General features: G+C 47.6%; 3 protein-coding genes across 14 annotated transcripts; 1 reads left to right on the top strand and 2 right to left on the bottom strand.

Annotated features, from left to right (window-relative positions):
- Positions 1 to 85,557: 85,557 nt before the first annotated feature.
- Positions 85,558 to 155,603, bottom strand: LRRC28 (leucine rich repeat containing 28). 5 transcript variants are annotated; one of them, XM_071219452.1, is made up of 11 exons: positions 155,522 to 155,572; positions 153,796 to 154,101; positions 151,368 to 151,595; positions 143,964 to 144,004; positions 139,516 to 139,553; positions 138,616 to 138,753; positions 116,253 to 116,459; positions 104,981 to 105,083; positions 95,105 to 95,280; positions 93,717 to 93,876; positions 85,558 to 85,866 (listed from the first exon to the last, which is right to left on the bottom strand). In XM_071219452.1, exons 3-11 carry the CDS (start codon positions 151,533 to 151,535, stop codon positions 85,794 to 85,796), a joined length of 1,104 nt encoding a protein of 367 aa, XP_071075553.1. In that variant the 5' UTR covers positions 151,536 to 151,595; positions 153,796 to 154,101; positions 155,522 to 155,572; the 3' UTR covers positions 85,558 to 85,793. The 5 variants fall into 5 exon arrangements, with proteins under 5 accessions (XP_071075553.1, XP_053768519.1, XP_053768520.1 ...); XM_053912544.1 differs by lacking the exon at positions 153,796 to 154,101 and having other exon boundaries at positions 155,522 to 155,603; XM_053912545.1 differs by lacking the exons at positions 153,796 to 154,101; positions 155,522 to 155,572 and adding an exon at positions 155,421 to 155,440.
- Positions 155,604 to 155,840: 237 nt separating this feature from the next.
- Positions 155,841 to 209,658, top strand: TTC23 (tetratricopeptide repeat domain 23). 7 transcript variants are annotated; one of them, XM_045196522.2, is made up of 11 exons: positions 155,841 to 155,902; positions 160,922 to 161,127; positions 163,401 to 163,524; positions 166,000 to 166,150; positions 166,331 to 166,456; positions 176,282 to 176,459; positions 186,340 to 186,445; positions 192,680 to 192,807; positions 195,083 to 195,232; positions 207,047 to 207,129; positions 207,942 to 209,658. In XM_045196522.2, the coding sequence occupies exons 2-11, from the start codon at positions 160,948 to 160,950 to the stop codon at positions 208,054 to 208,056; spliced, it is 1,341 nt and encodes a 446-aa protein (XP_045052457.2). In that variant the 5' UTR covers positions 155,841 to 155,902; positions 160,922 to 160,947; the 3' UTR covers positions 208,057 to 209,658. The 7 variants fall into 7 exon arrangements, with proteins under 7 accessions (XP_045052457.2, XP_045052453.2, XP_045052456.2 ...); XM_045196518.2 differs by having other exon boundaries at positions 155,855 to 156,117; XM_045196521.2 differs by having other exon boundaries at positions 155,855 to 155,938.
- A 638-nt stretch (positions 209,659 to 210,296) lies between these two features.
- On the bottom strand, positions 210,297 to 231,905 carry SYNM (synemin). Of its 2 annotated transcripts, XM_045196517.2 has the most exons (5): positions 230,999 to 231,905; positions 224,794 to 224,918; positions 217,722 to 217,792; positions 213,622 to 216,038; positions 210,297 to 212,703 (listed from the first exon to the last, which is right to left on the bottom strand). In XM_045196517.2, the coding sequence occupies exons 1-5, from the start codon at positions 231,806 to 231,808 to the stop codon at positions 212,416 to 212,418; spliced, it is 3,711 nt and encodes a 1,236-aa protein (XP_045052452.2). In that variant the 5' UTR covers positions 231,809 to 231,905; the 3' UTR covers positions 210,297 to 212,415. The 2 variants fall into 2 exon arrangements, with proteins under 2 accessions (XP_045052452.2, XP_024417602.2); XM_024561834.3 differs by having other exon boundaries at positions 210,297 to 216,038.
- Between the last annotated feature and the right edge of the window lie 11,516 nt (positions 231,906 to 243,421).

Consider the following 243,421-nt stretch of genomic DNA (forward strand, 5'->3'; position numbering starts at 1 on the left):
ATGACACCTAAAGAGACTTCAAAATATTTCAGAAAATCAAAATTCCACATTTTAAATGAAACCTGAAGATGAAAACATAATCCACTTTGTACTGTACAGCGTGAGTCCTTGAGAGCTAAAATTACGAACGTACATGTGCAGGAGAGAGTCTCTTTGCGCATTTCTTTTCCATTTCCAGCTCCAGGGTAAACATCCAGATCTAAATGCCATTTTTCCCATAAAAGGAACCAGGCTCCATGGAGAAATGACTGATTCCAGCACTAGGGGAGGAAACAAACAAACAAACTAGGTAATTCCACGTGCCACAAAGCAGCGAGTGCTCAAAAAGTGCTTGGGACATGTCAAAGGGACACAGGTGTCACCCTGTGGCCAAATCTGGGACAACTGGAGCAACGTAGCACATCACGCTAGTATTGCATTATAACCCACAGAATGAAATAAATACCCATGAGTCCATTCTGATAATACATCATCGAATGAATAAATACATGGGAGAGGAAGCACATACCTTGCTTGCAGGAGAATTCCAATTAAAAGTGTAGAAGCAATGGGAGCAATACAAAATAACTAGAAAAGCACCACAGTTAATAACTATAGCAGGCAGGAACTATGAATGGATGCAAAGATTAGTGGGTAAAGGAATAATGAGAAACAGGACCACTGCATAGCCACAAAGCAGCTCCCTACAAGACATTTACGAAGGACAAAGAGACAAATAGTAACTTTACAACAGAGAAATCCAGCAGACACCCGCTCAACCAAGTGAAGGAGGCCGGCATCGCCAGTCACCAGGTGTAGGGACACCATGGACCCTGTGAAACGACTCGACAAAAAGGGCACGTCCCTTCTGTGGTATTCCTGCTAAAAATGTGTCACCTCACCACGAGAAACAAACACAAACCCAGTTTGAGAGACATTCAACAAAATAACAGACCAGTACTCATCAAAAGTATCCAGATCAGGAAAGACAGGCAAAGACTGAGGGACTGCCACAGATTGGAAGAGAGAGCGAGGAGACAGGACGCCATGCAGACATGCAAAAGGGGATCCTGGATTGTCTCCGGGGGCAAAAAGGAGACAGTAAGAAAGCTGGTGAAATCCAAGTAGTCTCGTTAATGTCCTGATTTTGATCATCTTACTCTCCTCGTGTAAGATAACAAACAATTCAGGGAGCTGGGTGAGTTTTCCGTACTGTGTTTGCAACTCTTGGTAAGTCCAAAAGTACATAAAGATAAAAAAATATATATTTAATGTGAAAATACTTTAGTATTTTATCATTTCCTCGACTCCCCATTAATAACCCTCAGATAGAGTTAATATCACTGGTATAAAACATGTTTACAATACAGAGTGCATTCAACATCCAACTGAGCAACATGAAAAGTATTGGTAAAATGTTTATACGTACGAATTATACGTTGCGAGGTGGCCAACGTTCTGAATTCAAGGGAAAAACAATTAAATGTTTCCAGCTACAACGCATAGCACTAGGGTCTGTGCCTCCCATGTGGCCATTCCTAAACACTAGGCCGTGATACACATGTATAACTTCTAACGTTGCCCATTACCCTTTTTTTCCCCCAAGTGTTAAAAATGTTGTTTTCACGTTCCTTATTTGAATATCACACGGGCTTTTATTCTTGAATGCCTGATAATGAAAATGATGAATTCAGGCTCTCAAAGGAGGAGATGAAAGACCTTCCCTTTGCTCATTCTATGTTCTTACATGTCAAAGTCTCCATAAAGATTAAATAAACTTTGAAAACATCAGGAACTGAATCTCTGACAGCTGGGTGTTTCATACAATCGAACTTCAAATAAGGCTTTCAGTGTCTCTCATGTGTTGTCATTTTGTTCGGTTGTATTTTTTTCTCCTGCGCAGAGTTTATTCAGACTTTGTGATTCTCTCCACAACCCACAATACATTCACATGTCAATTATAGTCATTTCAAACACTCGGAATATTTCCTTTTCATTTTTTTGTGTCCCATCCCAACAAGCTGCATTTCACATACCCCCCCATACCCTACCCACACCTACCCCTTACATAGGAGGTCGCGGTCTCTCTCTCCTGTCCTCTTTGCCTATGTATTTTTGTCACAGATATTTTTTTCTAAAGGCTGGAATTGTCCAGTTCCCCCTCAATAATTTCTTTCAAAATGCTGCCCAGGCGTTACCAGGCTCTGTCTGCGGGATGTCCATTTAGACCTAGACTGGGCCTATATCTCCCTAAGTGCTAAGATCTCACACAGAGAGAACGGTCTCTCTGTGACGGTCACGTTATACAAATCATCCCCAGATTGCAAGTTAGGATCCAGCAAGGACTTTTATATGTTAGAATGTTAAAATCTGAGGCAAATCTTGGAGGAGTCCCTGCAAAGGTAAGACCAGTCTTGTGGGCTTTTGTTTAAATCACACCCCTACCATTCTCCAGGTGGGTACATTTGGGCCAGCTGCTCAGCTTCTCCAAACCTCCATTTTCCTCCCTGGAAGGTTATTCTGAGGATTGAGTTCTCTACCTAAAGCGCCTACATAATCTACACGTTGCCTGCGCAAGTAGTAGCTACATGTGTGGTTCTTCATGGGTTCCACAAACTTCTACTGGGCCTCCTCTTTGTGGTCCAGGCCCTGTTCTAAGCACCGAGAATACGGAGAAGCTCCGTGTTCTCACTCACGAAGCTTGTAGTCCTGGGCTGCGCAGACAATAAAAAATGTATCAACAGGAACACGTCGGGCAGTGATCAGGGCTACAATGCAAACAACACAAGATCATGAGGGAGAGGAAGGGAGCGGATGCTTTAATCTAGGGGTGCAGGGGGGCTTCTCGGAGGCAGGGACATTTACACTGGGTGACACAGGAGCTGCACAGAGGAAGACCTGGGCAAGAGAGTCGCAGGTAGAGGGAACAGCAAAGTCCCCCAGGTGGGACTGGGCCACGGGAAAGGATGGCTGGGCCTGGGCAGGGGGCCTGGGGCGTGGCTGCTGCACCCTCCTTACCTCTGTGGGACAACAATGGAAAAGCAATGGATTCAAGGGCCAGCGGGTAGGTACAAATTGCTCCCTTCCTGTCAGCCGACTTTTAGCTGCAAAGGGGCAGGAATCTAAGTCAAACCAAAAGAGGGAGGGTTCGCTGTTTGAGAGATTCTTGGGCATTTCCAACTGCAGCTTAGCCCATAGGCTGGGCGAGCAGCAGACATCACCTCTACGCTTAGCACTAACCCTGGGCTCCTGAGGGATAGGAGCACGGAAGGAAAATTGTCACTAAAAAAACCCGACAGACTGCATGGGAAGGCCTGATATTCCATGGGCTGCCTTGACCTCTCTGACTCTCCCAGGGTCCCAGAATCTTAACCATGAGTCCTCCATTCTCATCAGATACATATACCACCGGAGTAGCTAGTTCCCCAGCAGCCAGGCCAGCCAGCCACACACACCCGGCCCCGAAGGTCACAGGTTCCATGTCCTTGCCAGCCCACATGTTTATTCAGACAAACCCGTCCCCTTCTCCTGCAGGGGCCAGGGGTCACCTCATCCCCCTGTTCCCACAAAGCCTTTCTCCCACAGCTCGGGCTGGTGCACTCAGCTCCTGGGTGCAACCGCCCTGCGGCCCCGCCTGGTGTTGGATGATCTGCTCCCCAGGCTGCGAGCGTAAGTGACTGATACACTTGCACCAGTCTCATCTGCCCACCGTCCCGTGTCCACCACCTCATGTTATTTAGCGTGGGTCCCTTCTGCACCAGCAGGGTGAGTAGGAACTGATCAGAACATAGAAGTGATAGATTTCAATTGCTTTTCTTTTTTTACCCAAGGTTGTTTTTTTTTTTACTTCCTTCTTCCTCTTTAAATCCTCACCTGAGGATATGTCCACTGATTTTTTTCTAGCGAGAGAGAGAAACATCCATCAGTTGCCTACTGAACATGTCCCGAGCCGGGATCAGGGGATGGGACCCACAAACCCTGGTGTAGGGGACGATGCTCCAATCCACCAAGCCACCTGGCCAGGGCTTCCATCACTCCTCTAAGAGCCATCAGACCCATTGCACTGGTTAATTTGAGCCCTGACCTCAAGAGCTCCTGCTGGTGCTCCTGGGGGCCTCCACCCACCCTGGCAACACTTCTCCATGCCCCTGGCTCCTCGCCTTTCTTCCCAGATGATCTTCTTTAATACAAGGAATGGCCAGCGGGCGTGGCATCTTACTCACTAGTGCCTTTGCCAGAGTCCTGCTGAGGACCTGACACATAGTAGGCTTCCAAGAAATGTTCCCTGAGAGAGAGAATGGATCTTTGTCTTCCATCAAGGCAAAGGCAAAGTGTGGAACATTCTGGTCTGATGCAACCGCTTGAAAACGCGGTTTAAGTTAGAGCCAAAGTGACCAGCCCAGAAAATCCGAGAATGGAAAATCTATTTTATCCTGGGCCTCACAGAGGAAGGAAATACTGGAGGTCAGAAAGCACGGTTTTCAATGTTCACATCAGCCAACTATCAAAATGACCTTTTTTTGTTGTTGTTAAATGAGGCTTCATTTTTCGGCTTCCATTTTCAATGAGGTCCCTGTTTTTGTCAGAAATTTCAACCTCTGCTGGTGTGTTGCACAACCCCTGGCTTCTCTTGGCCTGTGCAGCCTTGGCACAACAGACATTTTTGGGTACATGCTGTAGGCAAGATTTTTATGAGGCTTGATCCTTGTCTTTACTTCATTTGATTGCTGAGAGCCATAATTCAGCGCCTAGATGAAGGCGGACGGCGTCCCTCAGCACCACGCAGGTGAACGCCGCAGAAAATGATAAAGCGTTTATCGTGTACGTATCTTCAGGAGTGCCAAAAGCCTTTCCAGAAGTCATGCTTCGGCACGTTGTGGGAATGAAGCACAAGTTTTCAAGGGGCTGGGTTCTCTCCCTGACAATCATGTGCAATCCCAGCAGCTTGGACAAGTTGCACTCAGTGTGAAAAGAAAAAGAAGAAAGAAAAAAAAAGTGCAGAACTTCATCAAAGTTCTTCACCAGGATCTTCGGTCCTTGTGTTTGGATCTATAAAAAGGTGCAGCCCTGGCCGGTGTGGCTGTGGATTGAGTGCCGGCCTGTGAACCAAAGGGTCACAGGTTCGATTCCCAGTCAGGGCACATGCCTGGGTTGTGGGCCAGGTCTCCACTGGGGGGCACACGAGAGGCAACCACACATTGACGTTTCTCTCCCTCTCTTTCTCCCTCCTTTTCCCTCTCTAAAAATGAATAAATAAAATCTTTTTATTAAAAAATCTTTTTTTATAATCTTTTTTATAAAAAAATCTTTGAGCAACTTCTCTTCAGAATACCTGTCCCCAAACTGAAACAATGGCAGAGCTGATGTTACAAAAAGACTCTGTTTATTCGCCTTTTGGATTAAAAGACACAAAAAGGTTTGTTAACATGCTGACTTGGCAAAGGTATGGAGAAATAGGCACTCTTGTGCCTAGTGAGGGTGAAAAGTGGCACAATCTCTTTGGAAGGCAATTTGGCCAATATCTGTCACAATTGCACATGGGCATACCTTCGGCCCAGCGACTCCGCATCTAAGAACTCACTCTGTAGAGATACTTATACATATTCATTGTAGAATTGCTTATAGAAGCAAAATAATTCAAAAAAGAAATATCTGTCAAAGTGTGATCATATATACACACACACATACACACACACACACACATGTCCCTAGACCAGTGGTTTCCAACTGGAAGAACGTCTCATAACATCTGGACACAGCTGGAGGGGGCGTCCAGTGGGTAGAGCCCAAGGATGCTGCTAAACATCCTCCAGCACATAGGTCAGCTGTCCTCTCTGACACCTGGGCTGTCCACAGGGCTGTGGTTGGCAAACCCTTCTTCTAGATAATCTGGAAGTTTTTCATAAGTAACAACGGGAGCTGCCTCGGAGACAGGAAACTAGAAGATTGGATGAAACCCTTTGTCCCGATAAAAAATTTTACAGGTGCAGAGTCTGCATTTAATGTACTGTCTATTAAGCAGTTTTAAAATGCATGTTCTCGGGCTCTCTCGGGCAGGGTATCAGAACGCAGCGGGGCCCACGGGAGGCATTTCCCTGCCTCCTTTCGCCTCTCATCTCCTTGCCTGAGGAGCAAATGACAGACACAGTGAGGTGAGGATGAGAAAAAGGGCTTTGAATTAGCACATTCCTAGGCCATTTCTGGTCATGCAGAGACAGAAATATCACTGATGTGTTGACTCTGAAAGTTAAGTATGCCTCTGCTCAGGCAGACTTTAAAACGCGGCGGTGTAGACAGACAAATAATACTCTTTCCTTTCCTCCCATACACGAATAAGATTAACAGCCTCAGGGATCTACCTCATGTATGTCTTGAACGGGCAGTTCATATCATTCAAATAATAAATGATCTCTTTGAATATTCTCAATACCAATTCAACTTTAGCCTGAGAAAGCTCACCTACAAACACTTGCCGACATAGATCTACAAGGATGTCCACTGCATCATTGTTTATAAACGGCAAGGTCTAAAACTAAGAAAAGGCCCAGAGGAAAAGTGTTACATGAACTACATCACCGTCATTCCACAGAATGGTCTGTTGACAGGAAATGACCTCTAAGATGCATCAGCTGGAAAAAAGCAAGTCACAGAACCGTATACATCATACACTCCTTTCTGTGTAAATTATGAAAATATACATATTTCAAAGTCCATCCTGGCATATGCACACTTTGCTGTCTGGTAAGAATAATAAAAAAACTCTTTAACATTGGGTCCTCTGGGGAAAAGGAGAGGGGTGGGGAAACATCTCAGGGAGTCTCACGCTTGGTTTAAACGTTCTGACCACGCACACGTGCATGCACTGTTTTTTTCAGTTTTCAAAAGAGGTTATCAGGATGGTAAGAGTATGTATGGACCATTTTAAATATTTGTGTAAGTGTCCCCTTTTATTTCTAACAATGCACACGATATTAAAAATATTATAAAAGAAAATGTAAAAAACATCAGAATGCGAAAGAGGCAAGGGACAAACAAATTAAAGAGGGCATTTAAAACTTTTCTTTAAAATTATAGCCATTTCGACGTTCAGGAAAATGGCACGCATGTGAGCCTCTGGGCATGAGCGATGCCATTGAATAAATGTGAATAAACATTTTGTTGTTATTATCATTATTATGGTGGTTACCATCCCTGAATCTGTTAGTATTGTTGAGTGCCGACTGTAAGAAAAAAAAAAAAACGTTGCCATTAATTCTATGAAGATAGTTCAGATGTGGACACACACATATGTCCCTTGAGACACCTGCCAGCAGAGGCGATGACTTTACATCAAGCCCCAGGGAGGTTTCTATAGGGGCTGGTACAGGGGCTGAATGTACAGGGGAGGCCCTCGAGGGAGGCAAAAATCCACGTTATGGAGAAAGCTTTAGGATCAGTACAGCTCATCATGTCTAATGTCAGGTGACAGGTGACAGCCCAGTCGTCACCCCGACAGGTGCTGGAGCACCTGTCAGCAGAGCTGCTACGAATTCCTGAGTGCACCGCAGAGAGAGCCCGGGAGCAGCCCTCTGAAGGGTGAGGAGGGGTCTGAGTAACCACAGGGGCCCCACCTGCAGGTCACAGCTGTCCCTGGCCTCAGGAAGGCGGGCCAGTAGCCACGAGCAGGTGCCCCCTCTAACTGCTGTTTGTCCAGAAGTGGATACCTTGGTCACTCAGCTGTTGGACATTCTGGGAAGCACGTGTTGTGGGTCAGGCGCTGTGGTGGATGATGCCAGTGCTTAAAATTGTAAGGGCAGCCTGTGGTCCCAGGAACTGCTCACACACAGAAGCAATTTCTATCCTGCATGTGAACAGTGCCCCTTGATTCCACCAAATCTCCCATCAATGGCTTTTTTTTTTGGTCTGGAGAGGGGTTCCCCCCCCACTTGCTTATGAAAGACATTTTGAGTAAGGGCATTGTCAGGATTGTGTATTATTTCAAATTTAAATTAATTGTTTAAAAATTTAATTGGGACTCTACTGTTTAACAGGTGCACTTAAAGTAAAAATGGGGATGGCCCGCACCAACTTCAGGAGGGTGAAACCCCCCTGGGATGGAAATAAAAAGCAGAGGAAAGAAGAATTGAGGGAAGGGATTCTTAGCTATTTCTGTTTACTTAAAAGAAAGAAAGAAAGAAAGAAACAGTAAAGATCAGAAGCAAATAGAGCAAAATACCAACATCTATTAAATCTGGGAGGTAGAGACTCTGAGGACACATGTAATATTATTTCCCAGATGTTTTTGTAACTTTGAAACAATTATAATCATAACAAACATTTTTTAAAGATGGGTGTAGAAAGGAAGTGGACTTTACGGAACTTAGGTGCGTGGTGGGATTTCTTCAAGTTCTGCATGTGATGGTTTTGCCTTGGAGGTGAGAAAGGGGAGGTAAATGTCCCATCTGGACATGTAAGGCATGATGATAATTAGAACGAACACCTACAGATGTGCTTAGTATGTGCCAGGCGCAGTTCTCAACATGTTATTCACGGACTCGTTTCCTGCGGGGTTTTCCAGCTCGGACTCAGTAAGCGACTTCAGGCAGGGAAGCCTCCAGCCAGCCAAGATTCATCTATTTGTCGACACATGGTTCTACGTGAGCCAGGGACAAATGAACCTCTCCCTCTGGTGTAGCATCCTGGTGGGAGATGGGCCGGTGGGCAATAGGCCCCCTTCACGAAGGGACCAGGGACCAGACACAGCAAGGGGACAGACCTGCCGGGATCGCTGGCACTGTCCCGCCCCTGAAGGTAGTAACCATTATCCTGACTGCTAACCCCCTCAATTACTTTAGCTTCTTCCCAACGCATACCAGTGGAATCCTTGGGAGTGCATTCTTACCCTTGCTTGTTCCACTCCGCGTTGTACTTGGGGGATTCACGTGTGTGACTGCATGTCCCAGGCCTAAGGTCGTTTTCATTGCTGTAGGGTTTCCCATGGTGGGAATGTATTGTAACTTACCCATCCATTACGCTCTCGAGGGGCATGTGGGGAGTTTCCGGTTGAGGCTGCTAGGAACGGTGCTACACAGAATGTTCTTGTGTCTTTGGTCCAAATATATAGGTATTTCTATTGAGTACATCCCTAAGGTATACAGATGCCCAGCTTTTGTAGATTCTGCAAATGGTTTTCCAAAGCAGCCATACCCATTTACACTCCCTCCAGCAATGTACAAGGGTTCAAGTTGCCCTATAATGTCATCAAAACTGAAATTTGTCTGATTTCTTTCTTAATGAATGCCTCTTTCTGTTCATATTTAGTATTTTTCTAGGAAAGGGATTTCTGGTGGGCCAAGAGCCTCCTCTTATACTGTTTTTCTTTTTCAAAAAGTTTCTGGGGTTTTTTCCCCATGCTCTTTTATTCTAGGTGGATCTTAGGACAAGTTTAGTTAAATTCCACCAAAATATTAGTAATTGCTAGTTGGTTATACCCACTTAAAATTTTCATAGATACTGCTAAACTGCCCATCAGAGAAAGTGACAATGTAGAGTCCTACCAACAGTGGAAAAGGGACACCGTTTCCCCTCACCTTCCCCAATATGGATATTAACAGATTCTAACACTTTACCCCAAAGAGGATATCATGGCACTAAAGTTTGCATTTCCCTCATTAATGAGGAACAGGGGGGAAGTATTTCTTACGTAGGTATTGGCCATTTGTATTTCTTTTTTTTATGACTTGTCAGTTCCTATCCTTTAGTTTTTCTACTGTTTCTCTCTCTTTTTTTTTTTATTTTTATTGCTATCTGTAAGGGTGTTTCATACCTTGTAGAGCTGCACTGTCCCATATGAACCTCCACTAGCCACATTGGTCTGTTTCATTTAAAACTCATTGAATTAAGTGATGTTCAGCGTTCAGAGCCTCAGTCATACTGACCACTCAGGAGCACAGGTGACTACCCAGTGGGCTGCTGAGCAGCCCAGAGAACAGTGCTGTCATCACAGAAAGTCCCGGTGGACAGATTGCTCCTGCACAGTAATCCTCTTTCTGTGTCTCGAAATACTTTCTCTCGGTCCATCCCTATGTTTGATTCTGAATACTTTCTTTGGTGTCAAATAACATATTCATCCTTTTCATGTGGATCTTCCTTAAGAAAAACCCTTAGAAGTTGTGGACATATTTTCCTTCTTTTCTTCTAACTATGGGCAAGATTTGTTTTGTTACTTAATGTATCTAAAATTAATTTTTTACGGTAGTGCAGAATAGGGGTTCAGTGCAATTTTTTTCATGGCGGATAGCCTGTGTCTCTGGTACCTTGCATTGTGAAGGAAAGGAGAAAAACCCAAGAGATATGGTGAATGATACTAATAACTATCACACACCTTTAATCGAGGTAACGAAAATTTCCTTCTGATTTTCATTTGCTAAGCAATTTTAGCAGGAACTGACATGAAATTTTGTCAACTACTTTTTCCTGGCCTCTCAAAAGGACTCCCTGCCAACCCTTACCTGGGATAAACCACACCCTTAGTTGGGGGTTAATGCATTAGTTTTAATATACTAATAGATTTGATGTGCTAATATTTTATTTAGAATTTTTGTATATGTTCAGAAACAAGACTGGCCTATTTTTGGATGCATAGCCTTCCAATCTATAGGTGTGTTATATTTTCTTTAGGACATTTGCACATTCCAACATTTTTCTTTTCTTTTTAATTTTTAAAGATTTTACTTATTTTTAGAGAGAGGGGAAAGGAAGGAGAAAGAAAGGAAGAGAAACATTGATGTGTGGCTGCTCTTGCATGTCCCCCACTGGGGACCTGGCCCGCAACTCAGGCATGCGCCCTGACCAGGAATCGAACCAGTGACCCCTTGGTTCGCAGTCTGCACTCAATCCACTGAGCCACACCAGCCAGGACCCAATGTTTCTAAGAGGAGCAGGACCACAATGCTGACGCAACCCTGCACGTGTGTCCTTTTGTACCCATGCAAGTATATCTGTGAGATCACGTCCCAGACATAAGATTGCTAACTCAAAGAGTAAGTTTGCCACATATTGCCAAATGAGCTCCATGCCAGTGTTGGCCAGTTTACACTCGTCCTGGAAACGAATGAGAATGGCCTTACTCCTGAGTGTCCCCGAGCCGCAAACCCCACTGTCCTCAACTCAGTGAGGCCGCCAGGCTCAAGATCTAAGGTAGGGACAAACTTCCTACTCAGTAGCCCAGGAATCCACGGACATTTCCTGCAGGTCAAGAGGCGGAGCGCCCGGAGCCCTTCCAGATCTTGTCTGAGATGAGCACGCACTCAGGCAATGCCGGCACAAAAATGCAGGGTTCCGTTCCCCACTCTGTGGCTGATGAGCTGGGAGCCTGGGGCAAATGACCCTCTTGGGATTCATTTTTTGTCATTTTTAGAAAGAGTGTGTTTAACTAGGTATCTTATGTAAGTTCTCCTTTAGGGCAAACATGATATAATGCTTTACTTTTAAAAATGAGGACTGGGTGCGTTCCGCTGTTTTAGTTTTTAAAACAACTCACAAAACTATTATATACATAACACCTTAAAGGAAAGGCAACACATTAAAAGAAAAACCTATTATGTCTGGCGGTGGAATTTTCTTTTGTGTGGTTGTCTGTCTTTTTCAATTTCTGTATAATGAATATGTATTATTTTTGTAATCTAAAAAAAAAAGTATTTTGTGTTTTTTTTTTTTAACACACTGGAAACTGCAAGAGCGCCAAAAATAGAATAAAACAACCCAAATTTTATTGTAACCAGGATACCAGACGGAAGGCCCAGCATCCCACACGTTATGGAATGTTTTAAGATGTCAGGGGGTGAGGATCTCATCTGACAGATGGACTCACCAGCAACCCAGAAACTCTGGGTAGCATCCGGGGACAGTGTTTCCATAATGACTCACAGGGACGGTGCCAGTCAGCCCTGGATCCCGGCCTTTTCCATTTCCAGCTCCAGAGCTGTGCCGGCCTGACACCGTGGTTCGCAGGGAATTCTGCAACAAGCCTGGCTTTGGCATAATGAGTGCCTGTTCGAGGCAGAAACGGGAAGGAGGATATGACTAATGGCACTTGGAAGGAATATGGGAGCAAAACCAAAAATTACAGGGACTCGCTGGTCGGGACACACTGGAGGGGAACAGAACTGTGTATTCACAAATCCAAGAGTCTGTGGCCTGGCCAAAGGACCAGGGGCAAAAATAAACAGCCGGCCTGCCCAATTTGTCAGTTGCGAGCGAGGAGACTGGAGGTTCCAGGTTGACAGGTGGGCCTCTCAGCCTTAGGGGCAAACTTCCTCAATCCATAGGGAGAAGGCCCATTCTGGCAGGATGGCTCTCCATTGCCCTGTGGACACTATAGTCCCTCTTCTGCTCCCAAATATCCCCGTGGAACCTTATTGTCATCATGGTGGATTCAAATAAAATCACTGCCATTTCATAAGCTTGGCCAATGTGGGTAAAATCCACAGCTCCCAAACACTCCAGTCTCCATTCAATAAAGTGGGGGTCCTTACCCTGGCCCCACAGAGGGGTCTCAGGGGTCTGTGGGGCCAGAGAGACTGCATTTTCATTTGCACTCGCCTCTGACTGAAGTTCAGCATCTCTTCCCACAATGCACGCTGGCCACATAAACCACAGTAACAGTAACAGTGCTTTGGCCCTGCCGCCAATAAAGAGTGTGGATGTACTCAAATCTCATTATCGTTGGTGCACAGATCTCAGAATATTTACGCCCGGGACTCCTTGGAAATCACAGAACCTATGAGACCCACCGCCACATCTTGTTATTTAACACATTCAGGAGAACATACACCACCACAGCACGAGATCACTAAGAAAAACAGTCTCACTGTCTGCACTGTAATCGTTTGTTGGTAGTCTCTGTGTTTTACTTCGTGCATTTGAGTGCGTTCTTCTGAGATGCTGTCCATAGGCTTCCCAAGCTGGCCGGAGCGGGTCCACAGCATAAAACAGTTAAGAACTACTGGAGTAAAAAAATTTTTCATCCACATTCCATCCGAGGCCAACTCTTTGGTATTTCACTACCTCAGAGGATTTCTGCATCCAGCCAAGGTGGAATAGCAGGGGCTGGATTTATTCCTCATCAGTATAATTAAAAACTGGACAAAATCTATGACACAACCATTTGGAAGACACTGGCCATACAGCGACAAAGAAGAGTGACGCCCTGAGGCGTGGGGAATGAAGGAGGTGACCCCTACCGTCCCCAAGCATACAGCCAGAAGAGAACTCCCAGGCTCCAATGCAGTGAGGGGAACCTGGGGGTCCCTCCAGTCTCCCTGGGTTGAGGGGCTGGACATTTGAGAGGCCGAGGTGACCAGCATTTGCAGGGCAGACTATTGGAGAAGAAAGAATTGCAAAGAGAGAAGCCTGGAGATCTTTGAGGGATCCCCTAAAATCTTCATGGGAGGACAGATAAGCACATGCAAGAGAACGTGACCCATGGCTGAGCAAAGAAGCCCCTGAAAGAATTAGAGAGACCTGGAGCACATCACATGGAGCAGGGAAGAGTTCACAGCGCAGTGGATATCGGTCTGGCATCAGCAGTGGGGAGAACGTTAGCTCTAAACGAAACACACCTCTGCTCCCTCCCACCAAAGCTGACAAGTCAGACCTGAAAGCATCCAGCTGATTCCAAGTAACTGAACTTCAGAACAAAACTCAGGAACATTAACAGGGACAGGAATACAAAAATGCCCAGCACCCAGCAAGGCAATATTCACAATGCCAATGTCCAATAAAAAATGCCTGGCATGCAAAAGAGTGGGAAAAAGTGAAGCCAGAGTGAGAAAAAAAATGGAATCAATTGAAAATGACCCAAAGGATACGGATGATATAATTAGTAGTCACATACATAAAGACAGCAGTTTTAACTGTATTGTATGCATTCATGAAGATAAAGATTAAGCAGGTTAAGTGCATACATGGTGGATGTTGTATTTTATTCATATATGTGTGTGTATATGTGTGTATATACATACACACACATATATGAATAAAATACAACCCCATTTTATAGACAAGGAAACAGAAACTCAGAGAGGCTAAGTGAAGATTCACTGCTAAGTGCATCCGAATCCAGATCTCCTATGATGCTCCTCTGCTTGTTAGGGAATATACAGCCTTTTCCTGGAGGAATGTTCTAGCTGTGTCTGCAGCCCGAAATGCTGTCCCCATTTATTCAGCTCCCATCAAAACATTAGATATCACTTCCTCTATAAAACCAGTATCTTCATGCAACTCTCCCCAGGCCATTCTCTCCCACATATCTGCCACAGTCTCTCTCTTCCTTGGACATTCTCTGACATTTCCCGCCGCAAGAGCAAGAGCAGGGTTGAGTCTTGTTTCTCTCCAAATCCCCTTTACACCTCACAGAGGGTTTTACACAAAGCAGATGCTCATCATACACGCATCGGATGGACCAGATTGAAAATAAGAACCGACCCAAAGTAAATGGCACAACCTTCAGAAGAAGCCAGAAGGATGAAATTCTCTTCCTCACACTGAGATCTGGCTCCATAGTTACAAGTAAAATAAGGAGGACCTGAAAGAGTCCAAAGTTTGGAAAGTGATACTGATATTAAAAGATTCTTATATGAAATTGGAAATAGGATGGAGACAGAACTTTTCATGACGTATTTACTCACAAATGTTCTTTTTGCTCCAGCCAGATTTCTGAATACGAAAAGTAGAGATGGGGAAAAAAGTACTGTTCAGATAAAAACTGACATTCACATTTCATATCAATTACACCAACTAGCTTTTCCAAGTGATTCCCTACCCAGTTAGACCGGACAAGGGGAGTTTAAGCCTCACTACAAGAATACAGAGTGCGGTGCACACTCCTGCCTGCCGTGGTGTGGTGATAGGCTTTGCTAATTTTAATAAGCACAGAACTGTAATAACAAATGAGAATGGGTAAAATAAAGACATTTTACTCTGCAGGGTGGCAGTTCCTTTGGTGGTTAAGGGATGCGCGTCACTGTGGTACAATAGTTTCTAACCCGGTGAAAATGTGAGGGACCAGAAACTCCAGGTCTCCAAAGCCCACTGTCCTTGGTGCTGTGCGGGAGGAAGAGATGACTCTAGTTCCCTCTCACTGGAAAATCTTCCAGCACGTTCAAATGCTTTCAGGTAGCAACAGGAATGTGGAAGGTAGGAAGATGAAGGCCTCAATTTCCCCAGCATGGAGTAACCACTGTTGTTAATTAAATTAATCCATACTGAGCACGCAATTCTGCTTGCAGGCATCGTGGTGTAACAGGGATGATCTTTATCCTGGCACTTGAAAACTACAAAACCAAATATATACAAAACAATGGTTGTGAGATGTCAGCAACAGGCAGCACAAAACTACGGTTTTCAAGAAAAGGGAAGTGAATCAGATGAGCTCAAGGCCTGCAGGCAGCTTTCAGGATGCGGTGCAGGGACGGGGAACCCACGCAGAGCCCAGTGGTCTGAGTTCAAGCGTCAGTGGTCAGAGTTTTGGGAGGTCAAGGCAGCTAGAACTTCCAGAGCAGAATACCGAAAAGGAGAGAGGCACGGAGACCAGGTAGCAGAAGTATACAAAGGGATGCCCTTGGCTAAGCAGTCCCCCGCATGTGTATGAAAAGAAACCTACCTAAGACCAGAGAAGGAATCAGTAGAAAGGCTTTGTTATGCACTGAATATTTATTTGTGTTCCCCTCAAATTTCTACAACGAAGCCCTGGCCACGAGTATAGCTGTATTTGGTGTAAGGAAACAATTAAGGTTGAATGAGGTCATAAGGGTGGAACCTTGACCCTGTAAGATTAGTGTCCTTGTGAGAGACACCAGACAGTTCTCATATTCCTCCTCCTCCTCCTTCTCTCTCTCTGTCTCTCTCTCTCTCTCTCCATCCCCACCCCATCTCTCTCTCCCTCCACCTAAATCCTTCCAGAAAACAGAAGTGGAAGGGAACCCTCAACTCATTTATGAGGTCCACATTTCCCTACTACTGACACCGGACAAAGGCTACACTAGAAAAGAAAACTGCTGTCCGTCACAAACATAGATGTAGAAACCCTTGACAAAATGTTAGCTGACTTAAAGTGACACTATACAAAACAAATAATACATCATAGCCAAGTGGCGTTTACCCCAGGAATACAAGTTTCATTTAACATTTGAAAATCAACCAGTGGAATTCTCCATATTTACAGACTGGAAAAAAAAAAAAACCCACTCCTATAATCTTTTCAATTGATATAGAAAATGGGTTTTTGATAAAAATTCAACATCCATTTATGATAAAAACTCCCAGTAAAGTAGGAGTAGAAGGAAAATGTGTTAACCTTATAAAGGGCACTTGCAAAAACTCTACAGTTAATATATGATTGCGAAGACTGAATTCTTACACTTAAGATCGGTGTGCTGGAGGGACTCAGCTGGTGTATCAAATTAAGAATATGCAGGTTACCACCCGCTGCATGAGGAGGCGCACGACCCCCGCATGGCACAGGCAGGTAGCTCCTTTAGCATCCGAGCTCCCACCGTGGGCAACAGGAGACCCTGGACTTGTTTTGGTGAAATCTGTGTCAGACCTCTCTCCCAGCTTTACAAGCAAGGTGCACAGCCTGAGTCTGGGTATGTCTGTACGTTTCTTTTACTCCATAGTCTGTTGCTTTACGCCACTTGTTGAAATCACTGAATTATTTGTGGAGTGCACTTTTCCAGATTTGTATTTGAGTATTTCCTTGTGGCATTGTTTAATTTATTCCTCTACCCTCCGTAGGCCCTGTAAACTGAGATTAGATCTGAAAGCTTGATAGGCTTGTGTTCGGTTTGTTGATTTTTTTTTTTTCCCCCCAGCAAGGATATTTCACAGGCAGAGCCGTGTGCCTTCTATTGCATCAGATCAAGGGGCAAACGTAGTGTTTGGTTCTCAAGTTGTTAGTAATGTTAAGATTGATCAATATATTAGGTTTTCTGCCTGATTCATCTTTCATAAACTTCCTCACAAACATGTTATCCTGGGACTACAGCAGCCATTGACAGTCATTGCAGGGTGTATCAAGAACCTCAAAGACATTGAAACTGCCTTGGCTGGTGTAGGTCAGTGGATTGAGCGCCAGCCTGTGAAACAAAGGGTAGTCGGTTCGATTCCCAGTCAGGGCACAAGCCTGGGTTGCAGGCCAGGTCCCTCCACCCCCGGTGGGGGCGGGGTCATGCAAGAGGCAACCACACGTGGATGTTTCTCTCCCTCTCTTTCTCCTTCCCTTCCCCGCTCTCTAAAAATAAAATCTTTAACAAAACAAAACATTGAAACCCTGTAGTCCAAATACTATTTCTAGAAGAGTATACTAAGGGGGAATAGTATTAATGTAACAGAACTTTAGGAACAAAGATGTTTGTTGCAGCGTTATTTAAGTAGCAAAAAAAAAAAAAGGAAGGAAGAGAGAGAGAGAATGAAAAAGAAAAGTAAAAAGAAGCAATCTAATAATAAAAAAAATAGAGATAGGGTTAACTAAATGGCTGCAGAGCCCATAATGGAATAAAATAGGTATAGGATTCTGAGTTCTTTCTGAGTCTTTATTCTTTCTCCCAGTTTCCAAATTTTAAAAATAAATATATCCACTACTTTTATAATTTTTTAAAAAGTTCTAACAAAAAAGTTCTTAGCCAGATGGCATGGTACAGCAAAAATCTGGCTATCTGAAAGTAAAAGAGCATAGAAAAAATTTTCTCTAAGATTATTTCTGGATCTAAAATTTCATGATTCTCTGTCCCCTCTAGTTAGTGACAACTCAGAGCCCTATAATGCAAATTTTTCTTTTAGGTACCAATACTCTGAGTGTGAAGTATTAGAAGTGTCTCTGGTATGTGTAAAGGATGATTTTGGTAATAAGAATTAGAGAGAGAGATCTTAGAATAAAAATTAGAAATATGTTATTTCTTTTGCCATCCACCTAAGACAAAACTGTAAAACTCTATTAATATGAATAATAAATAATAAAAGAAAGCATCAAATACAGTAGTTCTAATCTGTATTAGAACCCATGCCTTCCTTTAAAACAAAAATTTGGGTTTTTTGAGGTCCTGTAAAAAAATTCATAGGTAACCTACCTATACACATAATTTCAAGATAATGAGTATGCTTTAAATATAACATAAGGAAGCAAGAAGGAATTACTTCGCAATAAAATAATGGGCATTTCAATATGCAGATACGCAGGCATGTCTAGACTAGAAGACATAACGAACTGACCGGTTTTTGCACTAATATGTAGCCTCGCACTTTCACGTACCGCCTGATCCGAGAGAGTTGTATTGGAGGTTCAGACACCCTGCACAGTGTTGCTAATGGAGATGCGATTTCTCCAAAACGCAGCACAATTCTCAACGGAGTAGCCAACGAAACGCAGTCCAGCCTTTTCTAAATGTATGTGATAATTGCATCCCTGGAAAATTCGGGGTGAATTACAATGTGCAAATGTCACTTGCTGTTTATGTGTAAAACAGAGTGTGATAGATGCAGATAATTACGGACACTCCCCCCCCCACCACGACACATACACACCAGCATCTGTGGCATGGTCTGCAGTTGTGTGGGACCTGGGACTGCTCGTGGCATTGTGGGGTTGCCCAGGCACTGTCTGGTGTCCTGGGCCCTTGTCCTCTAATGCCAGTAGTGTCTTTCTGATGACAGGGACGGCCACAAACACTCCCCCTTCCCCACTGCCATATGTCCACAACCTCCCATTGCAAGCCCCTAATATGTGCCAGGCATGCTACTAGTTTCTCTGTCAGAATCACGGATGATTTCTTAATGTTTTCCCCATTCAGCAAGCATCACACACCCGCTTCCATGGTAGGCACTGCACTATGCCTTGGATGTACAGTTGTGAACGAGAACATCAATGGCTCCTGACCACAATAGTGAATGATCCAGTGGAGGGAACAGAGGATAAAAACCTCCAAACACATGAATCTATAATCACAAACCGCGTCAAGTGCCACGAAGGAAAGAATCGGATATCGTGAACCAGAATTGAACACTTAAATCTATTTTAAAGAAGGGTAACGGGAAAGTCTCTCAAAGCCAACAATGTAAACCAAGACCTCATAGGGCCCAAGGAGGAGGCCAGGATGGAGGAAGAAAGATGAAGCCTAGAGAAGTAATCAGCCCAAGGTCATACTGCTTCCAAAGAGCTGACCCTATTTGAACTGAAGCGTCTCTCGTTCCAAAGGCCATAGACTTTCCAGATTAAAAACAGATCGATAATTTCTCCAAAGACATGCAAATGGCCGACACACACAGTAGAAGATGCTCAACATCATTAGTCATCAGGGAAATGCAAGTTAAAAGCAATGAGGTACCAATTCACACAAGAATGACCATAGCAGGGGGGAAAAACCCAGAAATGGACAATAGCAAGTGTTAGTGAGGATGTGGAGAAATCGGAGCTCTTGGACATTGCTGGTGGGGCTGTAAAATGGTTCAGCCATGGCTGAAAATAGTATGATGGCTCCTCAAAAAGTTAACATAGGGTTACCGTAGGACTCAGCAATCCCACTCCTGGGTATATCTCCCGAATAATTAGAAAGAGGTACTCAAATCCATTGGACGTGAATGTTCACGTAGTACTACTCCCAAGAGTCAAAAGTGGAAGAAAAAATAACCCAAATATCCAGTAACGGGCAAATAGATAAACCCGTTGTGATAAATACCTACAACGGAATATTGTTCAGCCATAAGAGGCAATGAAGTTTTGATATGTGCTGCACCGTGGAAGAGTCTCAAAAACGTTATGCTAACTGAAAGAAGCCAGATGCAAAAGATCACACACTGTGTGATTCCATTTATATAAAACATCCAGAATAGACAAATCCGTGAAAAGAGGCAGCAGATTGGTGGCTGCAAGGGGCCAGGGGCAGAGAGAGTAGGGAGTGATCTGCTTAACGGACGAGGTTTTACTTCGGAAGGGTGGAAATGTTTTGAAACCAGGTACAGCGGTGGTCGTGTAAACAGTGAGTGCACTGAACGCCAATGAACTGTTCACTTTTATTTAAAACCAGACATGAAGTGTTCACTCTTAAACGGTTAACCTCATGCTTTGTGAATGTCACCTCAATCCTCTTTTTTTTTATTTTTTAATGAATGAATACCTTCTCTTGCCTTTTTAGCTTTATACCTAACTGCTTTGGGAAAGACTCGATTTGTCTGCGTATTTTCTACCAGAGGAAAGTGGTATGTCCAGGTAGAGAAAGGCGACTTACCAGATGTTCTCTCAGGAGAAAACCAGTTGAAATGACTGAGGAACTCCACTTCTCAAGGGCTGGGCCTTTCTGAGCTTCGTTGACTGGGAGGCAAGGGGGGACCGGGGAACACGGTGCACGAGGGTCCCATGCCGACCTGGTGGGGCAGACAGAGCAGGCTGTGGGGACCTCCTCAGGGAGAGAGCACTGTGGAGATGGGGAGGCAAGAGGGGCCTTGTGCTGGGAAGAAACCACAGGGTAAATGAGGACCAGCAGAGAGATGTTGCTATCAGGATGGGGGTGCGGAGTGGTGGGAGCAGGTACAAGGGTCTGAATGGGTTTTGGGGGCAGCTGTCTGTGGTGTGGGCTAGGCAAGACCCCAGAGACTCCCCCCCCGCCCAGTCGCATTATTCGTACAGACTTCTGATGAAGTTGTTTTCTCTTAGAATGTGGAGAAACATGCAAGGACAGGAAACTCATTCAATCCCAAGTATAAATTAGAAGTTGAAGTTCATCTTTCCCTGCGAAAGTGAAGACTGTGACATTAGCTGAAAGGGAGGAGGCCCGGGCCAGCAGAGAGATCTGGTAGAGGGGCAACCAGTCCCAGTTAGTAAGGATGTAGCCAAGACGAGAGTCCAATTATCTACGGTCCCATGTTGCCTGCTTTCCAAGTCCAGGTTCCCTTGTAAACACCAGGAACCACATTAGTGACTTGGAGCAGAAAGGCATTTAATACAAGGGACTGTGCCCTTGCATTAAATTGGAAGACTCCAGAAGCACAGGCCTCAAGACCCACCATGAGGAACAGCTTCCAGTATATATGTCTGGTGTGCCGGGGAGTTGCCACAACCAAGAGCAAGGGGCATCCAGAGGCTGCCCCAGACATGTGGCCAGCACGTCACCTTCTCTTAGTTGCAAGTGCTTTGGAAGCTACTGCAGAAACATTGGCTCTCAAGCCAAGCAGTGATTCTTGACCTACACCAGCAAAAAATGATTGCTTCGCGCTGGGTCTCTGGAGGTCAAGGTTGAAACTGGGTGGGCTACGGTTATGGCAGAAGCCCACACAGCCTCAGTGGCATTTGCCAGCGGGAACAGCAAAGACACAGCCTCCACTTTATCTGCCTTTGAAACGTTGTGCATCAGTACTCAGCAGGCCAGAACAGAATGGTATCCAGAAGCTGAGCCACAAGGGATCCTGGAAAAAGTAGCTGTTTGCTTTCCAGCCTTGAGGTACAGAAAGGCGCACTGGGAGGGCAAAATGGACCATAGGCTGACCCACAGTATATTTTACACCTTAGCCTGCTGCTAGACTATTCCTTAAAGCTGTTATGAAGGGACAGTGGGTCAAGGTAATCTAGAAGCTCTAACTCTGGTCTTCAATCTCCTGTAGGTTGCAGATCTTAAGGGAAGGGGGCTGTGTGAGATACTGATTTCTTCACTGAATTTCATCTACCTTGAAGAATCTGAGAATTTTGGAGAATGAGGGAAATCGTTTGTCCTCACATTAAAGCTGGAGAAAGAAAGACACAGAAATTCAAGCCCGTGGTACAGAACTCAGGAACAAAATATCCCCGCAGAGAAAATAATAGTTGCTATTCTAGAAGGAAGCTCCGAACATCATATTTTCATAGGTTTTGAAAGTGTCCACGGACTACACCATCGGATGGGTAACTGAGCAGTCTCTTTGTGCCTGGGGCAAGTTCCAACTGCCCCTCCAATTTGCCCCCCTAATTTGCTAAACCATGGCAAAACAAACCTGCAATTAGAGTTGTATTTTTAAATCGCCTAAGTTTTATGTGGCGCTTCCCCCACCACCACCCCCCACCACCACCTCCCATACGCAGTCTCGCCAAAATGCTGTTATTTTCACAGAGGAAATACGACGAGTGGGTTTAAAATTACAAGTCACATTCTAAGTCAGAAAAAGGAAGTGGGTTCGCTGGGGCCACCTCCAGGCTGGACGCTATGCTGTTGTCCCAACCTCAGGACGCCACAGTGTCCAGCACCTGGGACAGCCAGGTGCCCCTGGAACATGAGGACTCTTGCTTCCAGTTTTTCCACAGAGAATCGTGGTACCTTAGTGGCCGTGAGATGTGTGTGCCGAGGGCAGGCCTTGGGCTGGGGCTGCTGAAGGGGAAGTTTGGTCCCCGGCTCCACATCATTTAAATGTCAGAAATGTTCTCACGGCCTCCGCTGGTGAAATGTCCCTGACCCACACCCTCCTGAAGCTCATGACATTTGATCTGTTCTAGAAATGACAAAAGACAGATCCCTCTGGGATTCTCGAGCCTCTGCTGGGATTTTCACACCCTCGCCATGTTAACATGAAGCAACAGCTGGGTTGAAGAAAGTTGATAAAAATAGCAACAACACCCTGCAAGCGAGCTGCACGGAAAAGGGGGGAACCAAGTTTTTAATGCAGGGTGGCTCTGATTACTTTTTTCCTGAGTTCAGAGCTGTTTTGTTTGGTTGGTTTGGTTTTGGTTTTTTCTGAATACCCACTTTTTCAGAAAGAGCAAAGCGAGTGTGTCTTCCCTCTAAGAGCACGTAGAAAGAGGCAGATCGCTTCTGTTCTTCCCTGCTCCCCACTTGTCGGCAGCTGGCACCCCTGATTGTTAACTGGTAGACCATGGGACCTGACAGTGGAACCCTAGAACAATGGAGTTCAACGTGGGGAACTTGGCTGGTCTTCAGGATTGCTGTTAGTGCAGAAACTTCCTGCTGTTACTCTAGCTTTCCATTCATTAATGTGTAGCTTGCAATTGAACATTCTGACATAACATAGCTGAGATTTTTGGCAGCGGCGTTAACCATATTCAAGAGTTTCCTCCAGACGATGTTAAATTTTCATATCCTCATGAATGCTTGCCACCTTCTTTTAATAACTTAAAAAAAAAAACCAACAAGCTTCTCTCAGGAACTTCATTGTTCCAATATTTTCCCAAGCGCACATTCGCTTCATTTGGAAGGATGTTAGGTGTGTGTATATTTATAGAGGCTGGGTGTAGCCAGGTGGGTTAGAATTCAACATCTGACTTATAAAAAGTAAGCAATATGAATGGATCTTAGAGAAAAGTTATTAGAAGTCTGGTATTTTCTTCATAAGCCCTTATTTTTCTCCTTCTAAGCTGTTTGGTCATTTCACCACAAAATTACATTTCGTAAAAAAGGGTATATTCACTAACTCTGACCTGTGGAGTTTAAAAATAGCCTTTTACCAAAAAAAAAAAAAGTGTAGAAAATTTACAAAGGGGTGGTGGTAAAGTGAGGGTTTCCTTCCCTTCCTCATAGTGAAGAAATGATCTTACTTTATCTCAGGAGAAAAAAATTTAATAGGAAATTAACAGGTTTAAACTTCTGGCCGCTTAGACATCTGGAAATTTAGCCATTGTTGTTAAGATGCAAAGAAATAAAGAGCCAGATGCAATGGGAAGCTTAAATAAATTCATAATTTTTAAGTGCCCACACTACTGGGAACTTTTCACTCTTCTTGGATGCCAAGTGGTTGAGAAAGTTCTCTAGTTCTCTAAATCAGAGGCGGGGTTGTTTGCAAGCTGAATTACAGCAACACAGTTACTGTCCCCCAAAACTTTAAAATGTAAACATTACATAATACAACACAATGTGGCTCACTGAGATTTTAACCCAAATTATGCCATTACGGAGCCCAACAAGCTCCACTTCTATTTGGAAATTGAGATCTCTCCTTCCCTATCCCTGATCTGCCCCTGGGCCCCTGCACAGGAGGTGTAGGCTAGCCTAGGGCAGTAATAGTGGCATCGGTGACTTCATCTGGAATTCACACTTGCAAATTCTCAGAGCCCATACTTTACAGATGAGGAAGGTCACACTCAGAGACGTTAAGAAACTTGTCTGAGCTGTGTAAATCTTACCAGGTCCAACTTGCTTGCTACAATTGTATCGCAGAAGTTCCAGCAGCTTCTGAGCCAGTGGGGCTGCTTACTGTGTGCATACGTCAAGCCTGCTGTGGCTCTAAGCCCCTCCACCCTCCACGAAGGCCCATCAGGCCAGAGTGTGTGCTTTGGGGAGACGGGCAGGGTCCAGCCGAGCCAGCGGCCCTGCAGCCCAGCAGATCAGAACTGGGAGCACTCCTAGAGCCCTAAGAGGAGGGACATGTGGGCACCATTATTTCTCCGAGGAAAAAAATACGATGGGAAGTGTGAGCCTACAGCCAAAAGTAAACAGGAGTCGGAGGCCTGGGTGGGTAAGGGTGTACAGTGCAAAGGAAGAGAATTAACGGAGGTGTGGGGGCGGAAAGACCGAAAGGGGCTGTGAAATCCAGACACTTGTGCGTCTGCGCAGGGAAGGGTCAGGGCTAACGACGTGGCTTTTTGGTAGACAACTGCCTCAAGGTCCTGGCACATTCTGGAACGCTCTACCATACCTCTTGTTTTAGGCAGGGCATTCTTACTTGGGGGTGCAAAGAGAAGCTTCCGTAAACAATTTTCAGTTAAAATACAGGCTCCGCCTCCAGCAGCCACACTGTGAAGAAGACAGGTGAGTGCAGGCTACGGAGGCCAGGAGAGCCAGGGCCTGGAGGAGAGCAAACGGGTCCCCGGCACGCTTTACCTTGGCCTCCCTTCGTGCTTTACCTTGGCCTCCCTTCGTGGTGGGCTGCACCGACTCGGACCACTTCCCCAGCAGACAGAAGAGGCAGTGCCTGGTCTTCGGGCTCTCTTCCCGTTCGACTTCCAAACCAGAGAGGGAGGCCTCTCCATTACCGCCATGTGGCCAGGCCTCCACTTTGAAAAGTCCAGTTCCTCCATGTGCCCGCCCCCTGGCCAATCCCTGCAGCCAGGGGAAGGTGAGGCACTGTGATTGGCTTAGCTTTGGCCACGTGCCATCTATGGAGTAGGCGGGGCAAAGCCTTTTACCCAATGCAGGGCAGACAGGTAGACTGGGCGGGTGCTAAGAGTGTAAGTCTGGTGTGCTGTCGGCATTTTTTCTTACCATGTTAATAAAAAAGATCATTGCCTCGATCTATCTCAACTCAGCTGAAAATAGTCAGGCCTTCACCTATGGAGGGTCATTTTAGGACCTCAGCAGGTAGAGGCAGTTTGCATGAAGTATATAAATTACGTAATTCATTAGATTTGCTTTGAATTAGTGTTTCACTTCACTTGAAATGTCAAATATTGTTGAAGAACGGCACGCGATATTTACATTTATCAAAACGGGGCATAGATTGAACATATTTCAGAGGGAGCTTCTCCAACTGTCCTAGTATAGCGGTGGAATCCATCCCTGTTTGGACAGAGGCAGACTCTTGGTGGACTCTTTAGCTCTCTGTGGGGTTGGGGCAGGGTAAGATCTAAAATGGTCAGCCACGTTCAGAACGGGCGAGGGAGAAGCTTACTGTGTATCCCGCACATCGTGTGCACTTTCCCAAAAGGGCCCCATTGATCCTTCTGGCATCCCAGCGTGGTGTGGGCTCCGGGGGTTATTTGTTATAGGCACGCCCTTCCTAAGATGAGTATCTTGGCAACTTGCTGAGACTCTTTTTCAAGGTGCTTCCAAGTTTGCTGCATGGCTGACAGTCCATCGTGTCTCTGTCAAAGTGCAGAGAGGATTGATGGGAGGGTGCTGGCAAAGCCGGACGCGATGAAGACACTGCTTTCGGTTCTGAAACCTTATTAGGATACTGAGCGTTCTTTCGATCCAGAATCCGCTAGGGAAAACTGGTCATGCTGCAGCCTTGAAAAGCGACCAGCCTGTTTTCATTTCCTGCCCAGAGCTGGCTCTCAGCACAAAGCCGTGGGGGGCGGGGACGGGAGTGAAGGGCTGGGTGACCGCAGGCGAGACCCCTCTCCAGCCACATGGACTTTGTTGTGAAATGACCCTGATGACGCTGACCTACAGGGATTTTAGGGAGGTGGAGCCCCAGGCACAGCATCTGGCACAGTGCCTGGCCCATGGGATGTGCTGAATTCGTGCAGCTAGGGCTTTAAAGGGAAGTGCAAACATCTGCCAACTTGTTTTTATTTTATTTATTTATATACTTATACCTTAGCTCAGAGGCCTCACTTTGCTCAGCTTTCTGGATGCCAGCCAAGCTGAATTAACACTGTTATCTTCAGGCCCCCGCAGCTGGCAGCCTCCCCATAGGTCTCTGAGGCATTTGATGGAGGCTCAGCCGTGTCCTGGGCCATCCCAGGTAGCCTCACCAGGGGCCCCTTTGCCCAGTTACAGAGGAGACCATGCTGGCCTCTGTCTCTGGGGTCCACAGAGGCTGAAATTCTCCACAGGCAAAGAAAGGTCAACAGGGAGACCCTGGGCCCCGGACACAGTGGAAATGCAGAACATCATTCTGTGGGAATGAAGGAAGGAGCCACAGAAATTCAAGTTAGTCGTCTCTGCTGGGCAAACGTTTACCCCATTTTGCCAGAAGGGGCTCAACTGGATGTATTCGATCCATGTGGCAATATCAGCAGCACCATGGAACGCTGTCCCAAGGTTTTCTTAGGCTGTGCTTCTCAAACTCTGGGAGTATGTGCTATGCTAATCCCCTGGGGACTTTGTTAAAATGCAGATTTCAATTGGTGGGGCCAGAGATACCCAGGACACTGCCTGATGACCACGTCCCGAGGAGCTGAGCTCCCAGACATTCTTTAGCAAACAAACTTCAGTCTTGGTTTTTGTCCCATGTCCTCTGGTTTATTATTTAGCTAATAGTTGTTGTTTTTTTTCCCAACAGACCTGCCTTTTAACTTCAATATGGAATCACAGCTTTGAAGAGTGATTTTTGTTTTAATACACATTTTTAGCTTGCTTTGATGAACTTTTAAAAAATTATTGTCCATTTACAGTTGATATACAATATTTAGTCTGAGGTATACAACCTGGTCATCAGACATTTATATAGTCTTTAAAATGAACACCTAAGTATTCAAAGGAGAGATATATGTCTACAATCATTCTATGTTCACCGATGGTACGGCACGACTTCTAGTCCTAACAAACATAGTTAAGAGAAGTTCTGAGAAGTTCTGGAGGAAACTACAGCCTGGACCGCCCAGAACTTTTTCTCCACCCTCTTGAAGTGCAGCAGATGTTTCTGAAGAAGCACTGGGTATGCTGGGAGGAAGTCGGGATAATTTTTGGACAATCTATTCATTGAAGCCAAGAGCACCTTCCTATGCCCAGTGGGTTGTGTGGGAGCAAAGTCCTCCTATTAAAAGCAGGGGCACCTAAAAGTGTGACACCTAAAAGCCAAATCCGAAATACTTTATCTGCTTGGCTACAATGTTATAAAACCTGTAGAAAGACCAGAAAATAGAAAAGAAAAAAGAAAAAACCCAATAAATTCCCTTCCCACTCTGAGGTGCTTGTTTACAAAGTAAAAAGGCCCTGGCCAATCATTTCATGTATAATTAAATCTAATAATAAGCCATTGTGGCTAAATTAAATTTGAGCTGCTTCCACGGGAATTCCATGTCCTGCATCACCTCAGAACAAAAGAGTATGGGGCTGTACGATCTTACTCATTCCAAGGCCAGGCCTCCAGAGGTGAGCCCCATGGGGCCACCAAATACATAGCATGTTTAGAGTTCATGGTCAGGATCCATGGAGGTGACAGACCCTTGTGTGAGGGCTCCAGGTAGCTCCTGGAGCCTCTGTTTAGGACACACAACTGAGACTGGCTTTCTGCTCAGAACACCGACCTCTGGATAGCCCTTGACCCAGGCAAAGCTTTCCACCAGGAACTTGATCCACTCTGGCCACAGCCTGGAGAAGCCACCAAGGGGGTGTCTCTCAAAGGCCCTTTAGTTCTATGAACACCTGGATGTGGCAAATGTGCTCACAAACAGGACCCCACTTCATCCCCAGTCTGAGGGGCCTACAGGTCTGTCTGTCTGTCTGTCTCTCTCTCTCTCTCTTTGATGCAATAAGAAAGCTCAGAACAACCCCAAGTGGCCACCCCAAGAGCCAGAGTTTCCACCCAGACCCCCCTGGTTGGCCATTGTGTCTTCATGGAACTGGGAACTACGAAGAACCCCTTCCCCACGCAGGACCCCACATCTCCCTGTGAGGATCTCCAAAGTTTCTCTGGAAGCTTGTTCCTTAGAGTTTCAGATTCAATACTTGCTCCTGATTGGGCTAATATCAGTCATTCACATTTGAGTGTGAAGTATTCTCAGAACAAAAACCCCAAGGTGGGAAAGCCTCGGACAGGAGAGGCTGAGGATGCCAAGGACAAGCTTGGAAGAAATGGTCACACTCAGTCTCCCTTCCTCACGTCCGCTGTCTTTTCTCAGATTGCTGCATTTCTGGCTCTGAGTTACTTGTGTAAACAAATCAAATGTCTTCCCAATTCATCTGCAAATCTCTCTTGGGCTGCATTGATGATCTCGTGTACTCAACTTGCCCTCCGGTCATCACATCCAGTAGAAGACACAGGATTACGGTGCCCACAGATGCACAGACCCACAAACATCCCACCGTCTCTCGATTTCACGCTCTGAAGATGTACGTGTCTTAATTTTCACGAGCCACGAGCACCTGCAATCGCACCAAGATCAGCATTTGGTTTTTTCCTGGTCCTGCCACTGGTTTGAATTATTAAGATGATCTTTGAAAGGATTCACAGAGCTGGTCCTTTATAGGGTTTCTGCAGTGACGCATTTAAATGTGGTTGGTTTTGCAAATAGAAAGATTAGGTCAGTGATAGCGTTCCAGTGTTTCCTGCTGGTTTGGCCTTCTGCACCCAGGCAGGTTGTGTGGAGAAGCAGGCGCAGGCCATTGGTCGGAGCACATAGAGTCCAGGGGAACGGGCGGCAGCGAGGCGGTGTGCCCGTGCTGGGGCCCTGGAGAATGTGACGTTGGTGTTCCTGAGCAGGATGTGATTTCTGGCTGAATAACCTGGGCGCTTTCCCAGCCTTTACTTCGGCCCCAACTGTGCATTAAGTACCACTGGCATCTCTCGTAAGGGCTCCTAACAACAGTCTGAATTAATGGGACTGTTTGGTTTCTAACCAAAGGAAGCCGGTGCCATTAGCCAGGGAGGCCAACCCCAGCACACGGAGGTTGTAAGAACCACACAGAGGGGCCACCGGTGTGCGCCCACAGCTGAGGAGCAGCCAGAACAGCGCCTTCCAGTATTTATTTCTCTTCTTGCCACGTTTCTTCTTTGTCATCTGATGGCTCGCTCTCTCACCTTCCCAATAGGCTGCAGAACAGCAGTGACTGCTCCCATGGGGGAGGTGACCTTTAAGTGGAAATGCTATTCTTGTGGACAAGAGACCAAGGACGGACCCACAGGGAGCTGCCTCCTGTCTCCACTCGGCCTTGGCATTCCTGCCCCCTCCCCATCCCCTCGCTGGTGAATGGGGGGAGATAGTCTCTGACAGAGGTCTTTGCCTCTCCCCTTGCCCTGGGTGATTGCAGCAGAGTCTGCTTTCAACTCCACATGCTGTGGCCCATTATTAAATCCCTGTCCCCTTGGCGGGTCAAGCATTCCTGGGCACCAAGGCCCTTCCCCTCAGTCCTTATAAGTCCTCGGGGGGGAGAGGGTCCTCAACAGGCGAGAGTGTTTCATTGTGGTTCTCATTTCTCCCACCCCTCTTCACACTTGTCACACCTCTGCTTTCCTTCCCCGGGGCCAAATGTCTTTGTCCCTGCAGCCTCCTGCCTGCCTGCTGGTTCCAGTTCTCAGGCAGAGCTTCTGAGCCCATCAGAGACCCTTCTCAGCCCCACTCAAGTGCACTTCTTGTATGAAAAAGAAGAGTCTGGTCCCCTGTTTTGGCTTCCCAGCACCTTTATTTGGAGAATGGCTGCCCGTTTGAGTCTGTGAGGAGGAAAACCACCTCTCCCGCTGGCCCCCGTGATGCTCCGATGCCTCCTTTCCCAGACTGCCTTGCAGCTGGGGCTCAGAGCAGGGCCTGAGCCGAGGCACCAGCTCAGTGGCTCAGGAGGGAAGGGCTGGCAGTGACCACAGCAGGGGTGGTGGTGGCGCAGAGCACAGCTTGGCTCCTCCTGCTGAAGCCTGCAGTGCTCCGGGCAGCGGTGGGGCTTCCCCAGCAGCCCAGATCTGGTGTGGTCTGACATGCTGTTCCTCAAAGACCAGCTTTGAACCTGTCCTTGAGCCCTCTACATGGCTTTGCTAGCAACCCCACGTTCTTTTAAGGGACCCCTTTTCTCGTAATTGAGCCAGATTTGGTTTCCGTGGCTTGCTACCAAGAGTTTTGCTGCAAAAAGCACCTGCTTCCATCCACCTGAAGGGTATCACAACCCTTGTCCCCGAAATTTCTTTCCTTTACCCTATTTTCTTGGCTGGCCTGCAGCCTCTATACAAAAAGGGAAGGAAAGTCATTTGAATTTCTAAGTGGATTTTTTTTTTTTTTGACAGTGACAGTAATACTCTTTAAAAAGCCAGGGCTTTGGTTTCTTTGACAAATACATTGAAAGGGAGGGGGAGAGAAGCAGGGGGAGCAAGCCTCCTGGAGAAGCCACACGTGTACCAGGACACCAGAGCACGGGCCACAGGTGGTCTCCCAGAGCCCCTAGCACCTCAGGGTGGGACAGCCAAGGCCAGAGGGAGGGGATAAGGAGGACGCAGAGGGACCTGCTTGGATCTGGCAACTGGAGAGTAGCAGTGTCACAGAGACAGGTGTGGCAGAGGAGGTGCCAATGTCCTGGGGCCAGTGAGCATTGTATATGTTGATCACAACCATACAGCACCTCACAAACCGTAAGGTATTCTCCTCTGACTTAATGCCTAGAAAGAAGGGAGGGAGACAGGAATGGAAAAAATGACTGATTCGGTTTTTACCCAAAGGGCACTGAAAAAATATCCGGGAGTGGCTGAATAGAAGCAAGGGCTTGGGAGCTCAGTTTGGTCATATTGCAGAAAAGTAAAGGAAGCAATCTGTTTGCATGAGTCTGCAGTTTACCCCCTGCTCCCCGCTGGGCGGGGCGGGGGGGGGGGCTCGCTGTGATATGTACTAGGTTCTGGAGTCAGGTACAGAGGGGGACAGAGGAGTATACTTTCTCCAACGAAGCTTCATCTTTCCAGGCTTTCTGAACTGGAGGTGGTCGCATCTCTGAGTTTACTGGCAAGAAACATATGGCTGCAAATTGGCCTTGAAAAGTAATGCCTCCCAGGCAGGTGATGCAGAAGGGCCAGGACCCTTATTCTGGGAAATCCTCTGCATTTCTGGGAACAACAGTACTGCCATGAATGAGAACGAGGCAGCACAACACTGGAATCGATACATTTCCATCTGCCTTGGCCGCCTCGGCCTCTGCTCTTGGACGGTTAGACTCAGAGGTTGTTGAGAGCCCGCTGAGGACGTCTCCAAAGAGATCAAAATTCCGGGGTGGCCAGGGCTAGTCCTGGAGCCCCAGTTTCCATTGTAGGGCCCTGCAGCCTCATGTTGTTCTAGAAGAGTCTCTGCTCAGGACAACTGGACAGATGGACCTCACTCTGCCTCTTGCTTCAGTGGCATCTTTCCTTGTGCTCCACAATGATGACGCATGTCCCGCTGCTCCGTGCTCTGCCTTCGAGGACAGACGCCCTGCCTATGGTGTGTCCTGGGCAGCCTCCTTGTGCTCCAGGAAGCCCCACTTTACACCAGATTCAGGGGACTCTCTCAGGTGGCACCAGTCTTCCGTGTCAGCAGACAGCTGGCTCGTCTCCCAAGATGCTACACCTTGTCACACAGCGCTGCTCAAATCAGGGTGCCCCGCCCCACTTCCCTGCCCACCACAGTAGAGGGCCCTGGACTCTCCCAACAGCCAGGGCAGGGGAGACATTGATGGTGCCGTCCAAGAAGCTCTGGGGAGTCGAACATCAATCCCTTTATCTAAAATCAGACTGTGAGTGGTGTGGCTTGGCACTGACCAGATGTGTGATGTTACAGGTCATCCAACCACTCTAGGCCTCTGCTTCCTCTTTTGGGAGCTGATGGGGCTGGATGGTTAAGGCCTGTCTGCCACCGCAGCCTGCTTCTGTGATGCTGGGCTTGCCTCTGGGGCGGCTCACTTGCGTCGTGGCTTTTGAAAGGAGGCCTCGGCTTCTTGCCTGGCAGACTTTTCCACAGGCCTGCCTGAGTGAGTGTCCTCTCAGTGTGGAAGCTGGCTCCCCCTGGAGCGAGCGATTCAGGAGAGGCAGGAAGAAGCGCCGGTGTTTTTATAACCTAGTCTCCGATATCACATACCCCCATGGTGCCTTATTGTATCGGTCACACTGACCAACACACATGGGAGGGCACTACCCAAGAGCATGAATACTCAGAGGTGGGGGAGACTGGTGGCCACCTTGGAGGCTGGTTGTCATTGTGCTCGCTGCCTGAATTTAGTTGGGCCACACGGGCATTAACGAGACATCTGTTTGGAGGTTTCTTAGGAGTGCCTTCCCTCGGGGTCTCTCTCCTGCCCCTCTGTTGCCCAGAAATGGATGGTTCCCATGGAGCTGGAGAATAAAGGAAGTCCTTGTAGGACACAGAGCGATGCTGGCTGCAGAGTTCACAGAAGAACAGGAGCGGATTAGAGGGGATTAGAGGCTGTAACTCCTTGCAGTGGCCAGGGGTGCAGCCCACATCGGAGAGGCAGAGTAGGAGCTCCAGTTGGAGCTGCGTGCGGGAATATGTGTGTTTTTTTTCTTTTTAAAAAAGGGGACTAAGTCCTTTCTTGTTGCCACTGGCATGCGTGTATTGAGGCGAATACCTTGAATTCTATGAATGTGCTTGCTTTTCTCATCCCTCTCTGTGATTTTTCCTTATTTAGCCATGGCTTCCATCACTTTTGCGAGCAGTGGCTGGAAAACGGAGGGCAGGGGAGAAACTGGAATGAAGCAAGAACGCCCAGCGTCAGGCTTCCAAACCAGCTCAGAAACAATAGGGTTGAAAGCCAAGTGTTTTAACTGCAAGATCAGGCCGTTGGAGAGAAGAGGTTTTCCTATGTTCACATGAGCGAGGAGTCTTCACTGTCCACCCCAGAGTGGGCTGGATGGGCACCGCGGCCTCAGAGGGGCCCCAGTCCCGCAGGGCTGGGATGGGGGGGGCAGAGCCTGCAGACGTTTCCTGTTGCCATGTGGGCATCTGGGATGATCAAACCTCATCAACCTGAACACACTATCCCTTAATTGATTACATCTTAATTTTAGAAAGGAAGAATATTAAACATACTCTTTTCTCAGAGTTTTGGTCCAAAACAGACTAGCCAGGTAGACAGAATGAACACACAAGTCCCACAGGCTCTGCACCTTCCCTCTGTCCCTCGATCCATTTCAAGGGTACACCCACATGCGCGCGCCCCTTTATATCCAGAGAGTGACCCCACAGCACGTCGCTGTCTCACCAGGAACGTACAGGACATCCCCCACTGTCCCCCCTGCCCCTTCTGCGGGCCCTGCCCACGCCCTCGTCCCCCCTGCCCTGGTCTCTAACTGCACTAGAGTCATCTCCGGTTCTAAACCTCAGCACACCCTAAATCATAGTTTGTGTGTGTGTTTTTCAGCAAAATACGGATGCTTTGGAAACCACTTTCCCCTCTAAAGGCCTCCTCCTTCCTTGTTAACTCCTCCGGGCTGAGCCGGTTCATAAATAATGCAGCTCCATCTCTCATCTCAATTACAAAGGTGGACGTCTCCTTGTTCTGAAGGATCGGACTGGCCTCTTTTGGGCTGCTTCCTTGTTTCTCGAGTCCGGCCAGCAGCCACCCTAAACCGGCCCCAGACAAAGGGCCACCCTGACCCTCTGTGCTGGATTTGTGCTGGGCTCAGTCACTTGGTTAAATGCTCCTTGAGTCCCCGCTGCCTCTTTTTGCTGAAAACAGACTTGGCAGGCCTGCTCTCTCCAGCCTGTGCGTTTGCGTGGGAGGTCTCTTTGTGTCCACGGTTCCCAGAGAGCAGCCTTTTCTCCGGGATCATGCACACACACCATGTCACCAGCCCCAGGGGACAAAGGTATCTGACGTCGGTGTCCATATCTCAATGGTTCTGAGTCCCTGCCTGCCTTCCTGTAGCAATTCTGAGGCTCACACTTGCCATAGATTGACCAGTCAGACCCAAGGATTGCCCCCACATTAGCCAGAAAAATGGAATGTCCGTAAAGCCAGGCCCTGCTCCCACTGCCCGCCCTGTCCCCACGGCCCAACTCTGCTGGTGGCCTCGGTGAGGCTAAACCTACCTGGGGTGGAGGCTGGGCACTTGCCATCCTTCCTGCAGGGAACCGGATTCTCCCGGGCCTCTGGAAGGAACCAGTCCTACCAACACCTTCGATTTGCGTCCAGTGAGACCCCTATCCAATTTCTGACCTTCAGAACTGTAACATAAAATGTGTGTGTTCATTTGAGCTGCTAAGTGTGTGGTAATTTGTCATAGCAGCAAGAGGAAACTAATACGCTATAGAAGTCGGCGGCCGGTGGAACGACATCTTTCCTGTCCTGAATGAAATGAGGGGCAAGGTGCTCTAAGTTCTTAAGTAAATAAATGAACTGCCACTTGGGTCACCAGACTCCTTACCTGTGTCTCTGTATCCTTAGAGCTCAGGGGTCCTATCGTGTAGACACAGTGACACCTTCTGACGCAGACTTGGACACCTCCACCAGTCTTAGAGACAGAGTCCATTTAAACCTCTTAACCAACCCCACGACACCTAACACATAGTTAATTAAACAGGAGATAACCTTTAAAGTTAATTAATGAGTTTGTTTTTCTCTTTTCACACTTCCTTGTCAGTGACCTCCTGGGTTAGCAAGGGGAGAACTGAGATTATTTATAGTTCAATTAAGAAGACAAAGAGACTGTGTCCATTCCCCGACTTCGAGGGTAGACTCTTGAAGCCCATTCCTGAAACAAATGAGTCTGGCCATTGTACTTACGAGAAAGGGCCAGGTACTTATGAGAAAGAAGTCTTCTAAGTTCCAAGAGCATCTGGTTCCCTGCCGAGAACCAAAGCCAGCAAGACTAAACGTGGAGTTGTTTTGTTTTATTGTGGTAAAAGATACCTAACGCAGTGCGCCCACTTAACCGTTTTTCAGTGAATGTGTAGTTTAGTGGCACTGAGTACATTCACAGGGTCACACGACTGTCACCACGACCCAGCCCCAGAACTCGATCATCTTCCCACACTTAATTTGGAAACAGTCAAAAACCTCTTGTCCCCTCCCCTGGCCCCTGGCCACCACTACTCGACTTTCTGCCTCTGGATCTGGCTCCTCCAGGAGCCTCCTATCAGCGCAGGGTTTGGGTTTTAGACTGAGGAAGGGCAAAAGAGAAGGATACGGCATTCGGGCCTTTTCCTGCTGCAGAGAATGTGACGTACCCCATTTTCTTGAGCAAAAGGGAGAGTCTGAAGACAGAAGGTGAGGAAGAGACATGAGGTCTGTGTGTGTAGCCTCTGTGCCCCTGTCCCTGGAGGGAAGAATGACAGGGAGCCCCAGCAGGCTTGGGGATCCCAGGACAGAGGGGACTGACCCTGCTTCTCATCAACAAAAGGAAGCCCATGTGCCCTCCACAGGGCCCAGCCCCGGTGACAAGGTTGTACACAGGTGCCCCATACTCCACGTGCCACTGGGAAAGACTGAGTTCTCCAGGGACTCTGAGGTCCCTGGCCTAAACTGACAACTCCGTGTGTCTCTGCTCTCCTGGAGGGATGAGGTGACTCTTTTCCCCACTGCTGAGTAGAAACAGAATCCATCAGCAAATTGAGTTCTGCTGTAGAAAATAAGGGAATTGACTTTCCCGCACATCTGAGTTGTGACTGTAAGTTTTATTCCTGTGACAATTACCATGGCTCAAGAGACCCCTTTGTCACCTTGGAGGGGTTCAAGGCTGGCTGGTGTCGCTTGGCTTCCCAGGTTGTTTGGCTCTGAGCTGGGTGGGGCATGTGCACAGGAGAGGGAGCACCATGCAGAGCGCTGTCTCAGGTCTCTCCCGTGGGCGGGATGCCACAGGCACGTGCTGCGCTCACTGTGGACAGCCTTGCCCAGCACCCGGCCAGCCACCACCTCCCACCTGCAAATGCCGGTCCCCTCACACCACTCCCCACTCTCCCTCCTGCTCCAGGAAAGGTATGTGGGCGTGGCACATCCCTCCTATCATGAAACACGCACAGACAGAGAGAAGAGGACAAAGGTAGGTTTATGGGAGCCCGGGGCACCTCAGAATCTACAGTTCATTCCTGCAACCTGTGCTTAGGGACGTGGCTGCATGCTTGCTCCCCGACTGGGGCAACCAGCCCATGGAGCACCGTGAGGAGGGGGCTTGGTGCTTCCAGGGCCGGGAGGTCTTGGAGAATCTGCAGAATTCATGGCCATCCTGTCATCCTTTCTCTTACCGCCACCAGACGGGAGCTCCTGAAGGCAGGGCCTGGCCGGGGAATGTCAAAGCCCTCCATTCCCCCCCACCCCCCGCCTTGGCCTTCCACACAGGGCATCTCCCTCCCCTCTCCTCCCAGCCTCCTGTATGCAAACCTACCCTCCCCAACCTGCAAAATCTACAAAGCAGAGTCCGGCAAAGTGGCAGATGTGAGAGGCCCCATGGAAGTTCAGGACCCATTTGGCTGAATTACAACGAGAACCAACAGGTGGGGGAGGCCAGGCTCCGAAAGGCAGCCACCAAGTCTGGTCTCCTCCAGGTCTGACCCCTTCGTGGAGTGCTGTCACTGGACGTATTGCTCGGGCCTGCTGGGCCATGTTGCTAAGTGGCTTTGTACACCAAGAGAAAGAGCCCACACATTCTTTGACCTTCCTTCCGCCAAGAAGCAGGTTCCCTCCCCTTGAATCTGGTGACTTGCTCGTGACAATGGAATGAAGCTCAACCTCCAAGGTACTCAGAAAAGGCCACGCATTTCCGCCTGGTACCCTCAGGACACTTGCCTTTGGAACCCTGAGCTGGTGTCACGGGAGGGCTTGTTCCCTCCCCCTGCAAAAGTCACTCATTGGAGCACTAGCCCTCAGTGCCTGAGAACGCACCCTTCTTGGGAAATAGGGTCAAGTTCAAATGAAGGAATGGGTAATCAAGTTCAAATGAAGTCAGCAGGGTGGGCCCTAACCCAATATGACAGATGTCCTTATGAAAAGGGAAAATTGAGACACTGACACATAGTGGAAGGATGATGTGAAGACACAGGGAGAAGATGGCCCTACAAGCCGAAGAGAGAGGCCTGGAACGGACCCAGTGCTCAGGAGGAGCCACCATGCTTAGATCTTGACTTTGGACTTCTAGCCTCCAGAACCGCGAGTCAATACTTCTCTGCTGGGCTCTGAGCCTCTCCATCTGTGGTAGTTCAGCGTGGCAGTCCTAGCAGACAAATACAGTTGCTACGTGCAAAGTCCATGCTCTGAGGTAGCCCCAGCCACATAAGGAGCCTGCGTGTATATATTCTGGTGACAGTCCCAGCTGAGGTCCCAGCTGACAGCCAGCATCAACCACCAGACCCGTGAGCAAAGACATCTCCGGATGCGTCCGGCCGCCGGCTACAGATGACCTTCCCTGTCCACTCCCATCTTTGCACATCCCCAGGCATATCAGAACAAGGGGATCCTGTTGCGCCCCTGTCTGAATTCCCAACACACAGAAGGGTCTGGGAAGATAATAAACTGGGTTTCTTAGGGAAAGTTTTGAGGCTCCGTGCCACCATGGGAATGGGAGCAGTGGCACAGTTAGTGAGGGCCGGCGTGGGGGCCCCCGAGGCTCTGGAGCGCAGGTCTTCTCCACATGCAAGCTCAGCAGCCTGACTGTCTCAGAGGACATCTGGCTAGGAGGGTCTTTGCTGAGTCTTGTCTCCAAGCAAGCAGGGCTGGCCCACGTGGGCCAGACTCTGGTTAACCCATGAGGACTCTGGCCTCCGAGGAAGCCAGCAAACCGCAGCTTTTTCTTCAAGCTTCTAGAGCAGGCCAGGCCCCAAAGGCAGCCACCAAGTCTGGGCTCCTCAAGGCCTGATCACATCACAGAGCTCTGTCACCGTACGTATGGCTTGCTTGAACGTGCGTCCACGGTTGTTTGGCTAATGGCTTCATTTACCAAGAGAGCTGCTGGGAGGCAGGATATAATCTGGGTGTCTGCCCAGGTTTAAATTCTTGGCTGTGCAACCTATTAGCCTGGGGAAAGTCGTACCACCTCTCCGAGCCTGTTTCTCCCTCTGCAAAATGGGGAGATAATAGCACCCACCTTGCAGGGGCTCTCACGAGGCTCAGTCAGGACTTTCTTGTGGAAGCACTGAGTCAGCCCGCAGCATGTGTGAAGAAGCTACTGTGGTTATGCATCAGTATCAACCTTTTGCCTGCAGGGATTTTCTTCAAGGCAGACTGGTTTAGTTCCTGGGAGCGTCCCTGCAGAGGGGAAAAAGGTAGCTTAAAATAACCCCAAGAATGTTGAGTCCTTTCAAAGGTTAATTGAAAAAATAAATAAAGAGTCCAGACAAATCTAAAGCAGCATTGTCATTACGGGTTTTATTGTTCCGAACTGCCTTGAAAACCTGTAGCTTTGAAGCTACAAAGGGTAGCAATTAGGCCCTGTGAAAGTCATCACAGCAGCAAAACCTAGCCACCGGGCACAGCGCTTCACTTCCTTCCCCATTTGTGGCCACCCCAGTCTGGTGTGTCTGCACGTCCAGACCAGGGCCCAGGAAGGAGTGGTGGGCAGGCTGTGCAGCCCCCTCCTCACACGCCGCCTCAGGAAACGCTGCCTGCCACCCTGATGCTTTCCAGAACGTGCAGGCGGACGGGGTGACTCAAAGTGAACCGTCTCCTCCCTCCACCCACGCCCCTCACCCTGCGAGCTGCACCCTGGCAAGCCCCCTCTTCTGAGGGCAAGACTGAATCACACTGCTCAGGGCCCTGCGATGCTCATGAGCCCCTCGGCCAGGAGCTGGCAAAGGGACCAGACTGCAGGGTGCCTTTCTGGATGGCAGCAAATTCCCTCTGAGCAGCAGCCTGCCTCACGGCGGCACTTTGTCAGAAACGATCTCCGGGCCGGGCCGGCTGCTGGCAGGCTGCTGGCTGGCTGCTGAGTCTCCTCCTGCTCCACGCGGGGCAAGGCTTGTCCAAATATTTGGCTTGATCCTGCTTTCTGATTCATCCTGTGCAGGAACCTCTGTAATTTCATCTGCTGCGTGACTCAGACGAGAGCTAAGCACAAGCGCTGCTGCACCCGAGGCCAGGCCTGCAGCCAGCGCCGCTGCTCCCTGGGCCGGCCTCCTGGGCTCGCTGAAAGATGCGGGCGCTCTCCCCAGCCACCAGCCTCAGATTAAATCTCTTTTGTCTGAGATGATTAATGGAGCCCCAAACACGCCTGAGCACAAGGGTGTGAGGTGCACTTTGTACCTTTTCCAAGTTGTTTTTTTTTTAATGATAAATCCATTTGCATCTCATAAATTACATGGGCTCCCAAATGAAAGGTTCCTGACTGCAGCAGGCAGGGTGTGGGTTCCACGAAAACGTTTTCCCCTGTCGTCCCTGCTCTCACTCTGAGACCCTAAGAGCGAGCCTGTGTGGCTTCCAGAGGAGGAGGGGAGGCAGCAGAATGACCTAGATTCCACATGGGCAAGACAGGTAGAGCCAGCTGGCCTGTCTTCAAAAGGCTGCCCAGGCCCAGGGTTCCAGGGTTCTGGAAGGAGCCGGCCATAGGAGGCTCTCCCCTGGTCTCACTTGGACCGGCCCTCTCATGGGGGACACGGTCATTTTCTCCTTCAGCATGTCTGTCTGCTTAAGAAAGGCCACGAGTTGGGCTGGTGGGACCCTTGAGCCCAACGCCCACACCCAGCTGGTGTCCCTGGGTGACGCCACCTGGGTAGGGACAGGGGGGAGGGGTGCGACTGACAGCAGAACCACATTGTCCCCTGTGCGAGTGTGTGGGGCAAGGGAAGGGAGCCTCTGAGAGGCAGGGAAGAGTGGGGACAGCAGCTCAGTCACCAGGATCTCCAGGAGTCAGAGGCGATGGATTTTAAAGCCTCTTTCCACCACTTTCCAGCTGTGTGGCCTTAGGGGAGTTACTTGCCCTCTCTGAGCCTCTCTTTCCTCATCCGCTCATTTATGCAAACCCATTTTCTGTGTCAGGCCTGGCCTACCCTCTTGGCATCGATCGACATTCGAGACACTACACAAATGAACACAAACACATGTGTGGGTGACACGTAAGATGGAGTGGGACAGAGAGCCACGAGGTGCTCAGTGAGCCCTCGGGCTTTGCTCTGTGGGCTGGCGGGGGCTGGGAAGGCGAGAGGGCTCAGCCAGGAGGCTGAGAAGGTGCAGAAGGTGCAGCAGGACGACTGCAGAGGGAAACCCTGACACAGGAGTGTGACCGGGCAATAGCCAGCGTGGGGCGGGGGCTCAGGAAATGTCATTGCTGTCGTTTCTATTATTCGGCCCCAGCAATAGGCTTGGGGGGCAGGGAGAGGCTGAAGGGAAGAATGTAGAAAAGCCAGGAGGAAAGTGGCTTCAAAGCCAGGGTGAAGGGCGCACTGGCACGCAGCAGTGGGCTCACCATCATTTCCCACCACGCCATGCTCCCTCTGTTCTGGCCTCCAAGGAGCAGGCGGTGGCACTCCCCCGAAAGGTCAGCCTGCTAGGGTTTCATGAGCGGGCATTCCAGGCCTGGGGCCCACACAGGGAGCACCCGGCCTGTGGTCAGGCCTCCAAGTTCCCGTTGAGGGCCAGCTGCTGGCGCTTTGGCCCATTCCAGTTGGCCTCAGCTGCCGCCAGGCAGGGGCGGGGTGGGTGAGGCAGGAGAGAGGCCGGCCTCAGGGCAGCTGTCCTCGCCAGGGAACCTAAGCCCCCATCAGGGGCACTGCAGGCCCCTCAGGGAGGAGGCAGCGTGTGTGTGTGTGTGTGTGTGTGTGTGTGTGTGTGTGTGTTTCAGCGTAAATGCGTGCACATACATACCTAAATTCATTCATGGGACTTATTCTAGTTATGTGCTTTTCATTTTATTTCCTTTAATTTCCTGAGATCCTGGGCAGGGGCTGTCGTCCATCCCCGTTTTAGGAGTGAGGAGAAACGAGACTCAGGGAGGTCCAGTAAGTAGGGGACAGAAACGTTGGAACTGTGTTGTGTACCTGCAGGTGACGGCCAGGAAGCAGGAAGGCGCTGCCACAGCGTTGGCTGGGCCCCTCTCCTAGCCGCAGCTTTCCTTAGGCGCCACCGAGAGAACCAAAAGGACGTTTTCCTGTGTCCTGTTTTCCAGGCTGAAAGAGAGGCAACAGAAGGAGAGGCAGGTTAAGCCAGCCCCTGCCTGCAGAGCCAGCACTGTGGCGGGTCCACTGCCTGAGCCTGCACCCTGGGCTCCGGCAGGAACCCTGCAGGTGCGGGGTGGGCTCCATCGGAAGCCCACACTCAGCACTTTCCACGGCCTCCTGCTTCCTCTTTCGCTTTGGGGCACTGTTTTGGGACTGCCTCTGCCTCTCCTGAGGACACAGCATGCTCATCTGGGGCCCCAGGGTGCCAGGCACCATGAACTGCCACTGTGTGCGGGCGTTGGGATCGGGGGTCGGGAGGCCCACCTCGTTTTCCACCTTCGTTTCCATTAGGGAAACAAAATGCGTCGCAAGCCAGGCCAGGGCACGGCTTGGACAATCCGTCCGCAGTGTGGAGACACAGCTGAGAGACACCCAGGCTTTCTGCCGCCGCTGTGCAGGCAGCCGTCTGATGACAGGGCAGAAACCCCGCCTCGGCCTCAGCTGCTGCGGCCGGCCAGCCAGCTACAGGACGTTCCTCTAGTGTTAGGTGGGAGTCACAAAGTGGAGCAGGGGCTGCTTTTCTGATGGGGGGTGCGTGACAGAAACAAAGGAAAGGCGCCCTTCTATCTTGGGGAAGTTGAAAGACACTGAGAGAATGCAATCTTAGATTTTAGCTTCCTGAGAGGCTAAGGCTGGGCGCAAGTCTCTGTCTCCTTTGCCCTCCTTTGTCTTGGGTGAGTGTTCCTGCTCATGCTGTACCTGTGGTTTTATTGTCATCCGTTTGGGAGTGGGCCGGGGATCAGATCAGGGAGTGAAATTTCACAGCGACGCCGGTCTAGCATGGAAGCAGACAAAGCAGAAGCAGGCACTTAACAAACGCCTCAGGAGGCTTGTGATTTGCGTGGGCTTCCACTGCGAGGCAAAGGCTTTGCTGTGAGGTGACACGCACTGAACTCAGGGTGGTCCGGGGGCCTGGGGCCATCGAACGAGCAGGGCTGGCACCTTGCGCCGCAACCCTGACCCTTGCAGCTGCTGGGATCGCCTGTCCCTAGGCTGCCCTCTGGGACCTGCCAGGAAGGGGGAAGGCTCCTTGCTGCAGCCAGCAGTGAACGCGCCCCCTTGCTTACTCATCTGGAAACAAGGGCAGAGCCTTGCCCCTCCCACTTTGTTCCCCCACCCCCCTTCATTTTGCCACCACTGGTAGTATCCCCAGCACTTTCCTTGGTACACAGCAGACGTCCCACAGAGCTGGGGACTCAGGGCTCTCAGGAGGCCCCACCCCATGAAGCCAGGGTAAGGTTGGTCTGCCTGTCCCCTATGCTGAGCACACAGTCCTCGCAGCGGTGGGGCCTTGGGGGGGTAGGATGGCACGTGTCACTGTCACAGTGGAGGGCTTGGCAGTGCCAGCGCCAGGGACAACAGGTCCCTGAGTTGGGGGAAAGATCCGAGGAAGGATTGTGGAATCCTGGGCAGAGGATAAAACAGAATGCTTGAAATACTTGAGTCGAGTCGCAGGGGGAAGAAGTGTTAGGACAAGCCAGCCACCTGCAATCTCTGCTCTGTGTTTTTTGGGGGGAGGGGTCGGGGGGACAGCTGTGATGCAAACCTTCAAGTGAAGTCAAGGTCAACGTGCAGCCCTGAGTCATTAGCCACACACAGATTAGTAGTTAACACAGAACGGTCTCGACAGATGAACTACACCCAGAAGCCGTGTATGTGTCCTTGGGGGTGACATTGAAAGGCTGAGTTATCATAGGAAGAGAGGGACGGCTGCTTACTTTCGAGAGGGCTTAATTACTGGGATAAACGTCCTTGGGGGTTAACTCTTCCAGTTCGCCTAGTGTCAGAATGAGCATTCCAACCTCAACTGGGTGTAAGTGGATGGGCCCCCTCTCTCCCCAGCCCCCCTGGGACCTTTGGGGAGGATCCTTGAGGAGTAAAAGTCTAGTGTTTCAAACGGATACATCCTCCTCACCCAGGACTGTTGGGCTGCTGCTGGTCGAGAGTGACAGGCCGACGACAGGTACTGGGAGGGAATTGGGCACTGGCTGTCGGCTGGCCGAACATCCACAAAGGGGCCCCACTCCAAGGCCTGTTCACTCTGCCTCTGAAATACTCTCTCAGATACATTTTAAATGTGCTTCTCAAAACCTGTCCTGCCTTTCTGGCTCCCCGACCTCAGCCTTATGACACGGTGTCAGCTGCTGCAGCGGTGGTCCTCCCAATGTCCTGCCCCTCTACTCACCTCCCCCCCCAACCCCAGGACTCACTTCCAGAAACACACAGGGACCTGGTGACGCTCACGTGCACAAACTCCGATGGCTCCCAGCCACCTGCAGGACCAGAGGACGTTCACATGGGACCCCAAGCTTGCTGCCTGGCTCCATGCCCCCACTTCTGGTTTCAACCTCAGGCTACATCTGCCTCCAGGCCGTGGGCTATGCTGATGCTCTCATCTGGAAAACCACCTGCTCTTGCTCTGCCCAGCTCCCCCTTATGTGTCCTTTCTCAGGGCCCCAGTCAAGCACAGGCTCTTCTCTGAGGCTCCCCAGGCCTCCAACAGCTGTGATTGGCAGGATCTCATCACCCTGGTGATTTGACCGCCTGGTTGCCTTTCTGGATGGTGGGGTCCCCGAGGGCAGGGACTTTGGCTGCCCAGTGCCCACCGCAGAGCCTGGCACCGTGACTGGGTAGCTCCTGAATCCTCCCACCCCTCCTCTGGCTTCCTGGTGGCAGGGAAAATCCCAGCCGACCTAATTTCCTGTTCTCCAGCTCTGCTCAGATCTTCTTTGTCCCAGGCCCTTCCTCTCCCGAGAGCTCCTTATCTGAGGACGCTCCAGCGCACAGCGGCAGGCCTGGAGGAGCCATCCTGCCGATTTCCGGCCTCGGCCGCTCTGGATTTGAGTCAGAGGAGCAGAGCTTGGAGCCAAACTTTGAATCTCTTCCCAGCTCAGTGACCTTGGCCATAGCTTTCACCTCTACTCAGCCTCGCTTTCTTAATCTGTAAAATGAAGTGTTTTCTTGTTTAGTACAAGTTTGTTGAAAGGAAAACTGGGTCTTTCAACCAATCTTTCCCCACAAGGGAGACTCTGGATCCTATGTAAACCTGTTTTAGACAGCTGCTTCCAAGACTAATCCGGCAGCAAAAGGTAGCGGGGTACTGCCCCTGTTACAGCCAGGTACAGGGGGAAGTCCAAGTTCGCCCCTTGGCCTCTGTTAACATCCTAGGGGAGGGGCCCCACATTACTGATGGGCCAGGGTAGGAACTGCAGCGCCCCACTCGGCCTGAACTGGCACTAACTACCCCATGGAAGGGGGAGGACACCCCGTTATTGCCACATAGGGGTAGAAGTCTCGGTGCTCCCTGTACTCTCCACTGACAATGCAGGGGCAGGGAGCTTACTGGTTTTCCTTTCTACAGATCGCTGCATTCATCCTCTGTGCTCAAGCTTCTAGAGTCTTGGAGGTGGAACGACACTGCTTTTCAAACTGGTGATTCCATGTGGTGCTCGGACTTCAAGGGGGGGCACAGGGAGCTTCAGGAGGTGTCAGATGGGTGGGCCTGTCCACATCTGACTGGGGGTGCTTCTCTCCCCTGTGTGATCTGCTCAGCTTCTGGGTAGGATTTCACTGGAAGAAGCGGCACCAGTGGCTAAAGAGAAAGAGAACACACACGTCTGGAAACCACAGTGAAAACGTCTGCTTCCTTCCATTTGTGAATTCCCGTGCTGGGGAGGACCTTAGAATGTCCCAGCCACGTTTTCTGGGCTGTTCAGGGGTGGGGAAAGGCATGAACTTGAGTATAACTGGCTATGTGAGCCTTTGAAAATAAAGAATTTGCCATAGATTGGTCTCAAAACGCAGACCGTCTTGGTGCATTGAAACAGCATTGGATTCACCACAAAGCTAAATAGCATAGAATTCTTTAGATAAACTTCAGTTATGTGAGGTGAGGGGCTTCTGCATCCGCATTCCCAGGCTAACCGTTTGGAGAAGAGTATCTGTTTGAATGGGCCCTCAGCGAGCGCTGTGAGGTTTCAAGGGAGGGCCAGGTCAGGAGGCTCCCTGGGGGAGGTTGGATGCAAAAATGTTCAGCGCCATGAAACAGAGGGGCCTTGCTGGCATCTCAACTTGCTAGCAAGTTTTCCTAAGCCCCTCACCTGACCTCCCGCCCCCTGTCCCCGCCCTCCATGTGGCTCTCACTTCCAGAGGCAGCTGTCTCCTGTTCGGCTCCCGACACCTTCAGAAGCTCTGCTAATAAATGCACACCAGAAAAGCGTTCTGCCCATGGGACCAGCTTCTTTCTTCACCCCCCGTGGCTTTGCAGCATGAAATTAAAGGCAGCGGCAAGGAATTGCAGCTGGCGGCAGTTTCCAAGGCTCAGCTGCTGCCAGGGAACCTGGTCTGCGCGCCTCCTCCCCTTTGTCACCCCCCGCCCCCACCTCCCATTCCAGGACTTGCCTCTTTCACAGAAATGAGACCGCTGAAACGGCTCTGTTCTCTGTTCGCACTGGGGTGGTTAGCTGGGGCCCAACGAGGTGCCCTCCGCCAGCCTCCCCAGCCCTGGCCACTGTGGGGTGTTGCCTTTTTAGACTAACGTTGGCCCGAAGGGGGTCCTCCCAGCCAGAGCTGCTGTCCTCAGGGGACTTCCCCAGGAATTGCCCCAAGTGCAGAGCTGGGAGGGGGATGCTGCCAGCCCTCCATCCCAGCTCAGGACTGTGAGTGCTCCTGTGAGCTCTCTCCACCCCATGACTGTAGCTCCTTCTCTCTCTCTCCGGGGAGAAGGTAAAAGAGAGGGCGGGCTTCTCTCGCGGCCCACGCAACCCTGGCCAGAGTCACTCGTGACATTTCGCTGTCACATGGTCACATTCAGGTGTGCAGAGGAAAGGGTAAGCAGATTTGCTGACGCTTTGGACACAAGCAGTGGGAGAAAGAGAGAAGTTAGGGATGTCAGTGTGGCTTTTGGCCTGAGCCAAGGAAGGATGGAGTGGTCGAGGTGTTAGGAGGAGTGCGTGGCTTTCAGGGGTGGAAATCAGGAATGGTAGTTTGGGGAGGAGGCAGTTGGATTTATGAGCCCGGAGTTCAGGGCAGAGGGCCCGGCTAGAGATATAAATGTGGGAGGCATCAGCTGGTCTGGACATTCTTTCCCCAGCTACTTCATACCTGGCAACGGCCCCGCTCCCCCTGGGAGTGAGATGCTCGCTCCCCTGGGTCTCCTGCCCACCTGCCCTGTCTCCCTGCAGAGACCACGCTGGTAGGCAGGGTGTGGGCCTCGGACCCTGCCAGCCGGGCTCCTGGACTGGCAACTGTCTCTGTGTTTGGGCCCCAAACAGAACACCCTATGATAAAATCCCCCAGCCCACTCATGGCTGCCCACCCACATTGGCCAAGCGTCACCAAAGGAATGTGGTGGCAGCTGGGCCCCGAGTCACAAGACAGAAACACCCAGGACACGTATGTCAGGCTGGGAAGTGTCTCATGAAAGGGAGAAGCCCAAACAGGCCATGGGGTGTGGGGGTGGGGTGGGGGAGGGGTGGGCTCCGAGGAAACCGGCACGGGTGACTCACCCTGCACTTCTGTTGGACGCAGCCGTGTGTTGTCAGAAAAAACAAATTCCTCAAGCAGGTTTATCTCTCTGTGGAGGAGGAATAATCGGCAGTGTGAAGTGGCAGAGGAGGGAGGCCATGTGCTCCTGCCCCAGCCAGGCACCTGTGCCAGGGTCAGCTGGGCAGAGCAGACAGTGGTCCAGGAGCGCCAGCTCCCAGGATGGAGGCCTGTGGGAGCCCACGCAGGGGTGAGGCCCCAACACAAGCCAGCTTAGTCCCAGCCCGAGTCGTCCTGGGGTTAGGGGCCACAAGGGTGGTGGAGCTCCTGCAGAAATGGTGAGGGACAGAGGGAAGATGAGTTAAAGAAAATGCAGGCGCGGAGTTTCTGAGGCATTGTGTGAGCATCTCCATGGTGACGTGAGCTTCCAGTGGGAAGCCTGTTGGGCTCGATGGCGCCGGGAGGCACACAGCGCTTCGGTGTGCATGGGGCTCCTGCATCTGCGCAGCGCACAACCTGCCCAGCCGTCCCCATTCTCTGTGGATATGGTGGTAGTTCTGTGACAAGAGATGGGTTCCCATTCTCAGCAGGTGTGTTTGGGAGAACCTCATATAGCACTTAAGAAAAAGGGACCAGGTGGGGAAGTCACACCTTAACAATGGCCCCTCTTTCTTCTACTGCAGTGGTTCTCACCAGCCTCAGCAGCAGCAGCAGCAGCAGCGCAGCCTCTGGGTACTTAGAGATAATTCTTGGGCCTTCCCCAGACCAGCTGAATCAGAACTTGAGGTGGGGGATTCTGGTGTCTGAGAGTCAGAGGGGGAAAGGCAGCTCTCAGCCTCAGAATCACTGGGGGGGAACTTCGAAAAATGCCGATGTCTGGGGTCCCAACCCCTGAAATTCAGGTTTCATTGGACCTCAGGGTTTGCAGCTGCTTCCCAGGTCATGGGTCTTACCCTTGCCCCTGAGGAGAGGCCCTTGGGCTTTGGGAATCACACCTCTGCTGTGGGGAATCTGCAGTGCAGATCCCTGGGCACCTCCCCCAGAGACCCCAATTCAGCAGGTCTGCGGGGGGGGGACTCCTGGGAGTGTGCTTGGTGAGCAGTGTCCTTGGGAATTTGGATGTGGGGTCAGGGAACCCCTCGCTTTGAGAACCCCAGCTCAGGATCACCTGGCTGTAGTTCTGTCTCCACCCTTCACCATCCACATGGCCCCTAGCAAGTCAGTTCATTCATTGTTGCCTCATGGGTGACTTGGGAGGAACAGGGCTGGCTGGAGGCCACACAGGGTTGGTCAAGAGTGGCCCTTATGAATGGTAGGACACAGGCAAGAAATTGCTAGATTGTCCTGCTGTCTGCCCAACAGGTGAGTGCAAGTGGAAGTCCTCAGAGTGCCTGGAAGGGAGGACGAGAGCCATGGTGGGAAGGACAGAGCCAGAGTGGGTGGGTGTCATCCATCGCTCCAGGAAGCACTGGGGGAGGGGCTGTGGGTCTGAGCCTGACTTTGGGTGTATGTGGTGGTGGAGGAAGGGGCTGGTCCCGAGGTCCTGGAAGCCAGACCTAAGACACAGAGCCCTGGAGGTTGAGAGTCCTTAGGGGCTCCCTCTTTTCTGACAGGCTCCATGGCCGTTGGGACTTGGGACTCTGCTCAGCTGTCCCTGACCACCGCCGAGCACAGCTACTTTGCCTGATCGCGGTTTCCTTTCCCCACGGAGCCAGGCCAGACACAGATGGCATTGGGGGAGCTGTGTGAGGGGCACCGGGGACCCAGGCTCCTTTGGGGCCCGGGCTCTGTCATCCTCAGCATCACCAGACCCACAGACGGCCACCCCTGGCTGGACCTCACTTCTGCTTTCAGGCAGGAAGAGCAGGAAGCAGCCAGGAGACAGGGCGGTGACTCTGTCTGGAACCAGTCCTTCCCCTGGTGCCGGCACACTGCCACATGCGACTCACTGGTGCGCCTGATCACATAAGGCCCAGCTGCTGGGGACGCTGGGAAGTGGGGCGGCCTGGAACAAAACCCAGGTGGTGAGGCAGACGGTGGATGTGGGATGGGCTCCACCTCTCCTCGGCCACTCTGCAGTGGGGCCGCTCAGACCACCGTGGGGCATTGTAGATCATGACAGGGCCTCCTGTTCCTCGATGCCCCATGCCCTGGCCCCACACAGCCCAGAACATTTCCCCAAGAGACTGTGCCACAGGGAGAGAGACACTGACTGGGAATAGCTCCCTTCGGCCATCGAGGGACACACCCTGTGCCCCAGAGCCTCGGTTCCCACGACGTTCCCTGGCTGCCCATTTCAAGAACCCAATGAGGACGTGACTGTGGGAACAATGGAAGGGTTAGAAGTGTACTAGAAGGGCCAGGCGCTAAACCCTGACCTGCTTTCTCCCTCCATTTTTCTCATAATCACACAGTTCACACCTCACTCCCCTGCTCACCTTGGCCTCTCTGGTTTGCACTCAGGCCCTCCTCACATCTGCTACTTCCAGCGGATGCTGGTGTCCCCTCCTAGCAGTTCTTGGGCCCTCTGGGTGGGGGTGTCTGCACGCTGGCCCCAGGCTCCACACTCGGTAATGGTGGGGGCCCCCTTCATGTCCTGGGCTGTGTAGGTGTCTGACCTTGGCCGCCTGCAGGCCTTTCTCAGTCAGCACTTCTCTACCTGTCGAGAGGAGATAATAACATTACCTCGACTCAGGCAGGGGGCGGGAGGGAAGGCAAACAAAAGACCCAGCGCTTGGCCAACCTAAACAGCCCTGGAAATGCTTCGTAATCAAAATGCTTTTTTCCCCCTTTTGAAAGCAGAAATGGAGGGAGAATGTAAAGGACCCAGCGAGGGCAGCAAGGTCGCAGCTTCGGTGGGCAGAGGAGAGGGAGAGAGGAGGAGGGAATGCAGGGCCTTCACTGAAGGCACGTTGGGGGTGCTGGGTGCAGCCCCCCTGGAGGCCGTGAGTACAACAGAGGGGACCTGGTGGCTGCGGGTGTGTGGTCAGGTCTGTGTGTTACTGAATGACGCAGGGTATTCCCCACAGGTCGCTATTCAGTGGCCCCCAGCCTCACAGGGGGGCTTGAAGGGAGGGGCTGTGGGTGTAACTCCACCCCATTTATTGAGAGGTGAGGAGGGCAGAGAGCACCCACAACATCCGAGCAGGGAATCTGGGTCACCTCCCCGTAGAGGTGACATGGGGCCTGTCCCAGGGACCCCAACGTCACCATTGTAGCAGAGAGGGTCCAAGTGACACTTAGCAAACACACTACGCCTTCTGAGGGATGACCCCATCTTCTCCTTCAGTGAGGCCTCACCTGGCAAGCACCTGGCCCCCTGGCGTGGGACTTGGCTCTTGGCTTTGCAGCAGTGCGTCTCTCAGCGCACAGCCTTCCAGGAGTCGGGCTGCGAGCTTTCCAGCTTGTCATAGGGAAGTCATCACCCTTCCACTGGCAGAGGAGGCCACAGTTCCTTTTTTTGCATTCCTGTAACCCCGAGGGAGAAGAGGCCACGGTGAGACTGTGAGCTGTGATCCACTCTCAGGAAAGGGCACTGCGCTCACAGCAAGGGGACTTGGAGCTTCGCTCTGGGACAGCAGCCTTGAGTGTCTGCTCCTGGTCCTCCGGTGGGCAGACGACCGAGGAGAGATCTGTTTCCGTTGTGGTGTGTCCTGTCTGGGCCCGGCTGACCCTGCTGGGGGCAGGAGCATGCAGACCAAAGCTGGAGGAGACACAGGGTTTAGACACAGTCATTTCCTGCCCACAAGGTGAAAGCGACTAGTCACTGCATGGGTTGCAGGGAAGGACAAGCCAGCCCTGGTTTGGGGCCAGGCGTTATTTTTATATATTAGTTACAAAAATTATAAAACCGGTACCCTGACTTGGTACCAACATTCCACCCCCAAAGCAGCGGTTCTCAAATGGACGACCAGCAGCATCTCTGGGATACTTGTTAGACACGTGCATTTGGGGCCCTCCCTCGACCTGCCAGTCAGACACTCTGGGGTATGCCCAGGAGGCTGTGGTGGAGGAGACCCTCCAGGGAACCCACAGACACAGGGAAAGAGACTGTGGCTGGTAAACTTCTCCCTGCTCGTCGTGGTCGGACCCTGAGGGAATCGTTCTTGATTCACATTCTCACACAAACGAGCGCACTTCTTTACACCCTGCCCAGCACTCCCAGGGGCCCCCTCCTCTGTCTTCTGCAAGCTGGTGGCCCAGACCCCAGACTGGGAGGGGGTTAAGCCACAGGAAATAGCAGGAACATGTGGGGAAATCTGGGGAGGCTGGATGGTGATTTTGATACAGGCTTTTCTCAAGCTCCAGGGATGGAGGCATGCTGGAGGAGGGGCGGATCGGGGTGGAGGACAAAGCAGCTGGCCAAATCCAGGAGACAGTCCTGCATGGGGACTGTGGGCGCCTCCCTTTACTATTCACGTGGGTCCTGATGAAGGCTCTCCACGCAGGGCAGGGGTGTCAGGGGCCTCCCATAAAATCAAGACCTGCCTGTCTAAGACACCCGGGCCTCTGCAGGGGTGGGAGTCCTCCCCACGCTGTGAGGGTCTCCAGACTTCATACCGGCCACCTGGGAGCTGAGCTGGGTTGGGAGTGGCATGGTGGGATGTACCGCTCCTGTGATTTGGCCCCGAGGCCCAGACAGGCCCGGCTGCTGTCCCCCACCCGCTGTGGAAGCCCTGTCTGCTAATGAGCCAGCTGCCAAGGAGTGGCTCCCAGCAGCTGCCCTGGCCCAGCCAGGTGTGTATGGCCTGGGGCGGGCAGACAGCTGGGCAGGCCGAGCGCCACTTGTAAAGGGTAATAACCCAGTGCAGTGGGATAATCGCCCCTTCCTGGCAGGCAGACATGATCTCATTAGCGATCATAGAGGAGGTCAGGGAAGGACTCTGTGCTCTTGCCCCCACCCCCCGGGTGCGGGAGGCACTCGGAGTCGGTGAAGGTGCACCATTGGCTCCAGGTACAAATGGAACCAAGCTCTAAGTTTGGGGAAAAACTGGGAATGCTTAACAAAGAAGACGGACTTGTGGGCCGGGCTCCCTGGGCTGACAGTCCCACCCCGGCTCCTCCCCGCCATGTTTAATCCCACCTACATGCTTGAGCTCAGGCTGTGTCCACACCAGGCGTACCCCTCACTGTGGACAATATGAGCCCCCCTTTTCTGGGAAGATCTCTGGTCCAGGCCATCCTACCAGCCTCTCTCTTTCCTCTGAGCTCCTGTACTGCCACCTGCACCACCCGATTGGAGGCAAGAACTCCCAGCACCTCAGTGCACAGAGAGGCCACTGACCTGCAGGCTCCATGGTTTATCCTGGGTTGTATGGTGCCCACTGTCTGCCGTTTGGCCGAATTCCACTCTCCTACCCCCTTTCCTCTATCCCAGGGCTATTAAACTGTTTGGGGGTTTTGGGTTGGGTTTTTTTTTTTTTTTTTTTTTTTTTTGATGCATACCTACTTTGGAGATCCTGGAGGAAGCTACTCCCCAGGAAAATATCCATAAAAATAAAATGTTTTTCAATAGCAAGAGTCCATGGATCATCCACACCAGTTTTTCCATGATATGCATAAGGGTCCCCTGAGACTTGTCAGAAATGCAGATGCGCAGGCCTTTCCGGCAGGTCCGGGGCATGACCAGGAATCGGCACTGGGGCCCAGGTCTCAGGCCCTTCAGATGCAGGTTCCAGGGCCGCACTTTGAGGAACACAACTGAAACAGTCCATGGAGTGCAGACGAGGACGCAGCTCCAAGCCCATGTCCATGGTGCACGGGGCTTCACATCCCAAAGGAGGTTGCAAACTCCCTGTCAGAAGGAACCACACTGTACACCTCTCCATATCTGGGCCCTGTGCCAAGACCTCATCCGTTAAGGTCTCGTTGGCAGTCAAAATTCCTTTAAGTTTCCCCAAGGGGGAGCCTGGGGCAAATCCAACCGAACCAATGCTGGGAGATGCTGCTGCTGCTTCTGCCACCAGTGGGGGCAGCAATGGCTGCCTTGTTGGGACGTAATAGGATTCCGTCCCCTCTCCTCCGTGGCTCCCCTGTTGGGGGCCATCTCCAGAAGAAGGGCCTGAGCACAGGTGGGAGCGATGACGAGGGCCCCCGGCCTTCCTGCCCAGGCTCCGGAGGCTGCGTATGCTGTCTCTCCCCTGCCTCTGTGCTAGCTGGTTGGAATTTGGAACTCTCATCTGATTGACTAAGGAACTTTTACCCTAATTACAATGGTCGGGTTTGTTCTCAATCTGCAACCATTTAATCTTCCATCTCATTAACTGTGCAAAGGTCTTTATGAATATGTAGATTGGAAAGGGAACAAAAGATCATTTGACCTTGAAGAAACATATAAAATAGGCATGTAGTACCCCTCCCCAGCCCCCAGCCTCTCTTTTTTTATTATGCAGATGCCTTAACTGGTAGGGTCTCAAATCAGGCTGCTGTGGGTGATTGGCAATCTTGCAGCCAATTAGGACGCAGCATTCTGATGAGCCATAGACGTTCAATAATGAGTATAGTATTTACAAGCGAGCTGCTTGCTGAAGATTTGCCTGTCCATAAAAACGTAGCTGTCCAACAAGCCAGCAACAGCCCGCTGATAAAAAAATTCTCAACAGGGTCCAATGTGAAAAGCAAAGTCCCCCTGAAGGAAAGTGAAGTGTCACCTGGCGTGAAGTTGAGGCCTTTATGAAGAACACTCCTTTTACGGATAAATGGCCTTCTGCATTGACCTCACTTCTCCCCTTTTAGAAATATAGGTGAAGCATCCTCTTCTGGCTGGTTAGTTGGTTAGCTGGTTAGCTGGTTAGGGTTCTGGCCTGAGTCTCAATTCCCTCAGGTAGCAAACGAGGAAAATCCCGCCTTCCCCAAAAGGCACAGGAGGCTCAAATGAAAGGAGCTCGAACGTAGAGCTTTGGACACACAAAGAGTGCCCATAAACTGGCCATTTTTTATTTCCTCTCTTTCTTCTGACAGCACACATGGAAGGCTAAGGGGAAAATATGTTCTTAGCGGCCAAACGGACCCATGGGAGGAAATCTGTCCTTGTCCCCAAGGAGAAGGAGGGAAGTAGCAAACCACTGGTTTTTGCTGCACCAAGTGGGGGGTATATATAAGTCAGAGCAGGGAGGCAGCAGATCCTGGTTTGCTGGGTTTGGCTGTGACGTGAGCACCCCAGTTTGAACCATAAATTATACAGTCACCGTTGTCAGAGGCCACGGGGCGAAGAGGGCCAGAGAGATGAGGCCGCCCATAGGGAAGGAGTGGGAGTGTTCCCGAGGGCTGTGTCCTACTTCTGCAGAACGCAGGGTGACAATCTCTCCTGAACCCCTGAAGGTCTTCAGTGCATTACCCGCTTTTGACTAATCTGCTGTGGGGTTGGATCTGGAGGGACGTGAGGACCATGGAGGATGGCCTCAGAAAAGGTGCATGGAGACTAGGCGAGGGCCATCCATGGGAGCCCATACCTTTGGTCACTCCCGGGACGAGCCAGTGTGCCCAGTGACGGCTCTACGGGACATTAAAACCCGGTCATCCCTTCAGACTGAGGCCCAGTAACTGCTTCTGGTGCTCCCCCCCCCCACCCCTGCTGCTGGCTGCCCTTTCCCAGTAGAGGATTAACACCTGCTCCCTCTAGGGGGCGCACTGCAGGATCCAACAGTAGCCTTGTCTTCTGATTGGGTGACCCCCCTCCAGCCCCAGGCTTGAATGTCCTGGTGCCACTTCTCTTGTTGCCTGCATCAAATTCAAGAGTCATCTGTAAAGTAAAATTGCCGAAGGCAAACTGTCTTTGGATTGAGCCGAGTAACCCTCCAAGGCGGAGCCATATATACTCTTTTCCAGCTTGGACCAGTGAGTATTTAAGAGAATGTCCTGAAGGGGGCACTTGGCCACCAAAGCACCCGCTCTCCTGCTCCGTGGATTCAAACCAAGCACCCAGGGTGTTGGAGCCCGCGGGTAGAGGTCACGGGCTGGGGAAGAGAGTGTTTTCCTGGCCAACACCAGGCGTGAGTTTTGGCTGCTAGCCTTTGACATTGGTTTCTAATCTTTTTCCATTCCAAGAGCCCGCAAGGAAAAGCTTGTGTGATAAAGATGGGGTGGGATGAGGTGGGGGTGGGGTTCTTCCTCCGCTTGCCTTTTTTGGAAGCAGAAGAGGGGGATACAGGGCTATTATTGCTTTTAATCTTTACATGTAGAGCAAGTGAGAGCTGAGTCATTTTTAATAGCTAATCAGTAGTTTTCACATTCCTTTTTGTATTCAAGCACCAGTGAGGGAACTGGCAAAAAGATCAACTCCATAGATGCTTGAGTGATGGGAAAAAAAAAATAGTGACATGGTTTTTCCATTGCAAATCACAAAGATATGATCTTACGTTAGTGCAGGGAAATGTTTAGGAGCCGTGATACTAAAGGAGGCAAAACAAAAGTCGGCATTTCTACACTAATTAAAAGTCTGTAGAAACAGCTCTAAGTACGTCAACAGAGATCAGATGCAATCTCAAAGCTATGGCACCGGGGGGACTCTCTTCCAAATGCTAAGTTAAGTTTTATACTGTTCTCGTAAGTATTCATTGGTTATCTGGACCAATAGCTCCAGGAGGAGGGTGGCATTCCTCGGCTCTGGCCAAGTGTTTCACAGGCGTCTGGTGCCAGGCCCTCTCCTGGGACAGACACCAAGGCCACCTCCCCTGCTGCCCTGGGTGACCCATATGAAGGCAGCCATGGATGGGGTGGGTTTGGGATGCTCTCCAAGACAGGAGGGTGAGGGAAGGAAGCAGAACAGCGCCCACTGTAAGCCGCAACCTGCGCACAAAACACACCCAAACACCAGGGCAAGGGACAAAGACGCCCAGGGACGCACATCTGTGTCTGGCTGGACAAAAGTCACTGGTCCCATTTTGGCTTCCGGGGAATAAACAAAGGGCTTGGGGGTGGGGGTAGGAGTGGAGCTTCACTCAATTCCACTGTGAGCTGTTTTAGAAAAAAATATTCAAGCATTTCCTAGTCCACAAACAGACTTATTAATTATTATAAATCTTTAAATGGACCTCATGAATGCACACAGCCCAACTCCAAACTAGAAATCCTTATAATACTTAACCTTGTCCACCCCTTTGGTCCCCAGTGTGACCCCCTCTCCCCCATCCCCCACCGCACTTGCAGTGATGACCGCTTCACCCCTCCCTTGGTCTGCTGTGCAGGGAGCCGGCATCTCAAAGGATTCGTCCCTGAACTTTTCCTTTGCTCAAATCCCCACACCCACCCTTTCCCCTAGTGGTCAGTCAGTGGCGGCCACACCCTCACTGCTTTCAGAGGCAGGGAAGTTGGAGAGGGAATGAAAAAATAGGCAGTGTGCTTTAAAAAAATCTAAGAGAGCTTATTGTAGATCAACAAAGAATCCCCAGATAGGCAAAGAGTTTGTATCTTAATAATAGCATAGAGGGAAGACAGAGAATCCTCTTCTCCTGGGCAGGGTGAGGGGGGACACTACTGGCTGGGGGAGGGGGAGAGCAGGGTGGGCAAAGCTTTGGGGAGGCTGGGGGACTAGGGGCAGTGACTTGAGGAGAGCATGGGGTCTGAGGTAGGGTTGCCAGATAAAGCAGAGGATGCTAGTTAAAACTGATTTTCCCATCAACAATGAATACTTTTAAAGTGTAGCCATGGCCCTGCCTGGTGTGGCTCAGTGGATTGAGCGCAGGCTGCGAACCAAAGGGTTGCCGGTTCGATTCCCAGTCAGGGCACGGGTTGTGGGCCAGGCCCCCCAGTAGAGGGTGTGCGAGAGGCAACCACACATTGATGTTTCTTTCCTTCTCTTTCTCCCTCCCTTCCCTTCTATCTAAAATAAGTAAATAAAATCTTTTAAAAAAATAAAGTGTAGCTATATCTCAAATATTGCACGGCTCTTGTAGACAAGGACACTGCCCCACAGGTTTTAGGTGAGGCTGGACCAAGGTGAAGGCCCCTCCCCCACTCCCCAGCTACAGTGACATTGCAAACCCTTGTCCATAGGAGACTAGTGTCCCTGCACCGCCCCTGCCCCAGCATTAGAAGCCATTATCCCAGTGTTCTTGTTTTGCAGGAGGAAAACCAATTGCCCAGTGTCTTTGTAGTTACCCACCTGGTTAGCGGCCAGTCTGGATTCCCACGGAGACCAGGGCTCCTGCTGTGACCTTGGAGGAGGCTGAGGGATGCAGCCACGTCTTCCCCTGCCTGACCTCAACCTGGGTCCTCAGGCTCCCGGATGCTCAGATGAAGACACTCAGGTGTCACTGGGTGTTCCCCAGTGGACCACAGTGTTGGGTTCCTTGTCACTCTTTCACCTTTGGAAGTATCACCTGTGGAGACATTGGAACCTCTGCTGGGACTAGGTTGGTGTCGGGCCCTGTGACGTGTCCATGTGACCACAACTAGAGGCATCTAAATCACAAGCCCGCCCACCTGCTCAGGAGGTGGGAGCCCCAAGTGAAAACACCACTTTCCTGGGAGCGGGGCCTCCTCTCGTGTCCCCTGTGGACCTGCTTCCGACCTGGGTTTCACGAAAGCAGAGAAATGGAGGGAGAACCAAGCCTGGGGGTGGGCACTAGGATGAACCCATGTCACCCCTGAGAAAAATGAGGCATGGAGAGGTCAAGTGCCCTCAGGCCACCCACACCTTCAGCAGGACAGCCAAGCATTCTGACTCCAGATCCTGGGTGCTGAACAGACCCTTGATCTGTCTTTCTGGGTGATCCAATGGTCCCCCTGTGACACCACTGTCACAGCTGTCCCTGCTGGCTGCTGAGTGGTCGAGGATGATGCAATTCCTCAAGGTGGGGTGATGGAGAAACCCTCTGCTCCCCATGCCCAAAGTGGTGACATTTGAGGACAAGGCTATGCACACTTCTGCCTTCTCAGGTCTGCAGAGAGACTCGTGAACCAAGCGGACATAGGAGCATGGCAGGAAAGATGGAGAAATTCAGAGCAAGAGCAATGGACAAAAATGCACTGCCCAGACTCCGTACAAGGGATGGAAAAACCCACTTCAAGCAGTCTTAGGCAAAAAAAAAAAAAAAAAAAAAAAAAAAAATCATTTCCATAATACATCTCTGTGTGGTGGGAACTATTTCAATCTCTCTTTTATAGATGAGAAAATTGAGGCAGAATGTGGTTGAAACACTTGCCCAAGCTCACAGGGCAGATGACAGGGCTGGGAGGGAACCCAGACGGCGTGGCGCTCTACCCTTGTGCCAGCAGCAGCGACACCACCGCCTGGGAGCTTCTTAAAAATGCAGAGCCTCAGGGCCCCGCCTAGCCACCTGATCAGATTCTGCGTCTGCTTCTGACGAGGTCCCAGGTGACTCATCTTCGAGTTCTGCTTTGAGACCTGTGCCCCAGAGAACTGTTGTTCGTTCTAGCTGGATTGATTGCACCGGGAAGCTGACGTGCAAACACACGGCTGGCTGGAGTCCTTTCCCTTCCTGCTGTATTTCCGGCACCTAGCACAGTGTCTGGCACACAGTGGACAGATGCTCGGTAAATGTTTATTGCGTGACTGAGTGAATGAATGAATGGATGGATTTGGGTCTGTCTGATTTAGGCTGCAGGCTCTGGGCGGCCTTGACCTTCCTCTGTGTCTGTCTGGGCTGGTACCCCTCCTCCTCAGCCACCTGATTGGAAAGTGGGAAGCGGGGGGGGGGGGGGGGGGGGGGGGCGGGGGAGGTGTCTCTGGCGTGGGGATTACTCTCCGTTTGGGCTTACCCACTTCCCTCATTAGCAGAGGTAACTAGCAGTGCTCACAGTGGCCCGGTGTTGGATCAAATCATAAAGACCCCTGCCATCTCCCAGGAAACAGCCTCTCTTAGCCACGTGCCTCATTTTCCCCCTTTGTTCTTCAAATGTCCCTCCCCGTGGGCACAGGGGCTGTTGTTCTGCCCCTCACGTCTGCCAGCCGCATACCACAGACCTGGGGGCGACGTTCAGCCCTGTTTCCCTAGCCTCTGGGAAGGTTTTATTTTTGTTCAGTGAAAAACCTTCAAAGGCCTCTGTCTGAGCTTTGAGTGTGGTGTGGAGCATTTGGAACATTTAATGGGAATTGTTTTTTTTTTTTTGCAAGGAGGAATTATTCTCAGCTGAGTCTGGGACTGGCCTGAAGGAGACGGCCGGGCACCTCCAGGTGGAAAGAGCTCCCTGCTGCTGTTCTGGGGAAAATCAAAGAGAAAGCGACTGCTGTTGCCCGCCTCCCTCCTGGCCTGACCCCAGCCTTTCATGCGCAGCGGCCGCAGGGAGGAGGGAGAGCACAAAACCAGCACAACCCGCCCCCCCTCCCCAAGTAAAGGCTTAAAATGAAACCATTCCACACGGACAATACTCTGTTCTTCTTTAAACTCTCCCCGAGAACAAATGGGAGTCTTTTTCGGGGGAAAGGCTGGGTCTGAGCTTTCATCCCCAGAGGGCTTTATTTTGGGAATCTTTCCCCCTTCCTTTTGTTATTTCAAATCTTATGGGCCGGGGGAGGGAGGACAGAAGTCTCCAACCTGCCCCAGGTGGGGATCTGTGGCCTGGGGATGGGGACACTTGGTCTTGGGCCAGTGCGGGTTTCAGGGACAAGGAAGGGTCCACTTTTATCCATGAGGTCTGGAACAAGGTCAGTCCAGAAGAATAAAAGTACGGGTCTCCTCCCAGCCCCGAAGCAGGAGCTTCCCTGCCACCTCCTCCACCACATGCAGTCCCAGGAGGGACGTCCGTCACACAGCGGGTGCAGCTGGGTGGCAGTCTGGATGTTAAAGTACAACGTGGTTGTGCGGCCTGCTCAGCGGTGTGACGCTGGGTCCCTGCACCGTGAGTGGAGCAGACGCAGCAGAAACGTGGCAGGGAAGGCTGGGGTAGGCCCATGGCCCTTCCAGGCAGCTCAGAGGCCCGGGATGACTCAGCGAAAGTCTCTGGGGGTCAGGGTCAGAAGCTGCTAATCACCCGGCAGCAGTGAAAACGCACTCACACTGAGCTACAGGTGCTCAGAGAGGCGAGAGGAAGCTGAGCCTGGTTTCAAGTGCAAGGTTGCTATCCCCTTGGGAACGAGCCTTTACAGCCAGAGCCTTTACAGCCAGAGCCTTTACGAGCCTTTAGGCCAGTGTGGCCCCTGGCCTCGGTGACCCAGTGCTAACCCCACTGCTCCCTACCTCCTGACCCCACACCTTGGGGAAGCTTCCTGGTGGGAGTCATCCCAGCTGGAGGAGGCCGGAAAGCCCATCCTGAGTTGTGAGCCCAGGCTCCAGGCTGGCTGTTTCCTGTTCCACTCAGCCCAGAGCCGATGCCAGGTGCTGTGCACGGCCAGAGGGGTGCCACGAGGAGTGGGGGGCAGGAAGCAGTAGAAGAGGGGTACTTGGGGTCTCCGGGACACAGTGACCAGAGAGGGTACAACAAGAAGGGCCCAGCCACCCCACTCTGGGGCCACGGGCACCAAGGACACCTACCTGCCCCATGTCCTGCTGTTTTGTGCAGTGGCTGGTCTCACCTCCTGCGCAGGTCACCTGGGGCTGGGGCTGAGGGGCTCCCAGGTGGCAGTGGGGCTGATCTCATCCAGCTCTGCTCCCTGACATGCCCCTCTCCCATGGGTGTCGGTCTCTTCTGCTGCCCAGTGCCCAGGCTCCTCTCCAGACAGGTCCGAATCAGAGCTCTGGTACAGGGCTGGGTGTTGGAGGCAGGCGACATGGAAAAGCCAATGGCTGCTGCTCTCCCAGCCAGCACAATCAGCCATCCTGGGAAGGTGCAGAGAAGGCAGATATGGGAAGGGGATGGAGAGGCAGAGCCCAGCTGGTGGGCAGCGGGGAGGACCGGAGCGCCTTTACCAGGGCCTGGCTCAGGCCACAAGGAGTGCACGACCTCACCATCCTGAGGGGCTGGCTCTGTCTCCATCACTCAGCACAACTCCTGTCTGCAAGGGACCCCGCTCTCCTACCACAGGCAAGGAAGATGCTGGAGGCAGGCTCCCCCTCCCACCCCTGTTCCAGCCTAGTGCTGGGTGCACTATCCCAGGGAGGGACTCTATTCATATGTACCCACACTGCATGGGGAGGGGGTGCTGTGACCCCCAGAACCACCCTGTGGGCAGAAGGCAGTCCCCACAGGCAGATGTGTTCAGCTGGCCCAAGCACTGGTGTTCTTGTATGGCCTATGATGGAACAACCTCCCTGAAGGTGGCCCTGGCATGCTATGCCAACATGCTAGGCCACCAGGCTGCTCCCCTGTGGGACTCTAAGGCCAGGAGGGCAGCATCTGGGTCATTTGGTCCCCAGTGCCCAGCCCAGGGCCCATCCACCATGAGGACCAATTGACAGTGGTCGGAGCAAAGCTGAGCAGAGAGAATGGGAAGCAGCCGGGAGGGGGTGAGGTGATGTACCTCGGCTTTAAGTGGCCCAGAGGTGCTTCTGTGCCCCAATGCTTCCTGCAAAGCTGGATGCCACGCCTCCAACCTCTAACCTCTGGGTGTCTTTGGGGGAAGGAACAACCCTGATACTCAGCTTCCTCATCTTTTAGGCAACAAGGACGAGCAAGTTCTGGCAATCTGCACAGAGACTGAACGCAGAGCTCCCTCCTCGGAGGCCGAGAAGACGGGGAAGGAAGGAGGAACTTCTAACCAGGTCACTTCGGGCCTGCCGTTCACCTGCTCATCTGTAAAAGGAAAACGGTGTATCAGATGAATACTTTTTCCTTCCCTTTGTTTTTTTTTAAAGTAAAGTAGTGAGAACTCATTTCTGAAGTAATGTCTCATTCAGAATTTTAATATGTAAAACAGACAAGAGGCGAGCTGCCTGCTGGCAGCTGGGTGTCCGGGTAGGGGTTGGGAAAGGGCCCGAAAGCCCACTGGATTCCTCCTGCCCACCCCTCCCCGGAACCCCAGGGTGCCAGGGACCCCAGTTTGATCATCACCCTAAAGGCCAGACCTCTCTGGAGCTAACGCCAATGCTGCAGACAAAGCTGCCAGCGGGAAGCCCGGCCCTCCCGCTGCCAAGAAGCCTCCTGCAGGCTCCTGCAGGTACCTGGGGCAGCGTCCCTTGGGTGTCGTCTGCAGAGGGTGGGGCAGTGAGGGGCTGGCCTCGGGGAGAGAAGAGCTGAAGCCAATGGGGGCCAATGTGCAGGCCTGCGGAGGCCGCTGGGCCGCTGAGTGCCCAGATCTGTGTATCCCTGTCACCAGGCTCCGCCCCTGCCATCCCTCCTCCCCCCCACCCCCACCACCCCTGCCACACATAGGTGGCTGCTGTCTTAGTGCCCCCTCCCCCCTGCACACACATCCCCAGGCTGGCACACCCTGCAATTACGGCTGCCGTTCCCCCTGCTCTCTGTGGAGCCTGCCCCGCCTCCCCACTCTCCCAGGCTAATTGCTGGGTTCGCAGCCCTTCACCGTTTCCACGCAGTAACAGTAACGTGAAGGCTCATCACCCTCAGCTGCAGGCGCTGGCTGTTTTAGGAGCTGCAGAGTACAATAAAGAAAGAAAGAAATGAAGATGGTTTCAGCAAAGCATTTCCCTTAGCCTGGGAAAAGGGAACATTTTGGGCCAGCCACCATGCACTCAGTCGGTGCGCCTCAAACTGAAACATGCACTAATGTAGGACCCAGGATTTGCTAAAATGCAGACTCTGGTCCCATGGGCCCAGGGCGGGGTTGGAGATTGTGCACGTTGGACCAGCTGCTGGCTGACGGTCTGCCGGCCTCAGTGTGAGGATGAGGATGCTGGGAAGAGCACAGGGGAAGCTGGGAAGCCAGGACTTGCTGGACAACCTGCAGCAGGTCCCTACTGACCTGGTGGGTCCAGGCCCAGGGTCTTCCAGGCTGCGGTGCGAGCCAGAAAGGGGCTGCTGGGAGGCTCCTAGGGGCTATGGGGGCATTGGGGTGTGCCCTTCCCAACCTGCTAAGAAAGTGCCACCGTCTTCTGAGGAAAGGATCTTTTTGATGCATTCTAGAAATATTTACCGAGGGGCTATGGCCCTCCAGGTGCAGTTCTGGTTCTGAGGATGTAGAGTAAACAGAACAGGCCACATCAGCCCCTCATGGGGCTTCTTTTCTCCTGGGAGTGGGGGTGGGGAGAGTGGCAGAGCAGGATAAATAAGTACAATACAGAGTGCGGTGTGGGCAATAAGCGCAGTGGAGAAAAGTCAAGCAGGAGAGGTAGGGAGTACATCCAGACAAGTGTGGGGGTATCATTTTAAACACAGTGGCCCTGCGGCCACCCAAGGTCCCAGGCGGACTTTCAGAAGGTGGATTGTTTATAAGAGCCAACAGTATAAGCTCTTTATTAAAAAGGGAAAAAAGAAGAAATTTTAGCATGTGTGACAAGAACAGGGACCCCTCTGTGACAGGTATTGTTCTTCCTTTGCTCAGCCACTGGCAGCCCCATGGTGGCCGCCATGGGGTACAGTTGGGGGCCAGTGGTCAGGCTAGCCCAGGGCTAGCTGACTGTCCATCAGGATGCTGGCAGGTGGCAGAGATAGGGGGCAAACTCTAGGCTGGGTGCTCTGAATCAGTAGTGGCATCTAGGACCCCCCCACATGCTGTGGGGGGACGTGTCCCCTTGGCAATGGGGTGCCTCCTGGTCCTCCGCCCTGTGCTAGGGTAGAAGGTAGAAGCTGTCCCAGGCTCCTCAAATCTCCGACCAGAGAAAGTGATGACACATGGCCATCTGCCCCCACAGCGCTATGGCGTCCCTGCCATGGCAGAAGTCACCAGAAACCCCCAGAGCCCAGTGAGGAGTCAAGTGGAGCCCAAGCAGGTGCTGCTCAGGAGGGGAGAGGATTGAGCCACGGCTGCTCTATATTCCAGATTTCCCATGCTCTTGGAATCCCAGGGGTTAAAGCTGGACTTCACCTGGCAAAGGGGCCACTGGTCCCACAGAGGGGCGGCCTTCCCCTCCTAGCCTGGCCAGCCCTGTGGGTAGCTCTTGGGGCAGGCACTCCCCCGCCAGGTCAGGTCCAACCCAGACAGAGGTGGGGGCGGAGGGAGAGAAACCAAGCCAGGAAGAGGCAGAAATAGCTCTCAGGGGGTGGGAGGGTGTGGCGCTTGCTGAAGGCCAGACGCCCACGCTGGGCTGGGCTGGGCGTTGTTTCTCCATCCTCCTGGGCCAAGGGGGTTTCACAGGCTAGGGCCGCTTTCCCCAGGGGCCAGCGCTCAGCGAAGTCCCCACCCCACCTCGGCCTCAGCGTCCTGTCACTGTTCCCTACGCAACAGCTGGAGGGAGACAGCAATGTCCTGCTGGCTGCCGCCCCAAGAGAAGGGGGAACTGAGCCGAGGGTCCCATCATTCGCCCCTCTGGTGGCTTAAGGGGAAGAGAGAAGGACCGCAGAGAGCAGGCTGGGACCCCCTGCCCCACGCACTGTCCTGAGCAAGGTGCCACCCACCGAGCTGGCTCCTGAGGACGAGTCCAGGGCCTCCCATGGGTGGGACTCCGCCTCGTATCCACCAGCTCTCTGACACCCCACCCCCCACCAACCTCTCCAGGAGGACCTGACCCCTGCTTGAGTTAGACCACCGGAGGGCTGGCAACCCTGTCTCCTAAGCACCAGCTGGGGGTCTGGCACCCAGTGGGTGGTTACTATCCATCTGGGGAGCTGCTGTTTAGGGTCACATCAGTTCTAGGGGTTCAGTATGGGGAGCAGAGTAGGTCACTGGAGAAAAGCCCAGCCTTGCCTTCGGCCACTGCATTAATCTGGCCCCTGTCTCCCTTGGGTGGGCCCACAGGCCTCCTCACCCATGTCCCGTCACCTGCTGGCCACAATCTCAATGTCCCCATCAGGTAAGACTGGGAATGATAAGAGTCACACCTATGGAGGGAGGCTGGGTGAGGACCCAGGTGCTGCCATTCACCAGCCACTGACCAAGTGTCTGGCTCTCCCCGCATATGCCATTGCCAAGTGACGGGGATTCGGAGTGACCAAACCTACCATGAGGTGCCTTGCCCAAGGTCACAGAGCCAGCAGGGAGGATATGGGGGAGGGAGGGAGGAAGATGGGGACCCAACAGCATTGGTTTCCAGCCTCCCTCTGAGGGGGGGTTGGGCTGAAGTTGACCTCAGAAATCGATAGGCAGGAGGCTATTGAAAACCACCTCCCCATCAAGCCAGCTGCTGGCCGGGAGCTGAGGGCTGCTCATTGGGAAGCCCGCCCAGCCCCAGGGCGCTGAGGGCTGGGCCGCACTGGTGTGCAGGGCACACACGTGGGGTCTGGACGGGCCGGGAGGAGGCAGGGCCGGGCCTGCAAGGTTATGCACACGCCTCTCAGCTCCCTGGTTGACACTGTGCATTCCTAGGGAGAGAGGCATCAGCTCTCAGCCAAAAAACAAGGCGCGTGTGAAAACAGCTTTTGATGCCCAGTGGGGCCCACACTTCCCAGGAAGGCCCCCCCTTAGAGACCACCGGTTCACTGCTGTTCCTCAGCCTGTTTTAGAATGACGCCCCTCCTGGCACGCACTGTTACAGGCGGGGCTGGGCTCCAGAGAAAGCCATGGGGCGGGGCTGGGGTAGGGGGGCCCTCATCGCTCAGTGCAGGTATGGGCTGGCGGGGTCCTGCCAGACTGGCTGACCGAGGACACGTGAGAGGGTGACGTCCAAGTCCCCCCGGTGTGGGAGGAGAAAACGGGGTGAAGTCCGTGGGGCCTTTTGCTGCGCAGGATGGGTTAGGGCAACTCCAAGTCAGACCTGGTTGCCTCCATGGTTTAAAATGCGACTTCCAGGCCCTCGTCCCCTTGCGTAAGGCCTTCTTCTTAGACTGCGGCTGCTCTAACTTGAGACCCTTCTTGTTTACCAGCTCTGCAGGCTCTTCCAGATGGGAGGCCACTGTCCAGGTCAAAATCCACTGTGGTGCCCTCAGTCCTCACGCAGGTCACACTCCTTAGCTGCCGTTGCAGCCCCGCCCAATCTGCCGCAGGACGAGGTCTCTGCCACTCTGTACCCTGTCCCCAAAGAGCCGCCCTGCCTCTGCCGCCCCTGCCCCTCAGAGCAGCTCCGGCACTGCTCTCCCAGCAGCTGTACCTGCTGCTCCCTCGGGGGCCCTAACGAGGTCCTCTGGAAGGCCCGTGGTTATGGTTGTACTTGCATGGCTATTGGCCAGCTTTGCTGGTTCAAGAGGGCTCTCCCCTGGGCCGCCTTATCTCCAAAACTCAGCAATAAACCCCTGGAAAGGACAGGGAGGGCACTCCACATCACGGAAAAGATGGCCGCTTCAGAACAGCTGGGTTCTCCTGCCAGAATGATGAGACCTGACTGGAGCATACCTATCTTCACCGGGAAGGTGGGACATTTCATAGACTGTGTGTACCTGGAGGTAGTCGTGAGGATTGAAAGGCTATCTCAAATTGCAAATGCTTTTCAGATGCCGGTTTTGTGACCAAAGGCTTGACTCTTACATCTGCTCTATTTCAAGGGACACAGCCCTGAGTATTCAATAGGTGCTTAATCAATGCAGGGGATGATGAAGCAGGGCTGCAGCCAGTGGAGGGGAGGGAGGTCGGATTCCGCTGAGGCGCCGAGGCTGCTCCTCCGAAAGGGCCAAGGGAGCAACAGGGGACAGGACAGACGGCCCTGCTCTGGCGGGTCTGGGATGATGGATGGAGATGATTTGGGAAAGAGGCTTCAGGAAGGAGACACCGTGGGTCCTGGGGTCCTGGCGTTCGCTTCTCTGTCTTCATGCCCCACCTTGCCGATCTGACAGAGCTTCCTTGGGCCTCGTGGCATTAACCCCAGGCCCAGGAGTCTCCTTATTCCTGCCTCCCTGGTGGTTACATAGCATTCTCCCTGCCCATGGGAGGGGCCCACCACCTTTTCTTCAGATTTGGCTAAGGCAGAGCGAGAGCCAGGCTGGGGGCCAGACTCCCGTGCCAATTTGGCACTCGGCCTGAGCTACAAAACCCAAGCTCCTGCAGGCAGGCAGGGCGCAGCTAAAGCATTCTGCACCCGCATGGGGGCAGAGGCGCCCCCGCCCCCACTACCCCAGCCCTGCATCCATCCGAGGCCCCATGGTGGGTGTCAGTGGCTCAAGGGAGGTTCTGGTTTCTGTCAGATTCTGGAGCCTCAGGCAGAAACAATGCTGATCTGAAACAATGACAAGCCTTAGAACAAGCCTTCCTGGCTCCCCCAGAGCCGCATTTCAGGCCTGGCCAAAACGCGGCCAAATGGAAAATGATGTTGGGAGGGAAAGGTCAAGTGCTGGGCCTCCCGTGGCCGGGAGCAGGTGGCTGCTTCGGCCAGACGGCCAAGTGACATGGTCTGTGGGCACAGGTGAGTGGTAGTGACTCCGTGGATCAGCCTGAGCCCCAGCTGCTGATACTGAGCAGGTGGCGCCCCAGCCTGGCCTGGCTGACCAGCTGTCCACCACCCTGGCAGGAACACCTCAGGACAGGGCCTGGCCAGCTCAGTGTATTCAACTCTGATTTTCCCCGAGCCCCAGGCTGCCCACGGGTGCACGAAGAGGAAGCGGAGTGGAGGTGGCAGGAGGGAACGCAGAACCCAGAGTCAGAGCCTTCAGAGAGATCACGAGGCAGATGTGTTTCTTGTTTAAGGAGCCACGCGTACACAGCCAGCAGTTATAGAGCCTCTACGGTCTGCCAGGAAGCACATTTGTCATTGCGCCTCACATCAGCCCTGCCACGTGAGTACCGCTCGTCCCACTGTACAGAGAAGGACACCGAAGCTTCCACGATGCAGCAGACAGCAGACTGCGATGCCCGCCCACCTCTCCCGCTGGGCAGAGACCCCTAGTGGCTGGCTTCTGCTTTCTTTCCTGCCATCTTGGGAAGTTGCCTCTCCTCTGTGGGCAGAGCCCAGAAGTGCCAGTGGAGTTCCTGCCCCCGGGGGCCTCTCAACCCATAAATATTCAGTGGAAGCCTGTTCCCAACCTCTCTCCAGAGCACAGTGGCTTAAGCCCACTGCCGGCAGTGGGAACCCCATTTCATCCCTATTCTGGGGCCTTCCTCCCCCCCCCCCCCCCCCCCCGTCTATCTTCTTCACCTCTGCCCTGTGGTTCCTGGGGCCATCTCATAAATAAGCCGCTCACAGCCAAGTCCTTGCTGTGGGATCTGCTTAGGGCGACGCCCGAGTGAAGACAGAGGATGAGCATCGCTTGCAGGATGGGGGGTGGGTAGCGCCACTCAAACGCCAGTATCTGTCTCAGAAGCAAACAGGAACAAGGGGCTCTGCCACAGGGATGCTTGCAGACGACCTTTCACCCATGGACAGGGGAACAGAAGTTGGGTGGAACCTCGGTTTTCAGGGTGCCGTGGGCTGTAAGGAGGTGTGAGTCCAGATGAAAGTGGTTCAGGAGGTGAAGATGCTCTCTGGCTGGTGTGACCGGAGGCCAGAGGTGAAGGGTTGCAGGCTGGGCTTCATGAATGACTCCTGCTCTGGTCCCTGTGGCTCCTGAGCAGTCCCCCTCCACCCAGGGGTGTCGCTGATGGCTGTTATGGCTGTGGGCTCACATCCACTCGTGACAGTGTCCAGAGAGTGCCACCTCCAGGGGCTCATCCTGGGCCCTCTTCCAGGAAAGAGGGCCGGGCTGACCGTGGAAACCATTGGGGTTCTTGCGATGGGCGGGGGCGGGGGGTAGGGGAGAAGCTTGGTGAGCTACCAGACAGCGCCTGTGAGAATTTTTTTCCTGAAATTCACGGTTCTCCAGGCCGAGTTCTCCACAAACCACCAGCGACCGTGAGCAAAGGCCTGCCTGTGCTGGCAACGACAGAAGCCACGGACAAGCGGCGAATGAATCCTCATGGAAAAGCTCAGAAACGGCCAATCCTCTCATGCCATTTCTGGGTCCGGTGAGCCCATGGGCTGTGGTTAACTGTGTGTAAACACAGTCAGGTTGTATTATGTGAGTAAACATGTTCCCAGTTTGAGGAGTGGGTTTAAGTGTAAGAGTGTTCCACGGCCTTCTCCAGCGAGCTGGGTGTCCCTCCGGGTCCTGCCCACGGTTCTGCGGGCTCCCGGCTTTGAGCTGGCTCCTGGCCTGCGTCTGTGGCTGGCTGAGCTGGCAGCCAGCCCAGAGCAGCCATTTCAGGCCAGCTGGGGAGGGGTACAGTGTGGACAGGCTGAGCTGTCCTGGATAGGTCCTTGTGTCCTCTGCAGCAGGGCCCTGATGGCACAGCACACATTTCTGCCCCTTCCCCGAGCCAGCCAATGAGTGCAAGACCTCAGCACCTCCCTTCAATGATTTGCCGCTCCCTGTGCTCACACAGAGAAAATGCTTTGAAACGTGGCTGGGCCCTGGTTTCCACTTCCTCCTCCTTGCAGGGTGACGCGGCGCAGGGGGCTGCTCGGCTGTGGGTGCCACTTGCAGCTGTGTGGCCTGAGGAAGGCAGTTCCCCCTGTGGGTCACCAGGCTGGCCTGAGAGCCTGGGAGAAGATGGCGCCCACCTCGCATGGCTTGTGGACATGAAATTAGAGTGTGGTGAGGCCCCTGAGTGGTCGGCTCTGTGCCCACACTGCCCGTGGCCACGCTGTGCCACGCGGGGTCCACTGGAGGAAGAAGCCACGAGTCGTCACATGGCAGAAGGGCTGAAGGAGCTCTCTGGGTCCTAAACCCAGTCATGGGGGAACCAGTCCCATTCATAAGGGCCCTTAACCACTTTCCAAAGGCCCCACCTCCACTTGCCTCCGCGCTGGGGATTAGGCTTCAATGCATGAATTCGAGGGGACACAGACACTCGGTCTCTAGCACTGTGCCTTCCAGACCTACTCTCTCTGACGTGACAGGCCACACACCAGTACTATTATGGTGTCAGGGCAAGTGACAGCCACTCCCCTCAGGCAGCCAAGATTATATAGATTATTTATTTCCCATAGCTGGTGGCAAAGACAAATGTCCCACCCCTTGGCGGGTGACAGGGAGACGCTGTGTGTCTGTACTGAACCATGGCAAACTCTACTGGGCCATGATGTCCTCGGTCCCCTCCAATCTGGCGCCCCCTGCAGGCTCGGTGTCCCACCGGTGCCCCAATCCTGGTGCCTCTGACCTTGTGTGTTTGTCCATCTGGTCCCAACTGTCCACCCAGATGGACGAAAAGCTTCTTCAGAGCAACATGCCACCACACTGGGCACAAGGTGGGGACACACAATTTGAGGCCACAGGTGGAGGCTGAGAGGTTGAGAAAGGCAACCTCAGCTCGTGGAACCGTCCAGCTGTCTAGCTCAGGTTTGGGTAAGGGATCAGGACGTGGTTTTTGGTTTTTTAAAAAGAGAATCTGCTCTTCTTTCTTGTCTGCAGAAATACACCGAAGTCTCTTCTACCCTTCAGCTTGAAAGAGTCTTTATTTTTAAGATGCTGCCCTTGGCCCATCCAAGCCACAGGGCGGCAGGTGGCGGGGAGCCTGGGGAGCTTGCTGGGGCCATGCAGCGCACCTGGAAGGTTGCCCCTGCTTTCAGAGCAAGAATAAAAGGTCCTGTCACACACCTCGGGCCCACCTTGTAAAGCCACACGGAGGCCTCAGAACCAAAAAAAAAAAAAAAAAGTTTTGTGATGAAAACGTTTTTAGGAGTGAGAATTACTTTTTTACCAGCAAGAAGAGGTTGAAGCCACCATTTCACATCTGCGAGAGTCCCTTAGCCCAGGAGGTGCACATCCCTCACTCTGACATGAGATCTGCATTCTCTCACTTCCCAGTAATGAACACAGGTGTCCTTTGGCCCCTGACCACGTTATGACCAATTACTCCAGCCACAGCCTGCCCAGGGTCCCCCATTGGGAAATGGTGGTTGGCCAAGGAGAACAGAGAGCAAGGCTCCTGGGGAATCTCCTCCCTCCTCCTGGGCCTGGTCCATCCTTTTGTTCCACAAGGAAGTGGCGCTGAGCAGCGAGAGGGTGGACAGCCCGAAGCCTATGCCCCTGCACTGCTATGGCAGGCACCATTGCATTTCACCAGACTGACTTTCCCGTTCGTTCATTCATCTGTTCATTCACTCATTCATTCATTCATTCACTTTAAAGGAGACTTGTCTGATCTTTGGAGTCATTCACGAGTGTGGTCTCTTCACAGGGTTCCCTCTTTCCCACGGCTCTGTTTCCTGGGAGAATCTTTCTCTTCTCCCCATAGCGGTAGGACCATAACAGTCCCTGGAGAAGAGGCAGTCGGGTTCCCTCTTCTCATGGCCCGAAGTAGCCTGGTCTTAAAAAGTAGGCAGTGGAGACTCTCATGGAGCCCACCCTTCCTCCTCAAGTGAACTGCTTTCTCTAAGTCAGTGGCAGAGGGAAGATGTGAGGGGACGTTCCAATGGGCCCTCAGCAGACCCCAAAGGGTAGGCCCTTGTCTTTGCCGAACTGGGGGGAGCCCCTGGAAAGGACGGCTGTGGCCAGCACCCAGTCTCCTATGCTCCAGTCACCATGCCAGTGTCCCTGCCTGGAACTAACTGTAACAGGGTGATGCTTATCCTTATTTGATTATCAATACATTCACTTTTCATTTTTGACTAATGCCTTTTTAGCCCAAGAACAATAAATGAACATATTATGAACTTCTCAAAGGTATGGGCCGCGTTCCCTACGTAGGTATGTATGCAGCGTCTAGAATAATATCTTAGATGCCACCAACACTCCGGAAATATTTCTAGAGCAGCAGGTCCTGCCCTGCACTCTGTCACTCGCCACAGACTGCATGGGGTACAGCCGAGTGGGAAAAACGGGGCGCTTCCACACGTAGAAGGGGCTGGTCTGGGCCATGAGGGTCAGAGAGGGGAGTGCTTGCTGCTGACCAGGGGCGCAAGCAGGGGCACTTGCCCCGAGGACAGGGAAGTGAAGAGGTCAAAGGGAAGTGAAAAGGTCAAAGGCAAGTGGCCCAGAGAGCAAAGAGCCAAGAAGGGCTAAGGTTGAACTTCACATGGTCACAGTCACTGTCACGAGGAAAGAATGTGAGCCCTTGTGAAGCCAGGGTCAGCAAGAGGCGAGAGGCAGGACCCCAACCTCCTGCATCCCACAGATGGTAGGTGGGGCCGGGCCTAGCAGGCAGATGTCCCCGGGAAGGCTCCCGACTTCTGTTACTGTCCCTTTTCATAGGGCCCACATGAGGAGGCCCTATGTCACGGTGGGGGGGGGGGGACACCTGGGCCACCAGGTGCCATGAAGTCTGGTTTGTGATGCCAGGTGTTTGCAGGAATTGGCTGGAAACTCCTGCTCCCTGGCACCTGGGGACCTGGGCCCAGGAAGTTGCAAAGAAGCCGCCTGTCCCAGGGGAGGCCAAGCCTGGGGAAGACGTCCCCTGTCTTTGGAAGAGGGGGACCCAGGTCCCAGGGGGGCTCAATGTCCAAGCAACATAGGGTAACCCCTGGGCTTGCAGATTGCCATGTCCCTGTGTGGTAAAGACATAGCGAGGTGATGAGGCGCTGGCATCCAGAGAGTGAGTAATTTTGGTTTTAAGAAAATGAGAGGATCAGAAGGCATTCTGTGTAAGAAATTCAGAGGAACCAAGAGCAAAAACAGGTTAGCACAAGAATGGCTTAGCATTTGGGTAAGTAACAGAGGCAAGACCTATCTGTGCGTAGGGAAGGTGGATCAGGCCTTCCAAAGTCCTGTAGGACGGGGCACACTTTGTTGTCTGAAGCTGCTTCCCCTCACCCACTAACGCCAAGTGCCTTGGACGCATAAGACCACCCAGAGCTCCACCTCCCCCCAATACACACACAAGAGCTTGAATGCTCCCTAAATGGTGGTGACCATGCTGCCAACCACCAACCAGAGAGTTCTAGAAGGGTTTTATGGAGCAATGGTGGAGCTCAGGTGGCTGATGACACGTGGCTGATGGGCAAGTGTCCGGACTTGGGAAGTCAGTCAGAGGGAAGAGCCCCACGTGACTCGTGCCTGAGGCCAGTGGCGGCTTGCTGGTGCCCCTGGCGAGGATGTGGAGGTCAAAGCCAGGGGTGGGACAGGAATGCTGTTGCGCTTTTTTCCTTTGTGTATTTTGCTTCGTAAAGCTTCACTGAAGTCTAACTTCCATACAGGAAAACACGCCTGTTTTCAGTGTCGAGTTCACTGATTATAGGTGTGTTCACAGAGCTGTGTAGCCATGACCGCAGCCTGGTTTAAGGAGCCTTGGAGCCTGTGTGGGGCTCGGGAGGCAGGCCCTGCCTGGGGGCGTGGTCTGGCCTGGACACGGACTTGTCAGGCCACCCCCTTCACGGTGATGGTGGGAGGTATAGGCTGTGGGTGATGTAAGAGACAGAGGATCAGGTAGACCTTTAGTCCGGTGTGATGGGCCTGTGATGACTTAGTGGGTGGAAAGAGAAGGAGGAGGAGGAGCCTGTTGGGCCAGAGTTCAAGGAGAGGAGGGTCAGTGGGGTAAGCCCACTGGCAAAGCAAAAGGTGGGAGGGCTGGGCACTGCGGAGAGGCAGGTGGGTGCCTCCCAAGAGCAGTGCCGCTGGGTGGTGGAGGCAAGATGGAGATGCAGCCAGGGAGGGAGAGGGCGCCATGAGGCTCCTCCTCTGGTGAAGAACAAAGGGATAGACCAAAACCAAGGGGGCCTCGGACAGCAAGACGGTGCGGGAGAAGGAACAGTAAGAGTTGATAGAAACTGGGCCGCTGCCTCTGCCTGTCCCCTCCCTGGTTGCCAGTCCTGCCCAGTTCACCTCTTTCTGTCTGCTCTCCTGTCCATCCGGCCCTCTTGCGGGCCCCACCCCATTCAGGGGGGCCCCTGTGCATTCTCCACAGCATCCCATCGCCAAGTGACAGGTCAACGTGGGCTTCGCAGCTTCTAGGGGGCCTGGGGAGGAAACTCCATCACCTTAGCAGGGCTGCTGCCAGACCCCAGCGCCCTGCTCCCCTGTCGGCCCCCCGGCCTCTGCCTCCGCTGCCCTGGTCTGTGCTCAGCTCACCACGCTCCAGCCCCATGGGTGTGCCCTCAGGCCCGGAAGGTGCCAGGCCCTTTCCTGCCGCAGAGCTGTTGGTTATACAGTTCCTCTGTTGGAACATTCCTCCCTAAGCCCTTTCCATGACTGGCCCCTTCTCATCTCTCAGACCCCCTACCCACTCTGTCCCGTTCACCCCTCTGCTGGCACCTCCTGTCATCCTTCCCAGCACTGGCCGTCCTTTGTAACTGTCCACGTGGGTGTATTTGTTGCTCACTGCTCACTTCCTTTCACTAGACTCCCAGCTCCCTGAAGGCAGGCCAGCTCTGCACTGCTCAGCCTTGCATCCCCAGAGCCGGGCACGGTCCCAGCCGCTATGAACGTGCGTGGTGTTGCGGAAGGAGTGGATGGGGTTCATAATAAGGTTGTGAAGCCCCAGCTCTGTCTCCTCATTTTCCTTTGGGGCCACTTTATTCCTATAATAAACATGGGTCAGAGTGTCCTCCCTTCCATCTTCCGGGACTGCTAGGGGGAGAGGGTAGACTTTTGTGACAATACATTGTCACATGGCTCTGGCTGGCTGTTTAGACCATGGGAAAGCCTTGGTTTTCCTCTGGCCTTGGAGCTGCTCCTCACTGTACACCCCACACCAAACTGTACCCAGTACGGGGTCCTGCCCCCAGGATGCATCTCCTGGGGGGGGCAACCTTACAATCTCCTGGAAGCCATCCCCGCCCTGCCTGTGGTTTCTTTGCCCACAGCCCCAGACGCCATGCTTTCCTGTCTTGTGGGACTTTTGGGCCGGTCAGATCCCCCCCATTTCTGATGTCTGGAAAAGGAAATCGACTTTGTCTCCCCACCCTGCTGCCTTCTGCTCCCTCTGTGGGCTCTGGGGCATGGTTCCCGTCTGTAAATGATGTTTTAGTTTTTCTCTGTTGTTGTTTTGGAGCTGCGAAGCCTGCGCTGTTAACACCAGGTGCTGAAAAATTCAGACTTATCAGTTGCCATCATCAAAACAAGGTGGGGTAAGAAGGTTTCAACTAGTCCCAAATTTCCTGAAGGAATCTGGCTTCCTGTCAAGTCCCCTCTCCCGAGGCTGATGTTACTAACAGAACACCGTTCTCACCAGCTGCCCGGCTGGTGAGTCTTGGGTTTACCTGGTGAAAACCCCATGCAAGCGGCCCCGTCCTCAGAGCAGAGAAGGGGCCAACATTTTCCTGACTGATAATGTTAGTTATTTCCTGCAATTCGATTGTGCCATTCTAAGGATAGTATATATACAATTTTTTTTTTTCTGGAGGCACGGTTTTAACAACCCAGAAAGCTTCATTAAGCTTTCCTGCTATATTTCTTCATTGAGTTAGTAGCAGGAAAGTATTTTTAGGATTGAAGTGATTATTCCGTGTAACTGATACATGCCTGAAAATCCTCAAACCGCTACCCAGGGCAAAACCTAACTGAAGAATGGACTTCCCAAGTCCCAAAGGATGGCCTGTTGCTGGTACATACCGTATGCAGGACTCCCAGCCCTGCCGTATTTATTTGTTCTATTCATTCATTGTCTGTACCCTGCCTTCTCTCTTCCTAAGCACAAGCCGGGGCAGAGCTGGGAGGACAATTTCTCCTAACACTTTACAGATTTGGTGGGCCCCGATGCTGGTTTTCAGTTCCCTCTGGTTTTGTGCTCTGGCTGAGTTCCCTTCCTCAATTTCTGTTTCATCTGGATTATGTTGTTGCTGTTGTTATTGAGAGGAGCCAGGATATCACTTAGAGGTCAGCGGTTTGTATATTATTTCAAATGCTCAAAATAACACGAAAAAATTTGGTTATGAGGAGGCTGCAGGTTAAACAAGATAGCAGCCGCTTACTGCCTCTAAGAAGTGGGCGGTATCTCCGTGTCTTCGGGTGACGGAGGACCAGGTGGCATGTTTTTCAACAAAGGCTCTAGCTAGAGTGGCTCTTGAAGACTCCAGTGAAAAACGTGAGCTACACGAAACTGGCAGATTTTTCTAGAAGTTCTTGGTATGCAAGCAGAACAAAGGGGAGTTTTAATACTGGTGATGTGGAAAATGTAGTTTGCAAATGATGGCACCTATACCTCCCAGGTAAGATCACTAAAGTATTTTTGTACAGATAATGGGAACCGTGTCATAAAAACAGAGTTAACCATCTGAAGTAGAAATCACCCACGTTTGCACAAATGATTTACAAGGTTGGCAAAGGGGCTGAGGAGGAACCTGTGAGAAACCTGAGGGCGAGGCGGGGCAGGGCGTGACAGGTTCTATTTAAGGAATTTTCCCTGAGTTTGCCAACTCTGATAGAGTTTGCCAACTCTGATAGAGTTTGCCAACTCTGATACGGGCAGGGAGATCCACGCAAAGATAGGGGACTGGGCAGGACTGTCCCAAAGGAGGGTGGCGTGTGAAGACAACTCCTTGAGGTGGCCACAGGCACAGGCAAAAATCAAGTCATTTCTTGCTTTCTTTTTGATATTTGTGGTATCAGATGATTCTGCTCTTTTATCTCACGTTTCCATGTTTACCTTTTGAGTGAGTTTTTAGTATTTCCCCATCACTCTTCCTCTGCCAAACACTGAGAATTGGGGGACCTTTCTTTAGAGGCTCATGTACCATTTCTTCTGAGCTTGTGTATTATCTCATTTGCTTTGTCTTTGCCCTCAAATGCTCAGGCGAGACTCCTACAGGGAAAACAGAGATGTGCTCATTTTCGGTCTATGTTTCCTAAATAGTGACCAAGACCTACCCCAGGGCTCCTGTCCTTTACCCCATAAGCAATCTCGGCTGCCTGCCTGGAGGTGGGTGCCTTGTACCAGCAAAATCGAGACAATGGGGCTCCCAGTAGGACTGCGGTTTGCTAGAGGCAGAGGAAAACACCAGTGGTGCCAAAGTCACTCACGTCTCTCCTTACATTTGGGTTCTCTTTCACTACGCGGGGTACGTATCGTGAAAGCCAACACAGGTACTGCTGACACTGTGCTCATTTTTGTTTCAGTAGTGCCCTTTTTCACCATCCATCCCCTCCCGCTGTCCTTCCTACTCTGATCTCTTTACTGGGCTGAGCTCGCTGGCCACTTGGACATGAGCCAGGAGACCTCCCCCAAAGGGTGCGGTTTGCTCTGGTGTTGCTGACTCAGGCCCCTCCTGCTGCTCCCTCCTCTGTCCTTGCCATCTTCTCCTTGGCATGAACGCAGCTCCTTCTGCAGGCTGCTGGGTTTCAAGCTGGTGCTCTTGTCTTATCTTCTCGGTGACCCCAGATTATTATGCAAACTACAGATATTTTGGCTGTGAATCTGATGTAAGTCAACGCTGTGGATTTACTATTAAACAGAAGCTTGATTGATCAAATCCTAGCTCATTTTTTGTTGTTGATTTAAAAACATATGCCAAACAGAAATGTTTTGGGGAAACTTCTTTACTGAAAACTGGCATACCAGACAGCTGTACACTTTGAATGAAATCCTACGGCAGAGCTCTAGTCACCGTGGACTTGACAGTGAATAACAAGGTGAGGTTTTCCAAGATTGCTCTGGTTGAAAAGAGCTAAATTAATAATATGGGTTTATAAAGCGAGTAGTGATATAATGTTTGTTTATAAAAGATTTAATGTCCCATAGGGCTTCCAAAATTGGTTGGTATTATACAGATGAAGACACCAAAATGGATCATTTTAAATATGATAGAAATAAAAAAAATCTTCTTGTTTAAATATATACTAGACATTACATTGTGTTGGTAGAAATGCAATACTTTGGGGTCATTGATTACACGTATCTGTATTTATGGCTAAGAGTTTTCATAATATGGCCCTGGCTGGAGTGGCTCAGTGGACTGAGCATGGGCCTGCAAAACAAAGGGTCATTGGTTCAAATCCCAGTCAGGGCCCATGCCTGGGTTGCGGGCCAGGTCCTCAGTTGGGGGCGCATGAGAGGCAACCACACATTGATGTTTCTCTCCCTCTCTCTTTCCCTCCCTTCCCTTCTCTCTAAAAATAAAATAAATAAAATCTCTTTTTAAAAAAAGTATGTATACTAAGATGCAATTTAAGTAAATCCACATGTGAACTTGAGGATTCACAGAAAAGAGTGAAAAAATAGACACTCACCAAAAGGTGGAGGGGTTCCTGGGATGGTAAGCTTTTTCTCGATCTTTTCTCTAGCCTGCAGTATCACTTTCATCCTCAGAAAAAGGCTATTTAATACGAATTATAAACTATAAAAAATTACATGTAGAATTCTTGCAAGAAGACTGGGATGAAGGTATATTCCTGTAGTAAATTAAAAAGATCAGGTAGTCTCTTTAAGGTGCTTTATGTATGACTGAATTATGTAATCAATATATAAGGATCATTAGTAATAGCTCCAAACACTATTTACCTGGATTATTTCAAACAGTGAGATCATACTAATAACACTGCAACTAAATTTTATATTTTTTTCTTAAAATTTTTACTAGCCCAAAGAACTAAAAGAACATATTCCTGGGGAGAGCAAAACATAACTACTGATGGTTGTATACAATTTTAAAACCCTACATTTAATATATTAAATCCTATATTTTTGTTTTAAATCTAGCCATAGTTTCGGTCTACTGAGTTTGGCCGCATACCTACAAGGAGGGTATAATTGACTGATATATCTAAGAGTTATTTTATCAGTTTCTGAAAATTCTGAAAAGCCTTGAGTGAAGGTATTTTTGGAATATCTGATACAATAAACACAAATATTTGATAATTATGAAAAGGTAGGACCTTTCAGAAATACCTCCCTGCACATTTTTGTTCTAGCTACTAAAGAATGGTACCGGTGTTGCACACTAGGAAAGAAGCCAAGATGACTTCCTTGCACATTATAGAATTTTCCCCGTGGTTAGATTTTCAAACCCACTCATTTCATGCTGTTTTATTTTCCGTGGACTCTGGTCCTTGAGCGGACTTCATTCAATGGGTTGAGAGAGTTGGAAGGCTCAGGACCGAGACCTTTCAACTCCTGCACTATGGCCTGACGCTGGTGTTAACCAGTGAGTGAGAACTCTGAAGCCAGAAGAGCTGTGAGCACTGAGCTTCCATCCATCACAGAGCCATGGTGACGGCGGTTCCATCTGCAGCTTCCGGACAGATTGTTGGCCTACCCCCAAATAGTTTCTTAACAGATATGTGAAGTAAGGTGCACCACTGGCTCTGATTTTAAAACTGAAATATAATTCACGTACCCTCCAATTCACTGCTTTCAGGGAGCAGTTCAGTGGTTGCTGGTATAGTCACCAGGAAGTGCGACCATCACCACTATCGAATTCCAGATCATTTTTACCCCCATGAAGGAGAAACTCCATACTCATTAGCAGGTGCTCTCCATTTTTCCCACCCCCTAGCCCCAGACCTTGTCAAGCATTACGCTTCTTTGTTTCTATGGATTTGCTTATTCTGGACATCTCTTGTAAGTGGAACCATGCAATGTTAGGTCTTTTGTGTCTGGCTCCTGTGATCATGTTTTCAAGGCTCATCCACGTGGTAGTGTGAATACTTCTCTCCCTTCACGGCTGGTAATATTCCATCATGGTCATACCACGTTGTATTCATCCATTGATCCATTGATGGGCATTTGACTTGTTTCTACTTTTGGGTTATGATGAATATGAACTTTATTTTTGTGTATGGAAATGTCTTCAATTTCTTGAGATACCTAGAAGTGGAATTGCTGGGTCACACAGCAACTCTAGGTTTAATCTTTTGAGAAAATGCCCATCTGTTTTTGCAAAACAGCCGAGGCAGCATTTTTGAGTTCATACTTCCCACCAGGAATTGGGTTCTAATTTCTCCATGTCCTTGTCAACACTTTTACTGTCCACCTTTTTGTTTCTCATGGATGTGAAGTGGTATGTCATTGATGATTTGATTTGCACTTCCCTAAATGACAAATGATCTTGAGTACCTTTATATGGGTAGGTAAATTAGGTTTTCATCAAATTTTAGTCGTTGCTCATTATTTTAAAAAATATTCTGCCCTGGCTGGTGTGGCTCAGTGGAATGAATACCAGCCTGAGAACCAAAGGGTCACCAGTTCAATTCCCAGTCAGGGCACATGCCTGGGTTGCATGCCAGGTCCCCAGTAGGGGGCGCTTGAGAGGCAACCACACACTGATGTTTCTCTCCCTTTTTCTCCTTCCCTTCCCCTCTATCTAAAAATAAAATAAATAAAACCTTTAAAAAAATAAAAATAAATATTCTTTCTGCCTCTTTCTCTTCTCTTCCCATGGGACTTCCATTATGCACATGTTGGTGCACTTGATGGTATCCCACAGGTCTAAGGCTCTATTCCATGTCCTTCATTCTTTTTCCTTTCTGTCCCTCAATTTAAATAATGTCAATGGTCCCACATTCAAACTTGCTGATTCTGTCTTCTACCTGCTCAAATCCAATGCTCAGCACCTCTCAGGAATTTTTATTCCAGTTACTGTATTTCAACTCCAGAATTTATATATTTTAAAATAATTTCTATCATTTAATTAATATTTTCTATTTGGTGAGGCATCATTTTCATACTTTTGTTCTTTGAACATATTTAAAATAGCTCATTTTAAGTCACTGTATAAAGGTCTAATGCCTGGGCTTCCTCTGGTACAGTTTATTGATTGCTTTTTCCCCTGGGTATGGGACATACTTTCTTGTTTCTTCGAATGTCTATAATTTTTCAGTAAAACGGGATATTTTAAATAATTATGGGGTAACTCTGGAAATTAGACTGACTTACCCCTTTTGCCAAAAGTTTGATGTACTTGCTGGCATTTTTGTTTAGTGACTCATCTGAACTAATTCTGTAAAGTCTATATTCCTTGTAATGTAGAGACACTGATGCCTTGCTCAGGGAGTTTTGTGGGGAGTTAATAATTGGACAGGGGTTTCCTTAAACACCTGAAACGGATAACTCTCCCAGTCTTTGCCGAGAGCTTTGCCTGCTTGTTGGAACACCCTTCAACACTCAGCCAGGAAGCTGACTGCTCTGCCTTATCCTCTTGTAATTTCTCAAGGTCAATGTAAGGTGAGAGCTGATACTGCTCTCAGGTCTTCCCTGATCAGGCATTCAACCCTTGGCTTGTGAAAAGCCTCACACATATGCATGCACATCTAAATTCCTAGGAAAGTCAGAGCTTGACACCCCCCTACAACTATCTTATTCCCCAGCTTTTCCTTCTACATTCTTGGGTTAGCCAATTGTTTGCTCCGATGGTTATTCACTGCTTCAGGCAGCCACTACTGCCTCTGATTTTTTCCCCGATCAATGTCCCTGTGAAAGGTTTTTCACATTTGGCAAGCTCTGAGCAGGCAAAACAAAGGCGGCCTTGCAAGTGAGGTCTTCCAGGGAACCACCAGACAAGTCAAATAATGAGGATTCTCTGGGAATGAGGACTTGAAAGAACTCCAGCCCCACTCACCCCTCCAGTGGCTTCTACACTGCCCTGCCGCTTCTCCCTTGGTTGTGGCTTACTGTTTTCAGGGGTGCGGAGCTGGGGAGGGGAGGGAGGGATGGAAACAGGGCAAGTCAAATGCCACAAAGCTTACTGCTCTGAGGTCCAGCTACTTCTCGAGTAAGTACTCCTTGGATGGCTGCGGCCTTTGGTTAATTTCCAGAGTTCTGAAAGAAGTTGATTCTGACATGTTTTGCCAATTTTCTTCTTGCTTTTGTGAAGGGGAAACTTTTCAGAAGTCCTTCCTCCACCATTTTTGCTAGTATCAAGTATTTAATACCATGTTATTCTATTTTTTAACAAAATGAATCTTGTTAAAACAGTAAAGCTACCACCATCGACATTTCTAAGCATTCACATGGTTCAAGTGCAACTGTTTTAGAAACAACAGCAGCTATAAGAACAACCAAACTGGACACAGTATGAGTTTTACAAAATGTCCACACTCAACGAAGAAATATTACCATCATTTTTCAGTATGCAGACTCAGTTTTAGAAAATCCTTTCATTATACAGAAGGAGAAGGAGAGGAAGAGGGAGAGGAAAAAGAAGGGGAAGGGAAGGAGAAGAGGGAGAAGGAGTAAATAGAGAAGGAAGGAAGGAAGGAGAGGGAGGGAGGGAGGAAGGAAGGAAGGAGGGAAATCTTAGATTATTATAGTCTCCAAATAGCTATAAAAAACAAAGCCTGATATTCATTGACATAATTAGCAAGGATAATCTACACACTCTACTATAAGGTGAGTGGATCACCAAACTTGGCCAATTTTGCAAGTTTCTTAACTGCATACGGAAATGATCTCCAAATGCGGCACCTGTTCCCCAGCCACCACACTGGGCTGCCCATTCTTGCCTGGCCCTGAAGGACAAGGATCTATTGAGGCATGCTCCAAAGAGAACATCCCAGGCTGTACTGCAGTCTCCTTTCCTGACACAGGATGACAGTCACTGAGTTGTGACTGATCCCTTTCCTAGAGGCACTTACATCCCTTTAGGTCTATTGGCTAGTGACACAGGGAATGACTTCCTGGCTAGACACAGCGAGACTTGAAAAATTTTTAGAGAATCATAGAGCTATTCTCCAGAATACAGACTATAAAAATCCCCTCCGTTTACAAGAAGGCAAGATATTCACCAAATTCCTGGAGAAACTTAGGAGAGCTTCATTAGGAGTAAGCAAGAGTTGGTAGAAACAACAAAAATAATAAAAGCATAACAAAATGTCCAGAGTTATGTAAGAACACATTTCAAAATAATGTTCTAAAGAGAGTATGTTTACAAGTCTGAAATGAATTTACATCTTAATATTTAATTACATCACATTGCATTAGTGTTTGGCCCAATTAGTGATTCATGTTCATAAATTAGCTGAATAAAAATGTTTTGACTTCTGAAGCAATGTATTGTGTTGAACATTCATCAAGACAAAAATGTCTGAAATTTTAATTCAAGAAACAGAAACCTCATTTCACTATTAATAATTTTTAAAAATAGCTTTGGAGGTCCCCAGCGATTCCAAAACAGGTACATATTTTGGGGAAAACTATTTTCAAAGCCTCAGAAGGCAACTTGTTAGTAAAGCCTTTTTCTTAGACTGTAGACATTTTAATTCATAATGCAAAATGTGGAGGAACGGCGAGATGTGCGTTAAAGTAGGGAGAGGGTGAAGATTTGTACTGGGTGTTGAGTCTGTTGACCAGAAGTGTTGAAAGCGCACTTCTCTTTCAGAAGAGCGAGGCCGGGCAACTGGGCGCTTCATCACTCACCTCCAGACTGGGTCCTCCACCCGCCAGAGCTCTTTTGTGTATCGATCATTTAAAAAAAGTTTAAGGGTGCTCAAAATAGATCTTTTATTCATTGAAGATGCAACATTTCATCTGCACAATGTTATGTCATCTGGGGTTTGGGTATGATAACAATTAAGCATTTTGAATAACATTGACCGGGCAGTCTGCTTAAAACAGATCACCTTTTACACTATGTCATAAGAAGGCCCCTCCTTAACAGGCTATTCTGCATATTAAAATTTAGCAGTAACATCTGAGATTATTAATGTAAACTTACCTGAAGAGACTATATTTTCCAAGTAACTCGCTTTTTTGCCATTACTACAACTGCATGAAGTATTTCTCCATGTAGCATAACTGTTCATCAAAAAAAAGAGACAATATAGTAACTTGAGAATTTTCTGCAAAGTTCTGCACAGAATTCAAATACATAGCATGCAGACAAATTTTCTCCAGTCTCCATTACTCCTATAGAGTATCAAAAGGTGAAGAATGACTTCAATGAATCCGGTACAAAATTTTTATGAACAGCACCAGGGAAGCCAAATTATAAACTGCTTTTCTCATCAATTAGGCTGGGTGCTGCACCGACGGTAAGGTCCAGACTGCCCAAAGGAGGCCCACTGCTGGTGTTCAATGCCCATTGTCTACAATAGGTACAGGGAGGATGCTGGGATCGTGTCTTATAAAGTTGCCCTGGACAGTGTGGCTCAGCTGACGGGAGCGTTATCCTGTACCCCGAAAGGCTGAAGATTCGATTCCCCATCAGGGTGCATACCTAGGTCACGGGTTCGATGCCTGGTTGGGTCGCGTATGGGAGGCAACCAATTGATGTCTCTCTTTCTCTCTTGCCTTTCCTCTCTCTCTCTAAAAGCAATGAAAACATGTCCTCGGGTGAGGATTAAAAAAATTGTGTCATATCCTTATATCAGCAAGAATCCTGCATATCAGGTTAGCACAGTTCACTGTAAGACACGGTTGCAGAGCGTGAAATAATTGCTGCAATATATTTACTGTCATTTACGTGACACGCAGCAGCCACTTGGGCCTGAATCCCACTTGGGAAGGCTCATGCCACACTTTTCACCTGCCAACTTAGAGATATGGAGAGGTTATGCTCAAACTTCAATTACTCTAAAGGATGAAAGAACTGTTATATTCTCATGCAGACCTTCAGCTTCTATTGAACTACAAGCCTTTGAAGGCTCAACAGGCCAAGTTATGAAAGGGACGGGCTGAAGTTAGAACAGTGGAAATGCAGCTGGAACATACGTAAGGTTCTGCCTTCACCGCTCTACGTGGACAGTCTGCTTTCCGGGCAGCAGGTGGTGGGACTGTGAAAAGATCACACATTTGTCAGCAACTAGGAAGGATTTTTAGCACTGTTAAGAGCCTAGCATGACCGATTTAGGGCAGCCAACAAAACCCCATAAACCAAATTTGAGACAAGTTTGACATTTTTTGGAAATCATTCTCCTACCCAATAAACCTTCTTGGTTCCCCCTTCCCATCCTGCTTTCGAGAAAACACTGTCTAGTTAAGACAGGTAAAAACTTAAAAGAACCACTTCACAGCCAGCAGATGGACATGCAGCAGCAAAGCCCTGTTAAAGTGCCACCCTGTCAAAGGAGGAGCAAATACATGGCTCCCCCATTAAGAGCATTTCTTCAGTCGGGATGTAATCTCAGACTTTCCATTTACGGCCTTTTTGCAGAAGTCCAAGGCTGACCTTGGACCTGCTCTTCCTGTATCTTCTCGGTGGTATCTGGACAACAGTGTGTTAAGTACATAAGAAATCTAGGGTCGCAATGAAGATAACCTAATGCACCAGGTATTTTAGTAAATGCGCACGAGCTGTACTCAGAATCACCCTGCTCCCAACTAGCAGCAGAAGTAGCTGAAGGCTGTTATTCACATGTCACAAAAATATTTCAGTCACTATAAATTTCATCATAAAACCAACTGACAAGAAACACTGTAGGTCATATTTTGATGTATTTTCCTCCTCCTTTTTCCTTCGCCAGAAAATGTTTGGATCCAGAAAGAAAAGGATCAGATCTTTTAAAGCCTCAAATATTCCTCAAACTCTTCTCAAATAAATAAATCTTATCGGGAAATCAGATGTGTCAAAAAACTATTTTTCAGTAAATAGTCTTTCAAAATAGGAGTGTATTTTATTTATAGTCTACATTTTTATTTTTAAAATCCCTCATGAAATTCTCTTAATATGTTGCAAAACTTAAAAACAAGGTTGTAACTTTCCAGAGGGTGCATGCTAGGAGCCCTTGGAACCCCCACGGGCGTCTAACTTTGCTGCCAACTCAGGAACCACCCCCCACCCCTGCTATTCAATGCTATTGAGGCCCTGGGGTTTGCTTCAATGGGCATTGAACATGGAGAATAACCTCTGGGTGAAATGATTCTCTGGGGGAAGAGAGAGAAAATTAGAAGTATCCTTGAGTTATATGTGTTCAAAAGTTAACTTGCCAATATTAACAAATTATGGTTCTTCAGGGAACTGAGACTTGCTTTCAATTAGATTTGGGAGGCCTGTCAGACTGAACAGTGTGCGTAGGAGACACTTGCATAACACAGAAAAAACACACAAGACAAAGGGTCCTTAATTTGGGGGAGGGTGTATTCCAACTTGGGGGGAGGGCGAAGGCGTTTCAGCTCTGAAGCTCAGTCTTGACACCTCCAGGCAGTTCTGCGGTCGCCTGCGTTGGACAGGACCGGATGTAAGGGCCCGTTTTGGCCTGGCTGGTCTCTCCGGGCCCTCTGCTGCACAAACAGCGTGCAACATGCAGGCAACTGCAGCATCGAGCTGGCGGCACTCCTGAGGCTCTTGAGTGTTCGTCAACTCAGCAGGTCAAACGTCTGCAGACACCGGGTGGAGCAGCAGTAAGCCACGAAACTAACCGTTGTCCTCCTGGAAGAGGGGGGCAAAAAGGGAGGGAAGAGCGCTGTGAGTTCACGTGTAAAGTCTCAGGATTCTTTCCACCAGACCGTCGTTTTCTTTGCTAAAATAGAGGATTAGGTATGGTCAACACAGCGCCTCGCAGAAATGTAAATTTCCTTTCAGCACTGAGCCCTGGCATCAGGTGAGCTATGTGTGTGCTCATGCTATTAGCAGTTTTCCATGCCATAATATCCCTGGGTTAACTGAGAAAGAAAAACAAGCCTTCTTCATGTTACGGTCTGAGTTCTGCCTCCTAGGACCAGCAGTGCAACAACAGAATTTCAAATGCATGATGAAAACCATGCAACAGAAAACCACACCCGTTTAGCTAAAGCACGCCACCACCCCGAGAACTTAAAAAACATAATTGTAAGGAATTTACCCTATAAATGCATTCACAGAGATTGCTTGTAGAGGCCATTTCAGAATCTGAATAATGGAGTTTGAAAGCCCTCTTCCCAGCAAAAGCAGCACTAAAGGGAAATTTTTAGCAGTAGCCTAAGTTTTCACCAAGAAGTTGGAGAATAAAGAGTAATTGATGTCTAAAGCAAGTAAAAATCATAGAACATAGTCTCTGTCCACTGAGAACTCAAACTAGAAATCAGTAACAGAAAGACCACAGGAAAAGCCCCAAATGTGAAATTTAAATCACACAGTTCTCTGACCTGTTCTAGCCCAGTGATCAAATGACCACTTTCCCATTGGTTAAAGAGACAGTCTCAAAGGACAAAATCTTACATGAATGAATGGAGATAAAAATTACAACACATCAAAACATTCAGACATCATGTGGGGATTATTCTGGGCCTATAATGCTGGTTCAATATTTGAAAATCAATGTCGTCACCCATATTAACAGGTTGATGATGAAAAATTTGTATGGTATCAATGGACTCAGAAAAAGCATCGGACAAAAATACGGTATCTATTCATTCTAAAAACTTTCAGCAAACTAGGAATAGAGAGGAACTTTTTCAATTTAATAAATAGAATCCATCAAAAGAATTTGCTAACATTATACTTTCTAGTGATATCTACTTTCACACCTTAGTCAACATAGTACTGGAAATTCTAACCACTGCAATAAAACAAGAAAAAGAAATAAAAGCCAGACAGATTATAAAGGAAGAAATAAAACTATCCCTGTGTTCAGACAGCATAACATCACTGCACAGAAAATGCCAAGGAGTCTACAAAAATACCCTGAGCCTCTTCAGCAAATTCAGCAAGGTTGCAAGCACATAAGATCAAAATTTAAAAATCAACCCTGTTGCCATATACTGACAATGCACACATGGAAACTGAAATTGGAAACTGGTGTAAGACAATTTACAATCATACAAAGAAAGTGAAATTCCGAGGTACCAACTTAACACTGAAGGGTCTGTCTGCTGGAAATGGTTAGATGTTGATGAAGGAAATAAAAGAATACCCAAATAAATAGAGACACATAGGTGCTCATACACTGGGAGACTCAACCTAGTAAATGTGCCAATTCTTCCCAAACTGATCTATAGATTGAATGCACTTCTTACCAAAATCCAGCACAAGAGTGTTTGAGACAAAGATAAGCTTGTTGTAAAAATCTCATGGGAAAGCAGAGCACCTGGAATGGTTAAGAGACTCTGGATGGAGAAGTGTAACTACAGTGATCAGGATGGTTTGTTGCTGGCTGACAGACAGACAGACAGACAGACACAGAGCAGTGGAAAGGAAGACAGAGCATGGAAGAACGTCTTCAGGACGCCGGGGCAGGTGAAGATTGCTTAGGACCCAAAAAAGCACTGTCTATAAAATTAAAATGGAAAATTTGGCTTGATCAAAATTAAAACCATTTGCTTTGCAAACTGCACTTGTAAGAAAATGAAAAGGCATGCGCCACTTTTAGGATTTTCTTAACTCAGGAAATTATATAAATTTTGTTATTAGATACTTTGTATTACCTTAATTAAAAAAAATTTTTTTTTGGTTAGAACTCGAGTTCAGATAACTTGCTGCACCAGAATGTATACATTTGTATCAATCACCATGGAAAAAAAATGGACACAAAATGATCTTAAGCGTTAAGCAAAAACCATTCATAGAAGTAATACATTTCAAACCACAACAATCGAATTTTTAACAATAAAGGTTCTAAGCACAAGAATCGCACTCTACAGAGGTGTGGGGTTTTTATTCACTGGAGCATAGTGCTCACTGGGTCATCATCAGCTCCTTGCGGTGCACACTCAAGGGGGTAGGGTGGGTAACCTGGAGGTGTCCTATTTCAGCTACAAAGAAATACCGAGTCTGTGCACTATGTACCTTTGGGAGACTCATCTAGTAACATTTTCCGTCTGCCTGTTGCACTAACGCCTAAGTTGTCCCAAGTATCCCAACGAGGCTACTGCGTTAGGAATAGATCTGTGTTGGGCAGTTCCTTAAACATGCCAGGACTGTGGCACTAGAGACATGATGGTTTTAGGGGAGATGCTCTGAGCTAAGCAATCAACTGTACGGTTAGGAGAGAGATGCTCGTACATTCCACAGGGAACATCAGACATGACATTTGTTGCTTTAGAATCTGAGCATATTTATAGGCAAGGCAGGAGAAAGAGCATTTCAGTTTACTTTTAAAATACAGAAATACCACTATTCTAAAAAAAAATCACAATGTTGTTGGCAGATATTGGAGCCCACAAAAATCATAAGAAATGTGATATTTTCTTTGCAAATGTGTTTCCCGATTAGAAACAAAAAGCATATCTTTGACTCATACGGAAATTCAAGCCAAAAGAAAAATAACATTTATTAGACAGAGTTGATCAGATAAAAACCCAAGCCTATGTACACGTTAATTCATGCTAGACTCACCTAATAGCATATTGTACCTGCTTGTTACATTTATGTTAATTCTTTCTCATGGGAAGATTCTGTGTGCAGAACCAGCTCCTTAAATAATACATATTTGCTTCTCTACTGGATCGGTCCCTGCCCTAGAAATTTAGGAGTGAGGTAGGTGTGGTAAAAGAAGTGGTTTGGTCATAGCCTTATCCCCAGTACATAGCACAGAGTTTGGCACACAGCAGACGGTCAATACATAACTGTCAAATGACACAATGAGGAAGAAACAGTTAAGAACAATTGACTTACATCTGTTGAAGAGTATTTCAAAATATTTTTAAAACATTTAAAAATATATTACAAAGCTAAAGTACACAAAACAGTATGGTACCTGCATAAAGGCAGATTACAGACCAATGGAACAGAGTCAAGCACCTAGAAATATTGCCCCCGCCTGCCCCCCCACAGACAGAGTGAACTGCTCTCCCTCAAGGAAGCCAAGAATATACAACAGAGAAAGGACAGTCTCTTCAACAAACGGTGTGGGGAAAACTGGGTGTCCACACGCAAAGGATGAAACTGGACCCTTATCCCACACCACACACAAGAAATCAACTCCAAAGGCAGGAAAGACATAAATGCAAGACCTGAAACTATAAAACTCCTAGAAGAAAACACAGGATAAAAACCTCTTGACATTGGTCTTAGCAATGATTTCTTGTATATGACATCAAAAGCACAAGCAACAAAAGCAAAAATAGGTAAGTGGGATGTCATCAAAGTAGAGGGCTTCTGCACAGCAAAGGAAGCAACCAGTAAGAGGAGAGGCAGCTTATGGAATGGAAGATGCCTGTCCCACTGTTCGACACTGGAAGCAGAGGCCTGGTTTTATAGGTTCATGGTGAGAAAGGAGTTCTGCCCCCTGAAGAGATATACCCAAGTTTTACTCATACCTGATATAGATACTTAAGATGAGACTTTGAACTTAGGAGCTGATGCTGGGGTGAGTTGGGGTTTTGGAGGTGTCAGGATGGGGTGGGTTTGTTTTGCATGGGAGAAGGACATGAGATTTTGGAGTCCTATTATGGCTTGAATTGTATTCCCCCCACACCCACCCAGTTCCTACACTGAAGTCCCAACCGCCCAACACCTCAGAATGTAACCACTATGGACTGACATAGTGGTCAGTCCCGCCTCCCCCAGTGTGTATGTTTAAGCCCTAACCTCCAATGCAATGGCGTCTGAAGATGAGGCCTTTGGGATATAACGAGGTTTAGATGAGGCCCTGATAGCGGGGCCCCCCTGATGGGATGAGTGCCCTTGAACAAGAGGCACCAGGGAGCTCGTGCAGGCACGTGCTCGCAAGGAAGTGGCCTTCTTCACCCCAGGAAGAGGGCGCTCGCCACAGCCTGACCATGTGTGCCCTGACATTGGACTTCCAGGCTGCAGAGCTGTGGGAAAGCCCAGGTCTGCTGTTCAAGCCGCCCAGCCTACAGAAGGTTGTTCTGACACCTGAGAGGAGTGGCACAGTGACCTGATTTGGAGACAGGGTCATTACGAGTCCAGTTACTTAAGTTAGGATGAGAGCACCAGACCGGGCCTGAAATGCACTAGCACGGGGGTCCTAACCGCAAGGGGAAATTCTGACCCAGAGACGGACGTGTGGCAGGGTGGGGGGAGGTGATGCGAGGAGATGAGGGGAGAAGACGGCCATCTGCCAGACGGACCCCTCCCTCACAGCCCACAGAAGGAGCCTGTCCTGCCAGCACTTGGATGCCACACTTCCAGCTTGCAGAGCTGTGACACAACAGTTGTTCAAGTCACCCGGTTTTGTGCTATTTTTGTTGCAGCATCTCTAGCAAACTAATACAATACCCTTGAAAAGCCATTGGTAGCCTGTTTCCTGTCGGGCTTGTGAGAATCACAAGAATACAGAACTTGTGAGAATCATACATGCACAGGGAAAGCCACATACATGTTATACTGATAGAAATAATCCTTATAATCCTCTAAGTTGGTGTTCTTCATTTTAACAAATGAACAACAAGATTTGGGAATGAAAATTTGCGATCCCTACAAGGATCAAAAGTTATCAATCTATACTAACCATTCTTGTCTGCTCTAGATATTTGAAGGTTTGGGTACTTATTATTTATGTAAAAATGTAGTAATTTCTTTTTACTTCACTCTGTATTCAATTTAGGTTGGAACACTTGCATGGGACTTGGTACTTTAGAAGAATATTCAATACATTCCTTTAAAATAATATCAGATGTCCAGATTAATTTACAGATTGGCTGATATAATGTATTGTTTTATGATGAGCAATGCAAACTGGACTAAATATATTAGAAAAATTAAAAAATAAGATTACCAGCCCTGGCTGATGTGCCTCAGTGGATTGAGCACCGGAATGTGAAGCAAAGAGTCGCTGGTTCGATTCCCACGTGGGGCACAAGCCTAGGTCTCAGGCCTCGCCCCCAATAGGGGGGGTACGAGAGGCAACCACACATTGATGTTTCTCTCCCTCTTTCTCCTTCCCTTCTCCTCTCTCTAAAAATAGATAAATAAAATCTTAAAAAAAATAAGATTACCAATGCCTTTTAGAGTTTATGACATTAAAAATATTGATTTTCCTTTCAGCAATAACCTACTGAGATTCAAGTATTTGGTTTTCAGTTACCAAAAAAGTACTTTAAAGACTATGGTAGAAACTGAAGTCAATGGTTTTAATACAGTCTCCACAGCAACACGGGAAGTAGCAAAGTCTGGTGGACCAAGCGGAAGCCAGAGGCTCCCTGTTTCAGACCCTAGAGCTCACTCACCACAGAAAGCCATGTTTATATCTTGGCGCATTCCCTCTGCTACAAACACAAGTGCTTCTGGCTTCGCTCAACACAAGGGCTTTGTCTAAGGCCTGGGTACTTGACACGTGCATCTTATTAAACTGACACTAGTATACTTATGTTCTGAAGCAACAGAAGATCATTCACACTGAATTTCTAGAAATTAGAAATAAGCAGAAGTAAATGGAATATGCAAATGCTAAGTAAGTTCCCCAAGTTTCATATAAAGATAACACAAAAATGACTTCATTTAAAGGACCTACTTTACCTTCAGAAATTAATTACCATGATAAAAAGGAAGTTTATATTTTTAAATAAGTATTTGGAATTTTATCAGCTACTAAGAGTGCATCCTGTTCATACTGAATTGTTTTCAGTTTCATATTTTTGGTAAGAAAGTATCTTCTATAGGAAATTGTGCGATAAAAACAATGCAGTAGAATTTTACTATAGTTTGAGAAATTAGTTGATTTTCCTATGGTGATATCTTATTAATATAAAGATACTATTGCCAGTACTAATACTTGCTAAAACACACACAAAAAGTTTTTAAAGATTGAGACTAGATTTTGGGTGGTGAGCACAAAGGCAATACGCAGGTGGTCTATTATAGAATTGCAGAGTTGAAGCTTATGTAATCTTATTCACCAACAACACCCCAATAAATTTAATTTAAAAAGTCTCTGAGCTACAGAAACAGTAGTTAACATTTCCTCACTCTTTATTACATACCAGGCAGCATCCTGGGCTTTCTACATGAATCATCTCACTTAATCTCACAATGGCCTTATTATATAGATATCATCACTATGCTCATTTCACTGATGAAAAGGTAAAGCTCAGAGAGGCTAAGCAATTTGCCCAAGGTCTCCAGTGGAGGGTCACTGTCGGGACCTGTGCACTTGACCGCTAAGCACAGCCGCTTCTTGGAGATGAGTCTCTTTCACATTTTATTCATGTCCTAATACACTCAGACCCTGACTCAGTCCTTTGAGCTCTAATTGAAGTGGAATTCCACTAACTCTGGTGACCTGATCCTCTAGGATTAGAAGGAGCAAACTGGAGAGGTTTGGAGGAGGGCTTCTACAGGCAGGCGCAGTAAACCAGGACACATTCAGACTATAGAAAGTGGAAACAGGAACTGAAGGCCTAGCCATAGGATGATTCAGGGTAAGAAAGAGAGAAACGCAGCTTGGGTAAAGAGATGGAAACAGTAACTGTCATCCTCGTACACCTAGTATGTACCAGGTGTTTGTCTTTCTCATTGGCTAGGTCTCAGGATGGCCCTGCCTGGCAGGCTGTTCTGTTCCCACGCGGAGGCTCCGAGAGGCTCAGCACCCTGCCCTCGCTTGCTCCCGTTCTATAAAAATGATTACAAAGGACACACCTCTAGGCATTGAACAGAGGTAACAAGTTGTCTGGAAAGTTTACTCACCCAAAATACCACACTGGATGGATAAGTGAGGTATTACAGTACTCTTTCTTTTTTTTTTTTTTAACTTTGAAAAATGCAAACTTGGAAAATCTTAAATTTAGAAAATCTATATACTACGGCTGTGCTAATGGGGGATTTTTCATTTGATGTCCTATTTTTAATTGTCTGCTATTCTTTTTTAAACTGCCAGTATGGAGTTTTTTCACTCAGTGAACATTTTTAGCAAATTCAAGGCGTTGCGCCAAGAAACAGAGAGAGGCAAGAAAATGCCATTTAGAAAGGTTAGAAATTCAAAGCAGACACACACACACACACACACAGTTCGGCCACACACTTTCAGTTAAAAGCACCAATTAAATACAAGGGCTGGGCCAGCCCCATTATACAGTAAATATTTTGTTCTTATCTTCTTTACTGCCTGAAGACTACTGGGAACAGGGGATTAGCAGGAAAGCGCTCCTGAAAAGAAGGAGCTACTACTCTACATCATCTATGCACTGAAACTGTTCTGTAGATGACCTAAAAGGTAATAAAGGGGAGGCCAGTTTTCCTGTGACGTTAAACACATGCACGCTTCATTTAGCTGTGTCTCAGGAAGCACTCGATGCCCCAGGGTAGCCACTAATTTCACAATACTGTCGTGCCTGTCCTCCACCCAGCCCCACGACCGACCCCGTGCCCAGGTGCAAGCCCGGTGCCCTCTTAGGTGTGATTACCCCTGGTGCAGCCCTGCCATCGGCGTCTCTCTCAAGGGGAAGAGCTTGGGGTAGACGATTGTAAACATGGGCTCACTACAGCGGTGACAGTGCCCCAGGGGGCATTGCAGCAGCTCCAGGAGACTTCTGGGTAATGAGATGGGAGACAGAAAGTTCAGATCTGGAACACAAGAGAAAATCATGCATGAATTAAAAAAAAAAATCAGATTTCCCATACTAGGCTTCTTAAAATATTTCTCTGTTCCCCAGTCAGTTCAGTTAGTTACAAGTACTGCATGTTGAAAATTCTGCTATCTGCAAGGCATGGAATAAAAAGCTCCCATTATTTAGAAATGAAAGATGTTTTTACGCTTTTGATACTAAGAGAAAACCTAAATCTACTCTTTGAAGAGCAACCAGAAGCTGTTCTGAGGCAGAGGCCGGGAAAGAATATAAGCCCAGATATTCTTTAAGAACAAAGATCAAAAAGGCATGATCTTACCAGGGAAGGTTTGTAAATGTCTATCAGAGACAAAGAATCAAAACTGGACTGGGCTGAAGATTCAAACAGACTTGCATTAAGTTCTTCCTAAATCTCTCGGGCATTTAGAATCAATCGAGCTCAATTGTATTCACTGAGAAGACTAAAGATGGAAAATAAGGAAACTAAACTCTTCCTCATCTCAGGCCCATGAGCTGTCATTAATTGAAACGGGGGCGGGGGGGAGGGGGGGGGCTTCCTCCTCAGCACCGTGTTCCTCAACAGAAATGTCTGCAGCAAAACGTTCCGCGGTCCAGGCCAGTTTGAACACCAATGTGCCTGTGTTGCTACTGACGGTAAACATCTAGTTGCCAATGAAATGGTCATAAGGAGGCGAAACCTACACTTCATTGGCTCAGCTTTGGGAGGAAAATGCAAATTGTCTTCTCATCTTTTCTATATCTGTCCAGACTTAATAACTCTCAAGGGGAAGAAAATAGAAAAATCAGAAAAATAAAACTTACTCATAGGTGAATAAGTACAATTTTTTTTTTATTGTTTAAAAAACACTTTGTACTAGACATTTTGGAAAGTGAATGTTAGATTTTTTTTATGGACTTTTTTTTTAAAAAAAAGCAAAGAAAACATGAAGCAGTTTTTAAAATCCTTGAAATGTATTTTTATTATTAATATTGCCTTTCTTAAAGCATATGTGGTGTCCACTCCACAATACCTATGAAATCTACACCCTGCCAAGTCCTTTGCAAACCATGAGTTGGCATGTTGTAATAAATACTGTGGCAGTACTGAAGATTGTTTACTATGATTTCTCCTTTAGCTATACAAGTCTAGATATACAGATACATATATAAAGACAATTCCTAGGCTCACTGAATAAGACCAGGGCAAAGGGAGGAGTCCCACGTACCTTTCAGAAAACTGTGGTAGGTGTGATGCAGACTCCTCATGGCCAGCTCTTGCAGAGGCAGGATGTGGTCATTCTCTGTGCCGATGGCCTTCACCTCGGCGGGGAGGAACACGGTGAGCTGGCCCGATGAAAAGGAAAGCAGCTTCACCTCGGAAACTTGGACGGGAGCACCACAGCTGCAGAAAGACACACATTCACAGTCGTATTAGCGAAAAGGAAAAGACTGGAGGTGCCAATAAAAATGTGCTAATCAAAATATACATTCAAAATTGTAAGGCGCTGCTGAATTGCCAGGATTCTTTTCAAAGCGAACAGATGCTATCCCATGTGCCTGAGTAAAACCTGGCATGGAAATTGAAATTCATCAGTTGGAATTCGGCTAAAATCGTTGCTGAGGTCCAGTTACTTCCAGTAAGGACAAACTTGGAAGGAACTTTCCTTCACAGGATCTGCACAATTTGTTTTGTAAGCTCTATTTACCCTCATTTTATGACCCTTTCCGCGTTTATGCTTATTGAAATTTTCAAAATTAAAAGGAAAAAAAAGGACACCCTGTTAAGTTATAGTACCTTGGTTTAATAGAATTTTTTGTGTGGAAAATACCCTACAAAGCAAACAGATTTTTAATGGTGGAAGATAACTTTATTGGATCCTTGCATAAACTTGTGGTGAAAATATTCTTGGCAACACAACTGAATAGGCCAAGTCACACCCTATCCTCTGCAGCCACTTGAAACCAGAAGGCAGAGAAGTCCTTGTTGCTTCAGCTCCAGGATCACCCAGACTCAGGGGCCTGATCTCGTTCTGCCTCCTGACCGAGACCACCGGGTTACCTAAAAGTCTTCCCGCTCTTCTTCTCTAATGGCAAGCAGGTGTCAGCCCACCTTGGTTCTCCAGACATAACATGGGATAATCTCTAACCTCGGCTAGCAACAGGCAATGAAGGAGAGACCACAGCACTGATAGGAAGCCCTCGGCTCGTTTGTTCATTAGGGAGTTCCTTCATTTGCTCCTTCCTCCTGTTAGAAAATGTTTCCAGGGCACCTGCTATAGGCCAGTCCATCAAGATAAACAAACAAACAAACAAACGAAGGCAGCAGCAACAACAAGATGACCCCCTTCCCTTGGAAAATGCCACAGTTATGATATAATTGTTCTAATGTTGGGTCAGAGGAGGTAGAGGGACTGACCTGCCCAGGGAACTAGGGAAGATTTTACAGAGGAGATATTATCTGACCTAGAACTCAACCGATTTTCCCTCCTCCAATTTCTCCACCCAGCTCAAGAAATGGAAGCCCAGAAGGTCACTCTGGGCCCCTCTATCAGGCAAAACCCAAACCCCCAGGGGAGCCACCACTCAAAATTCCAACATCATAGGTCAGTTTTGTCTTTTTCAACAGTGTGAAGTATTCTTTGTCTGGGACCTTTTGTCACCATTACAAGAAAAGAGAAACCAAAACCAGTATTGCTTATGAATTTAGTTTGGAGAACTTTTTAGTAAAATAAATTCAACAATGTATAAAGTCATTATGACCAAATGAAGTTATCTTAGTAATCAGGACTGTGTTAACAGCAGAAAATCAATGGAATTCATTATATTAAAATCTTTAAAAAAGAAAAATGACACAATCATCTCAATAGATGAAGAAAAAGAGCCTAACAAAATTCAAGCACCATTCCTAATTTAAAAAAAAAAGTCTCAGCAAACTAGAAATAGAAGGGAATTTACTCATCTGATAAAAGATATTTATGAAATGCAATAGTTAATATTGTATTTAATGCTGAAAGGCTGTTTTCCCCATAAGTTCAGCAAGACAAACATCTGCTCTCGCCACTTCTATTTAACATTGCACTGGAGTTCCGGTCAGTGCAATAAAGCAAGAAAAAGAAATAAAAGGCAACCAGATTTGAAAGGAAGAAGTAAAACTGTCTTTGTTTCCAGAAGACATGACAGTGTGTGGGGGGGAAGTCCAATAGATTCTACAACACGCCTACTGGAATTAATAAGTGAGCTTAACAAGTTTGGAGGATACGAGATCAATATATAAGGAACCATTTGGACTTCTATGTGGTCACAACGATCAAGGGGAAATTGCAAATCTGTTAAATAGCATATACAGTAGTATGAAAGTTCTGAAACACTCAGGGATAAATCTGAGAAAAGATGTCTAAGATCTCTACACTGAAAACTACAAAAGATTGCCAAGAAATGAAGACATACCTTGAGATCATAAAACTCAATCATGTTAAGATGTTAATTCTTCTCAAACTGATCTACAGTTCAGTGCGATGAAAACCACAGCAGGGATTTTTAAAAATAGAAATTGATACACACATACCCCCCCCCCCAAAAAAAACCCCAAAACACCTTCTAGGTGGGCTGCAGTAGGAATTGGGTGTCTGTGCTCCAGGTTGGTCTGAGCGGTTGTCGTCACTGGTTTGTCTCACCGCTCATGAGCGTACAACTTTAATTTTTTTTCTTTTCTTTTTTTCATAAAGCAATGTCTCCTATGAGTTCAATAAAATTCACTGTGGAAGAGATCAAAAAATGCAAAACCACTAGTGTAGTCAAGCCATTTTGGAAGAAAAATGAACTAATACCACCTGATTTGAAGACTTACTATAAAGCCACAGTCATGAAGACAGTGGTGCTGGCGCCAAAATAGGCAGATGGATGGAGCAGAGGGAGTAACCAGAACTAGGCCCACACGTGTGGACAACTAGTTCTCCGCAAAAGTACAGAGGCAAAACAGTGGAGAATAGGTATTATTTTTAACAAACGCTGTCAGAGCATATGCCAAAAAAAAAAGGAAACTCTAATGACACTTTACACCATATAAAAAATTAGCTCAAAATAAGTCACAGACCTAAATGTAAACCATAGCCCTTAAAAACCCTAGAAGACAACATAGGAGTATTTCTGTGGGTTAGGAAGCTTTTATTCTTATGAACCATTTGTGAAGATGAGGAAATGAATCTCAATTCTTTCCTAACATGGAGAAAATGAAATGAGAGGTTTGTATCCCAAATGCTATTATGCCGTGTGGCCATTACGTCTGGAAACAGGCAAATACATAATAAATGGTTTTTTTGATGATACACCACAATACATCGTGTGATGATCAAATTTCTGTATCAGCTTAGCTAGGCCACGGCACCTGATATTTGGTCAAACACCAGTCCCGGTGTTGCTGTGAAGGTATTTCTTGAAATGAGATTAACACTTAAATCAGTAGACTTTGAATTAAGCTGAGTAAGCTCTATAATGTGAGTAGGTCTCATCCAGTCAGTTGAAGGCCTCCGAGAAGAAGACTGAGGTCCCTTGAGGAAGAGGGAATTCTGCCTTCGCAGTGTCTTTGGATTCAAGCGGAAACTCCAGCTCTTCCCTGGGTCCCCAGCCTGCCTACAGATTTCAGCCTTACCAGTGCTCTCAATCATATTTATCTTAGTTCCTTGAAATAAATCAATCCCCCCTCCCTCTCCGCCCCCTTGCCTCATTCTATTGGTTCTGTTGCTATGGAGAACACATGGTAAAATATTATTACTTGTTTCCAAATTTTAGAGCCACACTGTCGTATGAGAACCCTGAGCAAAAACATCAAACAATGAAAATGTAGGGTAAAAAGCAAGCAAATCATTCGTGAGTATTTACTTCCCACTATTATGGCCTTAACAGCTGCTGCTTCTTAACCCAGTTATGGATGGACTCTACATGGACGCTATCCAAAGAATTCAGCACTACAGAGTGGCAGATAAACGTTGAGAAAACTGAAAACCAGGTTTTTCCTACTGCTTTTTCAGTCTCCAAGAATTAAAAAGACAAAGCTACTAAAAAGGCTCCCATTAACAAGCAAGTGGATCCTCATTTTGTATAAGGTCTAATTTCTCTTTGACAATTCTTTTAGCAGAAGTCCCTACTCTCACCACTGGACATAAAGAGCTAATTAAATCCATTTTAGGACCCATCTATTATATGCCTCTCTGACTAATGTGAGGGAAGGGCAGCAGCTGTGCAGAAGGCAGGCTGGGGGGGATCACATGAGTTAGGGACCTTTCTGCTGGCCGTGGCCAACCTCCCCTGACCTCATCAGAGATTAAATATCCACCTTTACTATGTGGAATGATGCAGGAGAGAGAAAGGTCTTTTCTGCCTCTGCTCTCAAGGAGCTAGTAGAAGGGCTCAAACGTACAGAGGTGGCTCCAGACCAAGGAGAGGAGAGAGGCAGGTGTCCCTACCACAGAGGTTAAGAGCACAAACAATGAAGTGGATGATAACTACCACCACCTAGCTTTGTGACCTGGGATGGCTCTCCTCATCTCTCTGAGCTGCAGTCTCTTCATTTCTAAGCTGAGATAGTATCACAAGGGTGGCTGGGAGGATGACGTGTAATACTCAGATCAGCCCATCAGTGAGCACGTTGCCCAGCACACAGGAGAGGTTAAGTAATGTTTATAACTGTGCTTTCTTTTTATTATCATAATAAATGATTCTTTTGATGATACACTATGGTGAAATTTCTGTACCCAGATTACTCAGTCCAACACCAGTCCAGATGTCGCCCTGAAGGTGTCTATTGTTACAACTAAGGTTGGCACGATGAGACTCCAGTGCAGGGTACAAGGGCTCAGCTCTGAAAGCACAGGGCACGTGGGTTAAATGAACCATTGGCACTGGCTGGAGCGCCAGGTACACGGAAGACAAAGCCAAGTGTGAGGGAAGCTGGAGAGGTATTTGCCTTGAAAGCGAGTGCCACTCATCTCAATAAGAAATGATCGTGAAATGATCTGTCAGCAAGGAGGAGGGAAGCCCCGGGACGTGCTTCTGCTCACAACGCAAAGAAATAATTATTAGCTGGCAGGGATGAAGCCTCGGTATCTTTGATTTCTAACTCAATAGTTTTTTTGTTATTTCAGATTAAATGCCAGGATGATTACAAAAAGATTGCACATGTGAACCCTTAAGTATGTTATTAAAATGAGTTAAAAATCTGTTACAAATCTTAGTCTCTTTGGCTTAGTTACAAGATAACTTATAATAATTGTCACAGAATTCCCTTTCAACTCAACGGTTTTCAGACCTGCTCTTCAACACTTAACCTTAAACAAGCTCAACGAACAGTGACATCCTTCTGCCACTGAGATTATACTCCGAAACATGTGTGCGACTGAGCAAATTCATAGGTATTTTCACATGTGCCATTCCACCTAGCAAAGAAGTCAAAGTCAAGAATTAGCTGCCACCAGATTTACCCTCCTTTTTAGCAAAAGTTTTTTTTTTCAGCTTGAAATAACAGGAAAAGGAAAGGGGAGAAGTGCGTGTGGAGAAGGAAGGAAACTGCGCCAGAAAGAATGAGCCTGGGACTGGATAGAGTCAAACTGTCATACTGGCAGAGGTTCCTTCAACGCTGAGTTTTGTTTCAGTTGAGAACCCACTTAACTGACTTTCACTTGAAAGGTATTTTTGTGGGTTGCGAGGTTGGCCTTTTTTTTTTTTTTTTTTTAGCACTTTAAAAATGTTGTTTCACTGTTGTCTGGTCTTCAAGTTTTTTGATACAATGGTAACAGTCTTTTGAATTATTCCTTTGTACACAATTTGTCGTTTTTCTCTGGCAGCTTTCAAATTTTTCTTTTTATCTTTGGTTTTCAGCTGCTTTGCCTAGGCATGGTTTTCTTTGTAAATTTATACTGCTCAGGGTTCCCTGAGTTTATAGGAAATGTAAATGTATGTCTTTCATCGTATTGGGGAACTTTTCAGACATTATTTCTTTAAACATTTTTGTTGCTATTATTGCCCCGTTCTCTCTTTATTCTCCTTCCAGGATGTCAATTATACACATACCAGACTTTTTAGTATTATCGGGCAGGTCCTCAATGCTGTGTTCCCTTATTTTCAATCATTGACCTCTGTGTGCTTTGGACCGAAACATTTTTAGTGATCTACCTGCAGTTCACCGACTTTTCCTCTGTTATACCCATTCTGTTGTTACGCCCATCAAGTCAAACTTTTATTTCGGTTACATTTTTCAACCCTAGAACTTCCACTTGTTTCCTTTTTATATTTCTATGTTTTTCTGGTCTTTTCGTTCGCTGCAAACTTACTTTTCTTTCCTTCCCTGAGAATAGCTGCTTTAAATTCCTTATCTGGCAATTCTAACACCTTGGGTCCTCCCAGTTTGGACTCTGCTGGTTGTCCTTTCCCGTGAGAATAGGTCCTTAGTCCATTGAGAATTCTCCTTATCCTTCATATTACATAATTTTGGGTTGTGGCCTGAACACTGTAAAAGTTATACTGGAGAGACTCTGGATTCTGTCATATTCCTCTAAAGCTTAAAAGGAACGTTAGTGTTTTTGTGCTAATCAGTAATTCATGACTTCATTGGAATCGAACTGCAAACTCTGTCTTTTGAGCAAAACCACACTTTGGATTTTTTTCTGAAGCGAGGCTGCCCCATGGGGGAAAGGTTCAGACTCCCAACACTCTGTCTGGCACGTGTAGGTAGCCCCCACATAAAAATGAACCGTGACCTAAAGTATAATTTTTTACTCTACTGGTTTAACTCGGAACTCAGAGTGGATTTCTGATATAAACAAGTCTGTTATCTTGCGTGGTTATATTAACAAACCATTTAATCAAGTCATTTAGCCAACATGCACCCAAACCCAGCTATGATTGCTTATTTACATAAGAAAAGGCAAAGTAGCGGCTTTGTTTGTTCCCATATAATCACACAACTGGAAAAACAGCTCTGGTGCGGGACCACGTTCACCATCATGTTTTCCTGACTAAGCTAACGTGCCAATCACCACTCTCTACAATTCTAACACGGGAGGGACTTCTCCTTCTGGGTAACACGTAGAAGAATGGAAGACATCTGCTCCTGTAGTGAAGATTTTAAAACCACAGACAAAGTTAAAGTTACACTGCTCTATGAGAGTAGCAGAATGCGAGAAGGCGGTGAGAGGCAACCGCCAAGAGGGCTCCCATGATGCCCCCTCCCAGCGTCCAATCCCTTAGGTGGCCTCTGCCCACAGCGAACAGCAGGGTCGGCCTGGGTGATCCACAGGACGTGACAGAAATGACAGTGTGTGACTTCAAAGCGCAGTCATAAAAGATAGTCCCGTGCTCTAGATTTCCATCACTCTACCCCCCTTGGGGTACTTTTTCAATATTATACTTGTTTTTGTCCATTAGAATAAACATCTGAGTCACCTTTGTCTTCTCCACAATTCCTAGCACAGTGCTAAGCTGCTGGTTAACGGTCAACAATTATCTGACAAATAAATGAGCGTACAATAAGGAGGTGCTAACTTTATTCACATTTTCATGAATATCACGTATGATTTTGTGAGACTTCTGAGATTTCTCGAAACTGCAATATTGGTTCATTGCTGTTTTGAGGCCTGTTGGTGTGTTTTACGCCCGGTTCTCGATTTTCCTTCTGCAATGTGAAGTATGCGTTTATCAGCCTCCTTTCCATTGGGCCACAGGTTCCTGCAGCTAGGCTCCTCCTGTTCTGCCTCTGCTCTGGTCTCTTGGACTCTTAGTCCGAAAAGGGTAACACTAACCGCTTCAGAGACAGTGCAGCACATCAGAAGCTATGTGCCCCTACGCCCCAGGCCTACATCTGGGCTAGACGTAACACATGTTACCAGTGGAGAATGAAGTGTGCCTGATGAGTCTTAGGTTCTCAGCTTCCATATCATCTCCCTGCCGGGATTAGTGCCAAGCCTGTTCAATTATTTATGGCTCACGTGGATGCCTGGCTAGACTGTGAGTCCCACAAGGGCAGGTACTGAATTGATTTGCTCCTCCGTGTGTGGCCACGGTGACCTACAGAGAAGATACTCAGTAAGTAGTCACTGAACGAACCAGAGTTACTCAAGAAACACTCACTGAATGAACCGATGGGCCACATTCCTCATTCAGAATCAAGACTGGCATTTTCCAGGCCGCAAGTACCCTTTTGCTCTCAGAGGCCTGTTCTATTCCTTACCCTCTTTTTCCCAAAGCAGCCCCCACTTTGAGTTGGAATGGGGGCATCCCTTTGCACACAGTCAACAGACACAAGAGATTTTAAAAAGGGGCCCTTAATTCCATTGTCAAGCATTCAACAGTCAGCATCTACTGGAATTCTGAGTATGTGTTGCCATAAAGCATTGTATAAGTGGTTGCAAAATGGGTTACATGACCTTTCTGGAATAGAAGCACCAGAGTTGCGTCCATGAGATATAAACCAACAGACTAAAATGCCTTTGGATCACAGTTCATTTATAAGTGGGACTGCCTACACTCCAACTCCCGACGTTAGAAAACTCACTGTTCGAGACGCTCCTTTTAATAATAATTTCAGTTTCTTATTTCTACTATCAAAGGAAGATGTTAATGATAACAATAATAAAATGTAGACTATTGGCTAAAAACCTGCATGTGTTGCCCCACTATTTATTTCCTCAAAAAATAAAGCTCTCAGAAAACTCACTTTCTCTGCTACCAGATACCAAGTCAAGGATTAAAAAATATCTCTCTGCTCAGAACAAGGAGAACTTTCTGGCAGTCGATAACATCCACATCTAAACGCCAGCGTAGAAGGCTCTCTATCTCAGCCATGGTGGAGACGCATGCATTTCAGTGCAGCCTCTGAGGACTTTGTTTGGTGCGGAGAACACCGCCTGGCCCTTGGAGCTGGCTTGCATCGTTCCATGCATCTTGGCGACGGAGGGCACTTTAGTCACCACTGGGAAGAGTGAGGCTTTATTATCACAGCTGTCACATCAGCTGTAGAAAAAAAAGCAGTGGGCTAAGAAACTCCACCACACATTCTGTTATCTCTGCTTCACAGAAGGTCCTGGAATACATCGCTGAGCTTGTATTTCATCAGCCTATACAGGCACTGAACTCATCTAGGGCTCTTCCGAGATAACAACTCTGTAATTTCTCCTGAGGGAGGGCCGCTACTCCTAGGAGGGCCCTCTCTGGAGCAGTCGCTGCTCGGCGCCCATCCCCTGAGCCATGCCAGCGGGGAATGGCTGTCCTCTGTGTACAGGCTTATTGCCATCCCTCTTCTGGCCAGTGAGACTCCACACAGCGAGAGCCAGGTGGTGCAGGGCACTGGGGACAACAAGGAGAGTCAAACATGCTGCTAAGTAGCCTCAAAGGTATTCCACAGATCCTTTGGCCGCTTAAGTGAGGACAGGGAGGCCAATCCGAAGCAGGTTCCGGTGGCTGGGTTGTCCCACACTAATCCCAAACCACTCTGGGGACCGCTCTGAGGTGGTTGTGTCTCACTCTTGTAGGAGGAGCTGAAGCCGTCTTTTTAAAACGCAGACTGAGAAAGGAAGGTTATGGCTGCTCTGAACACACGAGCCTGCCATTTCCCTTTAACTGAGAGAGCTGCTTTGCGTGCTAGAGTCAGGACTTGTATTGAGGGGCTGTTTCAAATGCCAAGGCCTAAATATATCCAAGTGGTGGAGTTCTAGATACCAGGGTGTCGCTGTAGTAAAATTGTCAGTGCAGTGGCGTGTAGAGAAGGAAAAGCTTTTACATTAACGCTGATACCACCCGTTCCTACGATGGATACCGAGTTACTAATGCTATGCACAGACTCACTTTTATCTTTTGACTGAAAATGAATCAGCAGTGTACCGACAACTCCCAGCTACCTAAGTGAAAACTGAATTACAACATTCTATATTGCTTGCCCAACGTTCTTAGCTTCTAAAGGTATGTGGGTTAGCGTATCAAGGCCAAAGACGAAATTGAACGGGATTATCAAAATAGTTCATCTCTTCCTAAGTTAGATCAAGAGCAAATAAGGAAACAGAAACAAAGGCAGCCAAACAGTTGAGCTCTCAGGTAAAATGTGGAGCCCGCCTTACCCGCTGCACCCGATGACTTTATTGTACAGATAGGACGGCAAGCCTCTCAGGTGGATGTTGTTGTCCACGTACACGTATTGTAGTTCCCGAGACCGGCCTAGATCTGGGGCAGAGAGAAAAGGGCTATGATTCCTGTAATCACGCACCAGTACAATATGAACTGTAAACGTAATGCATACTAGCAGAATAATTCAAAAACCTCTATTCTGGCAGAAAAATTGTAGATTTACACTCTTGGTGTGAATTTATGTCAGCTAGAATGTTCGATCCTGCCTCAGAAAACATGGCTATAGAAAAGTTACTTAACCCACTTGGACCACGATTTCATAAATTGCAAAATGAGATGACTGGAAATAGAATGTCATTAAATGTCCTTCTCACATAAAAATTCTAGCACTTTTTATAAACACTTTTAATTTAAGAATGTAAGTTTGTTATAGGTCACTTAGTTTCATTTTTCCCCACAGGAAAAAGTGTTAGACAACCTAAGTCCACAGATCAGCCTTAACTGGCTAAGTCAACAGATCTGCCCCTGCATCAAGATTACTGGGTCTCACCTCCCCTGGGCAGAAAGGTGGGAGGAGAGTTCAGGGAGGGCTGGGTTCTCAGGAAGCCAGGCAGATGTGGGAGTGGATAACTACCCGTGGCGTCAGCGGGAGAAAGAAGCAAAGGGAACCCCAAATTCCAGTCCTCTAGTGAGGTGTGAAGGTGGGGGCAAGGCCTGCAGGCCCGAGAATGGGGGCTGGAACGCATGTGTACCAGCAATGAGGGAAGTGAGACAGAAGACCCAAAAAGAAGTCTGCAACAAGAACAGGCGTGCCAGGAAGAAGGAGCGTCCAGATGTCTTCCCGAGGGCACTGGGCAATGGGAGAGCAAAGACAGGAGGAGGACCCAGTAAGGAGACAGGCATAAAAGACTGAAAGCAATCTCTGGCCAACAAAGGCAGCGGAGATCCGGGGGTCAAGGTCATCCCTTCCTGTCTCCTGTGTGCCCCAGAATGTTTACCCAGCTTTCCTTCCCACTCCTGGCCTTCCCTGGGTGGGGTTATTTGTCTTCCCTGTCAAAGACCAGAGTCCTCAGCAGCCTTGCCAATCCTCTGCTCCCTGAAGTGAGAACGCAATCCGTGAAAAGCTTCCTAGAGTTTTGCCTGTGAGAACAGGAAACAGGCAGTAGGCTGAAGGAGATCACTGCCCCCTCGTCCTCCTTCAGTCTAGGAAAGACAAAGCCACAGATGGCTAAATTGGGAGGTCCTTAAGTGTATTTACATTGCCAAAGAAAAACCATTTACCCATTAAGGACCTTTTAGGCACGATGATAGACCTTGGGGATATAGATAGGAATACAATATAAGACAGACATGAAAAGTGAGAACTGTAATGCAATATGACCGTTGGTATTAGAGGCCTTATAAAGTCTTATGGGTTCCCAGATGGGTTCTGGACAGTTTGTTACAGAAAGTGGGAGGGGCGTTAATATGTGATTGAGGGCAGGAAGGGTTCCACACGGGAGAGGGTAGGGAAGGCTTATTAACATTGCCTCCTCTCCACAGTGAGTCCAGTCAGGTAATGATGCCTAAGACCACCCTGGAGACAGTGGGGGTGGGGCGACCTATGGGGAGAAAAGAAATTACTGGGCTACTGGCTGTAGGTGCTCTTTCCAGTGGGTGGTTTTAAAATATCTAAAAAACGGAACAGGCAGAAATGGTACGTGATTTCAGGGAGGATCGCTCACTCCCGAGGGAGACGACCTCCCTGTCCCGAGGGCCCTCCAGCAGCTTCCGGAGAGGAAACGAGGCTCCAGCCAGAAGCCGAGTGGGTGAGCCATGCTGGAAGCAGCTCCTCCAAGCTGCGTGGTCAAGCTCCCAGGTAAAGCCGTCAGGTTACTACAGCCCCAAGACTATGTAAACACCTTGTTCTTCCTCCAAGTTTTGCCTGTTTATTTTAGCATCCATCAGTGGATCTTGTTTGCAAAAATTATTATGTGGTATTTATCTAAGGGTGATTTTCCCTGCTCTAGCCCTGAAATCAGCCTCTCCTCCAAGGAGCCCTAATTCCTTGTACTGGGGGTACGGTGTTTAGAAAGCAAGATCTGAGGGCTATGTGTGCTCATTACTATGGGGGTGCCACTGCCTCTAAGATCGTTAGTGGATAGACCTACAAAACGTGTGTGTACTAACCCATGTACACAGATACAGCTACAGTACTGGAGGTGTACCTTCAGCCTAGATTCCTAGAAGTGGACTTGCTGGGTCAAAAGGTACGTACATGTGTAGATTGTTTGGTATTTCTCTCCAGAAGGGTTATATCCATTTGTGTTCCTTCTAGCAATGTATGAAAGCACCAGCTTTCCCATATTCTGACTCACTTTTCAAACATGTTGTCCTATTTAAAAATTATTGTTATTCTGATAGCTGAGAAATAATATGCCAGCAGTTTTAATTTACATTTCTCTAATTATGACTGTGAACATTTAAAAATATGTCTGAGAGCCCTGCCTGGTGTGGCTCATTAGATTGAGCACTGGCCTGAGAACAAAAGGGTCACTGGTTCGATTCCCAGTCGGGGCACATGCCTGGGTTGTGGGCCAGGTCCCAAGTGCGGGGGGGGGGGGGGGGGGGGGTGAGAGGCAACTGATTAATGTTTCTCTCGCACATTGATGTTGATGTTTTTCTCTCTCTCTTTCTCCATCCCTTCACCTCTCTCTCTCTAACAGTAAATAAATAAAATCTTTAAAAATAGTGAAAATAAAAATATGTGTAAGGGCCATTTTTATCTTTTTTGTGAATATCTTTTGCCTGTTCTTTCACTTATTAGCCATGTGCCAGAGCGTCTGTGTGTACATGTGTTAAATATCGTAACAGTACCCAGCCCCTCAGCCTTGCCAGGTTATGATGACTGAATGGGAAAGCAAGCTGTGAGATTTAAATCCATATGGTTTTAAACATAAGACTATATTAATTACCGAAATAATGTATACTGCTACACTAGTAAACATGTACAGACATATCTACTGTGATAAAAGGCTATACATTTCCAAAACACGGATGAAAAAATACAGCTAGAAATACTAGAATTCATTTGCAATGAAAAGGGCCTCAAAATGACAGTAAGAATTCCTATTCTAGGTTTCTTCACTACTTCTCTGATGGAAACACAAGTCCCTCCATCATAAATAGAAATCTTCAGACTTTACAGGCATGTAGAAAACTGGGATTTTTTTTTTTTTTAAAGAAACGACACTAATGAAATACAAATAAGCTCTCGGCTCAGATTTGCCTTTCAGAGCCCCTAGGGGGCTCAAGGGGAGATTCTTCTTGAATTTATGCTGCGGTGAGGAGTGTAGAGCACTCATTAAGGGAGAAGGAAGAAGACAGTCTTGTCAGATGACCTGGGCTCGAACCCTCATTCTTCTATTTACAAGACGCATGTCCTCAGTTTCCCCATCTGTATAAAGGGGGAAATACTGCTGTCTGTTAAATTGAGGAATTACTAACAAAGTTTATAAATCATCCAGCAGAATTCTTAGCGCACAGCCTCCTCCAATGGATGGTGGTTAGTATTTCTCATTATTATTAGTAAGTGACATATTTGGAAGTGTGCCCCACAGGAGGTCAGATAAGGGAGAATTCTCCTTGGCCTGCAGCGAAAGGTGCTAGGTCTTCGGAACTTAACTGTACAGAACAGAGCTGGAGGAAGCAGCCGCCAGAGATGGTGATTCATCCACTTGGGGCAGGGACACAAAGTGGGGCACGAGGGAGGAGGTGCCTCTCTCCACCCGTACACACAAAAGAGCTTGTGCACATTAAGTGCGGCTGCACGCAAAGATCATAACACAGAGGTAAATACAAGCTGACACTGGCTACTTCTCATGCAATCAGTCTTCTTTCCTCTCCTGGTGTTACCGGATAAAAATGAAGCGTCGATGACTTAAAATGCGATTTGGCGTAGATCTTATCTTAGGCTTTCACTATTCCCCAGAATTCTTTTTGCGCCTCTTTGTCTAGGGGACGCCATTTTTCCGTAGTATGCCGTGATGGAGTGAGCCATTTTCTACTGACGTGGAAAGAAAACGGGCACGGGCTGTGTTCAGATCTCATACGCATTAGCTGGGTACTGCGTGGACGTGAGTGTTTGGGACAGAACGGCAACTGTCCTGGGACCACCGTCTCAGGCAGAGTAAGAAAAGCAGTACTACAGCGGCATGATGCAGGGAGCTTTGAAGTCAGAACCCGGTGTGAGTCCTGGCTCCCCGCTTTGGAACTGCTGCAGGATGCGGGTGGGGGAGGGAGGCAGAAGCCAGCGCTCCAAGCCTGTCACCTCCTCTCTGAGGTGGAGATGATAACACCCAGGTCACAGGCTTGTGAGGAAGGTTCAACAACGTGCGCAACGCCAGTTTGACTGATCCCGTGCGTACTAACTGGGGCTCCGCACACCTCCATTTTTCACCTCCCTCTTCTGAATAGAGAGAGAAGATCAGAGGAGAGGGCAAAAGTATAAAGAGAGCCAGGCAACTCTTGCTCTGGCTGACACAGCACAGCCTGCTGGCGAGGCTGAGACACCTAACGCCCAGCAAGGTCACAGGCTGGACGAGCGAGGCTGTGACAGCCTCACAAGAGCATGCTCTCGTCCAGAAAGCCACCCACTGGCAAGGCCTCAAGCACAAAGGGATGGCATTTTTAATCCTATGGAGGCTGAAATGTAAGTAGTATTTTCTGCATGGAGAAGCTTGGAGAGATTTCTTCTTTTCTTAAAACGGAAAAAATCTTCATTCAATAATGAACTTTGGAAGATACCATTCATCTACTGGCTAACGAGCTGGTTGGTTTTCTTCCTTCCATTAATTTTAATGAACCAATATCTTGCAATAAACATATCACGCACTAATACTTTTTCAAATTCCCGTGCAAAAATGCTCAGTATGTGAACTTTATAAAGCGAGGAAGTGGACATCTGCATAAACGCTAAAGCAACAAAGAACTTTTTCATGTGGCTTTTTAAAGTGCTGTACTATGTCTCAAATGGTTTCCTTTTTTGTTTTTTTCCAGGCTCACAGATCAAAGTATCGTTACTTACAAATTAGCAAAAGCTAGCAGTCTTGCACAAACTCCAATTCTTTTTTTATTGAACTTCAAGGCCCTGGCATATGTGGTCCACATGGCTGAGGATGGAACAAAAAGGTCCTGTGTGTTTAGGCACTTGCTTTTTAACTATGCTGTCAGAGCCAGCACGGAAGGACAGCACGGGCCAGAACCGAACGGGGTCTGTTTGCTGCAGCCGGGCCACTAGAAACTCATTTCTTTCCCCCCCAATACAACAAAAGGATGCAGCAAGAGAAATCACAGCATCAAAGCAATCGACCAAAATAGGTTGTTTGGAACGTTCTATCACTATTAAACCAGTTTTCATAGTTTGATAAGCTGGATCTAGTTTTGGTCATAATTGCATTTTTTATTTCCTGTAAAATGTGGGTATCTTCACAGTGAATTCAGAGTACTTTACAGTGTATTAAAACTACTTTAAAACTAATTTAAATTACCTATGTGGCGCCTTTTACAAAGAGAACTTTTCAACCACTTTTTCAGAGTAAGAAATTTCTCAGTGCTGGGTTCTTCAAACACATTTTCACACACTCCATTAACTCTTTTACATAATCATATGCTTTCTGATCTAGCCAACATTTGCAAAATAAGACTTCACAGTAAATTAAAATTTAATAGGATGCTTCATACACAGTAAATCAACAACTGTTGAATTAAAATAAGTTGATTTCAATGAATTGGAATAACTGAAGCTGGCTTCGATTGGCAGGTGTCTGCACCTCTCACTGTCCCCCGGTTCACATAATGAAGGATGACAAGCCACGGGCTACAAAGACACTGTGCTGGGTGCTTGGGGTACACCCAGTTCTGACCCTTCCTCGCAGTCTGCGGAAACAACCCGAACAGTCCCTACTGGTTGCACGCTGTTGTAGTGCATATGAGTGATACAAGTGTTTCGAATGGATCTTACCGAATTCTGACAAGAGCGCTGTGAAGTCGGTACTAACGTTACCCTGTTACTGCAAATGGAATAGCCTTTCTGAGTCCGAATTCACGCAGCGATTAAATGGCAGAGCTGGAGCTCAAACACAGGGCTGCCTACTTCACTGTGATGTTCATCAGACAACCTCCCTCCACAGATCACTTCCACAGGAGTAGGGCACCCCTGCCCGACTAGGAAATGATGCCACCTAGCAGGCCGCATGGGTGCTAGGGGCGCCCAGAGGACTGGCACTGTGCCCACGCACTCAGGCAGTGCCAAAGGGACGAGTGATGAACAAAAATACTCCTCGGTTTCCTCTAATAGACCAGATGACTGGCCAGAGAGCTGTGTCTTACAGCTTTAGGGCAGTCATGTCCATGGATACCGGTAATTGCTTCAGAGAAGATTCTAGAGAGGGAGACCCCGCGCTGTCTGTCCAGCACAGACTTGGGGACTTGGGGGTTACCACAATCTCCCAGTGCCGCAGCAGCTGGTGTGGAGAGAGAAATGTCATTGTTCCGCATCCCCCCTTGAGCTGCTGCTCAGCTGCACTGGCACCTGTCTCCCCGCCAGCAAAGTCTGAAGGACTTTACTGAAAACTGCGGCTGACAGAAACTCCAGATTCCTGCTTAAAGTCAACGAACAGCATCTTCCAGTCGTCACTAGCAGCTCGCATTCTTGTCACTAGTGAAAAACCTCCAAGTTCCAGAACCGAGTCGACAAAAACCTTGCTGCCAAAGATTCTGCTCCTGGCTCCACCCCTCGTGCTGCTGATTTTTCTAAGTTTCACATCTGTACCTGTCAGAGAACGAGCCACAGTTCTCTCTTCTGTTTTTGAATTGGCATTGAAGAAAACAGAGTTAACGTTTTCTTATTATTCACTCCCTACCCCCAAATCTTACTCCGAAACTTAGAAAAAACACACGTTTGTCCATTTGAGACTCGCCTACTCCTAGTAAGCCCTTCTCCTCACACATTATCATGGCTAACGCAACATGATAGTTTGTTGTTAGGGTTAGCATTACTTATCATTTAACGTCAATGTTGGGCCCGTGCTGCAGACCCCAACATAAGTAATCCTGCTAACTCCCTAAAACGCCTTAAGGCAAAGGCAAAGGCCAGATGTGATGGAAGACAACTAAAGCACAGGTTTTCATCAGGACAGCGGAACAGCGTCAGATGGGTAAGCAGCACCAAGATGAAGAAAGGAATTTTTGTTGGGAATACTTTTAGAAAGAGTTCAAAGAGTAACACTGAACATCCATTTTCTTAAAGAAATAAACATTCCAGAGTTACAACCTCACTCCTGAAACAAGGTCTGTATGGACTGTAATTAACAGAAAAATTATCTCCCATGTTTTGCCTTGTTTCCAGTAGTTTTTGAGCCCTGTTTTCAAGTCCTCCTGTTCACTGTTTCCATTACGCTTTCGACGAGAGCTGTGGAGCAATCCCCGGGGAACATGAGACAGCACGCGACTTTGGCGGTCCCCTCGGGTCTGTCCTCGGAAAGCCGCCCTCATGCCTTCTCTGCAAACACGGGAGGAACCCCGACCCCTGGGACTTCTGGTCTGTTCTAGGACAAACTTTTCAGCACTGAAACTTATGTAAACTGCAGACTTTGCAAATTATTCCCAGTGAACAGCGACCTCAAGGCAGGAGTTCTTCGAGCTGCAGTTCAGACACACTCAGGGCCCAGTAAAGTGCAGTTGGCATTTATCTCTCAGTCTGAGATTACAGAATTACCAGCTGGTTTCCATCTAGTTTCCGTATTGGTTTGAAATTCAAACAGATCCACTGTGTGGATTGAAATATTTTCTTTAAAAAAGGTAAACAGCAATTCTTTTCCAGACTTTCTAAGAAAATACGGATAAGAAGCAATACAAAAAAACCCCAAAAAACAAAAAGCAAACCAACAAACCAAACATATAGAGCTAACAGATTTGTGTCTTATACGCCACTGCAATAAGAGAAGGGATTTTAGCGTGGATTCTAAAAATGTCTATGATCATGCTAGTTTCTAAAACTGCACTGCTATTTCGCATAAATGATGTTTTTCTACATAAGGTATCCACTTCCTACAAAGACTACAACTACTGCCCTGAGCTGGAGTGATGTCCTATTTTGTAGTAAAAGGGCCAGTTTTACATCCTTATCCAGGTCACGGTGGATAATCCACAGAAGTAAAGGAGCTGCGGTGCTGCTCACAGCACACGCAACCACCTCTTCCTGGGAAAAGAAGCACTTCACCACTAGAACGCCCAAGGAACAACTCTGGGACTGGTTCAGAAACCCGAACAATCTTCCATGAGTAGGAAGCCACTGTCTGCTAACTTTTGGATTTACTACATGGTAGTTTATATACCAGGAAATTCTATATATTTTTCTTCTTTTTTTTTGGTAGCACCCCACTGTATTCTTTTTATTGTTGTTCAATTACAGCTGTCCTATATATTTCAATGCCACTTGCCAAATGTTCTTGTTAAGATATTTGCAATTTTCTACTTGAACTCTCAGAAATTCCACCTACTAACATGGGTGCACCTTTTTTGGTTCCTTAAACTACAGAATTTGGTGCTGACATTGAGCTTAGCTGATGCAGCACCACCCGGGGGCTGGCCACAGCCAACGTGTGCGTGGGAAACCTCACAGCACTTCTATCTACTGTTCAGCATTAAGCAAGCTGTAAACATGACTGAACAATCAGGTTGACTAATTATGGAAGAGAAACCAGGAACGCTTGGTAAAAAGGCCTGAGAGGAAAAACCCCTTTCCTCGTGTGTTCTCAGGCTTTCAGAAACACAGAGGTGCATCACAGCTCCGGGAGCTACTCAGCGTCAAGAGCTACGCTGACTCAACAACAAACAGTCACATTCCAAGGCCTCTATTAAGTCTCGTAGCACTAGACTCAAGAGGTTAAGTTCCCTTCTTCTCAGTGACAGTCGCCACTGCTAATAAAGCTGGCCTGCAGAGTTACTCATCTGTGTAGCTATAACAGGGGTGCCTTCTTTCTGAGAGATACATCTTTTAAGATGAAAACAAAGATGAAAAGAGTGTTAATGACTTAGGTGGTATTACAAGTGATTTAAGTCATCCTCACATAGAGCTTCTAAGTGACTTTTTGAAGAGGCTGTAGTCTACCAATCCTTTAAGAAGCCCCCTAAGACATACTTTTCTCCTAAGTTGAACTGCTTTGGCAAGGCATGAAACTCGGTATGTAGCCCCCAGAGTAAAATCCCTACCTCCAACCACAGGCAGGGACACTACAGCACCCATTGTACAAGCTTTCCAGTTCCTACATTATGCTCGTAGAGTCATGGGTGAACGGGGCACCTTCCCGGTGAAGACCTGAGTTATGAATGTGCGTGCGCACACAGCGTCCCCAACTCTGGTAAGAGGCAGCCCTGCTGGCTACATTCCCCAGGACGGCTCGGCTCTCTGAGGAGAGGCAGTGAGCGAGTCCGTAAAGAAGTGGATGAGATGACAAGAGGGCTGCCACGTCAGGCTGCCCAGAGGAGAGAGACATGATGATGACAGGTGACGATGACAAAGTTAAAGTTGACAGAAACATCAACAATCTTCTCAGTCTTATTTCATTGGTTTGGGGTTTTTTTTTGGTTTGTTTTGCTTTGCTTTTTTGTTTTTTAACATCGCGAAGGTGGATTTGGAAAGGGAACTTAATTTGGTGTTTAGGAAGAACATAATTAAGTCTATAGCTGTCTGCCCATGAAGTTTGTGAAACTGTTCCTTGAACTCCTTTCTTATAAACCAAAGGTGGATGATGCTAAGAACTATCTGGAACAGAATCAAATGGAGCATGCGCTGTGAGACGGTGGAACCAGGCTAGAGCCTGGGTCTTTGGATTTGTACCTTGGTGTGTGTCCTATGTAACTGTTCTATAACCTGCGGTTTATGCAGTGGGTACCTTTATTTTTTATTTTATTTTTAAATGATTTTATTTATTTATTTTTTAGAGAGAGGGGAAGGGAAGGAGAAAGAAAGGGAGAGAAACATCAATGTGTGATTGCTCTTGTGCCCCCTACTGGGGACCTGGCCCACAACCCAGGCATGTGCCCTGACTGGGAATCCAACTGGTGACCCTTTGATTCGCAGACCAGAGCTCAATCCACTGAGCCACAACAGACAGGGTAGATACATTTATTTTTTAAAACCTTCCTTTTACAAACAAAATTTTTCTCACTTGAAAGGAAGCTCTGTTTTCTTTGAAATGTAGCTTCTTTCTGAAATGGTTTGTTTTATTTCGTTAATTTCATAACCATAGAATTTAATTACATTTATAGAAAAATAATCTTAAATTAGATAATTATTTGTTATTACTCAAATTGATTTTCATGTCTCCAGCTTATATTTAATTGAAAATAATACTGTGCTCTATTATGGTGAAAATATTTCCTTTCAGGGGCTAGTAAATTATTCACTTCATTGTCCTCAGAGATAAATTATTCATTATAAAAATGCACTCATGAGTAAAATCATATCATGCTCCTTGCGACAGTTGAGGGTTTGGTGGGGCTTCCTATTTTAATTTTTTTTAAGTGGCACTTTTGTTTCTTACAAATTAACAAAACATTTCAATTCTCAGTGAAAGTAAATGTATCGTTTTCCTAAAAGCCTATGTTCATTCACATATATTATGCCAGAATGGACCAGCTACAGAAAGCTACAGTGGATAATACACTATTTATTACCTAGAGTGATATTTCTACCGCAGCAGGCAGTTCAGCCAATTTGAAAGTCTTCAGAATGGTGTAGTCCGGTCATCCTGTGATGCTAATGCTTAGAACACCTGATACAAGTGTTTCTGCGTGGATGTCAGTATCCAAGTGGGTATTTGTTCCAGCAGGCTATCCTTTCACGTTGCTCTATAACCCCTGCCAATTCTACAGTTATAAATATGTAATGCGCATGTGTATATGTATATACATATATACATATATATACACATATTTTAACTCATCTCTCAGAGTAAATCATCTCATATCTCACATGCTTTGTCCCTCATCAAATTTTTAGCCCAGATTTCTTCTTCTTTTTTTTTTTAAATAAGAAATCCTGAGTTGAACTGAACTTTGTCACCTGGGTATGATGCCTTGTTCATTGCAAAGATGGATTTAGCGAGGCAATCTTCCAGATAAACAGAAGGAAGCAAATGAACTGACCCTCGTCAAGGAAGCGAAGGCATTCCATCTTATTCTTTGGCTTCTTTGCTTTGCCATACATACAGGATCACTTACCAAGTGGCAGAAATGCAAGATGGTTTCCAGCCATGGAGAGCTCGTTGAGGCTGGGCAGCTGGCAGAGGTGGCGCGGCACGCACCGCAGACGGTTTCGGTCCACGGTGAGGTACTGCAGAGAAAGGCACAGGTGAAGCCTCTCGGGTAAAGTTAGCAAACGATTGGTAGAAATGTCTAGTGTCTGCAGCTCCTTCAAATCGCCAACCTCTACAACCAAAATCAAAATTAAGATAAATCGCATCCTGATTACATTCACTGAATTTGTTAAACAAAATGAATCAATACTGTAACAGTTCAACCAAATAAAACCAGAAGCTGCAGCTATTTCCATGGATAATGATGCTGAGGCACAGGGTTTAGGTCTAGGATGCAGATAATCCACCCCGGGATGGTGTCTTTCAATGAGCCTGCGAGATTTTTTTTTTTTTTTTGAATGGAGAAAGTGTTGGCATAGAATAAGGAGAGACACAGAGGGGTGAATATGAGCCAGAAGTCTGTTACTATGGCTCCTGCTTCTTGATGAATCAAAAGTTGTTGCCAGGGTGAAAAAAACAGAGTTCCTCCAAAGTACCTGGCTTTTGCTATTTTTATGATTTTACCTAAGTGGATAGCAAGGTATTTAAACATAAATTATAGTATCCCAGTAAGTGTACTTTGTCCATATGAACTAAATAGAAACTTCCTGGACTAACAATTAGGATATCTTTGGAAACGTTTACCATGCTAAAGATTATAATAACAAAATGGTATTATTGGTAGGTCACATTTTTAGATATTGTCCAGCCATGTGAATCCTTTTTATAAACCCATTCAACATGTACATATCCTGTGAAGATGGGCTTTAATTCCACCCAGATGAAATCCTTCTGTTTCCTCTAACATTCCCTCATTATTGATGTCCATATCTGTAATCTGTCCATGGTGAGTACACTTACATCCTTGTCATTCACTAAATCACCATGCCTGGAGGTTGGGAAGTTCTTTACAAGGTGCTCTGTCCTTCACAGGCAAAAAGCCCACGAAGCACCTCTGAACAGAGGAAGTGATGTTGAGGGGAAGGCCATGTACTCTGCCCCAGGACTTAAGGCTGCATAGGAAGCTCCGGGCGGGACAAGTCTACTTCTTCTGCACCATGGAACTTCCAGCTGAAGACCACTGTGTTGCCACCTCGGCACCCGCTCCAGCCCTGACCCTGTCTGACCCTGACCCAGGAGCCGTCCCTCTCGGGCTAGCGTTTCCCATGCTCCCATCACCTAGCCCTCCGGGCACAATCCAGCTTGCTCAGGGCTTGGATGAGCATTAGCAGTGTCTTCTCTATTGGACAGAAAACCTTCTGCCTTCTTGATGCCCAATCACACAGACGAGATTTTCCTACTGCCATAGACCAGGGGTTGGCAAACTACTGCTCACAGGCAAAATCTGGCCGACAGCCCACTTTTCCACTGCTTGCACGCTTTGACTGGTTTTTACATTTTTAAGGATGTTAAAAAAACAAAAAAGGAACATGTGACCGAGACCCTGTGTGACCTGCAAAGCCTAAAAATTGTTACTTTTCTCACCATTTACTGAAAAAGTTTCCCAGTTTTTTGTTAGAAACCTGTTAACAGGAGCATTTTTAATAACCATCTTTATATAAATTAATACAAATGCAAAGTACATTAATTTCTAGTTATGTTAAAATAAAAAATATAAAAAGACAAAAATTATCTAAAAAAAATAAAAGTCTTTATAAGACTAAAAACCAAAATGTATATTAAAGCAAAATTTTTAAAATTCTATATACTGATTAGCTGGACATTGGAAATAAGCAGAATAATTATCCTTGGTATAAATTCATAGCATTTAATCAGTTTCTTAGTTGGTTTTATTTCTAATAATGTGTTACCTGCATTTTCCTCCAGTCTTTTCAATATGGTCTTATTATGTTTCTTTTAATAAAACTGTTTATGGTTAATTTCACCCTTAATAAATTTAACATTACTGACACCCACCAAACTATTTATTGATCAGTCACCTTGACAACAAGGTGGTGTTAGGGACACAGAGTAGTAATGCATTCTGTTTGGAATGTGAGTAGGACCCTCCTCTCTTCAGCTGGTCCCCCGTCACCTCCCCACCGCTCAGAGAGTGATGTCACCCTGTCCACTTTTATTTCCTCAGTGTGCCTAGGATAGTCCTCGCTTCACCAGTGTGTGCACCGTTCACTTGTATGCTCAATACACGATACCTTAAAACTCTTCAGCTACTTACAGAGCATCCTGCAGATCATTCCATTACTGCCACATAGTAATTACTTAGACAAAGCATTAAAAATAACACTGGAGTGCAATTTCGAGAGAAAACAGTTCCCCCTAAGTCATCCTTCTCGGCTGATGCACGTTGACCGACTCTGGAGTTTTAAATGGGGATGGGAAGGAAGCCACCCACTCCATGCCAGGCCGGTGACCACAGAGTCAATAACAAGGCTTGGTGTTTTTCAAGCCCTGGCTTTTTCCGGTACCACTAAAACCATCTCTCATCTGGGCTCCGAAGTGCACCAGGTTGGGGAGAGCAAGCAGAGAAATAAAGGACGATGTTTCAGTGCCAGGTTCTGTTCCACAGACAGCAAACACCTCCCTTTGTATTCATTCTCCTTCTCTAGCTTGGTCTGTGGAAGGTGCATACTCTGGTGAGCAGACGTGGGTTCGAGCCGTCTCCTCTCACTCATCAGCTGGGCAACTTTGGGTTATTTACTCAAACATTTACATTGCTGGTTTGATGTTTAAAAAATAATTGATTAAAAAAGGGATAGAATAACACACACCTGAAGGGATTGAATGAAATATCCCATGTAATTCCCAATACATGGCAGAAAACTATCTGTTTTTAATTTTCAGCTCATTCTACTACATAATATTCTAAATGTAAGTTCTAAATATAAGTATCTTTTTAATTGATGCAGTTTTATCACAGAAACAATTGTGAACACAGTAGGTAGATGTTGTTATATCTAACTAGAGAAAGGGGCTCGTAGAAAGTAGATGTCTTTCAGAAAATGAGCAACACTACTTTCCTTGCTCAAATAAAAAAATTAAAACCAATCATAAGGAGCTTGCTATAATTTCATAACTTGGAACATGTGGCAGGTTATATTTAATAACAAATAATCACAACAGAGAATAAAATTTACAATACCAGAAAGGTCATTGGAAAAATCTACTAACTATCCATGCATTTGCCTAATATAAACAATATCAAACTAGCAATTAAGAAGTGCTCTTCATTATGAAAGACAACGAAATGTTATTTGGGAGCTTTAACATAAAATGTTCTAAAATATCTGGCATCCGAGAAAACACAATATATATATACACACAAGGATATGATTTAAATATTTATGTCTGGGTGTCAAGCTTGCCAATGAATTGCCAACAGAAATTTAAAAATGTTAAAGACATACTTCACAAAAGAAAATCACATTATTTTGACATTTTACCTGGTCTTTCTGCATAATTAAGTTATGTACTGAAGTCTCATTCAGTGTTGTTCAAAATAAGTTATTTACAAGGTCTTTATTGGTTGTCTAAACAAATAGTCAATTTGACACTTGAGGTGCCTAGCAAAATGTCCCTGAGAATATGTAGAAAAGGTCAGTAATAAAAATAAAGAAGAAAAAAGATAAGAAAAACGATCTTGTAAGTGTTCTTCCTCAGTGGCAATTACAATGTAACTAACAGTTAGACAGAAATGGCCTGTATCGCTCCTTTAGATACAATCCATCTGAAATTTAAAAGCATGTATTCAAAAACTTCACATCTTTACTAGTGCTTTGTGTCAACACATGGATTGCTACTCAGAAACATCCTTTATCGCCCTCACTCTGCATGATTCGTGGAGGCCACACACGCAGATTTTTCATTTCATGTTATATTTCAGTGATTGTCTATTTCTCAGATTTCTCCGAAGCAGGCTTTTTTCCTCTTTCCCGAGGTAGCACAAAGGAGTTTTTGACCTGAATGAGATCAGCAGGTGCCCATTGTTGGCATAAAACTATTATAATCGCCGCCTCAAGAAACATCGTAGCGTTGAAGCCCAGAATAAAAATTTATTTTTTTATTTCACTCCTTTGCAGAGAATAACTATAAGCAATCCACATTTCACTATCTGAAAAATATCATTATAATGCCTTCTTTTATCTCACCTTCTATACTCAAATTAATACAGGGAGAAATTTTAAAGAGAAAGTTTTTAGTGTATATACATTTCAAATCGATCTATTCTAGTTTATTTCTTTGAAGTTCCCATAAGAAAAGTGGCAATGTTGAAAAATAGGAAGTGGTTGATAAAAGGAATGATCTCCACCGATAGAACACTGAGAAACGTATCATGCTCAACACATGAAAAACAGGGTTGTTCAAAAAGTTCTCCGTTAATTAAAAGAAGTTCACATTAAATTCAAACTGTAACTCTGATTTCTAAATATTTACCCTTTATAAGAAACTCACATTATCACTATCGACATGAGACGTTTTTACACCACAGAATTAGAAATTTGTCCACACTGGTGGTCAGTCTTAACACAAAAGCAGCAAGTCCCTGGATTTATTCCCTGTGATTGTTTAAAGTTACGGAGGAAACCATCAGCAGAATGAAAACAGGAAGTACTCAAGAGTGATTAATATCAAGGATAGGAATAAAATGGAGGCGTGGAAAGATGTTAACTTTTCATTTTTAAACTTCCCTATACTGTTTAAATATTTATTTCTGTGCTCATGCATTGCTCTTATATTAGCACAAACATATATTAATCCCACGATAATGTGGTACTTCATCCCACACTTCGGGATTCCTTAGAAGACGAGGCGCAGCAATTCGAAAATTTGGGTTTTAGATGCCCTGGCCGGTCACTTAGTCGGTTCATCCCCAATGCACCCCAATACACCAAGGGTGCAGGTTTGATCCGCCGTCAGGGGTCTCTCTGTCTCTGTCCTTCTCTCCCTCCACACCCCCCTCTAAAATCAACCAATAAATAAAAACTAAAATACATGTAATTTGGATTTTAGATGAAAACTGGGATTTCCTAATGGCATTTCCGTTCACTGAAATGCAGGGCAACAGCAAACAGAACTTTGATAAGCACGTCCATCCGGCGCTGCCATGCAAATCTAGCTCACTGCGGCCCTTACAAGTTTTGTCATTATGAACTGAAGAATGAAATCAAAGTTTACAGCATTTCTGTTACATCTAAGTGTTACAGAAACTTGTATGGTGCTTTTCTAAAGAGAACACAGAAAAACGGATTTCTTCAGATTTCTATTTATTCCTCAACCTTTGGAGAAATATTACAAAGGAGCGCCACCGCCTTGTAACAAGCAGGTCGGTAGACACTGGCGCGCAGGCCTTTGGCCGTGCTCTGGGGAGCTTTTGTTGGGCGCTGCCGTGCAGAGCTTTCCGATACCCTCCACAACAGGAAGTAACAGCGCCCGGGAACAAAGAGGACAATAAAAACTTGCCAGCCCATGAAGAATACTCATCAGTTCAATGTGAACAGATGACTTTGGCCGGTGAGTTGCTATTTCTTTCAGAAATGAGTTAGTTGGACCTAACGTTTCCAAGAATATCAACCTTTTTCAAATGAATTGTATGCTCGACTCATCTTATTATTGGAACTGGCAGTATAGCAAAAAAATAATAATAAGAAGAAATTATGTCAAAGCAACACTCAAAGAAGCAACTTCAAAAGGGCATATTTAATTTTTACTTTAATTTATGCCCTGGCTTGTGTGGCTCAGTAGATTGAGCGCTGGCCTGCAAACCAAAGGGTCACTGGTTCAAGTCCCAGTCAGGGCACATGCCTGGGCTGCGGGCCAGGCCCCCAGTAAGGGGCGTGCAAAAGACAACCACACATGGATGTTTCTCTCCCTCTCGTTCTCTCTCCCTTCCCCTCTCTCCAGAAATAAGTAAATAAAATCTTAAAAAAAAAAAAGTATGAGTGTATGACCTTTCTACAACTTTAAATTTAGGAAAACCGTCAACAGAGTCACTGCAAACTTTACAGAAGTCTTCCTGGTTGAGTCAATATGGCATTAGAACTCGATTATACCTATATGGTGTTAACATTGACAGAACGCATGAGCTCATTTCATTAACGACACACAGAAGTTGCTGATTTTATGTGTTATTACATACTTTTACATGCCATTTTTTTGACTTGCAAATTCACACTTTAAAATAAAATTTTCTGGGTGGGAAACAGGCTACGAGTCCGCAGAGTGCTCCTCATGCCTCTCTCAACCATGGCCGTTATCACGGTCGGTGTGGAACAAACTCAGAGTCACAGAATTTCAGCCGACTCCAAACCTTTCACATGGCCCCTCACATCGCCCATAAAGTAGTAGTAATCGATTTTTGCAAAACTATGTAATAGTTGGAAAAAACTAAACATTAGGTCAAAGCACATGGACACATAACCGCATGAGAATCTACAAATATCTCCAAATCAAAAGTTTAATGAACAAGCAAACACAAGGACTGCCAACGGCACTGTCTGCAGGGGGTCCTGGAACAGTGCTTCCCACCACATAGTTTACAGGACAGTAATGCCTTTCCACCGGAAGTTCCTCGTAAGCCCGTAACTAGTACGGAAGGTAATTAGGTGAGTGATTCAAAACACCAAGAAACTCTGGGCATCACAGATACAACTAACACAGGGAGAGTAGCGCCTAATTCAATAACACGAATGAATTCACTTTTCTGTGGCCTAGATGTTATTGTCTACTGGTCTGCTCTTGTCCTTAATAATGCAATTATGTGCCCTGTTTTAAATAAACAGTCCACAGTGAAATTATACTGCACTCATGTGGGAATTATTACATAAACTGCATGCTTACTTGTTTGAATCCATCTTTTGATAAAATATTATTTTTTCATCCTCTGAAGAGTTGAAAATCTATAAAAAACATTTTGTCACTTGTATTATTTTATTCCTTTGGAGTAAAGAGAATAAAAATTGATGTTATGTCGTGCCCTCAGTAAATAAACTTCAAGATCTGAGCTCATATATATATATATATATATATATATATATATATCACTGCTTTCTGAGATTTCTGTTGGTCTTTGATTTCAGTTTTAGACATAAATTGGCACGAATAGAGGAAATCCATTATCCTGAATGAGCCACACTTCAGGAAGATGGGAAGGATACCACAAAGATTCCTCAAGCTGTGCTTGAGGCAAGAATAATTAACTAACAAATGACAAATAGAGGCCCCACCTTCTTCACTGCAGAGAATGATGTTCAAGTGTCCCAGAGAGGAACTTGGAGCCCAGGTTAGGTAAAGGGTCTGAGAAGACTTTCACACACTTAAGGCAGTTTATGTCCCCTCAGAAAGAGCATCTCAAGATACTGAAAAGAACATGAAAAAGCATGTTTTTATTAACAATAACTGTGGTTCAAACCTTGCCCAATGACTTTAGATGTGAAATGCCAGAGAACCAAGGATGGGAAGACATTGACATAAAATTCACAATAAAAATAGGAAGCAAAAGGGGAAGAAGGACTCATGGACGTGGACAACAGTGTGGTGATTGCTGGGGGTGGGGGGCATAAGGGGACTCAATAGTAATGGAAAACATATAATAAAGATTAAGGTAAAAAAATTTTAAATAGTGATTCTGAAGCTCCATGAGTCCCTTTAACATTTTAAATAGCTAATGAAATGACTGGATTGAGAATATTTAAAGAGAGTTGGGGCCTAAGCTGGTGTGAAGAGCTCAGTGAGGCCTCTCCAGCACAGGCAAGCATGACACTGGACAGAGCTGGGAAGAACAAACTATTTCAGGGCTCCGGAAATCCGCCAGAGGCAGGCAAACTCAGAGATGTCTGCTCTTCCAAACTTGTTAAAGTGTCACTGAAGCATAGCGGGAGCCTGCAGCCCGTTCTTGCTTGCTCCTCCCCCATCCGACCTTCAAGTACAATCTCAACAATGTTAATTTACCAAGGCAGGGTTGCTTAGGAAAACCAGCAGTTTGGCAGACAGTGAGGGCATCCTTGCTTTGGGTACGGGGCAAAAAGCTCACATCTTTTTCAGCTAAAAGTTGCAGACTCTGTAGCAAAAGCATGAGGAAAAGACCCAACATCTGCTTTGCTAGCCTGGGATTGCAGATCCGGTTGGAAGGAGTGGTTGAACAGCCATAAATTTAATTGGGAAGTTCTGGGAATGAGGGAGCAGATGAAGTGCTAGATATGCTCTCCACAAACCCTTAGACAATTGAGTAACTATATGTATGTGCAGGGGAGACCCAGGGTCTGCACGAGTAGAAGGCAGAGCAGACGGGATAACAGACTCTCTCTGAATGCGCTCTTTAACCCAACACGTTTCCATGAGCATGAGACAGAAGCTTCAGGGGCTGGAAGTGTGTCAGCAAACCTCTTTGCAAATCGTGGCTGCCCCTAAGCTACACAGACAGGGTGGCCGCCCCTAGGAAGCCAGGTTAAAACATAAGTAGGACTAAACTCTGAGCTGGGCCATCAGATATTACACACCACAAGGGGAAAGAGCCTGCAACTTAAACCCCAGAGAGGAGCGAAAATTAGTAAAACAAATCTCAGAAAAATATGTTGAAAGCTGGAGTGTCCCCAATATGTTAACTACATTTTCCCGTTTTCAACAACAGCAGAAATACAAGACATGCAAAGAGACAGCAAAGTGTGGCCTATAAACCAGGGGAGGAAAAAATAACAACAAAACAACAATCCGCAGAAACTAACTGTGAATGGGTCCAGATGTTGAACTTGGCAAAGAGTTCAAAGCAGCTGTTATGAATGTGTTTAAAGAAGCAAAGGAAACTATGTCAAAAATTAAAGAAAAATGTGATGACGATGACTCAATCAGCGGAGAATCAAAACAGAAAAATACAAGCCATAAAAGACCCAGGGAGCAATTCTGAAGTTGAAAATATGGTAAGTGGGAAAAAAAAAAATGCACTAGATGGTCTCAGGATCAGATATGAGATGGCAGGGGAAAGAATCGGTGAACTCAAAGACAGGTCAATAGCAATGATTAAATTTGAAGAGTCAAAGAACATTAACAGAAAATGATCAGCACCTTAGAGACCCGTGGGGCAGCACCATATCTAGTGTATAATGGGAGTTCCAGAGGGAGAGGAAAGAGAGGAAAGAGAGGAAAGAGAGGAAGTGGCAGGAAAATATGTTAAAAGGTAAGGACTGACGATGGCCCACATTGGAAGCATTCTTGGATCTGTAGAAGCATTAATCTACAGATCCAAGAAGTTCACTGAATTGAAAGTAGAAAAAACACGAAGAAATCCTTACCTAGACATATCATAGGCAAATTGCTGAATGTTGAGCAATAGATCATTTTAAAACTGACTATTTTTTCCGATTAGTAAACTTCGGACCACTTTTGGTCAAGACATTTATGGTGTTTGGTATTCTTTCTAACTCATTAATATTTTTGGGTGGCACTTATGAGAAACCTTAATCCTGAAGTCAACATAATTTGATAACTTAAGTGTGTCTCAAATCCATTGTGTTGTAAATTGTGACTAATAGTGCTCTAGTGTGTTCCAGAGCATCCATCCACACAGCGAACTCCTCTAAACCCTTCCAACATCATCCCAAGTAGCAGAATTCATTGTTCGAAGGTACTCAGGTGGACAGCTGGCCCTCATTTGACAATGAAAGGCAGAGTCTTGGAGAAATACACCCAGGACTGAAGGAGAAAAGTGGAAGCTAATCCCTTAGGCCTCAAGGCTCTCCTCCAAGTTCAGAAGCAATGGACCTGAAGACCAAGGATGTGCCAGTCAAGAAGCACCAACAAGAAGGAAAAGTATCAGCAGACAGGGAAGCGCCTGGTGCTCAAGCATTCAAGAAAGCAGCCACCGCAAACCCACCTGGAGTACAGTGAGGATGCAGATCGCTAACGATACCCACTGGGCAGGGGACAGGACAGCCACCATGGCCTCCCAGACCAGCAGTTGCCGAGGCTGCCTGGTAATATCGAGCCTTTTTTTTTTTTTTTTTTTTAAATTTATCTCTGTCAGAACTTTCTTTCACTTTCCCACACAGGAGCACATTACATTTGTGTATTATCAACACTTTTATATTATGCTATTTTGAATGGCATCGCAAATGCATAAAATAACTGAATAGAGTTCATTAATTGTGATACATTCATTCATTCATTAAAAGAGAAAAGTACTTTTTAAAAACTCACACAAATCTGAAATTAAAAACACAAAAATGAAGGGTGCCTTTGGAAAAGGAAAACAATACATCATTTAGTGTGAGTGTGTGTTTCAACCAAACTGACTTTTCTTTTTTTAGGTGGTAATGGGTTAGCTGAGTCCCTTTAAATAGTTAGGGATTCGTAAAGGGCAAAACTCATGTAATATAGTCTGTGTTTTCCGCAGATCCCCCTCGGTCCATTTACTGAAGAAACCCATGCTTCCTGGCTGGGGGCCAGCATACCAACCCTGCCCAGCCGTGCATAGCTGTACTTCTGTTACTAAATTAGGAGACCAAAGCGGGTGGCGTCGGGGCCAACAGCAAAGAGAAAAGGTTCCGCATCGTTAGTCTGCATGTCTCCCTAAAAGCCAGATCATTGTGAGATATTTAATTTTTAATTAGAAATGCCAAAGTCATTTCGCCTAATAAGAAGCAATACTAAGAAATAATTAAGTGAAGACCAAGGGAAAAATACAAATATTTAATGAAAGCTGACTTCTCAGTAGCCTTCATCATGATGTTTAAAATAAATTAAATGCTATCACTCAAGGTTTAATGTCCCCGTGACTGGTACTAAAATATTGCCATCTTTTTCTAAGCAGTGGGGAAGAAATGGGCAGTTATTCATCGCAATTTTTGCTAAAATTTACTAACATACTTTATGTAGAGTGCTGTTTAGAGAAACTAAGCAGAGCATTCAAAGAGATCTGAGTGAAGAACTGCAAAAAAGCTTTCAAGAGAATGAAGTCCCTGTGTTTATGTTTGAAGTCATTTTAAGGTGACGTAAACATATAGAAGGAAAAATACATAATTTTCCACTTTCCAAATTTTACTTGCCTCTGATTAGCACATCAAAGGGGTTTAAAAAGACAGTGGTTGTTAATGAACATTTCTTAAAGTATTTTAAACATACCCCGATTCTTTATCAAAACCTAAAGCTTCGATCTTTAAGGTATTGGGAGAATTTTAGTTCTATTAATACCTGAATAATATTTTTCTTATACACATTTTATTATATATTGATAAATTTCAAAGTAGCATTTCTTTTACTTTAGTTCTATGAAAGAATTTAATTAAATGAATGTCTACTATAAAATCTACATTTTATATGGATGAAATGTATTTAAATGCCAGAATTTATAAATTATGGAAAATTAAATAATAAAGTTTGAATGTTATAATAGGCCCCCCAAAACTTCTCAAACATTTCTAAAAAGAAAAATAAAACAACAACTTCCCAACCTTTAGCAATACAGAAATTCATTCGTATTTATAAAAAAGCCATACAGAGAGAAGACCCCTTCCACTAACCACCCTAACTGTTTGGTATCCTTTCATCTAATATTGATGTCACATATGTATGACATTGAAATGTACTTAGGTGATTTGGTGTGAGTCAAAACCGAGGGCCTTTACCTTCTTGTTGCTCAGCTGCCACCACCAAGATCTGGCCCTCTGTGAACAGCGGGGGGAGCAGGCCCATGGGGGATGGGACAGACACAGTCCCCCTCGGGCTCATTCTGTCCATTCTTCATCTCTCCATCTCAGGAGAATGCAGGCCATGCCACCTGGCCCCCACTCCTTCACTGCCTCTGTATTATTGGTAAGAGACCTAGTGTTGTGGAAGGCACAATAAAATTAGAGAAGCCAGCTGAAAGTTCTGAGTTCCACAGATGTAGGCAAGAAACAGACTGAGTGATCAGAAATTATACTGAATAGCAGAGCAATCCACACAGGTCGCTTTGACACAAGGCCCCCCATTCTATCTCTATCTTCTTATTGGTACCACATATATAGGAACCTATGTACACAGATAAAAGGCCCAAAATGAGAAAAATTAAATTTTCTTTAGTTGTAAAAAAGAATCAATGAAATTTGATTTTTTTTTCAAAATAAATTTGGAAAAGAACAAAGTGGAAGGAATTATACTGCCTCTCTTCAAAACTCCCCATAAAGCTGCAGTAACCAGGCCAATGGGCATCGCCATGAGGACAGACAGACAGAAACACCAATGGGAACAGAACATTGGAAATGAACCCATGTGTTTATGGTCGGCCAACTAGTGTTCCACGAAGAAAGCATGAATGGTCTTTCAACAGACTGTGTTGGAAAAACTGAATATCCCATATCTAAAAATATCTTAACCCATCACTCACATTGCACACAATAATTAACTTGAAATGAATCACAGGAGTAAATGTAATAGATAATTTTATATAAGAAAATATAGGAAAATAAATTTTGTAATCCTAGGTTTGGCAAATGGTCCTTAAGTAAGACATCAACAGCATGACCCATAGAATAAGAAACGGATACATTGGGCTTCATCTAAATTTAAAACTTTTGCTCTCCAAATGATAGATATTCAAGTTTCCCTCACTTAGCATTCCAAGGGGCTTTAAGAACTATGACCTTCCAATAAAGCAGCAGCCTATCAAATTAATGTCACTTGGTCCCTAGGTCCCCGTTTCCTTATCCAATGCAGTAGCTAGACTTTAAGTGGATGGCTTCTGATATTCCTTCTACCACTAAAATCCGACATCCTTGAATTTGTACTAAATCTAATGAGTTTGATTTTGTGAAGGACACAGAATGACAACCTTGCAAATTTGCTTTCTGTTGCTAAAAGACATGGCATGACAGGGTATGAAGGCTTTCATACTACGTTTATTACATAAATGTTGATTCTTTAAAAAAAAGAATAGTAGAAAGTATTAAACAAAGAACTGTGATGTCAACTATGTGGGGGTGGTGGAGAGGAGCTTGGTAACACCCATATCAAACTAAATTTTGTTTAATTACTTCTATTACATCAACCCCTGGCAAATCATAAAGCTCTTCATTCACTAAAACAATCATTAACTTCAAAATTACTTGCAGAATAGACAATCTGATTTAAGTTAAAACTGTTAACAGATTAAAACATAATTTACAGATGAAGTAAGCAGCAAGCATGTTCAAATAACATATGAAGAAATAAATGTTTTACATATTAAAGGCACTACTTTTAAAAAAAGATTATATTTATTTATTTTTAGAGAGAAAGGAAGGGAGGGAGAAAGAGAGGCAGAGAAACATCAATGTGTGGTTGCCTCTTGTGCGCCCCTTACTGAAGACCTGGCCTGCAACCCAGACATGTGCCCTGACTGGGAATTGAACCAGCGACCCTTTGGTTCGCAGGCCAGCGCTCAATCCACTGAGCCACACCAGCCAGGGCTGAAGGCACTACTTTTTAAGAAATACTTACTTCAGCACAAGCCCTATATATATCCTGCCAGTTAATTCTTCATCACAATAATATAGTTTGACATGAAATTATAATTTTCTGATCATGCCACAATACCTCTAAAATACAGCAAGCTGATTTAGATCCAAAAATAACAATTAAATCTCTGAATTCTCATTAATAGGTTGTGTCTAAAAAAATACACTTTATAAGCTTTCAAGAAAATTAACTTCAAAAGATTAAGAACACCATATTCATTTTTTAAATACTCCTAATTCCTGGTATTCATGATAAACCAACAAACTTCTATCGTGGCAACCACAACATTTTTTGCCAATTATTTAAATGAAGGATTTTAATGGGGGAGGTTGTTCATCAAATCTGTGATTTAGAAAGAGAACCCTGGAGGAAGTGTGTATGACAGACGAGATGGATACGTTTCAGAGATAATATAACAGAAAATATCCAAACCTGAGTCCTTTGCTCCTGAACACCACTCATAGTTCAGTCCCACCCTTTGCTCATGAAGTCTCCTTAAATCCTCTTCCACTGACCTCAGGGCTCTCTTTATGGCTCCCATAGGGCACCAAGCTGTTACTAGACCATGGTGCAGAAAGTTCATTGTATACGGAAAGCGAAGAGGAACAGCCCTGCATGTGAGGTGAGCCTGGAAGAATACCCCTGAAGATTTCAAACTGGATCTCTGCTGCTACGATGGCAGTGCTTTGAAACCTTGCCACAGAGGACTGGCCCATGCCTCAGTCGGTAGTACGACTGATGGGAAAGGCTTTGTAGGGGTGAAGGATGAACTTTTCTCCTTTAGCCTTTTTAAAAACGTATCACCACAATGAACTTCTGTTTTTCAGACATTTGGCAAGTTTTCCTTCACGCCTTTTCTAAAGAGGAGTATTTTCTGTATATATTGGACCCTGACTGAGAAGGATGCGTGGTCCAGAAGACAAAACTTTTCTTCTCTTAGAAGACTCTGAATGGCCATTTATACTCTAAGACATTTGCCCAGTTTTCAAAGCTGGGAAAAGTTTGTACATAAAGTGTTAAAGTTTTAGCTCTGTTTGTAATCAGACTTTACAATGTGTAATAGCATCAATAGTAAAAATATTTTTTTCTGAGAAATCTGTGTTTTATCTAATCTAGTATATACCAAGATTATTTTTTGTAAAAATATACATTAAAAAAATCTGTTACTATGAAGTCACTAATATATATTTAACGACAGTATAAAGTCACTTTAATAATAAAGCACTGTGTACTACAGAGATGTTAATAAAGGAACCTTAGGTCTATAAGAGACATTGAAAGAATAGGTTTTGAATACGGGTTTAGGACTCTGGTAAACAATCTATTCACTTATTCAGTGGCCAGGTAGCAAGCTGAGGGTGGGTAGATCATTAGATTTTTACCTCCTTCAATTGGCAGATGGTCATCTTTATTGCTCCACGCTGTGCTGAGATGACTGCTAACACGCCAATACTTCTTTCTCTATCCTTTCTGTCTCGTCTCTTCTTCAGAAGTACACAGTTTAAAATATTAGCCAATCAAATATTACCATCAAAGCTCTTTTGACATCTGGGCCTAGATTTTGTCTGCCTTCATCATCCCCACATCACATGATACTTTGAACCAAAAAATAATTGTGGTTTTTTTTAAGATTTTATTTATTTATTTGTAGAAAGAGGGGAAGGGACAGAGAAAGATAGGGGGAGAAACATCAGTTTGTGGTTGCACTCGCACGCCCCCTACTGGGGACCTGGCCTGCAACCCAGGCATGTGCCCTGACTGGGAATCCAACCGGATACCCTTTGGTTTGGAGGTTGGCGTTCAATCCACTGAGCCACGCCAGCCAGGGCACCAAGTTATTGCTATATATAGATCAGGTAGTAAGCGCCTGGTCATGCAGACAGCCCCACAAAATAGGAAAGGCCCATTTCTCTGTACTGCAGCCCATACATATGTAGCTTGGTGACACCAGAAGGATGCTCTGTTAGCGATTAATTATTCAGCATCCCTTTTAGAGAGAAGGGTGCTAGTTAGCTACTGTGTCAGCACTGATGTGGCATCAGTGAAAAGCTGAGGCTCCGTAGGAGGGTAAATGACCTGAATTACTTCAGTATCTGCCCAAGAAGGCAATAGGGGGTGAAGAGTCCTGACAACTTGGGGGAGAGGTATCATAAGCCCCTTTGTGTTCGGAGGATTCAAAAAGGGAGCTGCTCCAGTTTCCCTTTGAGATGATCACTGAGAGGCTGGTACAATGGAAGAGGTAACAACAAAACCAGGACTGAGCCAGCATACCTGGGGCTACCCAGCATTATGAGAAACTGCAATCCCAGGACTGCTAATGTGAGCACCTGTCTCACAGCCACAGGTCAGGGTCAGCACCTGGGAAGATGCACTGCAGCCTGTGATGTTAGCGGGCAGAGTATGCCAAGGGAGTCTCACCAGATGGGGTAGTAAGCAACAGGGGAAGCCCTTGAGTGACCGGCTCTGGGTCCTTCTGTGTCCTGTGTAGGAAGGGGCGGGTCTACTCCCTCCCTTCGCCCTAGACCAATGAGACAGAGCTTTCCCAGCAACTTATTGGCAACAGAACAGACCGGAGAAGAGATGCTAAATTTCATTTCAATAAAGCAACAGAGACTCCAGTGGAGGACAAATAAATTTTAAGAAAAAAATAATAAACTTAACCATAATCGAAGCCTGTTAGAGACGATTCAAGCTAGTTACACGTAGTCTGTTTTTACTGTGTTTGTGCACGCTTTTCCATTCAAGTGCAAGGTAGAGTGCTTCATGTTTTTAATTTGGGCTGAAAACCCTTCCTTTTTTGGTAACCAAAACGGCTTTTCAAGGATACAAGCATTTCAGAAAAATAGGCTGATTTATATGCCAGATGTAAGCAACGTCTTTCTGACTCCTGGTTACACTTTGTTTGTTACTAAAACTTCTCTTGGGGGAGCTCACAGTTTATAGTAAGTCACAAAAGCATCAGGCTTCTCTTGACTATCACAGGTTAGCTGGCTTTTCTGACTCTTCTTATGTCTATTGTCCTTTGTGGCTTTTGCCAAGGGTGAATCACAAAGTGTTTAGCAAGTAGCTCTGCACCAATGGAAATCTTTCCCCAATGATCTTTTACTTATAAGTGCATGATATTTCTCTTTATAATAGACAAGGTAATTTTACTGAAGTTAGAAAAAAGTCGTCTCTGGAAGGAAATGAGTTTACATGTGTTCTACAACAAATAATGTTACAGTTTTCGGTACTGGAAGTAGGAGAAGGCAATGTATAAATGTGTAAGTGGCATGTAACTTACCTATACAAAATAATGTGAGCAAATAATCAAATGAAAAATCAAAAAAGAAATCAAAGAGCATAGAATAGGACATCCCAGTTCCACATGTGACAGGGTGGGGGATGCCAGGCTTGCCTCCCACCAAAGCACAGCAATAAAACTACTCAAAAATACAGGAGGCAACTGTTTTCAAGCAATGGACAGGAAACGCAGGCCCTGGACCCTTGAAATACAGGAAGCATAAGTGATGAGCCCCGTGTTGGACAAGGCTTTCTGCCAAGGGGCACCTTCTGGGCCACAGCATGGGAAAGTGGGACCCAAGCAGAGCTCAGCAGTGGTGGGTGAGGCAGCTGGAAACTGCAGGGCAGGGTACCGAAGAGGAAAAAGCTGTGAGGGAGTGAGAAGGGGCTTAATAAGTAGCATATTGGGGAGCACAAAAGAACTTCATGAACTAGAAGACATATCAACAGATATCATCCAACCTTTAGGTTAGGAGAAAAAAATTAAAAAAAACAAAGCCTCAGTGACCCGTGAAAAAATACCAAATGATCTAATGTGTATAACTGGAGTCCCATTAAGAGAGGAAATGGAGCAGAGAAATATTTAAAGAAATAATGACAGAAAACTTCCCAATTTGGGAATCAAAACCAAAAAACCCAGTAGGATAAATATTTTTTAAATCCTACATTGTGGCAAATCATCAAATGATAACAGCAAAGATGAAGAGAAAAATTTTAAAGTAGCCATTGAAAAAGATATTATGTACAAGAAACCTACATCGAATTCAGAAAGTGACAAGCCAATTGTAAAAGAGAAGAGCTCCCCCGCTGTTTCCACCCCCTACCGGAATAGAGGACAAGGATTCTGCTACAGACAAGCCTTCAGGAGAAACCAGTCTCCATACAATGGTCCCTTTTTTTCTGATTGCATCTTATCTCCATCCCCCTGCACAAGCTCAGTCCTTTTCCCCTCCTCACTTTAGCCTTTTTTATGCTGTCCATTCATTTCCAAATGGCGAAAGCTATAGTCTTTTAAAAAATGCTTCTGCCCTTTAACCTTTCTAATTGTTTAATACCCTATTCTGAAAGAGTTGCAATTTCCTGCTTCTATCATCTGTCTGTCATCTGACTCAGTTTTATATCCTTTAATCTTTTTGTCTCAGGTAGAAGAGCTCCATTCAACATCTCTTAGAATTCAGATATTGTAGCAGTAAATTTCCCTCACCTTTTGTTTGTTTGGTGAAGCTTCTTACCTATAAAATGTTATTAACCATGGTTACCCCCAATACATTTAATTAGAAAGCAAACAGATAAAGAAACCAGGCTTACTGGTTTCAAAGTTCTCACACCACAGACCGTGACTTCAGTAATTTGATGGAGAAGACTGTCTTAGGGAGCAATGATTATTTATTGATCTTGGGCCCAAGTCCGGCCCACACTGTTAAGTTAGCCTATCCATCAAGCTGCGGTCTGTGGACCAAATCGGGAAGATGCTAAAACAGGTGGACCACACACGCCTGCAGCCCGTGCTGCAGGATGCCTGCTAGTGATTAACTCTGAGTGGTGAGCTCCACACCGTCATCCCAGTGTTCTCTGACCAGTGCCCACGGCCAGCATCTCTATCTCTGGAGCTGAGGCCTTCGAACTGCACAGCCAGTGGCTCTGTCCACGTGCATAGGAGCCGCGTGCTGGAAGAACCAGGGAGTTCATGGCCTCCCTCCCAGCCACACAACTCCCAACCAATAACGTTTGGGAGTTGACGTTTAAATGCTCCCTTCCATTCTCCCAGCACTCGAGCAGAGTGATCCTGAGGGATGTGCTTCTTGTAAGGTTAGGCTCCGGCTGCCCGTTGTGGTGGCTGGTGAAGACTGTCAGAGCGTGCTACCCCCAAACATGCCACTGTGGCATGTCGATTATTTTGATTTAAAGGCACTGAAAACCAGGAGACGCAAGAAGGGCACTCTGACCTTCCCTTTCCTTCCTGAAAGCAAGAGATAAAAGTCCCTTGCAGAAGGAGCACTCCCTGTACCAGGTGGAAGACATTCTTACCACCAGGGATGGGAATCGAGGCCGAGGGGAATACGTACACACAAACCTCATTAAACTGTCCTTTCTCTTCCTAGTCATTTTCCCAGTTCACTAGCCTGGCCCCAGCCCCTTAGACTTACCACGATTTACCACTCTTTGTCCATCTAGTATATAAGCTTTTGGCTCCAACTGCTTCTTTGGGCCTTCACTTTTCTTATGAAGGCTCTGTGCACATGTAAAAATATTAAATAAACTTTATATATTTTTGTCCAGTTAATTTGGCTCATGTCAATTTTCTTAGGCCCAGCTGAAGACCCTAAGGGGAGAGGGGAGACACGTTGCCCCCCTACGCTGGCTTAATAACATACTCCTTAGAGCCTGCCTTCACATTCCTATATCCCATCACCAGTCCATACCCATGTTTCTGCGCCTTCCAAGAAACTACTACTTGCAGTCGGGAAACAAATAAAAAAGACATCTAATAGAAAAGGTGCAAAGTATATTCTAAAAAAGTAAACAAGTGACAGAATGAACTACCCACCCATAATAGTGATCATGCCATTGCTCAACCTGGACTTCCCACTCTCTCCAAGAGCTTCTGCAGCCTCAAAGGATAAGGGTTAAGTAAACAGGAGAGTTCAGTATAAAATTAACCCCACACCCCAGATAGGCCCCAGATAGGCCTTTGGGGCAGCTCTGCTACACGGACTTATATTGGTGGCAATGCACAGAAGCCAACTAGAGCAAGCTGAAGCACAAAGCCTACGGGCCTTAAGAATAGCACGGGTGAGTGGGAAGCAAAGAAAACGCAGAAAGTCTTTGCTTCCATCTTCTCTCTGTGATCTGCTTCATCTTTCTTTTTTTTCCATTCCCCAATCTCCAAGGCTGTTGCCAGCACCTCCCGAGGCTACAAGGTCTTGTGCGGTACCCCAGAGAGAAAGACTGATTTTCTTTTTCTGCCCCTCTGCTCTCTTTTTTCCCCTTTGACAGTCTATTCCAAAATCCCACCACCACCAAAAAAATGACCCTGCTCAGGAAAGGCAGCTATGCCAGGGCAAATCAGTTGTGGAGAGAAAGCAATGTCCCAGGGCAGGAAAAGGGCACTGTGCTCCAATCCTGCAGAACGAGGGAAAGGAGCATTCCCAGAGAACGGGTGTGGGCAGACAAGCCAACACAACGAGGCATGTGAGCTATGGATCCACCTGAGAAACTGAGAAAGACACTGGACCTCCTTCACGGCGATGTAGCCACGTGACAGACACCAAAACGCACCCAACGGAGGGCATCCGTGACACCCCTGCAGTCCGTTCTCAGGCCCCAGTTTCAAAACCCTCCCTGTGCACAAGGTCCTTCTATTTTAACCGTTTCAATCTTTGCAAAGGCGCTCTAACATATTTCAAGTTTTAGAAACTGACTTTGATCTCACATGCAAAGGGTACTCAGCTACAACAAAGACGCACAATGAAACGTTAGGTCTTTCAAGGAAACGTGACACGTAAGAGGTCTCCATGTGACGGCATGGACCAGGGAGAAGGGCGGTCAGTCGGACAGCAGCCGGCGTCTGTTGTCATCCAGTGGAGGCAGTGTGGCCGCCCCTCACATGTCTTTCACTATAATTAAAACACACTTCCGTAGTACGTGCCCCAACATGATCAAACATTTGAGGCACACCTAGCCCCTCAAATTATAACACTGAAACTACTTCATAAAGAGATGTGTAAAGTGAATCAAACAATTCAAAGACTTAGTCCATTGCTATTCATGGTGGCCTAGAAAGTAAAAAAAATCTATTATGTGGCTCAATCAAAAGTTTCTATTCAGAATACATTGCTATTACTGCCTATGATTCTACTCAAAGCAAGCAAAACCGAACACGGACAACAGAAATAAGCAAAGGAAATAAAGTCAAGAGTACATGCCACAAATCTGTGACGCAACAGCTGAGACAAGTTAAAAATTACAAGGAAGTCGTCAGGAAGCCTGTGCCCGTCCCTGGTGACCAGGAAGTGGTCACTGCTATCGGCCGCACCTCCTCAATGTCTGAGAGTATATAATGGAAGGAAATGCCACATTCTCCCACCAAGTGTCGTACGTTACAGGAAAAGAGCATAATGGAATCCACAGAACAATGGTCCAACAGAGAATTATATTCTCACATGTTATTGAAACATACACACAAGGGCTTACCAAGTCAGGATTATATCCGTGCATCTTGATTCTACAGTATATCTTTCTAAGTTTCATATGTGAAACTATGAAAATTTAAAGTGTTATTTAAGGAGACATTTTCTAGGTAATTTCCAAAAGAGAATCTAATATCCTGAATATCTGAATGTATAAACTTGACCAAACTAGAATGACGAAACATCATTGAGCCTAATTAATACAATAAGCTCTAAAGGAAAGACCATATTCCTATACCATATTGAAAATTCTCATATTAACTGGAGTTGGAAAAAGACAGACATTATATGAGATTAAAAAATTACTATGCTAGTATCATTTTTGTAAATATTGAAACTATATGTAAAAGCCAGCACATAAAGTCTAAAAATTAATCAAGAAATGTATTATGTACACTTGTATTCATCAAGAAATGTCCGTGCTTGAAAAAATTTGGAGAAAGTATTCTTTAGACCATAAAGACACATTAGAGACTGTTTCATTCATGGATTTAACACGCGTAGCTTTTTACATTCTCACAGGACCACAAAGCTCCATGACAGGTAGCACTTTGTGATTTCGGTTGTCACACATTTCCCTTGGATGCACTCAGAGTCTGGGTGTTTTCCTGAAAGAGCTATTAAATAGAAATGACCCCAGCCAATGTGACATCCGTGTGTTCCTCTGCTCTTTCTTGATGCATGGGAACTTTCATGTGATACATGAAAGTGTTTTTTAAATTTAAGTCATATTGTTCCTTTTTTAAAATATAGGAAGCGACATATGACAGCAGCACGTGTAGCCTCACAGAGGGCCTCAAGATGTCCCTCACACGAAAGTCCAAGGAGTAACGGTCTCCCAGAGAATGCGGCATTTGCGTGCTGTCTGCAGGAGCATCACACCTAGTAGAAAGCTCAGCAGGCAAAACTGATACTGTGGGGACCAAACTTAAACTGTGCTACTCAACTCAGAGTATGGTTTCTTAGTAACTCAAAGCCGATGGACATCCATTACCCCACTAGAGAAGGAGAGAAAACACTGTGTATCTGCCTTTTCGATACTCCAACGATCAGATCATGCCAAGTCCACCCAACTTCTCTGCTGTGAAATTCAGAACCGAACTTCAGGACTGAAGTGGGTGTTTGTACAAATTATTCTGCCCGAGCAGCATCTGAAGCCTGGGGCACAGCTGTGGTGATTCTTGCTCCAAAACATAAATGCCAGCTTTTCACATTTGCACCAGGAAAAGACTCTTTGCCACATTTCCCCCATTATTCCTTAGTGTCCTATTCAAACAAATGGACAATCACATACAAATGTATCCGAAGCCCACTGCCGAGCCACGCCGTGAGAAATGTGAATAAAAACAGGTCTGTAAGGGATGAGGGGCTACTGTGGGCCCGGACGCTGATTACCTGGAGGTAGGAATTGCAGTTGGTTGTTAGCTAGTCGAAGATGACGTAAAGCTCTCAGACGACCGATTTCTGGGCAAACAATTTCTAAGGCATTGTCACTAAGATCCAAACACTGGAGTTTTACAAGGGACCCAATGGCTTCAAAGAGAAGAGAAGGGTGAAGACAAAATCAGTCTGACCCACGTGTTACGTCAAATCTTCAATGCAAGCCCTCCAAGTTACAATGCACCTGTGCTTTGCCGTGTATAATGCGCACCCATGTTTTACATGCTAATTCTGTACCTATGTAGGTTATCTATTTATATATATACTACCCATGTACAATGTGCACCCTTATTTTCCCCTCAAAAATGTGGGCAAAAAAGTGGGCATTATATACAGCAAAATATGGTAGTTAATAGCACCATCTCAGTTGCTCACAAAACAATAAAAACATACATAGAATTAAATTTTATGGAATTGATAAGACTTCTACCACAACATAATAGAATAAGTTAAAAAAAGAGCACAAATGCAAAAATTTAAAACAATGTAAAATATTGCTTGAATAAATAAATAGTTCACAAAACAATATATAAGTCATTTTTAATCTAACCAAAATTCTTAACTGGATTTGTTGAATTTAGACCTTATTTTATTATTTACCTGGCAACAATGTATCTAATAATAATTTATCGAATCATAATAACCACTTTGGACTTTTTATTTAATTATAATTCTTAACTGGATTTACTAATTAGGGGAGAATATTTGAAACAAATAAATTTAAGGTACTTTATAATTAAAATTCACTAATGCACCAACCAAAATAGGTTTAAAGAGACTATCTGTCCTACTATTAGGAAGGAAAGCTTAAACTACGGTGTCTCCTAACTGAAAACTGGAAGCGTGCTTACTTACCTTCCGGAACCACAACAATGCTATTTGAATGAAGGTACCTGGGGAAAAGACCAAAAAGAAAAGCTGTTATAATTCTGCTACAAAGTGGGTTTGTAAAATGCTCACTTAGAAATGTATCAAATACAAAGGGACCAAACTTTCTTTCACACCTTACTCAAAGTACATAACACAAAATACGGGGCCATCACACATAACTCATAACACATTGAAAATGATATCTTATGCTAGAATTGCAAACATTAAAACTATTTATTGACTTAGTTGCTATTTTTAAATAAAAGATACACAATAGGAAAATTATGAGGTATTTTTTCCACTTTATAAAACAAATGACTAGTTAGCTTCTCTACTTCATTTTAAATTATTCAGGTTTTCAGAAACACAGTTATTGTGTAAAGAAAAACCAGCACTATTGTGTAAAGGAAACATGTAACTTTTAGCTTCAAATAGATTATCTAATAGATAATTTCATCAAAGATATTTCCATGCAGCAAGCATGCTTCCTAAGATACAAGAATTCTGGAGAGATTTAACGCTTATCATGTATAGCAGAAATGATCAACCATCAAGGTACAAAATTTATTTCACAGCAAAAGGAATTTCACAAACATGAATCATATTCTTTTCTTAAAAAAAAAAAAAAATTTACCAGGGCTGACAAGTCCAGGCACGCCTAAATACAGAACCCTTTTCCCACTGAAGTATCTTTAGCACACTCTGGTGGCGATTTTGTGCAATCAGAGCAGCCAACTAACCATGCAGAGCAAAATAATAATGACCACCAGAGATTATGTAGTACAAATTTTTAAAATAAATTTGTATCATTGATTCCGAGACAAGAAAAGTAGATTTTGATACTTTACTTTCAAACCTATCATTTTATTTGTTGCATCCTATAAATCAATCTTCATAAAGTGTTTTTAAATAGTATTTTGAAGTATTCTTCTAGATTTTTAAGTCTGGTATCAAATGTTAAAATGTCAATAATGCAGAATAGGAAAGATAGACAAGTAATACATTTAAGAAGATTTTTCTATGCTGGATTAAATTAATTTTATAGTAGATATTAACCTGCTGGGTCTAACACAATTTAAACAATTAAACAATTCCATGATATATTTTATTCCTTGTTTTGTGTATAGAAAATGATTCCACATCTTAAAATCAATATTCCTTAAACATTAATTTTAGGGGGAAGTACTTCACTTTACAATTCTTTAGGCCAAAACACTAAATGCTGCTTAAAAAGAGACACCAGGCCCAAAATGGAGTTGCTTGTGCTGAGACCACGTCACCAAACCCAAACTGAGACTCAGAACTTAACCTAATTGCAGTTTCAGCCTCTCCCAGGACTGTAATCGTTTCCAGTCAGTCTGGAACTTCCTGGCCAGCACAACCAGGCACTCTGACTGACCGGCCCCTGCTGCCTCCCAGAGCCAGGTGACCTTGGCTGAAACAAGGCCTTCTTTGCTAAATCACTTCCTTTTCCCATCCTCTTCCTGCCTTTAAAAGCCTTTCCTTCTCTACAGCTCTTCTCGTGTCTGTCTGCTGGAGGAGATGCTGCCCGGTTCATGAATTTTTGAATCAAGTCAATTTGACCTTTAAATTTATTCAGTGGAATTTTGGTTTCCAGCAGTATAAATCAGTGTGCACACACGTGTGTGCACACACACACAAATATACACATGGTGCATTTGTTACACAAAAGCCAGAGTGCCTAGACACCAAAATAATGAGAAAACCGATGCTCAGAATGCCACCAAATACGTGCTTCAGCTCAAGAACTGCTTATAAAAAAAGAACCTTAAAGTGTCCAAATCAAAATGTGACTTAAGCGTTCACTTGTAATTGAAATCAAAAAGCATTTTCCAGCATAATAGATGTATTGCACTATTATGAAGATGTAGTATACAATAGCAGAAACTGTTCCCAACCCTGCCTACATATTAGAATCATAGGGGGCCTTCAAAATATCGGTGCTCAACACCTTCTGTACCACCCCGACTTCTCAAGTCGTCCTGATGTGCGACTGGCTGAGAATCATTGCTGGCAGAGTGGATCATAGAGCAGGCTCTGGGGCCAGGCTGCCTGCCCCTTTATAGCGCTGTGACGAGGGGAAAAAATTTAACCTCTCATTTTCTTCATCTAGAGAAGCAGATGGTAACAGCACCTATTATAACACAGGGATGTTGTAAAAATTCAATGAGTCAATACATGCAAAGTTCTCAAGAACAGAGTTCCATAAGTGCTATTGTTATTGTTATAATTATTAGTTATCAGTAGACAGTTGTAATCCTAAGCTTAGCAATTTCAGTCATCTCTCTGTACTTAACTTTTTAAATTCCAGAGTGGTGGCAATGTTGGTGTTTCAGGGTAACTATTGTTTATTATGCGCTTCCACTCACGTAATGCAGGCACCCTCATTCTTTGCTGGGGGGAATGCGAGCCAGTGCAGCCGCTTTGGAATATACTTTGAGAGGGGCTTTTGTAAAAATTAAATATAGACATTACTTAATAGTAATATGCCGATGTCAGTTTCTTTGTTTTAACAACTGTACCATGGAATTGGAAGATGTTAAAAACGGTTGGAGACATATACTGGAACTCAATGAACTATCTTTACAGCTTTTTTGTGAATATAAAATTGTTCCAAAATAAAAAGGTTAAGTTTTTGTTAAATGCCAAAGAAACAGCACTTCTACTTCCAGTCATAATGGAATAACAGGGGCCAGATTTACCCAGCTGCTATAAGCAACAAGAAAAGAGGACAGAACAAATGAAACAATTACTTTCAAATATTGACAACAGGTAACCAGGACTAAGTTCCCTGAAAGGAAGGAGACAAGTGAGGTGAGCCATACAATCCTTAGCTTCCTGCTGGGGGCAAACTGCGGGCGATGGAATAGGAAAGGGCTCCTACCCAAAGTATGGGGTCTCAGAGTTCAGGGAAACGGGGGCAGCTAGAAATGGTGGAGAAAAGCTCTGGAGACAAGGTGCCACCAAGAAAGATAAATAAACCCCCAGAAATTTAAATAAGGGATTATTTGATCTGAGCTAACTTCAAAATACTCTTCAGCCACAACGCAACTGAAAGGTTATCAGGTAAATGGCCCACTGAGCTCAGACAGGGCTAGAAGGCATTCAAGTTCTCAGCAGAAGGGATGCCCAGTCCTTGATGGCCAGGTGGGGTACCCCCAGGAGGTCCTAGCAAGCCTAGATCCTTAGTAATAGGACAAAACTACCCCTAGAGTAGAGGTTACTCTACACCTGTCCTAACAAAGTGTAAAGTCAAGCCACACAAGGATGAAACTTAACTGCAAATGACCACACGCTGGAACGAAGCACAGTGAAGAAGGAAGACGGCAAGGTCTAGACACTCAACAACAACGTAAAATGTATAGGGTCCAGCAACCAATCAGAGAGTATGAGACGTGCCAAGAATCAGAAAAATGTGACAAAAACTGACAATAAAAGCAAGTCAACATAAATAGACCCTGTATGACACAGATGATGGAATAGCAAGCAAGGGCATTAAAACAGCTATAATAACTACATTCAGGTATTTAAAGGAAAATAGGAACATCATGAGAGAAATGGTAAGGTGTAAAAAAGAACTAAATAGAACTTCTATAGATCAAAACTTCACTGGGTGGGCCCCGGCTGGTGTGGCTCAGTGGATTGAGTGCAGGCCTGAGAACCAAAGGGTCGCTGGTTCAATTCCCAGTCACAGCACATGCCTGGGTTGCAAGCAACGTCCCCAGTAGGGGGTGTGCAAGGGGCAACCACACACTGATGTTTCTCTCCCTCTCTTTCTCCCTCCCTTCCCCTCTCTCTAAAAATAAACAAATAAAATCTTAAAAAAACCAAAACACTTCACTGGGTGGGATTAACAGCAGATTAGACACTGAAAAAGAAAATATTACTGACCCTGAAGACAGAGAAATACAATTTGTCCAAAATGAAGCACATAGAGGTAAAGTCGATGCACTAAAAACCAAAGTGGTAAACACATTATTGATCATGAAGATAACCATAAAAAGAACTGAAAGAAATGAAGCACTGAGGACGCAGGCAAGGGGGTTTTTACTCTATATTTTAAGTCTTGTATAGTGTTTGACTGTCCAAATCAAGTATCACATGTGGTGGTAGTAACAATAATACATTTTCCCAATTCCATGGACTCTCCAGAATGATTCTGTGACAGAGACACTGGCTCAGAAAAACTGTAAATACCTTTCATCATCTTCATTACCTTGAAGCGAGGTCACGAAAACACAAATTTAAATGGTTAGAATACTTTAAAATACGTTTGGGTTTAGCAGAACCACAGGCCCACCGTGACCATGATGCTCAAAAATAGTAATACATTAAAATGATATTTCCTATTATTTCAAATAACTTAGAATTATTTTCATTCACATTAAAAAAACAAGAATAAACACACTCACAGTTCCACCAGGTTTGGAAGCTTCTGAGCAAGGTTTTCTGGCTGCAAATTAAAAACTCAGAATTAAATTTTATTTTTGAAAAATATATAAACATCTCTAAATAGCTTAAACAGAAACCATTAACTTTTATAGAGCTGTAAATTTTGAGAAAATAATCAATCAGGTCTGGATTTATGTTTATATAGACCATGCAATTTAAATTTATGAATTTGAACACTTCAAATCAATGTCCTCTGGAGAAACTGGAAGCCTAGTACTCCAGGGCCATGGAAGAAATAAAAGTCACGGGCCATCCCCAAAGCTAGGAGAAAGGACGGATTCTCCGTCAGTGCCCTGAGAAGGAACTAGCCTCTGCCCACCTCCTGAACGGGAATTCTGGCCTCCAAAACTGTGAGAATACGTTTCTGTTGTTTCAAGCCACCCAGCCTGTGCACTATGTTATAGCGGCCCTAGGGAACTAACCCTAACCCCCACAAAACACTCCAACTGTGTCCTTCAGAAGAAAGTGGGGAAATGCCCAGGGGCCAGAAACCAAGACCTAACTAAGCTCAGAATGATCAGCAGAAGCTGGAGCTCAGGTGGCCCACGGGAACATCACACCGGCCACAGGTCCTAAGGTTGCAGAGCAGTGGTGGGGTATGGCAGGAAGAGGAACAGCCCATTGGGAGGAGACAAAGGGAGGGGGGCCAGGTCCCTCATGCAGTCAGAACCCTGCCAAGACTGGCCTTTCCATGAACATAACCCAGACAAATCCCACTCAGAGACTGCAGCAGGCTCCCCTCTGCTGGAGGCCCTGAGAATGAGGAAAGGCCCCGTAAATAATTGGTGACAGCCTAGGTCAACACACATAGTCGCGTGCACAGGGTTCGAATTTATAGGAACACAAAGACATGAGTCGTTAAGACGGAAGGGGCACACTGACTCAGTGGTAATTGTTTTAAATCTACCTTCAAACATATTGTAAGGTATGCTAGGTACCAATAACGACGAGTCCGGAATGACTATTAAGGAAAAATTACTCCTGACCTGAGTCCTAAAAGACAAATGCAAATATCAGAGATTGCAATGGAGCAAGGAGGAGGATAGCCTTTCTAGGCACAAGAAGCAGTATATGAAAAGAAGGGATAGAGGGAGGGAGGGAGGGAACGAGGGAGGGGGAAAGGAAGAGAGGAGGAAGAGGAAGAGGAGGAACAGGAGGAGGAAAAGAAGTAGTGAGGTATGTTTGGAAAATTGCAAATACAATGTACTCTGTTGTAACTCCCAAAACTCCTGTAATAAAAACAATCGCGTCAACAGAAAAAAGCGTCAGCGGCTGGAAAGTTTTAGGTTCGTAACTGTACCTTTCCTACAGAAACTTTGAACAGTGACCGCCACTAGGAGAAGGGCCAGGGTTGCAATCCTCCATCTGCTTCTGTATCATTTAAATTTTGAACAATGAGCATGTGCCCTTTATAACTGAAAATGTCAAAAAAATCAAATTTAAAAATTGTAGGACAGACAGTATGTAACTTGCTACACAGTTCAGTGTGTCTGGGCCATCGGGTGTGAAAGTGTGTAATGATTTCCCAGAGAGGGGCAAGGAAGACATTAAAACATAAGGGTTTATATTTTTCACTAAGGAAAAACTTAAAAAAAAAATCCTGAACACAATGGACGCCCAATGGTTTATTTTTAAAAAGTAAGGGAGATCGTTCATTTCATTTTGGGATGCTGCTGTATTCAAACACTTAGCTGCAGTATCCCAAGCTGCTTTCATACACACATCTTTGCCCTTTTATGATGACCGGATGATGCTGAATCCGAACATTTCTTACGAGGTCCATGAAGCATTTACAGAGTGCCCACTTTGGATGACACTACTTTTAGTTTTCAAATGCTGGAAGCTGTGACTCCTGTTCCCCCCACATTGTGACATCAGTGTATGCAACGAGGTCCTTCACGGTCAGTCTTTCCTCAGACGTTACTCCGGGACCTGTCCAAATCCCCAAGATGTTTCTTTTAGCACCGTTATCTTCCCTAATTAAGAACCGATACTCCCATTTATTGGCTTAGAAACAAAGTATCCTAGAGAAACGAGAGAACTGGGGGACGGGGTGAGGCTTAATAATAGTGGTTCCTTTAAAAAGGAAAGACTAGTCCAGAAAACAAACAATGATAGACCCTAATCTAGTGCTATCTGCTACCATAGCATCATCCCACGTGGCTACCCCACAGCACTGGCGGTCATTCTTTCCAGATGCCGCCATGGCTCCATCACACAGCATTCTAATCTTTCCATGACAAACTAGTCATCTTTTTTTTTTTTTTTTGAGTCACAAAGCGACACGCACCATGAGGCACTGAGTAAAGTTGCTGCTGCCAGCAGTGTGTCCCTAACTCCTTATTAATATGTAAGTGCATTGGGTTTTTATTATTAAATGAGCATAGTGACCTTGGGAAATTGCAATTCATCAGAATACTGGGATTTGAAAGAAACCTGCATATTAGGATCTGTCCCCAAAGCCTGGTAAATAGGGAGCCTGTTGCCTAGGCCGTGCCTGACACCTATAGGTGTTCTGTAATATTATCTGCTTCCCATTGGCACATTTTAGCAATGGAGCTAAGTAATGGGGGAGAATTTATACATATTAACATTTTTACATTGCCACATAGCTTATGTAAAGTAAGAGCCTTGGTAACTATGAATTAACACCAAAATTTTTGTTATTCTGTGGGTTACTGAACTTTAATGCTGGATTATGGATGTCACACAAACTAGTGTATCTCGGTCCATAGAACTCACACTCTGTTATATTTTGAATGTTTTTAAATTTAAAAGTCCTGATAGATAAAAGTAAAAGTACTCTTCAAAACTGTTATTACTATTATTTACTTATTTTTTCACAGTTTTGACGTGAAAATGTTAATAATCTGTATCCAAATTCCTTGAGTACATTTCCTACTAAATTACTTGAAAATTGTTTTCTAAATTAAGCCAAAATTCTCTTCATTACCACTTAGCTAAACACATTTTCTGTACAAATAAAGGAAAACTTCAGCAAGCACTGTTGGTATAAAATTTATCTCCATTTTAGAATTAATGATGCTTTGCCACATACTTTTAAGAGAAACTTTTAACTTCCTTAAATGACAATGTTTTAAAATTGGGTATCTTGGAATATACACTTCCAGTACACTTCCACGCGAGCTGGCTCAGTGATGTCTGCAGAGGGCACTGTGCACCACCTGCTGCTTCTCCTTCTGGGCACCAGGTACACCTGCGCTTCCCGCTCCCAGCCGGGCACAGAGGAGGGACTTGCTTTGGTCAGTGGGATTCCGTCCAAGAGGAGGCCTTCCTGAGCCTGAATGCAAAAGGTCCACACTGCCCTCCCGACGGTGGGAGCTGTTGCCTTCCTCCCCGAGTGGGCACACCAAGACCAGAGGCCCCAGGAACACGTGGTGTGAGGGAGAAATAGCTGTACTGTCATAAACCGTGAGGGTCCAGCACCCGGCCAAGCCGCTCCATCCTGGCCTCTCACAGCACGTTTCAAAGAAGTCATGAATCAAATGCATTTTAGTGCTTATAGCGGCTGTACAAGGAGAATGAAGGTGGACCTCCACCTCTCACCCCATACATGAAAATGAACTAACAACGGGCCAACGACTTAAATGTAACAGTTAAAACCATAACGCTCGTAGCAGAAAACGCAGGGGTAAATCTTCACAACTGTGGATTTGGCAATGCGGCCACAGATATGACACCAAGAGCACGAGGAACAAATACATAAATTGGACTCTGTCAAACTGAAAACTTTTGTGCATTGAAGTATATCACATAACATGAATGACAAGGAAGTGAAGCCGCAAGGGGCCATCAGATCAGGGAGTAGAAGGAAGCCCCTGTACTAGAATGAACCAAACAGACAAGAGTGTAACGTCATCTGCTCTCCCGACTTCTCCTGCCACATTTGATGGAATGATGCTCTTGTGACCTCCTCCTTAACGTACTGCTTTGCCCTTTAACATGTTCCCTGCTCCTCTGACCTAGATCCTACTCCTTCAAAGCCAGTGTGGGCAGAGGGTGTGGCTGTGGGACTTCCCCGTCATCAACCCCTCGCCCCCTCAGCCGAGCCACCAGCTGCAAGGATGACCGATGTCAACACAGCGGCAACACAGGCTTTGCTGTCACTGGAATCTGAGTATTTCGACTCACTGACTAATGAGATTTGAGAGCTGGATAAGACGTAGGTGGTGCTATATTCCAGCTACCTTACTTTAATTCATACTTAATGGTAAAAATCATAAATCATTATTGAAAAGAATATAAACCAAACGTGTTAGTAGAACCTTTTCCTTTCACTGTGAATACTTAAGTTACTTGTTTCTTCCAGGTTCCCACCCCACTCACGTGCCCCATCCGCATCCACAGCTGCCGTTAACTATTAAGTATGATGTACACCTTCTTTATGCCTTAGTTTATTCCCCTATAAAGTAGGGATACTAGTGCCCACCTCGTAAGACTGCCTTCAGGATTATGTAAATCAATACATGCAAATCGCTTAATACAGTGCCTGGCACATAGGAAAGACTCACACAACGTCAGCTGCCATCAGATTTTAACCAATCTCATTGATTAGCATTTAATTTTTCATTGTATACAATGTTCTGATGAACGACTCTGTTCACTTGACTGTGGGATAAATTCTTGCAAGTAAAAATGCTGATTCAAATACATACGTATGTAAGAGTTTGCTACGTGTGGGCCAACCACCCACCAAAAACATCAAGTCAATTTCCACGCCCACAGACCTCGTGTGAGAGCATCTTCTCGTTGCTCTGAACGTTGTTCAGGAATAATGTTCAATGCCAGGTATTAGTTTTTTCTGATGGAATAGGTAAGGATGATCAATATGCTATCACTTCTATCAGAAGTTAAACATCTCTTTATGTGTTTTAATTCTTAATTAAAAAAATTTTTTTTAACCTCATCCAAGGACTTTTTTCATTGCTTTTAGAAAGAGAGGAAGGGAGAGAGAGAAACATCAACAGGTTGCCTCTTATACACACCTAGACCAGGGATTGAACCTGCAACCTTTTGGCTCCATGACAATGCTCCAACCAACTGAGCTACATGGGCCACAGCTGTCTCTTTGTGTTTTCACTACCTGTATTCTTTTATGATTTGCCTGTTTGTACTTGGTGGGGAAGGTCAGGAATGTTTTCTCCTGGGCCGATAGGAAAGAAAAGACATCTGCACCTCATCCCCACCCCGATTCAGGGAGGTGACTGACAGACCAGTGTTTCCCCTTCAATCTCATTTTTAAGTTGTTTTCTCTTCTTGCATAGGGTAATTGTTTAACCAGGATCCATCTGCTCTTATTGCTGTCATACAACTTTGATGCTGCTTTCTTGTCCAGTAATACCTATAAATAAAATTGGCACCTGGTGACATTGCCATCAGGATTCGGGTAGTCACTCTTTCATGTCCCCCGGAAAGCCTCCTGCAAAGAGAAGAGGCCAGCAGATCTATTACCCGATTTTGCTTCCAGGTTGAGACTTTTTTCCCTTCCAAGTCTCTTGTGGCCTTTTCTTCTATCATAAAGGACCAAAGGTCCAAAGAGGTGAAGCTCGTGGAACCTGGGTCTGTTACCTGCTTGTACCAAGTTTTGCTACCAAACAATGCCACACCCCCTTCCCAGGACTGCGGCCCTCGGTGCTCCCCTCCCCTGATGAGCTTCTGGGCTGGGAGAAGAACCGGTGATCGCCACTTCCAACCTGTATTCCTTCTCCAGCTCTTGCAAGGACTGCGGCTGTGGGGGAGGAGTTGGGGAAACCTGGGGGCAGCTCTACCTCAGCTTCTTCCATCTTGCACACTCACATCTTGTCATCATCAGAAACTTCTCCTGATGAAAGTCTCTCTCTAAAACCACGTACACCACCCCCCAGACAGTTTACTCAAGCAGCCCAGTACATCAGTTCTTCAGCATCAATGGGTCCTTTGGCCCCTCCCTGTTCTCCCTAGCTATTCACTCCTCCTCTCTGGCACTGCCTCCAAACCAGCTCTGGTTCCATGTGCCATCATTTTAATCACTCCCGCCAAGATCCTAAATCTATATATAGGCTATCAAAGTCTGAAAACCGAAAAATCTAATTTAGAAAATCTATCTGTGCACTCAAAATAGCATATATACCAATATGCTAACCACTCTAAAGAAAAGACAGACATCCTTTTACTTCCACAAACGGCAAAGGCAAGCAAATTTTACAATGCTTTCTAATCCTTGTAGGCATTTTACACAGATCAATAACACTCGTCCAGGAAAACACCCCATCTACATGAAGCCAGTAAGATACACTTTGAGATATTTAGGAAAGCCCAATACAGACAAGAGAATGAAAAGTGGGTCAGTTCACAAAGGAAAAAAGACATCATAAATTATCTAAAGTGAGGTTAAGAGATACCCAGAAATGGCCACAGAAATCAAATCCTTTCAAAACAGAGACCAAATTTCATAATAAACAGTGGAAATAATAAGTCTGATTGGGACGTTCTCTTGAAAAAAAAATTACAAGTAGTTTTTAAAACTATTATATGCCATAAAGTTTAGGTTATGATAACTGCGTGCTTATTTGTAGAACATGGAGAGAGTGAATCAAATGTTGCCTTTGTGGCAAAACGTTTTTCAACAAACTGGATGATAGCCCAACTCAAAATCATTTCATTTTCACAGAGCAATCACAGAAAGGTTTTTTTGTTTTTTTCCAAAACACTCAAAGGCTACATTAAGCTTCCCAAATCATTCTTTAAAAAAAAAAAAAGAAGAAGAAGATATATCATTCTTGTTGGTCTTTCTCTTCTTCACTAAAAAACTGGTCCATTCAGTATTGGAACATCCAAAGTCATCTAGGGTGCCTAACTCACCCAAAGAAGGCCCAGGCCCAGACAGATGCACTGGCTAAGTGAAGAGGGGTTTTGAATAGGGGCTAATTTTGTAAGTGGTACATTCATGAATACTTGGCTTTCCTACATAGCTCCTCCTGTAACCATGCAACTGCAGGGACTTGGAAAACAAATTCTCAGCTCACGAGAACCCCCTGTATGCACACTTATATTACTGTCTATGTGACTAGAGAGGACATGTATCTTAAAATATGTAAAATACATCTTGGTCAGGACCACGTTATAAAGGATTTTTTAAAAAACGCAATAGAGCCCGGCTGGTGTGGCTCGGTGGATTGAGTGCAGACCTGAGAACCAAAGGGTCGTGCACGGTTCAATTCCCAGTCAGGGAACATGCCTGGGTTGCGGGACAGGTGCCCAGTAGAGGGCACGCGAGAGGAAATCACACACTGATGTTTCTCTTCCTCTCCTTCTAAAAATAAATAAATAAAATCTTTAAAATAAAATGCAATAGGATACTGTACCAAGGTTGTAAGGGAGTTCCTCTTCATATAGAGTCTCTCCAGGTACTGCAGTCCCTCATCTTTCAGTAACTCCAGTGGGAAATGGTGTAGATTCCTATAATTTAAGAACAGATTCTTGTGCTTTTCCAGCCTTGCCACAGAGATCGTCTTACACAGTTCGGAGGCCATGACTGGACAGATCCCATCAGGCACGCTGCGGCGCTACATCTTGTCAAAACTGGTCCATTTCTAGGGAGGAAACAGAAAGCCGAATAATTATAGTCCTGCTCATAAGCATTGCTAAATAAACCACTTAGCACACACAGCTATTTGCAGACACTAAAAGGAGTTATACATTCGACCCCTATATTTTTCTTTCACAATAACTAAATTTGTCACACATATTTAGGAGATTAAATGAATAACTATCTAATAAGAATACACTCACTATTTAGGCAATATTCATTACTTGGTAGAAATAGCCCTAACTGAAAAAAAAAAATAGTCTTGAAATCGAGATCAGAATCCCTCAGAGAATAGAAACCAGTTTCACAACAGACAACCAAAGAAAGAACTTAAAAATCAGATATAGCAAGTCCATTTCCTTCTTAAACTACCTTGTTTGTATTTAAGATATTTCAAAAATATTTAAATATGAATATGAAATACATCTAGATCATTTACAGCTTCATTTTCTTCACCTCTTACTATGTTACTATTGTCCTATATACTCATTTTCTTGTGTCTTTAATCTCTTCATTCTTTTATTTCTTCTTCTCTTTGAAGATTATCAGAAAGTAGCAAAAAAATAGTTCTGAGAAGTTTCATTTTATGATTTCAATGAAAGAAGAAATATTGCACTAGGAAGTAAGAATGCTGTATTATCCTATTAAAATTTCTCTGGGCCTCAGTTGCCTAATACATAAAATGTATTATTGCTATATTTTAAAGCAGTATATAAAATATAAAATTGCTATATATAGCAATCATTGGTAAAGGCGAAAGCCCAGATTAATTTCCCTGATAGCTCCAAAATTCACAAGGATAGGATGAGAAATAACATTTGCCATCCCATCAACAAGGCATCGGGCAGAAAAAAACTTCCCACGTAGCGCTAGAAGAACAAACTCAGAGCTTCAATGATTTGACCAAGGTTGAATAGCTCCTAAGGGACAATAAAAGGAAGGGATTTCTTTTTTTCCTTTGGAAGGTGGGGAGGTCCAGTGTATTTTCAAAGCCTGGGTTCTTTACATACACAGACTCCCAGGATTCCACAGGATACTAAGAAAATGCTAAAGCTAAATGAGCTTGGTTCAAAGAGTGTCCCTTCTGTGTTTTAGGGCACCTTTTTTCTAAACTCTCTATTGGAAAGTATCTTTTAAAGAAAATGTTTCTTCTTAAGAAAAACAATTTTCACTGGGGACTAACACCAAGTTGTTACAAAATGTAGCAACATGACTTTCAAACAGCAGAGTTTTATAACCTTATGGTTATTTTCTATTATTTCCAAACTCTTAATTCCTAGCTAATAAGACAGCACTTGCCATTTTAATATAGACAGGCAGAAAATGTGGAATATTCTATAATATCCCAAAGCATCATGAGAATCCAATATTTCCCCATATTCATTCCACCTCCTCACCTATTTTTATAAGATATGCTATGTGACTTTGAGCAAGAAACTTAAATCTTTCCACATCTTAATTCTCTCAGCTGTAAAGCAAGGAGAACTTCAAACTTAACACATTCAAAAGAGTGCTTCCTTCCACCTCTCCCTACCTAAATCCTCCCCATTTTTTTCCATTTCAGAAAATGGCACACACCTCCATCTGCCAGCTGCTCAAGCCGGAAAGCTGAAAGTCATGAATGATTCGACCCATGATTCACCTCCCACCTCCAATATATCAGAAGGACAGAGGTTTCCATCTGCAGAATACACCTAATCCATCCACAATTCTCCATCAGCCTAAACCCAAAAGCTACCGTCATCTCCTGCCTGGCCACCTCTGTGACTCCCTGTGTCCACTCTGGCCACTTTCCAATACATTAATCACTTAGCAGTAAGTCTATAAAAACACAAATCCAACCGTCTCCCTGTCTCTCTCAGGTAAACTGGCTTTGTAGGGCGCACACAATCTACTAAATAAATCCTTCAAAAGTCTATTTAGAAACTCAAACTCTCACCAGGACATCACTATCTGGACCCGCCCCCGTCTCCTGCCTTATCCTGCATCCCTGTCCCTGGCTTCTCACCAAGCTCCTGGGCTGTCCCAGCCCTTAAAAGTGTCCTCCTCCCAGCCCGGAAAGCACTGTCCCCTTATTCTTCAGGTTTCGATGTAAAAATCACTTCCCAATCCCAAACTGCAGTATTCCACAGTTATTTCAGACACACCGACTGATGTTTTTTCTCTGTGTAGGACTCCTCGCCATTTGCAATCTATGTACTTACTGGTGTATTTGCTCATTGTCACTCTAGCCCTGAGGCTGTAAGCTCCTGAGGGCTGAGACCGGGAGGCTGTGTTCGCCCTCGCACACCTGCCTCTGGCATCAGCAGGCCTTCCAACAGCTGATGAATGGAGGAAACCAGGATGTGTGAGCAACACAACACCAACAGGAAGTCCTCAGGTAACACCTTCCACAGCTTCTGCGACTTAAAGCGAAACAATACAGAAACCACTTCTCCCCTGGGCTAATCGACACAAACAAGAGTTCAGTTCTTCCCGAGGGTCCAAACTTTTGGCGTCTCTGGGCCACACTGGAAGAAGAAGGGTTGTCTTGGGCCCCACATTAAATACATTGTGACACGTAACCACACACACACACACACACACACACAAAATATCATAATGTTTTAAGTAAATTTACAGTTTCGTGTTGGGCTGCAGGTTGAACACCCCCACGGCATCTAATCCACCTGCAGTGACGTTCAACAAAACAATGTTATTCAAGGATCTGCTGTGTTGCAAGGTGGATTTTTTTTTCATTCTCTAACCTAAGGTCTGCCTGTAGATACCATAAACTGAGTGCTTGCTATGCGCCGTAAAGCTCCCTAATGCTTACAACTCTGTCTTGCAAAAGACATTATTCAATCCATTTTGGAGAGGAGGAAACTGAGTTTCTCAGAGGGTAACCTGTCAGGTGGATCCACTCTGAAACCTGCGTCCTGCCCTACAAGGCCGCCGTTCACGCATTTCGGTGGGGCCTGTGCTTCTCCCTACTAGCATTTACATGGTAGGCACAGCTTAAATAAATGTAGGACTACAAAGAGAAACACAGAGAAAACCCACACTCCCTGAGAGGAGACCCAGTAAAGAATTCACTGGGACCTGCTGCCTTGCCTCCCGCCGAAGCCTCTGGCTGGGCCTGGCTGCCCTGTGACAATACATGTTGCTACAAAGACAATGTAAAAGGTAAAATCTACCCAGATGAAATCTGAAAGCCGCCAATAATAAACGATGCGCATGGTTTTTCCCAAGTGCACTCACGTCCTTCACCGGGGATACTATCCTTACAAATTCCCCGTCACCACCTCTTAGCTACAGTTAAAAGTAAATGAATGACGTACTCAGTACGAACTGTATACAGCTGTACCTCCCCACGAGCTGCCTGGCAGGTTAATACCAACCCTCTTTACTACTACTGTTGTTGGTTGTTGTTATCATTATTATTATTTTAAGAAACAAAGCCGTCCATCTTGAGAATATTTCACACATTTTAGGCAGGAGCGTCTTAAGGCGGAGGGTTGGGGGACAAGGAGTCCCTTACACTGACTTCAGTACTTAATTCAGAATACCCAGTCCGAGTTGCTAATACTGGACATTAGAGAGTTGAAACGCGTCCATGAAAAGCATTCGAGAAAGGTTATTTGCTCAGAAGCCCTGAGAAGAGAGTCTCGGGCAAAACGCACACCGTTCTGCGCGAGTTAACCTAACGCTGAGGTCGTTACAGTTTAGAGCAGCGGGCCCCGTGACGAGGGTTTCACAGACCCGGTGTCCCGATCCTCAGGGCGAGGAGGGCCCGGCAGCTGTGAGGACCCGAGGCCCCACCGGGCCGCTGGCCCCGCAGTCCACCCACCGCGGCCCGGACGCTTCCGCCGGACCCGAGCTGGGAGGTGGCGGCCAGGACAGGGGGCCTCGCCACGTCAGCCACCTGAGACTCCTGACAGCCACACTCACCTCCGCGCCGGCGGAGCCAGAGCTCCGGGGCGCCGGCTGCGCTGGACCGCAAGCCGAGGGACGCCGGGCGGGGCGGGGCGGGGCTGGGCACCGGGCTGGGGGCGGGGCAAGGCGCGGGAGGTGAGGGGTGGGGCGCAATTCTTGCTAACCAGTGCAGGGAAAGAGAGAAGGTGGAGGAGGTAGGAACATCGCGATAATTCCACTTTGTTCTCGCGGTTTTACGATAGGTCGGACAAGAGGCTCGTTTTCCAAGCGATGTGGGCATTGGCTGAGAGCATCGCTTCCTACAGATTGGCTCCGCCCACCGTCGACCCTCGCTTCCGGCTCCGGCTGGAGGCTTGCTGTCAAGAAAGAGTGGCCTTTTGCTTTTGCACTTTGAAGGTGTGATTTAGGCGGCTGCAACCTCGGGAACCACCAGTAATTACTCTGTGCTTTTATTCACACAATATATTAATACAGGCAGTCGTGCTCTCATTGAATGCATACGTTCACGGATTACAACAATAATACCCGAGTGCTTGTTGTATTCCGGGCAGCGTTCTAAGAGCTGTGCCTAGGTTACCTCTTTTAACTCTCACTGCAATACCATGACACAGGTACTATTATTATACTCATTTGACGGATGAAAAACTGAGGCCAGGTTTCTGTAACTTGGCCAAGGTTAGTTGGCAAGTTGTGAACTTGAGCACGGGATTTAAGGGCTCGCTGTACGCGCTGATTGGTTCAAAGATAGGGGGTAACCTGGTGTCTGCTTTGACATACCTGTTGTTAGGGACGATCGCTAAAAAGGACAGTAACAACTTAGTCCGTTAAATATTGAGGCAGTTCCTCGCATGGCTGAGTAGGCCGTGAATAAATAGTTTTTTCAAGACGGAAATTTCTGTATCAGGGGATGGAGACATCAAAGGAAGAGAGCTTTATGCTGGTTTTGTGTTATTTTTTTAAAAAATCGAAGCATTGTTAAGGAGCATTGAAAAAAAGCTTCATGTCAACTTTCCTTTTGAAATGCCTTTTTAAAAAAAATTTCATCTCATGAAAATGCTGTTATTTATTGTTATTTGTAAAGTTTGATATTGATAGTTTCACATTGGTTTATCTAATTACTGTTAGAGATGAATAACCTAGAAAGAAGAGTTATAAAACCAAACCAGTTCCAAAACAAAGCATGAGTTATAATGAAATACCAATTTTCTATTTATTAAACCTGGTCTACGGAAGTTATGGGAGCATATAGCACGGTATATGGCATACGCTTGTAAGACCATTTGTACAGGTTTCTAAATACCTAAGAGCTGTGCATAGTTCTTGGGAATTTTTTGCTGGATTTAAAATGAGGAAACCTGCAGTTTGTGTAAAAACAAAATTCATTAGGGTATTAAAAATCAACCCAAATAAGAAGAATTGGTTCTAATATTAAAGAGTAAAAAAAAAAAATGATTAACAATAGAACGATTTCTTCAAAAGTAACCAATGTTAGCCTCTTATTTTCATTTCTTTAAAAAAGGAAATTTTAATGTATTAATTTAACATCTGTATTTTATCATGAAAAAAAATGAATTATCTTAAAATAACTTCTACCCCGACCCAAAAGTGGCCAAGTGATTCTGTGTTAGTATAATTAGTAATTCTACGACTAACTTAAAAATTCTCTAAATCTGTCAGTTTTCACACCTTGCCTTACTCAAAAGAAGGTAAAGGGGTGGGGGGATGCTCTAAGAAGTGAGCTATCTTCAGCCCACGTGAACGTTATCACGCAGCAATACCCCTTTAAGAAAATTCCGAGGGCAATACGACCGCGTTTTAAAATTCCCACCTCTGGCTCCCAAGGATTGGGTTACAAACTTCGCCAAAATGTTCTTCCCCGCTCCCTATTGGTGCAGGCGCTGTCATTCATTTCTCCAGCCCGGAGTTTTGTGAGGTACTCGGGGGGCTTCACCGGAAAAAGGTTTCTTTGCTTTAGTCTGAAACTACTCGCTTGCGGACTTTTTGATGGTTCTCCAGCTGCGCAAAGAGTCTCCAAGCTGTTGCAACGGGCAACTCTGCGATTCCCTGGGGAAAGGACTCTACGGGGAGGCTCTGCGGCGTGCAGGGTAAACGGACAAAGGGTTTTCCCGCACAGAGATGTGAGAGTTGAAACTTTCCCGATGTTTTCGCTAGTTTTAAAGAAGTACGTGTTGAGGGGAAGCCAGATAATACTGGCGCGATCTGAGAGTGGCAGGAAGGTGGGGTTTCAGAGGGTGTTTTTCTCTTGAGTGTGGGGTGGGAAGAACATGATTCCAGATCATCAGCGGGTTTTGGCGTGGTAAAGGGGATAAGGTAATGTTAATGATAGATTATTGTATACTCTTAAGCTGTAGTTTGTTGTTGCTTTAATAGAGATTTAGAGGGACACTTAGTAATGTTATTGTAATTGTCAAATGAAAAGGTTGTTTTTGTTTGTATATATTGCCATACCTGGCATAATGGACAAGCCGTCTATTAAGAGACAATTAGAATCATCTTTGGATTCAAATTTTGTGTATATTTTTAGATGAGGAAATTCGGGCACATAATCTGCTAATGACCAAGCCAAACATAGTATTGGCATACGAAGCACACTCAGCCGGTAATTAGTGATGATTTTTCAAAAGTGAAATTCAGCATTTACACAGTATCTTAAAAAACTATATTTCTATTAAAACCACTATATAAAAGTTCAGGGAAATATTGATACATAAGAATAACATACAGGGTGGGGCAAAATCAGGTTTACAGTCGTGAGTATGCAAAACACAGAGTTTATTCCTGGATTATTATTTATTAATTATTGTATTATTTTCCATGCAAACAACTGTGAACCTACTTTTGCCCCACAACCTGCTTTAAAACATATTTGAAAAGCGACACAATTTTTTTTTAGGGTCCAGTCCAATACATCATTCTGAAATATAGCATCTTAAAGACTGTTCAAAATTCAGCTAGTATATATAATAGAGGCACTTTACAAGGCCGAACGCATAGTAGGTATGCTTGTGGGGCCTCTGTTAATCTATGTAGGGGGATGTAGAAATAATGAAATTCAATCTCTCAAAAGGCTCATAGTCTAGTTGGAGGAATGAGACTCAAAACATTTAAAAGAAAACTGCTGGCCAGTTCCTTATGCAATGATGGCTGTTAGTTAGAGTCAGACCAGAGGTGCTTCAGGTGCTCAGATCTGTGTGGGCTGAAATACTCGCGGAGAGCTTCCCAGTAGGGTTAGGACCCAGTCGGGGCCTGAGCAACCGGCAAAATTCCAGTAGATAGGGAGGAAAGGAAGTGGCATCCCAGGTAATGGGTGAGTTGTCGGCCAGTATGCGCAGCCTAAAGAATGACTGGTTCCCACTGCAGCAGAAAATTTATTTGTGGGCCTTGGTGTTTATAAAAAAAAAAAGTGAGAAATTACTCTCATGCTTAAGGACTTTGGTCCTAGGGTTTGAGCAGGAAGGAGACCTTATGAATGTAATATTTAAAAAAAGATCTAACTGACATTGCAATTTAAGATAGCATCCAGAGCACAGACTGGCAGCTAAGGGGCTAAATAGCATAAACAACAGAGTAAGAATTAGTTGCAGCCTTTTAAGACATTTTATCTGAGTACCATAACTTTTACATGGCAGAATAACATACATCTTTATGCATTGCTTTCTGTTATTCTAAAAAATCAGACTATTTTTTTATTTTAAAGATTTCATTTATTTTTAGAGTGAGGGGAAAGGTGGGAGAAAGAGAGGGAGAGAAATAATGTGTAATTGCCTCTCACACGCCCCCTGCTGGGGACCTGGCCTGTTGCACCCACTGACGCAAGAAACAGATGTTCGGAGACTTTCAGGACGTTTACAGAGATGTTACTTTAATGGCCAACTCTTTTAACCTGCGCAGGGGCGGACTCTCAATGTGTCCCGGAGACACGGTGCTCTGAAGAGCTGCAGATGAGAGCCGCGCCGAACGCTCACAGGCTAGCTCTTTTATACAGTGAGAAGCAAGCAAGTTACAAAAGCGGGAGTTGTGTTATCTCTGCATAGCTCTGAGCTCTGGAGGAGTTTTGCTCTGGGTTCAGGAGGAACTATCTGTCCGTCTCCTGTTGATAAGCTTATTTCGGATGACGATTTGTTTCTCTTCCTTATCCATTCTAGTGACCTTCAAGAGGTTTTCTGCTTAGCAATGCTTATAATTGTCTAGCCCTCTTTCCTAGCTCTCAACATGGCCCACAACCCAGGTTTGTGCCCTGACTGGGAATTGAACCAGCGACCCTTTGGTTCACAGGCTGGCATTCAATCCACTGAACCATATCATCCAGGGCAAACTTATATATTTTTTTATTTGGCACCACACATACAAATTTATTGGATGTGATGGTGGTTGTGGTGCAGTTCAAACAGTGAAAGTGACCTGTCCACTGAGTTCTTGCTCCTTTTCCCTCAGACTCGAAGTGTGTTTCTTGGTTCTATTACACTGAATTCTTTTTAACCAAACAAGCGCTATGAAGGAAGAACACCATGAGAAGATAGGAGGTGGTATTCTTACGTAAACTGTAGTCTTTCACGTGACCTGTTTCTCCAAGACAAAACTCAATTCCGTACACTTCATGAGTTGCTACCAAGTACCAGATAATCCTGTTCTCAGTGTTGGGCAAACCAAGGTGAATCACGGGCCATCTTCCAAAAAGCAAAGTGCTTCAGGCACCCCAAACACCAAAGGTGTTTGGCTCCTGCTTCAAAACTTGCTTCAAAGAAGCTGAAGCTCATCTGTCCTAAGTTGCTGATCAGTGGTCCTTACTTAGATGGAGAAGGAGGAAGCTCTGGCTTTGGAAAAAACTCTGAGACAGGGCCCCCTGGTGGCCAATGTGGCCGACTGTCGTGCTCACCAAATATCCCATTTACTTTTGAAAGCCATTATTTCGTTTTTGGGGTGTCTTTTTCTTTATGGTCTGTGGGTTGTTGAATTGTCGGTTGGTTGGTTATTTCAGGCAAAAAGGTGAATCTTGTCCCTAGATTGGACATGGAAGTTTAACAAGTCTTTTTTTTTTCCACTTCAAGGTCAGTTGGAGTTGAGCTGATATAACGTGGGCTCTGTGAATTGTTTGGGATCTACTGTATATCATATATATATATACACGCACACATATTCTATATAACATATGTACATATTATATATACATATATATGTGTGTACATATATTTTAATGAACAAAGAATGTTTGGTTTAAACTGGAAATCCTCCAGAAAGTGTTACAGAGATGTCAGTACTAGTTACCAGATTTATATCCAGATAGAGTGTTGAGATTTTCCTAGAGTCTATCCTTAATTTCTCGGTGGGGGGGGATGTGTATTTCTAAAAGCAAACATGAGAATGCCATTTAACACCTTTCTTTTCCTATCTAAGAACCAGAGGAGAATGCGTATGAAAACATGCAAGAAACCCAGGAAATGTACATCTCCAACCACTTAGACGAAGTCATTGCCGCCGTCAGCCTAACGCCTGGAAAGAAGATCCCAAACCCCCTGCCTCAGACGGTCCTCTTCCAGCCTCCTCGAGAGAAACTGCACCTCTGTGAAGAGAAAGCCAAGTCCTATTCCAGCAGGCAGGAGGTCAGGAGCCTTCCTTCCCCATACCTGTATGCCGGTAGCGGAGAAGTACAATAGCCTCGGTGACATTCCCACTCTCGGGAGTCTGGCGCGAGAACGCCAGTCTGGTGCATCGCAGCAGGGCAGTGAGCGTACGCTTGCATGAATGCACGCATGAATGAAAACACAAGTCTGGCGCTAGGCTGACACCCTGTAGGCGTGACCTATGGCTCTCATTTTCCACCAGTCAATGCATATTTATTGAGCACCTTCAATGGGCCCGAGCCAGGCCCTGGAACGCAATGCAAAGCCAATGAGAAGCTTCTGCCCTCAGAGCTTCGAGTTCTTATATTCTTCATCTTCTTGGTCTCTACATACTCTCTTCCCATCGTCTCCTCAAAAACTTTACTTGCGTTTTATGAATGTCTCGACCATCTCCTATGTGTCGGGCCCTGTTTGCTCATTTGTTCCACAAATGCCTACCGTGTGCTTAATAGGTGCCAGGTGCTGTGCAGATGCTGGGGACATGGATGGCGGAGCCACAGCCTCTGCCTCGGAGGACTCATGGACAGGGGGGCAGGCTGTGGTGGTCAGTGACAGACACGAGGTCAGGTGGGGTAGTTGTCAAACGTGGGGGCGGGGATTGTGGGGAATGAGAGGAGGCCGTGAGCCTGAAGGCGATGGGGGACAGCAATTGAGACACACTTTGTGGGGTAGGACTTACTTGGACTGAACTGGTAACAGCGCTTAGTAGTTGGCCAGGTCAGGGAGAGGACCATGGTGTTCTGGACAGAGGGGTCAGGTGGACAAGAGCCAAAGGTGCAAGGGACACAGTCTGTTTGGGGAGCTACGAGGGACCTTTGGGGAGGTAGGCTCTGTGTTTTTAAAATGAACTATAACCAATGTTTGTCACTGTATTAGTTTCAGGTATACAACATAATGATTCAACATATGTTTTTCTTGCAACACGATTACCACAGTGAGTCTCGTTAGCATCCATCACCACACAGAGTTGTACGGTTTGTTTTCCTGTGATGAGAACCTTTAAGATCTACTCTCTCAGCAGCTTTCAAAATATACAGCACAGTATCATTAACAGCAGTCATCACGCTGTCACTGCATCCCAGGTCTGTCTTATTTCATCACTGGAAGGTTGTACCTTTGGACCCCCCTTTACCCATGTTGCCCACCCGCCCCCCTGCCCCACCACCTCTAGCAAACACAGTCTGTTCTCTGTATGAGTTTGTTGCTTTTTCTTGCACATATAAGAGAGTTTATACAGTATTTGTCTTTCTCTGTCTGACTTATTTCACTTAGCATAATGCCTTCGAGGTCCATCCGTGTTGTAAGGAATGGCAGAATTTCCTTCTTTTTATGACTGAATAATATTCCGTTGTGTGTGTGAGTGTGTGTGTGTGTGTGTGTATCACTTTTTTATCCATTCATCCATCATTGGGTGCTTAGGTTGTTTCCATGAGATGCGGGCAGGCTTTAGTGGCACCAGGCAGGAAATGAGGTTGGTTTGTGGATTGGAACTGGGGCCTGGAGGGTTTTCAGTGTCCGGGGAAAGAGTTCAGATTTTTGTCCTAAAGGTGTAAGAAACCATCGTAGGACTCTAAGCAGGAGAGTGCTGTGAGCAGGTTTGCGTTTCTGGAATAATTACTCAGATAGCTGGAGCAGAGAGAGACCTGGGGGAGCCGGGCCCAGTGTGAAGGGTATTTGCAAAAAATCCCAGCAAGGAAGTGCAGGAGCCTGAACTACAGCAGAGACAGGGGAGATGCTGAGATCTTTTGACAGGAATTTGAGAATGCGAGTCAGTGGGACCCGGTGACTGTGGGGATGCAGGGGGTGGAGAGCCCAGAGCAAACCAGAAGGAGTGTATACATCGATGACTTTGGTCTCAGCTGCCTTGGTGACTGGATGCCCACTGGCACCCTTTGTCTTTGTAACAGCCATGGAGGAAGAGCAGCATTAAGGAGAGAGGCTACGAATCCAGTGTTGAATGTGTGCCTATTCATTATGCAACAGCTGCTTATTTAGCACCTACTATGTGCCTGGCCCTGTACTAGGTAGACCTAGGTTGGCAGCCAGAGTTCTGCTAGGGAATGAAGCCCTACCGCCCCAACCTGATATTTGTCTTTCTTGTTTTCTTACGTATCCCAAGGGCTTAGAACCAAATCAGAGTAGGCACTCAATGAATACATACTGGCTGGATAAAAGAACAGGGCGATTTCATGCTCTGTGGCTGTACATTCTCAGGTGTCTGAACGGTAAGCGCGATTTTCCCTTCCTCGCAGTACAAGCAGGCGATCCCCGAGCTCGTGCGCTGTGTAGCGTTGACAAGGATTTGCTACGGAGACTGCCATTGGAAACTGGCAGAGGCTTACATCAACCTGGCCCAAGGGTACCTCCAGCTGAAAGGTGAGCTCAGCTTGGACTGAGGAGGCTCCGTCCGTTGTATTCTGCTCTTTCCCCGAAATGGGACTCACGCTTATTTGCAAGCATTAGGCTGTCTTCACCGTTGTACTCTCCACATGTGGCGAAATCACCTCCTTTCAGAAAGAGTCAGATTCTTTATATGATATGTAAAAAAGAGAGGGAGTATTTGGGCTCTTTGGAGTTTTGTATGTTACGATCTTAAAAGTAGGGCTCTTGGGAGGGAATTAATTTGTTAGCTTTGAAGGCCTTGTAGAAAGGGCCCAGCGCTTGGAGGACGGGCCCAACATGGCGTCCATTCAAATTTGTATTGATGGAGAGAGTGTTGTCTGTAAGTTATCACCCCCTGCAAAATAAATAGGAGACTAAACCAAGCTGGCATCAACGAAAGGCAATCTATTGGTGCGTGCAACTCAACAACCCAAGGGTAAAACTTACTGTGGACTTGGCGAGATTCAGGCGTTCCAACCACGGGATCAGTTCCCCACTTGGGTTAAATGTCCAAGGCGAGGGATGTTCTAATTGGCTAGACCTGCCTTTGGGCTCTCCTGGGATCCTGGGGGAGAGACCAGCGTTGGTTAAATCCCATGGATCACATGGGGAAGGGACCAGGTATCCCCTGCACTACCCCCCCAAAAAAAAAAACAGAGAAAAGGAGAATGGATAGAGGGAAGGTACAAACAAGGGTGTCACATCTTCTTTCTCACTGGGCCAACCGAGGACTAGATGGACAGGACAGCCTCTCTGTTCTTGGTTTCTCCACCTGCAAAGTGATGTAATGATGATGCTCATATTAAATCCCCAGCATCGGTCCAGTGAATGAACAGAATAACAAGTGGAAGACACCCAAGTGCTAAGCATAGAATTGCCACCCCATAAATTCTACCTGTCAGGTAAAAGACTGTGAGCGCCAGGGGGGACCTTGGCCATCACCTAGTTCGAAGCGACCCCCCTCCTCATTTTTAGATCCAGAGGAAGCAAGTCTGAGTTGAGGCAGCTTGCCCCAGACCACGCGGTTTTGCATGTACACGGTCTGAGTCTCAGTACCAGGGTCCTGGCATCTGGGATTTCAAATGGCGCTTTTCCTCCACAGTCCAGGACCTTCCTGCATTGACAGTCTTTCTCCTTTTAAAGTAAAAGCAGTGTCTGCTATTTATTGGGTCTTCCTGAGTGCCAGGCACCATGCTAACTCTTGTCCATGCACAACCTCACTGTTTCTTCCCCACGGTCCTCTAAGGTGGGTAATGTTATTATCCCTGCTTACCGCTGAGGAAGCTGAAGCCTGAGTCTCAGGTTAGGTGGGGGAGCGGGGACTTTGTTCTGGGCAGTGTGACCTTGGAGCCAGGGCCCGTGACGCTCAGCCCACGCTGCCTCCAGGAGACCAAGTGCAAGTTACCTGAGGGAATGGGCCAAGGCCGACAACGCCGTCTATCATGTCTTTCGTGGTACTGCGTGCATAATTGGCAGCAACACATTCCTGGCAGGTCGGTTGAGTGCACGCTTTTGAAAAATAAGATAAAGTTCCGTAAGAGCGTCCCTGAATTTTCACCATCAGAAAATATATTCTTTCTGTTTTATAGACACAGAACCAGAATTAACTTTGTATTTGGGCAGCATTAGTTTTTAGAACTTTGAGGTATAATTGCATATAGTGAAAGACCTAAGACCAGGAATGCATGGTTGTGGGGGGTGGTGCAGGGGGTGCTCATGTGATGATGGGAGTGTGGGGAAGTGGAAAGCCCTGAAAAATAACTGGGGATCCCCCGTGTCCCTCTCACCGCAAACCGATAGGCCCGTGGAAGAACACTTCACTGCCGCAGGAGTTAGTTATTGGCAGGGACTTCATCTTCCCGCTCCGTTTGGTCTGGTATGAGTCTGTTACCACACAAGAGTGAGACCGCAGCCCATCAGCCTGTTACCTCATTGGAACTGTAGGTTTTAGTGGACATCACTGTACGAGTATTATGTTAACATAATTCTCCAAAGTATGGTTCTAGATGGGTAAGTAGGAGACTCAGAATTCTTAGCGTTTCATAAAGATGGCTATCACAAAGCCAGGATTAAAATTCGTGAATATCTTATTTCCTGCCCAGAATGCCATGGTCCTTGTGTTCCATTTGTTCCTTTATCATTATTTAGAGCATATTTTGTATCTGATATTGGTGAGATTTCAAAGCTGTTCAATGCCTGCTTGTTCTATTTTATGTCCAAAAAAGGCCATTTTGGGGGGAAAAAAAACCCCACATTATCTTGAGTACTAGGTGTGGAAATTGCACCTTCAGTACTAGGTGTAAAACACGTCGGTTCTGACAGTCATGATAGTATTTCCTGTTGTCCCCACCCCATGTGTCGCCAGACAACAGGTGAAGGAGACCTCCCTAGATTCCCTGACCACGGGTGGCTCTGCCCTTGTCCACTGGGATGACAGGGAAGCTGAGACTCCTTTCTCCTCGTGCACAGGACTGGCACTCCAGGCCAGACAACACGCAGAAAAGGCCAAAGAAATCCTCGCCAACTCCATCGTGCCTCCCGGTAACGACAACACGGATGTTTTCCGCTGTTCCATCGAGCTCTTCCACACCACAGGGAGAGCCTTACTCGCCCTTCAAAAGTATCCTTTCGCCTCTACTTGCAAGTAGAAATACTGCTCCCATTACTTATATTTAATTCTCAAGGCCATACCTGAAGCTGACAGCTGACTTGGGAAGGGCAATGGGATGCGAGCAAGGGCCCAGGGTGCCAGGGTCCCAGCTTCTAGAAGCCGGGGTATGGTTTCCTGAACGCCACTCAGATTTAAGGAAGCTGCAGAGAACTTGACGAAAGCAGCGAGGCTTTCAAAGGAGCTGCTGCAATGCGGGAGGATTGTAGAGGAAGAGTGGGTGGAGATTCAATCACGGGTCAAGCTGTCCTTCGCACGGTAAGTTTCCCAGTTAGGGCTTTTTCTGCACATGGTGGCTTTTGTCGGAAGACTCTGTCTCCAGGCAGGGGGACTGGCTCCATGGTGCTGTGTCTGTGGTTTTTTCCTGCCGTGACAATATTTCGTGCTGCCCTGGCCCATCTCCATGTATCACTTGACAGTAAGTTTCCAGTGCCTCCCTCCCCCTGTTTCTCACTTTTTCCCACGCAGCGCTGGTTTTCCCTGTTGTCTGGGCCTCAGTTCATTGCCGCTGGCTGCTGCTCAGTGTTCCATAGAATGCTTTTGCCACACATACTTGGCCGTCCCCAGCTCCCTGCACCTGCAACGGTGCCGCCACGAATGTCCTGGCCCAGCTCCACTCATGTAGCTGAGGTAGACTTTTCCTGAGGTCTGTGCCCCAGTGGTAGGATCACGCGGTCACAGGGTACACTTGTAGTTCAAGTTCATTACACGCTGGCCGATGCTACTCCCATTCACACTCCCCCTCCCAGGAGAGGTGGGCTGCTGTTTTCTCACATCCCCAGCAGTGTCGGATGTTGTCCGTCTGTCTAACCTTTGCCCACTTGATGCATATAATGTGCTCTCCCATTATTTTTACATTTCTCTCATTAGTGACTTTGAGTACCTCCTTCTATCCTTCTTAGCCTTTTGGGATTCCTCTTCTCTGAGCAGCCTGTTAGTATTCTTTCTTATTTTTCTGGTGGGACTTCCTCTACTTTTCTTGTTTGATAATCAAGGTTTTATTGTGCATTATAAATTAGTGCTATTGCACGTATTTTCGTTTGTTGCCCATTTGTTAATTTTGTCTGTGGTCTTCCTCATGGCAGAGAAATTCTTAATTTTGCTGGAGTCCAAGTCATCAGTCTTCAGCCTAACGGTTCATTCTTTAGGAGTTGGTTTAGAAAGTCTTTCCCACCTAAATGTCAAAGATATTTTCCCAGGTGTCCCTATAAGTCCTGCCTGAAGTCTGTCCCACATATTTTAACACATAAAATTAAGCATTATCACTGACATTAAGTTCTAAGTGTCCATAACTCGGTGTATAGATTACCCTTGTGTATAAATTTATACACATATAAATTAGTGTATAAATCACATGACATGCGTTTCGGTTTGCAGATATGTGAGATTTTCCAGGGTGTTCAGATGTTATCTCTAAACTTATTATGTTATAGACAGAAGCATGTCTGTATGGTAGGGCCTCTGAAATTTACTTCCTCTCTGACCTAGTCCACAGTCAACTTTCGTGAAGGTTCCAAGTGAGCTATAAAAGAAATTGTATTCTTTACTCATCGTGTATAAGGTTTTACTAAGTCTGTCTTAGGGTGACCTTGTTAATTCTGGTATTCAAATTTATGTTTTTGTTTATCTCGTGCCAATTTCATAACATTCATTTTGAAGAGAAGCGTGCTTAAATTTTGACTTAACAATTGTTGGTCTGTCTAGAGCTGTCCATGGTTCTGCTAGTCCTGGCTTATACAGTCTGATATATTCTCTTGGGTGGGAGGATAAAACAGCAGCGTGTCTTCATAATCTGTTATTATATAGGTCAGTGTATATGGCCGTATGTTCCTTATATCTATGTCTATTTTGCCTGATCTTAAAATTGATAGTCTAGGTCTCTTTTGGTTTAAATTTTCCTAACATGTTTTTTTCATTCCTTAATTTTCAATCTTCCTCTTTTTTTTGTTTTAATTATTGATACATTTGAGTTTAAATTTCCTTTTCTCATACCAGTTTCATATTCCTTTCTTTCTCCTTTATTCCCCCCCCCCTTTTTTTTTTGCATAGTCAAATATTTTTATCATTTCTTATTCAGATCTATTAACTGGTAAGTTATACATTATTATACCTGTCGTCTAGTGAATACCACAGAATTTGCCAGTTATCCTAACCCTGACTCATTAGACTCCAATGTAAATTAGTCAGTAAGCCACTTTCTAGACAATGCAAGGGCCCATGAGCCTGTTAATTCTCTTTATCTTCTGCTTTGCACATGTTTTTCTGCATTGAAGTCACCATATATTTCATACCACAGAGAGGAAGAAGATGTTTGTAATACACGTAACTGACAAAGAGCTCGTAGCTAGAATCTGTAAAGAACTCCTACATGCCAATAAAACAAAGACAAACAACGGAATAGAAATTTGGCCAAGAGACCTCTCCCCAAACAAGCTTACCCACGGAGCCAATAAACGTTAAACAGTACTCCATCTCATCTGTCATCAGATAAATGAAGTTTAAAGTCATAGAGTCTTTTCCACTAGAATGGCTAGATTTTTTTTAAAAAAGACTGATAATGTCAAGTGTTGACAAAGATGTCATGCTCACCTATGCTTTCTCTTATGTTGTTGTTTAGAAAATATTTTGTATAACTACTTTAGAAAATTGGCTTGATCTACTACTATATTCGAGAGTTTGGCATACCCTGTTGCCCAGGAGAACCACTCCTAAATACACACCCAACAGAAATGCGGACACGTTCACCAAGAGACATAGCGAAGAATGCCCCAAAGTGCATTACCGGTAAAAGCCACAAATTGGAAACAACCTAAATGTTGATCCAAAGTAGAATGGATAAAATTGTGATATGTTCATCCAAAGAAAATGGTCCACGTACTCCTGTGCTTAATATCATGGATGACTCTCACAAACACAGCTTGTGAAAGAAGCCAGGCCCTAAAGAATTCATTCTGTATGGTTCCATTTATGTAATAGGAGGAGGGAGAGTAAAGATTGTACAAGTCTCCAGTCCAGAATTTCTCCCTTTCCAGAAGTAGGTCTATCTTGCATTGTAAAATAGGAAGTATGCCAATCAGAGGTCCAAGATCTGATAGTTGTTGCCATCTGTTAAGCTCTGACTAATGTTATTTGTGCTTAATGTTGAACAACGTTGCTACAAAATAGCGTAAATTGACTTCCTCCACCAGAATCTGGCACCTCCTCTGAGAGTGCTTTCCAAATGAGCAGTACCAAACCTTGCCAGCAGGTGGCGTGCCTTGTACGCATCTGTGCAGAATACCCTACATTTCACGTTCTCATCTGTCCTACAAAGTTACCTTCTGTTTAGCAGAGTTGTTTTAAACTTTGCTACTTTCTTTCCCATCCTGACTCTTCACCTTGACCCCATTACTGGAACTTGCATGTTTAAACTGATGGCTTTCATTCAATCACTTGGCTTTGTTCCCTCACTGAAGTGTGAATATTTTGCCCAAAATGATTTGCATTAGAAAATAATGACGCTTTGGTTTTGTGCTTTGCTGTAGTTACACTCACAACCACAACCACAAAGGCCTTTTCTTTTGCTAGGTCTTGGAGGTGGAAGGCCGGGATAGTTGCTCAGTCAGCTCTCCCGGGATTTGTGTTTCTCTTAAAAGGGTATCTTTTAGGTGCATCTTTCTCCATCTGCGTTGCCTTTTATGGTGCCTATCAGGCCAGGCCAGCTCCTCTCCTTGGGCTGCAGAGTGACTCACGCTCCGTGCCTTCCACCCCCAACTGTGGCCTGAAGCGTCCGTTGTCCCTTGTACCTGTCCACCTCTGTTCCAGCACCCACTTCATTTGGTTATTATGTATTAACTTTGGAGAGGGCCCACTCATGTATTCCTGTTCCCGCAGTTGTTTTAAATAGGGTCAAGAGAGTCACGAGCAAAAATGAGCAAATTCTTCCCCAGGGATGAGGATTATTTTCTCTCCTGGTGACTGATAGCTCGATCCCCAGAGACAGGCAGCTGCCTTTACATGTTGTCATGGTGTCATGGCCCGTGTGCACACACGATTGTTAGAATGATCTTTCTATGTGGCACAGTTGTGCCGAACCACGGAGATAGCCACTCCGCAACATGTGACCTGTCCACGTTTTGTCTTTGATGGCTGGTGTCATCTCTGCAGTCGTCCACAGCTTGCCCAGCGAGCACTTGGCCTGGCCTTGCTGTGCTGAACTCTCTCACCTGTGCCTGTCATAAAGAAACTTCCCTCACACCATCAACAGGACACTTCCCAGGTGGCTCTAAGGAATAGGACGTGCCATCACTGACTATGTGGGCTTTAGAGCCAGGTAACCCCGGGGTCAAGTCAGCGTCCACTTGTCCTCCCTGTTAAAGCGGGAACAATAGACCCTCCCTGTTGGTTGCATTGATGATGAAATGGACCCCACACTAAAGCGTCAGGGGACCCTACCTTGTAGGCTCTTTAAAAAGGAAATCAGTTATTGCCCTGGGCGGGTAGCGTAGTTGGTTAGAGTATCATCCATTTATGCCAAGGTTGCAAGTTCGATCCCTGGTCAGGGCACATACAAGCATCAACCAATGAGTGCACAGCTAAGTGGAACAACAGATCGACATTTCTCCCTGTCTCTCCCCTGCCCCACCCACCTCACTCCCTAAAAATCGATAAAGTAAAAAAGTACTTATTGTTGTCATCGGACATTCTGGTTAAACGTTATCCTTTCTATGATTTCATCCCGGAACTGATTTGGATTTTAAAGCATGCACTCACCTCCCATGAAGCCCCTGGCTTCAAAGACTGCCGCTGGCATGCCAAATTCTTCCCTGTATTTTTTTTCCTGTGACTGGAGAAGGCTGTTTTTGTCTTTGTGCGCATGGACCACCTAAGCTGATAAATCGGATAGTCCTAATGTTTCTTTTTTTAAGCTTGAGTTTGTTTCTTTACCTTGCTTTCTTTTGATCCATTGTGGATCAAAATGTGAATCACCACCAGGTTTGGAAAGTGATTCTAACACCAGCTTTCCAAAGAGGAAAGAAGATGGGGGGAGGTTTCTCCCTTACCCTGTACTACCTGGAAACAGGGAGAAGATAATAGGAAGAACAATGGCAAGTGGGACAGGATAGCCGCTGGCTGTGACCTCATTAGGATGGAATTTCATTTCTGTATGCGTCCCCACACAGCATTCCCTGTGGCTGTTACTGGGAATTTTGGGTGCTTCAGGAATAGCTTTCACTTTCCCATCTCACGGTCCTCCCTAAATGGTCCAGGCAGTAATCTCCACATCTCCCTTTTGCTTTCCAGGCTTAGTATGTATGTATGTATGTGTGTGTGTGTGTGTGTGTGTGTGTACGTATGTATTTTAGTTCATACCATCACCCGGAAGCCTTTGATCTCTTGGTTGCATCTCTATAGATGTGTCCCTTTAATGAATCACTTTGTCTGCTTTTAGCTTTCGGGACATAGAGGCTCTGACACATGGTCATATTTTCAAAGGCCCTGCTCCTCCCTGTCTCGCCCCTGGGAGATGCCCTGCTGCTCCCAGAAGAGGCGTCCCTGCTGTCAGCCCCTCCCGGGGGACACGGTGTGGCTGGAACACTCTGAGCCTGTTCACCAAAGAAGATTTGATTCTTCTGGCACACTTCCTCACCCTGTAGTCCTGGGGTTGAAGAGAGGCTCTTAACTTACATTAAGACTGATTTCTTTTTAAAAAATTATTTACTTTTAGAGAGAGGGGAAGGGAGGGAGAAAGAGAGGAAGAGAAACATCTAGCTATCAGGTGCCTCTTGCACGCCCCCTACTGGTACCCGGAATCAAACCTGCGACCTGGAGTGAGCATCGGTCCGCAGGCCGAAACTCAGTCCACTGAGCCACACCAGCCAGTGCTGATTTCTTTCTTTCTTTTAAAAAATCATTTATTTGTAATGTGGGGAAGCAGAAAAACCTCTGCAATGCCACAGGAGACTGCATTTGATTGTTGCACATTAAAAAAAAAACAAGACAGCCTTCATCCCTGCGAGGTCCTCCAAAGCCCATCTGAAATGAGATAGCATCTCGTCAGGTGCTGTGCAAAATGACTGTGGATATATTTTCACTCAATAAAATATGCTATGGTTTAAGTGCAGTCCCGCCAAACTAACATCCTGCCTCATTCTGCTGTTTGAAATTCTCTATCTTTTCACCTGCCTGGTGTTTCCTAAAGTGTTTGGATAGCTTTAGGATTGCACATGATGGGCTACTCCCAACGAATAAATCCTCGAAGCATCCAGCAGCGAGGCAGAGGTAAAAAGGAGAAAATGTCGCTTTCCCAACATTATATACGTGCAAATGCAGACAGACAAGATTCCCTAAATCTGACTGATGCTTTAAGTGAGCTGGTGATGGAGCTAAGACCACAATTCCATTATTTTCTGATAGAGTCCTGCCTCGATTCCTTTTTAAAAAAAAAAATTAAATATATTGTGAAGCTACAGTAATTTTGTTTTGTATCTGGCCTTTCCTTTGATGCGAACAGCGTGTTCTCAACGAGCTGCAGAAGCTCCCGAGATTGCATTAGCTCCCGAGCCCCCATTTCTGTCCATTTCTGTCTGCGGCATTGGCGCTAGGAACCCGGAATCACGTGCAATAGCCGCTTCCAAGGGCGAGGTGTAGGAAGTGCTTCATTCTTTGCAGAGTGTTGTGTTTGCTTGTCTTTTTAGCAGAATGTCTCAGGTATGTGTATGTATACACGCACACACACACACACACACGCATAGATATTGTTATGCTATGCTCATGAACACGTTCCCAAGCTTACCCAAACATTTCAGACAAATGGAAGCCTGTTATCCATCCTTTCCAAGCTTGCTTTCTTCCCCCCAACCCATTACAGGCAGTTAGGATGCTGAATTTAGTGTTTTTCATGCCTATGAATGTACACCTGTACCGTAAGAATATAGAATATTACTTTTCATTTATTTTAATTTAATTTATTTTTAGACAGAGGGGAAGGGAAGGAGAAAGAGAGGGAGAGAAACATCAATGTGCGGTTGCCTCTTACACACCCCTCACTGAGGACTTGGTTCGCAACCCAAGCATGTGCCCTGACTGGGAATCAAACCGGTGACCCTTTGGTTCACAGGCCGATGCTCAGTCCACTGAGCCACACCAGCTAGGGCAAGCTTTTCCTTTTTTTTTTTTTAAACTTTATATGTAGTTTGCTTCTTTTCATATTTCATTTGTATTTTTGAGTTGTATCCACATCAGTTGCTATGTGTAGCTCTAGTCTCTTCATTTTAAACCCCCATATTGTGCTTCATTCATCTGACTTCCCCTGACTTCATTATCCATTCTCACGGACATGGGGGTAAACACGGACGTGGTTTCCAAACTTTGCCTCTCCTACTCGTGATTTGCCTGATTGCTCTTATACATGGCCCTATACATGTGCAACGTCATCTCTGACCTGTGTGCCCAAGGATGGGACCACAGTCATAACACAGAATGAGAAGTGTGTCTGAATAGAGGGGCTCACAGGTCTGTGGGGGCACAGGGAGGGGCTCACAGAGGCACCCAGCTCAGTCTAGGGTGTCAGAGAACAGTGCCAGGGCCAAGATGAGGAAGCCAGGTGCCCAGGACACACCATTTAGGAGCCTATTCTTTACTTCCTTGGCGCATGCCTCATCCTTTATGAACAAGAGAAAGGAAAATGGTGATTTTTTTCCCCCCCTTCACTCAGATATCTGTGTCGCTGTCTGAGTTCTCTAGGCTAAACGACGTGGACAAAAACTGCCATCATTTGGAAAGTATGCAACTTTCTCTAGATTCTAGAGCAGAGGTTGGCAAACTTGTCCAGTCAAGGCCCAGTCAGTAAATATTTTAGGCTTCATAGGCCATGTGCAAAAGTTGCCATGGACGAGATGTCAATGAGTGGGCGTGACTGTGCCAATAAAACTGTATTTATAAAAACAGGGAGCAGGTTTGGCCCACAGGCCATAGTTTGCTGACTTCCGTTTTCAAGTACACCATCTTTGTCTACCAGGAACCTAATTCTTTGGCGAAGTGATTTTGTTGCCAACCACATGTTTCAGAGCTTCTTTCTATCACCAAAGAGGCTAGCAGGTTTTTCTCTCTAGAAATAAAATACGATGCTTACAAAGCTAGTTATTGCATTGGAAGCTTGTTAAGAGTCAGGAGGCAGGTCCAGTACTATGAGGTCACCTATTCTGCTCTTCCTTTGCAAGAGTAGGGTTGTTGCAAGCTACCTGCCTGGTCTAGGAACCTAGCCCTGATCTCTTTCTGTGTTTTTAACCTCTTTAAATACAGAAGATGCCCCAGCTCATAACATCTTCAGTCAGCCTTTGATTTCATGGTGGCCACCTGACCCACAAAGGTGAGAAGTGCCTTTACTTCTGCCAGCCCTTGCTTTGACATTTCCCGAAGAGCAGGGTTCATCGTGAAAAATATTCAGTGCTTGAGTTGAAAACAAGACCCGTTTTTTGTGGGGGCTACCAGGCACTGTCTCACGTTGCATCTCAATTCACCCGTGGGCAGTTTGGGAATTGTGAGGCCTTTTCCTAGCCTTCGTTCTGGGGGGAGGGCAACGGGGAGCAAGGATTGAGGTCTTTCGTTATGAACTTTGTCCATAAAATTTTTCCAGCAAAAAAAAAAAACAAAGTTTCTAGTAGTCTTAGTCAATATTTTGGAGAAGATGGTTTTTAAATGTCTTTTCTTGTGCTTGCTGAGATACATTTTTTATATGGGAGTCCTGTCTTAGGAAGCTACAAGAATTATTTTTGCCACTGCCCCCTTTACTTAAAATTTTTAAATGAACATTTTTCTGATGTAGAAGTAATAGAGTTTTATAGAAGAAACTTTAGAAAGCGTAAACAGGTAAAATTACAACCGGCATCTTACAGATAACTATTGCTAGCATCTTACTGACCATTAACATATCTCTTTATGCTTTTGTGTACATATAGATGAGATATAAAATTTTTACATGCATGAGATATTATACAAGGTATTTTTGTAGTTTGCCTTTTCGCTGAAGAATATATAGTGGGTATACATTTATGCCGATAAGTATGGATCAACCTTAACTTTAATGGCTAAGTGGCCATCCACGGTATGGGCGTATTTACTGTAACCTGTTTGGATGATTGCTTACTGGTGTGTTCTAAGTGCTTGGGACTTCTCCCCTATGACAAAGAATGCGTAGGTAAACATTCCTACATAGATAGCTTCTTGTCTCGCCAGAGTGTCTCCTCAAGGTAAACTATTATTAAGTGTAATTAGTAGGAATATGTGTGTACATATCTACATAAAATTTTGATACAGAAAACTTTATGCCCATATTATATTCTCCCCAACAGTTAATGAGAGTGCTTCATACCCTCCTCAATAATAGGAAATTTTTGTAATTTCTCAACAGCTCAGTTATCAGCATCTTGGAATCCCTTATGGTGGCTGTTGTTGTTTTGTTACGTGTTTTATATTTTTTAAACCAACACCTACGTAACATTTACTATGAATATTAACTAATTTAATCTTCACAATAATCCAATGACGTGGACACTGTTATTAATCTTAAGCTCAGGTGAAGAAATGGTTAAGCAACTCGAAGCTCATACAGCTAGTAAGTGGTGGAGGCGGGATTTGAACCTTACTCATTATTCCAAAGTCCATCCTCTTCACCGCTATGCCTTTTGGAGGAAAAAAGTCTTAGCTGCCTAGGAGACAAACTGGACAACAGGGATCAGAGAGCCAAATCCTCACCACCAGACCACCTGCATTTTCTTCTTTTTTAATCTTCATGTCTCCAAGGGGCTTATCATGGAGCTCTTCTTCTTCTTCTTTCTTTAAAGATTTTATCTATTTATTTTTAGAGAGAGGGGAAGGGAGGGAGAAAGAGAGGGAGAGAAACATCAACGTGTGGTTGCCTCTTGTGCGCCCCCTACTGGGGACCTGGCCCGCAACTCAGGCATGTGCTCTGACTGAGAAGCGAACCAGCAATTCTTGGGTTCTCAGGCCTGTGCTCAACCCACTGAGCCGCACCAATCAGGGCTGCATTTTCAATATTTTCTATTTTAACTATTCTAAAAATAAATCACTTTGATTTCTTAGGATGTATCAAGGTCAGAAGAAATCAAAAGAAGCTCTGCCCCACTACCAAGAGGCTTTAGAATATACTGAGATGAGTAAAGGGGAAAAAAGTCTCGAATGTGTGCCAGTACTGAGGGAGCTGGCAGGTGCAGAACAAGCCCTGAAACAGCACGACGCAGCCATCAACCATCTCTTACAGGTAAGCGGCAACCTACCCATCACCAAAGCTGTTCTAGACCCAAGGCTTTTCATAAACACAAGTGACATAGCAGCTCTGAGAATGCCTGGAATGGCTTTGCTATTTGCACTGATAAGTAGAGCCCATGGCCTGGGGTAGATGTTCAGCAAGCATCCTTGTACAGACGGCCCAGTGGGTGCAGGTGGGATACTGGTCCTCCGTTTCCAGGTGCGCATTCCACAGACAGCCCGCGAGTCCCTGAAGATGGCGTTTTGCATAGTAGGTGCATGATCTACACTTCTGTTATTGAACCGGTTAGGGTTCTTTTCCACTACATGCTAAAATCTTGGCCCAAAACTGCTTACAGTTGGCATCTGTTAGCTGCTGCTCTACTTTGCCTTCATGCGGTTGCTCTGTGACCGTGTCGTCAGGGTGTGCCAGGGAAAACAGGAGCGATTGATAGAGCATGCCTGGACAGAGAGATGATTTTAAGGACTTGGCTCACGTGATCACAGGGGCTGGCAGGCCGGAAACCCACAAGGGAGTCAGGCCAGCTGCAACGCAAGCCAGAAGACACAGTCTCGAGGGAGAATCCCTTCTTTGTGAAACCTCTTCTTTTTGCTCGTTAGGCCTTTAACTCCTGTTGTTGTGGGTGATGTGATGTCCTTTACTCAAAGTCTGCGGACTGCAAATGTTCATCTCTGCTGCAGGACACATTCCCGGCAACGTCTGGACCTGCGTTTGCCTTAACAGTGGGGCGCTATAGCCTAGCCGAGCTGACCCACAGAATTACCCATCGCAGGGAGTTTGAGGTTTTTGTATGGGGTCATCGGCTAAAGCACATTTTAGATCGTTTTCTAGGAGAATTCTTTCCTGTAAAAGTTGTAAAATATAGACTAATTCATGCCTGTTATTTTCCAATGAGATACAATGGCATGGTACTGAGAGTTCTTTGTGGTTATTTTAAAATTTATCTGACTTTTATATTCCCACCCATAGGTTATTAGAGTGTCCCATTCCATCACTTTATCTGGATTCTCTCTCTTAAATATTACTACCACCCTGTGACATATTATTATTTCCAGTTTATAGACAGGGAAGGTCAAGTATGGGAAAAGTTGAATGATAGGCCCAGGGGTACCATTCATGCCAATCAATGGCATAACCCAGACTCAAACTGAGTATGTTTTAGAAAAATTATGTTTTACAAAAATTTAGAGAATGGGTTGGGGAGGAAGTGCTGGAGTGAAAGTGGAGGGACCAGCCAGGAGGCTGTTGAAGGGGACAGTGGCTTGAACTAGGATGCTGATGGGGTGGTGAGGAGAAGCAGGTGGATCATGCAGAGACATGGGAGGTGGAACGGGTGAGACACGGACACTGATTGGATGTGGGCACAAGAGGGAGGGGGAAGGGGCAAAGATGACTCCTGGTTTTCCGGCCTGAACAACTGAGCGGATATTCATGGCCTTTACAGTGGGGGAGCGTGTGGTACCGGGTGGTGGAGGGATGGCGAGCGCAGGTGGTGAGGGTGAGGCCAGGCTGCCGCCGGGAAGGCAGACAAGTGGATACATGAGTTAATATTCGTAAAGCGCTTAGCACAGTGCCTGAAACACCGTGGCACCTGGGAATTTTTTTAAAATTTCCCTTTCCTTTGCTCTTCTTTCTTTTCTTTTGTTTCACTGCTGACCTGGCTGTGGGAAACACGGGGGCAATGGTAAGGGTGGAAACATGATTGTAGAGTGAGGTCATAGATGTAGGCGCCTGGTCCCAAAAGTGATAGGGGGTGAGGAAGCCTGGCCAGGCCGAGGCAGGAACACATGCCTAGGCCTGAAGGTCAGACAGAGCTCCACGTTCAGGGCACCACGAGGTTTTGAATCTTAGGGGTGTTCTGTATCCAGGTGAGGGAGGAATTCACTCATTTGCATCGTGTTTGTCAAGTTGGATAGGTTGTCTGTTTTTGAGGTTCAGAAAACTGAGAGTATCAACACATACTTGCTGATTATTATTGAAGAGATTGCTTGGGGAAGTCAAAATATCTTTGGCTCTGAAATCAGAAGATCTGAGTTAGAGTTCAGAGTCTTCTGTTTGATTGTGCAAGTCACTTAACCTCTCAAGAAAAGAAAAAAGAGCCCTGGCTGGTGAAGCTCAGTGGATTGAGTGTTGGCCTATGAACCAAAGGGTTGCCAGTTCGATTCCCAGTCAGGGCACATGCCTGGGTTGTGGGCCAGGTCCCCAGTAGGGGGCACGGGATAGGCAACCACACATTGATGTTTCTCTCCCTCTGTTTCTCCCTCTCTTCCCCTCTCTCTAAAAACAAATAAATAAAATCTAAAAGAAAAGAAAAAAAAGACCCTATCCACTTCACAGAACCACTCAAAGGTTCAAGACAGAAAGTGCATTGTGAACCATTGGGCATGTTCCCAGTACAAGCTACTTTTATTTATTAACGCTCATTATTAAACACTTATCAAGGCTACCCTTTTCTTTAGGAGGCTTACCTAAGGCTCAGAAGGGTTCCGTGTACCCACAGCTCCTCGGGGGAGCTCATGTCGAAAAGCCATCTATTAAGCACACTCAAAGAGAAGGGGTTTTATTAGTTCCCATCTTGTTTTCCACCCCGCATTCTTTTGGAGTGAGAGAAACACCCAGAGAGAAAAGACCTTTCATTTTCTGAAGAATGTAGAGAAGTTCCAAAGTATTTTAGGAACTGACCCATTAAAATGGAGAAAAATAAAAGCGAGCCCCACTGAGCCACCCTGGGGGAAGGCAGCCGTCCCAGGGACGGATCACAGAGCTGCTGTGGCCCATCGGTGCCTCGGTGCCTCGGCAGCTGGGGGCTGTGAGAAAGCCACACCAATGGGATTGTTCCTGAAACTCCCCCTGGCAGCTCTCGGCAGGGGAACTGTATTTTCCTGTCCAAAAGAAAAATCGCAGGATTTTGTCCCTGGGAGCCAGAGCGTCGTTTGAGGGGGGAGGGTGTTTTCGGGGGGTATACATTAACACCTTGCTGGCTTGTGGGCCCTTTTCACAACTCCGGCGCTTGAATTGCATCTCTCTCTCTTTGCTGTTTGCCCAGCCGCGCTGCTGCTGCTGCTGCTGCTCAGAAGTTCCCAAGTTTAGGGAATTCTGATTGGCAAAGCGTAATGAAACACTTTAGCCTGTCCGTTACTCTGCCAAAGACTCGGAGGTCAGGAAATCCTGATGCAGGTTCCTGCTCTGGGCGTGTCCTTGGCCGTGGCCAGGCCCAGACCACGGCTGGTAGCTGCTCACCCCTGGCTCCAGGCAGGTGCAGGCTGCTCAGCAGATGGCAGCGCTTCTGATTGGTTCCTGTCCACCGCTGTGTGTTTGCTGGAACGTGCTAGTGTTAATTTCAAAATCTCTGAGAATATCAGCCTCTTTTTTTTTTTTAATTAGAAAAGATGCAGAGTACAATTATGTTGTTATGCATTATGAAAATATTCTAAGAATGACATCATCCAGGTTCCATAGTATTTCTCTTTAAGCAATAACTAACATTATTTCTTTATATGTATACAAAAAAATGTCAAGCCTTACAGAAAAACACAAAGGCATGAGTTACCAGCTCAGCCGTTCCAGGCCTCTCCTCCCGGAAGCAGCTGATACTGACCAGTGTAGCATCTTTCCTGGGTGCATGTGCAGACTAAGAGGCAGACAGAGAAGGAGAAAGAAAGAAAGATTGATTCATTTCACAGCACAAAATTGAAAAACTCGGTGACGAAATACAAGCAAGTCCAAAAATAGTTGTCAAAGTGGGGAAAATACAGAAGAGTTCTAAGAAAATCTGTAACCCAGCTCTGTATAATTACGGGCAAGAGACAAGCACCGATAACGGAGAGCAGCAGAGACACAAAAGGCCAGCAACCCCACAAAAATAGTCCTCAGCCTCGTTCGTTAGTGAAGAAATATCATGGAACCTAGGAGATGCCGTTGTTCACCTACCCGTGAGCAAAATGAGGAAGTTCGACGGTGCCCCGCGATGGCACGGGTGTGGGGAAGCCGGCATCCTCTGCCCTGCTGGTAGGAGCGGGGATTGGCGCCACGCTGGGGGATAGCAATCACATCCTCTCTCCAGTTTTAAAATGCAGTGATCCTTCGGCTCACCAGTGTCAGAAACTTTCCTAACAGATGGCTGTGTGCGAGGGTGCCAAGCCCTTGGGCAGCGAAACAGTGTCGTTGGCAGTAGTAAAAAATTAGAAATACCCTCTACTCCATTCACAGGGGACTGGCTATGAAATGATGCTGGAATACTCCAGAGCAGGGTGTCTAACCCATGCCCTGCTGGCCGCCTGCGGCTCGGGATGGCGGTGAATGCGGCCTGACACAACATCATACATTTACTTAAAACATGAGATTTTTTTGTTTGTGATTACATGTCGCAATGTCTCTAATGTGGGGCCCAAGACAACTCTTCTTCTCCCAGTGTGGACCAGAGCTGCCAAAAGGTGGAACACCCCTGCGAGCCACTAAGGAGAAGGGGTGGCTGCCTATGATCCGACATGACGGATGTTCAGAGTGTACTGTTAATTTCAAAAGCCGGATGTGGGCCAGAATGCTCTTTCAGTCTGTAACAGCTGGTGGAACTCCACACCGTGACGGGCTCTGGGACTGTGACGGAAGGTTCAGGTGTCAGCGGCCCTGCCCGCAAGGAGCAGCCTAGTGAGTGAGAGAGGCCTTAGTTGGATAATCACGCAGGCGAACCTCAAACTCCAACCGCCACATGTGCCACAGGGAGCGAAATACAAGGTGCTGGCGCTCCCAGCAGGGCCTTCTGGCCTGGTGTGGGATCCCACAGGGGTTGATAAGGAGACACCCCAAAGGTGGAAGGGAGGCGAGAGGAGCCCAGAGGGCAAGGGGGACGATGGAACTGAGACAAGGGTGGGGCTGGGTTGTGACTCCATGTGTGTGCATGTGTCAGAGCATGTATGGATCTCCGAATCTAAACATACAGTTCGGTTTTAAGAAAGCACGCACTTGCCACTACAAGAGAGGGAACATACCAGCCCCCCAGCACATCTATTTTGGCGCTAACCTTACAGAGAGAGAGGAGGGCCTTTCCTCTCCAGCCCTTTGGAGGAGCTAAAATTGACAGCTGGAGAGCGGCCAGTGAGGACTTTCTCTGACTATTAAAAGAAACTGGCTCAGCCCAGGGCCCTGAGAACTCAGTTTTCCAATGGCTCATACACCCAGTGAGTTCCCTTTCATCTGCTCCCCCTGGGATTCCCAGCCCCTCTTTCTCTTAGCCAAGCTCCCGCCTCCTCCAGCTGCCCCACACCCCCTGTGGTGTGTGCAGCCACGAAAGGCTTCCCCATTGGGCAGAGATGGGACAGGAAAGGAAGTGGTACCCTTGGCCTGCAGCATGACCCGATCTTGTACGAGGGCGTCAGCTCTGAGCTTGGGCAGGGCTGAGAGCGGAAGCTACATGGCTTCACAGCTGGTTTGTTATAAAGAAACAGCAAGCTCACACCTCGCAGTGACCAGCGGACTTGAACTTCTGTCCAATTAAGGCACAGCTTTGAATCAGAGCAGGAAGCCAGGCCCGTGGTGGGAGGCGCCTTAATGTCTGCTGCATCCACCACCCGCTGCCTGATTCCCCTCTGGGGCGTCCCTCTCCAGTTAGTTCCCAGAAGCTGCTCAGGTAGCCAGCCACATGTTGTCAGCTCACCCTCCCCCACGCCCGGCCCACTCCATTGGGGGGCCAAGTCTACTGTTTAGCAACCCTGACTCTTAAAATAGTGATTCATTGCATCGATCAGAAAGTCATCCTTCTGTAACACTGACCCTCTTCCTCACCAGCTGTCGGACTAGACAGGCCTGCGATGTGGAGTCACAGGCCTCAGTGCGAACCTGTGTTCTGCCACCATGCAACCTGCAGCCGGTTGCTGAACCTCCTTGGGGCTTCACTGCCCCTCGGGAAATTGGGCCATTTTCCCTGTTACTGGTCACTTTGAGATGAAGCAGGCTGGTGCATGTCATTCACACAGCACCATGCCTGGCAAAACGTAGGTGCCTAACCTGTGTGAGGTGCCTCCCTCTTGCCCTCCCTCCCTCTGCTAGCCCTCAGCTTGACAAAGAGGTCCCGGCTGCCGCTCAGTGGAAGACTTCTGTTGTCCTCCTCATGAGACTCGGTTTTGGTCTATTCTTAATGTACCTTGAGCTACTCACGCCCTCTGCACTTTGCTGTGGGAGAGATTTCCCTCCAGAGCAGAGATCCCCTCGTTGTCACCAAGTGGGGGAAAAGAAATGTAGCCCACCCTCCCACCAAGAGCTGGGGAACCCCTCCGAGCCCTCCCAGCAGTTTAAGTGCAGCGTGCACACGATGGAGTCTGCCTGCATAGATAGAAACACCCTTAGTGCTAGGCATCAGGTTTTCTCTTCAAGAATGATTGCGCATTCCACCCTGGCTGCTGTGGCTCAGTGGATTGAGCGCCAGCCTGTGAACCAAAGTGTTGCTGGTTCGATTCCCAGTCAGGGCACATGCCTAGGTTGCAGGCCTGGTCCCTAGCAGGGGGTGTGCTAGAGGCAACCATACACTGATGTTTCTCTCCCTCTCTCCCTCCCTTACCCTCTCTCCAAAAACAAGTAACTTTTTTTTAAAAAAAGAGAACCGTTGCCCATTTTACAAATGCAAGGGGACGGGGGGACGGGCCCAGTTAGATATGAGGCCGCCAGCTCTGGCTCTGGCTGCATCTAATGACAGCAGCTCAGGTGCCAGGGACTGGCTGGTCTCCCCCAGAAGCGCCCAGTGGGACCAGGATGCAGCAGCTGCCCTGTACCTTGGCAGACCTTGAGGAGCTTGGTCTCTTGAATGAGGTTTTCTAAAATAATGACCTTGCTCTGTATGGTTTTTAGAGATTTCAATGGATCTTTTTTGGTTTTGCTTTTAACCAAATACAACACACCAGCAGGATGAAGATGACAGTTGATAAACATCGAACCGGAAGTATGGAAAATGGCAAAGGTGACTGGGGGCGGGCGTGGGGGAATTCGAGCCCTGGGGAGATGAGTGCTGTCAGGCCCCACAGCAACCCCACCTGGGCTCCCGCCTGACGCCTGGGGAGGTCCACACGGCCCCTGTGATTCTGTGACCTCTGACACCTCGTCCTCCAATGCTCTTAGGTGTATGGAACGGGGAGGGGTATTGCTATTCTCTCAGCAAGCAAAGAGCCGTTCCAGACTTGCGAACTGTGGTCTTGATGGAAAGACTGAGAATCTAATCACCGGCTTCGTGAACTTCTCAGCACTCAGTCCCTGGGGAGCCTCCTGCCCAGTGCTCAGCTGCGGTTCTCAACCTCTGTCACCCCGAGTCCTCATGTCCCCAGGCTGGGGGGTGGGGGTGCTTCCCGGCCCTCTCCACCTACTTCCGTGAGAGCAGCCCCACTCTCCCCTGCTTTGTCTGTTAGAGAGACATGGAAGATTCTGATTAAGATCCAGGGCGGGTACTTCTGCTTCAAAACAGGAGCTCGAACATCGGTGCCGCCAGGTGTTGGCGTCCTTTTGTAAGTTGCTGGCCACTCAGTGGTGTGTTTTGGAAACAGAACCACATTAAGGTACATACATAGGGTCCAATTGTCATGTGAATCGACCACAGTCCATTCATTCTATTCATTCCCCTGCTGATGGGTATTCAGGTGGATCCCCACTTTGCACCATCTCCAATAATGCTTCAGTGGCCTTGAGGGCGTTTTTGACACTGACCGTGATGGACGGTGCACTGTAGGCTGGACCAGACAGGAAGGGCTGGCAGGAGGGCGCGGACAGGGAGAGTGAGTGTGTGGGAGGAGGTACAGGACTGGAAGCCGCACTGCACAGTCAAAGGGGGTAGAAACAAAACACAGGGGTAGGCAAAAGTAGGGTTACAGCGGTGAGCACACGGACTACAGCGCGTATTCTTGTGTGATCAGTTACCAATTGCCGTATTTATTTGTGCTGCAGCTGTAAGCCTCCTTTTGCCCACGCCTGTCCGAAGTCATTGTGAATTTGAGTTTTGATCTCAAATCCTGTGTGTTGAAAGTCTTGGTGACAGCATGAGCGACATCTTTTCTGGGATCACAGGATACGCTCTTCAGTCGTGGGCTGTAGAGACAGTTGCCCCAGGGCAAAACCACAGAACAAGCATGATTCAGTTCGCATTTGGGTGGGGCAGGCTCTCCCCCGCTCTCTCCCTGTCTTTTCTCTGCCCCACACACGGAGCACTTGACCCTTTGGCTCTGTCCCTGGGACTTCCGTCATCTTTACTTGCATGCCTTCGCCTTTCCGGAGGGCCCCGTGTTTGAAAAGCATTTCAAGTCAGAGCTTCCGGCCAAACCGAGGATAATGACTACTCTGGGGGCTGCCAGAATCCCTCCTTCAATTTATTTATACTCCACAGAACAAGCGCACTTATTGTTAGCACTTACGAATATGAACCCCTGATGGTTCTAGGACCAGCCCCCTTGGTCGGGAGTGGCCCCTATCCTGGGGAGTCCGGAGCTACTAACTCAGTTGGCTTTAACATGTGACAAATACGGCAACCGCCTACAGTCTACCCTGATGACTGTCTCAGAAATGCACTCAACTGGCCATCCAAGGAGCCAGTCTCTATGGCTCCCGTCTCACTGCCTGGCGTGCACTAGAAGGTTGCAGTGGCGTGCCTTTGGTCTCCTAGGCGAGCTCCCGTGGACTCGTCACAGCTCCTAGAGGTGGAAGACATCGGAGGGCGCCACCGAGTGAGCCGGCACCATGAGTGAGCCTGCCACCGTGGGCCAGGGTGGGATGAGCAGCAGCCTTCCTGACGCAGTGGAAGAAGCCAGTCACCCATTCACTCAGCAACCTCAACTTTCTCCCCTATGAAACCAGGACAAGGAAAATTGCCAAGAAAAATTAAAATGGATAAACGAATGAAAAAGAATTAAAGCATGCGGCTAAATGTTTGTTGTTGGTAGTATGTTCGGTCGAACCCAATCTAGTGTTTTCTTTAAACTCACAGTGTTTGGGTCTCTGTTTCGCCAGCTGATTGCCAGCTCCCCACCCTCTCCCGCTGGTCTGTTGTCTGACTTCGTCTTTTCTGCTTCCTGCCGCGCTGCCCACATTTCTGGCCTGCGCCTTTCCTGTAGTGGGCGGCCTGTGTGGACCTGTTCACCAACGGATGTGAACGTGTTACTAGTACGCGTTTTTAAAACTCCCCGTGTTGACAGGCAGATGAAGAGTGACGTTAACTTTTTCATTTGTTTCTGTATTTTATATCTTTTTATTTGAAGTGATGTATTTTATTTGGAAGGATTATCATGATTATTTTACGATCACAGGTTCATAGGGTTGTGTTTTTCTTTAAAGAATTTCAAAACAGGCTCTATTTTCAAGGAACCGGGCTGTGCTCTCTGCTGGGCAGCTCTCTCTCATGGGCCGGTTTGCAGGTTTGCAGAGAAAGCAGGCAAGGGGGCTGGGGGGACAAGGCTGGTGGGGGAGGGATCCAGCTTTTTGTAGGGGAGGTCCCCGGGAGGGGTTGGTCCCCCTTGCCCCCTTGCCCCAGTGAGTGGGCAGGGGCTTGGGCTTGCCCCGTTCCTCTGCACAGCGCTGGCACTTTCTAACCCATCACCTTCCTCCAGAATCCCTCCCTCCTCCTCTGGTCCCCCACAGGAGCATACACTTCTGAACGGTTCACTTAGCGATGGGGCCGTGGCCATGGCCCTGAACCCCCTGGACTCAGCGCCCAGTGCCTCCTCTCTCCCACCGCATGATGTTTTTAAAGCCCATCTCTCCCACGAGGGGACCGTGCTTCCACCTAAATCTCATTGTCCAGCGTGCTAGAAAGCTCCTTGGCTTTCTTCTTACTGCTGCAAGAACAGCGAGTCCCCTGTTGCTGCTGCCACGCAGGTAAACAGGTGTGCTGCTTCTTCCCCAGGCGCATCTCATCGTCCTGAGTGGGCAGCCGTCTGAAGAGGAGGCCGCCGTGTCCGCGCACTGGGTCGCCCGCGCTGCCCTCGCTTCTGGGAGGCCGGCACACCACGGTGAGAGTGGGGGCTGGGTGAGCCGGTGGGTGGAGCGGTGACAGGCCCCTCAGGGAGACCTTGTGGCTTTATCCAGCCATCTGCAGCAGCGACCCGCAGGTCTCTCTCCCTGCTCAGCCTTCCTCTGATTTTCATTTTCAAATGCAGTGAATCTCTATCCAAACCCAGCTTTTACCAGCCCCAGAGGACCCGTGCTGGACCCACAGGGAATCTCTGCTATCGCTGTCGCAGGGGTCTGTTTTTAAAGAGCGCCGTGGAGCTGCCCTGGCAGCAGACCTGGCCTGCCGGGATCCGTGTCCAGTCTCACACAGCGCTGAGCTGTCGATGAGGGTGGACTGGCGTGGCTGCGGGACTCGGGACTCAGAAAGGAAGCTGCGCGTTGTGACTCAGAGGGTTTTTCTGAGCCGCACATGAAGGGCAGTGTGGCGAGCATGGGGAGTTCTCTCGTCCCCTATGCTGGGACCAGAGCATACAACACGCCTCCGTTGACGGAGGACACCCGTTCCAGTGACTTGATTTTTCAGCCAGAAGATTCAGGAACAGAGTATAACTCATAAAGAGGACCTGGGGGTATATGCCAAGATGTCAGATAAAAATAATTGTAGGATGGTAAAACAAGGGCCAGTGAGCCAGCAAGCCTAACATCAATTCCAGGACGGCTTGGGGTTGGGCTCAGGGAGCAGGAGCTGAGCTAAAATGAGGAGGAGGCTGGCAAGGACCGCAGCAGGGAGGCCTCCGTGAGCCGCCTACTCTGCGCAGGTCTCTGGGCCAGGCCGGGGCTCTGGTCCGGGGCAGGGCTGGCGCAGGGATTCCGGGGTTTACCTGTCTGTCAGGTCCACCTTGTCAAGCCCTCCTTCCGGTCTCCTGGAGCTTGGAGCAGCTTTCAGGGCTGGAGAAGCCTGTCTGTGCACAGAGAGAGGAGCTTTTCTGCTTCTCACTCCTTAGGACACGCCTTGCATAACAATCAATTTCAGAACCTCCAAGGAGTCAACATTTTGAGCAGCTTAATGGTGCCTAAAATTCCTTTAATGGGGGGAAAAGCCTTCTATTCCACGACTGCTACAAGACACTTAAAATGCAAATGCACGTTTGATGGAAACCCCTGGAATAGCAGGAACCACAAATCTAAATGTCTATAGGAACCGGCTAAGAGATGTGAGTGAAGTGGGTAGTTATTAGAAGCAATAGGCCTGGCTGGTGTGGTTCAGTGGATTGAGTGCCAGCCTGCAAACCAAAGGGTTGCCGGTTCAATTCCCAGTCTAAGGCACAGGCCTGGGTTGCAGGCCAGGTCCCCAGTGGGGGGTCGCACCAGAGGCAACCACACATTGATGTTTCTCTCCTTTTCTTTCCCTCTCCCTTCCCCTCTCTAAAAAAATATAGTAAATAAAATCTTTAAAAAAAAATTAGGACCAAAAAAGAAGCAATAGCAGCATCATGTATACTTACACATGGCAGGCATCTGTTGGCTGTATAGTAAGGGATACAATAGGGAGTGGTGAGGGCTGTGGCAAACTGGAGAAACCTGTACCCTGTCCAAAGCGAGCAGCTGTTACTCAATTTCTCCAGCCCACTGCTGTCGTGTAGATGGCAGGCTCATTAGGTCAGCAGATATTCTGCTTTTTCAAGAGAAGGCGGAAATCTGGATTTTTATGTGAAATCGGTTCACAATTGGTGGTAACTAACTCAGATACATTCTGGGCTGTGAGTGAGACAGAACAAGTGTGAGGGCTGGGCCCGTACCCGCAGAGCCTGATGTGATGAGGGGTGGTCAGGTCCTACAGGCTCCACCGTGTGCCAAGGAAACTCCTGTGTGTGGAATCTCAGCCCCGCCCTCCTGAGCCTACACCTGTCTGTGCCGAGTACAGTTTATTATTTTTTTAAAAGAATCATTAATGAGAAAAAAATTTCTCATTGGGGGAGTGTCCATAGCCTGTCTGCTTCATGCCCATGGAAGGTATTGCCCTGTGATTTAAAAAAAAATTCACTGCTAAGAAGCCTGCCTGTTTCAGGCTCCTCACTGAAGCTGCTCCTTTTGCTCCTAGCTCCCCCCTGCATTCCTCTCTCACAGACAAAACTGCCCTAGAAGTCACGGAGGAGGCCAATTGCATAAGGACTCCTGATTCGGGCTCCTGGAATGTCACTAACCTGGGCCAGGCCAGCCCCCCGGAGCAGCCATAGACAAACTTGGTATCCACAGCTCGCCCAGCCCTGCTCAGTGTTCAGGGCACTGGCTGTGGGTTTATGACTCTTCTTGTAAAGGATGTTATTAAAATGGAATGGGTTGGAGCCAAGTACATTTCAGTGTAAACCTTGGAGAGGCAGAGTCTGCTGCACCCAGGCAGCCTTGTTTGGAAGCGGCCCCATCCTCCGCCTGGGCCCCTGTGGCCCAGGGAGCTCCTCAGCGTCCAGAGACATTGAAACGGAACGGGCTGTGCCCCCTCCGAGCCTCGGGGATGGGGTGGGACCCCTGGCTGTATGGACCAAACTCAGGGAGTGTGGGGTGCATTCTTGAGATGTAATTCCCTGTGCACAAATACGTTCATCTCCCCGGCTGGCCCCCACTGGTCCCAGCCCCTCCCCTCATTTTTCACTGGAGACACAAGCTCTGTATCTTCATTGAGCTCCTCTTTTTCACCCTACACAGCCCTCCCTTTTCTTAACTCTCCCTCCTGGGCCCTGCCTTGTCAGCTTGCCCCACGCTGGGCCCTGCCCAGCCCACTCCCTGCTCACTGGGTGGCTGATGCTCCTCAGGTCCTGTCGCCAGGGGTCCAGGCTGCAGGGAAGCCCCAGAGGACAGGAAGGTGCGACTGCAGGGGTGGGTAGCTCTTGGGGCCAGCAAAGAAGGGGGAGTGTGGCCTCTTCTTCACCCCAAGTCTGTGCTGTTGGTCTCTCTCCCCAGATGGACAACCTAGGGCAGAGCGGAAACCCTGTTGGGCTTTGCTTGCATCTTGGTGTCAGAATCAAGTCTGTGGGTTCGGTCCTCTCCCGGGAGGGCCAAAGGCATGCTCGCTCCGAAACCCCTTTGTGAGGCTCCAGTGTTTCAGTTTGGCGTGGGCTCGCGAGCTGTGTTCAGAACTGCTCGGAAAATCCTGCTGGTTACACCCCTGACTCGGCTTCAAAGAGGGTTTTAGGGCAGTTTGTGTAAAACACATGCTTCCCCGAGGTGAGGAACCGGGACAAAGGCCTGAGGCTGCTGGACACCTGGCCACTTGCTGGGTGGCCCCGAGGGGTGGTGGGGTCTGGCCTGGTCCTGATCAGCTTCCTGGTGGTGAGCGTGGTTGAGGCTGGAAGAGACAGCCCCAGACTTCCTGAGACCACATGGCTGTCTCTCCTGGAAGCCATGCCCAGGCCCTCTGAAAGAGACCCCCTCTGAAGAGGGCCCCCAGTGTGGACCCCAGAAGGCCCACAGCCAGAGGAGAGCCTGTCCTGGCCTTTGTCCTCAGGCCGCCCCCATGCCCCACCCCAGCCCTGCGGGTGCCCTCAGGCCAGCCCCCAGCAGGCTGCAAATGGCCTCAGTCCCTTAGTTGGCTGGGTGAATGCCAAGCGAGGCTTTAAGACTTTCCATTTTCAAATTCCCTGTGGTCCTTCATGCTTTTGCATTTAGTGCAGAGTACACACTATTTCCCAAGACTGTCACAAAAGATAATTGTCACCCCGCACACACAGGCCTCCCTCTTAATGAAAGTGGCCCTCGATGTTCCAGCGCTGGCCTGGGACAGATGGCCTCCAGCCAACAAGCCCAGCGTTACTGGGGTTTATTTTAATTAAAAGCCTCCTGACCCCCAGAGGGCCAAGCCAACCCTGTATTCCCCTTGCTCTGTGAACAAAGCCTTGCTTTCTCTGCCTGCCTATGAGCATGCAGACAGAACAGAGTCTCGGGGCCCTGAGGGGACCTTTGGCACCCTGCCCACTGAGCCACACTTCCTCCCTCATTTCTAACCTTTCTATTGCAGTGAAAATGGGAGACTCCTGGCCTTGCCCCGTGCCCCAGGGCTCAGATGGATAAGCTCAGTCATGCTCCTCTGCTTTAGAAAATGACCTCACCTGGCCTGGGCATCAGGTTGCAGAGGATTCTAGAAGAGGTTTTTAAAGATAGGGATGGCCTTGTGTACCAGCACAGGGTGCAGGCTGGGAGGTGGCACCCCACCCACCCTGCTGGGACCTTCTGTCCCTCTGGAAGTCCTGTTGTCCCATGTCCCAGATGGATGCCCCCCCACCCCCAGGAGAACAAACTCTGCTTATCAGGGTGTCACTCCTTAGCTGGGCCGGTTTTCTCTCCCCTCCTAGGCCAGTCCTGTGGCTCAGAGTTCAGGAAGTTAACCTGGGGAACTGGAGGGGTGAGAAGTTGTTCAGGGTCTCGCAGTCAGGGTGAAGGTAACATCGGTTTCTCACTGGCAGACAGGGGAGCTGCCCACAGTGGGCACCCTAGACTTCCCTCTGCTCCTGGGTTCCAGTTCTGAGAGACGAGGGTCCAGGTGTGTGCTCGAGCTGCGGGTGGTGACAGATGTTGGAGAGCTACAACCCCCTCCCCCTGCCCCACCTCCCTCTGACCAGACACCTTTCCGGAACAGAAATGGGAAAACCCTGGACCTTTGGAAATGCTGAGGAGTCCAGTGTGGAGGAGGGGAAGCAGGCTGACCCCAAAGGGCAGATTCCCAGGCCAGGCCCATCTCTACCTTGCACCACAATGCTTAGCTTCCTCTCACCTCAGTAGTCACGCTGCCTTCAGTTTAATAAATTCCTTCCTCCCTCCCCTCCCTTCCTTCCTCCCTCACTGCCGCTCTTCCAGAGATCCATGTGTGCTGACAAGCACCCCCTCTGGGAAATATGAATTGGTCTCCCTGAGCCAGAGGCTATAAGCCATTTACACGCTAGTCTGAATTAGGCAAAAAAATAAAGCTTCCTTTCTCCCAGCATCTCCGTGAGATCGGCTCCACTAAGGGAAAAAAGCAAGCAGCAATCACGTTTAGGGGACTCGCTTCAACGGGGGTGCTTTTGGGGGGCAGTTGGTCAGCATATTTCCACTCGGGGAAGGAACACCATAAGAGGTGGGAGAAATTGACAAGGGGTAGAAAGGTGTCAAGTGTGGCCGTGTCCACCTGAGTCTGAGAGATCTGGTTCTTACTCAGGAAGGGGAGGGAATGCCCCCCTTTGAGCACAGCACCACTGCTTCTGCCAAAACCCAGGGTCTGAAAGTCAGTCCCCACCCATTCCGCCCCAACTCCTTCCTACACCCTTCACGTCTGCTGGTATTTATAGAAGAGGCTCATCTGGGGCAGGAACGAGGCTGAGACTTGGGAAGATCCTTGCCTGTAAAGAAGGGCTTGGCTCCCTTCTTTGGTTCATTTCCAATCAGACAGAAAAAGAAAATATCAAGAGTACTCCACTCCTGAATATCCTCGTTAATTTTGAGACATGGAATGCTGATGTCTGTGACACTTTGAGAGTCAACAAAATAAATGCCACATCATGCTCACATCAGCTGTCATCAGATTAATCAAAGCAGCCAAAGTTAATGCTTAGTTTGAGCAGTAAATCTGTGACGTTGTCTTCCGTGAGTCAGCTGTGAATAAAAGGGATGCAGTACTTTTCTTTTTTTTTTTTTAAGATTTTATTTATTTATTTTTAGGGAGGGGAAGGGAGACAGGAAGACAGGGAGGGAAACATCAGTGTGTGGTTGCCTCTCTCGCGTACCCTACTGGGGACCTGGCCTGCAACCCGGGCATGTGCCCTGACTGGGAATTGAACCGGTGACCCTTTGGGTCTCAGGCTGGAGCTGAATCCACTGAGCCACACCACCCAAGGTGGGATGTAATACTTTCCATGCAGTAGAATTTTCTCTTGCCAAGAGAAAATTTGGAGTGATACTCTGTAAACCCATCTGCTGGTCTGGCTGTGGACAGACCACCATTCAAAGAGAGGGGGTTCTTTAATCAGCCTGGAAACTTACCAATACCTTCAGGCTGGGGGATAGTTTGCTTTCCTGTATCACTGGGAAAGCTGGGATGTGTGAAAAACCAAGGAAAATAAATGGCCATATCCTTTTGAGACCTAAATCTTTTCTGATGAAACAGGCAGCTGAATGGGCGAAAGACAGTTTCCTGAACTGGGTTCCCTCATCCAAATGCTTGTTATTTTCAAATAGTTCCACGCTGCTCAAAGCACATTTATTCTGTTTCCGTTTCAAATCGGCCAGCAGTTTTTGCAGTTGTTGCTATGATGTGTTTTCTGCAGATGTGGCGGAGCAGTACTTCCAAAAGAGCCTGGACAAGCTTAAGGATGCTGAGGGGGCAGGGAAAGCCAAGTTTCTTTCCATTCAAGATGAATATTGCCATTTTCTCCAAGTCAGTGGGCAAGAAGAGGTGAGTGAGTTTGGACTGCAGTTGACTATTTTTACATGGGCGGCCCAGTTGTTATGCAAAGGGCCACTCAACTCCTTCATTCTGCAAGCATCCAGCAGGTGTCTACTGTGTGCAAGGCACATGACCAGCCAGGTGGCCACTGTCTGGCAGCTTCCAGACCCTTGCTCAGATGCCCCGCCCACCCGCAAAGGAATCCAAAGGCCCTGCTTACTGCAGCCAGAGCCTCGGGCTGAGATGCCGCTGGGTCAGAGTGTGTTGCTCATAGAGCAGGACAGAGGCTGGAGTGTGGCCCTGCCCACTCCCCTGCCCACCACCCTGTGCCCACCGAACGTAGCAACCTTGCTCGTTCTCACCCTCTGCACCACACCCTACTCTTCTTTAATCCTCTCTCCATTGACCCACCCACTGTGGGTTCCAGCTGCAGTCGGCCAAGGAGGGCTGGGCCTGAGGACAGTCCCAGGGATGAGCAAGGGCCATCCCAGAGGCAGTTACAGCCTGCACCTGGGCTCGAACCCTGCGCCGACAGGGAGGTGATCTTGCGGGAGGAAAATGCTTTGTAAGGTAAAATTTAAGCGAGGGTCCCTTTTGGGTTTATCTTCTAGTTTTGCCTCTCGCCTGCTCCAGAACCTTCTCTGAGCTCCTCAGCCTCATGCAGAGGCTCTCCACCACCAGGCCAGCCTGTGACTCCACCTCATCTCTCTTGGCTCCCCTTCCTACTTTCTCTGCTGCAGCCAGATCCATCACTGACCTTGAACCTGCCACCGGCTTCTCCCATCACCGGCCCTTGTTTCTCACACCCTCTTCTGTACTCCCCTCTCTGTTCACCTTTCCCAACTCTCCGAGGCTGACTCAGTCAGTCCTCAAAGCCCCTGTGGCATCTCTCCTACTGCCACCTCGACTTGCCACTCAAGTTCATGTGCATCTCTCTCTAGTTCCCCCAATCAGGCTCACAATGGCGCGGAAAGCTTCACTTAGGAAATACAGTCAAGCTATGTCCTATCAGTGGCTCCTCCAAGCCCGGCAGTCACTTCCCAGCACTGCACCACGCTAAGTCCTTACTCACAGATGTCCCCAGGTGTGACAGGCTTTAGCATCAGGCAGGTCCCCCATGCACTGAGGTGGGTCAGATGTTCCTGATTGACACAGTGTCTCTGTCCCTTCTGGGGGGCTCTCTTTCTACCTGTGAAACTTTTCTGCCCCATCAGCACCTTCGCTGTGGTCCCACAAACCCCTAAGTCATATTATTGCCAACCCAGGAGTGAGGCTGTGCTAGCTCCTTCTGTCCAGACATGCTGCTGGAGGCATTCAAGCCCAAGGGGTAGGGGAGCCCCCTTCCCCGGCCCCTGCTCGAGTTAGCTCTGAAACTCAGCGTCTCTGTCCCACAGCTGCTGCCATACCTTGCGGCAGATCCTGGAAGAGTTTCAGGAGGAATGTGGGATATTTATAGAGAGGGTTTTCCCTCTGCATGTCTCAGTGTCTGACCGAAGACATTGCTGTCAGAAGATAATGGTTTCTGATCAACTCTTGGTTTTTATTCCCTGTCGGTATAAATAAATCAGATAACCCAAACAACATGTCAACTATATTTAATGTTTTAGCGTGTTGGAATGTTTGCTTTTGGTTTCATAAATGATGGCTCATGAGAAATAGAGAGCCCTGCAATAGGTTCGGGATGTTCCGTCAATGGGTAAGTGACAGGAAATGGTAGTTCTTACTGATGTGAGAATGTCACGGTGCCCAGAGGGAGGACACCCTGCCACCTGAAAGGACGAAAGTCCCTGGCCGATTCAGATCCTGTCTCTGCCACCGATGAGCTGTCCGACTCGGGGCAAGTTTCTTGGCAGCGTTGTGCCTCCGTTTCCTCCTCTGTCAAACGAGGGTTATAACAGTCCTGCCTGAAGGAGGCCATGAGAATTAAGTGAGGTCACACATGTCAGCTCTTTAGCACAGCTCTTCACACCCAGAGGACACATCCATGCCCCTTTTTTTCTTACTACTCAGCTCAAATGGGTTCTTGTCATCTCTGGAGTGGCTTTTTCTCCGCGTGTCTTTATGAATTCTCTCCTCATGCCTCACACCTCCCCCCACTCCATGGAGGTCACTTCTGTCTCCTATTTAACCAGGGGAAAGTAGGCTCTGCTCCTGAGACAGTCAACCCAAACCCACTGTCCTCAAAAGGGAAAATACCCGTGAGCCACATCACTTTCTTCAGAGACCTTGACCTTCATCAGTCTTGGAACTTCTGTAACCAGAGAGCTTTCTGTTCCCGTCACAGAGAGCAACCTCGATCCTGAGAGAATCCCTGGAGGCCAAAGTGGGGGTGTTCGGTGATCTCAGTCCCGAGGTAGCAGAGACGTACCGGCTCCTGGGTGGGGCCGACCTGGCGCAGGGGAACCTCAGCGGGGCCCACAAGAAACTGAGCAAGGTAAGCCTGGCGCGACACTACAGCAGAGGAAGAGCCTCTCTCCTTCCCTCGGGTTGCTTTCCTCCCTCCACTGTGCGCTTTTTAACTGGAACTTTATAAGCCCTGGCCGGAGGGCTCAGTGGGTTGGAGCGTTGTCCTGTACACCAAAAGGTCATGGGTATGATTCCTGGTCAGAGCACATACCTAGGTTATGGGTTCAATCCCCTGCTGGGGTGCATATGGGAGGCAGCCAACCGATGTTTCTCTCTCTCGTTGATTTTTCTCTGTCTCCCTTTCTCTCTAAAATTAATGAATGTATCCTTGGGTGAGGATTAAAAAAATAAATAAAATCAATGGTCCTTAATAAGTGGCCTATTTACATAAGATGACTTAGCTTTTGTAGTTGATTTAAACTAACACTTTTTCGGTAAAAGTATTAGTAATCCTCTAATACACATAATTTTTTATTGAATTATCAATTATTTTTTACCATTCAAATATATTTTTAATTTTTATGTAGTGTAATTTATCAATCTTTTTTACTGTGCTCTCTCTGTATACCCAGTTTATAGAGGAAGTCTTCTGTGGGTCCTTCTAGCACTTACATATTTATTTCTGTTTTGATTTGGAGTTCATTTGTGTGGATGGTGTGAGGTATGGATCTAACGCTATCTTTCTTTTTTCAATGGCTGCCCAGTTGTCCAGCACGTTCTTACTAAAGAGCCCAGTGATTTGAGATAACGCCTTCATCACATACTACATTTCTATGTGTCCTTGAGTCTATTTCTGCATTTCTGTCCTGCTCCACTGATCTCTGTTTTTTCAAATGCCAGTTCCTCATTGTCTTCATTGTAGAGATTTCATGGCATGATTTAATGTCTGGTGGTCGGACTAGACACGGCTCTTGGGTTTTCTCCCCCTAGAATATCAGCTTTTCTAGGTATTCTAGAGTGTTTATCTTCCACACGGATTTTAGTGTCCACTCATCTAACTGCACAAAAAGTTTGGTGGTATTTTTAGGAGGCCTGTGTTATTTATCAATGAACTTCAGGAGAACTGACATCTTTATCACATGGTGAGTCATTTTACTCAAGAACAGGGATTTCTTTTTACTTGTTGGGGGTCTACTTTTGTATCATTTAGGCACATTTTAAAGTGTACATTTTATAGGGTTTTGCACATTTGTTATTAGGTTGATTTCTAAACATTTCATCTTCTTTAATACTATTGTACATGGAGTTTTATCCATGATTATAACTTTCATCTGGTTATTTTATTGTGTGTGAAGACTTTGGTTTCTCTATATTAATTTTATATTATGCTAACTTACTTATTTCTTTTCTTGGCTGAACTGATTTGAGAATTGATTCTCTCAGGTTTACCAGCTATTCTATTACATCATCTGCAAATAGTTTTACTTTTTGTTTTTCAATTCTTATGGCTCTGATGGATTTCTCTTGCCTAATTGCATTGGTCCATGCCTCCAGTACAATAATAAATAGTAGTGGAGATAGTAAGCATCCTTGTCTTGTTCCTGATCTCAGCAGAAATGTCTCATCTCTATTGATTCCTCATTTAGTAGATGCTGGCTTCAGGACTAAAGTTTACATATTTTATGATGTTAAGGAAGTAGCCATCTTCTATTTTCATAAGTAGTTTTTTTAATTAGAAATGTGTTGGATTTTTAAAAATGTTTTTCAAGCATTGGTGGAGATAATCAGATGATTCTTCTTAGATCACTTAATATAGTGCATTTTACTGTAGTCTGAAACCAACCTTGCATCCCTGGAATAGATGCTCTTGGTCTTATTGAATTATTTTCTTAGTATGAGCTTGATTATGTTCGTGAATATTTATTTTAAGATCTTTGAACCAATATTTATATTTCTTTCAGTATCAATATTTGCTTCATGAAGATAATTTGGAAGTTTCCCTCTATTTTCTATGTGCTGAAGGAATTTGTGCAGCATTAGAACTATCTAGTCCTTACAGGTTTGTACTTCCTGTGAACTCTTTAGGGCTAGTACTTCCTCTATGGGGAACTTGATTGACAATTTTCTCTATTCAACAAAAAAATTGGTTTGTTGATGCTTTTTATCTCTAATGGGGTCATTTTGGTGACCTGTATTGTTCCGGGTAACTATTCCATTTACATTTTCAGATTGATTGGCATAGAGATTTGCAAAGTATTCCCATGAACTTTTAAAACTTTCCCTTTATAATATCTTAGTTTATATTTGGATTTCTCTCACTGTTTGCTGGATGGGGGCACAGGGGTTCAGGGAAGGTATTTAATGCACAGCCCTGGAGAGAGTATGGCCTGGGAGAGGCAGGGGTTCCCAGGCTGGAACCGGGGTAGAGGTGGGGCGGGGGGCTAGAGAGTGGAACCTGTTTAAGAAGCTGTCAGAGAGGGAGGCTCTGCAGCCGAGTGTGCAGGTTCGGGGGCTGAGACTCGACCCTTCAGGCAGCGGTCCCCGATGGCAGCATCTGCAGGCCGAACCCAGCCCACCGCCTGTTTTCGTATGTGCCACGAGTTTACCGTGGTTCTCACGGGTGATCATACCGTCTGCAGTCATTTTATAGGTGGTATAAACTGAGCTGACGGTGGGGAACACTGACTCTGAACCCCAATGGAGATGTTATCCCTTCTCCCCCCAAAAAATCCATTCTCCTCCTTAGAACCAGGTTATGAAAGGCAGTGCTCATTATTACATTCTGAGTTTCACTGATACACTTGGTGGAGCATTTTCTCTCGTTACCTAGTAGCCTGGATTTTGGTCCATTGTCCCACAGTGCCTGCAATGGTAACCATGGGCCCTTTGCAGGAAAGTTGTCCAAACCTTGCTCGGAGCAGCTGGGAGCTGTCAAGGGAATTTAAGGCAGGGCACAAGAGGCCTATATTTGGATTTGGGTTTTGTTATGTTTTTTTAAATCCCTGCGAGGATGGTTGAGAATGTAGTGGAGTGGCCCAAGAAGTGGACCAAGAGGCCTCAGTTTTCTCCTCTGTAAGATGGAGATGACATGCGCCCTCCGACCCGCCTGCAGTTGTTCTGGGGGTGGGACAAGGCGAGGTGCGTGGGGCTGCTTGGATCAGCGCCAGGCTCTGCCGGGTGCAGAGGGCAGGTGCCCAAGAGCACGAGAGGTAGGAGAAGACAGAGCTTTCCCGGCCCTCAGGCCTCTCCACTTTCCTTCCCCTTGCTCATTTCTCCCCCGAGGAGTGGGGGTGAACAGGGAAAAGCTCTTCTGAAGGTCCAGCCCAGCCACTCAAGTCCAGGTGGGAGGGGGCCCCAGGAAATGGGGGGAGGCAGCAGATGGTAGTAGACACACAAGAAACGTGAGCAGGGGCCACCCAGACCTTCACAGGCCCTGCTGACTCTGGCCCGGCAGGGCTGGTACCATGACTGACCACGTGCTTAGGGCGGGCTCGCTGCTGCCAAGGGCAGCTTATACATCCCTCTCGATCCCCACAGAAGTCTGGCAGGTCAGAGCTTGCTAGTCTTGCTCTACTGACAAGGGGCCCTTAGGAGTTAAGCAAGTAAATTGTCTATGGGCTGGTTACTCCAAAAAAAAAAAAGCCCACCTTTTTCCTTTATACCAGTAGTTCATGAAGCGTGGGTCTTCAACCCCCTGCTTCAGGGTCTCCTTCTGAACCAGAGCCTGGGGCAAGGGTCCAGGGCCCAGAGGTCTGCATCATGCTCCTGGGGGAAGCTTGAGAGTCACCAAACCAGCCCGTGCCCACCCACAGCGCTGAAAATCAGCTCCATTCCAAGAAACTCTCAGGTTTCATCACTTCTGAAACCTGCAGTGGAAGCGGGCGACATTGTTTCCCTTTAGTTTGGCCTCCTTACCTCCCAGTCTGAAAACAAAGGCTTTGGCATTTTAAAGCTCTCTGGCCACCTGCCAGCATCTGAGAGAAAGGGTTGAACCTGTGTCCCCGTGGGTGGAGCGCACTGCGGTACATGCAGACCTCGTTTCCAGTCCCCCAAGTGTGCCTGTAGGAGGTAGGGCTGGCCACTCCCTGAACAGCAGGGTGCACAGGGGCTGGAAGCAGGCCTTTCCCATCCGCTGCGGAACTGGACATTCCCAAATGCCATATTTAGCCATGAGCTCTGCAGAGCCGGCTGCTGCTTTCGCAAGCTCCTGGCCCAGTCTTCCTCTTGTTTTTTATCACAACAGCTTCAGCCCCCCACTTTTTCAGCTCTGGTGCAGGAACCACCAAACACAGGCCTTTCCACATGTGCACGCCCTGCTGTGCCGAACAGCCAGGGCCTGGTCCCCAGGGCAGGAAAATCAGGAAGGCCTGAGACACAAAGCAGACAGCGGGATCGAATTACTGAGAGGAAAACTGTGTTAATGATGTCTTCCAGAGGCCTGTGCCTGGAGGTTGGTGGGGAGGGGGAGAGAATTCCACGGGCTCCAGATGGAAATTTCCACAGCAGAAGTTCACATACTTTTGCAACGGAGAGACCTGGTTTGATTCTAGGATGGGCGTCCTTGCCAACATTTTCATCCAGGTGAGAGGCTGCAAAAGAGAATTCCTGAAGGCCGTCTCCTCCGTCAGTAGCCTCTCAGGCCCAGTCCTGGCCCCAGTGACAGGTCGAAGTCAGGTCTGGGTCCCCTCTTAATCTGGCCTGCCTGTTACGTGCTGTCATCCCCAGTGTTCCATCGGCTTCCTGACTACTTCACAGCTGTGGGCATTTCCGTAAAAGAATTAACAGAATTTTATGTGACCTCTCTCTCCAAGACATCCAAAGCCCCCTCTAATACATCGTTTGAAGAAAGGAGGTGGAAAGTGGTTTTTATTCATAGATTACAGGTGACAAAGCCGTCCCTGGAAGCTTCTTATGTGTCACGGGTCCAGAGAGGACCCACGAAAACATATCATCGGTGTCAGCCTTTCCCCCCAACCGGCCAAACGCATCTGACGGGCAGCTAAGTGTTTTACGCACAGTTCATGCCCTGCTGTTCCCCAGTGGCCACTTTACTCGTCTCTTCCCTTCAGCGTATGTGGTGTTTTCCTTGCAGCCCTGTATACCAGGGAGTCCAGGGCAGGCTTGGGATCCCCACAGAGCCCCGTGTCAGCCCCCAGGTTTCCATGTGAAGAGTCTCATTTGTCCTTGACCCTGCTTTACCTGATCGTCTTGGTTTAACCCGCTGTTGGGCTGTGGCAGTCCACCTCCTCGAGACCTTTTTGAAGGAAAGGAAGGAAGGCCACCGTGAAATTAATTTCACATACAAAACCCAGTTTCTTGAGGTGAGAAACATGCTTAAGGATGCTTAAGCTCTTGTTAGCAGAGCTTTGTCAATCAGCTGTCATATAAGCATGGGAGCTGAGGTGAAAGGGATCAAGGTCACCGCCGTTCGTAACCTCCCTTGGGGAGTCTGGGGAGCATCCCTTACCTGCCGCAGGCGGGGTGGAAATGAGAACTCCGGGGCCCTGGGCCACAGCCTGCCAGCAAGGGTTGATCTCCTGGGGCTGGGGCCCCTAAATATACAGCCCAGGCCCTGCGCCCTCCACCATACTCCACCACACGGACTGGTGGTGCACACAGACCACCCACAGAAAAGGCCAGGTATCATAACTCTTCCTGTGGCTTGGTGAGTATGCAGTACCTGATGAGTTTCCACATTAGCATGGAGGTCTGGAGTGGGCAGAACCCTGGCCCAAGGCTGGAGGTCTGTCAGTGCCTCCCTGCAGGCAGGAGAACCCTGAGTTTATGGGAGGGTAGCCAGGGATGGAGGGAAAGGCAGAACTCCTCCACATAAATTCAGTGTGACCTTAAACAAGCAGACGGCGGGTACGGACTGCACTGACTCCAGAAGGGCCAAGCACTATGGCCGGGCTCCAGGTTACCGGGGCGACATGCCAAAAAAGGCAGCTCAGAGGCTTAGTCGTAAGAGGGTCTGATCTGGGTCTCTTCCTCTGTCTGGCTCGGACACAAGCAGGTCCAGCTTTGATACCCAGAGGTGGCTTCACACTTTCAGACGCAGACTTCACTTCTGTGTGGGCCCCAGCGAGCCCTGCTGACAGGTCAGGGGATGGAGCCAAGTTGTGGGGAGTCGAGGGATGTTGATAAGGATAGCGAACCCTCAGCCCTTGGCTACCCAGAGGTGAGGAGTGAGGTAGTGGCACTGGGTAGGCACTCAGGGAAGGGCAGTGCCTGGCTGCCCGCCCCGTCCTGCTCACCTCCCGTGTCCCTCCTTGTCCCGGGGCCCTTGTTCCCACCACAATGCTGTTTTTCTCATGGGAGCCTTCCCGCCATCCTGGGCAGCAGGGCTCGGGGCTCCCAGTGAGGGAGCTGCTGGGGAGTGTGTGTAAAAGAGACATTCAAGGTGAGCCTCTGCCTGGGACCCCAGCAGCACCACCACCTCCCCCAACCTGGCACCCTTCACCTGGCTGACTCCCCATCCTGGGGGTCTCAACCTGAGCATCAGCCAGCAGTGACCCGGGCACCCTCTGCTATCACCGACACCCCCATTTTATTCTTTTATGGCCCCACATTCTTTTCTTAGTATGAGCTGTTATGACACATTTATATGCACATTTTCAGTGTCTGGCTCCCCACTGCCCTGGAAGCCTGGTGGGAGCGAGGCCCGCACCTGCCTGGGCTCGGTTCCATCACTGACGCGGGCACGGGGCAGGCGTGTCGCAGGGGCTGAGCAAGTGTCCGCCGCAGGCGTGAGTGCATGTGGCAGAGATGCAGCTGCAGCCAGGACGAGGCCGGGCCTGAGGGCTCGGGAACCCCAAGCGCCCCCATGCGTGACCCTGTCTCTGTAGGAAGATGCTCTCTGATGGATTGCGCTGTGGCTTGTCCTTTCGGTCCCCCCAAGTCCATTGCTAAAGGAATCCTTTCTGCCTGCCTTGTAAGATCAGTATTAAATGACAGTATGTTTGTGTTTTTCTAGACACTTCCACAGGTTTGGGGTTCTGATGTCTTTTTTTCTTAACACGAGCCTTGAGATTCGAATGAAAACAGAAGCCCCATTCATGAGTTTCTGGATGATTTCTCCTCCTTGGACATAGGCTAGCATCAAGAATAGCGATTAGTCCTTTGTTTTGAATGTACCTTTCTCTGGCTTTGGTTTTTTTTGTTTGTTTGTTTCGTATAAAGATGAAATACACATAATCGCACAAGTTTAGCTGGACTGAAAAACTATGCCTTCCTCAATTTTTTGTGATTGAGTCCGGTGGCCTCATCCCCAGAGGGTTCTTCATCTGCAGCCCTTGCAGCGCCCCCTCTGTTAACAAAGAGGACGTGTTCCCTTAGTGCTCTCATTGGTTGAAATTCCCCCAAAGAAATTAGGATGTGATTCCCTGACTCGAGGCTGGAGGGGGCTGTGGGAGGATGGGAGGGCTGAGACACCTGCAGTCCCCGTCTGCGCCTGTGGGGGCGCTGCTGTGAAGGCGGCCCTGGGGGATGACCACTGGTTGTCAGAGATCCACTCCCCACCTAAAAACCCCCAGAAACTAAGCTTCTTTGTGAGTTGGGGTACTTAACTATTGTGGGTTTTTTAAAAAGGTTTTATTTACTTATTTTTAGAGAGGGGAAGAGGGGGAGAAAGAGAGGGAGAGAAACATCAATGTGTGGTTACCTTTTGCAAGGCCCCCTACTAGGGACCTAGCGTGAAACCCAGGCATGTATCCTGACTGGAAATCGAACCAGTGACCCTTTGGTTTGCAGGCCGCGCTCAACCCACTGAGCCACACCAACCAGGGCTAACTATTGTGGTTTTCTAAAGCCGGAGTAAATTGAGTCACCCGACCTTTGCCCCACAGCTGCCACTGAGCCACCCCCCTGTCCCTGGGACAGGTGTGAGCTCTAGGGCACAGAGGCCAGCCACCGCTTGGACAGCAGCAACCAGATGGCCACTTCTCAGCTTCCTGGGCTCCAGGGCTCCTTAGAAACCTGTCTCCCAAAACTCAAAGTCACGTCAAAAATAAGGATTAAAGTCCACATCGCATTCTTAAGATTGTGTCTTAGCTACCCTGGCTCCTAAGAGAGAGCCGCCCGTGGGGAGCAGCACTGTTCGCACTGGTGAACTTGCCAGGTTACGATGGTGACGCTTTGTCCCGCTGCAGCCCCTGCGGAGCCCCCTCTGCTAGAGGCTTCCACCGCTGATGTGTGTGTCCCAGGAACCCTGTGGTCCCACCGCGCCTCTGGGATCCGTGTAAGAATTCCTCAGTTGACCCGTTTCTTCACGGGTCAAGTGAAGTATGAATCATTCATTCAGCAAACATTGCATCTACTTACGTGCTGGGGACCGTGCGAGGCCCTAGGACAAAGGCGAGCATGATAGACGTGGCCCCTGTTTGGGGACAGTCTGCAAGCTAGTGTTGCCTTTCACTTCCTGCAGAAAGCTCCCTCCTTGGTAATGAAAGAATAATAACAACATAAATGACTTCTCCCAACTCCTGGAAATCAAATCTAAGAGGATTATGAGAGAGGACCAAAAAAACCCAAACAAACCCAGAATTATCTTCCAGAGGGCGGGTCCCTTGCAGTCCAGGCTTCCCCCACTAAGTGAGTGTTCCAGGAACCCATCTGTGTCAGTGCACCAGCTGGTGGTGTTGTGAGAGGCTACGTTTGGCTTCGGTGAATTTTTTCTGAAGACTCTTAATGTGTTTGCCCATTTCACGATGGGTGATTTATGAGTGCATCTGCCCACACTGTGCTGAGCGTTCAGCAGTTTTTGACCAAAAGCAGCATGACCCCCATGCCCCACCCTCCCTACTTACCCCATCTCACCCCAAGTGATCTTTTTGTTTTCCCGGATGACAAAAGTCCTCAAAGGGAAACATTTCGCTGATGTGTTATGCTGAGTGGGGGTATCTCTGGCCATGTGGAGGAAACAGAAGTCTATTCTGGCAGAAGCGTGAGCCCCGAGGTGGGCTGCTCACAGGTGTGAATGAGGGGAAAGCACCCTTGCTTCTTGATGTCCTTTCTGAGCCCTTCTCTGCTGGGCCCTGTGTGGAGTCAGCTTTACTGCCTTAATGAGGGGATGTCCCCTGGCTTCCCCTGGCTGTGCACTGTTAGCGTTTTCCTCAAGGGTCATGGGTGTTGGAAACCCGCCCCCATCTCCTTGCCCTCAAAGCCACAAAGCACCTTCTCACAGTTCCTAAATTTCCAGGGCAGGGCTTGCCAGGCCCAGGGGCTGGGATCCTTGCCTTGGTGCCATTTGGATTATATGCTAAATAGTGTGATAGAAAATGTTCACTACTTCTTGGTGTTTCATAATTCAACTGAGAAATAGTGAACCTTTTCTGTTCACTAAAACAGGGTGGCAGATCAGAATGAATAAAAAGTGTTCAGTACAAAGTCCCCAAACCCTCACACTTTGTTTGACTCAAGCTGTTACCATGTAGAGAAATAAATTCAAGGTTTTAAAAATACATTATGAGCCCTGGCTGGTGTGGCTCAGTGGATGGAGTGCCAGACTGCAAACCATAGGGTCGCCAGTTTGATTCCCAGTCAGGGCCCATGCCTGGGTTGTGGGCCAGGTCCCCAGTAGGGGGCATGGGAGAGGCAACCATACACTGATGTTTCTCTCCTTCTCTTTCTCCCTCCCTTCCCCTCTCTCTAGAAATAAATACATAAAATCTCAAAAAAAATACATTATGAAATACTTCAGATATGCAGAAAAGTATGAATATAACAAATACCTGTGAGCTAACTATTTAATATAAGACATAAAAGGTGACCCACATGAGGTTCCCTCTATACCTCTCCCCACCCACACCAGGTGACTGTCCTCCTGAATTTGATGTTGTTCCCACACTGTATTTTACTGTGGTTTTCTTTCACATGCTTCTTAAGCTTCACATAAATTATATGTACAACATACATATATATAATTTGCATTCATCTGCCTTTTGCTTTTCTCTGTCTGTAATCATGATATTCATCTACAAGGACAATCACACCCCCCAAAATTTGTATGACATCACACACGTACACCCCATGGGCACATTACAATCTACTTATCCCTTAGTAAAATAAGCAAATCACTCACTACTCATCTACAAAAGACTTATGGCTCATTCCTATCTTTGACAAAGCTTGGTTTTACCATTATCAGACTATAAGTTTTGCAGTGTGATAGGTGAAGGGCAACCTCATAGAAGTTTTAGTTTGTTTTTCTGGTGACTTGTGAGATTAAGCACGTTCGGCAGTTATTCTACTTTCAATGTCTTTGAATAATCTTTTCATATCTTTTGATCGTTTTTCCATAGGGAGGTTGTATTTGTTTCCCTCATTACCTTATAGGAGTTCTTTGTATATTATGAATGCTAATCCTCTTGCAGTTTTGTGCAAATATTTTCCCTCTGACTGGTTTGTCTTTGTATACTTTGTGTAAGGGCGCAGGGGGTGTCAAACTCATTTTCCCTGGGGGCCACATCCGCCTCGCAGTTGCCTTCAAAGGGCTGGATGTAATTTTAAGACTGTATACATGTAACTACTCCTTAACTGGGGGCAAGGAGCTCGGCGCTGCCGCCGGGTAGAAACAAGGCGCCAGGCCAGATAAAACAAGGTGGAGGGCCGGATTCGGCTCGTGGGAACTTGTGTTTGCCCCCTGTGGTGTAAGGTGAATTTTGCTTCACAGATGTCTGGAGCTTTAATGTAGTTAAGTGTTATCAGATATTTTGGTTTGTGCAGATCTTGACCGGGAAGTGCTTCTCCATACAGGCAGTCTCCAGTGTTGTCATTGAAGGTTCCCCGTTTTGCATTTCACATTTAGTTCTTCCATCAGTCGGGGAGTGGTTTTTGTGTTTGGGGGTGGGGGGCGGAGGCCCATGTCCCTCCATTTGGAAAACCAGAAGTCCGGGCCCCACTCATCGGCTAGCTCAGCTCTTCCTCCCTGCCCCTTGAAGGCCGCCGCTTCTCCTCTGTTATCTCTCAAGTGCCGGGCTCTCTGCCACGTTCCATTGGTCTGTGTGTCTATCCCTGGGTGAAAACCACACCGTCTTAATTACTATGATTTTGTAAAGGTGTTGACAGCAAAGCAATGTCCTTCCTCCACCTTGTTCTTCTTCAAAATTAGTTCGGCCATTTGGGGCACAAGCTGAATCTTTATCTTTTCCTGGAGTTCGCCCTGGCCAAGTACAAGCAGTCAGGTGGCAGAAGGACAATGAGCAGAAGGGAGAAATGAAGCCCAGAAGCTGCATATGTAACTCCTAAATGAATCAATTCCTAAGGAATTGCTGTGTAGTGACTGATGATTACAGAAAGCCCATATAAAATAAAAACTTTGTTTACAAAAACAAAACTTAAAAAAAAAAACTTGCCTGGGCTGTAGCAAGGGTCATTTGGAAAGAGAAACTAGACCCCTGACCCCTTGGCTCAGTGGGCTGGGCGTGGCCCCTCAAAGCAAAAATTCTTGGATTTGATTCCCAGTCAGGGCACGTGCCTGGGTTGCGGGTTCAGGCCCTTAGTTGGGGCGCAGACAAGAGGCAACGGATCAATGTTTCCTTCCCTCCCCCTCTCTCTACAAATAAATCTTTTTTTTTTAAATAGAAAACTAGAAACCATCTCATCGATACCAATCTTCTTGCCTTTATTTTAAAAACTATCATCTTTAAGCATATTTTCGCATACAGGTTGTCCCAGAGAGTTCTATAAAATGTCTTGGAAACAGCTCATTAGTTCCCTGCCCCCGCTGAGCGCCCACGCAGAAGGTCAGACCCTGCCCGGGGAAACCAGAGGACCTCTGATCCGGGCCTCGCAGCGGCCTGTGGAGGGGAGTATTCTTTCCCCCTCGCTAGTGAGACTTGCGTTCCTGCACGATGCCCCCAGGCACGCTCTCATAGCCTCCCTCTGACCACCTGGTGTTCTGCAGTGTCTTCAGATTCAGGCCCTCTTATACGGAGCACAGGACAAGAGGACCCTGGCCACACAGCAGTCCGTGGACGGCCTGTCCAAGTGAGTCTGCCTTCCCTGCGCGGTTTCCCGGGCTTCTCACGCCTCTGTGGTCCGGTGTCACAGGGGAAACCCGTGCGGCAAGTGTCGCCAACTGCCTTCCAATTACTCGTGCACTAAGCCAGACCAGCTCCTTGGAAAACCCAGCTGTGAAATACCTTCCTGGCCTGCATATTGAGACGGAATTAGCTTTTGCATAATGTGCGAACCGTGGGCTGGCATCTGTCCTCCTGCAGACCTGAAGGTCACTTGTCCCACAGGGGATTGTGGCTCAGCATTCTGTGGCCTGCGGGAGCCTGCCTCAGGCTTCCCCGCGCTCCTGGTGTGCCTGTCGGGGTGGGAGCCCCAGAGCCTGCTGAGCTCATGCTGCAGGCCCTCTCTCTGCTGCGGGAGGTGGTGGCGGGGGGTGGCCCACCTCCCTGAGCCCCGCAGAGCCCAGGGGCGCCTGCCAAGTCTGCCCTCTGGGCAGCTGCAGACCCACACACAGCCAGCAGGGGGCACTGTCTTTTGTGCCAGGCCCCTTGCCCCTAAGGCCCTCAGCCCAACCTTGGGGTTCCCCACTCCCTGAGACCACTAAGGGCTGACAGTCTGGGCTCAGTGAGAATGGTCACGGGAACCGGAAAGCTGTAGAAAACACCTTTATTTTTTTTTATGTTCCCGGGCCACCATTCTCCTCTCACCCACATCCCCTCCCGAGGCTCCTTCGTGGAATGCATGTCGGCAGCTGCTGGGTTTGTCTTTGCTGCAGCCAAGGCTGGGGGACCCTGGGCGGAGGTGTGGGGGCGCCGCATTCACCACCCTCCGCTTGTTCACAGGGCCCCCGACGTGGCTGGGAAGCTGCGGCAGGCCCTGAGAGCCAGACCGGCCTTCTGCCCCAGTGTGGCCCAGCCCCCCACGCTGGGGAAGGTGAGGCCCCAAGCAGTGGACTGAGACCCCACCTCACCTCAGCCAGAGCTGCAGTCGTGCCTGTGTGCCGGTACACGTGTCTCCAGCAGGAAGAGGGAATCATCCAACAGCCACCGTGCAGATTTCCAAGGCTGGCCATGCACTGCCATAGATGACCGCCCCCAGCCCCAAGAGGGGCAAGTGTGGACAGCGGTTGACCTCTCAGGGTGAGCTGGTGCTTCTGTAAAGCATTTTTTTAAAACCACCTGAGTGGTTCTTCTTGCCAACAAAAACTTGTACCCATCAGCACTACCGTGGCTGAAAAGCTTCTCTGGAAAAGTTCAGTACTTCCTGTGCAGGAAAATAGCCCCAGCATCTGACTGCCCTCATATACCCCTTTGCACAGGTCTGGAGTCAGATCCGCAGCAGTTAAGTTCTAGGAAAAGCCCTTTCCTAGAGGAAGGTAACAGGGATTAAGAATAAAATGCTAATAAAAGGAGGCCTGAAAGTGCCGGTCGGTGTGTGTGGGGACTACTGTCCCTTCCCTCCCCCCCGGGGAACCGTCACCCAGCAAGGCCGCAGGCTGGTGCCACACACGCCAGAGCCCAGGCGGGAACCCCAACCGCTGTGGCCCCATTTGTGCAGGGGGCTACCTCAAGAATGAATGGGGGAAACCAACTGAAAAGACCCGTGACGGGGGGCAGAGAGGCAGGGTCCCTTGTCCTCCTCAGGCATGTGACAGTGACTACACAGGCCACCCCTACCATCCCCACCCATCCCCGACAGGCCTGTGGAATGAAGGCAGGGTGCAGAGGAGGGGGAGAGTGGGCCCCACTCACTGAGCATCCCACCTGGTTGAGGACATGGGTTCTGATGGGCATGGCTGGAATAGGGATTTACACACACACCACACTGAGGTCTGCCAAGGACCGAACCTTTGTGTCCCTCCAGGATTCCTAGGTTGAGGCCCTAATCCCCAACGTGAGAGTATTGGGGTCTCTGGGAAGTAATCGGTCCGTGCGTTTGCACCCCCATGCGTGGGATTAGCACCCTTACAAGGAGACAGAACAGAGTCGGTCTCTCTCCACCGTGTGAGCGCACAGCAGAGAGGTGGCTGTCTGCAATCAGGAAGAGAGCCTCCACCAAGGACCGAGCTATCAGCACCTTGACCTTGGGCCTCCTCCTCCAGAACTGCGAGAGATAAATGCCCACTGTGTATGCCTCCCCGTCTGTGGCATTCTGTTGTAACAGCCTGAGCAGACTGAGTCTGATGTTATGTTTTTCTTTCCTTTCTGTACTGCCTGGAGCATATCTTGGCATCACAGAAACAAAAGCACATTTTGAAAAATTCAGCTGCCACCTGGGAAAGAATGAATTTTGGAATATTGCACCAAATAATGCCCATCTATTAACTGTGTTAATTCCAGCACGAGAGGAACACCAGCTACTTATGGATTTTTTTTTTTTTAATAAAAGCTTACAAACAGGTAAGAGCATCTAACCAGTCCTCTGTCCTGGTGTTAGTACTGAAGGTCCCGTGTCCCAGGCAAACGGGATAGTCGGGCATCTCCTGGCCCCAGCCCTCCCAGCCGTGACGTGGCGTTCTTCGCGCCAGCCATCCAGGCTGTAGGTGAATACCAGCCAGCAAGTTTATGCTCCGTCCGCCGTGCTTTCTGGTTCTCTGCTCACAGCTTCTAGCTCTGGTTTGGGCAGGGGGGTGAAAGATCTGGAACTTCTCCTGCGTATCCTCCCCAGTGATTCCATGCCATCATGAAAAGCATGCGTGTAAACACATGTATGTTTTCATGAGGGTTTACATAGAAAACACAGAAACACCTACTGGAAAAACATTCTTTCTCTTCAGGAGCAACGAGAGGTGGCTTTTTTTTTTGTTTTCCTTAGATTTTTATTTGTACACATTCTTGTGACACTTCCCTTTGTAAAGAACAGGAGGTTGGCAAGATAAGCTTTTTAGATGATTCCATTCTAAATATACATTTCAAACAAACAACATCAAAACAACCAGTGGGGAGGTGAGCAACATCCCATTAACACTGTCATTCAGAAAAATAAACAGGAAAAGACTGTGTCCTCATCCCCAAACAACCACACAGCTGATGTCTGCTGTCTCCGGAGTGACAGGTTCCGAAGGGCACACAGCTGGGGGGTGACCTGTCACAGCATTCAGGGCGTGCCCTGCTCCCGAGTGACCAGAGGTAGTAGCCATCGGCAGCTCTTGGCGGGATGCTTCTCAAAGGCAATTCATTGCAACATGGAGACAGGAATTCAGATCTCAGGTATTTATTTTGCCAAAGAGAAGTGGATCACAGTATTCACCTGTGCGTGTTGGCACCCATTGACAAGGTCATGAGCTGTGACAGCAGCATGGAACGAAGCCGCTCAGACTCACATCGCCAACTCCCCCTCCTCAGTCTGTCCTGCCATGGAAACAGTAGGTGTCGCCCAGACCAGATTCTCACCAATAAAATCCCGTACATGAACACCGTTACAATACAACGGCAGCTAACAAAGCCGCCCGTCTTTATGTTAGAGCGGAGAAGTCTTGCTTTGCAAAGCCCTTGCCCCCCTGCCGGGAGGTGACAATCACCAGTTCCTTCGGCAGGTAACAAAGGTTTACACTAACCATTCCTGTCTCCTCTCTAGCCCCAATTCAGAGTGGTTTTCAACTAGATCACCCCCAGGGCTGTTCTGTGTTTTTTCCACTTATCAATAAAGAAAACGAACTCTTCCTAAACTTCCTGCTGTAGCCGTTTCGGGGCGCTGAGGAGACATGCATCTTGGGGGCCCGAGGGCCACCGTGTGAAACCCAGAGGGAAGGACCTCAAACGCACCCCTCCCCCCATCAGCATAACCTAGGCGATGGTGACAGAACCTCGGCCGTTGGGATCCGTGCTCTGCGGGCAGTTCTGTGATACTGTGTCAGAGGAAGCATAGTTTAGACGACGTTTGTGCCGAAGAGTAGCTTGGATTAGAATAACGCTGTGCTGTGAGAGATGCTACCTTTGAAGACTGAAGCTTTAAAAGCAATACCTTGTGTGAAGTAAAACGGAGCCACCGGAACATACTCATTCCAATGCCCTAAATACCACAGTGGGGTAGATCCACGGGTCCCCGTGCTGGGGACAGCAGGAGTGGGCCTCTCCTGGGGGCTTCAGTGCTGGGCCATGGACGGGCCCCCCATCCTTTCCCCAAAACATCTCATCCCACTTAACGTGCTCTTCATGCTCTTGGACAAAACCACCTCCCTCTAATGACTTCTATTGAAAGTGCAAAAACTTCCGTGTTGGTTGTCCTTTTTCATCTCTACCTCTGTGAGCTCAGAGACGCCCACTCGGTTGGCGGTGGATGGAGAAGGGCTCCTGGCGGGGGAGGCAGAATGGCACCCTTCACCCTAGGCTTCTGGTTTCACTGCCCACAGCCCCGGAGATGGTCCAACACTGACATTCTTGTTACCGTCTCCAGGGTCTGCCTCCCACCAGTGACGTCAGATGTTGACATGCGGAGAGAGGGCAGAGGAGTTCAAGTATCCCCTGATGAGAGCTGGCACCTCCAGAACTTAGGTCATACCCAAAAAAGAGTCCTTAGACCCAGTGCCTTAAGAAAGAAATGGTACTGTGAGCAATTTGTAATAATTGTTTCCCATACACACGGGTCCCCGGAACCTGGGCCAACAGAGCATGCGTGTTGGTCTGAAATGCACACCAGGCTGCAGCTGTCCTCTCCGTGAATAAAGTGCTACATATTTTTGTTAAAGTTCTGCACACAGAAAGCAATTCATTCACACCTTAAGGTGAATTTAACTCTATAACAAGTACCTTTTTTCCTAAAGGTGAAAGAAATTCTTTAGATTTCTTTTAATTAGTAAGCAGTCTGCTCATTTCCTAAGATTTCTTTTTGAAAAGACTTCAGAAAGGGAAAAAGATACTGATTTTTTTTTCTCCTTAAAAGGTTAATTACTATTTATTATGAGCACATGCAAATAAATTTAATCTTTAAATCTAAGCGACCTTAATCTGGTTACTCTTCAGGCAGCTTACCTAGAGCTTCGAACAGATGTGAGGCATTTCTGTGACCAGGTGAGAACTGGTGCACAGTGATTCTAGGAGTGAAAACTCCACAAAAAAGGGAACTTCTAAGACTAGAAAGATACAAAGTATTTTTGTAAAAGTCCCAACTGAAAAATAAAATTCCTACGCTGTTTAAGGCGGGAATCAATTCGAAACCCTTATCGGTTGCAAAGTAAGTGGGCATTGCCGGGAACGCTCTTTGGAGAAATTAAAAAGAAGGGGGGAGATTTTAATAAAGAGTGGGCCCCCCTTAAAGTAAAGGCCTGTGTGTGTTGGTACACTGCGAAATCAGATGCCATTTCAGAGGAAACAGTTATCAGAACCAGTGCCCCTCGTCGTCTTCCCCCTGGTTGTCTAGATAGAGGACGGCCACTTTCTTTTCGTCTGAGACCACCGACCTCCGGTCTACCATTCTCTGCAGCTGCACCGTCTTATGGAACTCAGCCTGCTCCCGGCCCTGAGCGCTCACACTGGCTGCCCGGTCACCCCCACGGCCAGCATCTCTCCAGGCTCCACTATGAGCTTCCGCTTCCATCCCTGCAGGGGAGAGGGCTGTAGCCGCTGGGGTCCAGCTGGGGGTCGCCTCTGTGTGGCTCACATCCATCTGAAAGGTAAACGAGGTTTCTTTGGGCCCCGGCGCGATGCGCCTTAGCGTCCCGCTATCTATGGCCTCACCCCGCTCAGGGGGGTCTGTAGACCCAGCAAGGGCTGACACTGGGGAAACAGGCCCGTGGAAGAGAACACGTTCGGAGCTCAGGGTTTCTGTGGGACCTAGTCGAACGTGCCTGAAGGACCTGCTCGCACCCAGGGTCTCTTCTGCCCCTGACGTGTCTCCCTCACTAGCCTCCTGGGGAGACTGGGACTCAGATCCTGGGAAGGTGCTCTTCTGAGTGACCAGGACCGTCCTACCCACCGAGTAACTGCGAGTGGCCCAGGTCTCATCTGCTGAGCCCTCTCCAGGGGCGCTGCTTTCTGAGGCACTCACTACCTCAGGCTGCAGACCTCTCTGCTCGCTGGTCTGGAGCCTCTGAGAGCCGACTGTGATGTGCCTGATGGACGTGCTGGCCCCCGACCACTCTTGGGTGTGCAGGGAAGCCCCTCCGACACCCGACTCCGCAGTGTCTGAAAGGGGGGCTGTGACCTGGATTTGCTCACTGAACTCCTCTCTCGGGCCTAATTGGAGGTGCCTTACAGAGGTGAGGATACCCTCTGACTCTTCTGTTCGAAAATACTCATCACCCTCTGCTGCCCGAGAGAAGAGGCCCTGAAAACTCCTTTCTGGTTGCGAGTGAAATTGCCTGGAGCCCAATGTGCTGCGGCTGCCCGATCTGTCAGTGACTGCAGAGAGTTCTGTGGGGCGGGGCTCTTCGGTGCCCCCCGCCTCCCGAGCGGCAGGGACCGGCCCTTGGAAGAAGATTTCTCTGGACACTTGACTTTGATCAGGATCTAACGGAAAGCGCCTCACGGACCGGCTGGCTCCCTCCGAGCTGGCTGCCTGACGCAGGCCTCCTTCCCCACTTACCTCTCCTGCAGGGGGCGCTTCGGGGGGGACTCGCTCAGTCCTCCAAATCCCAGTGGGGCCTATTGTAATGTGTCTTACAGACTGGGCTACGTCCTCTAGCACATGTGACTGCGCAAAGCCCCTCGGGCTGGTGACCTCCACAGTGGCTGATACTGGGCCGTGGGAAGGGACCCTTTCTGCGCCGCGAGAGGCCAGGCCAGTGTCGCCGTCCTCGTCAGAGGCCCTGTACAGTTCCTGGGTGGCCCAGCGCTTGAAGCCAAAGCCGGCTGCCGGGGCTGCCACTCCAGGGTCCCTCTCCGGGCTTCCTGGCGCTGGGCTGTGTCGCTTGGCCAAAGTATCTCGCACCACCGACTCCACCGCTTTCTCTATTGCATCGGCTTCATCTTTGCTCAGCTCCTCCAGGTCCAACTGATCGGCATCCACAGTTTGCGAGAGGTTGACTTCCGCCACCAAGGTCACGGCCTCCCTGCCCAAGGTCTGGACTTTCTTCACATCAACCGAAAGGTTCCCCAGCCCACCCTGGTCCTCTGAGGTGAGGGCAGAGAGCTCCTCCTTCACCCGCTCTGGAAGGTTCTCCTCCAGCTGCCCAATCACCTCTACCAGCTGGTGTCTGGGCTCTCTGAAGTCCCTCTTAATGGACGTGTGAAATTCATGGGGTATCTTAATCTCCTTTTCAACCACCGTGGTTTCAGCATGAAATTCGCCGCTGCTGGTTTGTTCTATCCAGTGTGGAGAACCCACGTGCCCCTCCAGAGACGGTTCTGGGACAGCTGGTGGCTCCACCACCATCTCTCCCAACCCGTGGTCCCTCGTTAGTCTTCGCCGAGACACCGGCACAATTTCATCTTGCCAGGAGTACCGGATGGTGGATTCTTCTTCGATGTGGATCTGCCCGTACACGGAGCCTTCATCCCTGTCACGCCCGGCGTCGTGCTCCGGGGCCTCGTCAGGGGTCGACACAAAATAGCTCTGCTCTCCCTCCGAGTCACCTGCCTCTGTCACTTCTTCAACATGAGTTATGCTCTCTTGGGGCAGCTTGGTCTTCCTATGTTGACTCATGGAGAACGTGACCTCTGTTTCTCCGTAACCTTCCCCCTCGACGAGCCCCTTGGAGCCAGGAGACGCGTCATCGGCCTCCTCCACGTGGAATGGGGTAGGAAATTCGTGGGCCTCCCCACTGCCTACATAGCTCATGGGCTCTTCGGTGATCTCCACGTTGACCACTTTCGCCCTCCCCTCCCTCCCTTTCAGACCGATGTTGATTATGTCTCCGATCATCCGCTCGGTGGATTTTCCTTTCAGCCCGACTTTATCCCTCGCGTCCTTGCTCAACAGGTAATCCAGGCCAGCTTCATCGGTCACATCGATTTCCTCGGTCAGTTTTGACTCCACCACGATCTCCGTCTTCGTTTTCTTTTCCCCAGGAAGCTCTTTCCTGCCCACGTAAGTGACTTTTGTGTCCGGAAAAGAATCCGCAGATGCTTCCGTGTCGGGAGACTGGGTGAACTGCTTCAGGACACTGGACACGATATTTTCTGCTATGGTTTCGGTCACGGAATCGCCTTTCAGAGAGCCTGTGGCATCCCTGGTGTCCAACCTGAACCGCGTCTCCCTCGTGCCCACCCCTCCGCCTGGACCACCACCCACGTCTTTGTGTAGGGGAGTCTGGACACCTTTCGGGGTCCCTTCTGCTGTGCTGCCCCGGGATACTTCTAGACTGATCGGGACCTCTCTTTCTGTCACACGTTTCTCCTTCAATGACTCCTTCCCCTTCGCCTTGTCCCTCATTTGCTGGGTCTCCCTCATTCTTGCTTCTTTATCTAACTTGGTCAGCTCCTCCCACCGCAGGTTTCTCTCCTCTGAAGCCTTCTCCTTAGAATCAAACAGTTTCTCCTCTCGCTTCGTTTGGACGGTTCCTGGTCTGTTTCTCTCCTGCTCCCTTGTGACTTGAGCTTCCGTTTTCTTTCCCAAAATGACAGTCCTCTCATGGGACCAGGCGCTTTCAGAAGCACCTGCCACCACATTGTCCCTGCGTCCTTGGTATGACTCCTGGGTGAGGGTGGACTCTCGGGCTAAACCACCAGCCTTTGTGCCTTCAGGTCTCGATCTAGTAGGGAATGTTCGCACTTGAACTTCAGTCTTTCTTGAAAGCCTGGACATTGGAGAGAAAGCTCTGAAGCTGGCTTGACCGTTGGCAGTTTTTTCATAGGCGTTCTCCTGCCAGGAGGTGGTAAGGGAAGGATATCCTGGGCCCAGGGCGCGTCTTCTGGAAGCGGTTCCAATGGCTGTCTGCGGCTCGGGCTGTGCCCAGCTGCGATGGAAGCTTCCAGAAGGTGGCTTGTGCTTCAGAAACCGATTTCTTTCGTTTTCCCTCTGTAACACCGAGCTGGTGTACTGGTAGGATGTGTTTCTGAACTCTGTAGGAATGAACAGGTCATTAATACGACAGTCATCGTTATGTTTTTTCATCTTAATCCCAGCCCATCATAACGAATGCATACCATTACCGCGGAAGGGTCAGTGGGAATAAGATATTTTCAGTCTCCAAATTATCCCGTCACAATACAATACAGTACTAGAAATGCGTCACCATACACTTCAGTTACTGATGGATTAAACATTCATCTGCCTTAACAAATATATCAAATGTGTGACCATAAAGCATGACAGGACCGCCAGAGAGGTTAGGGGGCTAGTTTTTGGGGCCGAAACTTCACAATGTTATGATAATTTGGAATCATTCATTTCCACATTGTTGGCATCAGTTTTTTGTACTTAATTACAGCAGAGAAGAACTTCAGACTTACAAAGTACATAATATGCTCTCATTTTTCATAGATTTCCAATAAGGATTACAGAATTTAACTTTTTTTTTAAAGCTTCCTGATCGCTTTTATTTTTACACTTTCATTTTTATGAACTTCTCATTTGAACAGGTGCAAGAGCAGGAAGCCGACCAGTCGCTATCACTGTGATTTGATTCAATGTCGTGACCCTGGGGTTGGGAGGCAGTCTGCCAGGCTGCCTGCCTTGCTCTGTCTGTGCCATCCGCGGAGAGGGCTACCTGGGGGCGGGGGAGGTGCCCAAACCGCACCAGGCCACCTGCTTGTAGGAGTGGCAGCAGGTGGTTAGAATACCGTGGGTGCACCATCCACTGTGAGAGCGCCCCCTTGTGCCCCACACCCCACCCTGCCAAGCTGGGCAGAGCCTTCTCTCCCCCTTGGTCTCCATGGCAACCAAGGTCAGGGGCCTCTTTAAGACAGGCCCCAGGATCCAGGGGAGAGACCAGGACAAGACGTCTTTTACAAAGATTCCTCTGTTGGGGCCCACATACTGATTCTAAACAGTGAAGTCTCAGAAGATGAATCCAAGGAAACAGGGCAGAAACTACCTGGTCTTTAATTACCGCTAAGTTTCAACACGAAATTGGCAAGATCACAGACTGGGCTTTCCTGCTTATCATCTTGTGGGCAATTGGCCATTATTACGTGATGAAATATTACAAAAGAGACGTAAGTGCGTCAATAAGCATCGATAAACTCATTATCTAGGAACACATCCACACACTTACTTATTCAGAGAACAGTTTGTGGGCACCTAACGATACGGGACACAGACCTAAAGGAAGCTCAAAACCTAACAAAAGGGTTCACAAGCGATACTCTTTATTCCAATACCTCCTTTTGGCATGGTACATAATTGCTAACATAAATGTAGTTTAAAAACGCTGCCTCTCTATCCTTTAAGAAGCTTAAAATGAATGAATGGAACAAGTTGACAGATACCTGGTTGCCCTCCCTCCCCTCCCCTCACTCTAAAAATAAATAAACAAAAGCTTTAAACAAAATATGGGCTACACGAATAAATGAGTTTGTCACGCACGTTGCCACACATTCTCATTTACGTTATCATTTGAACTGGGGCCCACTGAATAAAATCTATTTAGTACTCAAAAGAGGGCTGAACGGTGGTGTTCTGAAATATCATATCTAACTCCAGTTCTTCCAGATAAATGAAGCCTCACTGTTTATCCATGGACTGAACCTGTGCGGACAGAAAGCATCATGAAGTTCCATAATTAGCTTTTCTTCTATTTTTACCTTGTGGCAGGCTCTCGATGCGCTCAGTCAAGATCAATGTCTCCGGGTTACTTTCTCCTTCCAATAAGGCGCTGTAGAAATAATTTTTAGAAGATACTCATTAGGAAATAAAGAGCAAGCGGTGCGACAGTGCGGAGTACGGGGTCAGTGCGACCAGTGCCACTACGTCCTGTGCTCTAGGACTCATGTTTGAAGATGCTGCACCACAGGGAGGTGGGCCTGGGCAGAGAGGGCATCCCCCCAACCGAACGAACAAAATGAGGCGCTAGGGCACAGGTAGCAAACACAAGGCCCGCAGCCCGAATCCGGCCCTCCACCTTGTTTTATCCGGCCCGGCACCTTGTTTCAACCTGGCGGCAGCGCCGAGCTCTCGCTTAACTGTTAAGGAGTAGTTACCTGTATACAGTCCTAAAGTTACATTCGGCCCTTTGAAGGCAACTGCGAGGCTGATGTGGCCCCCCGTGAAAATGAGTTTGACACCCCTGCTAGGGCTTCAGCCCTTCCAAACCCAGGGTCCCGAGGAGACAGATGTGGGCCTGGGACGGGTGGTCATGGGTCTGGCTTTTCCAGGAAGTAAGGAGGGACCCATGCATGGCATGTCACCATGGGCTAGAGAACCCCCAAACAATTACACTCCCCACTGAGGTCTTTCTGGGGTCACGGGTCAGGGGTGGGCCAGGAGCAGAGCCAGAACTGACATTTGCTTGTAATCAGGCAAAGGTGGGTTTCAAACTGGTATCCACGGGGGGCATCGGGGAGATTAAAAACAGAGAGAGAGAGAGAGGAGAGATGGGAGGCAGGCAGGAGAGGAAAAGAAAGAGCGATGAGACACCAGCTCCGCCTCAGGGCCCTCATTTCATCCAAACACCGTGTACGTCGCCTCTACTAAAACGTGACAAGCATTCGGCCAGACTTCTCTGGCCACGTCTAGCTCCAAAGGCCTGAAACTGTGGAGTCTTCACTGAGTGGTGATTCGTGTCCAAGGAGACACGCCAGCTGCACGCAGGCCGGGGCGGACCAGGCATGCGGGGTTAGCCCCGGGATGTCCCTTGCTCACAGAGACCCTAGGATGCCGGCTGCTGCGGGCACAGCAGTTGCTGGGTGGCTAGAGCAATGTGGGAAGTCACTCACTCCAGTTCCAAGAAATACACTGTATTTGGCCAAGTGCAGCCAGCAGCAGCGCCCACTTGGAAATACTGATGTGACCGCTGAGCAAGCGCTGGGCACGGACACAGAGGCGGGATGCCAGAGCCAGGCAGGGCCTCGGCGCTTCAGGCAGGCTGGCTCCAAGCTCCACGTCCACTGACTCAGATGCGGTGGTCCCCGCAGATGCATGGGGGTGGAGGGAGAGGGGAACAAAGCACAAGAGAACCCCTTCTGGTGAAAACAGCAAAGACAACGTCGAGATGGGCAGTGCCCCAGGTGTGCGCGAAGGGCTGGCCGTGGATGCAGTGAGGGACGTGTATACGTGGGCAGCCACCCGCAGACGAGAGGCCATGCCCAGGGCCCTAGCCCTTCCTCCCACCCAGGGCGAAGGCCAGGAAACAGGACACCAGGCCATTAGCCCCACACCCTCGTGACTGTGCACTTCAGGTTCCAGGACAGAAATAGCTCCCATCTCGGAGAAAACGCTGAGGTCTGTAGATACTAAGAGGAATGCTCAGGGTAAAAGTGAGACTCCGAGGGCAGGCACAGAAGAGATGGCACACCACAGCTAGGGGGCCAGGGTGGGGTTTGCTGAGAGGGCGGGGCTTGCAGAGAGGCCACGGTCTAGTTCGGACCTGCCCTCGGCCTGCTCAGCAGAAAGCCCTGGGTACCAGAGGGCCTGTCACTGGAGCTGCCCAGTCAGGACAGGAAGTGTGGGGAGTCCAGGGCAGCAGACAGATGGACAACAGGTGTGTGTGCAGAGATGTCCAGGATAAAGTAGACCCCCCTGGGAGGGGGCGGGGGTGGAATAGCTTCCCTCACCCCTCAGAGGGGAATAGTTTTGTTTGGTTTCTAGGGAAAATCCAAGCCATCACCAAATTTCTCCTGAGCTCAGGCCCCTGAGTAGGGGCTGTGGCACACAGGAGGGGACCACAGTCCCCTGTGGGGCTTGTGTGGTCACGTGCGGGTCACTCGGCCTGTGCTAGCCCTCGCTGAGACTGAGTGCCCCACACTGGGTAACCCTCCTGTCTGTCGCCCACGAAAGTCCTTCTGGCAGCCCTGAGTGCAGGGCCGGTGCTGGGCGTCCTGGCTCTGGAGGTGCACAGACTGGGGCACAGGACAGTGTCCTGGCCGAGGGCGCACGGCTCCCCAGCAGAGAGGGAGGCAGGGCTGGGGCATCTGGAGCGCTCAGCCCCTCCCCTGCGGGGCCCACAGATGTTAGAAAGAGCAAGTCCCGGGGCTGGTCCTCCAGCCCACGTTAACGGAAGCACAGTCAGCATCTTCTAGGGATTTTAATCAACACACCCCCCACGGCATTCTCCTACTTGGGGAGGACTCAGCTCCACATCTGCGTCCCCCTCTCGATGGCTGGTGCAGGCATGTGTCACCTTCTGCACCTGAGCACCTGCCCGGGGCCTTTAGTTAGGCACAGTCAGGCACAGGTCACATACATCAGTGCCTTTGCGGACATGCCCTCTTCACGACAGGCACGGGACCCTGCCCTCCACCAGCACGACAGGCCAGCAACACACAGCTCCCGCAAACCCTCCCAGAGGCACATTTTGGAGGAAGAGACTCGCACAACTTTAAGGAGAGGGCAGAGTGCTCTCTGGTTATTTTGAGGTGAGGAAATCGGCCTGCAGGCCGTGGTGACTGGGAGATGCCAACCCCCTGACTCACCGGCTACTCATGGCCGTTCGGATTGTTACCAGTGGCTCCCACAGGTCAGCAGCTTCCTAAGCCGGAAAAGAAGCAAACCCGTGGGGGAAATCCAACAAATCCATAGAGCAGAGGAAGCTATGATGTGCTCCTGGCCCTAAGAGGCCTGTCACCAAGGCAGCGGGGCTCTCTGTCAGGAATGGATGATCCTAATGGGCTTTCAGGACCCGCCCACTGTTATTCCTCCCTGTGGGCACGATCTGCTGCACTATACCCCCCACCCCCAGAGACCAGGACAAGGGGGGCCGGTCAGAGATGTTTCCAGAAGTGACGCCTGTGGAGGAGCCTGCTGGGGTCCTGGGGACCCCCCATGGGTACTTTCTGGCTAACTAAGGGCAGGTGAGGGCCAGGGAGGAGAGGAGAGGGAGCCGGGAGAAGGGGCTGCAGACCTGCCTCCCTGGCCTCCAAGCCCCAGAGAGTGGGAGACTGCCTGCTGCTCAGACTTGGGACTGGGCACGGGAGGGGGCGGGGAGGAGAGGGGGCAGGAGGAGCACCCCCCCTCCATCAGAAAGGGACTGTCCCAAAGCACAGGCGCCACGTGGGAGCGAACAGCGAGGACGTGGGGCCACACCTTTCTGGTCATTCCCTCTGTGCTCAGTATCAAATCCCACACGAAGCCTATTCGTCCATTGTAGAGACTGGAAAAAAAGGTCAAATGATCGACAGAGAGACCAGGATCACCAATAAAACACAGGAGTCACAGGGAGTGGTTAAGCGAGAGACCGCTGGACTCAGGCTGCCTGGACTTCAACGCTGGGCCTGCCATCTCCTCATCCTGTGACCTTGGGCAAAGCCACCCAGACCCTCTGTGACTCGGTTTCCCCCTTCTGAAATAGGGGGCAGGCACAGGTTTGCGGTGGTAATTAAGTAACCGGAAAGTTCTTACGATAACGGCTGTCACTAAATAAGTGCCCAATAACTGTTAGCTAGTATCATCATCATCATCATCTTCGGCTGAGCTCAGAGAACACGCTGATTTAAAGGAAGAAGTCCTGCCGGGAGGGAAGAGATGTGGGTTCCCTGGGGGTTAATTCATTGATGCAACAATGTGGGACGGCTAGCAACCAAATGTATGTGTCGATTCTCCTCATTATCGATCCTTAAAACTACTATTTTAATTTCAAATAGTTCACTTCATAACCGGGTAAGTCTCAGTGCCGTCCACTTCTATGAATTCTCAAAAAAGGATTTAATTTAAAAAAACCCAAAAAGCATGCATTCCTCCCAAGACCTTGAGAAATTCCAAAGAGACGTTTTCCTTTGGACACAGGAAAAGGGGTAGGTGGTCTGAAAAAGAACAGGGCGACCAGCAATGTCATTAAAATGGTGGAATTTCAAATGCCAGGAGTGATCCGCACTGCCTCGTTAGAAGTCCACACCTAGAGACGTTACTTTCCTCCGCTAAAACACACTGCTTCTGCCCTGGCCGCGTGGCTCAGTTGGTTGGAGCGTTGTCCCAAACACCGAAAAGGTTGTGGGTTTGATCCCTGGTCAGGGGACGTAAGGGAGGCAACCAATTGATGTTTCTCTCTCTCTCCATTCCCTAAACATATCCTTAGGTGGGGATTAAAGCCAAACAAGAAACCCCGCTGCTACTCACTGCAGTCGGAAGGAAACAGGAAGCTTGGGTGCCCTCCCCCTCCCTTTGAAAGGACATTTGCCGTGCAGTCCCCAGGTGGTACACCCCTGCATTCCACTTCCACATCTGGCCGGAGTCCCTTCCACATTTTTCTTTTGAAAACCCATTTGGTCCCACGTGCCACTGTTTCAGGTGTAACTGAGAACAACTGTTCGACCCCTCACCCCCAAATCACAAAAGACAAAACCTCTTTTTAATGCTGATGGAGATCTACTCCCTTGTGTCCCGGATAAGGATCCACAGTGGGTCTCTTCTTACTCAGTTTGGTGGTTTCTGGACTCAAGTTTATTCCCGGGTGGTTTTGCATGTTCCTATTTCAATTCTGAAGATCTTTTTTCCACCCCCCGCGTTATATTTTCTAACTGCTCATCCCTGATGACGGCGTTCTGATGGAGAAGCCTACTTATTTTCTAATGGTGCTTCTATACATTCTCGAGCTTTTGGGCAGAATTTTTTTTTTAATGTTTTATTTATTTTTAGAGAGGGGGGAGGGAGAGAGAAAGATAAGGAGAGAAACACTGATGCAAAAGAGAAACAATGATGGGCTGCTTCTTGTAGGCCCCCCGACCAGGGACCAAACCCGCAACCCAGGCCTGGGCCCTGCCTGGGAATGGAAGCAGCGGCCTTTCGCTTCGTGGGATGGCACCCAGCCAACTGGGCCACACCAGTCCGGGCTGGGCCAGGTCTTCCTGTCAGCAGTGGGAGGGGTTTGGGAACACTGCAGGTAGCCGTCTGCGCCATATTTGGGTAATCGGCTAATGGGGAATAAGCAGCTGCTCCCCGGAGAGGGGTCGGTGGTCTGGTCTGCATGAGTGTGTAATGAGCACACACTTCTCCACTCTCCCACCCAGAAACCTGCGCCCCCCCTCACTGTCCGCACCAGCCTTGCTCAGCCCTACTCGGGGGCTCCCTCAGCCACCTAGGTCAGGCCCTCATCACCTGAATATCACCCGCCCCTGCCGGTAGACACACGCATTTCCGGCCAGGTGCGGCACCCGGTCTTCCCGGCCCACTCGGTTTGCTGAAATCCCCAAGTCTTAGACTCGAATATTTGCTGTTGGAATTTTATTCTACTACACAGATACTTATTAACTATAAGTCTATGATCATGAATTATAAATGACGTAATTTTATTTTACCTTAGTATTTCTTCTTTACTTTCAGGGTTACCAGGAAGGGCCAGGTATCTGGGTTCGGAAGTGTTTGTGACACTCGACATGCGAGAGCCAGCCTCGGAATAGCAGACAAATTCCAGCTGCACTGGAGCGTGCTTTGGGCTTTAAAGGGCCACAGCCTTCTGTGTGATAAGTCACCCAGCAGTGCTGGGGGAGGGGCCCCCGCAGGGGAGGCCGGGACAGATCTGCACGCTCTTGGTCTGGGAGGAAGCAATGCCACCCTTTGCCTCTCTGCACAGGGCTGGCGAGAGGCCACACTGCATGGCCTCAGCACTGTGTCCCCATGGCGCTGGCGGTCCCTGCCACCCTTGCAAAGGAAGCGTGTGCTAGAAAGACGGTGGATCAAGGTGGGCAAAGACCCAACGGGCACTCGTGAAAGGGCTGGCAGCACACAAAGGCGCTAACACAAACCTGAATTTTCATGCCTGTCATTGGAATTTGGGGCATCAGCACAAAACAGGGAGAGTCACGTCAAATGTGATGAGGGCGTATCTCCAGGACACGCTCACCAGTGATAAAAACGGCGGGCTTTTGGCTTATGCAAGGACTGGGCTGTATTCATGGGCCTGTAGGCCTTATGGCTCCTGAGTGCCGGGTACGGGAGGCCTGCAGCAATTCTAACCACGGATCCCGGGGTCGTGGTGGGCGGGCCTGGCTCCTCCTCTGCTCCAAGCAAACTTGGACTTCAGTAAGACATACAGTGCAATCAATCACTTGCTCCCCAGGAAGTACTGACACCTCCTACCTGCCTAGGAGGTGGCCAAGACCATCCCAGATTGTCTGAGGCGAATGCCAGCGAGACACCGAGACAGTACACGCTGTCCCTGCCACAGACAGACAGACAGACAGATGACAGGAGTGGTGCCCCTTGGGAAAAGCTAAGCTGGTAGGGATGTGAGCACCTACAGAAAGGTGAGGCCCTGGCCTCTCAGGCAAGATGCCCATCTGTGCCCTCTGACTTTCCACAACAGAGAACAGGGGGCAGGACGCAGCCAGGAAGGAAAGGGCTCGAAATCCCAGAGACAAGGCACACAATCAGAGCCTCCGTACTCCAACCCAGAGAACTGTCAGAGAGGCAACAGGAAGATCTGTCTGCCCCTGTAGTGAAGGGAGTTGCCTGGCACCGGGTGTTACCCAACACAGGCACAGATGTGGGTTTTCTGGGCCCCCACCCCAGCATCTGCTGTAGAGGGGTGCACAGTTTGGGGAACTCCCCACGCCAGTCTCAGTCAATGTGACCCCTTCCACGCTCTCTGGCACTTTGTCTCCTGGCCCGGGATGGGCACAGGACCCAACAGAGCCCGAGAGTTGGGCCCTGGAGCCCTCCTGGGAAACAACCCCTCCTCCAACCCCTCCTCTGCGGCCAGGAGGAAAGCTAGAGGCTCATCCTTACCGGTAGGTTGCCACCTCCAGGCTGAGGCCAGTCTTCACCTGCACGAGGTCTTGATAGTCCCGCAGCCGGTTGGCCATGGCCAGGGTGAGGGCTGCCTTCTCGTCCTCCAGGTGGGCAATCGCACTCTACAAAGGACACAGTGTTTTCTGATCAGACGACTGGAGCTTTCCCTGGTTGAACTTAAGGTGCCAACAGTTCGGGACACAGAGGTGAGAGACCTCCAGGTTAATCAGCGATGCAGTCATGGCAAGGATGATCTCCAATACCGCACTGTTCCACAGAGGAGGGCTTTTTATTGCCTATGGAAGACTTTAATAGGACACTGCCTTCTCTGCTCATACTCTCTAACAATAAGGAGTGCTGAAGGGTTTATTAAAGCATCTCCAATCCACACATCAGGCTGCTGAGGAAAGTTGACACATGAAACCAGCCAACTAAGATGATCCTGAAAATAAGCCAAGACCAGAAAGTGGGGCTTTACAATATTTGAAACAGAAGTCAACTGGACTTGAAAGAGAATTTCCCCTGGGCTCATGATGTCCCCAGTAATAAGCAGGTAACCGAATGCAGTGTTGTTTCATGAAGAAAAGCTGCTTTCATATCATCTGGGGATAACCCTGGCTGGTGTGGCTCAGTGGATCGAGCATGGGCTTCGAACCAAAGGGTCACCAGTTCAATTCCCAGTCAGGGCACATGCCTGGGTTGCGGGCCAGGTCCCCAGTAGGGGGGTGCGTGACAGGCAACCACACACTGATGTTTCTCTCCCTCTTTCTCCTTCCCTTCCCCTCTTTAAAAATAAATGAATAAAATCTTAAAAAAAAAATAAAATAAAATCATCTGGGGAGAAAAACTACACGAATGAGACAGGAATACATTCTGTGGATAAATGTCAAAATTCAAACCTGGAAATATATCTTTTTTTTTTACTGCACTTGTAGGACAGTTCATAGGGCATGTGTTCACACAACCCGTGGAGCTCTTACACAGGTTAATTACATCTGTCCCTTGCTCCCTGATGAATTAGATTAAAAATGAAATGACCAAAGTAAGATGGCCCTCCTTAAAGTGTATTAGGTTGCCAATATCTTTTAATTAATAAACACAATGGCTTCCTTCGTTCCATCAGACAGGTTGGCGTTACTCTGCTCCAGCTGTGCCTCCCATTTTAGCCTTGGGAATAATCAATTGAGCAAATATTTAGACACTGAAATAAGTCCAACACTGTAACTTCCGGTTTGGAAGGGGGAATGGCATAATTTCTGAATACAATGAACAGGCTACATTTTTAGCCATTTATCTTGGTGGAACTCAAAAATTTTAAGATAATTGGGAGAGGGCATCTGTTCCTGCCTTCGCCCCCCTCCCCCCCACCAAAGGCCCTGGCAATACACGAAGGTCCACGACGAATAGGTGGTTTCCGTGAAGCCGAGGAAGGTCCTTATCTGAGATCTCACACTAGATCTTAGATAAGGATCTGAGATACAAACTAGAGTTGCCATTTTAAAATAATGCAGGACAAGTAATTCTGCTTCCGCAAGTTTTACTCCTAAGGTAGTGATTGGCCTTAGGTCCTCTGTATATATGTAGCGTGGTGAAAACAAAAACTCAACCCACGTAGCTGTTATTTATTTTATTTTTTAGAAGATTTTATGTATTTGTTTTTAGAGAGAGGGGGAGGGAGGGAGAGAGAGAGGGAAACATCTATGTGCAAGAGAACATCTACCGGCTGCCTCTTGTAAGAGCCCAGACCAGGGACTGAACCCACGCGCAACCCAGGCAGGTGCCCCGACAAGAAATCAAACTGCTGACCTTTCACTTTTGGGGATGATGCCCAGCCAACGGAGCCACACCAGTTGGGGCTGAACCCACTTAGCTTTGAAAAGCAAAGGACTACATTTAAGACCTGCCCGCTGGTGTCCGCAGGAGCATACACACTAACAGCCCCCAAAGCTGGCTTTATAAATAGTCACAGAGGGTTACCGACGCAGACCATCGGCCAGTCTCGATTTAAGTACTGGAGTTGCCAGAATGCGGCCATGCCACCCGTACAGTCTATAGTTAACTATCGGTGTTAAAATCCTACGTTCACCCATTCTACAGTATGAACTCCAAGTCAGCTACAAGATTGGAGTGTAGGATAGAAATATATCATTCCTTTCTACTATAGGAAATTCAACCTAAATATTAAAACTTGAGACCTTATCGTAATTTATTCTTTCCAAAAAAGTTCAATTATTGTTAAATTGCTTAGAAAAAAATATCAGATATGCGCTCCGTTCTCTGGCCACAAGCCTCCCGGGCAGGGCACACCCCCCCCCCCCAGCCATGCCAAAGAGGTATGCGTGCAGGTGCTCCCCTCCAAGAGGGCACCGAATTGCTCTGCAGCCCCCCGAAATACAAAGAAGAAAACCAAACCGTGTGGAAGTTAGAGCAAGTATTGTTCCCACCACATTTCCAAGTGAGTCAACTCTTCCTAAACTGCCAAAAGGAAGTGAGTTGACATTTGGAGGCAGGAACATAAGACGCATTGGCTCCCAACACACTTCAGAGAAACTGAAACCCATCCTGCTGATGGAGTAAAGCTTCAGACTTGGGCTGTGCTTTGCCACAAGCTTTCAAACCGCGGGGCCGGGCCTGAGGCCACAGGGCGTGAGTCGCAGCACGCTGACTCCAGCCCTGGCAGAGGCAGCCACGCCTAATGCAATCAACACCGGGCAGAGAGTCACCTATTTGAGTTGTCATTTAGGGGACTTTTGGCAGCATCACAGCTGATGCATACCAGGGGCAGCACGCTGCTGTGAGTGTCCAAAGAATTCTGTTTCTTAACCATACTTGAGCAGTCCCTCGCTGAGCAAGTCACCCAGACGTAATAGGAAGAGCTTGCAAATGACAGCATTAGAACTTGAGGGAATCTAGAATGCGGTAACCTCATGTCTGCATGTGACACCTTGCTTCGGACACAACAGCTAAGTGTATCAGTGATCGTAAGCACTGATTGGATGCTAGGTAAGTATTTATAGCTCTGGCCCACACACCACTCTGAACGTTAGACTCATAATTTTTCTTACAATATCAGGTGGGTGTCTCTGCACCCCAAATCTGCTCTCTTGCCCCCACCCCCTTCAGCCAAGTGCACTCCCTTTGTCCAGGGGCTCAGACCTCTGCCCTCGAGTCAACCCTGATTCCTCCTTCTCTCCCCCTCCACACCCAGTCCAGCCACAGACCCCGCTGGCTTCACACCCAGAGGAGATCCTTATCTCAGCCCCCTCCCTCTGCATCTGGCCCGAACCTCCGTCACCTCCTTCCACTCCTGCCGCATAGTCTGTCTTCAACACAGCAGCCGGAGCAATTCCATGAAGACAGGCACCCCCTGCTCAGCTCAGAGCCCTCCAGCGGCGTCCCACAGCACTCCAAGCAAAGCCCACGCTCCCCTGCTCACTCCACTCCAGCCACACCCACCTCTCCAGCACTGTGTGCCGCTTCCAACACAAGACTCTTCAGGCCAAGGAGCATTCGCTGAAGGTAGGCACCCTGTGAGTTCTTTTTGCAAATGGGGAAACTGAGATACAAACAGTGGTGGAGCCAGAACTCAGGCCCAGGTAGGGTGGTGGATAATCTGTCCCCATTCCAATCAAGAGCAAGTTCTCAGCCCTGGCTGGTGTGGCTCAGTGGATTGAGCGCTGGCCTGTGAACCATAGGGTTACCGGTTTGATTCCCAGTCAGGGCACATGCCTGGGTTGTGGGCCAGGTCCCCAGTAGGGAGTGCACGAGAGGCAACCACACGCTGATGTTTCCTTCTCTTTCTCCCTCCCTTCCCCTCTCTAAAAATAAATAAGTAAAAGCTTAAAAAAAAAAGTGCAAGTTCTCATTCAAACAGGGGACCTGGAGGCCTTTTACAAACAGCCTCCGAGGCTGAGAGCTCAGATTCTCAAGCAAAAATCTCAATGCTTACAGGGCAAGGCTGGCATAAATCACACATCTTACTGTTTTTGTCCGAAGCCCCCTTGTGCACCCTGGGAGACAGGGTGCATTACTCAGACTTGCAAATGATCTACAAGATGTATGAGCTGCTGGGGACTTGCATGTCACTTCAGCAAACTTTTCTCTGCCCATCTGAGGCAAGGGGCTTGATAGAGAGGGGCAGCTGGGCCATCTGGGAAGAACCACTTTTCCCAGAGAGTCCTAGCAAGCACCTTGCCCGCTCAAGCGCCAAAGGGGGCTCAGAGCCAGCCTTATGCTAGGCACTATGTGTGTGTGTGTGGGGGGCTGCCGCCTCCAGACTGGGCAGGGAGGGTCCCCATTAAACCATATGGAAAAAGTAAACAAAAGACTTAACACTAAAACTATCTGGACATCAGCCAGCTGGAAAAGTCTGATAGCATCTTAGGATTTCAGATGACTGGGGGAAGGACCATCACTCAATGAGTGCAAGTGAATCCTGGTTAAAAGTTTATACATGTCCATCCATATATTTTTTTTTTGCAGGTTTTAAGTGCACAACGTTATAACACATCATCTGCACCCTGCAGCGTGCGCTCATCACCCAAAGTCAAATCTCTACCACCTCCCCTACACTCCCCAAAGTTTATCTTTGATGGAAGAGACAGAAGAAAGGAAATGTGGCCCAGGGGTTAGCTGCTCTGGCTTAGCTACTTAGTCACGAGGTGACCTCCATGCCTCAGTTTCACCTGGAAAACGGGGCTAATATTAGTACCCCCCTCGTAAGACGGGTGTGAGGGCTGAGAGTGAACACATGTAAAGGTCTTTACTCCTTGCTCTTCACTTTTAAGGGAAAGAAGCAAGTTCAACCCAGAGAGGTGTCACTGGACAGGAAGTTGAGGGTGGGATCCTAGTTCCGGGTCAGGTGTGGCTCCAGGCAAGGCACCTCTCCTCAGGGGGAGGGGTCTGGGGGTCCCTAAGTCTAAGGAGGGCTTGACAGTACTCTAACTACTCTTCCCAAGTCCCCACCTCTCCTCCAATAGGAGGGATTCCTCTTTTACCTGTTTCCTAGCTGGGGTTTCATTTAAGATTTCATTAGTGGGAAAATGGTTTTTTCTACTGCTACAAAGGAACACAGAAACCAGAGCTTCCAGGCCCGAAAAGAGCCAAGCAGCGACCTATGACAGCAAATGTATGATGAGGATTTAGCCCACACAACCTGCCTCGGAGAAGCATTTTCCAAACCCAGCAAATCTCACACGGCAAAATCACTCTATCACAAATCTTTAACTCACAGCTACAAACTGTTCCCTCAAAATACTTCTGAATTTATAGGGATGTTATTTTAAGCCATCCTCCTGAGAAACTACTGATGGTATGATTTGGGAATATTTCCAATTCTGGCCTCGGCTGGGGCCAGCCCAAAGACTGGACTGGATGTAAGGACAATAAATCAGACACAGGTGTCATCGTGGCTGAGTCACAGGTTCGGGCTTTGCTTCTCTGAAATAGTACCTGTTTACATTACTCTGCATTTGTCATAACATCCTGCCACGGGGACCCACGTTTCCACCACTTTTACACTACCCAGAGATCTGACTTCAGCTTTACTGTGGAAGAAGAAAAAAAAACCCCTCTGATGAAGCTCTTTTCTGCATGAAGGCCGCTGCCCCTTCCAGAACACACAGGGCAGCGGCCCAGGGAGCCACCACCAGCCGCCTCCAGCTGGGAAATCATTCCGGCAAAAATAAAAAACCGTGTTTGGAAAACAGCTTCAGTTTCCCCCAAGGGAGCCCCAGAGCCAATGGGGCTGCCATTCTTAATGGCTCTGGGTAAAGATTTGACATTACCTAGGAACCTTCGGGGAAGGAATCTATCCGGAAAGGATGAGGCTGTCGCTTGTCGAAGTCAGAAGGGTTTCTTGGTTGATTAATATGTGTACTAGCGTCTGGGAAGCACAGGAAATCGAAAAGAGAACGTAGATGACAGGGACAGAGCTATATCCACCAGAACCTGGCACTTGGCTCGGGCCCGCTGGGTCGATGGACCAACGGCCGAGCTCTTTTTCCAGGGCTGCCGAGATGTGGGGACCCTGAAGTCCCGCGGCATAACAAGGGGCTCGTCCCCACTAGGTTTGGGCACCATCGGGGGCGACCCCACCCATCCGCGACGCTCGTTAAGGCGCTGCGGGTTCTGGGAGGCCCGCAGCTGCCCGCCCCCCTGCAGGGAGCTCAGGGCCTGGGTGGGGACAGTCCCCTGAACGGACCTGCCGCTCCTCCGCCTGCAGCTCGTAGGCCTCGCGCATCCGCAGCAGCTCGTCCTCGAGCAGCGCACGCAACTGCTCCAACTCCAGCGCCTGGCGCTGAAGCGCCTCCGCTTCCTCGGCGCACAGCCGCCTCTCCTCCTCCGCCTGGCGCCGGCTCTCCTGGTCGCGCCGAAGTGTCTCCTCCAGCTCGCGCACCTTGTCCTCGTACAGCTGTATGGTCTCCCGCCACGACTCCTCCACCAGCAGCGTGTAGCTGTCGCGCACCTCCTGCAGGCGCTGTGGGGGCGCGGCGGGGCGGGCGGCCCGGGCGCTGTAGCGCAGGGTCAGGCCGGCGGAGCGCGCGCGAAGTTCTCGAACTTCGCGCTCACGGGCCGCGTCGAGGCCACGGCGCTCGGCCTGCAGCCGGCCCAGCAGCGCCTCCAGGGCGGCGCGCGCGCCCAGAGCCTCCTGCAGCTCGCGCCGCTCCGCGCTCAGCTCGGCGTCCAGGCGGCGGCGGGCGGCGCGCGCCTCCTCGGCTAGCAGCCCCAGCTCCCGCAGCTCGCGCCTCAGCGCATCGCGCTCTCCCTCGGCCAGCGCCGTGGCCCAGCTCAGCTCGTCCAGCTGCTGCCGCAAGCTGCGCGCCTCCTCGGCCCAGCGCGCCTGCCCCTCGGCCTCCAGTCCCTCCTGCCCGCGCCGGCCGCGCAGCTCCTCTTCCAGGAGCAGGTTTTCGCGCTCCAGCTCCCGCACCCGGCACACATAGTCGTAGAGCCGGGCGTTGAGCTCCTGCAGCTCGACCTTCTCGGGGCCCGTGTGGAGCCGCCAGGACAGCATCGTGCTGGCTGTGCGGGGCGCTGTCGGCCGCCGGTTCCCTCCTGCCCTGGTCTTGTCCCCTCCGCCGCGCCGCTCCCGCCCCGCCGCCGCCCCGGAGGCCCGCAGACTGCGGGCAGAACCGGAGAGCAGCCGCACTTACCCGACCTGGCTCCCGGAAGGGGGCGCGCGCGCCAAGGCCTCCAGCCAATCAGAGCGCGGCCTGGCGCCGCCAGCGCGGCCTCGCGGCGCCCCCTGGCGGACTGACCGCGGCGCCGCCGGCTGCGCGCCTCAGGGCGCGGTGGCCCGAGTCCTGCCGTCCTCGTCGCCGGCCGTCGGGGACCAGCGGGCGGCGGCTCGCTCGCCGGCAGGGCTCTGCTCTGGACGGGGTGCCCGGGGAGTCTCCCGGTGGCTGCCCTGTCGCGCGCACCTACGGCACGCAAGGGTCCCCGCGTTCACGGACGGAAATGGAAGCCGCCATTAGGTGAGGCGCGGTGTCTGTCGCCAGGCCGGTCGGCGGAGGCCTTGGAGGTTGGAGGGTTTTCTATGTAAAAACTATATACATACATGGATAGCATACGTGCATAATCTATCGTACACACATGTACACACGTACGTGCTTTAGATACTGTATTTTAACTTAAAACATAAGTGCGTATCCCTTTGCCAACGTGTCCATGGACCAAACATGGGGGGCCGGAGTGCCGCGGCTTCCTTTCTATATAAACTACCCGCAGGGACCTGGGCTGCGCTTTCCAGCACCCGTTTCTTCCCTTTGGGGTGAGGACCTGGGAAGTGCCCCGAGCGCAGGACACCTCACGTCTCCCCCAAACGCTTGTCGTTGTGGTCGCCCCTACACCCGCAGTGACAGCTGGCTTTTTTCCACCCACCCGCCCCAATGGCGTCGCCCTAGAAACCACAGCCCTCGTGCACGCCTGCGTTTCGTTCGTTTTCACGACGGTTGTTGAAGTTCCAGGTGACGCAGTGAGGCCCACGCGGCATGAAGGGGACACAGGAGCAAACGCGGCCGGCCCTTGGTTGGGGTGCCCCGGGGTGAGTGGAGACAGGCGTTGGGGTGGGGTCTGGGGGGTCGTCCACTGGCCCGAGGGCTCCTCACAGCGTAGCCACCGCTCAGTATGGTTTACGAGGACACTACAGGGTGGGATGGCCGGCCAGGTGCTCAGGGAGTCACGGGAGACGGCTGCCAGCACTGTCCTGTGCCGGCCCTGAGTGTCCGACACGAATGGGGTGGAGCGGGCTTTAGTTTTACTGGAGACTCCGTGTCGCAGACCCTATTCGGTGGGTGGTAGAAATTAGTATCTATATATAGGTCAGAGTTCCCCTCCCTTTCTGCCAAGGCTGAGTGGGGGGCAGGGTAGGTTCAGAGCCAAATGGAAGTGTCCTACAGTCGGGAAAGTCTGGGTTCCGGGCCTAGTTTGGGCAGTAATCAGTGTTGCGATCTTGGCCAACTCCTCCTGTTCAAGCCACAGCTTCCTTGGCCGTCATTAAGGGACTCGGGCTATGTTGTCTCCAAGGTCGGGGGCTACCCAGCCTCCACGATGGCCCCCGTCACCTCACCTGCTGCCACTCTCTCTCTCTCGTGGTGCCCGTACCCATCGGCGTGACACCTTGAGTTTGTGTTACAAAAATCACCATGGCTTCCTAATTTGACACTTTGCAATCACGCATTCTGGGGGAGGTGGGATGCCAAGTCACGTCAGGAGCAGCCCTTCAGAGAGGCCCACGCAGTGAGGGAACGCAGTCTGAGACCCAAAGCTTTCCATGAGCTGAGAGCTGCCGTCAGCCATGTGAGTGAGTGGGGAGTGGATTCGCCGGCCCCGTCAGTCCTTGAGAAGAGCACAGCATGGCCCGTGGCCGGGCTGCAGCCTCGTGATAGGCTCTGCGCCAGAGCCACCCAGCCCCGCCTCTGCTGGATTCCCCACCCTCGGGAACCGAGAGACAGCAAATGTTTGTTAGGCAGCAACAGGTAATGAACCCAGACCGTTTCTGGCTTTAAAATCCTATCAGCCTAAATTCCCTGAATCATAGCTATCGAATGCAGGCAAAGCCAGATTTATTACGATTGTCAGTCTCCCAGCCGGGATCCATAAAGAGATAATACCGAATACGCCGACAATAGATTTTGGAGTTACAATATTTATTGTATTTGTCTCTGTAAGTGTTCCCAAAGCTTTGTTTATTTTGCCTCACCGAAGGCTTTCTCACAATCGAAGGTGGAAATCCAGACAAATGAGGTGATTGGAATAATGCAAATGTTCACTTTGACATTTGCATTTCTTCAGTGGTAAATAAAAATGAGGGACAGGCTCACTTTTTTTCACCCCAGCCCCGTGGTGAGAAATTTGTCTCGGGCAGTGATGACACCTGCACAAATCTTCCCAGGCAGCCCTGGGGCCCCAGGGGGAACCCCAGGGGGGCTAGGACAGGGCAGCGGCTGGAGGGAGAGTGCAGAGGACTGAGCCACCTGCAGAGAGATAGCTGAAGCCTGGAGAGCCACCGGTGGGCAGGGAGACTCCTACATCTGCCTGGATTAAGAAAAGACTTTTGACAGCACAAGAAGTGACAAGAACTGACTTCCTGTTTAAAATGAGAACCCAGGATAAACAGGGGAAGGAAGTGGAGGTCATGGAGAGTCACGTTCCATGGAGAAAAATATGACCATGCAGGGCATGTAGGCAGAGACCTGGGACAAGCTCACAGCGAATAGTAAGGTAAAAAAATAGAACAGCCAGCACACAGAAGCCCTCCCCACCTCCCCTCCCAGGCCCTCCGCCTTGCCCCTCTAAAACCGTAGCCTGAGGTAGCCAGGATAATGGAATTACAAAGGACTCCTTCTTATGTGTCTGGCCTCTTTTATTCGACATAGCAGCATTCCTTGTAGTAGCCAAGAGCTGGAGACAAACCCTAATGTCCAGGAACCGAAATAATGAATAAGTCAGCGGTGATCTATTCATGCTCTGTAATCTTGTCCAACACAGCAACCCTAATAGGTGACCTGTTGCTACAGGCAGCAGCGTGGATTAATTTCACAAACGTGGGATTGAGTAAAAGAAGCCAGACTCACAAGAACATACCACTCAAAAACAAACAAAACTAAGTGAGGGGATTTGAAATCAGAGCTGTGGTTCTCTTTGGGGAGGATGGAAAGCAACACAAAATGTCTCAGGAGTTTTGCAGTATTTTAAATCGTAGCCATTATAATGGGTATTTAAGAGTTGGGGTTTAGGGTTAGCATTGGGGGTAGTATTAGGGTTAGGGGTTCACAATTTCTTGATCACGAATGAGGTTAAACATTTTTGCGTGTATTTCTGGGCTGCTCATTTGTGACATGTCTGTTCATATCTTTTGCCTGTTTTTTGGTAGAGCTGCGTGTCCTTTGCTCATTGGTTTTCATTTCTTTTTTCTTTTTTTTAACCTATTTGCATACAAGTCCTTACATCTATGGTTATTTTTTGCATCTACGGTTACTTCTCTATGGTGTTGCAAATATCTTCTCCCACTCTAAGTCCTCTCTTTTCTCTTTTTTAATGGTGTCTTTCAACAACTGAGACATAATTCACATGCCATAAAACACGCCCATGTAAAGTGAATATTTCGGTGGTTGCTACTGTATTCACAAAGTTGCGCGTCCATCATGGCAATGTAACTCTAGAACATTTTCATCGGCCCCGACAGAATCCCATGCCCATTAGCTGTCACTTCCCACTTCCTCCTTTTCCCATCTGTGGCAACCCCTCATCTATGTTTTCGTCTCTGTGGATTTGCTTATTCTGAACGCTTCATAGAAACAGAACCAGGAGATGGGTATTCGTTTGCGTCTGGCTGCTACCACTTCGCGTGCGTTCAAGGTTTATTCATTTCGTAGCCTGCATTGGCACATCATCCCTTTCTGTGGCTGAAGGCTGTGGGTGTGACAGGCTTTGTCAGTTCGTCAGTTGGTGGACACTTGAGTTGTCCCCACATTTTGGCTATTATGAATAATGCTGCTGTGAGCATATGTGTACAAGTTTTGGTATAAATATATGTTTTCAGTTCTCTTGGATCTAAAGCTAGAGGTGGAAATGCTGGGTTATAGGGTAGCTCTCTGTTTAACTTTATTGAGGAATTGCCAAACTTCTCAAAAATGATGTCACCATTTTACATTCCCACTAACAAGGGGCGAGGGTTCCAATTTCTCCACATCCTCGCTCACCGTCTGTCTTTTGGAGAATGCCATCCTGGAGGATGTGAAGTGGATTTTCTTTTTGGTTTTGATTGGCGTTTTCCTAATGGCTAATGATATTTGGCATCTTTTCGTGTGCCTGTTGGCCATTTGTATGTCTTCTTTGGAGAAATGTGTATTCACATCCTTTGCCCATGGTTTAATTATATTGTTTTTTCATTGTTGATTGAATGGTAAGATTATTTACGTATTCTGGATACAAAATATTTGATATGCAAATATTTTCTCCAATTCTGTGAGTTGTCTTCTCGCTTTCTTGATAGCCTCCCGGGAAGCACACAGTTTTAAAATTTTTATGAAGTCTAACATCTATTTTTTCCCTTTGGTTGCATGTGTTTTGGTGCAGTAGCCAAGAAACCACCGCCTAATCCAAGGTCCTGAAGGCTTTTACCTATGTTTTCTTCTCAGAGTTTTTAATAGTGTCAGCTTTGGTCTACCATCCACTTTGAGTGAACTTTGGGATGGAGCGTGAGGAAGGAGTTCCATTTCCTTCCTTTGCATGAATGCTGTCCCAGCTCTGCTTGTTGAAAACACTATCCTTTCTCCTGTTGAGTTGTCTTGACATCCTTGCAACATCAGTTGGCTATAAATGTAAGGGTTTATTCCCGGGTTCTCAGTTCTCTTCAATGGATCCGTGTGTCCATCCTGATGCCGGTCCTGCGCTATCCAGGTTTCTGTAGGTTTTGTACTAAGTTTTGGAAGTAGGAGGTGTTCATCTTCCAACTTTGCTCTTCTTTTTCAAGTTGGTTCAACCTATTCTGGGTCCCTTGCATTTCTAGGTCAGTGTTAGGGTCCCCATGTCCATTTCTGCAAAAATGGCCGCAGGAGTTTGGTGGAGATTATGTTGGACCTGTTGATCAGCTTCAGCAGTATTGCCCCTAAACAACATTAACTGTTCCAGTCCATGAACATAAGTGTCTTCCTGTTTATTTAGGCCTTAAATTTCTTTTAAGGACATTTTGTAGTTTTCAGTATACAGATCTTTCATCTCTTTGGTTAAATTTATTCCTAGGTGTGTTATAATAGCATTTCCTGTAGTGCTATTATAAATGGAATTTTTTTTATTAATTTCACTTTCAGATTAGTCATTGTTGATATATAGAAATACAACTGATTTATATATATTGATGTTCTATCTTGCAAATTGCTGAACTCACTTATTATCTCTAATAGGCTTCTTTGGTGTGGATGGATTCCTGAAGATTCTCTACATACAAGACCCTGTCATCTGCAAGAAGAGATGTTTTAATGCTTCCTTTCCAATCTGGATGCACTTTACTTTGTTTCCTTGCCTAGCTGCCTTGGCCGGAACCTCCAGAACCATGTTGAATAAAAGTGCTGGGAGTGGACAGTCTTGTCTTCTTCCTGATCCTAGATAACCTTTTCCCACTTCATCTTCAGGTCTTTCTACATGAAGTGTAATGTTACCTGTGAGGTTTTCACAGGTGCCTTCATCAGATTGAGGAAGTTTTCTTCTATTCCTAGTTTGCTCACCGTTTTTATCATGAAAGGATGTTAAATTTTGTCAAACGCTTTTTTTTTTTTTTGCATCTATGGAGATGATCATGTTGCTTTTATTTTATTCCTATGGTGTACTACATTGAATGATTTTCTTACGTCGAAGCAGCTATTGATCAACCTTTTGCTGTATGATTTATGTGTTTCGTGTCCTTATAACAAATCTTTGCGTAGCCCAAGAACGGGAAGGTAGTCTCTTATATTACGTCTTACGTCCTTTGTTGTTTTCCCTTTCGTATTTACTACATTCCATCTGGAACTGATTTCAGCATAGAGTGTCTCCAGAGACCAACATAAATTGCGTCCATATTGATTTCCAGCGGACCCAGCACTATCGATTGACAAGGTCCTCCTTTCCCATCGCTCCGATGACAGAAGTGCCCACCGTCTCAGGAACGGAGCGTCTGTGGGTACTTCATGACAGCTCTTGGTGGCCTGTGGTGGAAGTCCCCTCGCTGGGTTCTTTTTGCTTCAAGATGACCTTTGCCATTTGGGCACGTTGTATTTTGCTGTATACATTTTACAGTCAACTTGGGAATTCACATACACACACATGCACACACGCGCGCGCGTGCACATAAGCAAAATCTGGGATTTTTTTTTTTAATCCTCACCTCAGGAAATGTTTTCATTGCTTTTTAGAGAGGGAGGGAGGGACACGGAGAGAAACACTGATCAGTTGCTCCCCACACAACACTGGGGGCCCGTATGTGTCCGGGTGGGAAATTGAACCCGCAACCTTCTATTACTGGACAACGCTCCAATGGACTGAGCCACGCCGGCCAGGGCAAGAGCTGGGGTTTTTCCTGAGCTTGCATTGATTCTATAGATCATTTTTAGAGAGAACTGACGTTTTCACAATACTGAGGATCCACACACGTTCATCAATAAGGAGACTTTTAAACTTTGTCTTTTCTATGATTTTATTTTATGAAAATACATAAAGATAATAATAAAAATAACAACAATATAGATAACATTTTAAATAGTTGTTACATGCTGGATGTTTGGGCTAAGTGCTTTATAGGTATTATTTTATTATGAAAATGTTCAAAAAGTTGTGTAAGACCTGCCTGAAGAAAGCCGTAACAATTTGTTAAAGGCATAAAGACAATCTTTGAACAAATGGAAGAGACAGCATGTCCTTCCATTGGGGAGAATTAATAAGAAAAAAGTGTCAATGATTTCCAAATAAATAGTTACCTTAAATTAATTCCAATCAGAATATCAATGATGTTTTCCTAGGGTTATAAAAAAGTTTTTTAACATTTATATTGAAGAAATTCCAAATATTTTAGATTTGTCAACAAAAATCTTTAATTTTGAAAAAGAATATTAAAGTACAATTGCCTTACCAGATATTAAAACTTGCCATATGTTAATGTAATAGTTTTATTTTTTAAATAACTGATAGTTTGGGCTTATAAATAAGTTTACAGATCAGAAGACCAGAAAGTCAAAAAATCTAAGTACATATTCAAATTTAATACATGATAAGACAGCATTTCTGTTCAATAAGGAGAAGATGGCCTATTTAATTGATGATATTGGCATAGTGGTTATTGATCTGCAAAAAACAGCCTCTCCAACTATGAATAAAATATTAAAACTCAAAATGAAAACAAACCAAAAAAATAATAGAATAAGCCTAGAAAATTTGCATGCCCTCAAGATGGGGGAATGGGAACAGACATTTATACAGTCTGGCGAATCTGGAGTCCGTAAGGGGAAAGACTAACTCGTTTGACTCTAAAATGTTAAAATGCAGAAACATGCTGGAAAAAAATATTTGCAATTTTCTTGACTGACAAGCTAGTGTCCCTAATATATGAGGAACTCTTACAAATGATAAAAACAAGTACTCAGCCCAGTGGAAACATGAGCAAAGGTAAGACCATGCAATATATGAAAGAGGAAGTGAAAATGGCCGATAAATGTTTCCGGACTGTCTACTAGACAGGGAACTCCAAGTTGTGATAATATTTTCACCGATCATCTTGGCAAGAGTTAAAGGGCTTGAAAAGCACATTTGGTGCTTATGAGGTGCTAGTGGGAAGGTAAGTTATTTCCTTTTGGTAAAGAAGCTGGCTGGCAGGTCAGTTAAAATGTCGAAGGCTCCCTGACCTGTGTGGCACAGTCTGTCGGGCAATGTCCTGTAGAGCGAAAGGTCGCCGGTTCGATTCCCAGTGAGGGCACATGCCTGGGTTCCAGGTTCGACCTGGTCAGGGGTGTGTGCAAGAGGCAACTGATCAAAGTTTCTGTCTCACATTAATGTTTATCTCCCCGCTCTATCTCCCTCCCTCTGTCTCTCTCTAGAATCAATAAAAGAAAAAAAAAGATTAAAAAAAAATGTCAAACACACATACCACTGAACTCGACAGACCCACTGGGTGGGTGCTATCCTTCAAAGCATATTCACAGGTGGCTTTTTGCAGCTATGGGAGAGTGAGTTAGACCTGTCAAAGGGACTATCAAGACATTCATAACGTGTCTAAGTTGAAAAAGCAAGTTGTAAAGTCATGTTATAGATGCTTCATAACATACATTCAAATAACATTTATTATGCAGCAGGGCCCGTTCTACGTGATTCCCAGGTATTTACTCTGGAAACAGCCGGACTAATGAGGGTGTCTCCCCATCGATCCTGGCTGATAGACGGAACCCAAACGTACGTAGTGTGGCCGTCTGGGCTTGGCACCCACGCATTCCGATTTAAGTCTGTTTGCAAGTCCTCTGGTGTTCTGTATGTTGACCCCATTTTTTTAAAAAAAAAATTATCCAGTTTTAAAGAAGAAGGAACAAAAGCTTGTATACATCAAACTACTTTTATGAAATGCGTGATATGAAAAACCGCAGGAGGTTTTTCTACCTTCTACCGTCTTGTTTTGGTTGCAGAAGTCCCTGGCTCCTATGGGAGCCATCTGTGGAGTTTTAATAAAAAATGCTGTTGCCTGAGCCCCACTCTCAGAACTTCTGACTTAACCTGAACGGTGTGTAGCCCAGGCATCAGATTTTTACAAGCGCCCCAGTTTTAATGCAATACTTTGGCACGTGACCCGTGAGGCTATTTTTGCAATCATCCTCTTGACCACTAGATGGCGTATGGTCCACACGACAAAGATTCAGCAACCAGGATTCTGCAAAAATCTTTGTAGGTGAACTAGGAGACATCCAGGAAGCCTTGAGAGATTGAAGGGACTAGATCCGGGACCAGGTACGAGACCAGAGTTTTAGCCTCACACTGTATTTTGTAGTTAGCACACATCTTTTTTAAGTTCTAGGAAGAAATTCACATCATCTTTTAAGCCCGACTTTCCCTCCAGTAGAAGAGGCACCCGGCTCTGTGTTCCGCCTCGGGGTCTCCTCTTGGACGTGAATCACAGCCAGTCATTCTCCGTGCAAAGGCCACACCCTCTGTTGTTTGGCTGCAAGGGTACAATGGAATGAGGCTCTTTGGAAATCTCGTAATTAAAAGTACATAATAGACTGTGTGGTAAATAGCCAGGAGGGCAATATGTAAACCCCATTTATGGATTCAGATTAGTGGTAGGAATTAAGTCAGAAAACAGTTATGTTTTAAAAGATTCCTGTCCCCCGAGCACACAGGAGTGTGACTTTTCCAGAAAACAAGTACCTCTGGGCTTAATTTCTCTCCCTTTGATCTCAGAAATAAACACCAACCTCCACATTCCTTGGTCATGCACTGTTGACTCATTAAAGCGCCATATGCTGGTTTTCTGTGAGTGCTTAACTCGTGGTGATTATGGGCAAAGCCCAGAAACATAATTTAAGGGAAATTTTGCAATAGAGCTAGCCTCAACACTAAGTGTAGTTACTGTATCAGTGTTTACGCTATTTGGACTTTTTTCCCCCACCGGAATTTATAAATAATGTTCTTCGTGCATACACAATTTACATGTTTCCTGGAACAAAGATCGCTGGCTCACCAAGGAAGGAGTTGGCGGCTACATCCAGAGGAGGGAATTAGTGCGAAGGTCTTGAGATTTCCATCGTAGCTCTTGGTCCACAAAGCAGCCTTTGAACTTGGAGGTGCCGTGAGCCACGCTACCACAAGCCCACACCGAAGTCCGTCAGCGTTCTCCAGAGACACAGAACTAATAAACACAAACACAGGGTCATGCACCGCATAACGACCTTTTGGTCAGCGTTGGACCCCAGCAACCGCATAGGTCATGAGGGAGCTGACAATTCCTATTGCCTAGCGATGGCGCAGCCTTCGCGAAGTCGCAGACAACACGCGACTCACGTGTGTGTGGCGGTGCTGGTATAAACAAGCCCATTGCGGACCAGTCGTATAAAAGCTGAGCTCACACAACTATGTGCGGGACATGATACTTGGTCGTGATCACGAACGGCTATTTACTGGCGTATTATTTACTGTAGTATACTGTTTCTCATCATTTTATTTTTTAAAGAATTTCGTTATTTTTAGAGCAAGCAGAAGGAAGGGAGAGAGAGCATAGCGATGTGTGTGCGAGACAAACTTCAATTGGTTGCCTCTCGTGTGCACTCCCAACAGGGGATCGAACCCGCAACCCAGGCATGTGTCCTGACCGGGAATCAAGCCAGTGCCCATTCGCTTTGCAGGAGGACACTCCACCAGTTGAGCCACCCCGGGCAGGGCTGTCATTGTTTTACAGTGAACTCTTCAGTCTGCTGTAAAACAGTCGCCATGGTACGCTGACAGCAGCCTCATACATCTCGCGGGCACCGCATCTCTTGAGGGCATTGTTTGATTTAATCTCTGTTGTTTCAGACAGTCACATGCTGTGCAGGCGTGTAGCCCAGGGCCAGAGGCTAGAGCGGGCAGCCTCGGTGTGCGGTGGGCTGTGCCCCGTAGCTGTGTGCTCATGTACTCTGCAATGTTTGCACAGGGACAAAATCGTCCGAGGACACATTTCTCAGACCGTGTGCCCATTATTAAGTGGCGTGCGCGCGTGTATGATTTATTATAAGGACTTAGGAATTCTGAAGAAGTCCCGAGATCTGCCGTCAGCAAGCTGGAGACCCAGGAGAGCTGATGGTGTAAATTCTGGTTCCAGCCCGAGTGTGAAGGCCGGAGAAGACTAACACCTCAACTCAGACGGAGGGAGCACGTTCCCCTTCACCCAGCCTTTTCGTCCTGTCCAGGACTCTGTCGGATTAGGTGGAAATCAACCAGCTTCCTCAAAGTGTGTTCCAAAGAACTTAGTTCGTGGGACACTAGTACAGGCGATTTAGTCTATAAGGGCTGCAATGTCTAATAAATTTGGAAAACCCTAGTAAAATAAACACACGTCTTTCAGCAGTCCTTCTCATATCCTTTAATGGGTCAATGTGCTTCGTGCTCTCTCCAAAAAGGGGTGATCCTTTGCAGAGCCTTCCAAACGTGTTGAGCATAGTATCTTGCTTGGCATTGAGCGCCTCTCCAAAAACACTGGGAGACTGCTTTATGAAGTACTTCAGAGTGGAGGCTGCATTTCATCTGATTCTGTCTCCCAGCCTCCAGCTCAGTGTCTGCCAAGCAGACAAGACCCAATACAAGCTGGAGGTCTCTAGGAAAGGACATGATGAATGACGAATGAGCAGGTAGCAGAGAGCAGGCCAAGCCATTGACGAAATGCTAACGAGACAAGCCTGGGAGGATGGCAAGGACATCCTGGCCCAGAACATGCACACGAGGCTCTGAGGACCTTGGAGTTGAGCCTGAGGTCTCAGTGTTAGAGAAGATGCCTCCCTCTCTCCGAATGAGGACTGCCCTTCCCCAGGCTCCTTGGAGTTGGGCTTGGCCATGTGACTTGTGTTGGCCAATGAAATGTGGGCGGGAGTGATAAAGCTCCACTCTCTGGGGGGAGCCTTCAAGTGCTGATGCTCAG

This window comes from Desmodus rotundus, chromosome 10, assembly GCF_022682495.2.
Source record: "Desmodus rotundus isolate HL8 chromosome 10, HLdesRot8A.1, whole genome shotgun sequence".
NCBI lineage: Eukaryota > Metazoa > Chordata > Mammalia > Chiroptera > Phyllostomidae > Desmodus > Desmodus rotundus.

Excerpts from the sequence above, each read along its gene's own strand:
- TTC23 (XM_045196522.2), top strand. The coding sequence starts at position 160,948 with ATGCAAGAAACCCAGGAAATGTACATCTCCAACCACTTAGACGAAGTC. Across the intron at positions 176,460-186,339 it reads CCATCAACCATCTCTTACAG|GCGCATCTCATCGTCCTGAG; the intron begins GTAAGCGGCAAC and ends CTTCTTCCCCAG. Across the intron at positions 186,446-192,679 it reads TGGGAGGCCGGCACACCACG|ATGTGGCGGAGCAGTACTTC; the intron begins GTGAGAGTGGGG and ends TGTTTTCTGCAG.
- LRRC28 (XM_053912544.1), bottom strand. The coding sequence starts at position 151,535 with ATGGCCTCCGAACTGTGTAAGACGATCTCTGTGGCAAGGCTGGAAAAG. Across the intron at positions 138,754-139,515 it reads CATTGTTGTGGTTCCGGAAG|CCATTGGGTCCCTTGTAAAA; the intron begins GTAAGTAAGCAC and ends TTCTCTTTGAAG. Across the intron at positions 85,867-93,716 it reads ATGGCAGGGCTGCACCAGGG|GAGGACAACGGTTAGTTTCG; the intron begins GTAATCACACCT and ends CCCCTCTTCCAG.
- SYNM (XM_024561834.3), bottom strand. The coding sequence starts at position 231,808 with ATGCTGTCCTGGCGGCTCCACACGGGCCCCGAGAAGGTCGAGCTGCAG. Across the intron at positions 224,919-230,998 it reads TGCAGGCGGAGGAGCGGCAG|AGTGCGATTGCCCACCTGGA; the intron begins GTCCGTTCAGGG and ends TGTCCTTTGTAG. Across the intron at positions 216,039-217,721 it reads CATCGAGAGCCTGCCACAAG|AGTTCAGAAACACATCCTAC; the intron begins GTAAAAATAGAA and ends TCATTCCTACAG.